We start from the raw sequence: 288,358 nt of genomic DNA, 5'->3' as shown, positions 1-288,358 counted from the left end.
AGTTGGCGCCGACAAAGATGGCCGCCCCATGCCTCGCACGCTGCGGGCAGGCAAGATGGCGACCCCCATGCCTCGCACACGGCACTGCTCGATCCCGCTCGTGGTTTGGACTTACAGGCCTTGGCGAAGTGGCCCTCCTAGCCACAGCTGGAGCAGGTAGCTTCTCGGGCCGGGCAGCATTTTCAGGGGTGCTTTTCGAGTCCACAGTATTAACACTGCGCGGACTTGTGACTGGCAGCAGCCGTGGTCGACTTGCCAGCGGGTTGTGGGGACTTCACGGACTCACAACTGGCAGCAGCCGAGGTTGATTCGCCGGCAGGTTGCAGGGTCTGCAGCGTCCACGGGGCCAGCGGGAGATCGCATGCCTGGACAGCATCAGCGTTGTGCAGAGCGGCCTCCAGTGTGTCGGCCAACTTGATCGCCGACTGTAAGGTAAGATCGGTGCGTTCCAGCAGCCGCTGACGTACATACACTGACCTGATCCCCGTAACGAAGGCGTCTCTTACTAGCAGCTCCGCATGCTGTTCCACCGTCAATCCCCTGCAGTCGCAGGCCCGCACAAGTGTCTGTAGGGCCTGGACAAACTCACCGCATGACTCTACGGCCCGCTGCCGCCGTGTCGCTAAGCGATGTCTTGCGTAGACGGTGTTCACCAGCCGCCAGTATTGCCTTTTGAGGGCATCCATCGCACCCCGGTAGTCCGTTTGGTCTCTGCTCATGGAGTAGACCCTTGCACTGACTCTGGAGAGGAGAACCCTGTGCATTGTGGCAGAGTCGGTCACATGAATCCCCTCCAGGTACGATTCGAAGCATGCTAGCCAGAGTTCAAAAGCGTTGCCGGCTTCCTGGGATTAAGGGTCGAGATCCAATCTGTCGGGTGGTAAAATAGAAACATAGAAACATAGAAAATAGGTGCAGGTGTAGGCCATTCAGCCCTTCGAGCCTGCACCGCCATTCAGTATGATCATGGTTGATCATCCAACTCAGAACCCTGTACCTGCTTTCTCTCCATACCCCCTGATCCCTTTTAGCCTCAAGGGCCATATTTAACTTCCTCTTAAATATAGCCAATGAAACAGCCTCAACTGTTTCCTGTGGCAGAGAATTCCACAGATTCACCACACTCTGTGTGAAGAAGTTTTTCCTCATCTCGGTCCTAAAAGGCTTCCCCTTTATCCTTAAACTGTGACCCCTCGTTCTGGACTTCCCCAACATCGGAAACAATCTTCCTGCATCTAGCCTGTCCAATCCCTTTAGAATTTTATACGTTTCAATAAGATCCCCCCTCAATCTTCTAAATTCCAGTGAGTATAAGCCTAGTCGATCCAGTCTTTCTTCATATGAAAGTCCTGCCATCCCAGGAATCAATCTGGTGAACCTTCTCTGTACTCCCTCTATGGCAAGAATGTCTTTCCTCAGATTAGGGGACCAAAACTGCACACAATATTCTAGGTGCGGTCTCACCAAGGCCTTGTACAACTGCAGTAGAACCTCCCTGCTCCTGTACTCAAATCCCTTTGCTATGAATGCCAACATACCATTTGCCTTTTTCACCGCCTGCTGTACCTGCATGCCCACCTTCAATGACTGGTGTACAATGACACCCAGGTCTCGTTGCATCTCCCCTTTTCCTAATCGGCCACTGTTCAGATAATAATCTGTTTTCCTGTTCTCACAACCAAAGTGGATAACCTCACATTTATCCACATTAAATTGCATTTGCCCACTCACCTAACCTATCCAAGTCACCCTGCATCCTCTTAGCATCCTCCTCACAGCTAACACTGTCACCCAGCTTTGTGTCATCCACAAACTTGGAGATGCTGCATTTAATTCCCTCGTCTAAATCATTAATATATATTGTAAACAACTGGGGTCCCAGCACTGAGCCTTGCGGTACCCCACTAGTCACTGCCTGCCATTCTGAAAAGTTCCCGTTTACTCCCACTCTTTGCTTCCTGTCTGCCAACCAATTCTCTATCCACATCAATACCATACCCCCAATACCGTGTGCTTTAAATTTGCACACTAATCTCCTGTGTGGGACCTTGTCAAAAGCCTTTTGAAAATCTAAATATACCACATCCACTGGCTCTCCCCTATCCACTCTACTAGTTACATCTTAAAAGAGTTCTTTAAGATTCGTCAAACATGATTTTCCTTTCACAAATCCATGCTGACTTTGTCCGATGATTTCACCTCTTTCCAAATGTGCTGTTATCACATCTTTGATAACCGACTAACATTTTCCCCACCACCGATGTCAGACTAACCGGTCTATAATTCCCCAGTTTTTCTCTCCCTCCTTTTTTAAAAAGTGGGGTTATATTAGCCACCCTCCAATCCTCAGGAACTAATCCAGGATTAAGGAGTTTTGAAAAATTATCACTAGTGCATCCACTATTTCTTGGGCTACTTCCTTAAGCACTCTGGGATGCAGACCATCTGGCCCTGGGGATTTATCTGCCTTTAATCCCTTCAATTTACCTAACACCAGTTCCCTACTAACATGTATTTCCCTCAGTTCCTCCATCTCACTAGACCCTCGGTCCCTTACTATTTCCGGAAGATTATTTATGTCCTCCTTAGTGAAGACAGAACCAAAGTAGTTATTCAATTGGTCTGCCATGTCTTTGTTCCCTATGATCAATTCACCTGTTTCTGACTGTAAAGGACCTACATTTGTCTTGACCAATCTTTTTCTTTTCACGTATCTATAAAAGCTTTTACAGTCAGTTTTTATGTTCCCTGCCAGCTTTCTCTCATAATCTTTTTTCCCTTTCCTAATTAAGCCCTTTGTCCTCCTCTGCTGGTCTCTGAATTTCTCCCAGTCCTCAGGTGTGCTGCTTTTTTTTTGCTAATTTATATGTTTCTTCTTTGGACTTGATACTATCCCTAATTTCCCTTGTCAGCCACGGGTGCACTACCTTCCCTGGTTTATTCCTTTGCCAAACTGGGATGAACAATTGTTGTAGTTCATCCATGCGATCTTTAAATGCTTGCCATTGCATATCCATGCTCTCCATGTTTTAAAATTGCTTCTAATAAAATTGATGCTCCATCAATAACTCTCGGAGACAGGAAGTGAACAATAGGCTTTTATTACCAGCAAAAAGGGTGCACGACATCTCGGAGACAGAGGGAGGAGCAGTGCCCCAATCGCCTTTATACAGGGGTCTGTGGGAGGAGCCACAGGAGCAGTCAGCAGAGGGGCGTGTCCAGACAGGTATACATAGTTTACCACAGATACTGGTGGAGATGACAGAAGAACAGAGGTGACTGAAGTTTCTGGGAATAGTTCACAAGGCTCAGGATAGATTTGTCCCACAGAAGAAGTCATCTCAAACAGCAGGGATAGGCAACTGTGGCTGACAAGGAAATTCAGGACTGCTTAAAAGCTAAAGAAAGGGCATGTAAGGTTGCAGAAGTGAGTGGCAAGTTGGGTGATTGGGAAGTCTATAATAAAACAAAAGACAACTAAAAAAGCTAACTGATAATACAAAACAGGGAAATGAAAACTCATATTGGACTATTGGAAAATGATGCTAGGTGAGGTATTAATGAGGGACAAAGAAATGGGAGGTGAACATATTAAGTAGTTGTTTCAGTCTTTACTGTGCAAGACACTAGCTGCATGCCAGAGATCCGTGAGTGTCAGGGAGCAGGAGTGAATGCCATTGCTATTACATAGAAAAAGTGCCAGAAAAACTGGAAGGTCTTAAGGTCAATAAATCAGATGGACTATATCCCAGAGTCCTAAAAAAGGTTGCTGAAGAGATAATGGATGCATTTGTCATGATTTTTCAAGAATCACTGATTCTGGCATAGTCCAGGAAGACTGGAAAATTGCAAATGTCACTCCACTCTTTAAGAAGACAGGAAGACAAAAGAGAGGAAATTACAGGCCAGTTAACCTAACCTCAGTGGGTGGGAAAGTGTTGGAGTCTATTATTCAGGATGAGATTTCGGGGTACAGCACTTACAGGTTATTGATAAAGTAAGTCAAAATCCATATGTTTCTGTATAGGGAAATCTTGCAGTGGATGTTATTTACTTAGATTTTCAGAAGGCATTTGATAAGGTGCCACACATGAGGCTGTTTAACAAGATAAAATCCTATGGTGTTATAGGAAAGAAACTGGCTGACAGGCAGGAGGCAGTGAGTGGGAATAAAGGAAGCCTTTTCTGATTGGCTGCCAGTGAACTAGTGGTGTTCCTCAGAGGTTGGTATTGGGGCTTTTCACATTGTTTCTCAATGATTTCACTAGTGGAATTGATGGCTTTGGGACAAAGTATGCAGATGATACAAAGACAGGTAGAGGGGTAGGTAGTGCTGAGGAAGCAATGTGATTGCAGTAGGACTTGACAAATTGGAAGAATGGGCAAAAAGTGGCAGATGGAATACAGTGCTGGGAAATGTATGATTATGTGTTTTGGTTAAAGGAACAATAGTGCAGACAATTATCTAAATATAGAGAACATAGAAAACTACAGTACACTACAGGCCCTTCAGCCCTCAATGTTGTACCAACCATGCTACCAACACTAGGAACTGTCCAGAATTACCCTATTGCATAGCCCTATATTTTTCTAAACTCCACGTACATATTTAAGAGTCTCTTAAAAGACCCTCCAACACCGTCCACGGACCCAACACTCTTTGTGGAAAAACTTACCCCTGACATCCTCTCTGTAACTATTTCCAAGGACATTAGAACTGTGCCTCTTTGTGGTAGCAATTTCAGCGCTGGGATTCTCTACACGATCAATGCCTCTCATCACCTTATACTCTTCTCACCCTCCATCACTCCAAGGAGAAAAAGCCAAGTTCACTCAACCTATTCTCATAAGGCACACTTTCCAATCTAGGCAACGTCCTTGTAAAATCTCCTCTGTTGGGTTTCTATAACGAGGTGACCAGAACTCCGAACACAGTGCTCCAAGTCTGGCCTGATCCCGGTCTTATGAAGTTGTAATATTACCTCACGGCTCTTGAACTCAATCCCATGGTTGATGAATGCCAATGCACCACATGCCATCTTAACAACCTGTGCAGCAGCTTTGAGTGTCCTATAGACACAAACCCCAAGATCTCTTTGATCCACCACACTGTCAAGAGTCTTACATTTAATAATATATTCTGTCTTCAAATCTGACCTACCAAAATGAACCACTTCAGACTTATCTGGGTGAATTTCACTTGCCACTTCTCAATGCAGTTCTGCATCCTATCGACATCCTGTTGTAACCTCTGACAACCCTCCAGACTATCCACAACACTGTGAACCTTTGTGTTATCAGCAAACTTACTAACACACCCTACTATCCAATGTTGCAAAAACAAAGGAGCTGGTTGCGGATTACAGGAGGAATGGAGACAAGCTAACCCCTATTGACATCAACGGATCTGGGGTTGAGAGGTTACACAGCTTTAAGTTCCTCGACATCTACATTACTAAGGACTTCATGTGGTCTGTACGCACCAGCTGTGTGGTGAAAAAGCACAACAGCACCTCTTACACCTCAGACAGTTGAGGAGGTTTGGTATGACAATAGACAGTAGATGCAGGAGTTCGAGCCAGCACCACCATTCACTGTGATTATGGCTGATCATCCACAATCAGTACCCCAATCCTGCCTTCTCCCCATATCCCTTGACTCCACTATCTTTAAGACCTCTATCTAACTCTTTCTTGAAAGCAACCAGAGAATTGGCCTCCACTGCCTTCTGAGGCAGAGCATTCCACAGATCCACAACTCTCTGAGTGAAGAAGTTTTTCCTCAACTCCATTCTAAATGGCCTACCCCTTACTCTTAAACTGTGGCCTCTGGTTCTGGACTCCCCCAACATCGGGAACATGTTTCCTGCCTCTAGCATGTCCAATCCCTTAATAATCTTATGTGTTTCAATCAGATCCCCTCTCATCCTTCTAAATTTCAGCGTATACAAGCCCAGTTGCTCCAATCTTTCAACATATGACAGTCCTGCCATCCTGGGAATTAACCTCGTGAACCTACGCTGTACTCCCTCAATAGCAAGAATGTCCTTCCTCAAATTTGGAGACCAAAACTGCACACAATACTCCAGGTGTGGTCTCACCAGGGCCCTGTACAACTGCAGAAGGACCTCTTTGCTCCTATACTCAACTCCCCTTGTTATGAAGGCCAACATGCCATTAGCTTTCTTCACTACCTGCTGTACCTGCATGCTTACTTTCAGTGACTGATGAACAAGGACACCTAGATCTCGTTGTGCTTCCCCTTTTCCTAACTTGACACCATTCAGATAGTAATCTGCCTTACTGTTCTTGCCACCAAAGTGGATAACCACACATTTATCCACATTAAACTGCATCTGCCATGCATCTGCCCACTCCCCCAACCTGTCCAAGTCACCCTACATTCTCCTAACATCCTCCTCACTTTTCACACTGCCACCCAGATTTGTGTCATCTGCAAATTTGCTAATGTTACTTCTAATCCCTTCATCAAAATCATTAATGTATATTGTAAATAGCTGTGGTCCCAGCACTGAGCCTTGCGGTACCCCACTAGTCACTGCCTGCCATTCTGAAAGGGACCTGTTAATCCCTACTCTTTGTTTCCTGTCTGCCAACCAATTTTCTATCCATGTCAGTACCCTACCCCCAATACCATGTGCTCTAATTTTGCCCACTAATCTCCGATGTGGGACCTTATCAAAGGTTTTCTGAAAGTCCAGGTACACTACATCGACTGGCTCTCCCTTGTCCATTTTCATAGTTACATCCTCAAAAAATTCCAGAAGATTAGTCAAGCATGATTTTCCCTTCGTAAATTCATGCTGACCCGGACCGATCCTGTTACTGCTATCCAAATGTGCCGCTATTTCATCTTTTATAATTGACTCCAGCATCTTCCCCACCACTGATATCAGGCTAACTGGTCTATAATTCCCTGTATGGGCCCCCAAATCCTAAGAGTTTGCTACAGGGGCACAATTGAAAGCATCCTGACTGGCTGCATCACTGCCTGGTATGGGAACTGTAGTTTCCTTAATCGCAGGATCAGCAGAGAGTAGGGGGTGCGGACAGCCCAGTGTATCTGTAGTTGTGAACTTCCCATGATTCAGGACATGTACAAGGACAGGTGTTTAAAAGGGCCCATAGATCATTAGGGACCCGAGTCACCCCAACCACAATCTATTCCAGTTGCTACCATCCTGGAAATGGCACCCCAGTATAAAAGCCAGGATCAACAGGTGCTGGGACAGCTTCTTCCACCAGGCCAACAGACTGATTAACTCATGCTGATTTGAGTGTACTCTTTATTACATTGACTGTTGTATTTATTATAAATTACTATGATTGTACATTCCACATTTAGACGGCAACGTATCATAAAGATTTTTTACTCGTCATGTATGTGAAGGATATAAGAAATAAAGTCAATTCAATTCAATAATACTTCATCCAGGTCACTGGTCTATAATTTTCAGGGTTATCTCTACTCCCTTTCTTGAACAAGGGATGGTTCTCCTCCATTATGTCATGTCTAAGCTTGGAGAAAATTAGAAGCTGGACATTTGATACATTCTTTAATTTTGAACAAGTCTGACGACCCTTTATTCAATATTTTCACATGATTTAATTTATTTTTATTTATTCTCTTTGGGGAAAATCCTTATCCATGAAGGTTCCGAGATGACTGGAAGGGTGTTTTTTTTTTCTCTCTCCTTTTTTAAAATTTCATCCTCAATTGGACTGCCCAATCTTTCTTTTTCTTTTTTTTTCTTTCTCTTTTTTTTGTTTCAGTTTAGTTAGTGGGTTTTTTTTTCCTTTATCAGTAAAATTTCCAATCTTTTTTATGATTGCTATGAGGAGTTGTAGGTTTTTTTGACCATTGTATATATAACAGCATAATATTTGATTTTGACATTATATACTTTCTGTTTTTATTATTGCTGTTTATATGTCTTTTATATTATCTGTTTGCTAAACTCCTCCTCTGATTTGTATATTCTTTATTTGAAAATCAATAAAAAGATTGAAAAATGAAACGAACAAGGGAACAACATTTGCAACTCTCCAACCCGCTGGTACTTCTCCCGTCCCTATTGAGAATGCAGAGCTCATCGCCAGAGGCTCAGCAATATCCTCCTTCACTTCCCACAGTAACCTGGGGTATAGCTCATCCGGTCCTGGTGATTTATCCAGATGGGAAGAAGGTACAAACATCAGAGGTACAGAGGGACTTAGGAGTCCTTGTGCAAGGCTACCAGAAGGTTAATTTACAGGTTGAATCTGTGGTAAAGAAGGCAAATGCAATGTTGGCATTTATTTCAAGGGGAATATAAAATGAAAGCAAGATAATGCTGAGGGGAAAATTGAGATGTACCTTTTAGAGCAGAGCTAAGGTGGAATTTTATTAGTCCGAGAGTAGTGAATCTGTGGAATGCTCTGCAACAGACTGAGATGGTGGTCAAGTCTGTGGGTATATTTATGGCAGAAGTTGATTGGCTCCCAATCGGTCAAGGCATCAAAGGATATGGCGAGAAGGCAGGTGTATGGGGTTGATTGGGATCTGGGATCAGCCATGATGGAATGGCAGAGCAGACTTGATGGGCTGAATGGCCTAATTCTGCTTCTGTGTCTTACAGTCTTACTATTGGAGTCTATTGAATAATGGAACGACATTTGCTATCCTGCAGGCTTCTGGCACCTCACCTGTGGTTATGGACATTTTGAATACCTCTGTAAGGGACCTTGCAATTTCTGCGCTAGTCTCCCACAGGGTCCATGTCAACACCTTGTCAGGTGCTGTGAATTTATCCATCCTAATTTGCCTCAAAATTGCAAACCTCCTCCCCTGTAATCTGTATATGGTCCACAACCTCAATGCTACTTTGCCTCACTTCCATAGACACTATGTCCGTCTCCTCTGTAAATGCAGATGCAAAAATTCCATTTAAGTTCTCCCATTACTTTTAGCTCCATGCATAGATGACCACTCTTACCTTTCAGAGGACCAATTTTGTCCCTTGTTGCTCTTTTGTTCTTAAGATATCTACAAAAGTCATTAGGATTCTCTTTCACCTTGTATGCCAAAGCAACCTCATGTCATAGTCATAGTTGTAAAACACTACAGCTCTTTTAATCCTTTTGATTTTGCTCTTAATTGTTCTTTAGCATTTCATACACCCCTCAAATGCCTCATTTGAACCGAAATGCATGTACTTGATTAGTGTCTCTTTATTCAACAACGGAGTGTTAGAGCAGATGGTGAGGTGGAGGAGGATAAAGGTCATGCAAGGACTGCTTGTGTGGACAGATATCAAAAGTTTGTATGTAATAGAAATGTTCTCAGGTGCCAAACTGAAGAGACTGGGGAAGAGGCGTCTGGCTCTCAAATAGAGAAAGATAGGAGACAGTGTGTGAGGAAGGATAGGCAGGTGATAGAGAAGGGACGTGCTCAGACTGAAGGTTTGAGATGTATCTATTTTAATGTAAGGAGTGTTGTGAACAAAGCGGATGAGCTTAGAGCATGGATCAGTACTTGGAGATATGATGTGGTGGCCATTACAGAGACTTGGATGGCTCAGGGACAGGAATGGTTACTTCAAATGCCGGGTTTTAGATGTTTCAGAAAGGACAGGGAGGGAGGCAAAAGAGGTGGGGGCGTGGCACTGTTGATTAGAAATAGTGTCACGGCTGCAGAAAAGGTGGACGTCACGGAGGGATTGTCTACTGAGTCTCTGTGGGTGGAGATTAGGAACAAGAAGGGGTCAATAAACTCACTGGGTGTTTTTTATAGGCCGCCCAACAGTAACAGGGATATCAAGGAACAGATAGGGAAACAGAGCCTGGAAAGGTGTAATAATAACAGAGTTGTCATGATGGGAGATTTTAATTTCCCAAATATAGATTGGCATCTCCCTAGAGCAAGGGGGATGGGGTGGAATTTGTTAGGTGTTTTCAGGAAGGTTTCTTGACACAATATGTAGATAAGCCTACAAGAGGAGAGGCTGTACTTGATTTGGTATTGGGAAATGAACCTGGTCAGGTGTCAGATCTCTAAGTGGGAGAGCATTTTGGAGATAGTGATTATAATTCTATTTCCTTTACCAAAGCATTGAAGAAAGATAGGAACAGACAAGTTTGAAAAGTGTTTAATTGGAGTAAGGGGAATTTTGAGGCTATCAGGCAGGAAATTGGAAGCTTAAATTGGAAACAGATGTCTCAAGGAAAAGTACAGAAGAAATGTGACAAATGTTCAGGGAATATTTGTGTGAAGTTCTGCATAGGTACCTTCCAATGAGACAGAGAAGTTATGGTAGGGTGCAGGAACCGTGGTGTACAAAGGCTGTAATAAATCTGGTCAAGAAGAAAAGAAAAGCTTACAAAAGGTTCAGTGAGCTAGGTAATGTTAGAGAACTATAAGATTATAAGGCTAACAGAAAGGAGCTTAAAAAGGAAATTAAGAGAGCCAGAAGGGGCCATGAGAAGGCCTTGGTGGGCAGGATTAAGGAAAACCCCCAAGGCATTCTACAAGTATGTGAAGAGCAGGAGGCTAAGATGTGAAAGAATAGGGCCTATCAAATGTGACAGTGGGAAAGTGTGTATGGAACCGGAGGAAATAGCAGAGGTACTTAATGAATACTTTACTTCAGTATTCACTATGGAAAAGGCTCTTGGTGATAATAGTGATGACTTGCAGCAGATTGAAAAGCTTGAGCTTGTAGATATTAAGAAAGAGGGTGTGCTGGAGCTTTTGGAAAGCATGAAGTTGGCTAAGACATCAAGCCTGGATGAGATGTACCCCAGGCTACTGTGAGAGGCGAGGGAGGAGATTGCTGAGCCTCTGGCAATGATCTTTGCATCATCAATAGGGACGGGAGAAGATCCAGAGGATTGGAGGGTTGCAAATGTTTTTCCTTTATTCAAGAAAGGGAGTAGAGATAGACCAGGAAGTTATAGACCAGTGAGTCTTACCACTGTAGTTGGTAAGTTACATAGAACGTAGAAAACCTACAGCACAATACAGGCCCTTCGGCCCACAAAGTTGTGCCGAACATGTCCCTACCTTAGAAATTACTAGGCTTACCCATAGCCCTCTATTTTTCAAAGCTCCATGTACCTTTCCAAAAGTCTCATAAAAGACCTTATCATTTCCGCTCACTCCACTGTCATACTTATATATCTGATTATAGCAGCTTCTCAACCTGCAGGGTGAATTCTAACATAATCACGAATTCCTAAGGGTTCCTTTATCTTAAGCTCCCTAATCAAATGTAGGTAATTATATAACACCCATCCTTGAATTGCCATTTCCCTAGTGGGCTCAATCACTGTTCTAAAAAACCATCTTTTAGGCATTCTACAAATTCCTTCTCTTGGGATTCACACCTAACCTGATATTCCCGATCTACCTGCATATTGAAATTCCCCATGACTATTGTAATATTTCCCTTTTTACATGCATTTTCTATCTTTCATTAACTCCGCCAACAAGGATCATATTTCTTCCAATCCTATGTCACCTTTTTTTAGGATTTGATTTAACTTTTTAAAATACAGAGCTACCCCATTCTCTCTACATACCCATTTCATTTTTCAATCTTTTTATTGATTTTCAAATAAAGAATATACAAATCAGAGGAGGAGTTTAGCAAACAGATAATATAAAAGACATATAAACAGCAATAATAAAAACAGAAAGTATATAATGTCAAAATCAAATAGGTAAAATATTACATTGTTATATATACAATGGCCAAAAAAAACCTACAACTCAGCAATCATAAAAAAAGATTGGAAATTTTGTTTGATAAAGGGAAAAAAAATGCCATTAACTAAACTGAAATTTAAAAAAAAAGAGAAAGAAAAAAAATGAAAAAGAAAGATTGGGCAGTCCAATTGAGGATAAAATCTTTTTTACAAAAAGGGAGAAAAAAAACATCCTTCCAGTCATCTCCCAACCTTCACGGATAAGGATTTTCCCCAAAAGAGAATAAAGAAAAACAAATAAATAAATAGATTAGAGCATATGAAAATATTGAATAAAGGGTCGCCAGACTTGTTCAAAATTAAAGGATGTATCAAATGTCCAGCTTCTAATTTTCTCCAAGCTTAGACATGACATAATGGAGGAGAGCCAATAAAAAACAGTAGGTGGGTTAGGTTCTTTCCAGTGTAGCAAAATGGCTCTCCTAGCCAGTAAAGTTGAAAAAGCTATCACATGTTCAGTGGAAGCAGACACTTTGTTTGCTTCCTCTGGAATAATCCAAAAAATTTCTGTAAGTGAATTAGGTTGAACATCCACATCTATAACTTTGGATAATATTCCAAACACATCCTTCCAAAAATTATTTAAACTTACACATGACCAAAACATATGAGTTAGAGTAGCCACTTCTGCATTACATCTGTCACAAATAGGGCTTATATTAGGAAAAATATGCAGCAATTTATCTTTGGACATATGAGCCCTGTGTACTATCTTAAACTGAATTAAGATATGGCGTGCGCAGATAGATGAATTATTGACTAAATAATAAATTTTACTCCATTGATTGTTTGAAAGTGAACGTTGAAGTTCTACTTCCCAGATGCGTTGAACCCTATCATTAGGCGACATGCGAGCATTCATTAACTGTTTATAAATGATAGCTATTAATCGTTTTTGAAAAGGTTTAAACTGAAAAATAGCATAAGCTAAATTTAAAGAGCAGGCCGAGGGGTATATTAGGAACACTTAATGCAGATATTATTTTTGCGCAAGAAAATCATATACGAAAACAGGATGAGGACAGGTTTTTCCACTTCTGGGAAGGGCCTCTATTTCACTCACTGTCGGATAGTGAAATAAGAGGCGTTTCTAAATTTCTTAGTCCCAAAATCCCTTTTGTACACTTTAATACTACTACTAATTCGATTGAAAGATATTTGATTGTTACTGGTTTATTATGCAAGCAAAAGGTAGCTCTGGTAGATAATTCTGTAGATAATGTAGATAATTCTGATTTTTTTAAGAAACTTTTTTCTGAATTACCGAATCTTAATGAATATAAGTTGATCATGGGTGGTGACTTTAATTGTTGCTTAAATCTGGCGATTGACAGGTCATCAATGAATCCATCGCTTCCTAATAAAGCGGCAGCTTGTTTTAACTCTTTTTTATTAGAGTATGGCCTTGTCAATATTTGGAGATATAAACACCCCAAAGATAAAGATTTCTCTTTTTTCTCACACGTCCATCACAAGTATTCTCGAATTGATTACTTTTTTTTAGATACTCGTCTGTTAAACTCCGTTGTTGAATGTGTGTATGACATCATTACGCTCTCAGATCACGCGCCTTTAAAGTTAATGCTTAAGCTTTCAGATAGATTTTTGAAAGTTTCACAGTGGAGAATGAATCCCGTATTGTTACAGGATCCAGCTTTTGTTAATTTTATTAAGGAGCAAATTTCTATATTTTTTGAATTTAATACAACTGAAGGAATGTCAAATCTGGTTATATGGGACACCTTGAAATCTTTTCTTAGGGGACAGATAATCTCATATTCAGCAGCCTTGAGAAAGAAAACTAAAGTGGAATTGTCAGTGCTTATTAATAAAATTAAACAGAAGATAAAGCGTATTCAGTTAAACCTACTGAAGACATATATAAAGAAAAGGTCGAACTTCAATCACAGTATGATTTGCTTCTGACCTTTCCCATTGAACAGCAAATTTTTAAATCTAAAAGTTTATTTTATCTACATGGGGAAAAATCTGCCAAGCTTTTAGCGAGTCAGTTAAAGGCTGGGGTGGTCAGAAGACAGATTTTAAAAATTTGTCGACCAGATAGAACAGAAACTTTAGATCCTTATGAAATTAATAAGATATTTGTGGACTTCTATTCTAACCTTTATAAATCTGAATTCTCTGATAGCACTATTATTATGAATAGATTTTTGCAAAGGTTAAACATATCTCAAATTTCGATTCAAGCTGTTGATATGTTAGATGCACCTATTAAACAAGAGGAGATAGCCAAGGCTATATCCTCTATGCAATTAGGTAAAGCTCCGGGACTTGATGGTTATACAGTAGAATTTTACAAGACTTTTCATGAAATGCTTATACCACATCTTCATCAAACGTTTACTGATTCTACATCCTCTGGGAACCTTCCTAAAACTTTTTATGAGGCATTAATTTCATTGGTTCCAAAAAAAGGAAAAGACCCATTGGATTGTGTATCCCATAGGCCTATTTCTTTACTGAATGTAGATTTTTAAATCCTCTCTAAGATTCTAGCAAATAGGCTTGAGAATATCTTGCCTAATGTTATCTCTACATACCCACCTGTCCTTTTGATACAATGTGTATCTTGGATATTAAACTCCCAACTATGATCTTCTTTCAGTCATAACTTAGCAATGACCACAATGTCCTCCCTGCCAATCTCTAACTGCACTACAAGATCTTATTCAGTATTCCGTATACTGTGTGCATTCAAATATAACACTTTCAGTCCTGTATTCATCACCCTTTTCAATTTTGCCCCGCATGTTACACTTCAACTTATCACACTGACTACAATTTTGGCCCATCATCTGCCTGTCTATCCTCACAGTTTCACGACACACTGCATTGTCTTGTATATGAACTTCCCCTTCTAAGCCCTATCAACTTAAGTTTCCAACCCCCTGAATCCCTGCTTACTTAGTTTAAACTCTCCCCAACAGCTCTAGCAAACTTGCCCAAAAGAATATTGATTCCCCTTGAGTTCAGGTGTAACTTGAGCTTTTTGTATAGGTCATACCTTCCCCAGAAGAGATCTCAATAATCCAAAAATCTGAAACCCAGCCCCTTGCATCAATTCTTCAGCCACATTCATCTGCCAGATCATCCTGTTCCTACCCTTGCTGGTGCATGGCTCAGGCAGCAATCCAAAGATCACTTAACCCTGGAGTTCCTGCATTAGTTTTCTTCCTAATACTTTATATTCTCTCTTCAGGACTTCCTCCCTTTTCTTACCTATGTCATTAGCACCAATATGTATCACGACTTCCAATTGTTCAACCTCCTCCTTTAAAATGCTGTGGACCCCATCTGAGTCCCTGACACCTGGGATGAAACATACCACCCAGGTGTACTTTCATGTTCACAGAATCAGCTATCTGCTCCTCTAATAATGGAATCCCCTTTCACTACTGCATTCTTTTTCATCCCCTTTCCATTCTGGGCCATAGAGACAGACTCAGTGCCAGAGATAAGGTTGCTGCAGCTTTCCAGGTAGGTCATACTCTTGCCCCAACAGTATCCAAAGCAGTATACTTATTATTGAGGAGAACAGCCACAGAGTACTCTGCACTGGCTGTCTATTCCCTTTCCCTCTACTGACAGTCATCCAAGTACCTGCCTCCTGCAGCCTTCTGACTACCTCCCTGTAGCTACTATCTGTCACTTCATCATTTTTCCGTATGAGCCGAAGGTCATCAAGCTGCAGCTCCAGTTTCTTAACCTGGTCTGTAAGGAGCTGCAGTCTGGTGTACTTCGTGCAGATATGGTTATCAGAGAGATTGAATGTCTCCCCAAGTTCCCACATCTCACACAAGTAACATACCACCATCTTATTTTCAGCGCCCTAACAGAGAAAAAAAAAACTCCTGGAATCTTACTTAGAACTTCTGCTTAAGCCTTTTGAGCCAAAGCCTGACCAGTGACACTGTTCACTCACACAATGGCTATTCCCAACAATGGCCACTCTGCTTACATCTCGCATTTTATTGGTCCCTGCTGAGTTTCTAATAACTCATTTTGATTGTAGCTCACCGAAAATTCCCGAAAACACTCGAGCTCTTTTTCAGCCTCACACTGCCTCACCAGCTAATGACCTCTTGCGCTGATTGCAGCCCTCTGGAAAGGTGTTTTCAGAGTTAGGATTGAACATGTTGTTCTGTCCTGGATTATGTTGTATTTTCAACCAGGCAGGTGTATGAAGATGGAAATACATGATAATGGGGAATCTACTACAGGCGCTCTGCTTTTATTAACACTACATTAAGGGCCCCTGAGTGGCCCATGGAGATCCATACCTCTGCATTGTTTTCAGTTTTAAATCATTCCTTGTCACTCATCCTACTTCACTGGCAAAGTGTCCCTGTGAACAAATGGATTTTTTTCTTCAGTCAATTTTCTCTTGCTGCTAGCTGATTATATTCATTGAAGCACGTACTCAATAGGTGCAGAAGCGGCACATTATTCCGATTAGATATGAAAATACCTTTCATTGTCTCTCAGTTACTTACTTGTTGTTAGAGAAGATCCTGAGAGGCAGGATTTATGAACATTTGGAGAGATATAATATGATTAGGAATAGTCAGCAAGGCTTTGTCAAGGGCAGGTCGTACCTTATGAGCCTGATTGAATTTTTTGAGGATGTAACTAAACACATTGATGAAGGAAGAGCAGTAGATGTGGTGTATATGGATTTCAGCAAAGCATTTGATAAGGTACGCCATGCAAGGCTTATTGAGAAAGTAAGGAGGCATGGGATCTAAGGGGGAAATTGCTTTGTGGATTGAGAACTGGCTTGCCCACAGAAGGCAAAGAGTGGTTGTAGGCGGGTCATATTCTGCATGGAGGTCGGTCACCAGTGGAGTGCCTCAGGGATCTGTTCTGAGACTCTTACTCTTCATGATTTTTATAAATGACCTGGATGAGGAAGTGGAGGGATGGGTTAGTAAGTTTGCTGATGCCACTAAGGTTGGAAGTGTTGTGGATAGTGTGGAGGGCTGTCAGAGGTTACAGCAGGACATTGATAGGATGCAAAACTGGGCTGAGAAGTGGCAGATGGAGTTCAACCCAGATAAGTGTGGAAGTGGTTCATTTTGGTAGATCAAATATGATGGCAGAATGTAGGTAGGTAGGTCAAATATGATGGCAGAATGATAAGACTCTTGGCAGTGTGGAGGATCAGAGGGATCTTGGGATCTGAGTCTGTAAAACGCTCAAAGCAGCTGTGCAGGTTGAATCAGCGGTTAAGAAGGTGTACGGTGTATTGGCCTTCATCAATCATGGAATTGAATTTAGGAGCTGAGAGGTAATGTTGCAGCTATACAGGACCCTGGTCAGATCCCACTTAAAGTACTGTGCTCAGTTTTGGTCGCCTCACTACAGGAAGGATATAGAAGCCATAGCAGAGGAGATTTACAAGGATGTTGCCTGGATTGGGGAGCCTGTCTTATGAGGATAGTTTGAATGAACTCGGCCTTTTCTCCTTGGAGTGACGGAGGATAAGAGGTGACCTAGTAGAAGTGTATAAAAGGTGGTGGAGAGGGATACGATAGGGTCTTTTAAGAAACTTCTGGATAGGTACATGGAGCTTAGAAAAATAGAGGGCTACAGATAAACCTAGTATTTTCAAGGGTAGGGACTTGTTCGGCACAACCTTGTGGGCCAAAGGGCCTGCATTGCGCTGTAGGTTTTCTATATTTATGTGTTTCTTTACGAGGGCTTCAATGTCTCTTGACAACCAGGCATATGTGCCAAACACAGGCAAACAGACTAACTCAGGTAAACAATTTGATCGGCATGGTCAAGTTTTCCCAAAAATCTCTTTCTGTGTTATATGATTCTATGATATTGTAGTAGACTGATTGGAAAGTTTACAGACAACAACAAAAAATGCTCGTGTGAATGGTGAGGAAGTTGTCAGAGGATTCAGCAGGATATAGACTGAAAGTCATTGAGCAATACAACACAGAAATAGGTTGCTCACAGCATTCTCCCAGCTCAACCCAATTTCCTGCATTTGGCCCATATTCTTCTCAACCCCATCCCTCCATGCATCTATGCATGTGCTTCCTATCTCTTACACTAGTACTTGTCTCAACTATTTCCTCTGGCAGAGAGGGGTAGGAATGTGCTTCTCAAGGAAGTAGTGGAAGCAGATATGATAGCAATAGTTAAGAGTAGTTTGGACAGCTGCACAAATACACAGAGAGTTGAGGCCTCTGGATAATCGGAGTTTAAATGAACATCATGGTCAGCATAAATATTGGCCTTTTCCTGTGCTGTACTGTTCTATGTACAGAGAGAACTCATCTATGGGACACTGAGACATCCCCTCCCTCACCAATGTACCCTCAAATTTGTGAAAATGTTGTGCTGTGCATTTTTTTTGCTCAGTGCCAACAACATGTGCACACTGAATTTTTAAGTGGAAGTAAACCTGAAGCTATTCTAAGGATAATAAGCCTTTCTGCTTTAAATGACTTGCAGTCGTCTACACTTCAAACAAAATTCAATGAAAGTGAATTCGACAAAATTGGATGTTTTGCGGACAGGAGAGGTTCCAGAGGATTGGAGGGTTGCAGATGTTGTTCTCGTATTAAAGAAAGGGAGTAGAGATAGCCCAGGAAATTATAGACCAGTGAGTCTTACTTCAGTGGTGGGCAAGTTGTTGTAGAAGATCCTGAGAGGCAGGATTTATGAGCATTTTGAGAGACCTAATCTGATTAGGGATAGTCAGCATGGCTTTGTCAAGGGTAGGTCATGCCTTACGAGCCTAATTGAATTATTTGAGAAGGTAACAAAACACATTGATGAAGGTAGAGCAGTGGATGTAGTGGATATGGATTTCAGTAAGCCATTTGATAAGTTATGACAATATAACCATATAACAATTACAGCATGGCAACAGGCCATCTCAGCCCTTCTAGTCCATGCCGACGCTTACACTCACCTTGTCCCACTGGCCCGCACTCAGCCCATAACCCTTCATTCCTTTCCTGTTCATATACCTATCCAATTTTACTTTAAATGACAATACCGAACCTGCCTCTACCACTTCTACTGGAAGCTCCTTCCACACAGCTACCACCCTCTGAGTAAAGAAATTCCCCCTCGTGTTACCCTTAAACTTTTGCCCCCAACTCTCAAGTCATGCCCTCTTGCTTGAATCTCCCCTACTCTCAATGGAAAAAGCCTATCCACATCAACTCAATCTATCCCCCTCATTATTTTAAATACCTCTATCAAGTCCCCCCTCAACCTTCTACGCTCCAAAGAATAAAGACCTAACTTGTTCAACCTTTCCCTGTAACTTAGGTGCTGAAACCCAGGTAACATTCTAGTAAATCTCCTCTGTACTCTCTCTACTTTGTTGATATCTTTCCTATAATTCGGTGACCAGAACTGTACACAATACTCTAAATTCGGCCTGACCAATACCTTGTACAATTTTAACATTACATCCCAACTCCTATACTCAATGCTCTGATTTATAAAGGCCAACATACCAAAAGCTTTCTTCACCACCCTATCCACATGAGATTCCACCTTCAGGGAACTATGCATCATTATTCCTAGATCACTCTGTTCTACTGCATTCTTCAATACCCTACCATTTAGCATGTATGTTCTATTTGGATTATTCCTACCAAAATGTAGCACCTCACACTTATCAGCATTAAACTCCATCTGCCATCATTCAGCCCACTCTTCTAACTGGCCTAAATCTCTTTGCAAGCTTTGAAAACCTACTTCATTATCCACAACGCCTCCTACCTTAGTATCATCTGCATACTTACTAATCCAATTTACCACCCCATCATCCAGATCATTAATGTATATGACAAACAACATTGGACCCAGTACAGATCCCTGAGGCACACCACTAGTCACTGGCCTCCAACCTGACAAACAGTTATCCACCACTACTCTCTGGCATCTCCCATCCAGCCACTGTTGAATCCATTTTACTACTTCAATATTAATACCTAACGATTGAATCTTCCTAACTAACCTTCCATGCGGAACCTTGTCAAAGGCCTTACTGAAGTCCATACTGAACCGTACTTAAGTTTCCCCATGCAATGCTCATTCAGAAAGTAAGGAGGCATGGGATCTAAGGAGACCTTGCTTTGTGGATCCAGAATTGGCATATCCACAGAAGGGTGATTGTAGATGGTTTGTATTCTGCTTGGAGAATGGTAAACAGTGGTGTTCCACAGGGATCTGTTCTGGGACCTGCCCTCTTTCTGATTTTTTATAAATGACCTGGATGAGGAAGTAGAAGGGTGGGTTAGTAAGTTAACTGATGACACAAAAGTTGGGGGTGTTGTGGATAGTCTGAAGGGTTGTCAGAGGTTACAGCAAAACATCCATAGGATGCAGAACTGGACTGAGAAGTGGCAGATGGAATTCAACCTAGAAAAGTGTGAAGTGGTTCATTTTGGTAGGTCAAATTTGAAAATAATATAAATGGTAAAACTCTTGGCAGTGTGGCGGATCTGAGAGATCTTGGGGTCCATGTCCATAGGACACTGAAAGCTGCTGCACAGATTAACAGTGTTGTTAAGAAGGCCCCTGGTGTGTTGGCATTCATCAACAGTTGGATTGGGTTCACGAGCTGTGAGGTAATGTTACAGCTATGTAAGACCTTAGTTAGACCCCACTTGGAGTACTGTGTTCATTTCTGGTCACCTCACTACAGGAAGGATGTGGATACTATAGAGAGAGTACAAAGGAGATTTACAAGGCTGTTGCCTGGATTGGGGAGCATGCTTTACAAGAATAGGTTGAGTGAACCTGGCCTTTTCCCCTTGGAGTGACAGAGGATAAGAGGTGACCTGATAGAGGTGTATAAGATGATGAGAGGCTTCGATCATGTTGAGGCCAGAGGGTTTTTCCCACAGCTGAAATGGTTAACACGAGGAGACATAGTTTTAAAGTGCTTGAAAGTAGTTACAAGGGGGATGTCAGAGGTAAGTTTTTCCACATAAAGAGTGATGGGTGTGTAATGGTTTCTTTGTAATGTTTCACTGCTAAGGCTAATGTAATGGCTTTTCTGTAATGTTCACTGCTGAGGTTAACGGCAGGAGAGGCTGGGCCAGGCCCCGCCCATGAGAGGGATACTGATTCGGAGGATGATGATCTGAATGTGTGGTACATGCTGCCTTTCGCTAACTCCCCATTGATTGAGGAAGAGACTCCTGGCGCTCCTCCCACTGAGCCAGGTGAAGTGAGGGGGGGGGGGGCTATCTGTGGGTAGCCTAGGTTACAGCAGGACCCTGAAGCAGAGGGAGCGGGGCCTGGACACAGGACAGAGGGCTTCAAGTTGCAGGGAGGCATGAGTGATAGATCGGGGGAGGACTCACCAAGTAGACCCAAAGTATCCCCAGTAGTGTCTGAGCCTAAAGAGTTAGGTGAGGTTACATTATATGTCAATGATTTGGATGATAGAATTGTTGGTTTTGTTGCAAAGTTTGCAGACGATATGAAAATTGGTGGAGGGGTAGTTTTTAGGAAGAAGAGAAGCTACAGAAGGACTTAGACAGATTAGGAGGATGGGCAAAGAAATGGCAGATGGAATACAGTGTCAAGATGTGTATGGACATGTATGGACAGTTAGAAGAAATGAAAGGGTTGACTATTTTCTAAATCATGAGAAAATACAAAAAACTAAGGCACAAACAGGACTTGAGAGTCCTTGTGCAGGATTCCCGAAAGGTTAATTTGCAGGTTGAGTCTGTGATGAGGAAGGCAAAAGCAATGTTAGCATTCATTTCAAGAGGACAAGAAAACAAAAGCAAGGATGTAATGTTGAAACTTTATAAAGCACTGGTGAGGCCTCACTTGTAGTATTGTAAGCATAAAGATGTGGCTTCCACAGCTGCCTTATTGAAGGAAAGATGTGCTAAAACGAAAGTGATTCCAGGCTTGTCATATAAAGGGCATATGATAGCTCTGGGCCTGTATTCATTAGAATTCAGACAGCCCAATCAGCAGCAGGCCACAGCAACGAGGCTTCTTGCAGGTTGGCAACACTTGTTCAAAAGGAGAGCTTCGCGGGTGTTCAGTCTTATTCTGATGGCCCAATCAGCAGCAGGAACAGGCCACAGTGACGAGGTTTCTCACAGGGCAATGACACTTGTTTAGAAGTACAGAAAGGGCAAGCGGGGCAGCCAGTGTCGGGAGCAGGTCAGTGGTGAGAGTAGGAGTGTCAGGTTTTGGCTCAAAGGAGACTTCGACTTGGAAGAGGTGTTGGCTCTGGATAAGCTTCTGTTAAGGTTCCCTTTTTGTTCTCTCTTACCATATCTAGTGCAGTAAATGGCTGTGTGGTCTTCATGCCAGATGTAGCCGTATGCACTTTACACAGAACTACAGCTCCTGGAAGAACCTGTTAGGAATCTGGAACAGCACCCGGATGGCCTACAGTTTGTACAGGAGAGTAAGGAGATATCGATCAGAGTTCGAGGCAAGTAATCACCCCGAAGTTGCAGGAGGTGAGTAACAAGGTGACTGAAACTGTGAATAGGGAGATAGCACAGAGCACTCCTGTGGCCATTCCCTTCAAATACAAATATACTGTTTTGGATACTGTTGTAGGGTATGACCTCCCAGGGAAATGTCATGGAGCCCAGGTTACTAGCACTGAGCATGGGTCCGTGGGGCAGAAAGAAAAGAGGAAGAAGAGGGTAGTCAGTAGTCAGGGGAATGGACAGGAGATTCTGTGGATGAAACTGGGACACCTGAAGGGTATGTTGCCACCCAGGTGCCAGGGTCAGGGATGTCTCGGATCGCATCCACAACATTGTGGAGAAGGAGGGAGAGCAACCAGATGTCTTGGTACATATTGGTACCAATGACATAGGAAGGAAAAGCAAAGAGGGCCTGAAAAGAGAATTTAGAGAGTTGAGAAGCAAGACCTCCTGGGTAGTAATTTCTGGATTGCTGCCTGTGCCACATACCAGTGAAATGGATCTCAAGAGAGTGAGTTTGTGGAATGCCAATGAGATGGCTTTTTAGAGCAGTTTGTCGTTGGGCCTACTAGGGGATCAGCTATACTGGATTGGGTGTTAGGTAATAAACCGGAAGTGATCCATGAGCTTAAGGTAAAAGGACCATCAGGAGGCAATGATCACAGTATGAAATTTGAGAGGGAGAAAGTAAAGTCTAACATAGCAGTATTTCAGTGGAGTAGAGTAAATTACAGTGGTATGAGAGAGGAGTTGGCCAAAATAAATTGGAAGGAAATGCTGGCAAGGATGACAGCAGAGCAGCAATGGCATGAATTTCTAGGAAAAGTGAGGAAAATGCAGGATAGATGTACGTATTCCAAAAACAAAGAAAAACAGTCAAATGGCAAAACTGTACAACTGTGACAGACAAGAGAAGTCAAAGCTAGTGTAAAATTAAAAGAGAGGGCATACAACAAAGCAAAAATTAGTGGGAAGACAGAAGATTGGAAAGCTTTTAAAACCCTACAGAGAGCAACTAAAAGAATCATTAGGAGGGAAAAGATGAAATATGAAAGCAAGCTACCAAACAATATCAAAGTGGATAGTAAAAGCTTTTTCTTTTATTTTGTAATTTATTTTTTTATTGAAGTTCATCAAACAAACATTTCCATAAGATGTATTTCAGACATTGTACATATATATCACAAAATCTCCACAAAGTATTTATCTGGGGTATACACTTATAGAAAAAAGTGGAAAGAAAAAACAAGCAAAAGGAAAGAACTATGTACAAGTAGGGAGTGATCTTTTTTTTTACAACAGATTCATTGATTTCTGAGAATAAAATCAGGCCTATGAGGCATTATGTAGTTAAACCATTTTTCCCAGTATAAATCAAATTGTTCCAGCTTATGATTAACAGATGCTGTTATCTTCTCCATTTTGTAAATGTCCATTGTAATTTCCATCCATGTATTTAAAGTTGGGCTCTCCTGTGATAACCATTTCCTAGTAAGTGTCTTTTTACCAGCCACCAACAGTATATTCATTAAATATTTATCTCTTTTCAACCATTCTTGAGGTATATATCCAAAATATATGATCTTACTCTCCAAGGGTATTTCACATTTAAAGATGTCTTGTAGGGCATTGTGTAACCCCCTCCAATAGTTTTTGATAACAGGGCAGTCCCAAAAAATATGATAATGATTTTCATTTTGATTTCCACAATTTCTCCAGCAAACAGGGAGGTTACTATCATAATGGGATTTCTGAGAGGGTGTAATATAATATCAAGTTTTTCCATCCAAACTCCCTCCATTTCTGTGAATTGGTACACTTCCATTGATATCTCCATATTGTTGTCCATTCTTTTGAACTTACAGTCCTTTAACATCTTGGACTATTTTTACTGTGCCCATAGTCTGTTTTTTTATCAATTATGCTATTGTTTGCACTGTTGTAACTATATGTTGTAATTATGTGGTTTTGTGCAGGTCTTGCAGCATTAGTTTTTGGTCTTGTTTTTGTCTGGTGGATTTGGAGCTCCTTTCTGGGGAACGCGCTAGATGGTAGCATGCTATTAATATGCAGTAGCCTCTCCAAACTCTGGAATGGGGATTGCCAAACGTTACGTGGATTTTCTGGTGTAGTCTGTTTGGTCATATGCTTTTGCGATATCATTCTGGGGGAACGTTCTCTCATTTTTTAACTGCATTGCATTTGTGGTTTCTAAATGACAATAAACTGAATCTGAATCTGAATCTGAATTCTTCCTCAGATATAATTATCCCTCCTTCCTTCTCCCATTTTGTTTTAATATATGAAGTCGAATGTGTTTTAAGATTTGACTACCCCTTATACATGCTTGAAATGATTCTACTACCATTATCTGAATTATATGCTTTTATAAAGAGCTCTATCAAGCATGTATCTGCCTTGGTTACATTTTTAAGCATCTTATTAATATATTGTCACATCTGTAAATACCAATAAAAATCTTGTTTTTCTAATAAGTGTTTCTCTTTAAGCATTTCAAAACTGAGCAGTGTTCCTTCTTTCATTATGTTGCAAAGAACTGTTATTCCTTTAGCTGTCCAGTCCTTAAATCTAGCATCCAATTTATTTGGTGTAAAATCCAAGTCATATGCACACCATTTAAGAATTGCAATATCTCCCTCTAGATTATATTCTTTTATAGTAGTTTTCCATATTTTAAGAGTCAATTTCACCCATGGGTTATCAATAGTATTTATGTACCTTTGCAGGTTGTTATCAGCCAAAATTGCTTGTATGGGGATGAGAAGTACTTGCTCCTCAATGTTTTTCCATTGAGCGTCATATAATGGGTTGCACCAACATATCACAGCTCTCAATTGTGCTGCAAAATAATAATCTCTAAGAGAAGGCAAGCCCCATTCCTCCCTTTTCCTTTGCTAATTGCAAAGTTTTGAGACAAACTCTAGGCCTTTTACCCTGCCAAATATACCTTAATAGTATCTTGTTCCATTCATTGAATTGATTTTGATTAATCTCTATTGGTAGGGTCTGAAAGAGATATAACAGTCTGGGCAGTATATTCATTTTAATAGACTCAATTCTTGAACTGAGACTAAAAAAAGGAATCAGGTTCCATCTTGCCACATCTTCCTTAATTTTTTTATGTAAAGACTGATAATTACATTCTGATAATTTTGCCAAATCTTATGGCATAATGATGCCCAAATATTTGAAAGACTCTGTATGCCATGCCCAGGGGTATCAACTTTCAATTTCTCTTGGTGGGCTATAGTAATATGAAAGTAATTGGGTTTTATCTATGTTGATCTTGTATCCTGATAATTGACCATATTGTTCAAAGGATTGCATCAATTTAGGTAAAGAGTATGTTGGTTGCCCTAGATAGATCAAAATGTCATCCGCATAACAAGCCAATTTATGCTCTGTCCCTTTAATAGTAATTCCCCTAATATCTTCATTTTGTCTGATGTATTGAGCTAATGGTTCCAGATATAACGCGAAGAGTAGTGGTGACCATGTACAACCCTGTCTCGTGCCCCTTTCTAGGGTAAGACTATTTGATAAATATCCATTGATTTTAATCCTAGCAGTAGGATTGTCATATAGTGTCTGTATAGTTTTAATAATTGTGTCTTGGAAACCAAATATATGTAAAACTCTGTAAAGAAAATTCCAATTAACCGAATCCAGTGCTTTTTCAGTGTCCACACTTATCACTATTGCTTCGATTTAATTTTTTTGTATATGATCCATAATGTGAAGTGTACTTCATATATTGTCTTGAATCTGGCGTTGTCGTATAAAACCTGTCTGATCATTACGTATCAGTATGGGTAGAAACTGCTCTAATCGTTTGGCCATGATGGAGGTAAATAACGTATAATCTACATTAAGAACAGATATTGGTCTAAATGACCCGCATTCCATTTTATCCTTGCCTTCTTTCGGTATAGCTGAGATTATCGCTTCCTTCCAACTGGGTGGCATTTGTGCCTTTTTTAGAGCCCAGTTCAGTGTGGGGAGTAAAACAGGAATTAACTCATTTTAAAATTCTTTGTACCACTCTGTCGTATACCCATCTGATCCTGGTGACTTGCTTAATTTAAGCCTACTAATTGCAGCTTTTAATTCAACTTCAGTTATGTCAGCAGTCATCCTTTTTTTGTTCTTCGCTTAAAGTGGGTAACTCTAGAGAATTCAGGAAGGTGTCAATTTGGGTTATGCTTCCCCCTGGAACTTTGGAATATAGAGTTTTGTAAAACACTTCGAAAGCTTCTTGAATTTCACTTAGCTTATTTTTTTTATCATTTTCGTTCTTGGGTCCCTAATTCTATGAATTGTATTTTCTGCTATCTTTTTTTTCAGTTTCCACACCAGTATTTTCATAGATTTCGATTCACTTTCATAATGTCTCTGTTTCAGAAACATTAAGTTTTTCCTGATTTCTTGCGTAGCCAATTTATTTATTTAATTCCTAATTCTTTTAATTTCCCCTAATGTATCCTGTGCCAAATTCAGTTTGTGTTTTTTCTCTAGTTCCTTCAGCCTATTTTGTAATTCCTCTAATGTTTTATTCCTTAATTTTTTTATATGAAGATATCGCTATAATTTTCCATCTTAAGACCGCCTTCAGAGTATCCCATAAAACCAGAGGTGAAACCTCTCCATTATCATTAAATTCTAAGTAGAGACCAATTTCTTTTTTAATTTGTTCCTTAAAGTACGGATCATTGAGTAGACTTGAATTTAGTTTCTAAATAGTATTCTTTGGTTGTAGGTCAAAATCAACAGATAAATATATAGGTGCATGGTCACTTACATCTATTGTCCCAATTCCACAGGTGTTTATTTTGTCTTTGTCTTTTCCAAATGTTATGAAATAGTCTATTCTTCTATATACAGAATGTGGAGCAGAATAATGAGTGTAATCCCTTCTGTCAGGGAAAAGGTCCCTCCATATATCAATTAAACCAACATCCTCAAAAAGTGTATTAACTTTCTTATGTAAAGATTTTATTTCATAGGTTTTTCTATCGGAAGAGTCTAAGTTTGGTTGTAGTTCTAAATTTAAGTCTCCCCCACATATCAGGAGACCTTCTGTTTCCGTTAGCATAATATCAGTAATTTTCTGAAAGAAACCAATATCACTTCCCGGATAGCAACTCCTCTCCTATGTCCTGATTTATATGAGGAGAAAAACAGATTAGTGAAGCCCATTCTCTTTAGTTTTTTTATGCTCATTATCACTTAAATGAGTTTCCTGTAAATATACTACATGGGCTTGTTCTTTTTTCATTTTGGATAAAATTCTCTTATGCTTGATTGGATTTAATAGCCTATTTACATTAAAAGAAATGAATTTTACCTTGTCCTTAGCCAACTGTATTTATTTGTCAATGTATCATTGAAATTAGAATAAAACTTAATCGATCTACTCCCTGAACAAATAAGAACCAAGAAACACAAATAATAACAAAAATGGCAACAAACGTGTGATTCCAAGGCTGAGGTCTCTAGTAAATGACCCTGTGTTGAGCTAGAGGAAATGTCTAGCTGTGGGGGATAATGCCTCCTACTTGTGAGTTGAGGGCCCCCATTGCAGTATTCATAAAAGTCAGTGAACAAATCCATTACACAGAAAAGATTTCCCTGTGTACTCCTCCTATATATATATATATATATATATATATATATATATATATATACACACACACAAATATATATTAGTTCCTGAGGATTGGAGGGTGGCTAATGTAACCCCACTTTTCAAAAAAGGAGGGAGAGAGAAACTGGGGAATTATAGACCGGTTAGTCTGACATCGGTGGTGGGGAAAATGCTAGAGTCAGTTATCAAAGATGTGATAACAGCACATTTGGAAAGAGGTGAAATCATCGGACAAAGTCAGCATGGATTTGTGAAAGGAAAATCATGTCTGACGAATCTTAAAGAATTCTTTGTAGATGTAACTAGTAGAGTGGATAGGGGAGAGCCAGTGGATGTGGTATATTTAGATTTTCAAAAGGCTTTTGACAAGGTCCCACACAGGAGATTAGTGTGCAAACTTAAAGCACACGGTATTGGGGGTATGGTATTGATGTGGATAGAGAATTGGTTGGCAGACAGGAAGCAAAGAGTGGGAGTAAATGGGACCTTTTCAGAATGGCAGGCAGTGACTAGTGGGGTATCGCAAGGCTCAGTGCTGGGACCCCAGTTGTTTACAATATATATTAATGATTTAGACGAGGGAATTAAATGCAGCATCTCCAAGTTTGCGGATGACACGAAGCTGGGCGGCGGTGTTAGCTGTGAGGAGGATGCTAAGAGGATGCAGGGTGACTTGGATAGGTTAGGTGAGTGGGCAAATTCATGGCAGATGCAATTTAATGTGGATAAATGTGAGGTTATCCACTTTGGTTGCAAGAACAGGAAAACAGATTATTATCTGAACGGTGGCCGATTAGGAAAAGGGGAGATGCAACGAGACCTGGGTGTCATTGTACACCAGTCATTGAAGGTGGGCATGCAGGTACAGCAGGCGGTGAAAAAGGCAAATGGTATGTTGGCATTCATAGCAAAAGGATTTGAGTACAGGAGCAGGGAGGTTCTACTGCAGTTGTACAAGGCCTTGGTGAGACCGCACCTAGAATATTGTGTGCAGTTTTGTTCCCCTAATCTGAGGACAGACATTCTTGCCATAGAGGGAGTACAGAGAAGGTTCACCAGATTGATTCCTGGGATGGCAGGACTTCCATATGAAGAAAGACTGGATCGACTAGGCTTATACTCACTGGAATTTAGAAGATTGAGGGGGGATCTTATTGAAACGTATAAAATTCTAAAGGGATTGGACAGGCTAGATGCAGGAAGATTGTTTCCGATGTTGGGGAAGTCCAGAACAAGGGGTCATAGTTTAAGGATAAAGAGGAAGCCTTTTAGGACCGAGATGAGGAAAAACTTCTTCCCACAGAGGGTGGTGAATCTGTGGAATTCTCTGCCACAGGAAACAGTTGAGGCCGGTTCATTGGCTTATATTTAAGAGGAAGTTAGATATAGCCCTTGTGGCTAAAGGGTTCAGGGGGTATGGAGAGAAAGCAGGTACAGGGTTCTGAGTTGGATGATCAGCCATGATCATACTGAATGGCGGTGCAGGCTCGAAGGGCCAAATGGCCTACTCCTGCACCTATTTTCTATGTTTCTATATATGCATGCATACATACACACACACACACACACACACATTACACACATACACATATATGCACACATATATATATATTCTCATTTTGGTGGGGAAAAAGAAGGAAGTGAGCGAATAAAGAATAACAACTAAGTAATATAAAATCCACATTATAATAAGTATTTCTCAAGATAGGTATATCACTGTCTTTTGCTTCTGTTTAGCTTCTCAACATTTTTAAAGTTAGCCAAACCTTATGGCTCTTCTGAAGGGAGTGAGGATTGTCTTTGGGAAACTCCCGGTCTCTTCCTGATATGTTTCTCTCGACCTCCTCCCGTCTCCTGCCTTCTCGTTTCTCACACTATTTCCCAAGCCGCTCGCTGCACTCCTCTCGGATGCAGGCTCCACAGTGTCGCTTTTTTTATTTTCATTTCTTCTCCCCATTCTTGCCCCTCTTTTCAGTTCAAATATTTTTCCAAAAATATTATATTTGATGGGTTAATGTGACTTAATACGTGTTTTTCCAGAGGAGCTAGTGACTTAAGCTGCCATTCTCGACAATGACGTTACCGGAAAAACTCAGTAAAAGCTTTTTCAAGTATCTGAAAAATAAAAGAGAGATGAGAATGGATATAGAACCCCCAGAAAATGAGGCTGGAGAGATAATAATAGAGGACAAGGAGATGGCAGATGAACTAAGTGAGTATTTTGCATCAGTCTTCCCTGTGGAAAACACTAGCAGTGTTGAAGGATGTGAGGGAAGAGAAGTGAGTGCAGTTACTATTATAAGGGAAAGGTGTTTAAAAAGCTGAAAGACTTAAAGGTACATATGTCACCAGGACCAGATGAACTGCACCCTAGTGTTCTGAAAGTGGTAGCCATAGAGATTATGGAGGCATTAGTAATGAACTTTTCAAAAAAATCATTGGACTCTGGCATGGTGTCAGAGGACTAGAAAATTGCAAATGTCACTCCATTCTTTAAGAAAGGAGGAAGGCAGCAGAAAGGAAATTATAGACTAGTTTGCTTGACTTCAGTGGTTAGGAAGATTTTGGAGTCAATTGTCAAGGATGAGGTTTTGGTGTACTTAGTGACACTGGACAAGATAGGACAAAGTCAGCATGGTTTCTTAAGGGAAAATCTTGCCTGACGAACTTGTTGGAATTGCTTGAGGAGGTTACAGGCAGGATAGACAAAGATGATGCAGTGGATGTTGTATATTTGGATATTCAGAAGGCCTTTGACAAGGTGTCACACATGAGGCTGCCTACCAGGTTAAGAGCCCATGTCATTACAGGAAAGATAATGGCATGGTTGGAACATTGGCTGATTAGTAGGAGGCAGCAAGTGAGAATAAAAGGATTCTTTTCTGTTTGGCTGCCAGTGATGAGTGGTGTTCCACAGGGGTCGATGTTGGGACCACCTCTTTCTATGCTGTATATAAATGATTTAGATGATGGAATAGATGGTTTTGTTACCAAGTTTGCAGTTGATACAAAGATTGGTGGAGTGGCAGGTAACGTTGAGGAAACAGGCTGCAGAAGGACTTAGACAGATTATGAGAATGGGTAGAAGAGTGACAAATGAAATATGATGGTGGAAAAAGCATGGTCATGCACTTTGGTAGAAGAAATAAATGTACAGACTATTTTCTAAATGGGGAGAAAATCCAGGAATCTGAGACACAAAGGGACTTGGGAGTTCTTGTGCAGAATACCCTAAAGGTTAACTTGCAGGTCGAGTCGGTGGTGAGGAAGGCAAATGCAATGTTGGCATTCATTTCAAGAGGTCTAGAATCCAAGAGCAGGGATGTGATGCTGAGGCTTTATAAGGCACTGGTGAGGCCACACCTTGCGTATTGTGAACAGTTTTGGGCTCCTCATCTAAGAAATGTGCTGGCATTGGAGAGGGTTCAACGAAGTTCATAAGGATGATTCCAGGAATGAAAGGGTTATCATACAAGGAATGTTTGATAGTTCTGAGCCTGGACTTGCTGGAATTTAGAAGGATTGGGGGGGGGGGGGGTTCTCATTGAAACCTCTCGAATGTTGAAAGGCCTGACAGAGTGGATGTGGAAAGGAGGTTTCTCATGGTGAGGGTGTCTAGGACAAGAGGACACAGCCTCTGGAAAGAGGGTCATCCATTTAATACAGAGATGTGCAGAAATTTCTTTAGCTAAATGGTGGTAAATGTGTGGAATTTATAACTACAGCCAGCTGTGGAGGCCAGGTCATTGGGTGTATTTAAGGCAGTGTTTGATAGGTTCTTGATTGGACATGGCATCGAAGGTTATGGAGAATGAGGCTGAGGAGGGGAAAAAAGGATCAGCTATGATGAAATTGTGGAGTAGACTCGATGGGCCAAATGGCCCAATTCTGCTCCTATATCTTAAGGTCTAAAACTATCAAATACTGAAAGGCCTTGATAGACTGGAGTGGAGAGGATGGTTTCTATGGTAGAAGAATCTAAGACCGGAGGACACTTCCTCAGAACAAAGAGGAATCCTTTTAGAATGGAGATGAGGAATTTCTTAAGCCAGAGAGTAGTGAATTTATGGAGTTCCTTGCCACAGGCAGCTGTGGAGGTCAAGTATTTATGTATATTTAAGGCAGAGTTTGATAGCTTATTGATTGATCATGGTATGAAGGAATACAGGGAGAAAGCAGAAAATTGGGGCTGAGAGAAAAATTGGATCAGCCATGATGAAATGGTAGAGCAAGCTCAATGGGGCAAATGGCTTAATCCTGCTCCTATATCTTGTGGGCTTATGAACACATCTGCTCCAGGTGCACCAAGTTGCAGCCCTTAAGAGAATGTTTTAAGGAACTGGAACTGTAGGTCAATGACCTTCTACTCATATGGGAGAATGAGGAGGTGATAGACAGCAGCTACAAGTAGTAGTCACCTCTAGGTTGCAGGAGACAGGTAACTGGGTAACATCAAGAGGAGGGCAAATGCCCAGCCAGTGCAGAGTACATCTGTGGCCAATCCCCTCTATAATAAGCATACAACTTTGGATACCATTGAGGGGGATGACCTACCAGGGGAGGTGCCACAGTGATCGGATCACTGGTACTGAGTCTGGTACTGTAGCTCAGAAGAGCAGCGAGGTGAAGAGGACTGCAATGTTGATAGGAGATTCCTTGGTCAGAACAGAGGCGAGGTTCTGTGGGCACGATCCAGATATCCAGATGGTATGTTACTTTCCTGGTGCCAGGATTAGGGTTGCCTCGGATTAGGTCCATGGAATTTTAAGGGCAAGGGTGAGCAGCCAGAAAACTAGATGCATATTGGCACCAACGACAAAGGTAGACAAACACACACAAAATGCTGGAGGAACTCAGCAGGCCAGGAAAAGAGTACAGTTGACATTTTGGGCTGAAACCTTTCAGCTTGACTGGAGAAAAAAGTTATTTATAGTATTTTTATTCAGACGAAAAAACAAGATTTACAGAGTGCAATACATAGATACATCTCAACATAAATTGTGTACATTAATATATTGTAATAAAATTGATCAAAATTTTACAGCATATCACATAAAGGTATACCACTCTGTAATCAAAAATTTAAAGATAGGTCATACATCATAAAAGGAATTTTTTATATATAAAAAATGTCAACCCCCTACCAACTACCAAAGAAAAAAGCTGATGGATGATAATGGATAATTAGAAAAAAAACATATTCGCTTAAGAAGAGAAGATAGAAATATACATAAAAGTCTGTGCACTGTTAAACTTTATAAATTGGAAAAGTAATTTAGGAAAGGTCCCCAGATATCATAAAAAGATTGTTTCGAATTTAAGACTAAGCAGCGGATCTTCTGTAAATTTAAATAAGACATAATATCACGTAGCCATTGAAGATGTGTAGGAGGGGTAGACTCCTTCCATTTAAGCAAGATTGCTCTCCTTGCTAAAAGAGAGGTAAAAACTAAAACCTGTAGGTTAGGAGTATTTAAAGTTATATCTTCATTTGCAATAATACCAAACAAGGCAGTAAGGGGATTTGGGTCAAATTGGACCCTAAAAAGTTGTGAGAAGGTATGGAATACTTCCCGCCAAAACTTTTCAATTTTAGGGCAAAACCAAGACATATGAATTAAAGAGGCATCAGCAGAGTTGCATTTATTACAAAGTGGAGAAACATTTGGATAAAAACTGCACAGCTTCTGTTTAGAAATGTAAGCTCTATGAACCACTTTAAATTGTAGAAGAGAATGACGAGCACAGAAAGATGATTTATTAACCCGTTTAACAATTTTATTCCATCTTTCATCAGAAATCTGACAATTTAGATCATCCTCCCAAGCTTTTTTAATTTTATCTAAAAAGTCTTGTCTGGAATCAATCAGCAAGTTATAGATACCGGTAATAGAACCATTAACAAAAGGTTTTAAATTTAAAAGATTGTCCAGTGAATTTCTATCAGGACCTATAGGAAAAGTAGTTAATCGGAAACATAAGAAATCTCTAATTTGAAGGCATCTGTAAAAATGTGTTTTTGGCAGTGCAAATTTAGTTGACAATTGGTCAAATGAAGCAAGAGATCCTGAGATAAACAGGTCCCAAAAACACTTAATACCTAGTTCATCCCAATCCTTAAAGACTTTGTCAATCATGGAAGGGATAAAAAAATAATTAAGGAGAATGGGAGACGATAATGAAAAATTCACTGAACCAAAAAATTTTCGAAATTGAGACCAGATCCTTAAACTTTGCTTAACAATTATGTTATCTGTTGTTTTATTTGCTGAAAAAGAAGAGTATGATCCAAGAAGAGAGACAATAGAGGAATTTTTACAGAATTAATTTCTAAGGAGACCTATGATGAGCAATCTTTATGATAAATATAATAGGACCAAAAAGTAATATTCCTTATATTGGCAGCCCAAAAGTAAAACCTAAAATTGGGTAGGGCTAATCCACCCATCTCTTTATTTCTTTGTAGGTAAACTTTACTTAAACAAGCTTGTTTATTATTCCAAATATAAGATGTTAAAATTGAATCTAAAGAATCAATGTAGGTCTTAGGAATAAAAATAGGTAAAGCCTGAAAAACATATAAAAATATAGGAAGAATCTTCATTTTAATTGAATTAATTCGGCTAATTAGGGATAAAGAAAGAGGAGACCATTTAGAAAGCGTCTTCTTCACATAATTCAATAAGGGGTTTAAGTTTTCTTTAAATAAATTCTTGAAGTTTTTAGCAATTGTTACAATTTTGGGGAGATCGGCGCGAGGGAATGAGAGAGAGAGGACGTGATGCTGTAAACTGGGTGAGGAACGGGCCCCAAGCGGGGGTCCAAGGTCAGGAGGTACCCCGAGGAGAGGAGACAAAGATAGATGTGCTTGGTTGACCACTTCGGGAGGTCCTGAGCTGCGAGTCGAGGAGTTCGGAGGGGATCGAATGGTGGCCAGAAGACTTCAGTAATTGAGCTCCAACGGTTGTGCACGAAGTGGTTTGGACTTTGATAAGTTGACGCCTTTTCTTTATTTTATTTTCTTTCATATATACTGTATCATTATTAATCATTTAGTTATAGTAATCTTTATAAATTGTACTCATTTAATCGCATATGGTGTACTGTCTGTTTGGTCGAGGTGGGGACATCACACAGCATCCACACCAGCTGATTACCCAGTTTGGTGGGGCCGAAGGCTGCTCCCCCAGACGAGAATGAGCTGAGCGAGCCTGAGGCGACCCAGGGGGATACAGGGAGATGATGGGTGGGCAAGGAGATAAAGTGACAGAGGGAAAAGGGGATGGGAAATGGTGAAGGTGTGGTGATGAGGGGCATTAACAGACATTTGAGAAATTGATGTTGGGGGCTACCCAATGGAATACAAGATGTTGTTCCTCTAACCTAATTGTGGTCTCCTCATGACAGTGGAGGAGGCCATGGACAGACATATCTGAATGGGAATGGGAAGTGGAATTAAAATGTGTGGCCACTGGGAGATCCAGCTTTTCTGGCAGACAGAGTGTAGGTGCTCAACGATGTGGTCTCCCAATGGTGGTTGGGTCTCACCAACACACAGTTGGCCACACCAGGAGCACCGAATACAGTATATGACCCCAATAGACTCACAGGTGAAATGTCACCAATTAACTTCCCAGCTCTTTACTTCATCCCGCCCCCTCTAGGTTTCAACTATCACCTTGTGTTTCTCTCTCCTCCCCCCCCCCCCACCTTTTTTAGCTTTTTTCTACTGTCCTGCTGAAGCATTTTGACCCAAAACATCGAATCTACTCTTTTCCTAGATACTGCCTGACCTGCTGAGATCCTCCAGCATTTTGTGTGTGTTGCTCGGATTTCCAGCATCTGCCGATTTTCTCTTATTTGACATAGGTAGACAAGATGAGTTAGTCCTGAAGAGAGATTTTAGTGAGCTAGGTTGAAAGATGAGAAACAGAACCTCTGGGTCATAATCACTGGATTGCTGCCTGTGCCACATGCCAGTGGGGGTAAGAATAGCACACACAAAATGCTGGTAGAACACAGCAGGCCAGGCAGCAGGATCTCCCAGTGGCCACACATTTTAATTCCACGACCCATTCCCATTCTGATAAGTCTATCCATGGCCTCCTCTACTGTCAAGATGAAGCCACAGTCAGGTTGGAGGAACAACACCTTATATACCGGCTGGGTAGCCTCCAACCTGATGGCATGAACATTGACTTCTCTAATTTCCGTTAATGCCCCTCCTCCCCTTCTTACCCCATCCCTGACAATATTTAGTTCTTTGTTTTTTTTCTCTCTTTGCCCATCACTCTGCCTGTTCTCCATCTCCCTCTGGTGCTCCCCCCTCCCCCTTTCTTTCTCCCGAGGCCTCCCATCCCATGATCCTTTCCCTTCTCCAGCTCTGTATCACTTTCGTCAATCACCTTTCCAGCTCTTAGCTTCATCACACCCCCTCCGGTCTTCTCCTATCATTTCGCATTTCCCCCTCCCCCAACTACTTTCAAATCTCTTAGTATCCTTCCTTTCAGTTAGTCCTGACGAAGGGTCTCGGCCCAAAATGTCGACAGTGCTTCTCCTTATAGATGCTGCTGGCCTGCTGTGTTCTACCAGCATTTTGTGTGTGTTGCTTGAATTTCCAGCACTTGCAGATTTCCTCATGTTTGCAGGGTGTGGTGAACTACATATACCTGTATGGACACGCCCCCCCTGCTGACTGCTCCTGTGGCTCCTCCCACAGACCCCGTTATAAAGGCGATTGAGGCCTGAGCCCTGCCCTCAGTCTCCAGGATGTAGTATCGTGGTCAATTACTGCTTGTTCTTTCTTCCAGTCAATAAAAGCCAATATCTCGCCTCACGTCTCGGAGAGTTATTGATGGTGCATCACGGGGTAAGAATAGAATGATTTGCAAGTGAATGTGTAGCTGAGGAACTGGTACTGGGGCAGGGTTTTAGATTTATAGATAATTTGGGATCAATTCTGGGGAAGGTATGGCCTGTACAAAAGGGATGGTTTACAGCTGAACACAAGGGAATCCAATATCTGTATGGGCAGGTTGGCTAGATGAATAAACTCTTCTCAAGCTTACAGCTGGGTACAGGTATCGATTATAACTGACGCTTCAATGACAAACTGCCATCTTCTTCAGGGATGATGCCTAGGCATGTCTAGTCTGGTGGTAATTATACCCCCATTGTCTGTCTCTCCTGATTGGTTAAAGATGTAGGTCTTGCTCTAAGTAATAACTGGAATTCTACTGAAAACAAAGTAGAGGAGCAGAAACATGATTGGATGAGGACTAACCAATCAGGAAGGATGGACTATGGGGATATAAATACCACCAAACTAGACACGCCCAGACATCTTCCCTGAAAAACATGGCAGAATTTGTCATCAAAATATTGATTGTAATCGATACCTATACCCAGCTGGAAGTCTGAGAAGAGTTTATTCATCATATATGCCAGGGCAGCACTAGATCTTTTTTTAGGTTGGCTAGAGCTGTTTGTGTGGGCTTAAGCTAATTTGGTAGGGAGATGGGAACTGGAGTGACAGTGATGATGATGAGGTAGTTAGTTTACAAACAGAAGCAATATGTAGTGAGACTCCTAGCAATGAGATGCTGATGATGGGGCAAAATTGCTGTCAACAGGATGAGTTGCAACTTTAAAAGTGGACAAGATTGAAGGGTGAATGCAGGACTATTTTTTAATACGCAAAGCATACAGAATTAAGTTGATGTATTTGTTGCACAGTTACAAATTGGCATGTATGAATCATCACTGAATTATGGCTGAAAGAAGATTATAGCTGGGAGCTTAATGTCTAAGGATACATTGTATTGAAAGGACAGGCATGAAGGCAGAGGGGATGGTGTTTCTCTGTTGGCAAAAGAATGAAATCAAACCATTTGAAAGAGGTGACATAGCGTGTTGAATCATTGTGGATAGAGCTAAGGAACTGTAAAAGCAAAAAGACCCTGATGGGAGTTATATACAGACTCCCAAACAGTTGTCTAAAAATTACAACAGGAAATAGAAACTACATGCCAAAAGGGCACTGTTGCAATACTGTTGAGGGATGTAGGTAGATTGGGAAAATCGGGTTGGTGTTAGATTCCAGGAAGGAGAATTTCTAGAATGCCTACAAGATTGCTTTTCAGAGCAGCTCATGGTTGAGCCTGCTAGGGGTTCAGCTATGCTGGATTGGGTGTTAGGCAATAAATCAGAATTGATTTAAGGGCAAGTGATCATAATGTGATCGAATTCACCCTGAATTTTGTGAAGAAACTAAAGTCAGATGTATCAGTTTACAGTGGAGAAAAAGGAATTACAGAAGCATGAGAGACTACTTGACCAGAATTGATTGGAAAAGAACAATGGCAGGGATGAAGGCAGAACATCAATGGCTGAAATTTCTGGAAGCAATTCGGAAGGCTCAGGATATATACATCCCAAAGAGGAAGAAGTATTGTAAAGGAAAGATGACACAACCCTGGCTAACAAGAGAAGTCCAAGCCAACATAAAAGCCAAAAAGAGGGCATTTAATTGAGCAAAAATTAGTGGTAAGTTAGAAAATTGGTAAGCTTTCAAATACCAACAGAAGGCAACTAAAAAAGTCACTATGAAGGTAAAGATGGAATATGAAAGTAAGCTAGCCAAAAATATTAAAGGGGATACCAAATGTTTCTTCAGATACATAAAGTGTAAAAGAGAGGCAAACATGGGTATCAGATCACTGGAAAACAATGCTGGAGAGTTAGTAATGGGGGACGAGGAAATGGCATATGAACTGAAGAAGTATTTTGTTGTAGCGATGTGCTACACACAGAGCTAGAAATAATAACACACAGTCTGTAAGTTGCACTCCAGACTAGTTTATTCAAACTTTGTGGCACTGGCTTTTACGCAGTTCCGTTCCCGCCTTCTCCGGGCATAAATGACATCAGAGGTGCATTACATAAATTTCTACCTGCGCACAGGCTTTCTCCCCTTGGAAGAAGAAGGCCCAGCACCATTTTGGGGCTGGCCTCTCTGCCGATGCGCACGCCATTTTGTGAGCCGGTTCGCCTGCGTAGAAAGTGGGTCACCACATAACCCCCCCCCCCCAGAACCGGCGATACACCCCCCCAATGTCTACAGTCTGGATCAGTCTCTGTTTGGGCAGTCTGCCTCTGCATCGCGGTGCCTGAACCTTGACCAGCTGCGCCAAGTCCACATGGGCTGGTTTGAGTCAGTCCACCATGAAAACCTCCTCACAGGCGGAGAGTGGGTTAATTCTGTCCCAACTGGAGGTGTCAGGGATCTCTCGCGTGTGAGCGAGGGCCCTGGAACAGACACATACGGAGTCTGTGTGGGGCACGGTGCGCGCGGAGTCACCTCGGGTACAGGGTGCATAGTTACCGTGGAGTGCTCGGGGTAGTGGTCTGCTGCTCCGGCGGGCGCCAGGTCGCAGACAGAGACCGTGTCCTCCCGCCCATCAGGCAAGACCACGTAGGCATACTGGGGATTAGCATGCAGGAGGTGAACCTTCTCGACCAGTGGTGAGTACTTATTACTCCTCGCATGTTTACGCAGCAGCACTGGCCCCGGGGACGTCAGCCAAACCGGCAGGGTGGTCCCAGTGACAGACTTCCTGGGAAAAGAGAATAAGCGTTCGTGAGGGGTGGCATTAGTGGACGTACACAACAGGGAGCGGATAGAGTGGAGTGCCTCAGGGAGGACCTCCTGCCATCGGGAGACCGGCAACCCTTGTGACTTAAGGGCTAAAAGTATGGCCTTCCACACTGTGGCATTCTCCCTCTCCACCTGGCCATTCCCCCGGGGATTATAACTCGTGGTGCGACTAGTAGCTATGCCCCTAGCAAGCAGGAACCGGCGCAACTCGTCACTCATAAAGGAGGACCCTCTATCACTGTGGACATAGCAGGGATATCCGAACAGTGTGAAGAGCTGGCGCAGGACTTTTATGACCGACGTGGTAGTAGTGTCGGGGCAGGGAACGGCAAAGGGGAATCGCGAGTACTCGTCAATAATACTGAGAAAGTAGACATTGCGGTCGGTGGAGGGAAGGGGGCCCTTAAAGTCAATACTCAGTCGCTCAAAAGGGCGGGTGGCCTTGACAAGCTGCGCAGTGTCAGGACGGTAGAAGTGCGGTTTGCACTCAGCGCAGATCTGGCAGTCCCTGGTCATCGTCCTGATGTCCTCCAGGGAGTACGGCAGGTTCCGGGCTTTAATGAAGTGATAAAACCGGGTGACCCCCGGGTGGCAAAGTTGGGCATGAAGGGCATACAGCTGGTCGAGCTGGGCACTAGCACACGGTCCCTGGGATAGGGCATCAGACGGTTCATTGAGCCTGCCAGGCCGGTACAGGATATCGTAAGTATAGGTGGAGAGTTCTATTCTCCATCGCAAAATTTTATCATTTTTGATTTTGCCCCGCTGTTGGCTGCTGAACATGAACGCAACCGAGCGCTGGTCGGTCAGCAAGGTGAACCTTCTGCCGGCGAGATAGTGCCTCCAGTGCCGAATAGCTTCCACTATGGCTTGGGCTTCTTTCTCCACCGTGGAGTGCCGAAGTTCAGAGCCTTGAAGGGTACGAGAAAAAAACGCCACTGGCCTGCCTTCCTGATTGAGGGTAGCAGCTAGCGCGACGTCAGAGGCGTCACTCTCTACTTGGAAGGGAATGGTCTCGTCTACCGCATGCATCGTTGCTTTGGCAATGTCCCCTTTAATGCAGCTGAAGGCCGCGCGGGCCTCGGCAGAGAGGGGAAAGGTGGTAGACTTGACCAGGGGGCGGGCCTTGTCTGCGTAATGGGGAACCCATTGGGCGTAATAGGAAAAAAAAAACAGGCACCGCCGGAGGGCCTTGAGAGTAGTGGGAAGAGGGAGTTCTAACAGGGGGCGCATACGGTCGGGGTCAGGGCCAATGACCCCATTCTCCACGACATACCCAAGGATAGCGAGTCGTGTGGTTCTGAACACACACTTGTCCTTGTTATAAGTGAGGTTCAAAGCATTGGCCACCTGGAAAAAACGTTGGAGGTTGGCGTCATGGTCCGACCAGTCGCGACCACAGATGGTGATGTTATCTAGATAGGGAAATGTGGCCGTCAGTTTGTACTGGTCCACCATCCGGTCCATCTCCCTCTGGAAGACTGAGACCCCATTTGTGACACCAAATGGGACGCGCAGAAAGTGATAGAGCCTGCCACCCGCCTCGAAGGCGGTGTAGGGGCGGTCCTCTGGGCGGATGGGGAGCTGGTGATAAGCGGATTTCAGATCAATTGTCGAGTACACCTTGTACTGAGCTATCTGGTTGACCATATCCGCGATGCGGGGTAGGGGGTACGCGTCAAGCTGCGTGAATCTATTGATGGTCTGGCTGTAGTCCACAACCATCCTATTTTTCTGCCCAGTCCGAACAACGACCACCTGGGACCGCCATGGGCTTGTGCTTGGCTCAATGATCCCCTCCCTGAGCAGCCGCTGCACCTCTGAATGAATAAAGGCCCTGTCCCCCGCACTGTACCTCCGACTTTTAGTTGCCACAGGTTTACAGTCGGGGGTCAGGTTGGTGAACAGCGATGGGGGAGGGATCTTGAGGGTGGAGAGGTTGCAAATAGTGTCAGCAGCACAGCTATCGGCATGGTGCTGGGCGGGATGTGGGGTTCGGGGTGTATGTGCGTGTGGTAACGGAGTATATGGCGAAGTCCCACCAAACTGAGGATTCCTGACAGTGAGTGGTGGGTGGGGCCCGTCATATGCCATAGTCACACTTTCGAGATGGCTCTGGAAGTCCAGCCCCAATAGCACAGGTGCGCACAGCCGAGGCATGACCAGGAACGCAAAGTTCCGATATTCTGTGCCCTGCACCACCAATGTCGCTACACAACCCACCCGGATGTCTGTGGAATGCGACCCTGAAGCCAAGGTGATCTTCTGACGGACCGGCCGTGTCACGAGTCCGCAGCGTTTCACTGTGGCCGGGTCAATAAAACTCTCAGTGCTGCCCGTGTCAAACAGGCAGCTAGTCCTGTGCCCCTCCACCAGGATGTCCATCATCGACCTGGCGAGCTGGTGCGGAGCGCTTTGATCGAGGGTCACGGAAGCCAGCGTTGAACGGGGCGTGTCGGGGGCGGGGCCTGGTGGCGCCGGCAAAGTTGGCCGCTCACATCCGGGCATGCAAGATGGCGAGGCGGGGGCGGGGCCTGGTGACGCCGGCAAAGATGGTTGTCCACATCCGGTCATGCAAAATGGCGGCCCCCAGGTCTCAGACGCAGCGCTGCTCGACCCCGGGCGCGGTTTAGATTTACAGACCTTGGCGAAATGGCCCTTCTTCCCACAGCTGGAACAAGTCGCTTCGCGCGCCGGGCAGCTGTTCCTGGCATGTTTCAGAAGCCCACAAAAGTAACAGAGTTTCATACCTGGCGAATTCGTGGGGTTTGAGATACCGCGACTGGCAGCGGCGTTGGCGAATTCGCTCGGAACCGGGGAATCGCTCGGCTGGACTTCTTCGGCGTACAACTGCACAGCCTCTATCGAATCGGCCGTCTCTATCGCGGAGCGTAAGGTAAGATCAGCTTTTTCCAGCAGCCGCTGGCGGATACACACTGACCGAACCCCAGTCACAAAAGCGTCTCGGACCAAGAGTTCCTTATGCTGTTCCGCTGTGAGCGCTGGGCAGTCACAAGCCCGCGCGAGTGTCTGTAGCTCGCGGAGAAATTCAGCAGTCGACTCCGTAGGCCGCTGTTTTCGTGTTGCCAAGCGGTGCCGTGCATAAACTGGATTTACTGGCCGCAGGTACTGTCTTTGGAGGGCGGCAAGCGCCTCCTCGTAGGTGGATATGTCCCTGATGAACGAATAAACTTTTGGGGCGACCCTCGAGAAGAGAAGTTTGTGCCGAACAGCCGAGTCGGTGGCACGAACCTCCTCTAAGTACGATTGGAAGCACACCAGCCAGTGTTCAAAGGCAAGAGCTGCTCCAGGGTCTCGGGGGTCCAAGTCTAGGCGTTCTGGACGTAAAGCGGTTTCCATGTTGTAACTTTCAGTCAATAAAATTGATGCACCATCAATAACTCACGCCGAGACTTAGGAAGTGAGATATCGGCTTTTATTGACTGAAGAACAACACTACATCCTGGGGAAAATGAGGGAGAGCAGCAGGCCACAGTCGCCTTTATACAGGGGTCTGTGGGAGGAGCCACAGGGGCAGTCAGCAGGGTCTTGGGAGGAGCCACAGGAGCAGTCAGACAGGTATATCTAGTTCACCACAGAAGGGTCAATCATCTTTGGTCCAAATCCTGTTTGGACCGTTGGAGTCACCAATATAGCAATGTGCTACACACAGAGCTAGAAATAAGGACACACAGTCTGTAAGTTGCACTCCAGACTAGTTTATTCAAACTTCGCGGCACTGGCTTTTACGCAGTTCCATTCCTGCCCTCTCCAGGCGGAAATGACATCAGAGGTGCATTACAGAAGTCTCTTCCCGCGTGCATTCTTTCTCCCCTTGATAGTGAAGAAGAAGGCCCAACGCCATTTTGGGGCTGGCCTCTCTGCCGACATGCACGCCATTTTGTGAGCCAGTTCACCTGCGTAGAAAGTTGGTTGCCACATTGTATTAGATTTCCTGTGGAAGACACTATCAGTATGGTTCCAGGTGTCAGGGACTAAGAAGTATGCATTATTAGGGAGAAGGTTCTTGGGAAAATGAAAGTAGGTAAGTCACCTGAACCAGATGGTGTACACCCCAGAATTCTGAAAGAGGTGGCTGAAGAGATTGTGGAGGCAATAGTAATGATCTTTCAAGAATTCCTAGATTCTGGAATCACTCCAGAAGACTGAAACATTGCAAATGTTACTCCATTCTTCAAAAATCAGAATCTGTTTTACCAGCATGTGATGAAAAAATCTGTTAATTTAGAAGCAGCAGTTCAATGCAATACATAATTTAGCAGAGGAAAAAATTTAATAAAATAATAATAATAAAAAATAAATAAGTCAATCAGTTACAGTATACATATATTGAATAGATTTTTTAAAAACGTGCAAAAACAGAAATACTGTATGTTTAAAAAAAGTGAGGTAGTGTCCAAAGATTCAATGCCCATTTAGGAATCGGATGGCAGAGGGAAAGAAGCTGTTCCTGAATCACTGAGTGTGTGCCTTCAGGCTTCTGTACCTCCTACCTGATGGTAACAGTGAGAAAAGGGCATGCCCTGAGTGCTGGAGGTCCTTAATAATAGAAGCTGCCTTTTTGAGACACCGTTCCCTGAAGATGTCCTGGGTACTTTGTAGGCTAGTACCCAAGATGGAGCTATCTAGATTTACAACCTTCTGCAGCTTCTTTAGGTCCTGTGCTATAACCCCTCCATACCAGACAGCGATGCAGCCTGTTAGAATGCTTACCATGGCACAAGTTTTTGGGTATATTTCTTCAAACTCCTAATGAAATCTCTTCAAACTCCTAATGAAATATAGCCGCTGTCTTGCCTTCTTTATAACTACATCGATATGTTAGGACGAGGTTAGATCCTCAGAGATCTTGACACCCAGGAACTTGAAATTGCTCACTTTCTCCACTTCTGATCCCTCTGTGAGGAATGGTATGTGTTCATTTGTCTTACCCTTCCTGAAGTCCACAATCAGCTTTTTCATCTTACCGATGTTGAGTGCCAGGTTGTTGCTGCGGCACTGCTCCACTAGTTGGCATATCTCACTCCTGTACACCCTCTTGTCACCACCTGAGATTCTACCAACAGTGGTTGTATCATCAGCAAATTTATAGATGGTATTTGAGCTACGCCTAGCCACACAGTCATGCTTATATAGAGAGAAGAGCAGTGGGCTAATCACACACCCGAGGTGCACCAGTGTAGATTGTCAGTGAGGAGAATATGTTGTCACCAATCCACACAGATTGTGGTCTTCCAGTTAGGAAGGGAGAGAAGCAGAAGAAAGGATATTATAGGCCAGTTAGTCTGACCTCCGTGTTTGGGACAATGTTAAGAGTCGATTGTTAAGGATGTGGTTTCAGGCTACTTGGAGGATCGGAGTCAGCATGGTTTCCTCAAGGGAAAATATTGCCTGACAAAACTGTTGGAATTCTGTGAACAAATAACAAGCTGGATAACAAAGGAGAATCAGCTGATGTTGTGTATTTGGATTTTCTGAAGACGTTTGACAAGGTGCCACACATGGGGTTGCTTAACAAGCTACAGGTCCATGGTATTACAAGGAACATTCTAGCATGGATAAAGCAGTAGCTGATTGGCAGGAAGCAGACAGTGGGAATAAAGGAAGCAAGGAGACTCCGCCTACTGTCTAATGGAGTGACACACAGTTCGTGTGGCTGCAATTAATTCTTCCTTTTCCCCAGTTTCAACTTTGAATTTTTAACTTTTATTTGTCGGATCTTAGTTGTTGTCATTATGTTATTATATGTTATTATGTCACAATCTTTAAGAAGTGGAAAGCAGCTTCCTGAATACAGCAATGGAAAGGGGAAAAAGTCAGAGGATATGCCGGTTTGGGCTGAGCGTTTAGAACATTCACTGATGGTTCTCGACAGGAATATAGACAACACCACGGTAAAACTTGATGCTACCTCTTCTGAGATGAAGTCATTACGAGAGAGTTTTCAATTTGTGCAGGAAAATATTATTTCCCTGAATTCTGAACTTAAAGAGATGAAGCGTCAGATAGTGGATATCTCAGCCTGCTGGGAAAAGTCTCAACATAAGATTATCGATTTGGAAGCAGGATCTCGTCGGAATAATATTCGAATTGTTGGACTGAAGGAAAGATCTGAGAGTGGAGATTTATTGGACTACTTTGCTAACTTGTTTTAAACTCTGTTTCCGGATATTTTACCTTAACCTCCCAATATCAAAAGAGCACATAGAATTTTCACTTCAAAATCTTGGGATCTGAATAAACCAGGATCAGTTTTGGTCTGCTTCTTTCGTTTCAAAGTTAAAGACTAAATCATAAAATATGCAAGGAAATACAGAGTTTTTAAATTTAAGGGTTCCGAGATTCGTTTTTATGAAGATTATCCACGGGAAGTTATGGACCTGTGATCTAAACTTGTTCCAACCATGAAGGTAGCCTATAACCATATAACAATTATAGCACGGAAAGAGACCATCTCGGCCCTTCTAGTCTGTGCCGAACGCTTACTCTCACATAGTCCCACTGACCCGCAATCAGCCCATAACCTTTCATTCCTTACCTGTCCATATACCTATCCAATTTTACTTTAAATGACGATACAAAACCTGCCTCTACCACTTCTACTGGAAGCTCATTCCACACAGCTACCACTCTCTGAGTAATGAAATTCCCCCTCGTGTTACCCTTAAACTTTTGCCCCCTAACACTGAACTCATGACCTCTTGTTTGAATCTCCCCTACTCTCAATGGAAAAAGCCTATCCATGTCAACTCTATCTATCCCCTCATAATTTTAAATACCTCTATCAAGTCCCCCCTCAACCTTCTACACTCCAAAGAATAAAGACCTAATTTGTTCAATCTTTCCCTGTAACTTAGGTGCTGAAACCCAGGTAACATTCTAGTAAATATCCTCTGTACTCTCTCTATTTTGTTGACATCTTTCCTATAATTCGGTGACCAGAACTGTACACAATACTCCAGATTCGGCCTGACCAATGCCTTGTACAATTTTAACATTACATCCCAACTCCTATACTCAATGCTCTGATTTATAAAGGTCAACATACCAAAAGCTTTCTTCAGCACCCTATCCACATGAGATTCCACCTTCAGGGAACTATGCACCATTATTCCTAGATCACTCTGTTCTACTGCATTCTTCAATGCCCTACCATTATCCTACAAGATGGCGGCGCAACACAGCGCACAACGGCCATTCCAGGAATGAATATCTGTTATCTGTAAGTAGGGGCCATGTACAATCCTGATTTGATGGAAACGGACGTGTGAAGCACAGAGGAACATCTGGTGAAACTTTTGAAATGCCTGTTTTGCTACCGCTGCTACTGTGTGATCAGAAAAATCTCCAGGAGGAAGGCCCGGAATCCTCGGCTTTGCCTGTTGCTTAGCGGCCAGTGCAGGGGTCGAAGTGCTCGGCAGAGATGGTGCTCGGTGTCAGAGGGTTGGTCGGAGGCTCGAAGTTTTCGGATGGACTCAGAGTTGGCTGTGGTTGGAGCTCCCAAAGTGCTGTATCGGCAAGCTGTGGCGCTGGAAGTTCATGGCAGGAAGAGTTTTTCTTCCTTCTACTGTCTGCGTGAGATGATGGGCTGTCGGGACTTTTGAGACTTTCTTTTAAACCATGCCATGGACTGCTCTTTATCAGATTACGGTATTGCTTTGCACTGTTGAAACTATGTGTTATAATTATGTGGTCTTTGTCAGTTAGTCTTTTATCAATTATGGTATTGTCTGCACTGTTGAAACTATATGTTAACTATATGTAATCTATGTGGTTTTGGTGTAGGTCTTGCAGCTTTAGGTTTGTCTGATGGGTTTGTAGTTCCTTTCCGGGGAACGTGCTAAGATGGTAGCGCGATATCGATATGTAGCAGCCTCTCTGGACTCTGGATTGGGGATTACCAAATGCTATGTGGTTTTTCTTGTGTGGTCTGTTTTGTGCTTTTTCGTGATATCATTCCAGAGAACATTGTCTCATTTTTTAACTGCATTGTATTTGTGGTTTATAAATGACAATAAACTGAATCTGAATTTACCATGTATGTCCTATTTGGATTATTCCTACCAAAATGCAGCACCTCACACTTATCATCATTAAACTACATCTGCCATCGTTCAGCCCACTCTTCTAACTGGTCTAAATCTCTCTGCAAACTTTGAAAACCTACTTCATTATCCACAACGCCACCCACCTTAGTATCATCTGCATACTTACTAATCCAATTTACCACCTCATCATCCAGATCATTAATGTATATGACAAACAATCATCCAGATCATTAATGTATATGACAAACATATGATAAGGGATTCAGTATCTCTTCAATATCCAGCCCGATTAAAATTATTTCCCAAAGATTCAACTCCATGTGTTTGTCTGGACCCTAAAGAGGCATTGGACTATGTTAACTCTATTCTGGTTGTAGTTGAGGTTTGAATGGTTTTAGGTCTGCTGAATAATTGTTATTTCAGAAAGAAGATAAACTTCGAAGACTTCTGATTTGCTTAAGATGTCCTTTGATCGATCGACCATTTAAAGAAGATATGAACTTCTTGATGTGAATGATAAATGACTTTTCCAAAATCTGTTTGGTCTACTGAGCGAATTAACACAATGGATAGATTGTTTGATTATTTGTTTCTAGCCTCCTTTTTTCATTAATTAAGTGATAGTTTTCATAGTTCATAAGGACTTTTTCTTATATATACATAGTTGGGAGTGTTTAGTAGATAGATACTTAGTTTTTTTCTAAAATCAGTTTTTCATTGGGTGCGTAAGTTAAATGGAAAATGGTGTTGATTTTTCTTCACTAGAGATTACATAGGCATACTTTGTTTAATTTTATTGTTTTGGCATTTTTGGAGATTGTTTCTGCTTTCCCAGCTTGTTTTTAAGGATTAAGTGTAAACATTTTTTTTCTGAACTTTTATGCTGGATATGGGGAGCCATGTGTTGTAGAAAAATACTGCACAGTACAGGCCCTTTGGCCCATGATGTTCTGCTCACCTTTCAACCTACTTCATGATCAATCTAATGCTTCTGTCCTGTAGAAAATTCCATTTGTCTTTCATCATGAACCTATCTAGGAGTCTCCCAAGTGTCCTTACCGTGTCTGCCTCTATGTACCGTGACTACCCATGGCAGATCTTTCCACACACCCACTGGTCTATGACTAAAAAAAATCTCTGAGATCCCTATACTTTCCTCTAATCACCTTAAAAATGTGCCCTCTTGTATTAGCCATTTCTGCCGGGATTACTCAGCCTCACCAGTGTCCATTGTTTCAGAACAATAATACTCTGTAAAGCACTGGAAGGCATCAAAGTAAATTGATACTTAAATTGCATATATATTAGTCAGAAGCAAGGCCTGTAAGTGGGCAGAAGAACCAGTTAACATGACTTGATATGGTGGTGTGTTGCTCTGTAGTGTTTGGCTTTATATATTTATATATGGAAAGTGGCCAGTGAAGGAGTGGAGATTTGAGGCTTTGACTCGAGAGATTCTGGAGTTTTGGCAGTTGGACTGTGCAATCAAGTCAATCAAGATTTGAATAGCTCAGCAGAAAGCCGTTGATTAGACAATCAAGATTTGAATAGCTCAGACTCAGCAGAAAGCAGCTGATTGGGCAATCAAGGTCAGGTGACCAAGCAGTTTGAAAAGCTCAAACAAATAAATAGAGGGTTACCTCAAGCGGAGCGGCCTGTGGAAAGCAGCCAGTGAGTGAGCGGGCCAGTGAAGGAGTGGAGATTTGAGGCTTTGACTCGAGAGATTCTGGCAGTTGGACTGTGCAATCAAGTCAATCAAGATTTGAATAGCTCAGATTCAGCAGAAAGCAGCTGATTGGGCAATTGAGGTCAGGTGACCAAGCAGTTTGAAAAGCTCAAACAAATAAATAGAGAGTTACCATTCTAAAATATTAACATTGGTTGATAAAATCAAAGCAATTGATGAGATTTATTCATTGACCCCCAGCAAAGAACTTTATAAAGAAAGAGTTGAACTTCAAATGGAGCATAGTTTGTTATTATCCTCTTCAATTGAAAATCAGTTAATTAAATCTAGAACCCAGTTTTATGTACATGGAGATAAGTCTGGCAAATTATTGGCTAATCAATTGAAAACTGCTTCGGTTAAACAACAAATTACTAGGATTCGTAAACGAGATGGCACTCTGATGATCGACCATAAAGAGATAAATAAAGCCTTTCAAGATTTTTATAATTCTTTATATCAATCAGAATTTGTTGAGGATTCTTCTATAATAGATGAATGTTTAAGAAAATTGAATATCCCAAAATTAACAACAGAGGATAGTGAATTCCTAGATGCACCTATTACGGAAACTGGAATAAAAAAGGCTTGAGGATTCTTCTATAATAGATGAATTTTTAGAAAGCCTTTGTTTTATGGAAAACAAAATGTATAACATGTTTTCGTGTTTAGATATTTGCAAGTTAGAAATTTGATATAAAGAATTATAAAAATATAAATTTTTTGAATAATGAGTTAACAGTCTTTTCTGAAACTATGTCCATTGGACATTACGGAAGATTTTTTAGCTCTGAATCCTTGTCAGAAGGGTTTAGTAGCTGTCATTTATAATATGATCATGAAAATACAGCCAGAAGTATCAGAAAAAATTAAGAAGGAATGGAAAAAGAACTTCATTGTCTTATACCCACTGAGCAGTGGGAGAAAATTTTACAATTAGTCAATTCTTCTTCTATTTCTGCTAAACATGCCCTAATACAATTTAAGATTGTACTTAGAGCTCATATGTCTAAGGATAAACTTGCTCGATTTTATTCTTATGTTAATCCAACCTGTGACAGATGTCATTCTGATGTTGCTTCATTGACCCACACGTTTTGGTCTTGCCCTTGTTTGCAAAATTACTGGAAAGATATTTTCAGTATTATTTCAACAGCTCTGAATATCAATTTTCAACCGCATCCTATTACTGCAATTTTCGGTTTACCAATGGCGGATAATAGTCGTTTATCCCCCTCATCTCGACAGATGATTGCATTTGTTACATTAATGGCTAGAAGATCTATTTTATTGAATTGGAAAGAAATTAATCCTCCAACTATATTTCAGTGGTTTTCTCAAACTATCTCTTGTTTGAGCTTAGAAAAAATTAGAAGTGTTGTCTTTGATCAGTTAAATTTGAAGAAACTTGGAGACCATTTATTCAACATTTTCATATGAGTTAAATTGTCTTTTCCTAAACCTCACTTTTATTATCCTTAATTATTTGGATGGAGGTTCTGAGTTATTGGCACTACTGTATGTATTTGACATAATGCTATGGCCCATGTTGGTTAGTTTTTCTCTCTCTTTTTTTTGTTTTTTTTTACTTCTTTTGTTCACAATTACCATGAGTTTGGGAGGTTATTATATATTGATTATCATCTATTTGAATGTTTATTTAAACTATTAACTATGTACTCTCAAACTCTCTGTATTCATGTTTCATTTATGTTTGTTTAAAAATTAATAAAAAGATTTAAAAAGAAAAAAAAAGAAAGAAAGAGGGTTACCTCAAGCGGAGTGGCCTGTGGAAAGCGGCCAGTGAGTGAGCGGGCCAGTGAAGGAGTGGAGATCTGAGGCTTTGACTCGAGAGGCTACGATGAGAAGAGGCGGAGGACGAGCTTGTTCCCAGTTAGTCTTTACAATGCCTGCTGAGATGGTGATGTGCCTCTCCTGTGAGTTGTGGCAGTCTTGGGGGAACTCCCCTCTCCCGCAGAGTCACATCTGCCAGAAGTGCTTGCAGCTGGGCGATCTGGAAGACCATGTGAGGAATCTGGAGCAGCAGCTGGATGACCTTCGACTCATAAGGGAGAATGAGGCAGTCATAGATGAGAGCTACAGGGAGATAGTCACACCTAGGCTGCCGGAAGCAGGTCGTTGGGTGACAGTCCGAGGGAGGAAAACGAAGGTGAGTAGACAGGTAGTGCAGAGCACCCCTGTAGCCATTCCCCTGAATAATAAGTTTACCATCCTGGATACTGTTGGCGAGGACGACCAACCAGGTGTGAGCCACGGTGGCAGGGCCTCTGGCACTGAGTCTGACCCTGTGGTGCAGAAGGATGGGACAGAGAAGAGGAGAGCTGTTGTCATTGGAGACTCAATAGTCAGGGGAGCAGACAGGAGATTTTGTGGACGTGAGAAGGAAACCCGCATGGTTTGTTGACTCCCGGGTGCCAGGGTCCGGGATGTCTCTGACCGGGTGCATGACATCCTGGTATGAGAGGGAAAGCAACCAGAAGTCGTGATACATGTTGGGACCAACGACATAGGCAGGAAGAAGGATGAGGTCCTGAAGTGTGAGTTTCAGGAACTAGGCAGAAGTCTGAAGAACAGGACCTTAAGGGTGGCGTTCTCAGAATTGCTGCCAGTGCTATGTGATAGTGATGGTAAGAATTGGAGGAGATGGCAGTTGAATGCATGGCTGAGGAGTTGGTGCAAGGGGCAGGGTTTTAGATTTTTGGATCATTGGGATCTCTTCTGAGGAAGGTGGGACCTGTACAGATTGGATGGGTTGCACCTGAACTCAAGGGGGAGCAATATCCTTGCTGGTAGGTTTGCTAGAATGGTTTGCCGGTGTTTAAACTAATTTGCAAGGGGGATGAGTGAAAGAAGTGCATGGAGTAAAGCCAGATCTAACATATAGAGAGGCTTTGAGGAAAGAACAGCAGAATAAAGGGTATAAAGGTAGTAAGGTAGAAAGGCTAAAGTGTGTGTACTTCAATGCGAGAAGCATCAGGAACAAAGGTGATGAATTGAGAGCTTGGATACATACATGGAATTATGATGTAGTGGCCATTACGGAGACTTGGCTGGCACCAGGGCAGGAATGGATTCTCAATATTCCTAGATTTCAGTGCTTTAAAAAGGATAGAGAGGGGGGGGGGGATAGGGGAGGAGGGGTGGCATTACTGGTCAGGGATACTATTACAGCTGCAGAAAGGGTGGGTAATGCAGCAGGATCCTCTTTTGAGTCAGTATGGGTGGAAGTCAGGAACAGGAAGGGAGCAGTTACTCTACTGGGGGTATTCTATAGGCCCCCTGATTCCAGCAGAGATACCGAGGAGCAGATTGGGAGGCAGATTTTGGAAAGGTGCAAAAATAATAGGGTTGTTATCATGGGTGACTTTAACTTCCCTTATATTGATTGGCACTTGATTAGTTCCAAGGGTTTAGATGGGGCAGAGTTTGTTAAGTGTGTCCAGGATGGATTCCTGTCACAGTATGTTGACAGACCGACTGGGGGAATGCCATACTAGATCTAGTATTAGGTAACGAACTGGGTCAGGTCACAGATCTGTCAGTGGGTGAGCATCTGGGGGACAGTGATCACCGCTCCCTGACCTTTAGTATTATCATGGAAAAGGATAGAATCAGAGAGGATAGGAAAATTTTTAATTGGGGAAGGGCAAATTATGAGGCTATAAGGCTAGAACTTGCGGGTGTGAATTGGGATGATGTTTTTGCAGGGAAATGTACTATGGACATGTGGTCGATATTTAAGGATCTCTTGCAGGATGTTAGGGATAAATTTGTCCCAGTAAGGAAGATAAAGAATGGTAGGGTGAAGGAACCATGGGTGACAAGTGAAGTGGAAAATCTAGTCAGGTGGAAGAAGGCAGCATACATGAGGTTTAGGAAGTAAGGATCAGATGGGTCTATTGAGGAATATAGGGTAGCAAGAAAGGAGCTTAAGAAGGGGCTGAGAAGAGCAAGAAGGGGGCATGAGAAGGCCTTGGCGAGTAGGGTAAAGGAAAACCCCAAGGCATTCTTCAATTATGTGAAGAACAAAAGGATGACAGGAGTGAAGGTAGGACTGATTAGAGATAAAAGTGGAAGATGTGCCTGGAGGCTGTGGAAGTGAGCGAGGTCCTCAATGAATACTTCTCTTCGGTATTCACCACTGAGAGGGAACTTGATGACGGTGAGGACAATATGAGTGAGGTGATGTTCTGGAGCATGTTGATATTAAGGGAGAGGAGGTGTTGGAGTTGTTAAAATACATTAGGATGGATAAGTCCCTGGGGCCTGATGGAATATTCCCCAGGCTGCTCCACAATTGCTGAACCTCTGGCTAGGATCTTTATGTCTTCGTCCACAGGAATGGTACCGGAGGATTAGAGGGAGGCGAATATAACCATATAACCATATAACAATCACAGCACGGAAACAGGCCATTCCGGCCCTCCTAGTCCGTGCCGAACTCTTAATCTCACCTAGTCCCACCTACCCGCACTCAGCCCATAACCCTCCACTCCTTTCCTATCCATATACCTATCCAATTTTACCTTAAATGACACAACTGATCTGGCCTCTACTACTTCTACAGGAAGCTCATTCCACACAGCTATCACTCTCTGAGTAAAGAAATACCCCCTCGTGTTTCCCTTAAACTTTTGCCCCCTAACTCTCAAATCATGTCCTCTCGTTTGAATCTCCCCTACTCTCAATGGAAACAGCCTATTCACGTCAACTCTATCTATCCCTCTCAACATTTTAAATACCTCGATCAAATCCCCCCTCAACCTTCTACGCTCCAATGAATAGAGACCTAACTTGTTCAACCTTTCTCTGTAACTTAAGTGCTGAAACCCTGGTAACATCCTAGTAAATCGTCTCTGCACTCTCTCTAATTTATTGATATCTTTCCTATAATTCGGTGACCAGAACTGTACACAATATTCCAAATTTGGCCTTACCAATGCCTTGTACAATTTTAACATTACATCCCAACTTCTGTACTCAATGCTCTGATTTATAAAGGCCAGCGTTCCAAAAGCCTTCTTCACCACCCTATCTACATGAGACTCCACCTTCAGGGAACTATGCACTGTTATTCCTAGATCTCTCTGTTCCACTGCATTCCTCAATGCCCTACCATTTACCCTGTATGTTCTATTTGGATTATTCCTGCCAAAATGTAGAACCTCACACTTCTCAGCATTAAACTCCATCTGCCAACGTTCAGCCCATTCTTCTAACCGGCATAAATCTCCCTGCAAGCTTTGAAAACCCACCTCATTATCCACAACACCTCCTACCTTAGTATCATCAGCATACTTACTAATCCAATTTACCACCCCATCATCCAGATCATTTATGTATATTACAAACAACATTGGGCCCAAAACAGATCCCTGAGGCACCCCGCTAGTCACCGGCCTCCATCCCGATAAACAATTATCCACCACTACTCTCTGGCATCTCCCATCTAGCCACTGTTGAATCCATTTTATTACTCCAGCACTAATACCTAACGACTGAACCTTCTTAACTAACCTTCCATGTGGAACTTTGTCAAAGGCCTTGCTGAAGTCCATATAGACTACATCCACTGCCTTACCCTCGTCAACATTCCTCGTAACTACTTCAAAAAATTCAATAAGGTTTGTCAAACATGACCTTCCACGCACAAATCCATGCTGGCTACTCCTAATCAGATCCTGTCTATCCAGATAATTATAAATACTATCTCTAAGAATACTTTCCATTAATTTACCCACCACTGATGTCAAACTGACAGGTCTATAATTGCCAGGCTTACTTCTAGAACCCTTTTTAAACAATGGAACCACATGAGCAATACGCCAATCCTCCGGCACAATCCCTGTTTCTAATGACATCTGAAAGATCTCCGTCAGAGCTCCTGCTATCTCTACACAAACTTCCCTCAAGGTCCTGGGGAATATCCGGTCAGGACCCGGAGATTTATCCACTTTTAAATTTCTTAAAAGCGCCAGTACTTCCACCTCTTTAATTGTCATAGGTTCCATAACTTCCTTACTTGTTTCCCACACCTTACACCATTCGATATCCTTCTCCTTAGTGAATACCGAAGAGAAGAAATCGTTCAAAATCTCTCCCATCTCCCTCGGCTCCACACATAGCTGACCACCCTGATTCTCTAAGGGACCAATTTTATCCCTCACTATCCTCTTGCTTTTAATATAACTGTAGAAGCCTTTCGGATTTACTTCCACCTTATTTGCCAAACCAAACTCGTAACTTCTTTTAGCTTTTCTAATCTCTTTCTTAAGTTTCCTTTTACATTCTTTATATTCCTCGAGCAATTCCTTTACTCCATGCTGCCTATATCTATTGTAGACATCCCTCTTTTTTCGAACCAAGTTTCTAATATCCCTTGAAAACCATGGCGCTTTCAAACCTTTAATCTTTCCTTTCAACCGAACAGGAACATAAAGATTCTGTACCCTCATAATTTCACCCTTAAATGACCTCCATTTCTCTATTACATCCTTCCCATAAAACAACTTGACCCATTCCACTCTCTCTAAATCCCTGCGCATCTCCTCAAAGTTAGCCTTTCTCCAATCAAAAATCTCAACTCTAGGTCCAGTCCTGTCCTTCTCCATAATTATATTGAAGCTAATATATTGAACAATGTTATCCCCTTGTTCAAAAAAGGTAGTCGGGATAGTCCAGGTAATTATAGACCAGTGAGCCTTACGTCTGTGGTGGGAAAGCTGTTGGAAAAGATTCTTAGAGATAGGATCTATAGGCATTTAGAGAATCATGGTTTGATCAGGGACAGTCCGCATGGCTTTGTGAAGGGCAGATCGTGCCTAACAAGCCTGATAAAGTTCTTTGAGGAGGTGACCAGGCATATAGATGAGGGTAGTGCAGTGGATGTGATCTACATGGATTTTAGTAAGGCATTTGACAAGGTTCCACACGGTAGGCTTATTCAGAAAGTCAGAAGGCATGGGATCCAGGGAAGTTTGGCCAGGTGGATTCAGAATTGGCTTGCTTGCAGAAGGCAGAGGGTCATGGTGGAGGGAGTACATTCAGATTAGAGGGTTGTGACTAGTGGTGTCCCACAAGGATCTGTTCTGGGACCTCTACTTGTTGTGATTTTTATTAACGACCTGGATGTCGGGGTAGAAGGGTGGGTTGACAATTTTGCAGATGACCCAAAGGTTGGTGGTGTTGTAGATAGTGTAGAGGATTGTCAAAGATTGCAGAGAGACATTGATAGGATGCAGAAGTGGGCTGAGAAGTGGCAGATGGAGTTCAACCCGGAGAAGTGGTACACAAAGGAAGGACAAACTCCAAGGCAGAGTATAAAGTAAATGGCAGGATACTTGGTAGTGTGGAGGAGCAGAGGGATCTGGGGGTACATGTCCACAGATCCCTGAAAGTTGCCTCACAGGTAGATAGGGTAGTTAAGAAAGCTTATGGGGTGTTAGCTTTCATAAGTCGAGGGATAGAGTTTAAGAGACGCAATGTAATGATGCAGCTCTATAAAACTCTAGTTAGGCCACACTTGGAGTACTGTATCCAGTTCTGGTCACCTCAGTATATGAAGGATGTGGTAAAGGGTACATTGGAAAGGGTACAGAGGAGATTTACCAGGATGCTGCCTGGTTTAGAGAGTATGGATTATGATCAGAGATTAAGGGAGCTAGGGCTTTACTCTTTGGAGAGAAGGAAGATGAGAGGAGACATGATAGAGGTGTGGTGAACTACATATACCTGTCTGGACACGCCCCTCTGCTGACTGCTCCTCTGGCTCCTCCCACAGACCCCTGTATAAAGGCAATTGGAGGCACTGCTCCTCCCTCAGTCTCCAGGATGTTGTGTGGTGGTCTCTTGCTGCTAATCGTGGTCTCTTGCAGCTAATAAAAGCCTATTGTTCGCCTCCCGTCTCCGAGAGTTATTGATGGTGCATCAATTTTATTAGCTGCAATTTTAAAACATGGAGAGCATTTTACAACCAGACAAATTGGACATTGATCCTCAATCTCCTGAAGCAGCCATTGCCTTTGAACTCTCACTTGCATGCTTCCAATCATACCTGGAAGGGAATCGCGTGACTGAGCCTGCTATCATGCACAGAGTTCTCCTCTCCAGAGTCAGTCCACGGTTATACTCCTTAACCAAGGACCTGCCGACCTACCAAGGGGCACTGGACGCCCTCAAAAGACAGTATTTGCGGCCGGTGAACACCGTCTACGCAAGACATTGCTTAGTGATGCTTAGTAGGCCAGAGAGTCGAGCGCTGAGTTTGTCCGAGCCCTACAGACACTCGTGCGGGCCTGCGACTGCAGGGGACTGATGGTGGAACAGCGTGCAGAGCTCCTGGTACGAGATGCCTTCGTTATGGGGATCAGGTCAGTGTACGTGCACCAGCGGCTGCTGGAAAACGCCGATCTTACCTTACAGTCGGCGATCGAGCTGGCTGACATGCTGGAGGCTGCTCTGCACAACGCTGACGCTGTCCAGCCGCGCGATCTCCTGCCGGTCCCATGGATGCTGCAGACCCCACCACCTGCCGGCGAATCGACCACAGCTGCTGCCACTCGTGAGTCCGTGAACTCCCCACAACCCTCCAGCGAATCGACCACGGCTCCTGCCAGTCGCAAGTCCATGCAGTGTTATTTCTGCGGACTCGAAAAGCACCCCTGAAAATGCTGCCCGGCCCGAGAAGCTACCTGCTCCAGCTGCGGAAAGAAGGGCCACTTCGCCAAGGCCTGTAAGTCTAAACCACGAGCGGGGTCGAGCAGCGCCGCATGCGAGGCATGAGGGTTGCCATCTTGGTCGCCGCCATCTTGCCTGCCCGCCTCGTGCGAGGCATGGGGGCAGCCATCTTTGTCGGCGCCACCTCGCCCCACCTCCGACCCACGGGTGCTTACTGGGCACCAAGACGACGATTCAACTCTGGCCTCCGTGACCCTCGACCAAAGCGCTCCACACCAGCTGGCAAGGTCAATGATGGACATCCTGGTGGAGAGGCACAGGACTAGCTGCCTGTTTGACACGGGCAGCACTGAGAGTTTTATTCATCCTGACACGGTGCAACGCTGTGGACTCATGACACGGCCGGTAAGCCAGAGGGTCACCATGGCTTCTGGATCGCATTCCACAGACATCCGGGGGGGGGGTTGTGTAGCGACATTGGTGGTGCAGGGCACAGAATATTGGGACTTTGCGTTACTGGTCATGCCTCAACTGTGTGCCCCTGTGTTATTATGGCTCGACTTCCAGAGCCACCTGAAAAGTGTGACAATGGAGTATGACGGGCCCCTCCTACCAATCACTGTCAGAAATCCTCAGTTTTGTGGGGCTTCGTCATATACCCCACTACTGACCACACACACACCGACCTGCACATTCCACCCAGCACCATGCCAACAGCCGCGCTACCCTCAAGATCCCTCCCCCACCGCTGTTCATCAACCTGAACCCCGACTGTAAACCTGTGGCAACTAAAAGCAGGAGGTACAGCGTGGGGGACAGGGCCTTCATTAAGTCGGAGGTGCAGCGGCTGCTCAGGGAGGGGATCATTGAGCCAAGCACAAGTCCTTGGAGGGCCCAGGTGGTTGTTGTTCGGACAGGGCAGAAAAATAGGATGGTTGTGGACTATAGCCAGACCATCAATAGGTTCACGCAGCTCGACGAGTACCCCCTACCCCGCATCATGGATATGGTCAATCAGATAGCTCAGTACAAGGTGTACTCGACCATAGACCTGAAATCCGTTTACCATCAGCTCCCCATCCGCCCGGAGGACCGCCCCTACACCACCTTCGAGGCGGGCGGCAGGCTCTACCACTTCCTGCGTGTCCCCTTCGGTGTCTCTGTCTTCCAGAGGGAAATGGACCGGATGGTGGACAAGTTCCAACTGAAGGCCACATTCCCATATCTGGATAACATCACCATCTGCGGTCACGACTGGCAGGATCACGACACTAACCTCCAACAATTTTTCCAAGTGGCCAAAGCTCTTAACCTTACCTATAACAGGGACAAGTGTCAACTTGCTATTCTTGGGTATGTCGGAGAACGGGGTCATTGGCCCTGACCCCAATCGTATGCGCCCCCTGTTGGAACTCCCTCTCCCCACCACCCTCAGAGCCCTCAAACAGTGCCTGGGCTTCTTTTCCTATTATTACGCCCAATGGGTCCCTCACTACACAGACAAGGCCCGCCCCCGGTCAAGTCCACCGCATTTCCCCTCTCAGCCGAGGCCCGTGCGGCCTTCAGCCACATTAAAGGGGACATTGCCAAAGCAACAATGCATGTGGTGGATGAGACCTTTCCCTTCCAAGTAGAGAGTGACGCCTCTGACTTTGCACTGGCTGCTACCCTCAATCAGGCAGGAAGGCCGGTAGCATTCTTCTCTCGTACCCTTCAAGGCCCTGAAATTCGGCACTCCGTGGTGGAGAAAGAAGCCCAGGCCATAGTGGAAGCTATTAGGCACTGGAGGCACTATCTCGCCGGCAAAAGGTTCACCTTGCTGACCAACCAGCTCTCAGTCCCGTTCATGTTTAGCAACCAACAGCGGGGCAAAATCAAAAATGATAAAATTTTGCGGTGGAGAATGGAACTCTCCACCTACAACTATGATATCCTGTACTGGCCTGGAAGGCTCAATTGAACCCCCTGATGCCCTATCCCAGGGAGCATGTGCCAGCGCGCAGCTCGACCAGCTATACGCCCTCCATGCAGATCTTTGCCACCCGGGGGTCACCCGATTTTACCATTTTGTGAAAGCCCGGAACCTGCCTTACTCCCTTGAGGACATCAGGACGATGACCAGGGACTGCCAAGTCTGTGCTGAATGCAAACCACACTTCTATCATCCTGAAAAGACACAACTTATCAAGGCCACCCGCCCCTTTGAGCGACTGAGTGTCGACTTTAAGGGCCCCCTTCCCTTCACAGACCGCAATGTCTACTTTCTCAACATAATCGACGAGTACTCGCGGTTCCCTTTTGCCATCCCCTGCCCCGATACCACTGCCATGTTCGTCATAAAAGCCCTGCGCCAGCTCTTCACTCTGTTCGGATATCCCTGCTATATCCACAGTGATAGAGAGTCCTCCTTTATGAGTGACGAGCTGCGCCAGTACCTGCTGGCTAAGGGTATTTCTACTAGTAGGACCACGAGCTATAATTCCTGGGGAAATGGACAGGTGGAGAGGGAGAATGCCACTGTGTGGAAGGCCACACTCTTAGCCCTTAGGTCAAAGGGATTGCCGGTCTCTCGCTGGCAGGAGGTCCTCCCCGAGGTGCTCCACTCCATCCGCTCCCTGATATGCACGTCCACCAATGACACACTTCATGAGCGACTCTTTTCTTTTCCCAGGTAAGTCTGCCACTGGGACCACCCTACTGGTTTGGCTGACGTCCCCAGGGCCAGTGCTGCTCTAGAAACATGCGAGGAGCAATAAATACTTCCCGATGGTCGAGAGGATGTGAGAGAGGATAGCAAGAGGAAGAATAAAGGACAGGTGGGGACTATCTCTGTCTTTTACCCTATGGGATGCATTTCAGCTTTTTTTGTCGAATTTTGGGCTTTTTGGGGTGATGGGAGGATTGGGGTTAGTTTTGAGTTATAGGATTAACTGTAGGATTAATTTTAGTTTTCTTTTATTTATTTTTTCCCATTACGGAGTTCCACAGCATACCAGTTTTGCATACCCCGCGCTGGTATGCGTGTATTTATGTGTTAAATGAAATAAAAATTTTTGATGGTAACTAAACAGATAAACGTTATAAGTTGGAACGTACATGGTTGGAATCATCCTATTAAGTGAAAGAAGACTTTTAAAATTATTAATCGATTCCAACCCTATATAATTTTTGCTCAAGAAATGCATATCAAAATAGATATTCTTAAATGTGGAAGGGCCTTCGATTTCACGCAACTTGTCAAAATAGAACAAAGGGTGTATCTATTTTTATTAAATCTAATATTTTATTCATCCAAGAAGACATTGTGTCAGATATTAATGGTAGATTTTTAATTGTTAAAGGAACAATTTGTAATAGAAACATTGTTCTGATTAACCTATATGGACCTAATGTAGATGATCCTACTTTTCTTAAAAATGTATTTGCTTTATTGCTGGATTTAAATGAATATATGTTGTTAATGGGGGGTGATTTTAACTGTTGTTTAAATCCTTTGATTGACAAAACTTCAACCAATCAGCGACTTCCAAGGTGTTCTGCATCACTTATTAACTTTTTTTTAATTGATTTTGGCCTGGTTGAAATTTGGAGACATTTACATCCTAATGATAGCGATTATTCTTTTTTTTCACATGTTCACAAAAAGTATTCGAGAATCGATTATTTTATAGCTGATCCCCGATTTTTGTCCAAAGTCCAGAAATGTGAATATGATGCTATTGTTCCCTTGGATCATGCACCTTTAAGCTTAGCTTTTGAATTGAATGATGTCACTATTGCAAATTTGCCTTGGCGTTTTCCAGAAAATTTATTACAAAGTTTGGACTTTGTAAAATTTATTGAGACTCAGATAAAAGATTTTTTTTCTTTTTAATAATACGGGAAATCTGTCGAAATTGATTATATGGGATATGTTGAAAGCATATTTGCATGGTCAGATAATCTCCTATTTAGCTAAGCTTAAGAAACAGACTAAAACAGAGTTAGATAAGATTTCCAAACAAATTAAAGACTTTTACAATATTTATGCAATCTCTCCTAACATTGATTTATTCAAAGAGTTGAACTCCAGTCACAATATAATTTATTATTAACTTATCCTTTTGAAAGAAATTTGCTTAAATTGAAGAGTCAATTTTATGTGTTTGGAGATAAAAATAATAAGCTATTAGCATCTCAATTAAAAGCAGCTAGAGCTAAAAGACAAATTTTAAAGTTTGTAAGGGAGATGGAAGTTTAGAATGTAATTATGAAGATATTAATAAAACTCAAGACTTTTACATTGAACTTTATAAATCTCAGTTTCCAGTTGATTCTTCTAAAATGAATGCCTTTTTACAAAAGATTGATTTTCCTCGAATTTCTGTTGAAGATCAACAAACTCTTGATGCTCCTATTACTGAAAATGAAATTCAGAAAGCTATTTTTTCAATGCAATCTGAGAAAGCTCCTGGACTGGATGGTTATTCTGTAGGATTTTATAAAAATTTTGAAAAATTGCTTTTTTGACAGACAGACAGACATACTTTATTGATCCCGAGGGAAATTGGGTTTTCGTTACAGCCACACCAACCAAGAATAGTGAAGAAATATAGCAATATAAAACCATAAATAATTAAATAATAATAAGTTAATCATGCCAAGTGGAAATAAGTCCAGGACCAGCCTATTGGCTCAGGGTGTCTGACACTCCGAGGAAGGAGTTGTAAAGTTTGATGGCCACAGGTAGGAATGACTTCGTATGACGCTCAGTGTTACATCTCAGTGGAATGAGTCTCTGGCTGAATGTACTCCTGCGCCTAACCAGTACATTATGGAGTGAATGGGAGTCATTGTCCAAGATGGCATGCAACTTGGACAGCATCCTCTTTTTAGACACCACCGTCAGAGAGTCCAATTCCACCCCCGCAACATCACTGGCCTTACGAATGAGTTTGTTGATTCTGTTGGTGTCTGCTACCCTCAGCCTGCTGCCCCAGCACACAACAGCAAACATGATAGCACTGGCCACCACAGACTTGTAGAACATCCTCAGCATCGTCCGGCAGATGTTAAAGGACCTCAGTCTCCTCAGGAAATAGAGATGGCTCTGACCCTTCTTGTAGACAGCCTCAGTGTTCTTTGACCAGTCCAGTTTTTCCATATATGTTGGAAATGATTAAAAATTCTTTTTTGATAGGAGAGTTACCTCCCACATTTTATGAAGTTTCTATTCCTTTAATTCTTAAGAAAGACCCTACTGACTGTGCTTCATATAGACCTATTTCATTATTAAATGTGGATGCTAAAATTCTTTCAAAAATAATGGCTAATCGGCTGGAGAATTTTATAGCTAAAATTATCTCTCAAGACCAAACAGGTTTTGTAAAGGTCAATTATTCCTTCTCTAATGTTCGGAGACTGTTAAATGTTATATATTCATCCTTTTCTAAGATTCCCCAATGTGTTGTCTCTCTTGATGCTGAAAAGGCATTTGACAAGAGTTGAATGGAAATACTTATTTAATGTTTTAGAGAAGTTTGGCTTTGGTATTAATTTTAATAAGTGGATCAGAATGATATATAAAAGCCCTATTCAAGTCAAGTCAACTTTTATTGTCATTTCGACCATAACTGCTAGTACAGTGCATAGTAAAAATGAGACTTTTTCAGGACCATGGTGTTACATGACACAGTACAAAAAACTAGACTAATCTACGTAATAAAAAAAAACAACACAGAGAAAGCTACACTAGACTACAGACCTACACTGGTCTGCATAAAGTGTACAAAAACAGTGCAGGCATTACAATAAATAATCAACAGGACAGTAGGGCAAGGTGTCAGTCCAGGCTTCGGGTATTGTGGAGTCTGATAGCTTGGGGGGGAGGAACTGTTACATAGTCTGGTCATGAGAGCCCGAAAGCTTCGGAGCCTTTTCTCAGACGGCAGGAGGGAGGAGATTGTATGAGGGGTGCATGGGGTCCTTCATAATGCTGGTTCCTTTGCAGATGCAGCGTGTATTGTAAATGTCCATGATGGCAGGAAGAGAGACCCCGATGATCTTCTCAGCTGATCTCACTATCCGCTGCAGGGTCTTGCTATCCGAGATGGTGCTATTTCCAAACCAGGCAGTGATGCAGCTGCTCAGGATGTTCTCAATACAACCCCTGTAGAATGTGATGAGGATGGGTGGGGGGGTGGGAGATGGACTTTCCTCAGCCTTCGCAAAAAGTAGAGACGCTGCTGGGCTTTCTTTGCTATGGAGCTGGTGTTGAGGGACCAGGTGAGATTCTCCGTCAGGTGAACACCAAGAAATTTGATGCTCTTTACTTTCTCCACTGAGGAGCCGTCGATGTTCAGCGGGGAGTGGTCGCTCCGTGCCCTCCTGAAGTCAACAACAATCTCTTTTGTTTTGTTCTGTTTGCTACTATTACTACTGTTATTACTAATAATTGCAGATCTCCTTTTCTTTGGCTTTTGCTGTGTATGAGACAAAGGTGTCATTATGTCCTTTGTTATTTAATTTGGTGCTGGAACCCTTGGCTATTGCACTTTGTGAAGCTAAAGATATTCAGGGAATTCTCATAAATGGGACTGTTCATAAGATCTCCCTTTATGCTGACAATCTCTTAGTTTATATTTCAAATCCTGAAGAATTCATTCCGAGATTACTGAAACTATTAAACAATTTTGGAAAGTTTTTGGAATATAAACTAAACCCTCATAAAAGTGAATTATTTCCCCTAAGTGATTCTGCTTCTATATATGTGATGACATTCCTTTTATAGTTATGGACTCATTTAAATATTTAGGTATTATTATTACTAAAAATCATAAAGACCTTTATAAAGCTAATTTGGCTCCTTTAGTCGATTTTATGAAGCAATTATTTTGTAGATGGAATCCACTTACACTTTTGTTAGCTGGCCAAATTCATGCAGTTAAAATGATGATTTTACCAAAATTTTTATATGTATTTCAAAATATCCCTTTTTTTTAAACTAAGAAGTTTTTTGATCAGGTTGACTCTATTATTTTATCTTTTGTTTGGAATAATAAAAGACCAAGAATTGGTAAATATCATTTACAAAAATTAAAATAACATGGAGGTCTTGCTCTGCCTAATTTAAGAATGCATTATTGGGCTGTTAATATACGTTATATGTGTTTTTGGTTATATTGGGCTGATAAAAATGAATGACCACCTTGGGCTGATTCGCAACTGAATGCTGTGAAACAGTTTCACTTAACCTCATGATTAGGAGATTCTCTACCTGTACAACTGGCCAAAATTACTAATTTAAATTTATACTCTATGATTAAGCAGTCATTACGAATTTGGTTCCAGTTTTGTAATTTTTTTAATCTTAAAAAATTTAAACTTTTTAGTTTAATTTATTGAAATTATTTATTTAAACCTTCATTAAGTGATCCTACCTTTCTTCTTTGGAGGAATAAAGGAGTTTATTCCTTCATGGATCTGTTCCAAGATGGCCAATTGATGTCTTTTGAGAAATTAGTAACTAAATATTCTCTCTCGTATTCACATTTCCTGCAATACCTTCAGGTCAGACACTTTTTACAAGAATATTTAAGTAATTTTCCATGTATACAGGATTCTGACCTGTTAGATATTATCTTAAAAATGAATCCTTTAGTGAAGGGTTTTATTGGGAAAATTTATAATTTATTGTTACAACAGCACAATTACCCTTCACTTAAGATTAAGCAAGATTGGGAGAGAGAGCTTAACATGACCTTGATAACAGAAGATCGGTTGCGGATTTTGAAGTTGGTCAACTCTTCTTTGATCTGTGCCAGTCACTCTTTAATTCAATTTAAAATTGTAAATCGTTACTATTTGACAAAGGAGAGACTGTCTAAAAGGTTATCTAATATTGATAGTCAGTGTGATAGATGTAAAACCGAGGCAGCCACATTGACACATCTGTTTTGGTCATGTTCTGTATTGAAACATTTTTGGAAGTCTATTTTCTCTACAATTTCTAAAGTCTTAAAAATTAATTTACAACCTAATAAGTTGACAGCTTTATGTGGTATAATCCCTCAATATATTCATGGTATTTCTCCATCAGACCAACAGGTAATTGCATTTGTTACATTATTGGCCAGAAGTGCTATTTTGTTGAAATGGAAAGATGCTTCTGCTCCTACTTTGATACAATGGTTTTCTCAGGTGATGCTATGTCTGAATTTGGAGAAAATCATAAGTCAAACTTTTGATCCTCGATTTGATTTTCAGAAAAGGTGGGGTTCATTTGCCCACTATCATCATCTGATTTGAGTTAATTAATATGGTTTCCTTTCAATTTTTCTTTAAATGGATTTGAGTTGGCGGATTGTTGTTTTTCTTTTATGGAAGCTTGTATGATGTATAGCTCCAGGGTTGTGCTCCCAATAGGTATTTTTTTTCTTCTTTTTCAGTTGGTACGGTTTTTTTTCTCTGAGTTAGTAGGGGTTCTTTTTTTCTTCTAAACACTTTATTTTTTTCTTCATATTATTGATATATTGCTTAGCTTTGTTAATCAGTTATTTGCTAATTTAATTCTTCATTGTACATAATGACATATTGACTTAAAGTATTTTTTGTTGATCTTCAATAATAACTAATAAAAAAGATTTTTAAATGGGAATAAAGGAAGCCTTTTCTGGTTGGCTGTGATGACTAGTGGGGTTCCACAGGGGTCTGTGTTAGGACCGATTCTTTTTACATTATATGTCAATGATTTGGATGATGAAATTGATGGCTTTGTTGCAAAGTCTGCAGACAATACAAAGATAGATGGAGGGGCAGGTAGTTTTGAGGAAGTAGACAAGCTACAGAAGGAACTAGATTTGGAGAATGGGATAAGAAATGGCAGATGGAATATAGTGCTGGAAGTGTATAATCATGCACTTTAGTAGAAGAAATGAAAGGGTTGACTATTTCCTAAATGGAGAAAAAATACAAAAAAACTGAGGCATAAAGGGACTTGAGAGTCCTTGTGCAGGATTCCCTAAAGGTTAATCAAGAAACAACTGCATAGGCACATGGACATCAGCGAGTTAGACCAGCAGGAAGAGTTTAAAAAGAAGACAACTTTATAGATCAGGTGATGTAGGAGCAGGCGACAGAGTAATGGGAGTCAGAGTAGGAGGGCTTTGTCTCAACGGGGCTTCGGCGATAACGGGTTGAGGCGAGGTAACTTACTTGTGAAGAATAGGAAGTAAGGCCTGTGTTCTGTACTGGGTGTTAGATGTAGGATGTCTGGGAGATTCCCAGCCTTCAGGATGGCCATATCTGCACCAGGTGCATCGAGCTTCAGTTCCTTAGGAACTGTGTTAGGGAACTGGGCATGCAGCTCGATGACCTTCATTTGGTCAGGGAAAAGTGAGGAGGTGATAGAGAGGAGCTATAGGCAAGTACTCACACCGGGGCCTTGGGAGACAAATAAGTGGGTAAGTCAGGAGAGGGAAGGACAAGAGTCAGATACTACAGAGTACCCCTGTGGCTGTCCCCCTAAACAACAAGAACTCCTGTTTGAGTACTGTTGGTGGGGGAGGGGGAACCTACCTGGGGGAAGCAATAGTGGCCACACCTCTGGCACAGAGTCTGACCCTGTGGCTCAGAAGGGTAGGGAAAGGAAGAGGATGGCAGCAGTGATAGGAGACTCTATAGTTAGGGGGTCAGACAGGCAATTCTATGGATGCAGGAAAGAAACACGAATGGTAGTTTGCCTCCCAGGTGCCAGGGTCCAGATGTTTCTGATCACGTCCATGATATCCTGCGGTGGGAGGGAGAACAGTCAGAGGTCGTGGTATATATTGGTACCAACAACATAGGTGGAAAAAGGGAGGAGGTCCTGAAAACAGACTACAGGGAGTTAGGAAGGAAGTTGCAAAAGGATTTAGAAGGAGTGGATTGGGACAATTTGCGAAAGGATTTAGAAGGAATGGATTGGAACAATTTGGGAAAGGATTTGGAAGGAGTGGATTGGGACAATTTGTTTTATGGGAAGGATGTAATAGAGAAATGGAGGTCATTTAAAGGAGAAATTTTGAGGGTACAGAATCTTTATGTTCCTTTTAGGTTGAAAGGAAAGGTTAAAAGTTTGAGAGAGCCATGGTTTTCAAGGGATATTAGAAACTTGGTTAGGAAAAAGAGAGAGATCTACAATAAATATAGGCAGCATGGAGTAAATGAGGTGCTCGAGGAATATAAAGAATGTAAAAGAATCTTAAGAAAGAAATTAGAAAAGCTAAAAGAAGATACGAGGTTGCTTTGGCAAATAAAGTGAAAATAAATCTGAAGGGTTTCTACAGTTATATTAATAGCAAAAGGATAGTGAGGGATGAAATTGGTCCCTTAGAGAATCAGAGTGGACAGCTATGTGTGGAGCCAAAAGAGATGGGGGAGATTTTGAACAATTTCTTTTCTTGGGTATTCACCAAGGAGAAGGATATTGAATTTTGTAAGGTAAGGGAAACAAGTAGGGAAGTTATGGAAACTATGACGATTAAAGAGGAGGAAGTGCTGGTGCTTTTAAGGAATATAAAAATGGATAAATCTCTGGGTCCTGACAGGATATTCCCTAGGACCTTGAGGGAAGTTAGTGTAGAAATAGCAGGGGCTCTGACAGAAATATTTCAAATGTCATTAGAAATGGGGATGGTGCTGGAGGATTGGCGTATTGATCATGTTGTTCCATTGTTTAAAAAGGGTTCCAAGAGTAAACCTAGCAATTATAGGCCTGTAAGATTGACGTCAGTGGTGGGTAAATTAATGGAAAGTATTCTTAGAGATCATATATATAATTATCTGGATAGACCGGGTCTGATTAGGAACAGTCAACATGGATTTGTGTGTGGAAGGTCATGTTTGACAAATCTTATTGAATTTTTCGAAGAGGTTACTAGGAACGTTGACGAGGGTAAAGCAGTGGATGTTGTCTATATGGACTTCAGTAAGGCCTTTGACAAGGTTCCACACAGAAAGTTAGTTAGGAAGGTTCAATCTTTAGGTGTTAATATTGAAGTAGTAAAATGGATTCAACAGTGGCTGGATGGGAGATGTCAGAGAGTAGTGATGGATAACTGTTTGTCAGGTTGGAGGCCGGTGACTAGTGGTGTGCCTCAGGGATCTGTATTGGGTCCAATGTTGTTTGTCATATACATTAATGATCTGGATGATGAGGTGGTAAATTGGATTAGTAAGTATGCAGATGATACTAAGATAGGTGGCGTTGTGGATAATGAAGTAGGTTTTCAAAGCTTGCAGAGAGATTTAGGCCAGTTAGAAGAGTGGGGCTGAAAGAAGGCAGATGGAGTTTAAAGCTGATAAGTGTGAGGTGTTACATTTTGGTAGAAATAATCAAAATAGGACATACATGGTAAATGGTAGGGCATTGAAGAATGCAATAGAACAGAGTGATCTTGGAATAATGGTGCATAGTTCCCTGAAGGTGGAATCTCATGTGGATAAGGTGGTGAAGAAAGCTTTTGATGTGCTGGCCTTTATAAATCAGAGCATTGAGTATAGGAGTTGGAATGTAATGTTAAAATTGTACAAGGCATTGTTAAGGCCAAATTTGGAGTATTGTGTACAGTTCTGGTCACCAAATCATCAGTCCTGACGAAGAGTCTTGGCCCGAAACATTGACAGTGCTTCTTCCTATAGATGCTGCCTGGCCTGCTGTGTTCCACCAGCATTTTGTGTGTGTTGTTTGAATTTCCAGCATCTGCAGATTTCCTTGTGTTTACTAGAATGTTACCTGGGTTTCAGCATCTAAGTTACAGAGAAAGGTTGAACAAGTTAGGTCTTTATTCTTTGGAGCATAGAAGGTTGAGGGGGGGACTTGATAGAGGTATTTAAATGTAACCCCCAGTAAGCCTCAGGCTCACTCAGCTCGCTTCCGTCTGCGGAGAGCAGCCTTTGGCTCCGCCAAGCTGGGTAATCAGCTTGTGTGGATGCTGTGTGATGTCCCCAACACGCCAAATAACAGACAGTCACCATATACTATTAAATGAGTTTACTTTATAGATCTTATTGGAACTATGTACTTAATAGAGATACAATATAAAAGGAAAAGTAAAAGGCACCAAACTTATCAAAGTCCAAACCACTTCGTGCACAACCGTTGGATCTCAATTAACGAAGTCTTCTGGCCACCATTCGATCCCCTCAGACGTCCTCGACTCATAGCTCAGAACCACCCGAAGTGATCAACCAAGCACCCCCGGCACATCTGTCTTCATCTCCTCTCCTCGCCAAAAACCCTGGCCTTGGACCCCCGCTCGGGGTCTGTTCTGTCGCCCAGCTTACAGCATTGTGTCCTCTCTCTGTCATCCCCTCGCACTGATTCCCCAAAAGCTCGCCAACAATAGCTTACAGACCCAGAAGAGAGAATAACATCTATCCCAATTGGTTAACAAATGAATACAATTCTCGTTATCAGTAATTTTAACCCAAACAAGCTGCGAGAGAAAGCACTCTCTCTCCAGTTATCATAACAAAGAAGCATTCTTACTTTTAACAAAACAAAGAAGCCATTTTGATCAACATACACAGTAACATAAAGAAGAAACCCCTTACATAAAATTATGAGGGGGATAGAGTTGACATTGATAGGCTTTTTCCATTGAGAGTAGGGGAGATTCAAACAAGAGGACATGAGTTGAGAGTTAGGGGGCAAAAGTTTAGGGGTAACATGAGGGGGAATTTCTTTACTCAGAGAGTGGCAGCCGTGTGGAACAAGCTTCCAGTATAAGTGGTAGAGGCAGGTTCGATATTGCCATTTAAAGTAAAATTGGATCGGTATATGGACAGGAAAGGAATGGAGGGTTATGGGCTGAGTGCAGGTAGGTGGGACTAGGTGAGAGTAAGTGTTCGGCACGGACTAGAAGGGCCCAGATGGCCTGTTTCTGTGCTGTAATTGTTATATGGTTATATTGAGAAGCAGGACAGCGAAGGTAGTAATCTCAGGATTATTGCCTGTGCATGGCGACAATGAGTATTGGAATAACGTGAGGTGGAGGATAAATGCGTGGCTGAGGGATTAGAGCAGGGGGCAGGGATTCAGATTGGGATCTTTTTTTGGGCAGGAGTGACCCATACAAATTGGACCGGTTGCACTTGAATCCAAGGGGGACCAATATCCTGGCAGGGAGGTTTGCTAATGCTATTGGGGAGAGTTTAAACTAGAATTGCTGGAGGGTGGGAACCAAACTGAAGAGACAGAGGGAGGGGAGTTTGTCTCACAAATAGAGAAAGATTGTAGACAGTGTGAGAGGGAGGATAGGCAGGTGATAGAGAAGGGATGCTCTCAGACTGATGGTTTGAGATGTGTCTATTTTAATGCAAGGAGTATCATGAACAAAGCGTATAAGTTTAGAGTGTGGAACAGTACTTGGAGTTATGATGTTGTGGTCATTACAGAGACTTGGATGGCTCAGGGGCAGGAATGGCTACTTAGAGTGCCAGGCTTTAAGTGTTTCAGAAAGGACAGGAGGGAGGCAAAAGAGATGGGGGCATAGCACTGCTGATCAGAGATAGTGTCATGGCTGCAGAAAAGGAGGAAGTCATGGAGAGGTTATCTACTGAGTCTCTGTGGGTGGAAGTTAGAAACAGGAAGGGGTCAATAACTCTACTGGGAGATTTTTATAGACCACCCAATAGTAACAGGGACATCAAGGAGCAGATATTGAAACAGATTCTGCAAAGATGCAACAATAACAGGGTGGTCATAGTGGAAGATTTTAATTTAGAAACATAGAAAAACAGAAAAACTACAACACAATACAGGACCTTTGACCCACAATGTTGTGCCAAACACGTACTTAAGTTAAAAATGACCTAGGGTTACCCATAGCACTCTGTTTTTCTAAGCTCCATGCACCTCTCCAGGAGTCTCTTAAAAGACCCTATCATATCCACCTCTACCACCATTGCCGGCAGCCTTGCACTCACCACTCTCTGCATAGAAAAACTTACCGACATCTCCTCTGTACCTACTTCCAAGCACCTTAAAAACTGTGCCCTCTCGTGATAGCCATTTCAGCCCTGGGAAAAAGCCTCTGACCCCACGGTCCTCTGTATCCAGCATGTCATTCTCTAACATCTCCAGCAGGATCCTACCACCCCACAGACTGCTTTCCATAGAGATTACTCTCTATGTGATTCCCTTGTCCTCCCCACTTATCACTCTCCTGACACTTATCCCTGCAAATATGACAAGTGCTACACCTGCCCCTGAACCTCCACTCTCACCACTGTTCGGGATCCCAAACAGTCCTGCCAGGTGAGGCAACACTTTACCTGCTAGGATTGTATCCAGTGCTCCTGATGCAATCCGGGGGACTGCTTTGTTGAGCACCTTGTTCTGTCCACTACTAAAAGGAGAATCTCCCAGTGACCACCCATTTTCAATTCCAATTCTGACATGTCAGTCCATGTCTCCGCAAGTCTCAGGTTGGAGGAGTTAACACCTCATATTCCAAATAGGTAGCCTACAACCTGATGGCATGAACATTAATTTTTCTGACTTTTCATTTTTATTTTTCCATTCCGGTTTCCACTCTTAACCCTTCTCCTCACTTGCCCATCACCTCCCTCTGGTTCCCCATTTTCCCTTTCTGCCACGATCCTTTCTGTCCTCTCCTATCACCTCCCAGCTACCTTCCCCCTCACCGCTCACCGTCGCGCTTGTACTCCTTTCCTTCTTGCTTCTTATTCTGGCATCTTCCCCCTTCCTTTCCTGTCTGGTCCTGATGAAGCATCTCCGCCCGAAACATTGACTGTTCATTTCAAAAGGTACAGCTTGACCGACTTGAGTTCCTTCAGTATGCAGTCCCTCCGACTTTGCACTCCCACCACTCCAAAACTGCTGCCCTCCGCAGCTGTCCCAACCATCTGCCCACGGCCCCAGCCCTCTAGTCCCGCCCACTGCTGCCCCAGCCCGGCCCCGACTCTACGTCCCAGGCGGAAGCGACGCGCTGGGAGTCGAGGAGTCGAGGCCGATTCGGCGGGAAGGCCAGGAGCAACAGACGATATCGGAGGTAGGTTGGTCAGTCTGCGTCTTCCGGGAAGCGCGCGATAGATGCGGTGAATCCCGAGGTTGTTGCCGTTACATAGAGCGATGGAGGGTGGGCCGTAGCTGTGGCTTTAGACGGAGGCAAGGCCGCGAGGATGAGAGGCCGGAGAGAGGGAGGTGGATGAGGGCCGGAGCTTTGGCCTTGACTGGTCAGGCATAGGCGAGACGCGCGGGGGAGGATGCTTCAGCTCGGACTGGATGTATTATGCCTCGATTTCTGCGGATTATTGGAGGAGTGGATTGGGCGGAGACTTTGTCCTTATGTTTTGTCTTCTGCACTATAAGCCCAAATTTCTCTTTGGATTCCGCTACTCCCTGACTTCACTTTCCTTCTGACAGTTGTTGTATTGGCTGTTTGTGCTGTTCTTCACACAGAACCCCAGAAAACAGCACGTTGCTTTCCCATAGTAAACTACATCTGGCTGGAACACCTGGTTGGTAGGTGTGGATCCTATTCATCCTGTACAGTATGTGCCTTCTCAACATTTTAGAAAAAAGCTTCTTCCCTTCCACCATCGGATTTCTGAATGGCCCATAAGCACTACCTTGGCATTCCTCAACGACAATAAATCTGGTTCTGATTCTCTCTTTGCAGTTCCAGTTACTGAAATGGTTGTGCAGGGAGAAGATGATGATTTTGAAACTTGCTACACAAAGGCTCAGTCCTGGATACAAACAATCCATGAACGTTTGCAAACCTGTGACAAGGTACAAGGGTCAAAGGAAATTCTTGAAGCCAGGCTGAAGGAGACAAAGGTGAGTAGCTAGTGCATTGTGGAGTTGCCTCTCATGCATCCACGTGGATGTGTTTGATGTATATATTAAACTAAATAAAAAGTTTCTAGCACTTGAAGCAAATCATTGCTGAGTTTTCTCATGCTACATGGTAGGATAAGGATTAAAGTATGTCATCTGTACACAAAGACAGAGTAATTATTTGTTAACATCAGCATTCAGCTGATGGTGTCGGAAGCCTAAAGTAATGCAGACAGGGTGTTGTCTGAACCTTGTAGTGGTGTGCGATACAGTAGCACTCCATAATCTGGAAGCATACCCAGAGACACGTGCTTTAATATGATTTTTGTAAATGATTATATTACCTTTTATATGACAGAAATCTCACTGAATGTCTGGTCTCTCAATCCACTCAGTAGCTTCTTCAGATGCCAAGTGGCAAAATGAAGTAACCCCTGCAAAAAAAACTCACTGGGTATGCTGTTGTAATGTCCCATACATCTGCCCTCACCCCATCCGCCCACCACCCCACTCGGGATAGGGTTCCCCTTGTCCTCACCTACCACCCCACCAGCCTCCGGATCCAACGTATAATTCTCCGTAACTTCTGCCATCTCCAACGGGATCCCACTACCAAGCATCTCTTTCCCTCTCCCCCCCCCCCCCTTCTGCTTTCCGCAGACTCCCTTGTCCACTCGTCCCACCGATCTCCCTCCTGGCACTTATCCTTGCAAGCGGAACAAGTGCTACACCTGCCCTTACACTTCCTCCCTCACCACCATTCAGGGCCCCAGACAGTCCTTCCAGGTGAGGCGACACTTCACCTGTGAGTCGGCTGGTGTTGTATACTGTGCCCGGTTCCCAGTGTGGCCTTTTATATATTGGTGAGACCTGACGCAGACTGGGAGACCGTTTCGCTGAACACCTACGCTTGGTCCGCCAGAGAAAGCAGGATCTCCCAGTGGCCACACATTTTAATTCCACGTCCCATTCCCATTCTGATATGTCTATCCTTGACCTCCTCTATTGTCAAAATGAATCCAAACTCAGGTTGGAGGAACAACACCTTATATACCGGCTGGGTAGCCTCCAACCTGATGGCATGAACATTGACTTCTCTAACTTCCGTTAATGCCTCTCCCCTTCTTACCCCATCCCTGATATATTTAGTTTTTTTCTCTCTCTCTCTGCCTGTTCTCCATCTCCCTCTGGTGCTCCCCCTTAGGCCTCCCGTCCCATGATCCTTTCCCTTCTCTAGCTCTGCATCCCTTTTGCCAATCACCTGTCTGGCTCTCAGCTTCACCCCACCCCCTCCGGTCTTCTCCTATCATTTCGCATTTTCCCCTACCCCTCCTACTTTCAAATCTCTTACTATCTTTCCTTTCAGTTAGTCCTGACGAAGGGTCTCGGCCTGAAACGTCGACAGTGCTTCTTCCTATAGATGCTGCCTGGCCTGCTGCATTCCACCAGCATTTTGTGTGTGTTGCTTGAATTTCCAGCATCTGTAGATTTCCTCGGGTATGCTGTTGTGATGTGTTCCACAGTTTAGGGCTCATGGCCACAATTGCATTTATGGTTGTTTTGTTATGATTCATAGCACAGGATGGTACATCATCCCTTCTGTCTGGTGTTTATTTCCCTTCACCAATGTTGCTTGACCTACTGAGTTAACTTAATATTTGGGAGTCCTCGTGCAGGATTCTCTAATGGTCAATTTGCAGGTTGAGTCAGTGAGGAAGGCAAATGCAGTGTTAGTCTTCATTTCAAGAAGACTATAAATAATCAGAATTAAGTTTATTATCACCGGCATGTGACGTGAACTTTATTAACTTAGCAGCAACAGTTGAATGCAATACATAATCTAGCAGAGAGAGAGAAAAAAAAACAATAAATAAAATAAAACATAATAAATGAACAAGTAAATCAATTACAAATATTAAATATATTATAACCATATAACAATTACAGCATGAAAACAGGCCATCTCAGCCCTTCTAGTCTGTGCCGAACGCTTATCTCAGTTAGTCCCACTGGCCCGCACTCAGTCCATAACCCTCCACTCCTTTCCTGTCCATATACCTATCTAATTTTACTTCAAATGACAATGCCGAACCTGCCTCTACCACTTCTACTGGAAGCTCGTTCCACACAGCTACCACTCTCTGAGTAAAGAAGTTCCCCCTTGTGTTACCCTTAAACTTTTGCCCCTTAACTCTCAACTCATGTCCTCTTGTTTGAATCTCCCCACTCTCAATGGAAAAAGCCTATCCACGCCAACTCGATCTATCTCCCTCATACTTTTAAATACCTCTATCAAGTCCCCCCTCAACCTTCTACGCTCCAAAGAATAAAGACCTAACTTGTTCAACCTTTCCCTGTAACTTAGCTGCTGAAACCCAGGTAGCATTCTAGTAAATCTCCTCTATACTCTCTCGATTTTGTTGACATCTTTCCTATAATTCGGTGACCAGAACTGTACACAATACTCCAAATTTGGCCTTACCAATGCCTTGTACAATTTTAACATTACATCCCAAAATATATTATTTAAAAAATGTGCAAAAACAGAAATACTGTATATTAAAAAAGTGAGGTAGCGTCCAAAGCTTCAAAGTCCATTTAGGAATCGGATGGCAAAGGGGAAGAAGCTGTTCCTGAATCACTGAGTGTGTGCCTTCAGGCTTCTGTATCTCCTAACTGATGGTAACAGTGAGAAAAGTGCATGCCCTGGCTGCTGGAGGTTTTTAATAATGGATGCTGCCTTTCTGAGACACTGCTTCCTCAAGTTGGCCTGGATACTTTGTAGGCTAGTGCCCAAGATGGATATGACTAGATTTATAACCCTCTTTAGCTTGTTTTTGTACAGTAGCCCCTCCATACCAGACAGTGATGCAGCCTGTCAGAATGCTCTCCACGGTGCAACTATAGAAGTTTTTGAGCATATTTGTTGACATGCCAAATCACTTCAAACTCCTAATAAAGGCAGCAAGACATAGAACATAGAATAGTACTGCACAATACAGGCCCTTCAGCCCACAATGTTGTGCTGACCCTCAAACCCTGCCTCCTATATAACCCCCCACCTTAAATTACTCCATATACCTGTCTAGCAGTCTCTTAAACTTCACTAGTGTATCTACCTCCACCACTGACTCAGGCACTGCATTCCATGCACCAACCACTCTCTGAGTAAAAAACCTTCCTCTAATATACCCCTTGAACTTCCCTCCCCTTACCTTAAAGCCATGTCCTCTTGTATTGAGCAATGGTGCCCTGGGAAAGAGGCGCTGGCTATCCACTCTATCTATTCCTCTTAATATCTTGTACATCTCTATCATGCCTCCTCTCATCCTCCTTCTCTCCAAAGAGTAAAGCCCTAGCTCCCTTAATCTCTGATCATAATCCATACTCTCTAAACCAGGCAGCATCCTGGTAAATCTCCTCTGTACCCTTTTCAAGACAGTGGCTATACTTTATAACTACATCAATATGCTGGTACCAGGTTAGATCCTTAGAGATCTTGACACCCAGGAACTTGAGGCTGCTCACTCTCTCTACTTCTGATCCCTCTATGAGGATTGGTACGTGTTCCTTCATCTTACCCTCCCTGAAGACCACAATCAGCTCTTTTGTCTTACGTTGAGTGCCAGGTTGTTGCTGCAGCACCATTCCACTAGTTGGCATTTCTCACTCCTGTACGCCCCCTTGTCACCACCTGAGATTCTATCAACGATGGTTGTATCATCAGCAAATTTGTAGATGGTATTTGAGCTATGCAAATAAAAGCAAAGGTGAGACGTCACTTGAGTATTGTGAGCATTTTTGGGTCCCTTATTTGTTGATTAGTTCCTGAGGATTGGAGGGTGGCTAATGTAACCCCACTTTTTAAAAAAGGAGGGAGAGAAAAACCGGGGAATTATAGACCAGTTAGTCCGACATCGGTGGTGGGGAAAATGCTAGAGTCAGTTATCAAAGATGTGATAACAGCACATTAGGAAAGAGGTGAAATCATCGGACAAAGTCAGCATGGATTTGTGAAAGTATGACTTAACAGGAAAGTCAAGCGGTTGGGTGTCTGGCATTGGCTCTGTGACATAAAAGGGAAGGAGGTAGAAAAGGCATGCTCTGGTGATAGTGGACTCATTAGTTAGAGGAATGGACAGGAGGTTCTGTGGGCAAGAACAAGATTCCCAGATGGTATGTTGCCTCCTGGGTGCCAGGGTCTGGGATGTCTCTGATTGAATCCTTGGCATTCTTAAGAGGGAGGTTGAACAGTCTTCCAGATAGAATTTGTCAGATGTGTTCAGGAAAGTTTACTTCATCAGTACATGGAAGTCCTAACGAGAGAGTGTGTGATATTGGATCTGCTACTGGGGGAATGAGACAGGGCAGGTGACAGAAATTTGTGTAGGGGAACACTTTGCATTCAGTCACTGCGATGCCATTTGTTTCAAAGTAAATATACAGAAAGATAGGTCTGGACCATAGGTTGTGATTCTAAATTGGATTTTTTCATAGTATAGAGAAAAAAAACATAGAATAGTACAGCACAGTACAGGCCCTTCGGCCCACAATATTGTATTACTATTATATAGTATTAGAAATGATCTGGCTAATGTGGATTGGGACAGGCTGTTTTCTGGCAAAGATGTACTTGGAAAGTGGGAGGCCTTCAAATAAGAAATTTTGAGGGTACAAAGCTTGGATGTACCTGTCAGAAAAAAAGATAAAGATAACAAGTGCAGGGAACCTTCGTGTTCAGGAGATAGTGAAGTCCTGGTTAAGAGAAAAAAGGAGGTGCACAGCAGGTATAGGCAAGTAGGAATAAATGAGGTGCTGATGGAATACAAGAAATGCAAGAGACACTTAAGACAGAAATCAGGAAGGCTACAAGAAGGTATGAAGTTGCTTTAGCAGTCAAGGTGAGGAAGAATCCTAAGGGATTCTACAGATATATAAAGAGCAAAAGGATTGCAAGGGACAAAATTGGTCCTTTGGAAGACCATGTGTGTAGCCAAAACAGATGGGAGAGATCTTAAATGAATTCTTTGTATCAGTATTTACTCGGGATGAATACAGAGTCAATAGGAGTGAGGCAAAGTAGCATCAACTTCATGGGCCCTGTACAGATTACAGAAGAGGAGGTGTTTGCTACCCTGAGGTAGATCAGGGTGAATAGATCCCCAGGGCCTGACAAGGTGTTCCCTGAGACCCTATGGGAGGTGTGCAGAAATTGCCAGGATATTTAAAACATCCAGAACAACTGGAGAGGTACCAGAAGATTGGAGGATAGCCAATGTTGTTCTGCTATAAGCCTACAAGAGGAGAGGCTGTACTTGATGTGGTATTGGGAAATGAACCTGGTCAGGTGTCAGATCTCTCGGTGGAAGAGCATTTTGGAGACAGTTCTATCTCCTTACCATAGCATTGGAGAGGGATAAGAACAGACAAGTTAGGAAAGCGTTTAATTGGAGTAAGAGGAAATAGGAATCTTTCGGGCAGGAACTTGGAAGTATAAATTGGGAACAGGTTCTCAGGAAAATGTATGACAGAAATGTGGCAAATGTTCAGGGGATATTTGCGTGGAGTTCTGCATAGGTATATTTCAATGAGACAGGGAAAGGATGGTAGGATTGTCAGGAATGGGGGCCGGATGGACCCAAACGCAGGATGCAGACACTGAAGTACTAGGGGGATGACAGGATGGGGATGCCACGGCATGTAAGGGTTAATGCAGGCGGGGCTGGATCCAAGAGTTCAGATGAGGCAGGCAGGCAGGCAGATCCCAGAGTTCAGACGAGGCAGGCGGATCCCACGGTTCGGGGCAGACGAGGCAGGCGGATCCCACGGTTCAGGGCAGACGAGGCAGGCGGATCCCACGGTTCGGGGCAGGCAGGCAGGCAGATTCCTCATGGCGGGCCGCATGGATCCTGGGCAGGGCCGCCTCCGGCGGAAAACACAGAGGCCTGGGCCAGTCGCGGACACCTGGGCAGGTGCGGGGCACAACCCACGGGAAACGAGGGGAGGAAAGGGTAGGAGTCCTTAGGGCGGGCTGCATGGATCCTGGACAGGGCCGCCTCCCAGGAGGAAAACACGGAGGCCTGGGCCAGTCGTGGACACCTGGGCTGGTGCGGGGCACAACCCTTAGGGAGCAATAGGTGGAAGGGGCAGAACCCCCACCGGGCAGCGGCAGTCCAGCCAGACCCGCCCGACAGAGGCAACGGGTAGGAAGGGGCAGAACCCCCACCGGGCAGCGGCAGTCTGGTCGGATCCGCCCGATGGAGGCAACGGGTAGGAAGCTGGGTCCAGGGTAAGCAGCAAAACTACAGTGATCCATCGGGTACATTGGTAAATTGGGAAAGGCAACCGACAGCATGGTAGCGCAAACAAGGAGAATAAGGCAGAACAGCAGGGCCAGCGCACAGGAGAGAAGCAGGGGAACAAGACCAACTGGATAGAGCATATACAGAACAGTCCAGCAACCAGGGCAGAGCAGGATTCCGAGCCGGGCAGCAACCAGGGTAGGACAGGATTTCAAGCAGGGCGGCAACCAGGGCAGAACAAGATACAGAACAAAACAACCACCCGCCCAGTCTCCGTCCCACGGCCCCTTATAAACACCTGCAGCCAAATTGGCCACAGGTGTGCCTCCTTGATCCAGGCTGATCTTAACAGGCTCAAAGGGGCCGGGAGGGACAGCTGCAAGACCTGGAGTCCAGAGCACTCGTACTGGATCGAGACCCGGAATGCGGATTCTGGACCGGACCGGACCCTGACAAGGATAAAGGAACCGTGATGTACAAAGGCAGTTGAAAATCTAGTCAAGAAGAAAAGAAAAGCTTATGAAAGGTTAAAAAAAACTAGGTAATAATAGAGATCTAGAAAATTATGATGCTAGCAGGAAGGAGCTTAAGGATGAAATTAGGAGAGCCAGAAGGGGCCATGAGAAGGCCTTGGTGAGCAGGATTAAGGAAAACCCCAATGCATTCTGCAAGTATGTGAAGAGCATGAGGATAAGATATGACAGAATAGGACCAAGCAAGTGTGACAGTGGAAAAATGTGTATGGAACCGGAGGAGATAGCAAAAGTATTTAATGAACTGCTTCAGTATTCACTACGGAAAAGGATCTTGGTGATGGTAGAGATGACTTACAGCGGACTGAAAAGCTTGAGCATATAGACGTTAAGAAAGAGGATGTGCTGGAGCTTTTGGAAAGCATCAAATTGGATAAGTCACCGGGATCGGATGAGATATACCCCAGGCTCCTGTGGGAGGCATATGAGGAGATTGCTGAGCCTCTGGCAATGATCTTTGCATCATCAGTGGGGATGGAAGAGGTTCCAGAGGATTGTATGGTTGCAGATGTTGTTCCCTTATTCAAGAAAGGGAGTAGAAATAGTCCAGGAAATTATAGACCAGTGAGTCTTACTTCAGTGGTTGGTAAGTTAACCATATAACAATTACAGCACGGAAACAAGCCATCTCAGCACTTCTAGTCCGTGCCGCACACTTACTGTCACCTAGTCCCACCGACCTGCACTTAGCCCATAACTGTCCATTCCATTCCTGTCCATATACTTATCCAATTTTGCTGGAGAAGATCCTGAGAGGCAGGATTTATGAATATTTGGAGAGACATAATATGATTAGGAATAGTCAGCATAGCTTTGTCAAAGGCAGGTCGTGCCTTGAATTTCTTGAGGATGTGCCTAAACACGTTGAAGATAGAGCTGTAGATGTAGTGTACATGGATGTCAGAGGGCACTTGATAAGGTTCCCCATGCAAGGCTTATTGAGAAAGTAAGGAGGCATGGGATCCAAGGGGACTTTGTTTTGTGGATCCAGAATTGGCTTGCCCACAGAAAGCAAAGAGTGGTTGTAGATAGGTCATATTCTGCATGGAGGTCGGTGACCAGTGGTGTGCCTTAGGGATCTGTTCTGAGACTCCCTTCTCTTCGTGATTTTTATAAATGAGCTGGATGAGGAAGTGGAGGGATGGGTTAGTAAATTTGCTGATGACTAGATAGGACTGTATTCTGTAGAACTAAAAGATTGAGAGGAGATTTGATAGAGGTTTACAAATTATGAGGGGTATAGATGGGGTAAATGCAAGCAGACTTTTTCCCTTTTGGATGTGACTACAACCGGAGGTCATGGGTTAAGGGTGAAAGGTGAGAGGTTTAAGAGGAACATGAGGGGATATTTCTTCACTCATTGGTCATGAGTGTGTGGAATGATACATATGAGCTCAATGTCAACATTTAAGAGAAGTTTGGATGGGTACATGGATAGTAGGTATACGTGGATATGGAGGGCTAGCGGCATTTGGACAGATACACTGATAGGAAAATATTGGCCAAATGCAGATAAGTAGGATGAATTTAAGTAACCAGCTGTCAATTTGGGCTGAAGGGCCTGTTTCTATGCTGTGTAACACTGATTCTACCTACCTTACGGAACCCACAGAAGGCTGCTGGACCAGACAACATTCCTGGTAGAGTGCTCAAGAGGATGTGCAGACCAGCTAGCAGATGTTCTCACTGACATCTTCAACATCACCCTGAGTGTGGCCACTGGGAGATCCTGCTTTCTCTGGCGGACCGAGCATAGGTGTTCAGCGAAACAGTCTCCCAATCTGCGTTGCCCAGTGGCCACACATTTTAATTCCTTGTCCCATTCCCATTCTGATCTGTCTATCCATGGCCTCCTCTACTGTCAAAATGAATCCAAACTCAGGTTGAAGGAACAACACCTTATATACCGGCTGGGTAGCCTCCAACCTGATGGCATGAACATTGACTTCTCTAACTTCCGTTAATGCCCCTCCTCCCTTTCTTACCCCATCCCTGACATATTTAATTGTTTGCCTGTTCTCCATCTCCCTCTGGTGCTTCCCCCCCACCTTTCTTTCTCCCGAGGCCTCCTGTCCCATGATCTTTTCCCTGCTCCAGCTCTGTATCACTTTCGCCAATCACCTTTCCAGCTCTCAGCTTCATCCCACCCCCTCCGGTCTTCTCCTACCATTTCACATTTCCCCCTCCCCCCACTACTTTCAAATCTCTTAGTATCTTTCCTTACAGTTAGTCCTGACGAAGGGTCTCGGCCCGAAACGTCGACAGTGCTTCTCCTTATAGATGCTGCCTTGCCTGCTGTGTTCCACCAGCATTTTGTGTGTGTTGTTTGAATTTCCAGCATCTGCAGATTTCCTCATGTTTGCACATACATTCAGATGCTGTTCATAGACTTCAGTTCAGTATTCAACACAATCATCCCTCAGAAACTGAGTGGAAAGCTGAGCCTACTGGGCCTGAACACCTCCCTCTGCATCTGGATCCTAGACTTCCTGACTGGGAGACCTCAGTCAGTCTGGATCAGGAGCAGCATCTCCAACACCATCACACTGAGCACGGGCCCCCTCTGGGCTGTGTGCTCAGTTCACTGCTGTTCACTCTGCTGACCCACAACATCATCAACCCCTAACCACATCATCAAGTTCGTTGATGACACGACTGTGGTGGGTCTCATCAGCAAGAACGATGAGTTAGCTTACAGAGAGGAGGTGCAGCGGCTAATGGACTAGTGCAGAGCCAACAACCTGTTTCTGAATGTGAACAAAACAAAAGAGATGGTTGTTGACTTCAGGAGGGCACGGAGCAACCACTCCCCGCTGAACATTGACGGCCCCTCGGTAGAGATCGTTAAGAGCACCAAATTTTTTGGTGTTCACCTGGCGGAGAATCTCACCTGGTCCCTCAACACCAGCTCCATAGCAAAGAAAGCCCAGCAGCGTATCTATTTTCTGCGAAGGCTGAGCAAAGTCCATCTCCCACCCCCCCCCCCCCCCCCATCCTCATCACGCTCTACAGGGGTGTATTGAGAGCATCCTGAGCAGTTGCATCACTGCCTGGTTCGGAAATTGGACCATCTCGGATCGCAAGACCTTGCAGCTGATAGTGAGGTCAGCTGAGAAGATCATTGGGATTTATCTTACCGCCCTCACGGACACTTACACTACATGCTGCATCCGCAAAGCAAATGGCATTATGAAGGACCCCACGCACCCCTCATACAATCTCTTCTCCCTCCTGCCGTCTGGGAAAAGGCACTGAAGCATTCGGGCTCTCGCGACCAGACTATGTAACAGTTTCTTCCCGCAAGCTATCAGACTCCTCAATACCCAGACCTGACACCTTACTTCCCTATTGTCCTGTTTATTATTTATTGTAATGCCTGCACTGTTTTGTGCACTTTATGCAGTCCTGGGTAGGTCTAGTCTAGTGTAGTTGTGTGTTTTTTTTCCCGTTGTTTTTTTACGTAGTTCAGTCTAGTTTTTGTAGTGTCATGTAACACCATGGTCCTGAAAAACGTTGTCTTATTTTTACTATGTACTGTACCAGCAGTTATGGTCGAAATGACAATGAAGTGACGACTTACTTTTCTTCTCAGTTCTCCTGATTGTAACATTTCCTCTGAATGTCACCCCACCCTGGTCTTCTGCCTGCTCTGAACCTTTTTATTGCCAGCTGCCAGTAGGACATAATCCGTGTAGACTTTAACTCTCCTCTCTCCTATTCCAACCTCACTCCTTCTGAACGTTTGGCTGTCCACTCCCTTCGTACCAATCCTAATCTCACCATCAAACCCACAGATAAGGGAGGTTCAATTGTAGACTGGCTTACTGGCCTTTGCTGAGGCCCAGCGCCAACTCTGAGACACCTCCTCTTACTTACGCCTTGAACAGAACCCACTAAGGAACACCAGACCATTGTCTCGCACACCATCACCAACCTTAATGACTCTGGGTATCTCCCATCCACTGCCACCAGCATCATTGTTCCTGCACCTTGCACTTCCCGTTTCTACCTCCTACCCAACATCGACAAACACGCTTGTCCAGGTAGACTCATTGTTTCAGCTTGTTCCTGCCCCACTGAACTCATATCGGCATACCTTAACTCTGTTTTATCCCCCCCAGGTTCAGTTACTTCTTACCTACATCCATGACACCTCACGTGCTCTTGAACTTTTCGAGGATTTCAAGTTCCTGGCCCCCATCATCTTATTTCAACTATGTATGTCCAGTCCCTATATACCTCCATCGTCCACCAGAAAGGCCTTAAAGCTCTTTTTTTCTGGACATCAGACCTAACCAGTTCCCCTCCTCCACCACTCTCTGTCTAGTGAAACGTCCTCAATCTCAAAAATTTCTCCTTTGGCTCCTCCCACTTCCTTCAAAAAACGGGTAGCTATGGGCAATTGCCTGGGTGCCAGCTGTGCCTACCTGTTTGTCAGCTACGTGCAACAGTCTGTGTTCCAAGCCTATACGGGACCGTCCTGCACTTTCCCTACGCTATACCAGTGACTGCATTGGTGCTGTTTCCTGCACCTGTGCTGAACTCATTGACTTCATCTACTTTGCCTCTGACTTTCACCCTGCCCTCAAGTTCACCTGGTCCCTTCCCTTTCGCAATCTTACTGTCTCTATCTACAGAGACAGCTTATCCACCAATGTCTAGTACAAACCCATAGACTCTCACAGCTACCTGGACTAAACATTGTCCCACCCTGCTACTTGCAAAAATTCCATCCCATAAGACATAGGAGCGTTATTAGGCCATCTGGCCCATTGAGTCTGCTCTACCATTCAATCATGGCTGATCCTTTTTTTTGCCCCTCCTCAACCCCAGTTTCTGGCTTTCTCCCTGTAACCTTTGATACCATGTCTAACCAAGAACCTATCAATCTCTGCCTTAAATACACCCAATGACCTGGCCTCCACAGCTGCATGTGGCAACAAATTCCACAAATTCATCACCCTTTGGCTAAAGAGATTTCTCCGCATCTCTGTTTTGAAAGGGTGCTCCTCTATCCTGAGGCTGTGCCGTCTTGTCCTAGTCTCTCCCACCATGGCAAACATCCTCTCCACATCTACTCTGTCTAGGCCTTTCAACATTCGAAAGGGTTCAATGAGATCCTCCATCCTTTTGAACTCCATCAAACATTCCTCGTATGATAACCCTCTCATTCCTGAAATCATCTTTGTGATCCTCCTCTGGACCATTTCCAATGCCAGCACATCTTTTCTAATATGAGGGGCCCAAAACTGTTAACAATACTCAAGGTGAGGCCTCAGCAGTGCCTTATAAAGCCTCAGCATCACATCCTTGCTCTTGTATTCCAGACCTCTTGGATGAGGCTTCACATTCTAGAACGAAAGAGATATCCTCCTTTTTCAAAGATAGGGGCTTCCCTTCCTCCACCATCAACGTTGCCCTCAACCGCATCTCTTCCATTTCATGTAGTCTACGCTTTGCCACCCGCCCGCCACCCTACCAGGGATAGGGTTCCTCTTGTCCTCACTACCACCCCGCCGACCTCCCCATCCAGCACATAATTCTCCAAAACTTCCACCACCTCCAACAGGTTCCCACCACCAAGCACATCTTTCTCTCCCCACCCCCACATTCTGCAGGGATTGCACCCTACGAGACTCCCTTGTTCATTTGTCCCTCCCCACTGATCTCCTTGCTGGCACTTATCCTTGCAAGCAGAACAAGTGCTACACCTGCCCCTGCATCACCTCCCTCACTACCATTCAGGGCCCTAAGCAATCCTTCCAGGTGAGGTGACACTTCACCTGTGAGTCTGTTGGGGTCATTTACTGTGTTCAGTGTTCACGGTGTGGCCTCCTATATATCAGTGAGACCCAGCGTAGATTGGGAAACCATTTAACCGAGCATTATGCTCAGTTCACCAGAACAAACAGGATTTCACAGTGGCCATCCATTTTAATTCCACTTCCCATTCCCAATCTGATATGTCCATCCTCTTTTTTCTTCCATGGCCTTCTATCTCTTTCACCAGTCGACTTTGTGGCACTTTACTTCATCCCTCCCCCTCCATGTTTCACCTATCACCTTGTGTTTCTCTCTCCCCTTCCCCCACCTTTTAAATCTACTACTCAGCTTTCTTTCTCCAGTCCTGCGGAAGGGTTTCGGCCTGAAAGGTCGACTGTACGTTTTTCTATAGATGCTGCCTGGCCTAAGTTCCTCCAGCATTTTGTGTGTGTTGCTTGGATTTCCAGCATCTGCAGATTTTCTCTTGTTTGTAACATTCAGCCTGGTTCTCACTAGAGTTAATCAGCTGTTAAAAATTGGCAACTTTTTATTTATGGCAACACAATAGCATAGTGGCCAATGATCAGCGTTCAATTCCTGCCACTGTTTGTTAGGAGCTTGTATGTTCTCCCCACAACTGTATGGGTTTCCTCTAGGTGTTCCAGGTTCCTCCCACATTCTGGTTAGGGTTAGTGTTAGTGTTGGTGCTGGAAGCATGTTGACACTGCAGGCTGCCCCCAGAACACCTTGGAATGGTTTAGTTTATGATGAAAATGACACATTTCCATATATGTTTTGATGTACATGCCAATCTTTATCTCTTCCCTTATTTTTTGTTTGATAGGAAATTTTGGCTAAGGAACCTGAAGGAAGCATGTGGATACATAAGGTGCAGGTGAAGGCAGATTTATTGCTGGACCACATCAGTGAAGCCAAGAAGCAAGAGATCCATAGGGCACTGAGAGAGATCAAAACCACCTGGGAAGATACCCAGACCAATATGATTCATTGTCACAGGTAGTGGTTCAGTGTCTGCTGTTCACTTTTTATCTTATTCACTCTGTCAGTTGTTTGGCTTCCACATTTAAAACCAGAACAAGGTTGAGCTTTTACTGTTAGTTAAATGCATGCAAGGGGTGGGTGTGAGTGGATGCAAACTCTGGGGAGTTGAGAATTTGTGCATGAAACAGTCGCTGAGTGGACAGTTGGAGAAGGGGGGAGGAGAGAGAGAGAGAGAGAGAGAGAGAGTGTGTGTGTGTGTGTGTGTGTGTGTGTGTGTGTGTGTGTGTGTGTGTGTGTGTGTGTGTGTGTGTGTGTGTGTGTGTGTGTGTGTGTGTGTATGTGTGTGTGTGTCTCTTTCAGTTTAAGATGACACTGGCGATGCCCAGCAATTACTGCAATGGAATGAAAATGACTACAATATATGCCTTTTTAATAACACTTGATTAATAACAATGGAGAGGCGAGTAAAGAGTTATCATGGCAAGCAGAGACAAGTGGTGGCAGATGTGCAGGGAAGAATGCTCTGCCACAGACTGTGATGGAGGCCAAGTCCATGCATATATTTAAGGCAGAAGTTGATTGTTTCCTGATCGGTCAGGCCATCAAAGGATATGGTGAGGAGGCAGGTGTTTGGGGTTGAGTGGCATCCAGGATCAGTCATGATGGATGGTGGAGCAGACTTGATGGGCTGAATGGCCTAATTCTGTTCCTATGTCTTATGGTCTTAAGGCCTGGTTATGGCAAGTGTAATCAGGGTCAAAGGGGATTCAAGGCAGAATCATGGCACCCTGAGAGTGAGGAAACTAGTGATGTCTGATTCATTTAAACACTGGGCTGAATTGGAATGGTCAGGTACAGACTGGCAAAGTGCTCTGGGTGCAAGGAACAGCCCACTGTTTAGCCAAGTTAAGCACTGGGCCAGACTGAATATGTCAAAGTGCTGGGACCAGAGGCAAAGGATGGGCCGGTTCTGCTTGCTAAGTCACGGCGTTTGCTTGGCTGTACGCTGGACTGCAGTGCTGGCTGCAGTAATGCCTGGTTTTGCTTCCATAGTCTAACAACGCTTACTTGGCTTTGGAATGGTTATGGCTGTTGCCAGCGCCTGTGCCAGTTGCAGTGATGCCTGGCTTTGTATCTTTCGTAAAACTCCAGTTCTGAAGCTATTCACTTGCTGTTGTTGTTTGCACGGTTTGTTATTTCTTTCTTTCTCTGTGCACAGGGTATCTGACGTTTTTTTCAGGTTTCTTTGTTTTGTGGCTGCCTGTAAGGAGAGGAATCTCATGGTAAAATTGTTTATACGTGCATTAATGATAAATGTACTTTCAACTTGGAACTTCATGTGTGTTCGGGAGGAGTGTGTATGTGTGATTGTGTTACGGTATCAGTGAGGTGTGTGGGGTGCTTTCGGAGTGTCTGGACTTTTGGGAGGGGTGTGTGTATTATGGTATTGAATGCCCATGTGTCAGGGTCTTGGCAAGGGCTAGGTGTACATGTGTTAGAGAAGTGAAGTAACGTGCTACTTGTTGGGTAAAAGTAACTTCTCAACTCTCCAACCCTTGTAAAACATTTATAGATCATGAGACCGTAAGACATGCAGCAGAATTAGGCCATTCAGCCTATCAAGACTGCTCCGCCATTCCTTCATGGCTGATCCCGGATCCCACTCAACTCTATATACCTGCCTTCTCGCATTATCCTTTGATGCTCTGACCAATCAGGATATGATCAACTTCCGCCCTAAATGTACCCACAGACTTGGTCCCCACCACAGTCTGTGGCAGAGCATTCCACAGATACACTACTCTCTGGCTAAAAGAAGTTCCTCCTTACTTCTGTTCTAAAGTGTTGCCCCTCAATCTTGAGGCTGTGCCTCTTAGTTCTGGATACCCCATCATAGAAAACATCCTCTCCACATCCATCCCATCGAGTCCTATGAGTTTCAATGAGATCCCCCCGTATTCTTCTAAATTTCAGTGAGTACAGGCCCAAAGTTGCTAAATGCTCTTCATATTTTAACCCCTTCATTTCCAGAATAGAATCATCTTCATGTACCTCCTTTGACTGTCTCGAATAACAACACATCCTTTGAGATATAGGGCTCAAAACTGTTGTCAGTACTCCGATTGCCATCTGACTGGTGTCTAGAAACATTGAAAACCTACAGCACAATACAAGCCCTTCGACCCACAAAGCTGTCCCGAGCATGTCCTTACCTTAGAACTACCTAGGCTTTACCCATAGCCCTCTATTTTTAAGAGCTCCATATATCTGTCCAGGTGTCTCTTAAAAGACTCTATTGTACCTGCCTCCACCACAGCATCCCATTCCACGCACTCACCACTCTCTGTGTAAAAAAAAAAAAAAAAATTACCCCTGACATCTCCTCTGTACCAACTTCCAAGTTCACTCAACCTATTGAGTGAATAGGTTGACAATCAAGATTTGAATAGCTCAGACTCGGCAGAAAGCAGCTGATTGGGCAATCGAGGTAAGGTGACCAAGCAGTTTGAAAAGCTCAAAGAAATAAACAGAGAGTTACCTCAAGCAGAGCGGCCTGTGGAAAGTGGCCAGTGAGTGAGTGGGCCAGTGAAGGAGTGGAGATTTGAGGCTTTGACACGAGAGACTTTGACGAGAAGAGGCTGAGGACGAGCTTCACTCCAAGTGAGGTAAGGCCGGGTAAGCTCCTTTCAAAGGAGAAAGTTTCAAAAGTTGAGGCAAGTATTGGGTAGGTCATGGCAGCTGAGATCGGCCCCATGGTTTGTTCATCCTGCAGCATGTGGGAAATCAGGGATACTTCCAGTGTCCCTGATGACTACGTGTGTAGGAAGTGTGTCCAACTGCAGCTTCTGGCAGACTGCATTGAGTGTCTGGAGCTGCGATTGGATTCATACTGGAGCATCCACGATGCTGAGAAAGTTGTGAATAGCACGTTCAGTGAGTTGGCCACACCGCAGGTAAAGGCTACACAGGCAGAAAGGGAAGGGGTGGCCAGTAGACAGCGTAGCAGTAGGCAGGTAGTGCAGGAGTCCCCTGAGGTCATCTCCCTCCTAAACAGATATACTGTATTGGATACTGTTGGGGGAGATGTCTCATCAGGGAAAGGCAGCAGCAGCCGAGTTCATTGCACCATGGGTGGCTCTGCGGCACAGGAGGGAAGGAAAAGGAGTGGGAGAGCTATAATGATAAGGGATTCGATTGTAAAGGGAACAGATAGATGTTTCTGCGGCCGCAAACGAGACTCCAGGATGGTATGTTGCCTCCCTGGTGCAAGGGTCAAGGATGTCGCTGAGCAGCTGCAGGACATTCTGGAATGGGAGGGTGAACAGCCAGTGGTCGTGGTGCACATAGGTACCAACGATATAGGTAAAAAACGGGATGAGGTCCTACAAGGTGAATTTAGGGAGTTAGGAGATAAACTAAAAAGCAGGACCACAAAGGTAATAATCTCTGGATTACTACCAGTGCCACGTGCTAGTCAGAGTAGAAATAGGAGGATATTTCAGATGAATATGTGGCTTGAAAAATGGTGCAAGGGGGAGGGATTCAAATTTCTGGGGCATTGGAACCAGTTCTGGGGGAGGTGGGACTGGTATAAACAGGACGGTCTGCACCTGGGCTGGACTGGAACCAATGTCCTAGGGGGAGCGTTTGCTACTGCTGTTCAGGAGGCTTTAAGCTAATGTGGCAGGGGGATGGGAACAAGTGCGAAGAGACAGAGGGTTGTAAAGTAAGGGTAGAAGCAAAAAGTAGTAAGGTGAAAAGTAAAAGTTGATGAAGGCAATACACTGTAAGCCTTCTTAACCACAGAGTCAACCTGCACAGTCAGCCTATGGACTCGGACCCCAAGATCCCTCTGACCCTCCACAAAACCAAGAGTCTTACCATTAATACTATATTCTGCCATCATATTTGACCTACCAAAATGAACCACCTCACACTAATCTGGGTTGAACTCCATTTGCCACTTCTTAGCCCAGTTTTGCATCCTGTCAGTGTCCCGTTGTAACCTCTGTCAGCCCTCTACACTAGCCACAACACCCCCAACCTGAGGTACGCCACTGGTCACCAACCTCCACGCAGAATATGACCCATCTACAGCTGCTCTTTGCTTTCTGTGGGCAAGCCAGTTTTGTATCCACAAAGCAACGTCCCCTTGGATCCCATGCCTCCTTACTTTCTCAATAAGCCTTGCATGGGGTACCTTATCAAATGCCTTGCTGAAATCCATACACACTACATCTATTGCTCTACCTTATCAATGTGTTTAGTCACATCCTCAAAAATTCAATCAGGCTCATAAGGCATGACCTGCCTTTGACAAAGCCATACTGACTATCCCTAATCATATTATTATTATGTGTGTGTATATATATATATATATATATATATATATATAGGGAAGAAAGGACTTAGGAGAGCTCAAAGGGGGCATGAGAAGGCCTTGGCATGTAGGATTAAGGAGAACCCCAAGGCATACTATGCGTATGTGAAGAATAGGAGGATGAGGAGAACGAAGGTGGGACCGCTAAAGGATAAAGAGGGAAAAATGTGCCTGGAGGTGGAGGAAGTTGGAGTCCTAAATGAATACTTTGCTTCAGTATTCACAAGTGAAAAGGGTCTTGATCAGGATGAGGTCGAAGTAAAGCGGTCCTGTGTGCTAGACAATGTGGAGATTAAGGAAGAATAAGTGCTGGATCTTCTTAACATTTAGATTGATAAATCCCCAGGGCCGGATATGATACACCCCAGGTTGTTGTGGGAATTGAGAGAAGAGATCGCAGGAGCATTAGCTATGATCTTTGAATCCTCTTTGGCTGCAGGGGAAGTGCCGGAGGACTGGAGAATGGCAAATATAGTTCCCTTGTTTAAAATAGGTAATAGGGAGAAAACTGGGAACTATAGACCAGTGAGTCTTACATCGGTGGTCTGCAAACTACTGGAAAGGATTCTTAAGGATAGGATCTACAAGCATTTGGAGAAGTACAGTCTACTCATGGATAGTCAACATGGCTTTGTGAAGGGAAGATCATGCCTCATGAGCCTGATTGAGTTTTTTGAAGAGGTAAGAAAAGAAATTGATGAGGGTAGGTCAGTGGATGTGGTCTACATGGACCATCTGACAAGATCCCTCATGAGAGACTCATCCAGAAAGTCATGAGGCATGGGATGTGGAACCTTGGCTGTTTGGATAAAAAATTGGCTTAAAGGAAGAAAGCAGAGGGTAGTTGTGGAAGGAAAGTATTCTACCTGGAGGTCGGTGATTAGTGGAGTGCCGCAGGGATCTGTCCTGGGACCCCTGCTATTTGTGATTTTTATAAATGACCTGGATGTAGAGGCGGAAGGATGGGTGAGTAAGTTTGCGGATGACACGAAGATTGGAGGAGTTGTGGATGGAGCTATAGGCGGTCGAAGGTTACAAGAGGATATAGACAGGCTGCAGAATTGGGCAGAAAAATGGCAGATGGAGTTCAATCCGGATAAGTGTGAGGTAATGCATTTTGGAAGGACAAACCAGAAGACTGAGTACAGGATTAATGGTCAGTTACTTAAGAGTGTGGATGAACAAAGGGACCTTGGGGTTCAAATCCATACATCCCTCAAGGTCGCTGCACAGGTTAATAGGGTAGTTAAGAAGGCCTATGGGATGCTAGGCTTCATTAACAGGGGGATTGAGTTCAAGAGTAGAGAGGTCATGTTGCAACTCTACAAATCTCTGGTGAGACCGCACTTAGAGTATTGTGTTCAGTTCTGGTCACCTCATTATAGGAAGGATGTGGAAGCTATGAAGAGGGTGCAGAGGAGATGTACCAGGATGTAGCCTGGATTGGAGAACAAGTCATATGAAGCAAGGTTAGCAGAGCTGGGACTTTTCTCTTTGGAGCGTAGAAGAATGAGAGGGGACTTGATAGAGGTCTACAAGATTGAGAGGCATAGATAGGGTGGATAGTCAGTACCTGTTTTCCAGGGCACCAATAGCAAACATTAGAGGGCATGGGTACAAAATTAAGGGAGGGAAGTTTAGGGGAAACATCAGGGGTAAGTTTTTTACACAGAGGGTTGTGAGTGTCTGGAATGACTTGCCAGGGATGGTGGTGGAGGCTAAAACATTAGGGGTATTTAAGAGCCTCTTGGACAGGCACATGGATGAAAGAAAAATGGAGGGTTATGGGGTAGTGTGGGTTTAGTACTTTTTTTTTTAAGGATTATATGGGTCGACGCAACATAGAGGGCTGAAGGGCCTGTACTGTGCCGTAGTGTTCTATGGTTCTATATTACGCCTCTCCAAGTGTTCATAAATCTTCTCACTCTGGATCTTTTCCATCAACTTACCAATCACTGAAGTAAGACTCACTTGTCTATAATTTTCTGGGCTATCTCTATTCCTCTTCTTCCAAAAGGGAACAACATCCACAACCCTGCAATTCTCCAGAACCTTTCCTGTCCCCATTGATGATGTAAAAATCATTGCCAGAGGCTCAGCAATCTCCTCCCTCACCTCCCACAGCAGCCTGGAGTACACCTCATCTGGTCCCGGTGACATATCCAACTTGATGCTTTCCAAAAGCTCCAGCACATCCTCTTTCTTAATATCTACATGCTCAAGCTTTTCAGTTCGCTGTAAGTCATCCTTAAAATAGCCAAGATCTTTTTTTTTGTAATTTTTTTTATTGAAGTTCATCATCAAACAAACATTTCCATAAGATGTATTTCAGACATTGTACATATATATCATATATATAACAAATCTCTACAAAGTATTTATCTGAGGTACACACTTATAGAAAAGAGTGGAAAGAAAAAATAAGCAAAAGGAAAGAACAATGTAAAAGTAGGGAGTGATTTTTTTTTTACAACAGATCCATTGATTTGTGAGAATAAAATCAGGCCTATGAGGCATTATGTAGTTAAACCATTTTTCCCAGTATGAATCAAATTGTTCCAAATTGGATAAAATTCTCTTACGTTTGATTGGATTTAATAGCCCATTGACATTAAAAGAAATGAATTTTACCTTGTCCTTAGCCATCTATATTTATCTGTCAATGTATCATTGAAATTAGAATAAAACTTAATTGATCTACTCCCTGAACAAATAAGAACCAAGAAACGCAAATAATGACAAAAATGGCAACGAACGTGTGATTCCAAGGCTGAGGTCTCTAGTAGATGACCCTGTGTTGATCTAGAGGAAATGTCTAGCTGTGGGGGATAACCCCCCCTAGTTGTGAGTTGAGGGCCCCCATTGCAGTATTCATAAAAGTCAGTGAACAAATCCATTACACTGAAAAGATTTCCCTGTGTACTATATATATGGACACACACAAATATATATATACACACACACACACAGATTACATACAAATATATATATTCTGATTTTGGTGGGGATAAAGGAGTAAGTGAGCGAATAAAGAAAAACAACTAAGTAATATAAAATCCAAATTATAATAAGTATTTCTCGAGATAGGTATATCACTGTGTACTTTTGCTTCTGTTTAGCTTCTCAACATTTTTAAAGTTAGCCAAACCTTATGGCTCTTCTGAAGGGGGTGAGGATTGTCTTTGGGAAACTCCCGGTCTCTTCCTGATATATTTCTCTCGGCCTCCTCCCGTCTCCTGCCTTCTCGATTCTCACACTATTTCCCAAGCAGAGCGGGATAATTCCTCAGCCAGGCTTTCCCTCGTTTTGGTCATGCTGACGGGCAACCCTCTGGCCTTCATGTCTGTAGTCGCCTCTTCCACCGTCTGGTACAACTGCATCCCGTTGTCATAAAACACTCAAAGTTTAGCAGGGTACGGAGTTTGAAATCTAATCTTTTTTTTGCTCTAGTACTCGCTTTACTTCAGAGTATTCTTTGCATTTCTGCAGGACTGCTGGGGGGTAATCTTGGTCGAAATATATTAATTTATCATTGAAAAACACTCTCTTCTTACTCCAGGCCCTTTTATAGAATCTCTGCCTTGGTGCTGTACCGAAGGAATTTAATTATTACTGATCGTGGCTTTCTATCCCGGGTAGGTTTTGGGACGAGTGCATGATGGGCTCTTTCGACTTCCAGCTTCATAGCCGAGGGAAGATCCAGTGCATCCCGCAGTAACATTCTGACAAACTCTGTCATAGATGAGCCCTCCGCTCCTTTGGGAACGTTGTAGATTCTGATATTTTTCTGCCGTGATCTTCCCTCCAGGTCAAGCAGTTTACCTTCTTGGTGACGTAATATTTTTATCGTTTTACTCAGTATCCGTTCCACGCTTTGTACGTGATCTTCCACCTTCTCAATTCGAGTCTCTGCCACCGCTATTTTTTGATTGACGCTGGCGAGCTCTGACTTAATATCACGGAGCTGCTGTTTTATATCTTTCTGGAACTCCATTATCTCTTTCAGGATTTCGATCACATTCGCCGCTTTGCCTGAACGAGGCCCAGCATCCGCCTCGCTAGCACGCGGTCAGGTAGGAGAGCCGTTCACTGCACTCCTCTCAGTCGCAGGTTCTGCAGTGTCGTGTTTTTTATTTCCATTCTTTTTCCCCATTCTTGCCACTTTTTTCAGTTCAAATATTTTTCGAAAAATATTATATTTGATGGGTTAACGGGGCTTAATACGCATTTTTCCGGAGGAGTTAGTGACTTAAACTGACATTCTCGACGATGATGTCACCGGAACCACAAAAGATCTTTTTCTGCAGTGAATACTCAGCAAAATATTCATTAAGTACCTCTGCTATCTCCTCCGGTTCCATGCATACTTTTCCACTGTCACGCTTGATTGGTCCTATTCTCTCACCTCTATCCTCATGCTCGGTCACATACTTGTAGAATCCCTTGGGGTTTTCCTTAATCCTATCTGCCAAAGCCTTCTCACGGCCCCTTCTGGCTCTCTTAATTTCATTCTTAAACTCCTTCCTGCTGGCCTTGTAATCTTGTAGATCTTTATCATTACCTAGTTCCTTGAACCTTTGGTAAGCTCTTGTTTTCTTCTTGACTAGATTTACAACAACCTTTATACACCACAGTTCCTGTACCCTACCATCCTTTCCCTGTCTCATTGGAACATACCAATGCAGAACTCCACACAAATATCCCCTGAATATTTGCCACATTTCTGTCATACATTTCCCCGAGAACCTGTTCTCAATTTATACTTACAAGATCCTGCCCGATAACCTTATATTTCCTTTTACTCCAATTAAACACTTTCCTAACTTGTCTGTTCTTGTCCCTACTTGTGATCACTATCTCCAAAATGCTTTCCCACTGAGAGAGCTGACAAATGACCAGGTTCATTTCCCAATACCAGATCAAGTACAGCCCTTTCTCCTGTGGGCTTATCTACATAGTGTGTCAAGAAACTTCTTGAACACACCTAAGAAACTCCACCCCATTAAACCCCTCGCTGTAGGGAGATGCTGGTCGATATTTGAGAAGTTAAAATCTCCCATGATGACAACCTGTTGTTATACCTTTGCAGAATCTGTCTCCCTATCTGTTCCTTGATGTCCCTGTTTCTATTGGGTGGTCTGTAAAAAAGCACCCGGTAGAGTTATTGACCCCTTCCTGTTCTTAACTTCCACCCACAGAGACTCCATGGACAATACATCCATGATTTCCTCCTGTTCCACAGCCATGACCCTATCTCTGATCAAAAGTGCCACATCCCCACCTCTTTTGCCTCCCTCCCTGCCCTTTCTGAAACATCTAAAGCCTGGCACTTGAAATAACCATTGCTGCCCCTGAGCCATCCAAGTCTTGTTAATGGCCACCATATCATAGCTCCAAATACTGATCCATGCCCTAAGCTCATCTGCTTTGTTCATAATACTCCTTGCATTAAAATAGACACATCTCAAACCAAACATGAGGAAATCTGCAGATGCTGGAAATTCAAACAACACACACAAAATGCTGGTAGAACACAGCAGGCCAGGCAGCATCTATAAGGAGAAGCACTGTCGACGTTTCAGGCCGAGACCCTTTGTCAGGACTAACTGAAAGGAAAGATAGTAAGAGATTTGAAAGTAGTTGGGGGAGGGGGAAATGCAAAATGATAGGAGAAGACCGGAGGCGGTGGGATGAAGCTAAGAGCTGGAGAGGTGATTGACGAAAGTGATACAGAGCTGGAGAAGGGAAAGGATCATGGGACGGGATGCCTCGGGAGAAAGGGTGGGGGGGGGGGGATGCACCAGAGGGAGATGGAGAACAGGCAGAGTGATGGGCAGAGAGAGAGGGTAAAAAACAAACGAACAACTAAATATGTCAGGGATGGGGTAAGAAGGGGAGGAGGGGCATTAATGGAAGTTAGAGAAGTCAATGTTCATGCCATCAGGTTGGAGGCTACCCAGCCGGTATATAAGGTGGTGTTCCTCCAACCCGAGTTTGGATTCATTTTGACAATAGAGGAGGCCAAGGATAGACATATCAGAATGGGAATGGGACGTGGAATTAAAATGTGTGGCCACTGGGAGATCCTGCTTTCTTTGGCGGACCAAGCGTAGGTGTTCAGCGAAACGGTCTCCCAGTCTGCATCGGGTCTCACCAATATATAAAAGGCCACACCGGGAGCACCGGGCACAGTATACAACACCAGCCGACTCACAGGTGAAGTGTCGCCTCACCTGGAAGGACTGTCTGGGGCCCTGAATGGTGGTGAGGGAGGAAGTGTAAGGGCAGGTGTAGCACTTGTTCCGCTTGCAAGGATAAGTGCCAGGAGGGAGATCGGTGGGAAGGGATGGGGGGACACGAGTGGACAAGGGAGTTGCGTAGGGAGCGATCCCTGCGGAAAGCAGAAAGAGGGGGAGAGGGAAAGATGTGCTTGGTAGTGGGATCCCGTTGGAGGTGGTGGAAGTTACGGAGAATTATACGTTGGACCTGGAGGCTGGTGGGGTGGTAGGTGAGGACAAGGGGAGCCCTATCCCAAGTGAGGTGGCAGGCGGATGTGGTGAGTGCAGATGTGCGGGAAATGGGAAAGATGCGTTTGAGAGCAGAGTTGATGGTGGAAGGAGAGAAGCCCCTTTGTTTAAAAAAGGAAGACATCTCCTTTGTTCTGGAATGAAAAGCCTCATCCTGAGAGCAGATGCAGCAGAGACGGAGGAATTGTGAGAAAGGGATAGCATTTTTGCAAGAGACAGGGTGGGAAGAGGAATATTCCAGGTAGCTGTGAGAGTCTGTAGGCTTATAGTAGATATCAGTAGATAAGCCGTCTCCAGAGATGGAGACAAGGATCAAGAACCTGGTAAATTTGAGGGCAGGGTGAAAGTTGGAGGCAAAGTTAATGAAGTCAACAAGCTCAGCATGCATGCAGGAGGCAGCACCAATGCAGTCGTCAATGTAGCGAAGGAAAAGAGAGGGATGGATACCCATGTAGACTTGAAACATGGACTGTTCCACAAAGCCAACAAAAAGGCAGGCATAACTGGGACTCATACGGGTGCCCATGGCTACACCAGGTAAATTTGATCTTAAACCATCAGTCTAAGCATGTCCCTTCTCTATCACCTGCCTATCCTCCGTCTCGCACTGTCCCCAAGCTTTCTCTATTTGTGAGCCAACCACTTCTTCCTCTGTTTCTTCAGTTCGGTTCCCACCCCCAGCAATTCTAGTTTACACTCTCCCCAGTAGCCTTAACAAACCTTCCCGCCAGGATATTGGTCCCCCTTTGATTCAAATGCAACCCGTCCTTTTTGTACAGGTCACTCCTGTCCCAAAAGAGGCCCCAATGATCCAGCAATCTGAATCCCTGCCCCGTGCTCCAATCCCTCAGCCATGCATTTATCCTCCACCTCACTCTATTCCTATACTCACTGTCACGTGGCACAGGCAGTAATCCTGAGATTACTACTTTGTGGTCCTGCTTCTCAACTTCCTTCCTAACTCCCTGTTGTCTTCTTTCAGGACCTCCTCCCTTTTCCTACCCATGTCATTGGTACTCATATGTATTTATGACCTCTGGCTTTTCTCCTTCTCAGTTCAGGATATCATGGACAGGATCAGAAACATCCCGGACCATGGCACCTGGGAGGCAAACTACCATCCGTGCTTCTTTCTTGCGTCCACAAAATCGCATGTCTGAACCCCTAACTATAGAGTCCCCTATCACTGCTGCCATCCTCTTCCTTTCTCTACCCTTCTGGGCCACAGGGCCAGACTCTGTGCCAGAGGCATGGCCACTGTTGCTTCCCCCAGGTAGGCTGTTTCCCCCCCTCCCCAACAGTACTCAAGCTGCAGTACTCATTGTTAAAGGGCACAGCCAGAGGGGTACTGTCTGGCACCTGACTCCTGCCCTTCCCTCTCCTGACTGTTACCCACATATCTGTCTCCCGCGACCCTGGTGTGACTACCTGCCTATAGTTCCTATCTGTCACCTCCTCACTCTCCCTGACCAGACGAAGGTCATCGAGCTGCATTTCCAGTTCCCTGACACAGTCCCTAAGGAGCTGCAGCTCGATGCACCTGGTTGAGAGTGGCCGTCCGGTAGGCTGGGAGTCTCCAGGACTTCCCACATCTGACATTGAGCACTGAATACCGGCCTCACACACATACCTTCTGGCTGTATTCTACACAGGCCAGCCTACCTCACCTCTACCCGTTATTGTCGAAGCCTTCCTACTCTTGTCTCCCTCTACTTCATTGCCCCCTCCTTGGATGCCCACTCTGTAAAGCTGTCTCCTTTTAAACTCTTCTCGCTGTCCTACCTGGCTGACATTCATGTGCTTGCGCAGTCGTGCCCCAATCAAACAGCTGGAAAAATAACTGTCTCCTTTTAAACTCTTTTTGCTGTTCTAACTGGCTGACGTCCACACTCTTGAGCAGTCATGCCCCGATCAAGCTGCTGAAGAAATAAAGCCTCAGCATTATCTCCTTTTATATTCAATTCCCCTTAAAATAAATGCCAACATTATATTTGCCTTCTTTACAATAGACTCAACCTGCAAATTAACCTTCTGGAAGTCTTTTACAAGGCCTCTTAAGTCTCTGTGCACCTCTGATGTTTGAACCTTCTCCCCATTTAGATAATAGCCAACACTATTGTTCCTTGTACAACAATGTATTATCATATAATTCCCAACACTGTTTCCATCTGCTACTATTTTGCTCATTCTTCCAATTTAGAAAATCTGCAGCACAATACAGGCCCTTCGGCCCACAGTGCTGTGCCGAACATGTACTTATTTTAGAAATTACCTCTATTTTTCTAAGCTCCATGTGCATATCCAGGAGTCTCTTAAAAGACCCTCTTGTAGAATTTGTCTAAGCCCTCCTGCAATCGCATTGCTTCCTCAGCACTACCTACCCCTCCACCTGTCTTCGTATCATCCACAAACTTTGCCACAAAGCCACCAATTCCATTATCTAATTCATTGATAAAAAATGTGAGAAGCAGTGGTCCTAATAGTAACCCCTGAAGAACACCACTAGTCTCCGGCAGTCAGCCAGAAAAGGCCCCTTTTATTCCTGTTTGCTGCCTCCTGCCTGTCAGCCATTTGGCTATCCATGCCAGTATCTTTTCAGTAAAGCCATAGGATATTATCTTATTAAGCAGCCTCATGTGTAGTACCTTATCAAATGCCTTCTGAAAATTCAAGTAAGTGACATCTACTGCCTCTCCTTTGTTCACCATGCTTGTTACTTCCTTGAAGAACTATTAATAGATTTGTCAGGCAAGATTTCCCTTTAGGAGAAACCATGCTGACTTTGATTTATCATTAGCCCCCATCTACCTCGAAAGCTCATCCTTAATAATAAACCTCAACACTTCCCCAACCACTGAGGAGTTAGAGCCCTTCTCCTTTCTTAAAGAGTGGTGATATTTGCAATCTTCCAGTCCTCCGGGACCATGCTAAATCAAGTTATTTTTTTGAAAGGTAATGACCAATTCATCCGTTATGTCTTCAGCATCCTCTCTCATCACTTTGGGATGTAGTCCATCTGAACCAGACTTATCCACCTTAAGACTGGTGAGTTTGCCTGACACTTTTTTGTAATAGCAATGGCACTCACTCCTGCTGCCTGACATGCACTACCAGTGTCTTCCACAGTGAAGATTGATGCAAAGTACTCATTAAGTTCATCTGCCATTTCTTTGTCCCCCATTACTACCTCACCAGGATCATTTTCCAATGGTCCAAATATCAACTCTCACTTCCCTTTTACTCTTTATATAACTGAAAAAGCTTTCAGTATCCTCATTTATATTATTGGTTAGTCTGCCTTCATGTTTTATCTTTTCCCTTATAGCTTTTTTAGTTGTCTTTTGGTGGATTTTCTCATAGGCATTCAACAAATTTCCTCTCTTGCGATCCAACACCAACCTGATTTCCCCAAACCCCTTGCATTTAGAAGTGTCCCGTTACAATTGTGTCATTACCCTTATAACATGCCTTTTCCAACTTCCTTTGCAACCTCAACACCACATCTTGGCTACTATTTGGAGGCCTGTATATGATTCCCATAATGGTTTTTTTTCACCCTTGCAGTTTCTTAACTCCACCCACAAACATTCAACATCCTCTGACCTGCCTCTTTCTAAAGATGTAATTCAATCTCTTACTAACAGAGCCACACCACCGCCTATGCCTTCCTGCCTTTGCATTTCCTTTGATGTTAAGCTCACAGCTATTGCCTTCTTTCAGCCATGACTCAGTGATACTCACAACGTCATGTTACATACCCCATAACGGGTTAAAAAGGACCAGCAGAAATGGACACACCTGGAGTCTGAGTCTTCCGTTATAAACACTACTTTATTAGTAACTACGTAATAAAGCAATATAAAACAAGATACGGCAAACAGGTTAGCAGAGTATACGCATATATAAGAGAGTAAATAAGTTCCCAAGCTTCTCCCAGCTCAGGTGATAAAATGATAGTCTTACGATGGTATGTAAGAAAGGTCAGTTCAATGCACGAGGTTGCTGTTGTTGGTAAGAGAGAGAGATTTGTAATCCAAAGGCATATGTTGTGAGAAGGCAATTACGTCAATATTCCAAAATAACAATAGCAATAGGTTTTTCCACTCCACAAAGTTGTTCCACTCCACACACGAAGTATCACCGACAGTGATCTTCAATGAATATCCTTTCAACACAAATCGTACCACACCCGAATTCAGCTACGGGTCATCCAAAGTGTTGGCCACAGGATACTCGAACAGAATCCACGAATGGATTATCACCAACAGTAGCTTATCACAGAGGTACCATCTTCAAGTGGTAAAACTACCAACCCAGGCAAGGATTATCACACACAGATAGTTTCCACAATGTTACCTCAAACACACAACTGTGATAGCCACTTATCCAGTTCCACGACATACGAAATAACTCCTATAGTGATTTGCCACAGGGGTGCCTTTCTTCAGTGAACTACCACACCCAAACAAGGGTAACACACATGTGGTAATCACAGAAGTTTCCCCCTCACCAGAGAATCCACTCCTGTGGATTAACTGTGTGACAGTCACACTTTCATATTCGAATGGAATGCAAACTCATCCTTACGGGCTACTTAGGAGAGAGTCCAAACAGTGACTTCTTTGTCACTAGGTTTCTTCTGTTTCAAACCTTCCTCTCCCCTCTTCTCTTCCTTTAAATTCACTGAATGTGACCACAAAAAGGAGACCATCTTCTGTGGTAATCAACCCAGGCAAGGGTTGGACACACTGATAACTTCCACTGTTCACACCTTTTCCCACTGTGAGAGCCACTGATCGATTCTTCTGATCGATCCTCCAAAACCCACCTTTCTGTGGTCACAATAAAGCTCATCCAGTGTCCAAAACCATGTGTGTCTGTTAACAACCAGCTGACCTGGTATTTATCCAAGCATGGTGAACACCAGCCGTCCATCAAATAACGCTGTCCTCGGTCACCATGGCGACCAACGAGCTGCTCGTTGTCTCTCTCTGTAAGAACTCACAAGCAGGCAGTGTCCTTGTATATTCAAAACAAGCTTTAGAATTTGTATAAACACCATCTCAAGGTAGGCTTCATCCCTCTCTCTCTCTCTAACAGCCCAAGTGTCCAAAAGTCAGTCTCATTATCCCGACATTTTAATGTGATAGTCCACAGAAAATATGAACCCTAGGGGTACATAACAGTCATACCAATCAATCTCTTACTCTGAATGCTAAGCACATTTAAATACAGCACTTTCAGTTGCCCTTTTTAATTTTGCCTCTGTGGTTATAATTTAACTTTTTGCTCTGTTTGTATTTATATCCAATCATTGGTTTGCTCTTCCTTACATTCATGTTACACCCATCATCTACTTGTAAACCAGCTGGCTCATCCTCGGCTCTTTCATACTGATTCCCATCCCCTTCCCATATTAGTTTAAACTTATAGATCTGGGATCCTTTGGTCTCTGATCTCTTTGCGAGGAATGCACACCTTCAGACATAGGAGCAGAATTAGGCCATTCGGAATAAGTGATATAATGATCTAACTTGTGGCCTGATGGTGGAGGTATTACCATTCAAGTAGGGTAACTAAATATTCTAATAGCTTTCTAATTATCGATCTAGTTAATAACAACCCAATTAGCGGTCAACAACAAAAAATCATTCCCGACTCACTTCTCAACTAGGCTAACTGACTAAGCATGAAAATGTAACTATACTAATCTGCTTTTATCATGCCTCAGTCCAATTAATAGATTACCATACTATGTATGTGATGCACTATTAATAACTCCAAAAGACTGGAAGTGGAGTAAATACTGAAAGGCTTTTATTAGCCAGTAAAACGGAGCACGTCCATGCTGGATGACTGGGACGAGCAGAGACACAATCACCTTTATCCAGGGGTCTGTGGGAGGAGCCACAGGAGTAGTCAGCAGAGGGGCGTGTCCAGACAGATGTACATGATTTACCACAGTATGCTACAAAATACAATATAGATAGAAAACAAATACATAGTTCCTACATCCCAGCCCCTAATTATTACACTATAATAATTGCAACTACATTCTACTAAAATTGACATGAAATCTGCAAAGGCTAACATCCCAGCAAAGGCTGGGAGAGTCCAGTACCAGAGGGCATGGTTTGAGAATAAGGGGTAGGTCATTTAGGACAGAGTTAAGGAAAAACTTCTTCTCCCAGAGAGTTGTGGGGGTCTGGAATGCACTGCCTCAGAAGGCAGTGGAGGCCAATTCTCTGGATGCTTTCAAGAAGGAGCTAGATAGGTATCTTATGGATAGGGGAATCAAGGGATATGGGGACAAGGCAGGAACCGGGTATTGATAAGGAATTGATCAGCCATGATCTCAAAATGGCGGTGCAGGCTCAAAGGGCCGAATGGTCTACTTCTGCATCTATTGTCTATTAACATTTATGCAAATGCCCTCTTTTTCTTCCTCCTCCTAGTCAAGTCATGTAACAGTCATCTAGGCCAGAGGTTACTAGAACTTAGCCCAGTACAGTGATCTTTACTACCTCTCTAGCATTTCGCCCAGTACAGTGTTCTTTACTGCCACTCTAGCACTTAGCCCAGTACAGAGTGATCTTTGCTACCACTCTAGCACTTAGCCCAGTGCAGGATGATCTTTACTACCAGTCTACCATTTAGCCCAGTATAGGGTGTTCTTTGCTACTACTCTAGCACTTAGCCCAGTACAGAGTGTTCTTTACTACCACTCTAGCACTTCACCCAGTACAGTGATCTTTACTACCACTCTAGCACTTCACCCAGTACAGTGATCTTTACTACCTCTCTAGCACTTCAGCCAGTACAGTGATCTTTACTACCACTCTAGCACTTCACCCAGTACAGTGATCTTTACTACCTCTCTAGCATTTCGCCCAGTACAGTGTTCTTTACTACCACTCTAGCACTTCGCCCAGTACAGTGTTCTTTACTGCCACTCTAGCACTTAGCCCAGTACAGAGTGTTCTTTACTACCTCTCTAGCACTTCACCCAGTACAGTGATCTTTACTACCTCTCTAGCACTTCGCCCAGTACAGTGTTCTTTACTGCCACTCTAGCACTTAACCCAGTACAGAGTGATCTTTACTACCATTCTAGCACTTCACCCAGTACAGTGATATTTACTACCACTTTCTCTCAAGTCAAAGTCATGAAGCTTCTGGAGCTGTAGCTCCTCAAACCTTTGCCTCCTGTAGAAGGCAGATCTTGATTATAGGCCTGTCCAGACAGCTGGTCTTTGTCTAGATGCACATCTGCTGCACAACTCTTCTGTCTGGAAAGACTTGTGTGACTCTTCCCATTTCAAGGCCCTGTGTCATCAACCATAAGCACAATATCTCCTGGGAGGAAATTGCACTTCTCACACTGAGCTCCAGCAAAATTTGTTGCATTATCAGAGTGCAGTTCACAAACGTGTCCTGGTCTTGCTATAAAGCGTCAAAGTGCATTAACAACGGAATATACGTCTAAAGAAGATGCCATTTCAGTATGGACAGGTCATACAGATGGACAGATAAATGTGACCCCATACCTCTTCACTGTACTCCTCTGATTTTTACCTCAAAAGCTCCAAAGTAGTTCCCTCCTGCACATGTAAACGTTCATCTGGAGAGATCCTGTCCAAAGGTACAACACACTTACACAGGATTCTTTTCACAGCTGTACTAGTACTGGGAATCCAGTATTTTTGGCGTAAACTGGACAACATGTGATTATAGTATGAGACTTCCTCTTTGCAGATGACTGAGCTCTTGCAGTACCCAGTGAAAGGGACCTGCAGGAGCTGGCTGACTGCCTCGCTGTGGCAGCAAGAAAATTTGGCCTAACCATCAGCCTGCAGAAGACAGAAGTTCTACTTCAACCTGCACCCTACAGCAACCTGGCAGAACCATGAATTAAGTTTGAAGGAACACAGCTCAACAATGTTGATGCCTTCACCTACTTGGGAAGTTGCCTCTCCACTTCCTGCAGTCTAGATTGAGAGGTCTCAAATAGACTTGCACAAGCTGGGGCATCCTTTGGACATAAGTGTGGGGAGAATATGGCATCTGGCTGAAGACCCAATTTGGCAGTCTACAGAGCAGACGTCCTGACTTCTCTGCTGTATGGCTGTGAAACATGGACCCCATACTGCAGGCACATCAAGATGCTTGACCAGTGCCACCTGTGATGCCTTGGCAAGATCATGGGCATCTCATGGTAAGACAGAGACCCACCAAAGAAGTGCTACAAAGGGCTGATAGCTCTGGGACAGGCACTGATCATGAAGGCTCAACTTTGCTGGGTTGGACACGTAGTCTGGATGGAAGACAATCACCCCACAAAGATCAGATTCTTTTCCGAGCTGGCACGTGGCACCAGAAAGCAGGGAGGCTGCACAAAGCCCTATAAAGACTGTGTGGAAGCATCCTTGAAGGCATACAGTATCCCTGCGACCAGTTAGGAGGTCATGGCCAAAGATCACAATGCCTGCAAAGGCACCAGCACATTCAAAGAACAATGGCTGAAAGACCTCAATCAAAAGTGCCAAGACAGCTAGGAGAGACAACCTGACCCTTCAATGGCTGTAGTGTATCGGACCTGCACTTCCCAGTTTCGGCTTCGCTCTCATCAGAGACGTCACTGATGTAATTGTTGTTCCCAACGGCTTCCAAGAAGAAAATGGCATGTCCCACTTTTTGATGTACATTCTTCAGAATGATGTCTGAGATATGAAGGTCCTTTGCCAGTATAACAGGATGTTTAGGCATGGCTGCTTTACTAAGCCATCCACCAACTCTCAAAACACCATCTTCAAGTACTAGATTGAGCTCGAAAATATGGCTGTACCTTTTCACACTTCCTCCCATTTGCAAATTTGAGAATTCATCTGGAAATCTATTTCTTTTTTATATAGATATTTTTATTGAAGCAAAAAAAAACGTATTTTTATAAACAGATTGTTACGTACCCCGTAACTGGGTTGTCAAACCAGCAGAAATGGAACACTCGTTGGAGTCTGTAATTACTAGAAACTAATAATGTTTATTAATAAATTAAGTAATACAGTACACTAAATGCAAGGATATAAATGTAACAGGTTAGCAATGATAATATACACATGTACACACAAATATGGGAATAGGAATCCGCCAAGCTCTATCGAAGTCTAGGGGTAAATGATCAGTCTTCAAGTGAAGCAGAGTTCAGTTCAGTTTAGAGTAGTTCAAGGTAGTTGTTGTGGAACTGTTGGGGGGAGAGAGAGAGAGTGAGAGATACAGCTAAGATTTCAGGCAAACCTTCCGAATGTGTCACCGACTGTGACCCCTCTGTTCTAGATGCGACCGTTCTTCTGTGGTGAACTCGTCACCCAGCCAAGGGTGGACACACAACAGGTCCCCACCGGTCGTATCTTTACACCCTGTGAGCCTCTGACTGATTCCCGCGAATCGGTCCTCCAAACTCCCACCAACTTGTGGAGGCACAATGCTTTCTTCAGGGTCTCGTGGCGTGTCTGCGGTGTCTTAGCAAACCCGCTATTTTATCCCCCCCCCTAATGGGGTATCACCTGTCCCTCAAACTTCACCACTTCCTTTTGTCTCAACAGAAGTGTTAATGAGCAATTCATGTTCAAAGCAAAGTGTCCGTGGCGGATGCCAAAATACTGAATAATGTATCTATATATATATATATATATATATATATATATATATATATCTCTCTCTCTCTCTCTCTCTCTCTCTCTCTCTCTCTCTCTCTCTCTCTCTCTCTCTCTCTCTCTCTCTCTCTCTCTCTCTCTCTCTCTCTCTCTCTCTCTCTCTCTCTCTCTCTCTCTCTCTCTCTCTCTCTCTCTCTCTCTCTCTCTCTCTCTCTCTCTCTCTCTTTCTTTAGCATTTTTGAATGGCTCTCCCTTATCTCTCTCTTTTTAGCAGCATCCATTCTGCAGCTCTGCTTGGCTTCACACATAAGAGAAAAAACAAACAAAACACAGACAAAAAACTCCCACCTCCCCCCCTACCCACAACCCTGGTATGGTAAAAATTTCTTCCTCGTTCACAATTGAAAAATAGCAAAAATAAAATTCGATCAACTAAGGTATGAGGTCCTAATGTATATTAATAATGTATATATTACTACATTAAGCAAATAGTAGGAGCACAGGAAGACAGGTATCCATACTAATTCAGTAGCCGAGGAGGTGTAATGATGGTAATAAGGCCAAAAAGGAGCCCCATGTTTTTCATATGTTGCTGGTTTCCTCCTCTCACTATACAAGATCTTTTCAGGTTTACTACAAGATGTTAACTCGTTTAACCACTGCCTGTGTGAGGGAGGAAATTAAGATTTCCAGTTTTGTAGGATACATTTTTTTCCAACTGCACTAATTTTAAACAGTAACTTGCCAATCTATACTAAGAGTGATATTAAAAATAAGTGGGAATCAGATCTTGAAATGCAATTACAGTGATGCTGATTGGTGTAATATTCTTCAAATGTCTCAAACTGTATTAATTTCAACTAAACATAGACAAGTACAGTTTAATATCTTTAACAGGACCTACTACACCCCACATAGACTGCACAAAATATACCTTAACAGCTCTCCTGATTGTCAGAGATGCAAATCTTGTGACGGAGACTTACTTCATATGCTTTGGAATTGCTCTTATCTGGAAGACTTTTGGAAATACATTGTTAGAATAATCTCAGATATTATAAAAACCAAAATTTCATTTGATCCTAGGGTCTGGATTTTGGGAGATCTACAAGGTCTTAATGTGAACTACAATAAAAAAAATACTTTATATTGCTTGTGGCTACAGCCTGGAAGTCTACTTCTTTGCCAAAACCCAGTGACCTACATTTCAGACTTTCTTAGCTCCTCCACTGAAAGTTGGTCTCAGCCGATCTGACCTAATGAGTTTCTGAAACTCTGTTTGCAATAAAGGTTAGAAACCTGGGAGTTTCATTCTTGATGTACTGCAGCACAGAAGTACTATCAGTCCAAAACGCTGAATCATTAAGCTGCATCTCCAAATCCTTCCTCCACAATGTGTCCAAACGGTTTGTCATTGTAACAGCAGTGAGCTCTATATAAGGGATGGAAACTGACTTCAGTGGAGCTACCCTGGATTTTCCCATGCTAAAAGCACTGCACACCTGAGAGTGACTGTTGTGCAACTATAAGTAGATCACTGCTCCGTAGCCATCTTCGTTAGCATTTGTAGAGTGGTGTAACTTGCAGTCGTAACTTCTCCAAAATCCAGGGGTTTCAAGCGTCTCTAACAACCTTGAAGTCTCCCAACGGGCAGAGTTCTTCCAGCCAGCTTGTCCACTCATGAGCAATTGATGTTGGTATGGTGTCATCCCAGCCAAGCTCTCTCTTACATAGATCTTGTAAGATCTTCTTAACAGAGAGCACCACCAGACTCAAGATTCCAAAAGGATCATAGATAGAACTAACTGTAGAGAGGATTCCCCTTCTGGTGAGTGACCTATCTTGGATTGTGATCTTAAACTTTAAAGTATCAGAGTGAATGCATCATTGCACACCCAGTACTCTCTTCACTGAAGGAAGATCTTGATCCAAAACCAATTCCTTCATGTCTTACACTCTTTGTTCTTCTGGTATAACAGTTAGCACATTATGTTTGTTGCTCATCCACTTTGAAAGCTGCTTTCAGCACAAATGGATAAAAGTTTATGATAAAGGCACAGCTTCTTCCTCAGAGGACTGGCACATGGCAGTCATTAACATAGAAGCAATGCAACTCTTATCCATCATCTCACAGCTGAATTGTTCTTCATTGCCTTCTGCACATTTCTTAAGAGCAAAGTTGGCATAGCTTGGTGATGAAGTTACTCCAAAGAGATGTACCACTATTCTAAAGTCCACCGTATCTTGGCTGAGGTCACCATCAGGCCACTAAAGAAACTTCAATAGATCTGCATCTTCCACTGGTTCTTTAATCTGATGAAAAAATTGATTTAATATCCACTGTGGTCACCACTGGCTCTTTTCTGAATCTGGTTATGACTCCAACCAGTGAGCTAGTATGATCTGGTCCCTGTAAATGCTGAACATTAAGTGATATTCTTGGAAAGTCACTCCACAGTCAAACACAGCATGAAGTTTCCCTTTTCTGGGGTGATAAACACCAGGATGTGGAATATATCAAACTTTTTCATCATGGCATTCCAGATCCTCTGCTAGCACTCTTTCAGCACAATCTTTGGAGATGACATCATTCATAAAATTGAATTGAATTGACTTTATTTCTTACATCCTTCGAATACATGAGTAAAAATCTTTGCATTACATCTCTATCTCAATGTGTAATTAGCAATCATAGTAATTTATAATAATTTATTATAAATAGAACAGTCAATGTAATATTGAGTACACTCAAATCAGCGTGAGTTCATCAATCTGATAGCCTGCTGGAAGAAGCTGTCCCAGAGCCTGTTGGTCCTGGCTTTTATGTTGCAGTACCGCTTCCCAGATGTAGCAGCTGTAATAGATTGTGGTTGTGATGGCTTGGGTCCCCAATGATCCTTCTGGCCCTTTTTACACACCTGTCATTGTAAATGTCCTGAATCATGGGAAGTTTACTACTACAGATGCGCTGGGCTGTCTTCACCACTTTCTGCAAAGTCCTATGATTAAGGGAGGTACAGTTCCCATACCAGACAGTGATGCAGCCAATCAGGATGCTCTCAACTATGCCCCTGTAGGAAGTTCTTAGGATTCGGGGGCCCATACCAAACTTCTTCAACCATCTGAAGTGAAAGAGGCGCTGTTGTGCCTTTTCACCACACAGCTGGTGTGGACAGACCACTTGAGGTCCTCAGTGATGTGGATGCTGAGGAACTTGAAGTTGTTTACCCTCTGAACCCCAGATCCATTGATGTTAATAGGGGTTAGCCCATCTCCATTCCTCCTGTAATCTACAACCAGCTCCTTTGTTTTTGTGACGTTGAGGGAAAGGTGGTTTTCTTGACACTGTGTCAGAGAGCTGTGTAATCAGTATGAAATGACAATTCCGGTTTAATCCTCTTCCTTAGATTTAGAACATGCTGTTCAGCAATCTTCCTATTATTTGGCATATCAACTTTCTTTCTCAAAGGCAGACTAATCTGGTAGTGGCCATCCACTTGTTTTGTGGAATTAGTAACTTGTTACGTGAACTTGTGATCTTTTCTTGACAAGCTAGGTTGTTCATCCTGATTGCATTCAGGAATGTCTGCCTTAAACTGCTTCTGCCAAAGCTCATCCAAGTTCAAAACAGAGATCCTGTTAATTGTCAGCTCTGGCTGTGCACAGTCTCTTCCATCACCATTGTCTCCTTTCCACAGTGTATTCACAGTCCAATCTAATGTTGTTCTAATTGCATAGGTTCCGTCATTAACACTGCAAATCACTTGCAACAGCTCCAGTGCTTTAGGCACATTTGTCCCTATCAGCAGCACAGTTTCTGAATCAATCTCTGGCAAATGGGCATGTTTCAGGTGAGACCATTCCTGGAGATCCCTCTGTCATGGAATGTTCCCTTTGTGGGCAGGCATACTTTTCTGTATATAGATATTAGGTAGTTCACAATAGTTTTCACCATCTAAGCCAACCACTTCCAATGCTGAAACAATGTTCCTACTCACGATCTTCTCTTTACCCATGGTAATAAGGAAAAGCGTGTCAGTTATCCTGTGAGGTTGAGTTTGTTCATGAGGCCCGATGTGCAGAACTCTGCTATACTTCCTTGGTCTAGGAAAGCATAAGTAACCACTGTCTTTGTTACCTTTCTTAGACTTCACTTGTACTGAAACAATAGGAAAATCACCAACCCCTGTAAGACCATTAGTTATGAGAACACTACTCTCTACTGATTCTTTCATGGCTTGTTTTGATTCTGCAACCTTTTCATCATTGTGAATATGAAGTATGCTGGGATGCTTGCCACTGCATACCTTGCATGAAAGACACTTCCTACAATCCTTGCTGGTGTGCCCTGTCCACAATCAGCTAAAGCAGACATCGTTTTCCATTAGTAAGACAATCTTCACACTATGAGTCCTCTTCTCCACCTGCGGGCATGAATCTAATGTGTGTTCACTCTCGCAAATCAGTCAAACCTTTTAGGCTGATGAGACCATTTCCCTTCCGTTAGTTCCAGGTTCAGTTTTAGCTCTACTTTGCACTGTGGCCACAGCAGTGGCAAAGCAGCTGCCTTTAGCCTTAGAACGAAATTGTGACTTAGATTTGTTCACACCTTTGCTTATTGCTGGTGATGGAACTTCCTGAATATTCCCAAACACTGGGTGTGTAGCAATCTTTACTTGCCTTTCTATGTAATCAACAATGTTAGTGAAAGAAGTTTTACGACTTGCCTTTTTTGCTGTTCACAGACCACAGTACTCCATCTACAGTGCCAATAAAAAGTATTCATTCCTCTTGGAAGTTTGCATGTTTTATTGTTTTAAAATATTGAATCACTGTGGATTTAATTTGGCTTTTGTTGACACTGATCAACAGTCAAAGTGAAAGCAAATTTCTACAAATTGGTCTAAATTTCTTACAATTATTAAACACAAAATAATTAATTGCCTAATTACTCACCCCCTTCTATTAAGTATTTAGTAGATGCACCTTTGGCACCAACTACAGCCTTGAGTCTATGCAGATAGGTCTCTCAGCTTTGCATATCTGGACACTTTCTCCATTCTTCTTTACAAAACTGCTCAAACTTTTATCAGGTTGCATAAGATCGTGAGTGAACAGCCCTCTTAAGTCCAGCCACAAATTCTCAAGTGGGTTGAGGTCTGGAGTCTGATTGCCACTCCAGGATATAACTTTATTGTTGTTTTGGGGCTTGGGGCCATTGTCTTGCTGGAAAACAAATCTTCTCCCAAGTTGTAGTTCTCTTGCATACTGTATCAAGTATTCCTCCAGGATTTCCCTGTATTTTTCTGTATTCATTTTACCTACTACCTTCACAAGCCTTTTAGAGCCTGCTGCAGCAAAACATCCCACAGTATGATGCAGTCATCACCATGCTTCACCGTAGGGATGATGTATTTTTGATGTGCGGTGTTTGGCAAACATAGCATTTACTCTAATGGCCAATAAGTGCAATTTTGATTTCATCAGACCATAAAACTTTCTAGCTGACTTCAGAGTCTTCCGCATGCCTTCTGGCAAACTGTAGCTGAGATTTCATTTGAGTTTTTTTCAACAGTGGCTTTCTGTTTGCCATTCTCCCACAAAGCTGCGACTGGTGAAGCACCTAGGCAATAGTTGTTATATGCACAGTCTCTCACATCTCAGCCATTGAATCTTGTAACTCCTTGAGAATTACCATAGGCCTCTTGGTGGCGTCCCTCACTAGTCCCCCTTCTTGCAGTCACTCAGTTCTTGAGGATGGTCTGCTCTTGGCAGATTAACAGCTGTGCCATACAGGTAGTCCCCAAGTTACAAACGTCTGACTTACAGACAACTTGTACTTACGAACTGAGGAAGGAGAACACCATCTGCCATTTTAAGTCGTTGCTGTTGATACTGTATTGACTGTGTAACTTTGTATTTGGCTTAAATTTTTCTTAGCAAGTTTCACCCTGACCCCGCCACACCCCACCCCAGTTCCGGTCAGCGCTGGGCTGAAGAATGGAGTTTCCTGAGTTCAATCCAGTGACAGACCACTCCCGTGCCGGGTTGATGTTGATCCAGTGACTCCCGTACCATCCATGCTGGGTTGATGTTAAGCTCGCAACTCGACCTCGTAAAAAAAAACCACTGCCACCTCCAGTTTAAATTCCCACGCGGAATATTGTGGAGGATCATATACCCAAACCCAGCACAGCCCCCACTTGTCCCATGTCTCAGTGCAGTGGACTTTCGGACCCGGGGAATTCAGTGCGGTAGCCCTTAGGACCTGGCGGAGGTGGGGACCCGCTGCCCTCAGTGTTTCTGTTCCGTTGATGGGAAGCAATCGCGATTGAAAATAAAGTGGAAATAATAAAGCGTTTGGAAAGAGTTGAAACGCCATTGGTCATTGGAAAAGCGTTAGGCTACAGTCAGTCAACGATTGGAACAATTTTAAAGGATAAAGTGAGAATAATGGAGCATATGAAAGGCCCTACCCCAATGAAAGCTACAATTATTACTAAGTAATGCAGTGGTTTACTTATTGGAATACATATGTTTCTTAAGTGTTTTATATGCATAGAAAGGTCAAATATATACCATATACTAAGACAAACGTTTGACTAACTGACACTAAATTATACTGGATGTTCTTGTTCCGACTTACATACAAATCCGACTTAAAGACAGACTCAGGAACGGAACTTGTACGTAACTGTATTCTTTCCATTTCTTGATGATGGACTTAACTGTACCCTAGGGGATATTCAGTGACTTGGAAATTTTCTTATATCCATCTCCTGACTTGTGCTTTTCAATAATCTTTTCACAGAGTTGCTTGGAGTGTTCTTTGGTCTTCATGGTCTAGTTTTTGCCAGGATACTGACTCACCAGCCATTAGACCTCCCAGATACAGGTGTATTTTTACAACAATCAATTGAAACACTTTGACTGTACACAGGTTTATATATAGTTAGGACACCTTAACTAATTATGTGACTTCTAAATCCATTTGGCTGCACCAGTGATGATTTGGTGTGTCAGATTAAAGGGGGTGAATATTTATGCAATCAATTCTTTTGTGTTTATATTTGCAATTAATTTAGATCACTTTATAGAGATCTGTTTTCACTTTGACATGAAAAAGTCTTTTTCTGTTGATCAGTGTTTTTAAAAAAAAAGCCAAATTAAATCCACTATGATTCAATGTTGTAAAACAATAAAACATGCAAACTTCCATGGCAATGAATACTTTTTGTAGGCACTGTATCCTGAAGTATATAGGGCAATTTCTTCTTGAGGAGGAATTTATTTTGCCAGAGAGTGATGAATGTATAGAATTCATTGCCACAGGCCAAGTCATTGGGTATATTTAACGCAGAGTTTAATAGATTCTTGATTAATCAGGGCATGAAGGGATACAGGGAGAAGACAGGAGATTGGAGCTGAGGGGGAAAATGGATCAGCCGTGACAAAATGGTGGAGCAGACTCAATGGACCAAATGACCTAATTCTGCTCCTTTATCTTGTGGTCTTATGGACAATTGACATATTGGCAGGCATGTCCAGCACACATACGTACTGGCCTTCTACCATGGCATTGCAATAGCCTTTAAGAAAAAGTCTGTAGTCTTGAAGAATTTTCATGTCTTCAGCTTTGATAGGTACCCAAGAAAGAGCCTTTTGCATATAGGTGGATGTAATTTTCTGTTCATTACCAAAGTGTTCCTGTCATGAAGGTTTAGCTTTTGGATATCCTCTCTTAGGGTTGACATCCTGGAAACTTCTGACGTTCTCTTTAGTATACTGTTCAAGGAGATAGAGGCAGTCACTCTAGCTTTCCACTGTTTTCAAAACCCCTCATGAATGCATGATACTGAAATGGATGTCCATGGAAGATTTGAATCTCTCTTTTAGGCAATGATGAAATGCATTGCTGTTGTACCAATAAGGTTATTATTTCATTTTGCTTCCTCATAATATCAATAGTATTGTTTTGACCTCTATCATATAAAGCAAGTGTGTTTCCATGCTGTAAGTGAATATCCACATAAGCTATGGGATATGACATAGGTTGGAGTGCAGGCTGAGAGTAAGCACCCTGAACTACCTCATAGGGGTTTTGTTCATGTATCTCAACACACGAGGAACAAATGAATCAACATTGATATTAAGTGTATTGGTTTTTCTTTGTGCCTTTTCAATATAAGAATTCACACCATAGGACTGTCCTGCTGGAGCACTTTTAGCAGTCGTGACACTTAAAGCCCAAAGCACATAAACTTTAGCCATTTGTGTGGCAATTTCTTCCTCCAACTTAAGCTAATCCTTCCTTTTTCCATAGCTGTTCATCTTGCTCTTCCATTGTATGCTTGTCCTTCAACTTAACCTGTTTCTTCCTTTTCTGTAGCTGTTCCTTTTGCTCTTCCAGCGCATTTTTATCCTCAATAATCATTGATGTGCCATTAATACAGCTAAATCAGCCTCTGTTTTAATGTGTGCAGAGGAGGTAGTAGATGCAGAAGATTTCTTCCTGCAACAGAGCTTCAAGTGCTGACATTTGACACACTGTCATTCGGTTTCACATCCTGTTGTGGGTCATCTGCCAAATGCATAGTCAAAACATGCATTGGAGTTTGAGAAACATCGTCAGTTGGAAGGTGAGACACACATTCACTTGTTGCATCAATATGACCTTCAATATAACATGTTAGGGTCAACAATTGGTTCTTATCCTCTATGAATGCACTGCAATCGTGATCAATATTTTAAAATAATGGTTTGGCACAGCCAAGAAGGGCCAAAAGGCCTGTTTCTGTGCTGTAATGTTCTGTGGTTCTAAAAACGTTGGTTCTGTTTTCCTTGTTCGGCCTTGGGGAAGTAATGAATTAGCATGTGATGTTGCTGAGCAACACTTCGCAGGGATTAGTGAAGCCCTCAAGATGAGATTGCATGTAAGGCATTTTCTTACGGTCATTAATTGATGTTATTAAACCTTCAATTTTGTTCACATTTGTTTCGTACTTTTGAAGCTTTCAGTTAGATTAGCCGTAGCTTCAGTTTTAATTTCTCTTTTGCAAGCCCCAACTGCAGAGTTGTTGCCACATATTCCATGCTTTGATACACCCGTATTACTTTCTGTAGTTACTTTCTGTTTGTTCACTCGCAGTGCTGGCAATATGTAATTCAATTAACGTAGTTAACAAACAAACAGTCGATACTTTGACAACACTTAAACCAGACTGAACAAACAGCGTTGGCAAATGGAATATTTCAGCAGTTCAGTACAACAAAGCGATGAACTCTGAGGCAAACATCACACAATTGAGGAACAGTCCTAATTGATGGACAGCGCTGACCATTCAAAAAGGTGTTCAAACTACAAACATACAGCATGAATTAACAAAAGGACAAAGATAATCCTACAGCAAGCTGCTTTTGTTTCTGACGTGTTATTCTTGGTGTTGCAATTTTAATTTTGCCAATGCATCCAAGGCAGTCCTTTGTTGTACACTGGTGTTCATTTGCTATAACTTTTTTTGTTGACAAAATGTAGCGGTTACTTGAAAACAAACCAAAACCGCTGAGGGACGAAGCCAAGATATGCAACACTGTGTGATGTTTAAGGTGTGTTTGATCCTTTGTTACATAACCAGCAAAGACAAATGATCTTGTAGCGACTTAAAAAAAATCTGACTAAACTAAATTACTGTTATAGTGATTTCAGTGTTCTAATTAGCAGCATCAGAATTAGCATTTGGTATGTATTTTAGTGAAATTAGCGATCAAGTAAGCATTCTAATAACATCCCAATTAGTGGTCAACAAAACAAAATATTCCCCATGGTTCAACCCCTCTCCACTAGACTAAACTAAACAACTAAGAAAGCAAAAGCATGAATACATGACTATACTCATTCACTTTAACAACAGCCCAATTCATGTGACGGATTACCATAATAAAATGTGCCACAAAATGAAGTACGGGCAGACACATACACATAGACACATGGCTCCTACAAGTCCATCGAGTCTTCTCCACTGTTCCATCATGGCTGATTTATTATCCCTCTCAACTTCATACTTCTTCCCGTAATCTGTGATGCCCTTACTAATCAAAAACCTATCAACCTTCTCTTTAAATATACCCAGTGCTTGGTTTCTACAGCAGTCTGTGGTCATGAATTCCACAAATTTGCCAGCCTCTGGTAAATAGGAATTACAACGCTCTCCAGTCCCAGTAACATTCTGTTGATTTTTTTTGCACTCTTTCTAGCTTAGTGATATCCTCCTCTCTGTTTCATGTAAAACAAGCTGCCAGTGCAAGTGTAGATACAGGATTTAAACATTTAAGAGAAATTTGGATAGGTACATTGATGGAGGGAGTATAGAGGGCTGTGGTCCAACTGCATGGTTTGGCATTTATTAGATGAGCTGAAGGGGCTGTTCTTGTGCTGTGTTCTATGACTCTATGACCATGGCTAAAGAAATTCCTCCTCATCTCTGTTCTAAATGGATGCCCCTCTATTTTGAGGGTGTATCATCTGATCCTAGACTTTCCCCCACTTTTGGAAATATCCTCTCCACGTCTACTGTCTAGGCCTTTCAAAGATCCTGTCAAAACAGCTGATTATTTTCATCATTATTAAATTCCATGTTGGTCTTCATTGTTCCAACAAAACAGCAGTGTGTAACCAGTCTCTCCCCCCAGTGAACGGCATCTCTGGCAAGGTCAGTAAGGACAGGTTTTGATTTCCACTGATGCTATCCTTCATTCCCTTGCAGTCGGATTGAATGGGTTTTACTGCACTGGTTGGAGTATTTGAAGGCAAGGGAAGACTATTTCTCGTGGTTGGTAAATATGAAACGAATGCTGGAGTCTGATCTTGAATTACAGCTGACCTTAAAGGAGAAGAAATTTCAGCTAAGTCATCACCAGACACTGCTCAGTAGCATCTTCAACCAGGCCGCTCTACTGGAGCGTCTCCTCCAAGAATCGGGCTCCTTATTTGCCACAACTGCAGATGAGACTCTCAATGAAAAAGGCCAGCAGGAATTAAAAGCTAGTCATGAGGAACTTGAGCAGAAAGCAAAGGTGAGAATCTCTCCTTGCTTCTGAGTGTTTGCAAGGACGGATGTGTCAGCTGATGGCTGCTTCTGTGCTGTAAATTTCCAAGCAACTATTTGTTCTCATTTCTATCAAGAATCACTTAGTTCACTACTGAAGCATTTTAAGATCTTGCTGCAACATTCCGCCTTGTTCTGTCAGTGTGTTTCAGTGAGTATGTCAAGTCTTGGCAGTGCAGAAGAGATTTCCTGGGGTGGACCAGAGATGTGGAGGGGTGACCTGTGAAAAAGTGATAAATAGAAATGTTCATATTAAGAAGGATCAGTGATCACTGAACACAGATCGGCAGAGAACATCAAGGCTCCAAAGACATTTTATGTACATAAGGGAAAATGTAGCTTGAGAGAGAATAGGGCCCCTCATGGTTAATGGGGATAGTCTGTATTAGTACAGAGGAGATGTTGGATGTCTTAATATGTATGAAGGTTGATAAATCTCCAGGGTCTAATGTGGTACAATACTGTGCAAAATTCTTATGCATATGTAAAAAAAAATTCTGTAAAGCTTTCAAAATAATGAAATGATTTTTTTGAATTATCATAAAAATCACAATAAAGAGCAGAAAACGAAAAAGAGAAATGAAATCAATATTTGATGTGACCACCCTTTGTCTTTAAAACTGCATCAATTTTCTTACATATACTACTGTAAGAGAATCAGCTGGTAGATTGTTCCAAGTATACTTGGAGAACTTGCACAGTTTTTCTGCAGACCTTGACTGTCTCGCTTGCTTTTGTCTCTCCAGGTAATCCCAGACAGCCTAGAAGATGTTGAGATTAGGGCTCTGTGGAGGCTATACCATCTGAAATCATATAAATAATCCAGGGTGCTCAAGACTTTTGCACAGTACTCTATATCCAAGAACATCGTAGGAAGTTAAAGAAGAAATTTCAGGAGCCTTGGCTGAGATATTTGTATCATCGTTAGAGATGGGAGGAGTGTTGGAAAACTGGAGGGTGGTGAATGTGGCTAATGTTGTGCCTTATTTAGGAAGGGTTGCACAGAAAAACCTGGGAACTATAGAACAGTAAATGTAACATCTGAGGTAGGTGTTAGTTATCCCTACCTCGAGATATGAAGGATAAGATGCATAACCAAGTTGACTAGGGGGAGTCAGCACAATGTTGTGCATGGAATATCGTGTCTCATGAATTTGATTGGGTTTTTTGAAGAAGTAGCTAAGAAGGATGATGAGGTGAGAGCAGTAGTTGTGCCTCTGTAGCCGAGCCTGAACCATATGTTCCACTAAAAGTTTGTTTTGTTTGCTTCTTCTATTCCTTGCCTATTTGTGTCTGACCAAATTCCTCTTTAATATAATGATTGAATATGATTATCATATAATGATTATTAAATATTATGATGTCTATAATGCACAGGAGCAGAATTAGGTCATTTGGCTCATCGCGTATGCTCCACCATTTCATCATGACTGATCCATTTCTCTCTCAGTCCCAATCTCCTGTCATCTCCCTGTAACCCTTCATGCTCAAAATAATCAAGAACCTTTCAACGTCTGCCTTAAATATACCCAATGACTTGGCCTCATCAGCTGCCTGTGGCAACAAATTCCACAGATTCACCTCTCCCTGGCTAAAGAAATTCCTCTTTGTCTCCATTCTAAGTGAGAGTTCTACTATTCTGAGCCTGTGCCTTCTGGTCTTGGACTCCCCCACCACAGGAATCATCTCTCCATACCCACAGCATTAGAAACATAGAAAATCTACAGCACAATACAGGCCCTTTGGCCCACAAAGCTGTGCTGAACATGTCCTTACCTTAGAAATTACCTAGGGCTACCCATAACCCTCTATTTTTCTAAGCTCCATGTACCTATCCAGGAGTCTTAAACAACACTTTTGTATCCACCTCCGCCATGGCAGCCCATTCCACACACTCACCACTCTCTGCGTTTTAAAAAAAAAACAACTTACCCTGACATCTCCTCTGTACCTACTTTCAAGCACCTTAAAACTGTGCCCTCTCATGCTAGCCATTTCAGCCCTGGGGAAAAAGCCTCTAACTATCCACATGATCAATGCCTTTCATCATCTTATACAACTCTGTCAGGTCACCTCTCACCCTCTGTCGCTCTAAGGAGAAAAAGCCAAGTTCACTCAACCTATTCTCATAAGGCATGCTCCCCAATCCAGGCAACATCCTTGTAAATGTCCTCTGCACCCTTTCTATGGTTTCCACATCCTTCCTGTAGTGAGGTGACCAGAACTGAGCACAGTACTCCAAGTGGGGTCTGACCAGGGTCCTAAATAGCTGTAACATTACCTCTCGGCTCCTAAACCCAATCCCACAATCGATGAAGGCCAATGCACTGTATGCTTTCTTAACCATGGAGTCAACCTCTGCAACAGCTTTCAGTGTTTTATAGACTTGGACCCCAGGATCCCTCTGAACTTCCACATTGCCAAGAGTCTTACCATTAATACTATATTCTGGCATCATATTTGACCTACCAAAATGAACCACCTCATACCTCTGGGTTGAATTCCATTGAAGAAAGGCTCACTGGTCTATAATTCCCTGGGCTATATCTACTCCTTTCTTGAATAAGGGAACAACATTCACAACCCTCCAATCCTCCGGAACCTCTCCTGTCCCATTGATTTTGCAAAGATCATTGCCGGAGGCTTAGCAATCTCCTCCCTCACCTCCCACCGTAGCCCGGGGTACATCTCATCTGGTTCCAGTGACTTATCCAACCTGATGCTTTCCAAAAGCTCTAGCACATCCTCTTTCTGAATATGTACATGCTCAAGCTTTTAAGTCTGCTGCAGGTCATCCCTACAATCGCCAAGATCCTTTTCCGTAGTGAACACTGAAGTAAAGTATTCATTAAGTACCTCTGCTTTCTCCTCCGGTTCCATACACACTTTCCCACTGTCACACTTGATAGGTCCTGTTCTTTCACATCTTATCCTCTTGCTCTTCACATACTTGTAGAATCCCTTGGGGTTTTCCTTAATCCTGTCTGCCAAGGCCTTCACATGGCCCCTTCTGGTTCTCCTAATTTTATTCTTAAGCTCCTTCCTGCTAGCCTTATAATCTTTTGGATCTCTACCTAGTTTTTTGAACCTTTCATAAGCTCTTCATTTCTTCTTGACTAGATTTACAACAGCCTTTGTACAACACAGTTCCTGTACCCTACCATCTTTTTCTTGTTTCATTGGAACGTACCTTTGCAGAACTCCACACAAATATCCCCTGAGCATTTGCCACTTTTCTTCTGTACATTTCCACGAGAACATCTGTTCTCAATTTTTGCTTCCAAGTTCTTGCCTGATAGCCTCATATTTCCCCTTACTCCAATTAAACACTTTCCTAACTTGTCTAATCCTATCTCTCCTTTGGTGCCTTTCAATATTCAATAGGTTTTAATGAGGTCCCCACTCATTCTTCTGAATTCCAGTGGGTAGAGGCCCAGAGCTTTCAAACGCTCCTCATATGATAAGACTTTCAGTCCCAGAATCATTTTTGTGCGCCTCCCTTGAACTTTCTCCAATGTCAGCACATCCTTCCTTAGATAAGGGGCCCAAAACTGCTTACAATAGTCTAAGCAAGCCTCACCAGTGACTGTAAAGCCTCAATATTACATTCTTGCTTTTATTTTCTAGTCCTCTCAAAATGACATCATGTGCTAACATCACATGGCATGATTGTATCTGATTCTACAACCATCACCTTAAACAACTTTCTCTTGTCTTAAAACCAGTCAATGTTAATTGGGTTTTCAGAAGGCTTTTGACACGTTCTGGCTCACAAGACTGAAACAAGGTGGGCGTAGAAAGAAAATTTCCTTTTCTAAGAGGATCTAAGGGTACGACCTCTGAATAAAGGGATGACCCTTTCAAAGCAAGATGAGGAGGAATTCCTTCAGCCAGAGAGTGGTGAATCTATGGAACTCATTGCAATGAAGGGCTGTGGAAGACAAGTCATTGGGTATATTCACAATAGAGATTGACAGTTCTTGATTTGTAAAGGGGAGAATAAAAAAAAAACAGCAAATCAGCCAGGAATGCTGGAGCAGGATCGATGGGCCAAATAGCCTAATTCTGCTGCTATGTCTTATGCTAGTATACTGACTAAAGTATTCTTACGATGCCTGTCTACAGCACCTTCATGGAATCAGAATGAGAATCAAAATTAGGTTTATTATCACCGGCATGTGTCGTGAAATTTGTTAACTTAGAATGTGTAGAATTGAACAGTCATGTTGATATTAATTCAGTCATAAGTTTATTGAGTCATTTCATGTAATGGTTATGGCTGAGTGATGCTTAACACTCAAGATAAAATAGCTGTCATTTAAAATTACAGAAGGGCTGGTGTAGCAGCAGAAACAGTAACACAGCTATATGTGCAAAGTATTTTGTGGCTGTGCTAAGTTCGATTACTAAAAACTGAAGACTTCAAATGTTGTTCTTTTCTCTTTTTGTTCAAAGATTTATAATCCCTATGATTGGATGATTTAAAAAAACTGATTATTATCTGCAAAACAATGACAGATTTATGTACAACATCACACACAAAATGCTGGTGGAACACAGCAGGCCAGGCAGCATCTATAGGGAGAAGTGCTGTCGACGTTTTGGGCTGAGACGAAGGGTCTGGGCCCGAAACCTCGACAGTGCTTCTCCCTGTAGATGCTGCCTGGCCTGCTGTGTTCCACCAGCATTTTGTGTGTGTTGGTTGAATTTCCAGCATCTGCAGATTTCCTCGTGTTTGCTCTAATGTACAACATGTTTAATTTCACAAAATAGAATGTCTAAAAATGGAAAACAATCAAAGTGAACACTTGATGTGAGTGATACAGGTGAGGAAGCAGGATCTAGCCTTTGTGTTTGAGAGAGAGGTGTGACACTGAGGAATGATGGGGAGTGATCCACATGACTGAAAGTGGGGAGACTTCTCATGGAAATAAAGAATCAGGTTGATGTTGATGGTAATTAATTCTGTGAGATTTCACAACGTTTTCATATCTTAGCAAAAGGTGACTGTTTTGGAAGAAATAGTGAGAGATCACCAGCTTTACCTGGACAATCTGGAGAAGTTCCAAAACTGGCTGCAGTTAATGACAGAAAAATATAACAGTTGCATCTCACACAAGAACTGCAAGGATCACGTGGATGGATCACTTAAGGAACTGACGGTAAATGATGCAACAGTTAATAATCATTTCTATCTGTAAACTAGATGAAGATTAAAGATCAGGAGAGATTGTGCAAGGGTGCTTCAGTTTTTGACCTTGTTCCTGGGATTGATCAAGGTGTCCAGTAATGCCTATCTGTGAGTTAAGCAGGAGTGACTTTAGGCAGCTTCTCAGTTTGACCTGCCAACTAGGCAGGCATTTCTGATCTCCAGCATATGTTCTGAAGCCACACTTCTCTTTGGATAGTAGAAAATGTTCCTCAACTCTCCTTAATCTTTTCACTCACTGATTTAAATCTATACCTTTGTTAATGGCCTGTGCTGGGGAAACGTCCTGCTGTTTTAGCCTTCTTTTATTCTATCTTTCGCAATAGATTAGAGCAGTTCCCTACCACTGACCGTTGGCTTCTGAGTCCATAATCCTTTGCTTTTTCTCCCTTCAGAGGTGAGGCCGCATTGTATAGAAACTGGCCCTTCAGCCCAACTCATCCATCCTGATCATATCTTCCTGAGCTTGTCCTGTTTGCCTACATTTGGCCCATAACCCCCTAACCCTTTTAATTCCATGTATCTGTGCAAGTGTGCCTCTACATCTTCCTGTGGCAGCTCTTTCTATATACTGTCCACCATGTGTGGGAAATCTTGTTGCTTACCTACCATTTAAAATTTTTCCTCTTTTACCTTTCACTTATGCCCTCTAGTTTGAGACTCCCCTACCTTGGGAAGAAGACTGTGACCATCCACCTTATCCCTGTTGCTCAGGATTTTATAAACCTCCATATGTCACCACTCAGCCTCTTTCACTCCAGGGATAAACAGTCCAGTCCTTAAAACTCAAGTCCTCAGTTCCTGTGAAACCTTTCTGCACCATCTCCTGATGAATCATATCCATTCTTTAGAATGGCAACCAGAAAACACAATATGCCAGGTGTGGTCTCACAAACATGTTATACAGCAGTAACCTGACTTCCTAACTTTTGTACTTAGCGCCAATTGATTGAATGCCACTGTGTCATATGCCTTCTTTATCACCTTTCAAATGCTTTCAGGAAAGCCTGTATCTGTACCCCTCAGTCTCTCTGTTCTACAACACTTCTCAGAGCCCTGCCATTCAGTGTGCAAATCCTGCCCTGGTTTAACTTCCCAAAATGCGTCACCTCTACTTGTCAAAATTTATTTATTGTCAAAATATGTATGCAGTATAGGATGGTAAATGGAGATGCATCTCTGCCAAAGGATGTATAAGGTCCCTCTGCCAGCCTGCAGGTCACCCTCAGCCAAGGTGGAGCACCTTTGTAGCACCCCTTTTTCCACCAACCCCACCATTCAGGGTCATGTGAATCCATGGTGGATGGTCATATGAGTAGCTGGTGCATATCACAAGTCCTAGTCATGCGACCACTGACATCAGGCAGACAATTTCTGAAGAGTAGTGATAATGACTAGGGTCACATGCCTTGTAAAGATACTGCCCAGAAGAAGACAATGACAAACGATTTCTGTAGAAGCTTTTGCCAAGAACAATCATGGTCATGGGGTCATGATTGCCTACGTCATACAACACAGCACATGATGATGATGTGTGCAGTATACAGCCTTGAGATCTGTCTTCCAGGTCACAGCCGCGAAACAAAGAAACACATTGGAACCCATTCAAAGAAAGCATGAAACATCAAATTCCTTCTGCCATTGTTCTCCTGAATTTCCCAGCTGATTGAGATATACTTGTAATCTTAGACAACCTTGTTCACTGTCAACCACACCACCAACCTGCATACTTATTACTTATGCCATTGATATTCTCATCCAGTTCATTAATGTAAATGACGAACAGCAGAGATGTAGAAACATAGAAAACCTACAGCACAGTTAAGGCACTTTGACCCATAATGCTGTGACAAACATGTTCTTACTTTAGGAATTACCTAGGGTTATCCATTGCCCTCTATTTTTCTAAACTCCATGTACCTATCTAAGAGCCTCTTAAAAGACCCTATTGTATCCGCCTCCACCACCATCCCCAGCAGCCCATTCCACACACTCACCACCCTCTGTGTAAAAAAAAACTTACCCCTGACATCACCTCTGTACCTACTTCTAAACACCTTAAAACTGTGCTCCCTCATGTTAGCCATTTCAGCCCCAGGAAAAAGCCTCTGACTATCCACACGACTGATGCCTCTCATCATCTTATACACCTCTATCAGGTCACCTCTCATCCTCCTTTGCTCCAAGGAGAAATTGCCAAGTTCACTCAGCCAGTTCTCATAAGGCATTCTCCCCAATTGAGGCAACATACTTCTAAGTCTCCTCTACACCCTTTCTATATTTTCCACATCCTTCTTGTAGTGAGGTGACCAGACCAGTACTCCCAAGTGGGGTCTGACCAGGGTCCTACATAGCTGTACCATTACCTCTTGGCTCTTAATAGAAACATAGAAAATAGGTGCAGGAGTAGGCCATTTGGCCCTTTGAGCCTGCACCGCCATTCAGTATGATCATGGCTGATCATCCAACTCAGAACCCTGTACCTGCTTTCTCTCCATACCCCCTGATCCCTTTAGCCACAAAGGCCATATCTAACTTCCTCTTAAATATAGCCAATGAACCGGACTCAACTGTTTCCTGTGGCAGAGAATTCCACAGATTCACCACTCTCTGTGTGAAGAAGTTTTTCCTCATCTCAGTCCTAAAAGGCTTCCCCTTTATCCTTAAACTGTGACCCCTCGTTCTGGACTTCCCCAACATCGGAAACAATCTTCCTGCATCTAGCCTGACCAATCCCTTTAGAATTTTATACGTTTCAATAAGATCCCCCCTTAATCTTCTAAATTCCAGTGAGTATAGATAGATAGATAGATACTTTATTCATCCCCATGGGGAAATTCAACTTTTTTTCCAATGTCCCATACACTTGTTGTAGCAAAACTAATTACATACAATACTTAACTCAGTAAAAAATATGATATGCATCTGAATCACTATCTCAAAAAGCATTAATAATAGCTTTTAAAAAGTTCTTAAGTCCTGGCGGTTGAATTGTAAAGCCTAATGGCATTGGGGAGTATTGACCTCTTCATCCTGTCTGAGGAGCATTGCATCGATAGTAACCTGTCGCTGAAACTGCTTCTCTGTCTCTGGATGGTGCTATGTAGAGGATGTTCAGAGTTTTCCATAATTGACCGTAGCCTACTAAGCGCCCTTCGCTCAGCTACCGATGTTAAACTCTCCAGTACTTTGCCCACGACAGAGCCCGCCTTCCTTACCAGCTTATTAAGACGTGAAGCGTCCCTCTTCTTAATGCTTCCTCCCCAACACGCCACCACAAAGAAGAGGGCGCTCTCCACAACTGACCTATAGAACATCTTCAGCATCTCACTACAGACATTGAATGACGCCAACCTTCTAAGGAAGTACAGTCGACTCTGTGCCTTCCTGCACAAGGCATCTGTGTTGGCAGTCCAGTCTAGCTTCTCGTCTAACTGTACTCCCAGATACTTGTAGGTCTTAACCTGCTCCACACATTCTCCATTAATGATCACTGGCTCCATATGAGGCCTAGATCTCCTAAAGTCCACCACCATCTCCTTGGTCTTGGTGATATTGAGACGCAGGTAGTTTGAGTTGCACCATATCACAAAGTCCTGTATCAGTTTCCTATACTCCTCCTCCTGTCCATTCCTGACACACCCCACTATGGCCGTGTCATCAGCGAACTTCTGCACATGGCAGAATAAGCCTAGTCGATCCAGTCTTTCTTCATATGAAAGTCCTGCCATCCCAGGAATCAATCTGGTGAACCTTCTCTGTACTCCCTCTATGGCAAGAATGTCTTTCCTCAGATTAGGGGACCAAAACTGCACACAATATTCTAGGTGCGGTCTCACCAAGGCCTTGTACAACTGCAGTAGAACCTCCCTGCTCCTGTACTCAAATCCTTTTGCTATGAATGCCAACATACCATTTGCCTTTTTCACCACCTGCTGTACCTGCATGCCCACCTTCAATGACTGGTGTACAATGACACCCAGGTCTCGTTGCATCTCCCCTTTTCCTAATCGGCCACTGTTCAGATAATAATCTGTTTTCCTGTTCTTGCAACCAAAGTGGATAACCTCACATTTATCCACATTAAATTGCATCTGCCATGAATTTGCCCACTCACCTAACCTATCCAAGTCACCCTGCATCCTCTTAGCATCCTCCTCACAGCTAACACCGCCGCCCAGCTTCGTGTCATCCGCAAACTTGGAGATGCTGCATTTAATTCCCTCGTCTAAATCATTAATATATATTGTAAACAACTGGGGTCCCAGCACTGAGCCTTGCGGTACCCCACTAGTCACTGCTAGTGATTCAATCCTACGGTTGATGAAGGCCAGTATATCAGCCACTGTGCCGCCTTAGCCACAGAGTGAACCTGTGCAGCAGCTTTGATTGTCTTATGGACTTGGACCCCAAGATCCCAATGATCCCTCACACTGCCAGGAGTCTTACCATTAATACTATATTCTGGCATCATATTTGACCTACCAAAATGAATCACCTCATACTTAGCTAGGTTGAATTCCATCTGCCTGTTCTCAGCCTAGTTTTGCATCCCATCGATGTCCCGCTGCAACCTCTGACAGCCCTCCAAACTATCCACAACACCCCCAACCTTAGTGTCATCAGCAAATTACTAACCCATCCCTCCACTTCCTCATCCAGGTCATTTGTAAAAATCACCAAGAGTAGGGGGTCCCAGAATAGATCCCTGAGGCACACCACTCATCACCAACCTCCATGCAGAATATGACCCGTCTACAACCACTCTTTGCCTTCTGTGGGCAAGCCAGTTCTGGATCCACAAAGCAATGTCCCCTTGGATCCCATGCCTCCTTACTTTCTCAATAAGCCTTGCATGGGGTACCTTATCAAATGCCTTGCTGAAATCCATATACACTACATCTACTGCTCTACCTTTATCAATGTGTTTAGTCACATCCTCAAAAAATTCAATCAGGGTCAGGATCTTCTCCATCAGCTTACCAACCACTGAAGTAAGACTCACTGGTCTATAATTTCCTGAGCTATCTCTACTCCTTTTCTCGAATAAGGGAAAAACATCTGCAACCCTCCAATCCTCCGAACCCTCTCCCTTTCCCATGGATGATGCAAATATCATTGCCAGAGGCTCAGTAAACTCCTCCCTCACCTCTCACAGTAGCCTGGGGTATATCTTGTCTGGTCCCAGTGAATTATACAACATGATGCTTTCCAAAAGCTCCAGCAAATCCACTTTCTTAATGTCTTTATGCTCAAACTTTTCAGTCCGTTGTGTCATCCCTACAATTGCCAAGGTCCTTTTCCGTAGTGAATACTGAAACAAAGTATTTATTAAGTACCTCTGCTATCTCCTCTAGTTCCATACACACTTTTCCACTGTCACACTTGACACACCTATTCTCTCAGATCTTATCCTCTTGCTCTTCACATACTTGTAGAATGTCTTGGGGTTTTCCTTAATCCTGTCCGCCAGGCTTTCTCATTTCCACTTCTGGCTCTGCTAATTTCATTCTTAAGCTCCTTCCTGCTAGCCTTATAATCATCCAGATCTCTATCATTATCTAGTTTTTGAACCTTTCGTAAGCTCTTCTTCTTGACTAGGATTTACAACAGCCTTTGTACACCACGGTTCCTGTATCTTACCATCCTTTCCCTATTTCATTGGAACATACCTGTGCAGGATGCCATGCAAATATCAGACAGACAGACATACTTTATTGATTCCAAGGGAAATTGGGTTTCATTTCAGTCGCACCAACCAAGAATAGTGTAGAAATATAGCAATATAAAACCATAAATAATTAAATAATAATAAGTAAATTATGCCAAGTGGAAATAAGTCCAGTACCAGCCTATTGGCTCAGGGTGTCTGACACTCTGAGGGAGGAGTTGTAAAGTTTGATGGCCACAGGCAGGAATGACTTCCCTGAACATCCCCTGAACATTTGCCACATTTTTGCCGTACATTTTCCTAAGAACATTTGCTCCCAATTTATGCTTCCAAGTTCCTGCCTAATAGCTTCATTTTTTCCCTTACTCTAATTAAACGTTTTCCTACCTTGGCTGTTCCTATCCCTCTCCAGTGCTATGGTAAAGGAGATAGAATTGTGATCACTATCTCCAAAATGCTCGCCTACTGAGAGACCTGACACCTGACCAGGTTCATTTCCCAATATCAGATAGGTACAGCCTCTCCTCTTGGAGGCTTATCTACATATTGTGTCAGAAAATCTTCCTGAACACACCTAACAAACTCCATCCTATCTAAACCCTTCACTCTAGGGAGATGCCAATCAGTATTTGGGAAATTAAAATCTCCCACCATGACAACCCTATTATTATTATTACACCTTTGTAGAATCTGTCTCCCTATCTGCTCCTTGATGTCCCTGTTCCTGTGCTGTACTGTTCTGTGTTCTGATAGAGTCATAGGAAAGTACAGCATAGAAACAGGCTCTTCAGCCGTGACAAAACTGCCAAAGTAGAAACTGCCTTAACTCTAACCTGCACGTGGACCATAGCCCTCCCTACCCCCTGCCAATCATGCCTCTATCCAGACTTACATAATGAAATGGAGCTCGCATGTACCAATTGTGCTGGCAGCTCATTGCATACTCTCAAGACCCTCCAAAAGAAGTTTCCCCTCCGGTTCCCCTTAAACTTTTCACTTTTCACCCTTAGCCCATGACCTCTATTTGTAATCTCACCCATCCTCAAAGGAAAAAGCCTGCTTGGATTTATACTCTCTCTACCCCTCATAATTTTGTATACCTCTATTAAATCTTCCTGCAATCTTCGATGTTCCAAGGAATAAAGTCCTAACCTATTCAATCTTTTCAACTCAGGTCTTCTGGTGCTGGCAATCACCTTTGTGACCTTACTGTTATCCTTATTTTCTTCTTATGTATCCCAAAAATGTTCATTTCTTGCCTTATTCCCATAAAATTTAAATATGCCTTCTCTTTGCTTTCTTCATGCGAGATGTGAATTGTCCATGGGTAGAGGAGCGTGTCCTGGTTTACCCAGATAAGCACCAGTTTACAATGGCTGGAGGGAGGGGTGGGGAGAGGGAGTAGTGCATTTGTGGCTTTGTTTATAGAGCCATAGTATCAGTGGAAATACTGTAAATTTATTTTGTGAATGGACATAATGAACTTCAGCTTCTACATTCACAAACTGAGTTCTTCAGTTACTTAATTCATGTAAACTTCACCTTAAACACTTGCAGGAGTTGAGTGATGCTATCAGCAATAAGGAAGGAGAGCTAGACAATCTGAAGAGCCAGGCTGAATCTGTAATAAAGAACACATCTCCCAAGGGTGCTGAGGATATCAACAGAGACTTGGAACAACTGAGGACAGACTGGGAGGACCTGCAACAGAAGTGTGAACAGCATCAGGCCCCCCAACAACGAGCACTGCAGAATGTGTTAGAACACCAATCCAGGACTCAGCAGCTGGAGAGAGAGCTGTCTGAGATATTAGACCAATTACAGGCTCTGGAACTCGAGCCTCTAGATGAGAATGAACCTGAAATTGTGTGGCGTAACTGTCTGGTAAGTTGTGCCCGAGGGTCAGGGCTTTTTTGGTCTTTTTCCTGGTTGATGATCTGAGCTGGACCATGACATTTTACTTCACCTTGGAGCTACGTTTCTGAAGTTTACCATCATTTTGTGCTCTGATGTTTAACACTTTTAATGTTCCTGGCTAGTTTCTTGTGTTTGCCTCCCAATCAACACCAAACACTTGGCCAACTTTCTCTGCTCCACTTTAAACTTTTGTGTAATGTTGATCATCCTTACACCTGTTCTCTTGCTTGTTGTGTACCTGTTCTGCTTCTAAATGTTGGCTGGTTCTTGCTTTCATTGTCGTGTACTTAGAGGAAATGGTTTTATTTTTTGAGGGGGTTGAGTGTGTGGATACAATATAAATCCTCAATGGCTGTCGGGTGTTTTTAAGAATATTGTCATTTGAGTTGTCTAAATTGGCCAATGAAATCTAAAACAAGGCAATGCATGCTAAGATTTTACAGAACAATTGCTGAATTTAGAAACAAATAATACAATCCATTTTAGGCACTTAGTTTTCGAGAAGTATTTCAAGACCTTGAGGAGGGTGTTGAGGATGAGAGATTGCAGGGCCAGTAAAGACTCATGACTGTAGTAGCAGGTCTGAGTGAGAGTGTTGTCAAAGTGCAGGAGAGCAGTAGAAATCATAGACAGTGGGGGTAGATTTGTCACACACAACTCATGTCAGGGTTGAGGGAATTTGGGTATGCAGAGTTGCAAAGATCTAAGATTGTTCACCTGGAACAGGAAAAAATGTGAATATTTTGTTCTACCATGAGCAGGAAATACTGTTTATTTACTGTTTTATCAGGAACAGGGAAGTTTGTGGATTTATTGTTCTACCAGGAACAGGGAAGACTTTATTTATCGTTCATCTAGGAACAGGGAATACTGTTTATTTACTGTTCTGCCAGGAAAAAGGAATACTGTATTTATTGTTCTACCAGAAACGGGGAATAGTAGACCATAAGATATAGGAGCACCATTTCATCATGGCTGAATTATTTTTCCTCTCAGCCCCAGTCTCCTGTCTTCTTCCCATATCCCTTCATGCCCTGAACAATCAAGAATCAATCAACCTTTGCCATAGATGTACTTAAAGACCATAAGACATTGGAGCAGAATTAGGACATTTGGCTCATGAATCTGCTCCGCCATTAAATCATGGCTGATTCTTTTTTACCCTTCTCAACCCCACTCCCCGGAATTGACCCCGTAACCTTTGATGCCATGTCCAATCATGAACCTATCAAGCTCTGCCTTAAATACACCCAATGACCTGGCCTCCACAGCTGCCTGCAGCAACAAATTTCACAAATTCACCACACTTTGGCTAAAAAAAAAATTCTCTGCATTGGTTTTAAACGGATGCCCCTCTATCCTGAGGATGTGTCCTCTTGTCCTGGACTCCCCCACCATGGGAAGCATCCTTTCCACATCTACTTTGTCTAGGCCTTTCAACATTCAAAAGGTTTCAATGAGATCCCCATTCATCCTTCTAAATTCCAATGAATACAGATCCAGAGCTATCAAATTTTCCTTGTATGATAACCCTTTCATTCCTGGAATCATCCTTGTGAACCTCCTCTGAATTTTCTTCAATGGCAGCCAATCCTTTCTGAGATGAGGAGCCCAAACCTGTTCACAATACTCAAAGTGAGGCCTAAGTAGTACCTTGTAAAGCCTCAGCATCACATTCCTGCTCTTGTATTCCAGACTTCTTGAAATGAATGTTAACATTGCATTTGCCTTTCTTACCACTGACTCAACTTGCAAGTTAACTATTGGGGTGTTCTGCACAAGGACTCCCAAGTACCTTTGCATCTCAGATTTTTGGATTTTCTCCCCATTTAGAAATAGTCTGCACATTTAGTTCTACTGCTAAAATGCATGACATTGCATTTTCCAACATTGAATTTCATTTGCCACTTTCTTTCCCATTCTCCTAATCTATCTAAGTCCTTCTGCAGCCTACCTGTTCCTCAATACTACTTGCCCCTCCACCAATTTTTGTATTATCTATAAACTTGGCAACAAAGCCATCTATTCCATCATCTAAGTCATTGATATTCAGCAAAAAAGAAGCAGTCGCAACACCATCCTCTGTGGAAAACCACTAGTTACTGGCAGCCAACCAGAAAAGGATCCCTTTTATTCCCCCTCACTGCCTCCTACCAATCAACCAATGCTTTAACCGTGCCAGTAACTTTCCTGTAATACTTGGTAAGCAGCCTCATGTGTGGGACCTTGTCAAAGGCTTTCTGAAAGTCCAAATATACAACATCTATTGCATCCCTTTTATCTATCCTACTTGTAATCTCCTCAAAGAATTCCAACTGGTTCGTCAGGCAAGACTGTCCCTTAAGGAAACCATGCTGACTTTGTCCTATCTTGTATATCCAAGTAATCCATAAAGATTTGGCCTCCACAGCTACCTGTGGCAAAGAATTCCATACATTCACCACTCTTTGACGAAAGTAATTCCTGCTCCTCTCCACTGTGGCTGTGTCCTCCGGTCTTAGACTCGCTCATAATAGGAAACATTCCCTCCACATCCACTCTTATCAAGGCTTTTTACCATCTGTTAGGTTCCAATTAGGTCACCCCTCATTCTTCTGACTTCCAGTGAATACAGTCCAGAGCCATCAAATACTCTTCATATTGCAAGCCATTCAATCCTGGAATCATATTTGCGAACTTCCATTAAATTAATAAATAAATAAATACTGTGTTTATTGTTCTCCCAGAAAAAGGGAAGACTGTGGATCTATTGATCTACCAGGAACAGGGAAGTTTGTGGATTTGCTGTTCTACGGGGAACTGGGAAGTTTGTGGATTTGGTGTTCTACCAGGAACAGGGAATTATTGTTTGTTTGTTTGTTTGTTTGTTTGTTTGTTTATTTATTTATTTATTTATTGATTGTTTAATTGGAACAGGGAATACTGTGGATTTATTCTGCTAAATGCAGGGAATACTATGGATTTATTTGGATCTGGATGTTGCTGGAACATAATTTATCAGCATTTATTATCTGTCCCTAGCTGACCACCTTGAGCTCTATAGCTCTTCTGGTAAAGCTGCTCCCACAGTGCAGTTGGGTTGAAAGTTGAGATGAAGGAAAAGCAATTGAAGTTTCAAGTTTACGCTTAATTATTATTCAAACATACATGAATATAGCTGAACAGAACAGCATGACTCTGGGCCAAGGTGCAAAACACACATAGCATACTGCACATAGCACATATGGTTTAGATTTCTTAAAACATACAGTCACAAAAAAAGAATAATATAGCCCAAGTCCCTGAGTGGCATTTTGTAGAATTGATGATAAGTTGTCCTGATCCAGCTTGTTCTTCCACCAAGCAAACACCAGATGGCAACACTGAATAAACACTGGAGAGCAGCACCAATTGGAGGGGCCAATTCCCAACTGCAGGCCCACACCGCTTCAGCATCTCCTCAGCATCACATCCTTGCTCTTATATTCTAGACCTCTTGAAATGAATGCTAACATGGCATTTGCTTTCCTCACCACCGACTCAACCTACAAGATAACCTTCAGGATATTGTGCACAAGGACTCCCAAGTCTTTCTGCATCTCAGATTTTTGGATTTTCTCCCCGTTTAGAAAATAGTTTGCACATTTTGGGGATGAATAAAGTATCTATCTATCTATCTATCTATCATTTACTTCTACTAACGAAGTGTATGACCATGCATTTTCCAACATTGTAGTTCATTTGCCACTTTCTTGCCTATTGTCCTAATCTAAGTCTTTCTGTGTCTTACCTGTTTCCTCAACACTACCTGCCCCTCCACCAATCTTTGTATCATCTGCAAACTTGGCAACAAGGCCATCTATTCCATCATATAACTCCTTTATATACAGCATAAAAAGAAATGGTCCCAACACCAAGCTCTGCAGAACACCACTCATCACTGGTAGCCAACCAGAAAAGGATCCTTTCATTCCCACTCGCTGCCTCCTACCAATCAGCCAGTGCTCTAACCATGTTAGTAACTTTCCTGTAATTCCATGGACTCTTAACTTGTTAAGCAGCCTTGTGTGTGGCTCCTTGTCAAAGGCCTTCTGAAAGTCCAAATGTACAACATCTACTGCATCCACTTTATCTACCCTATTTGTAATCTCCTCAAAAGAATTCCAACGGGTTCGTCAGGCAGGATTTTCAATGAAGGAAACTATGCTGACTTTGTACTATCTTGTCCTGTGTGACCAAGTAGTCCATTGCCTTTTCCTTAACAATTGACTCCCAACGTCTTCCCAGCCACTGAGGTCAGGCTAACTGGTCTGTAATTTATTTTCTGCTACCTTCCTACTTAAAAAGTGGAGTGACATTTGCAACTTTCCATTCCTCTGCAGTATTCTACGTTACCAATATCCAACAGGGACTTGCGATCATAAACAAAACGCCCAAGACAATCACTTGAACTGTGCACCATCCAATGGTGCACAACATGTTAAGGTGACAACACAATAATGGTACACAGTAAGTCCAGCTCCATCACTATTGGGCAACTTGCTGATGAGATTGTCCTGCAGTACTTGCTGTTCTTAATGTCCATCAGTGACTTGCAATTTATAGGAAAGACATACAATACAAAGAAATACACTTTTGATTAGACCTGGAGTAGCTGCTGAGTTCAAGTGCACCACCATCTTTCTAGAAGATCATTTCTGAGTTGGATAGAGCGGAGGTGGAGATGGTGTGAAATAAAAGCAAAAGTTGCTGGTAATACTCCACAGGTCAGATAATGTGTGTGGAAAGAGAAGCAGGTAGTGATTTGGTCCTGTTGTGCCACCATGCCTTGTGGATCAGTCAGTCCGGATCGGGAGCAGCATCTCCAACACCATCACACTGAGCACGGGGGCCCCCCCAGGGCTGTGTGCTCAGTCCACTGCTGTTCACTCTGCTGACCCATGACTGTGCTGCAACACACAGCTCAAACCACATCATCAAGTTCGCCGATGACACGACCGTGGTGGGTCTCATCAGCAAGAACGACGAGTCAGCTTACAGAGAGGAGGTGCAGCGGCTAACGGACTGGTGCAGAGCCAACAACCTGTCTCTGAATGTGAACAAAACAAAAGAGATGGTTGTTGACTTCAGGAGGGCACGGAACAACCACTCCCCGCTGAACATCGACGTCTTCTCGGTAGAAATCGTTAAAAGCACCAAATTTCTTGCTGTTCACCTGGCAGAGAATCTCACCTGGTCCCTCAACACCAGCTCCATAGCAAAGAAAGCCCAGCAGCATCTCTGCTTTCTGTGAAGGCTGAGGAAAGTCCATCTCCCACCCCCCCATCCTCATCACATTCTACAGGGGTTGTATTGAGAGTATCCTGAGCAGTTGCATCACTGCCTGGTTCGGAAATTGCACCATCTTGGATCGCAAGACCCTGCAGCGGAAAGTGAGGTCAGCTGAGAAGATCATCGGGGTCTCTCTTCCCGCCATTATGGACATTTACAGTACACACTGCATCTGCAAAGCAAACAGCATTATGAAGCACCCCACGCACCCCTCATACAAACTCTTCTCCCTCCTGCTGTCTGGGAAAAGGCACTGAAGCATTCGGGCTCTCATGACCAGACTATGTAACAGTTTCTTCCCACAAGCTATCAGACTCCTCAATACCCAGAGACTGGACTGGCACCTTACTGCCCTATTGTCTTGTTTATTATTTATTGTAATGCCCGCACTATTTTGTGCACTTTATGCAGTCCTGGGTAGGTCCGTAGTCTAGTATAGTTTTTTTTCTGTGTTGTTTTTTATGTAGTTCAGTCTAGTTTTTGTACTGTGTCATGTAACACCATGGTCCTGAAAAAGTCTCATTTTTACTATGTACTGTACCGGCAGTTATGGTCAAAATGACGATAAAAGTGACGACTTGACTTGGATGATAGAGAGAGATTGAATGTGAGGGTAGGTGTCAGACTGATGGAAATGGCTATTGTGGATGATAGAGATTAAACATGAGGGTGTCAGACTGATGGAAATGGGCATTACCTAGCACTTATTTGGTGCAAATATTCTAGGCACATGTCTGCCCATGCCTGGACCTACACTCAGGAATGCTCTACTCCATTTGCAAGTTTTGTAAGTCCTGAAATTATTGGAAGAAAATTAGATAATTAGCAAGGTAATGGGTGTGGGAATAAATTCCAGACTGTATCTTCTTGAACTCTAATTCTTGCCAAACCTCCCACTTCTGTTCCAATCATGTTGACAGACCTTGTCCAAATTAATGACTAAGCAGGAAATCAAGTCCAATGAGGTCTTTTTTTTAGGTTGTGCCACCCCAAACTGTCTCTGTTCTTAGTAAGACATTTTTACCTCACCCTCTTTCCTTCCTGATTTAGATCACCAGGTCTTCAATTTTAGCAGTGGAATCGCGAGTGGAAGAACTTCAGATGAAACTGAAAAATCTTGGCATATTCTCACAGAACGACACTCTCTCTGCCAAGGTCCTGATTGTCATTCAGGAATTTAACAGGTAATGTTGCAGGCTTAGTTTCAAAAGCTAGATGTGCTAAAATTCTTGTGTGATGAATTTTCTTTGCACCTGTATGGCTCAGAGGATTTAAGATGTTCATACTCCAAAGCACATTTCTTATCAAAGTATGGTATTTTATACAACTTTGAGTTTTGACCCCTTACAAAAAGTCACAAAACAAAGAGAGTCGGTAAAACCCTGAAAAAAAGACCGTCATGGGTGTATTACAAATCCCTTAGTCAATAGGTGATAGAGGAAAAGATGTGCAAATAGCAAATAGATGCAATAACGTTAGGGTTGCAGTACTGGGGTTTTCAGTTCACTGAATATTAACTGGAAGTGCTTTGGCCTTAAAGGTTCAGGGAGTGGAAATTTTTGAAATGTTTCCAGGAGAGCCTTTTGAGAGACCAACAATGGAAGGAGAATTACAGAACTTCATCTTCTGGAAATAGAGCTGGTCAAGTAGTGAAGGTTGAGGGCCTCCATTGGTCAGATTTGACCATGGATATTGCATCCTTGCTGTCTAGATACACAAGCCTGGGCAGTACCAAATGGAGAGCATGCTGTTGCTCATGCAGCAAGTTCCCTCTCTCCATGCATCTGATGAATCCAAAGGAGTGACAGAGACCAATACAGTTTGGTACCAGCAGCATCGCTGGAGTTACCAGTCAGCATTGAGCTCAATGTAGGACTGCCTTAGGGACTCCAGCTCCTGATTTTTTCCTTGGTGTTTACTCCTAAAGCCTTCCCCATGTGTGGTTATAGCCGCAAGGCAGCAGAGGCTTGAAATCAGTTTCCTTCTCCCAAATGAGCTGCTAACCTTGGCTGATGAACCGCATCTGCCTGAAGTGACTCGTTTTAAGGCACCAGTAACCCGCCTTTGCCCTTTCTTGTGTCAGTAGAAATGGTTCCGCCAAGCTTAGTACGTGAAGACCAGATGCTGGACTTGGTTGTCAGAGGCTACTTGGGCCGCGTGCCACTGGCAGCTCGTCTCCATTGCCACCCCTGGCTATAACATACTTGTATTGCATCTGTTTGCTATTTGCACATCTTTTCCTCTATCACCTATTGACTACTAAGAGATTTGTAATACACCCCAAGGCTCTTGGCAGTGTGGAGGATCAGTGGGATTTTGGGGTCCGAGTCCATAGGACAATCAAAACTGCTAAGCAGGTTGACTGTCTGGTTAAGAAGGCATATGGTGCATTGGCCTACATCAACCGTGGGATTGAGTTTAAGAGCCAACAGGTAATGTTACAGCTTTATAGACCTTGGTCAGACCCCACTTGGAGTACTGTGCTCAGTTCTGGTCGCCTCACTACAGAACGGATGTGGAAACTATAGAAAGGGTGCAGAGGAGATTTACAAGGATGTTGCCTGGATTGGGGAGCATGCCTTATGAGAATAGGTTGCGTGAACTCGGCCTTTTCTCCTTGGAGTGATGGAGGATAAAAGGTGACCTGATAGAAGTGTATAAGATGATGAGAGGCATTGATCATGTGGATAGTCAGAGGCTTTTTCCCAGGGCTGAAATGGTTAACACGAGGGCATAGTTTGAAGGTGCTTGGAAGTAGGTACAGAGATGTCAGGGGTAAGTTTTTTTACGCAGAGAGTGGTGAGTGCGTGGAATGGGCTGCCAGCGATGGTGGTGGAGGCGGATACGATAGGGTCTTTTCAGAGACTCCTGGATAGGTACATGGAACTTAGAAAAATAGAGGGCTATGGGTAACCCTAGGTAATTTCTAAAGTGAGTGCATGTTCAGCACAACATTGTGGGCCAAAGGCCCTGTATTGGGCTGCAGTTTTTCTATGTTTCTAAGATATGAGGTGCATTTGGCAGTTTTGAGCCTGTGCTCACTGGAATTTAGAAAAATGCAGGAAGATCTCATTGAAACCATAAGACATGGGAGCAGAACTAGGCCATCTGGCCTATTGAGTCTGCTCTGCCATTCAATCATGGCTGATAATTTTTTTTCTCCTCCTCAGCCCACTCCACAGCCTTCTTCCCGTAACCTTTGATGGTGTGCCCAATCAAGAACCAATCAAGCTCTGCCTTAAATACATCCAACGACCTGGCCTCTATGACTGCGTGTCATAATAAATTCCACAAATTCCCTACCCTCTGACTAAAGAAATTTCTCTGCATCTCTTTTTTTATATATAGATGTCCCTCCATCCAGAGGCTGTGCCCTCTTGTCTTAGACTCCCCTCCATAGGAAAACATCCTTTCCACATTTACTCTGTCTAGGTCTTTCAACATTCAAAAGGTTTCAACGTGATCCCTCCTCATCCTTCTAAATATCAGCAAGTACATACCCATAGGTTATCAATCCTCAATTGATAACCCTTTCACTCCTGGAATCATCTTTGTGAACCTCCTCTGGACCATCTCCAATGTCTTCACATCTTTTCTAAGATGACAGGCCCAAAACTGTTCACAATACTCAAGGTGAGACCTCATCAGTGCCTTATAAACCCTCAGCATCACATCCTTGCTCTTGTATTTGGACCTCTTGAAATGAATGCTAACATGGCATTTACCTTCCTCACCACCAACTCAACCTGCAAGTTAACCTTCAGGGTCTTCTGCCAAGTTCTTCCAAGTCCCTTTGCATCTCAGATTTCTGGATTTTTATCACGTTTAGGAAATAGCCCACACATTTATTTCAACTACCAAAGTACATGACCATACATTTTCAAACATTGTATTTCATTTGCCACTTTCTTGCCCATTTTCCTAATCTGTCTGAGTCTTACTGCATCCTACCTGTTTCGTCAACACTACCTGCCCCTCCACCAATCTTCATATCATCTGCAAACTTGGCAACAAAGCCATCTATTCTATCATCTAAATTATTTATGCACAGCATAAAAAGAAGTTATCCCAACACCAACCCTGCGGAACATCATTCGTCACTGACAGCCAACCAGAAAAGGATCCTTTTATTCCCATTCGCTGCCTCCTACCAATCTGCCAATGCTCTAACCATGTAATTAACTTTTCTGTAATGCATGGGCTCTTGTTAAACAGCCTCATGTGTGGCAACTTAGACCATAAGAGAAAGGAGCAGGTCAGCCATTTGGCCCATCGAGTCTGCTCCACCATTTCATCATGAGCTGATCCAATCTCCCCTCTAGTGCCATTCCCCCGCCTTCTCACCATAACCTTTGATACCCTGACTACTTGGATACCTATCAATCTCTGCCTTAAATACACCCAATGACTTGGCCTCCACTGCGGCCCGTGGCAACAAATTCCATAGATTCACCACCCTCTGGCTAAAAAAATGTTTTCGCATCTCTGTTCTAAATGGGCGCCCTGCAATCCTCAAGTCATGTCCTCTCGTACTAGACTCCCCCACCATGGGAAACAACTTTGCCACATCCACTCTGTCCATGCCTTTCAACATTCGAAATGTTTCTATGAGGTCCCCCCTCATTCTGCTAAACTCCAAGGAGTACAGTCCAAGAGCGGTCAAACGTTCCTCATATGTTAACCCTCTCATTCCTGGAATCATTCCAGTGAACCTTCTCTGAACCCTCTCCAATGTCAGCACATCCTTTCTTAAATAAGAAGGCCAAAATTGCACACAGTATTCCAAGTGATATCTTACCAGTGCCCTATAGAGCCTCAACATCACATCCCTGCTCCTGTACTCTATTCCTCTAGAAATGAATGCCAACATTGCATTGGCCTTCTTCACCACCGACTCAACCTGGAGGTTAACCTTAAGGGTATCCTGCACGAGGACTCCCAAGTCCCGTTGCATCTCAGAACTTTGAATTCTCTCCCCATTTAAATAATAGTCTGCCCGTTTATTTCTTCTACCAAAGTGCATGACCGTACACTTTCTGACATTGTAATTCATTTGCCACTTCTTTGCCCATTCCCCCAATCTATCCAAGTCTCTCTGCAGACTCTCTGTTTCCTCAGCACTACCGGCCCCTCTACCTATCTTTGTATCATTAGCAAACTTAGCCACAAAGCCATCTATTCCATAATCCAAATTGTTGATATACAACATAAAAAGAAGCGGCCCCAGCACGGACCCCTTTGGAACACCACTGGTAACCGACAGCCAACCAGAATGGGATCCCTTTATTCCCACTCTCTGTTTCCTGCCAATCAACCAACGCTCTATCCACATGTGTAACTTTCCCGTAATTCCATGGGCTCTTGTTTAGCAGCCTCATGTGCGTCACCTTGTCAGAGGCCTTCTGAAAATCCAAATACACAACATCCACTGCATCTCCTTTGTCTAGCCTACCGTAGATTCCGGACTACAGAGCGCACCTGATTAAAAGCCGCTGGCTCTAATTTTAGAAATAAAATCAATTTTTTACTTGTAAAGGCTGCACCGGATTTTAGGCCGCACCGGATTTTAGGCCGTACCGGATTTTCGGCCGCAGGTGTCCCACGTTGTAATATGAGATATTTACACAGAAAGATATTACACATGAGGATTTTTTAACTTTTAATTAAATCCATATGGTAACAAAAACAAATACATATTGCAAATGCTTTTTTTCGAACCGTGCCCGTAACGCGGCTACTTTTAAATATACGTTGCGTATACTTCTTTACTGAACAACATTCCAATATCTCCTAACGACTGGTAAAAAATATATATACTGCAGCCTACCAGGAAAAGTTATTGATCGCCTTTAACTTAAAAGCAGCGTTTTCGCTCCGCCGCTCGACCCCCGCCGTCCCGTTTATCGCAAACCGGTATCCCACAAGACGCGGCGAAACCGGGTGTGACGTCATAGCATCCCGCGATGTAGTACAGAAAACAAATATAGTTAAAACTCTTCTAACTTTAACTAGAAAATGAATTACTAAGCGAAAATATTATAAACTAAATAACTGCCATAAAGGCAGCACAATGCTTTTCTTCGAGTGTTTTCCATGTTGATGAGGGTGAGTACAAATGACTGATTTACAATAATTTAATTGTGAAAGTGCGCTTGATTTATCGTACAATTTCATTGGACCTCTGTGAACTACTCATCAATTTTATTGGTCTACTGTTACGAGGCAAAATGTTTACGAGGCGGCATGAAAAAAAATCATGCATTAGCCGCTCTGGATTAAAGGCCGCAGAGTTCAAAGCTGTTCAAAATGTGGGAAAAAAGTAGCGGCTTAAAATCCAGAATCTACGGTACTTGTAATTTCCTCAAAAAATTGCACTAGGTTTGTCAGGCAGGATTTTCCTTTAAGGAAACCATGCTGAGTTCTGTCTATCTTGTCATATGCCTCCAGGTACTCCATAACCTCATCCTTGACAATCGACTCCAACAACTTCCCAACCACCGATGTCAAGCTAACAAGTCTATAATTTCCTTTTTGCTTCCTTGCCCCCTTCTTAAATAGCGGAATAACATTTGCAACTTTCCAGTCCTCCGGAACTAGGCCAGAATCTATCGACTTTTGAAAGATCATTGCTAATGCCTCCGCAATCTCCACTGCTGCTTCCTTCAGAACAGGAGGGTGCATTCCATCTGGTCCAGGAGATTTATCTACCCTTAGACTATTCAGCTTCCTGAGTACTTTCTCTGTCGTAATTGTGATCGCGCGTATTTCTCTTCCCTGACACCCTTGAATGTCTGGTATATTGCTGACGTCTTCCTCAGTGAAGACTGATGCAAAATACTTGTTCAGTTCCTCCGCCATCTCCTTATCTCCCATTACAATTTCTCCAGCAGCATTTTCTGTCAGTCCTATATCTACTGTCACCTGTCTTTAACTCTTTATAAACTTGAAAAAGCTTTTAGTATCCTCTTTGATATTATTTGCTGCTTCCTTTCATAGTTTATCTTTTCCCTCTTAATGACCTTCTTAGTTTCCTTTTGTAAGCTTTTAAAAACTTACCAATCCTCTGTCTTCCCACTAATTTTTGCTTCCTTGTATGCCCTCTGCTTTGCTTTTACTTTGGCTTTGACTTTTCTTGTCAGCCACGGTTGCATTCTTTTTCCATTTGAAAATTTCTTCTTCTTTGGAATATAGCTGTCTTGCACCTTCATCACATCTCGCATAAACTCCAGCTACTGCTGCTCTGCCATCCTTCCCGCTAGTGTCCCTTTCCAGTCAACCTTGGCCTCTCTCATGCTACTATAATTTCCTTTACTCCACTGAAATACCGACACATCGGATTTTGGCTTCTCTTTCTCAAATTTCACAGTGAACTCAATCATGTTGTGATCACTGCCTCCTAAGGGTTCCTTCACTTCCATCTCTCTAATCACCTCTGGTTCATTACACAATACCCAATCCAGTACAGCCGATCCCTTAGTGGGCTCAATAACAAGCTGTTCTAAAAAGCCATCTTGTAGACATTCTACAAATTCTCTCTCTTGAGATCCAGTGCCGGCCTGATTTTCCCAATCCACTCGCATGTTAAAATCCCCTACAATTATCATAACACTGCCCTGCTGGCAAGCTTTTTCTATTTCCTGTTGTAATTTGTAGTCCACATCACTGCAGCTGTTTGGAGGCCTGTAGATAACTGCCATCAGGGTCCTCCTACCCCTGCGATTTCGTAGCTCAACCCATAAAGATTATGTACCTTCCAATCCTATGTCAACTCTTTCTAATGATTTAATATCATTTCTTACCATTAAAGCCACGCCACCCCCTCTACCTACCTGCCTATCCTTCCAATACACCGTGTATCCTTGGACGTTCAGCTCCCAGAGACATGCATCCTTTAGCCATGTCTCAGTGATGGCCACAATATCATACCTGCCAATCTGTAACTGTACAACAAGATCATCCACATTATTCCTTATGCTGCGTGCATTTAAGTATAACACCTTAAGTCCAGTATTTGGTACTATTTGCATTGATTGCACTGCAACTCATCCCAATGGCTGCAAATTTGCTTCATCACCTGCCTGTCCTTCCTGACATCCTTACTGCTCACTACCTTAGATCTATTTCTGTTTTCCCTCTCCTCCACTCCATCATTCTTAAAACTAGCATCCAATTTATTTGGTGTAAAATCCGAGTCATATGCACACCATTTATCAGACCATTTAAGAATTGCAATATCTCCCTCTAGATTATATTCTTTTATAGTAGTTTTCCATATTTTAAGAGTCAATTTCACCCATGGGTTATCAATAGTATTTATGTACCTTTGCAGGTTGTTATCAGCCAGAATTGCTTGTATGGGGATGGGAAGTACCCGCTCCTCAATGTTTTTCCATTGAGCGTCATATGATGGGTTGCACCAACATATCACAGCTCTCAACTGTGCTGCAAAATAGTAATCTCTAAGAGAAGGTAGGCCACGTTCCCCCCGTTTTCCTTTGCTAATTGCAAAGTTTTGAAACAAACTCTAGGCCTTTTACCCTGCCAACCATACCTTGATAACATCTTGTTCCATTCATTGAATTGATTTTGATTAATCTCTATTGGCAGGGTCTGAAAGAGATATTACAGTCTGGTCAGTATATTCATTTTAACAGACTCAATCCTTGAACTGAGACTGAAAAAAGGAATCAGGTTCCATCTTGCCATATCTTCCTTAATTTTTTTTATATAAAGGCTTGTAGCAGTGTGCTACACGCAGCGCTGCAATAAACAACACGAGTCGGTGAGCTGCGGTTGCAAAAGAGATTTATTCAAACTTCGTGGCCTCGCTTTAAAGCCTTCCTGATCCCGCCCTCCCTGGGCGGGAATGCTGTAGGGGGCGCATATTCACAGTCCCGTCCCGTGCGCAGGCTTTTCCCCTTGCTGGTGAAGCGGGCTTGGCGCCCTTTTTGGGACTGGCCTCCACTTTGTGAGCCGGTTCGAGTGCGCTGGGAAGTGGGTCGCCACATAACCCCCCCCCCCCCCCCCAGAACAGGCAATACACCCCCCAATGTCCACAGTCTGGGTCGGACTCTGTTTGGGAGGTCTGCCTCTGCGCCGCGGTGCCAGAATCTCGACCGGCTGTGCCAAGTCCACATGGGCTGGTTTGAGATGGTCCACCGTGAAAACCTCCTCTTTCCCCCCAATGTCCAGTACGAATGTGGACCCGTTGTTTCTGATTACTGTAAATGGCCTCTCGTAGGGCCGCTGTAGCGGTGCCTGATGTCCGCCCCGTCGTACAAAAATGAACTTACAGTTTCACAGGTCTTTGGGTACGCAGGTCGGGTTCTGCCCATGCTGCAAAGTGGGTATGGGGGCCAGGTTACCGAGCCGCTCGCGTAGTCTGCCTAGGACTGCTGCGGGTTCTTCCTTTTGCCCCCTTGGGGCTGGTATGAACTCCCCTGGGACGACCAGGGGTGCGCCGTACACCAACTCAGCCAACGAGGTGTGCAGATCTTCTTTGGGCACCGTGCGGATTCCGAGCAGTACCCAGGGAAGCTTGTCCACCCAGATAGGCCCTTTGAGGCGGGCCATGAGAGCCGACTTCAGGTGACGGTGGAAATGCTCCACCAGTCCATTCGACTGTGGGTGGTAGGCAGTTGTGTCGTGCAGCTGCGTCCCCAAAAGGCTGGCCATAGCTGACCACAGGCTGGAGGTGAACTGGGTGCCTCTGACGGAGGTAATGTGGGCCGGTACACCAAAGCGAGATACCCAGTTGGCAATCATTGCCCGGGCACAAGATTCAGAGGTGGTGTCGGTGAGCGGGACCGCCTCTGGCCATCTTGTGAACTGGTCCATGATAGTCAGGAGGTGCCACGCTCCTCGCGACACTGGCAGGGGGCCCACGATATCCACATTAATGTGGTCGAAACGCCGGTGGGTGGGGTGGAACTGCTGCGGCAGGGCTTTGGTGTGGCGCTGCACCTTGGCTGTTTGGCAGTGCATGCATGTTTTGGCCCATTCACTGACCTGCTTGCGGAGTCCGTGCCAAACGAACCTGTTGGAGACCATCCAGACTGTTGTCCTGATGGAGGGGTGCGCTAAGTTGTGAATGGAGTTGAAAACACGCCACTGCCAGGCTGCCGGGATGACGGGGCGGGGTTGGCTGGTGGTGACATCACAGAGTAGGGTCCTCTCATCTGGGCCTATGGGGAGGTCCTGGAGCTGCAAACCGGAGACTGCAGTCCTGTAACTAGGGATCTTCTCATCAGCCTGCTGCGCTTCCGCCAGTGCTTCATAGTCTACCCCCTGGGACAGGGCTAGGATGTTAGGGAGGGAGAGGGCGTCCGCCACGACATTGTCCTCTCTCGAGACATGCCGGACATCCGTCGTGTATTCGGAGATGTAAGACAGATGTCGCTGCTGGCGGGACGACCAGGGGTCGGATGCCTTCGTGAACGCAAAGGTAAGCGGTTTGTGGTCCGTGAACGCGGTGAAGGGCCTACCTTCCAAGAAGTACCTGAAATGCCGGATTGCCAGGTATAGCGCCAACAGTTCCCAGTCGAAAGCACTGTATTTGAGCTCGGGTGGTCATAGGTGTTTGCTGAAAAACGCCAGGGGTTGCCAGCGACCCTCGATGAGTTGTTCCAGCACCCCATCGACTGCCGTGTTAGATGCGTCCACTGTGAGGGCGGTAGGGACGTCCGTTCTGGGGTGCACTAGCATTGCGGCGTTTGCTAAGGCTTCTTTGGTTTTAATGAAAGCGGCGGCGGACTCCTCGTCCCAGGTAATGTCCTTGCCCTTACCCGACATCATGGCGAACAGGGGGCGCATGATTCAGGCAGCTGAAGGGAGGAAGCGGTGGTAGAAATTTACCATACCCACGAATTCCTGAAGGCCTTTGATTGTGTTGGGTCGGGGGAAATGGTGGATTGCGTCTACCTTGGCAGGCAGAGGGGTTGCCCCGTCTTTAGTAATCCTGTGGCCCAGGAAGTCGATGGTGTAGAGCCCAAACTGGCATTTGGCCGGGTTAATTGTCAGGCCATATTCATTCAGTCGGGCGTAGAGTTGACAGAGATGGGACAGATGCTCCTGACGACTGCTGCTGGTGATGAGGATGTCGTCCAAATAGATGAAAGCGAAGTCCAGGTCGCATCCCACCGCGTCCATTAGCCGCTGAAACATCTGTGCGGCATTCTTTAGGCCGAACGGCATGCGGAGGAACTCGAAAAGGCCGAATGGGGTGATGAGTGCCGTTTTGGGGACGTCGTCCGGATGCATCGGGATTTGATGGTATCCCCGGATGAGGTCTACCTTGGAGAAGATCCGTGCACCGCGCAGGTTTGCTGCAAAGTCCTGAATGTGCGGCACAGGGTAGCGGTCCGGTGTTGTAGCCTCGTTCAGCCTGCGGTAGTCGCCGCATGGTCTCCAGCCCCCTGTTGCTTTGGGCACCATGTGCAGGGGGGAGGCCCATGGGCTGTTGGACCGCCATATGATCCCCAATTCCTCCACCCACTTGAACTCCTCCTTCGCCAGTCGGAGCTTGTCCGGGAGAAGCCTTCGAGCATGGGCGTGGAGGGGTGGTCCCTGTGTCGGGATGTGGTGCTGTACGCCGTGTCTGGGCATGGCTGCCGTGAACTGCGGTGCCAGAACCGATGGGAAATCCGCCAGGACTCTGGTGAAGTCGTTGTCAGACAGCGTGATGGAGTCTAAGTGTGGGGCCGGCAACTGGGCTTCACCCAGGGAGAACATTTGAAAGGTCTCGGCGTGGACCAGTCTCTTCCCTTGCAGGTCGACCAGTAGGCTGTGAGCCCACAAAAAATCCGCGCCCAGGAGCGGTTGGGCTACGGCAGCCAGTGTGAAGTCCCACGTGAACTGGCTGGAGCCGAACTGTAGCCGCACCGTACGGGTGCCGTAGGTCCTTACTGTGCTGCCGTTCTCGGCCCTCAGGGTGGGACCCGGTGCCCTGTTGCGGGTATTGTAACTTGTCGAAGGTAAGATGCTGATCGCGGCTCCGGTGTCGACCAAAAAGCGGCATCCCGACCACTTGTCCCACACATACAGGAGGCTATCCCAATGGCCAGCTGCCGTAGCCATCAGCGGCGGCGGGCTTCTGCGCCCCACCGCTGGTGGTAGAAGCACCATTGTTCGTTGGCCTCCTCACCCCTGCCTCTGGGGTTAGCGGTCTCTGCGGCCGGGCCTGGTCTGGTTTGCTGCTGGGAGCGTGGCCTGGTGATCTGTGCGACGGACTCCCCACTCTCCTTCTTGGCTTTCCACAGCACGCCCGCCTTCCGGGGGTCGCTGAAATCCGCTTCGGACAGCAGCAGGCATATGTCCTCGGGCAGCTGCTCCAGGAATGCCTGCTCAAGCATGAGGCAGGGCTTGTGTCCTCCGGCCAGGGAGAGCATCTCGTTCATCAAAGCCGATGGCGGTCTGTCTCCCAAACCATCCAGGTGCAGTAAGCAGACAGCTCACTCGCGCCGTGAGAGTCTGAAAGTCCTTACGAGCAGGGCTTTGAATTCTGTGTATTTGCCGTCCGCTGGGGGAGACTGTATGAACTCCTCAACCTGGGCCGCTGTTTCCTGGTCAAGGGAGCTCACCACATAGTAGTAACATGTGTCATCCGAGGTTATCTGCCGAATGTGGAATTTTGCTTCTGCTTGCTGGAACCATAGGTGAGGTTGCAGCGTCCAGAAGCTTGGCAGTTTTAACTTGGGCTGTCGGGGTCACCAATTGTAGCGGTGTGCTACACGCAGCACTGCAATAAACGACACGGGTTGGTGAGCTGCGGTTGCAAAAGAGATTTATTCAAACTTCGCAGCCTCGCTTTAAAGCCTTCCTGATCCCGACCTCCCCGGGCGGGAATGCTTTAGGGGGTGCATATTCACAGTCCCGTCCCGCGCGCGGGCTTTTCCCCTTGCTGGTGAAGCAGGCTTGGCGCCCTTTTTGGGACTGGCCTCTATGCCGGCGCGCGCCACTTTGTGAGCTGGTTCGAGTGCGCTGGGAAGTGGGTCGCCACAGGCTGATAATTCTGATAATTTTGCCAAATCTTTTGGCATAATGATGCCCAAATATTTGAAAGACTCTTTCTGCCATGCCCAGGGATACCTACTTTCAATTTCTCTTGGTGGGCTTATAGTAATATGAAAGTAATTGGGTTTTATCTGTGTTGATCTTGTATCCTGATAATTGGCCACATTGTTCAAAGGATTGCATCAATTTAAGTAAAGAGTATGTTGGTTGCCCTAGATAGATCAAAATCTCATCCGCATAACAAGCCAATTTATGCTCTGTCCCTTTAATAGTAATTCCCCTGATATCTTCATTTTGTCTGATGTATTGAGCTAATGGTTCCAGATATAATGCAAAGAGTAGCGGTGACGATGCACAACCCTGTCTCGTGCCCCTTTCTAGGGTAAGACTATTTGATAAATATCCATTGATTTTAATCCTAGCAGTAGGGGTGTCATATAGTGTCTGTATAGTTTTAATAATTGTGTCTTGGAAACCAAACCTATGTAAAACTCTGTAAAGGAAATTCCAATTAACTGAATCAAATGCCTTTTCAGCGTTCACACTTATCACTATTGCTTCGATTTTATTTTTTTGTATATGATCCATAATGTGAAGTGTCCTTCGTATATTGTCTTGTGTTTGGCATTGTCGTATAAAATCTATCTGATCGTTACGTATCAGTATGGGTAGAAACTCCTCTAATCGTTTGGCCATGATCGAGGTAAATAATCTATAATCTACATCAGGAACGGATATTCGTCTAAATGACCCGCATTCCATTTTATCCTTGCCTTCTTTTGGTATAGCTGAGATTATCGCTTCCTTCCAACTGGGTGGCATTTGTGCCTTTTTTAGAGCCCAGTTCAGTGTGGGGAGTAAAACAGGAATTAACTCATTTTTGAATTCTTTGTACTGTGCCGTATACCCATCTGATCCTGGTGACTTGCTTAATTTAAGCCTACTAATTGCAGCTTTTAATTCAACTTCAGTTATGTTAGCAGTCATCATTCTATTTTGTTCTTCACTTAAAGTGGGTAACTCTAGAGAATTCAAGAAGGTGTCATTTTGGGTTATGCTTCCCCCTGGAACTTTAGAATATAGAGTTTTGTAAAACACTTCAAAAGCTTCTTGTATTTCACTTAGCTTATTTTTTATCATTTTCGTTCTTGGGTCCCTAATTCTATGAATTGTATTTTCTGCTATCTTTTTTTTCAGTTTCCACACCAGTATTTTCATAGATTTCGATTCACTTTCATAATGTCTCTGTTTCAGAAACATTAAGTTTTTCCTGATTTCTTGCGTAGCCAAACTATTAATTTCATTCCTAATTCTTTTAATTTCCCCTAATGTATCCTGTGCCAAATTCAATTTGTGTTTTTTCTCTAGTTCCTTCAGCCTATTTTGTAATTCCTCCAATATTTTATTCCTTATTTTTTTCTTATATGAAGATAATGCTATAATTTTCCATCTTAAGACAGCCTTCAGAGTATACCATAAAATGGGAGGTAAAACCTCTCCATTATCATTAAATTCTAAGTAGAGACCAATTTCTTTTTTAATTTGTTCCTTAAAGTACGGATCATTGAGTAGACTTGAATTTAGTTTCCAAATAGTATTCTTTGGTTGTAGGTCAAAATCAACAGATAAATATATAGGTGCATGGTCACTTACATCTATTGTCCCAATTCCACGGGTGTTTATTTTGTCTTTGTCTTTTCCAAATGTTATGACATAGTCTATTCTTGTATATACAGAATGGGGAGCAGAATAATCCTTCTGTCAGGGAAAAGGTCCCTCCATATATCAATTAGACCAACATCCTCAAAAAGTGTATTAACTTTCTTATGTAAAGATTTTGTTTCATAGGTTTTTCTATTGGAAGAGTCTAAGTTTGGTTGTAATTGTAAATTTAAGTCTCCCCCACATATCAGGAGACCTTCTGTTTCCGTTACCATAATATCAGTAATATTTTGAAAGAAACCAATATCACTTCCCAGGGGTGCATATATATTCAATAGAGTAACTGAATTTCTGTCTATATTCCCCCTTACCAGAATATATCTGCCCTCTTTTTCAAAATTTAGCTTACTTGAGATAAGAATAGCAACTCCTCTCCTATGTCCTGATTTATATGAGGAGAAAAACAAATTAGTGAAGCCCATTCTCTTTAGTTTTCTATGCTCATTATCACTTAAATGAGTTTCCTGTAAATATACTACATAGGCTTGTTCTTTTTTCATTTTGGATAAAATTCTATTATGTTTAATTGGATTTAATAGCCCATTGACATTAAAAGAAATGAATTTTACTTTGTCCTTAGCCATCTGTATTTATCTGTCAATGTATCATTGAAATTAGCAGAATAAAACATAATTGATCTACTCCCTGAACAAATAAGAACCAAGAAACGCAAATAATAACAAAAATGGCAACGAACGTGTAATTCCAAGGCTGAGGTCTCTAGTAGATGACCCTGCGTTGAGCTAGAGGAAATGTCTAGCTGTGGGGGATAACCCCTCCTACTTGTGAGTTGAGGGCCCCCATTGCAGTATTCATAAGTCAGTGAACAAATCCATTACACAGAAAAGATTTCCCTGTGTACTCCTATATATATGTATATATACACGCACATACACACCCACACACATATATGCACACATATATATATTCTCATTTTGGTGGGGAGAAAGGAGTAAGTGAGCAAATAACAACTAAGTAATATAAAATCCACATTATAATAAGTATTTCTTGAGATAGGTATATCACCGTGTACTTGTGCTTCCGTTTAGCTTCTCAACATTTTTAAAGTTAGCCAAACCTTATGACTCTTCTGGAGGGGGTGAGGACTGTCTTTTGAAAACTCCCGGTCTCTTTCTGATATACTTCTCTCGGCCTTCTCCCGTTTCCTGCCTTCTCGATTCTCGCAGTATTTCACAAGCGGAGCGGGATAATTCCCCTGCCAGGCTTTCCCTCAGTTTGATCACGTTGACGGGCAACCCTCTGGCCTTCATGTCTGTAGTTGCCTCTTCCACTGTCTGGTACAACCGCGTCCCGTCTTCATAAAACACTTGAAGTTCAGCAGGGTACAGAGTTTGAAATCTAATCCTTTTTTGCTTTAGTACTCGCTTTACTTCAGAGTATTCTTTATGTTTCTGCAGGACCACGGTAGGGGGGGGGGTAATCTTGGTTGAAATATATTAATTTATCGCCTCAAAAACCCTCTTCTTATCCCAGGCCCTTCGTAGAATCTCCACCTTGGTACTGTACCAAAGGAATTTAATTATTATTGAGTGTGGCTTATCTCAGGTAGACTTCGGGACTAGTGCGAGATGTGTTCTCTCGATTCCCAGCTCCATAGTCGAGAGAAGTTCCAGCGCGTCCCGCAGCAATTTTCCGACAAACTCCGTCATAGACAAGCCCTCTGCTCCTTCAGGAACGTTGTATATTCTGATATTTTTCCGCCGTGATCTTCCCTGCAGGTCAAGCAGTTTACCTTCTTGGTGTTTTAATATTTTTATTGTCTTACTCAGTATTCGTTCCACATTTTGAACGCGATCTTCCACCTTCTCAATTCGAGTCTCTACCTTTGCTATTTTTTGATTGACGTTGGCGAGCTCTGACTTAGTATCATGTAGCTGCTGCTTTATATCTTTCTAGAACTCCCTTATCTCTTTCAGAATTTCGATCATATTCGCCGCTTCGCCTGAACGAGGCCCAGCGTCTGCCTCGCTAGCATGCGGTCGGGTAGGAGAGCAGCTCGCTGCACTCCTTTCGGCCACAGGCTCCACAGTGTCACTTTTTTAATTTCCATTCTTTTTCCCCATTCGTGCCCCTCTTTTCAGTTCAAATATTTTTCGAAAAATACTATATTTGATGGGTTAACGGGGCTTAATACGCGTTTTTCCAGAGGAGCTAGTGACTTAAGCTGCCATTCTCGGCGATGACATCACCGGAAACCTCTGTTCCTATGTCTTATGGTTTTCTGCTAGTTTTCTCTCGTATCTGCTTTCAGTGTTATTAAGTTTGGGATATAGGTTCCGGGAGCATGAAGTGTTGGTGATAGATTTGCCTGGATAATGGGAATGTCAGAGCTCACTAGGTGGGTTTCAAAATTCAAAAGTTTAATGTACATTTATTATCAAAGTATATATAAATTATACCACCTTGAGATCTGTCTCCTTGCAGGGGACCATAAAACAAAGAAACCCAAAAGAACCAGTTATTAAAAAGAGCTAACACCCAATGCGCAGAGAGGGAGAAAAAAAAACACAAATCTTGTAAACAATAAAAGCAAGCAACAGCATTCAGAATGAAAGTGAGTCTGTAGACAAGAAGCCTGGAGCCATCCCAAAGCCTTAGTCTTTGCTTCAGCCTCAATGCAGTGGAGAGCAGAGCTGACTGACCCTCACCCACTGTCCCAACTCCCTGCCATTTCGATCCACCTGGCCCACATTTTAGATCATCCAAACTCCAGATCGCTCCCTGCACTAGGACCTGGAGCCCTGTTGCATCAACAGGGCCTGGACTCTCTGCCATGTTTCGACCTGTACCTATCCTTTCCAAAGTGGTCTTCTGCTTAGATTGATCAGACCTTGCTTTTGGTTTAAGTAGATGGGATTTGAAACCCCTCCACTCCAACTTTTTTCCACTTCTCAAGCCTGCATCCATCTCGACCATGCCTCAACCTCACTCCAACCACTTTTCATCAGACATGCTGTGACCTTGCTCTGAATTTGCATTGTACCCGCATGCCTCAATTCTCAAGTCATCTTTGCATCCACTCATCTTTAAGTTATTTACAGTGATCATTTACCACAGTTTTCCACAGAAGTGTTACTAATAAAGTATTTAGTTGTATTTCTTGCTTTAAGCTGTCGGTCGTCCTCAGTAGTGCTATCTTAAACCAGAACCTATAGGAGGTATGTCAGTTCAGATGGGGAATGTTATGATGAGTATTTGTGAGGTTGCACAAGGTCAGAGAAGATGGTCTTCCAGTTTATTGTTATCACAAATTAGGTTTAATGTTTGCCTTTCAGAGTAAAAGGAAAGATAATGATGAGGTGCAGCCAGTTAGTGGAGAATCTTCGCCAGGGCTTTCAGGAGCTGCTGAAAGAGTTTAAGCAATGGAAGAACAACACCAGGAATCTGCTGGACTCTGCCCTGGATACCAATGATGAAGCATTTGCCAACCTTTATCTACAGCGCATTGAGGTAATTGACAAACACGTACCAGACCTTGTATACGGTGCATTGACCTACAGTGCCTATAAAAAGTATTCATCCCTCTTGGAAGTTTGCATGTTTTATTGTTTTATGACATTGAATCACAGTGGATTTTATTTGGCTTTCTTTGACACTGATCGACAGAAAAAGACTTCCATGTCAAAGTGAAAACAGATCTCTACTAAGTGATATAAATTACTTACAAATATAAAACACAAAATAATTGCATAAGTATTCATCCCCTTTAATATGACATACCAAATCATCACTGGTGTAGCCAATTGTTTTTAGAAGTTACATAATTAGTTAAATAAAGACCATGCAAACTCTTCTCTCTCCTGCCATCTGGCAAAAGGTACCAAAGCATTGGGGCTCTCATGACCAGACTGTGCAACAGTTTCTTCCCCCATCAGACTCCTCAATACCCAGAGTCTGGACTGACATCTACATGATTTATTATTATATTGAAATTTGTCCTCTACTGTGCCTATTGTCTTGTTTATTAATTATTAATTAATTAATTTTTGTGCTGCCGTGCACTGTTTTCTGCACTTTATGTAGTCCTGTGTAGGTCTGTAGTCTAGTGTAGTTTTTGTGTTGTTTTATGTCGTCTAGTGTAATTTTTTGTTGTTTCATGTAGCACCATGGTCCTGGAGAAACGTCGTTTCATTTTTACTGTGTACTGTACCAGCAGTTTATGGTCAAAATGACAATAAAAAGTGACTTGACTAGATGTGTGTATAGTCAAGATGTTTCAAATGTTGTAAAAATGCACTTGTATCTGGAACGTTCAACTGCTGGTGTGTCAGTATCCTGGCAAAAACTACACCATGAAGACAAAAGAGCACTCCAAGCAACTCCGTGAAAAGGTGATTGAAAAGCACAAGTCAGAAGATGGATACAAGAAAATTTCTAAGTCGCTCGCATTAGGGTTAGGGTACAGTTAAGTCAATCATCAAGAAATGGAAAGAATATGGCACAGCTGTAAATAGATAGATACCTTGACCTTGTCTTATGGTCTAATGGTTTTGTACTTTATTGATCTCAAAGGAAATTACAGTGTCACAGCAGCAGTACAAGTCCACAGATACAAATATTAGAAGAGAAGTAGAGAGAATAAAGAAGTAAGCTATCACAAACAATCTTAACGGGGGGGGGGGGGGGGGGGTGTCATCACTTCCCCGGCTATAGATTGACTCATAATAGAGCCTAATGGCTGAGGGTAAGAATGACTTCATATAGCACTTTATAGAGCAGCACAGTTTTCTTTGTCTATTACTAAAAGTGCTCCTCTGTTCAGCCAAGGTGGCTTGCAGAGGGTGAGAAACATTGTCCAGAATTGCCAGGATTTTCCATAGGGTCCTTTGTTCTATCACACTTCCAGTGTGTCCAGTTTGACTCCTATAACATTGCTGTCCTTGGATTCCAGACCTCTTGAAATGAATGCTAACATTGCATTTGCCTTCCTCACCGCTGACTCTACCTATAAGTTAACCTTAAGGGTGTTCTACACAAGGACTCTCAAGTCCATTTGCTTCTCAGATTTTTGGATTTTCTCCCTGTTTAGAAAATGGTCTGTACATTTAATTCTACTATCAAAGTGCATGACCATTCATTTTCTAACATTGTATTTCATTTGCCACTTCCTTGTCCATTTTCCTAATTTGTCTGAGTCCTTCTGCAGACTACCTGTTTCCACAACACTACCTGCCCCTCCACCAATCTTTGTATCATCTGCAAACTTGGCAACAAAGCCATCTATTCTTTCATCTAGGTTATTGATATGCACATAAAAAGAAGTAGTTCCAACATCGACCCTGTGGAACTGGCCACTGGCAGCCAACCAGAAAAGGATCCTTTTATTCCCACTCGCTGCTTCCTATCAATTAGCCAATGCTCTAACCACGCAAGTAACTTTCCTGTAATACCATGAGCTCTTAACTTGGTAAGCAGCCTCATGTGTAGCACCTTGTCAAATGCCTTCTGAAAGTCCAAATATACAACATCCACTGCGTCCCCTTTATTCATCCTACATGTATTCTCAACATTCCAACAGAATTCCAATAGGTTCATCAGGCAAGATTTTCCCCAAAGAAAGCCATGTTGACTCTATCCGATCTTGTCCGGTGTCACTAAGTACTCCATCACCTCATCCTTAACAATTGATTCTAACATCTTCCCAACCACTGGGTCAAGCAAACTAGTGTATAATTTCCTTTCTGCTGCCTTCCTCCTTTCTTAAAGAGTGGAGTGACATTTGCAGTTTTCCAGTCCTCTGGCACCAGAGTCCAATGATTTTTGAAAGATCATTACTAATGCCTCCACAATCTCCTTTGTCTTACCAACGTGGCTTCCAGGCATATCTAGATAGCAGTGATAGGATTGGGCTGAAGGGTAAATCATGGTTGACTAATCTGTTGGAGCTTTTCGAGGATGTAACCAGGAAGTTAGACAGGGGAGATCCAGTGGATGTAGTGTGCCTCGCTTTTCAGAAGGCATTTGATAAGGTCCCACATAGGAGATTGGTGGGTAAAATCAAAGCTCAGGGCATCAGGGGGAAGACATTGACATGGATAGAAAACTGGTTGGCAGATAGAAAGCAAAGGGTAGCAGTGAATGGGTGTTTCTCGGAATGGCAGGTGGTGACTAGTGGGGTGCCACAGGGCTCAGTATTGGGACCACAGCTGTTTACAATTTACGTCAACAATTTAGATGAAGGCATTGAGAATAACATCAGCAAATTTGCTGATGATACTAATCTGGGTGGCAGTATGACATATGATGAGGATGTTAGGAGAATTCAGGGTGACTTGGATAGGCTGGGTGAGTGGGCAGATACTTGGCAGATGACGTTTAATGTGAATAAGTGTGAGGTTATCCACTTTGGGAGTAAGAACAGGAAGGCAGATTATTATCTGAACGGTGTAGAGTTAGGTAAGGGAGAAATACAAAGAGATCTAGGAGTCCTTGTTCATCAGTCACTGAAGGTGAATGAGCAAGTGCAGCAGGCAGTGAAGAAGGCTAATGGAATGTTGGCCTTTATTACAAAGGGAATTGAGTACAAGAGCAAGGAAATACTCTTGCATTTTTACAGAGCCCTGGTGAGACCACACCTGGAGTATTGTGTACAGTTTTGGTCTCCAGGGTTAAGGAAGGACATCCTGGCTGTAGAGGAAGTGCAGCGTAGATTCACGAGGTTAATTCCTGGGATGTCCGGACTGTCTTACGCAGAGAGGTTAGAGAGACTGGGCTTGTACACGCTGGAATTAAGGAGATTGAGAGGGGATCTGATTGCAACATGTAAGATTATTAAGGGATTGGACAAGATAGAGGCAGGAAATATGTTCCAGATGCTGGGAGAGTCCAGTACAAGAGGGCATGGTTTGAGAATAAGGGGTAGGTCATTTAGGACAGAGTTAAGGAAAAACTTCTTCTCCCAGAGAGTTGTGGGGGTCTGGAATGCACTGCCTCGGAAGGCAGTGGAGGCCAATTCTCTGGATGCTTTCAAGAAGGAGCTAGATAGGTATCTTATGGATAGGGGAATCAAGGGATATGGGGACAAGGCAGGAACCGGGTATTGATAGTAGATGATCAGCCATGATCTCAGAATGGCGGTGCAGGCTCGAAGGGCCGAATGGTCTACTTCTGCACCTATTATCTATTGAAAGACTGGATGGCAACCGAGGAAGGTCGGTGACGCTGGAGAGACAGCTGACCTCCAGGAAAGTCTGGCATGGGCTCACAAGGCTAGCAACCTTGTGGGCAGCACTCACAAGAGGGCACCACTCAAGCTATGATTGAACATGAAGAGCAATACCCGCAGAGTCTCCCGGGGGGGGGGGGGGGGGGGAGTAGGAAGAGGATGAAAGACTCAACGGGATGGTGAGAGGGCTCAAGATACACCAGAGCAGGTCTAGATGTGGATCAATGGTGACCCAAGTGCAGCACACGGACTTAGTATCCGATGAGACGAAGGAGAATGTCAGCCAGGAAGCACCCCACAGAGCTGAAGATCTCTCCGCACTTGAGTCGCCTCAGCACCAAACAACAGACCAAGTGAGTTCCCCTTTGGCTACCCCAATCCATTTGTCAAGGAAAGATAGGATCAAATGGCCTAGATTGTCAGACAATGTCACCTGGATGCAGTTCGATAATGATCTAGACGGCATCCTGGAAGTTGCCTTAGCAGGTCCAGTGCAAAGCCATAGCATACAATCTAGCTAAGGAACGATTTGGCCCAATGGAGCGGAGAAGCCAGCCTGAGTTACCGCGGCAACCAAGTTAATAAATAACTAAGTTAATGTCTTAGAGTGGCCATGGCAAGTTCCAGACCTCAATCCAATTGAGAATTTGTGGTTGGACTTGAAAAGGGCTGTTCACTCATGATCCCCATGAAATCTGGCAGAGCTTGAGCGGTTTTGTGAAGAAGAATGGGGAAAAATTACAGAGTCCATATATGCAAAGCTGATAGAGACCTATCCACACAGACTCAAGGCTGTAATTGCTGCCAAAGGTGCATCTACTCAATACTGACTTGAAAGGGGTGAGTAATTATGCAATGAATTATTTTGTGTTTAATAAATGTAATAAATTTAGACCAATTTGTAGAAATTTGTTTTTACTTTGACACAAAAGAGTCTTTATGTTGATCAGTGTCAAAAAAAGGTCAAATTAAATCCAGTGTGGTTCAATGATCAAAAACAATAAAAGATGAAAACTTCCAAGGGAAATGAATTCTTTATACAGGCACTATAATTGACAGACGCTGACCAGACCTTATCTATGGCACATCAAGGTCATTGACAGACAGCAAAAACTCAAAAGCTGACAACAACAAGAGCAATATACAGTAGCATGCAAAAGTTTGGGCACCCCTGGTCAAAATTTCTGTTACTGTGAATAGCTAAGCAAGTAAAAGAGGACCTGATTTCTAAAAGGCTTAAAGTTAAAGATGACACATTTCTTTAATATTTTAAGCAAGATTTCTTTTTTATTTCTTTTTACAGTTTCAATATAACAAAAAAGGAAAAGGGCCCAAAGCAAAAGCTTGGGCACCCTGCATTGTCAGTACTTAGTAACACCCTCTTTGGCAAGTATCACAGCTTGTAAAGGCTTTCTGTAGCCAGCTAAGAGTCTTTCAATACTTGTTTGGGGGATTTTCGCCCATTCTTCCTTGCAAAAAGCTTCTAGTTCTTTGAAATTCTTGGGCCATCTTGCAAGCACTGCTCTTTTGAGGTCTATCCACAGATTTTCTATGATGTTTAGGTCGGGGGACTGTGAGAGCCGTGGCAAAACCTTCAGCTTGTGCCTCTTGAGTTAGTCCATTGTGGATTTTGAGGTGTGTTTAGGATCATTATCCTGTTATAGAAGCCGTCCTCTTTTTATCTTCAGCTTTTTTTTTGTACAGATGGTGTGATGTTTGCTTCCAGCATTTGCTGGTATTTAATTGAATTCATTCTTCCCTCTACCAGTGAAATGTTCCCCGTGCCACTGGCTGCAACACAAGCCCAAAGCATGATCGATCCACCCCCGTGCTTAACAGTTGGAGAGGTGTTCTTTTCATGAAATTCTGGACCCTTTTTTCTCCAAACATACCTTTGCTCATTGCGGCCAAGAAGTTATGTTTTAATTTCATCAGTCCACAGGACTTGTTTCCAAAATGCATCAGGCTTGTATAGATATTCCTTTGCAAACTTCTGATGCTGAATTTTGTGGTGAGGACACAGGAAAGGTTTTCTTCTGATGAAGATCATATTTGTGCTGGGGTCACTGCACAGTAAAACAGTGCACCACCACTCCAGAGTCTGCTAAGTCTTCCTGAAGGTCTTTTGCAGTCAAACAGGGGTTTTGATTTGCCTTTCTAGCAATCCTATGAGCAGTTCTCTTGGAAAGTTTTCTTGGTCTTCCAGACCTCAACTTGACCTCCACCAATCCTGTTAACTACCATTTCTTAATTATGCTATGAACTGAGGAAACAGCTACTTGAAAACGCTTTGCTCTCTTCCTAAAGCCTTCTCCTGCTTTGTGGGCATCATTTATTTTAATTTCCAGAGTGCTAGGTAGCTGCTTAGAGGAGCCCATGGCTGCTGATTGTTGGGACAAGGTTTGAGGAGTCAAGGTATTTATAAAGCTTTGAAATTTGCATCACCTGGCCTTTCCTAACGATGCCTGTGAACAAGCCATAGCCCTAACAAGCTAATTAAGGTCTGAGACCTTTGTCAAAGTTATCTGAGAGCTCAAATCTGTTGGGATGCCCAAACTTTTGCATGGTGCTCCTTTCCTTCCCCCCCCCCCCCCACTCTAAAATTGTACTCCAATAATACACTAATCTTGCTTAAAATGTTGAAAAGAATGTTTCATCTTTAACCTTGATTTTTGGAGATCAGTTCATCTTCTACTCACTTAACTATTTAGTTCTCATAATTGCTTTTTCTGTTCGATATGTCTGGAGTGTATTATATTGTAACTTATTAATAAGTTGTCTTTGTTTTTCTTCTGTCATATTTCTTTGAGATTCTTTTTCTAATTTTGTAATCTCTTTTTCCAATTGATCTATCTCTATCATATATTCCTTCTTAATTTTAGAAGTATAACTTATCTGACCTCTCAAATATGCCTTCATTGCTTCCCACAATATAAATTTATCATCAACTGAATGTGAATTTGTATCTAAAAAGAACTGAATCTGCTTTTTCATGAAATCACAAAAATCTTGACGTTTTAGGAATATTGAATTAAATCTCCATCTATAAATTGATTCCTCTTTATCTATCATTGTCATTATCAACGGAGAATGATCTGACAATATTCTTGCTTTATATTCCATATTTTTCACTCTATCTTGAATATTCGTTGATATTAGGAAAAAATCTATCCTTGAATATGTTTTATGTCTATTTGAATAAAATGAATAATCTCTTTCTTTTAGATTAATTCTTCTCCATATATCAATCAAATTTAAGTCTTTCATTAATGATAGAGTTAATTTTACTACTTTTGATTTTGTGACAACCTTTGTTGATCTATCTAAAACTGGATCTAGACAAAAGTTAAAATCTCCCCCTATTAATATTTTGTCATGTGCATTAGCGAAATTCAAAAAGACCTCTTGTATAAATTTTACATCATTTTCATTTGGTGCATAAATATTCATAAGAGTCCATAGTTCTGAAAAAATTTGACAATGTATAATTACATATCTCCCCGCCGAATCAATTAATATGTTTTGTATTTTAATTGGTAAATTTTTATTAACCAAAATTGCATCTCCTCTCGCCTTTGAATTAAATGAAGCTGCAATAACATTTCCAACCCAGTCTCTTTTTAATTTCTGATGTTCTATGTCTGTTAAATGTGTTTCTTGTAAAAAAAGCTATATCTGTTTTCATTTTTTTAATGTATGTTAAAATTCTTTTTCTTTTTACCGGTCCATTAAGCCCATTAACATTAAAACTTTAAAAATTCAGTAAATTAGTCATTATTTTTAATTATGTTACTCCAATCTATAATAATACCTAATCTTTCAACTTTCGTGGTATCTTGGGAAATCTTTTTAAAATTCTCCATGTTGCTATGTGTGTCCCCACCGATCATCCAGGCAGAAAGATAGAAGAAAAATAGAGTATAAAGAAAAAAACAAAATACCCCCTACTAATGTTGTGAAAAAAAGAACACAACATTACCCCCCTCTGTTGTATGGGTCATGGCGATCGCCATGATTACACACGTGAATCCCGCAGTAACCGATCCAAAGCTCCCCAGCCCCCCCGCAACATAAAAAAGTATATATATATATAAGAAGAAAAAAATATTATTCTTAATTAGTATTTCTGAAATTTTGCTTTTCTCCCCTGTATCATCCTTAAATGTCCATCACTTCCATTCACTGTCTCTATCTTCATCTTTAATCCATTACGCTTGGAAGTCTCTATGTGTAATTAGCGAATAAATGGAAGTTTTTGTGCGAACTCCTCCGCTTCTTGATAATCGGTAAAAAATCTTCTTTTTCCCTCCTCCAAAAAAATTATCAGTGTTGCTGGGTGACGCATTATAAATTTATAACCCTTTTCCCATAAGACTTTTTTCGCTGGTTTAAATTCCTTCTTTCTCTTCAAAAGGTTATAACTTATATCAGGATAAAAAAGAACTGCCTTCCCTGCTATCATCAATGGCCCGTTTCCCTTTTTGGCACATTGGGCAGCCGCCTTCAGGATCTTTTCTTTATCTTGGTATCTAAAGCATTTTATCAAAATTGATCGTGGATTTTGATCAGCTTGAGGTCTTGACCTTAAGGCTCTATGAGCCCTTTCAATCTCAGAGTTTCTCCTTCCATTTCCAATTTTTCAGGGATCCATTTTTGAAAAAATTTATTGGATCTTCTCCTTCTATATCTTCTTTGAGTCCAACAATCTTAATATTGTTTCATCTACTAAAATTTTCAAGCTTATCAATTTTTTCCATAAATTGTTTTCTTTCTGATGTCCAGGCAGTAATATCATCTTCCATTTTATTCATTCTTTCAACCATGTCTTCCGTTGTAGTTTCCAAATCTATAATTCTCTTCTCCATTTTTTCCTGTCTTTTTGTCATTTTATCAAACATAATCTCCATATTTGTCATTTTTCTTTTGATTACTTTTAATGTGCCTACCGTAGATTCCGGACTACAGAGCGCACCTGATTTTAAGCCGCTGGCTCTAATTTTAGAAATAAAATCATTTTTTTAATTGTAAAGGCCGCATCGGATTTTAGGCCGCACCGGATTTTCGGCCGCAGGTGTCCCACGTTGTAATATGAGATATTTACACAGAAAGATATTACACGTGAGGATTTTTTTAACTTTTAATTAAATCCATATGGTAACAAAAACAAATACATATTGCAAATGCTTTTTTTCGAACCGTGCCCGTACGCGGCTACTTTTAAATATACGTTGCGTATACTTCTTTACTGAACAACATTCCAATATCTCCTAACGACTGGTAAAAAAATATATATATTGCAGCCTACCAGGAAAAGTTATTGATACCTTTAACTTAAAAGCAGAGTTCGCTCAGATCCAAAGCCGCTCGCGTAATGCGCTCCCTCCCTCCATCCCGTTTCATCGCAAACCGGCATTTTCCCACAAGACACCGCGAAACCGGGTGTGACGTCATAGCATCCCGCGATGTAGTACAGAAAACAAATATAGTTTAAACTAAGTAGGCAGCACAATGCTTCGAGTGTTTTCCATGTTGATGAGGGTGAGTACAAATGACTGATTTACAATAATTTAATTGTGAAAGTGCGCTTGATTTATCGTACAATTTCATTGGACCTCTGTGAACTACTCATCAATTTTATTGGTCTACTGTTACGAGGCAAAATGTTTACGAGGCGGCATGAAAAAAATCATGCATTAGCCGCTTCGGATTATTGGCCGCAAAGTTCAAAGCTGTTCAAAATGTGGGAAAAAAGTAGCGGCTTAAAATCCGGAATCTACGGTAATTTACGCATTATTTGCATCAAAGTCTTTTCTATATTTCCAGAAAAACTTTTACCTCTATCTTCATCTGATTTTTCCAGAGAATCTGACTCTCCCTCAGATTCACTTTCACTTTCGGTTTCATTCGTAACTCTGGTTGCTCTCGTTTGCGCATGCTCCTTCCTTCACGTTTGCACAGTTCTCGTTGGTCTTTTTCTTTAGAAATGGTCGATGTTGCCGCAGTTTCCTGTTCTGTATCGCCGGAGGTGAAATGTACCTGAGCCCGCGGTTCTTTGGCAGAAGTGGGCCTTGATTCTGTTCCAACTTGCGTTGTCTTCACGGTAGTAGTTTTCTTCATCTTCTGTTTGTGAGGCATAACTTGAAACAATCCGGAGTAGTTTATAAGTAACTTTTAGAAAGTATTGACTAACTTTTCTTCACTTAAACATTAATTTATTGATTTTTTACGGGAGAGCTGGGTTCCAGCGTCTCGATCCTACGTCATCATGTGACGTCCCCCCTTCAGGAAGGTTTCTTGACACAACATGTAGATAAGCCTACAAGAGGAGAGGCTGTACTTAATCTGGTATTGTGAAATGAACCTGGTCAGGTGTCAGGTCTCTCAGTGGGAGAGCACTTTGGAGATAGTGATCACAATTCTATCTCCTTTACCATAGCATTGGAGAGGGATAGGAACAGACAAGTTCGGGAAATGTTTAATTGGAGTGAGAGGAAATATGAGGCTATCAGGCAGGGACTTGGAAGCATAAATTGGAAACATGTTTTCAGGGAAACATATGGAAGAAATGTGGCAGATGTTCAGGGGATATTGCTTGGGGTTCTGAGTAGGTACGTTTCAATGCGACATGGAAAGGTTGGTTGGGTACAAGATCCGTTGTGTACAAAGGCTGTTGTAATCTAGTCAAGAAGGACAAAAGAGCTTATGAAATGTTCAAAAAAAAAGTAATGATAGGAATCTAGAAGATTATAAGGCAAACAGGAAGGAGCTTAAGAATGAAATCAGGAGAGCCAGAAGGGGCCATGAGAAGGCATTGGCGGACAGGATTAAGGAAAACCCCAAGGCATTCTACAAGTATGTGAAGAGCAAGAGAATAAGACGTGAGAGAATAGGACCAATCAAGTGTGGCAGTGGAAAAGTGTGTATGGAACCGGAGGAAATAGCGGAGGTACTTTATGAATACTTTGCTTCAGTATTCACTGTGGAAAAGGATCTTTGCGATTATAGGGATGACTTGCAGTGGACTGAAAAGCTTGAGAATGTACAAACTTGTAGATTTAAACTAGAATTGTTTGGAACTGAACTGAAGAGACTGGGGAAGAGGTAGTTAGCTCACAAACAGAGAAAGCTTGCAGACAGTACAAGAGGGAAGATAGGCAGGTGATAGAGAAGGGATGCACTCAGACCGAAGGCTTGAGATGTGTCGATTTTAACGCAAGGAGTGTTGTGAACAAAGCGGATGAGTTTAAAGCATGGATCAGTACTTGGAGATATGATGTGGTGGCCATTACAGAGACTTGGATGGCTCAGGGACAGGATTGGTTACTTCAAGTGCCAGGTCTTAGATGTTTCAGAAAGGAAAGGGAAGGAGGCAAAAGAGGTGAGGGCATGGCACTGTTGATCAGAGATAATGTTACAGCTGCAGAAAAGGTGGATGCCATGGAGGGATTGTTTATGGAATCTCTGTGGGTGGAGGGGAGGAACAGGAAGGGGTCAATAACTTTATGGGTGTTTTTTATAGGCCGCCTGATAGTAACAGGGATATCGAGGAGCAGATAGGGAAGCAGATAGAAACATAGAAAATAGGTGCAGGAGTAGGCCACTTGGCCCTTCGAGCCTGCACCGCCATTCAGTATGATCATGGCTGATCATCCAACTCAGAACCCTGTACCTGCTTTCTTTCCATACCTCCTGATCCCTTTAGCCACAAGGGCCATATCTAACTTCCTCGATCCCTTTAGCCACAAGGGTCATATCTAACTTCCTCAATCCCTTTAGCCACAAGGGCCATATCTAACTTCCTCAAGATCCTAGAAAGGTGTAATAACAGAGTTGTCGTGATGGGAGATCTTAATCTCCCTAGTGCAAGGGGTTTAGATGGGGTGGAGTTTGTTAGGTGTTTTCAGGAAGGTTTCTTGACACAGTATGTAGATAAGCCTACAAGAGGAGAGGCTGTACTTGATTTGGTATTGGGAAATGAACCTGGTCAGGTGTCAGATCTCTCAGTGGGAGAGCATTTTGGAGATAGTGAACCTAATTCTATCCCCTTTACAATAACATTGGAGAGAGATAGGAACAGACAAATTAGAAAAGCGTTTAATTGGAGTGAGAGGAATTATGAGGCTATCAGGCAGGAAATTGGAGGCTTAAATTGGAAACAGATGTTCTCAGGGAAAAGTACAGAAGAAATGTGGCAAATATTCAGGGAATATTTGTGTAGAACTCTGTATAGTTACATTCCAATGCGACAGGGAAGTTCTGGTAGGGTACAGGAACCATGGTGTACAAAGGCTGTAATAAATCTAGTCAAGAAGAAAAGAAAAGCTTACAAAAGGTTCAGAGAGCTAGGTAATGTTAGAGATCTAGAAGATTATAAGGCTACTAGGAAGGAGCCTAAGAAGGAAATTAGGAGAGCCAGAAGGGGCCATGAGAAGGCCTTGGCTGGCAGAATTAAAGAAAACCCCAAGGCATTCTACAGTATGTGAAGAGCAAGAGGATAAGACGAGAAAGAATAGAACCTATCAAGTGTGACAGTGGGAAGTGTGTATGGAACCGGAGGAAATAGCAGAGGTACTTAATGAATAATTTACTTCAGTTTTCACTGTGGAAAAGGATCTTAGTGATTGTAGTGATGACTTGCTGCAGACTGAAAAGCTTGAGAATGTAGATATTAAGAAAGAGGATGTGCTGGAGCTTTTGGAAAGCATCAAATTGGATAAGTCGTCGGGACCAGACAAAATGTACCCCAGGCTACTGTGGGAGGCGAGGGAGGAGATTGCTGAGCCTCTGGCAATGATCTTTGCATCATCAGTGGGGACGGGTGAGGTTCCCGAGGATTGGAGGGTTGTGGATGTTGTTCCTTTATTCAAGAAAGGGAGTAGAGATAGCCCAGGAAGTTATAGACCAGTAAATCTTACCTCAGTGGTTGGTAAGTTGATGGAGAGGATCTTGAGAGGCAAGATTTATGAACATTCCAAGAGGGATAATATGATTAGGAGTAGTCAGCATGGCTTTGTAAAGGGTAGGTCATGCCTTACAAGCCTGATTGAATTTTTTGAGGATGTGACTAAGCACATTGATGAAGGAAGAGCAGTAGATCTTCAAGATGGCGGCGCAACGCAGTTTGCAGCAGCCTCTCCGGAGTTGATATCAGTTCAGTTTCAGTTTATTGTCAACTGCATTGCAGTTGTGGTTTCTAAATGACAATAAACCGAAATTCAATCAATTCAGATGTAGTGTATATGGATTTCAGCAAGGCATTTGATAAGGTACCCCATGCAAGGCTTATTGAAACAGTAAGGAGGCATGGCCTTCTAAGGGGATATTGCTTTGTGGATCCAGAACCACAGAAGGCAAAGAGTGGTTGTAGACGGGTCATATTCTGCATGGAGGTCGGTCACCAGTGGAGTGCCTCAGGGTCTGTTTTGGGACCCTTACTTTTCGTGATTTTTATAAATGACCTGGATAAGGAAGTGGAGGGATGGGTTAGTAAATTTGCTGATGACACAAAGGTTGGGGGTGTTGTGGATAGTGTGGAGGGCTGTCAGAGGTTACAGCGGGATGCAAAACTGGGCTGAGAAGTGGCAGATGGAGTTCAACCCAAATAAGTGTGAAGTGGTTCATTTTGATAGGTCAAATATGATGGCAGAATATAGTATTGTATAGTGGTTGTAGACGGATCATATTCTGCATGGAAGTCGGTCACCAGTGGAGTGCCTCAGGGTCTGTTTTGGAACCCTTACTTTTCGTGATTTTTATAAATGACCTGGATAAAGAAGTGGAGGGATGGGTTAGTAAATTTGCTGATGACACAAAGGTTGGGGGTGTTGTGGATAGTGTGGAGGGCTGTCAGAGGTTACAGCGGGATGCAAAACTGGGCTGAGAAGTGGCAGATGGAGTTCAACCCAAATAAGTGTGAAGTGGTTCATTTTGATAGGTCAAATATGATGGCAGAATATAGTATTCATGATAAGACTCTGGCATTGTGGAGGATCAGCGGGATCTTGGGGTCCAAGTCCATAGGTCGCTCGAAGCAGCTGTGCAGGTTGACTCTGTGGTTAAGAAGTTGTATGGTGTATTGGCCTTCATCAATCGTGGAATTGAATTTTGGAGCCGAGAGGTAATGTTGCAGCTATGTAGTACCCTGGTCAGACCCCACTTGGAGTACTGTGCTCAGTTCTGGTCGCTTCACCATAGGAAGGATGTGGAAGCCATAGAAAGGGTGCAGAGGAGATTTACCAGAAAGTTGCCTGGATTGGGGAGCATGCCTTATGAGAATAGGTTATGTGAACTTGGCCTTTTCTCCTTGGAGCGAAGGAGGATGAGAGGTGACCTGATAGAGGTGTATAAGATGATGAGAGGCATTGATCATGTGGATGGTCAGAGGCTTTTTCCCAGGACTGAAATGGTTGCCGCAAGAGGACACAGGTAAGGTGGTGGGGAGTAGGTACAAAGGAGATGTCAGGGGTGAGTTTTTTACTCGGAGAGTGGTGAGTGCGTGGAATGGGTTTCCGGCGACAATGGTGGAGGCGGATACGATAGGGTCTTTTAAGAGACTTTTGGATAGGTACATGGAGCTTAGTAAAATGGAGGCCTACAGGTAAGCCTAGTAATTTCTAAGGTAGGGATGTGTTCAGCACAACTTTGTGGGCCGAAGAGCCTGAATTGTGCTGTAGTTTTTCTATGTTTCTATATTAAGGAAGAGTATGTGCTGGGGCTTTTGGAAAGCATCAAGTTCGATAAGTTACTGGGACATAAGAACATAAAAAATAGGAGTAGGCTATCTTGCCCGTCGTGCCTGTCCCGCCATTCAATAAGATCATGGCTGATCTGTCCATAAACTCAGCTCCATCTACCTGCATTTCCCCCATAACCCTTAATTCCCCTACTATGTAAAAATCTATCTAACTATATCTTAAATATATTTAGTGGACAAGTGTTAACTGCTTCCCTAGGCAGAAAATTCCACAGATTCACCACTCTCTAGGAAAAACAGTTTCTTCTTAAATCCATCCTAAATCTTCTTCCGTGAATCTTGAGGCAATGTCCCCTAGTTCTAGTCTCACCTACCAATGGAAACAACTTTCCTGCTTTTATATTATCTATCCCTTTCAAAATTTTGTATGTTTCTATAAGATCCCCTCTCATTCTTCTGAACTCCAGGGAGTATAGTCCCAGGCGACTCAATCTCTCCTCATAGGTTAACCCCTTCATTCCTGCAATCAACCTGGTGAACCTCCTCTGCACTGCCTCAAAAGCCAGTATATCCTTCCTCAAGTATGGAGACCAGAACTGCACACAGTACTTTAGGTGCGGCCTCACCAGTACCCTGTATAGTTGCAGCATGACCTCCGTGCTCTTGAACTCAAGCACTCCCAAGTTCCTCTGTACAACAGCATGCTGCAATCTTTCACACCATTTAAATACTAATCTGCTCTTTTATTCCTTCCAAAGTGGATGATCCTGCATTTACCAATGGTGTATTCCATATACCAGACCTTGGCCCACTCACTTAACCTATCTATATCCCTCTGCAGACTCTCCACATCCTCTGTACAATTGGCTTTTTCACTCAGTGTCACCAGCAAATTTTGCTACACTACACTCAGTCCCCTCTTCCAAATCATCAATGTAAATAGTAAACAGCTACAGGTCCAGCACCGACCCCTGCAGCACCCCACTCACCACTAACTGCCAACCAGAGAATTGTCCATTTATACTAACTCTGTGCCTTCTATTGGTTAACCAATCCATTATCCATGCCAATACACTTTGTCCGACTCCATGCATCCATAACTTACTTATAAGTCTCTTGTGCGGCACCTTATTGAACGCTTTCTGGAAATCCAAGTGTATGACATCCACCTGTTCCCCTCTATCCACTGCACTCATTATGTCCTCAAAAAACTCCAGTAAGTTTGTCAAATAGGACCTGCCCTTTCTGAATCCATGCTGCGTCTGTCTAATGGAACCACTCCTTTCTAAATGTTTCGCTATTTCTTCCTTTATGACAGCTTTAAGCATTTTCCCAACTACAGATGTTAAGCTAACTGGCCTATAGTTGCCCATCTTTTGTCTACATCATTTTTTAAAAAGTGGCGTGACATTTGCTGTCTTCCAATCTGCCAGGACCTGCCCAGAGTCCAGAGAGTTTTGATAAATGATTACCAACGCATCTATTATAACCACCATCAATTCCTTTAGCACTCTGGGATGCATCCCATCAGGACTAGGGGACATACCTACCTGCAGACCTTCTGGTTTGCTCATCAATATCTCTTTAGTGACAGTGACTTTATTGAGGTCCTCACCTTCGTCCATAACATCCTTCTTTGGTATATTGGACGTGTCCTCCACCGTGAAGACTGACACAAAATAGTCGTTCGATTACTCAGCCACTTCCTTATCACCCAATATGAATTTCCCCTTATCGTCTTCCAAGACTGGATGGGATGTACCCCAGGCTACTGTGAGAAGCGAGGAAGGAGATTGCTGAGCCTCTGGCAATGATCTTTGCATTATCAATGAGGGCAGGAGAGGTTCCAGAGGTTTGGAGGGTTGCAGATGTTATTCTCTTATTCAAGAAAGGGAGTAAGGATAGCCCAGGAAATTATCGGCCAGCATGTCTTACTTCAGTGGTTGGTAAGTTGATGGAGAAGATCCTGAGAGGCAGGATTTCTGAACATTTGGAGAGGCATAATGTGATTAGGAATAGTCAGTATGGCTTTGTCAAAGGCAGGTTGTGCCTTACAAGCCTGATTGAATTTTGTGAGGATGTGACTAAACACATTTGATGAAAGTAGAGCCGTAGATGTAGTGTATATGGATTTTAGCAAGGCATTTGACAAGGTACCCCATGCAAGGCTTATTGAGAAAGTAAGAGGACATTGCTTTGTGAATGCAAAACTGCCTTGCCCACAGAAGGCAAAGAGTGTTGTAGACAGGTCATATCTGTTGCCAGTCACACCCCTCCTGCAACCATGTTTCGCTGATAGCTACAACATCATATTTCCAGGTATCGATCCATGCTCTAAGCTCATCCACCTTTCTTACAATGCTCCTAGCATTAAAATAAATGCATTTAAGAAATTCTGCACCCCTTCCTCTGTTTATTTCTAACAGTACAAAGCACTTTACTGTCTTCTTTTTCTTCCTTCTCCCATACATATGTTCCTACACTCCTCGTTCCTCTCCCCCCTCGTATCTAGTTTAAATTCACTAGAGCCTCTCTAACAAACCTACCTGCAAGAATATTTGTCCCCCTCCAGTTCAGATGTAAACTGTCCCACCGGAACAGGTTCCACCTTCCCTGGAAAACTGCCCAATTATCTATAAATCTGAAGCCCTCCCTCCTGCACCATGTCTTCAGCCACGTGTTGATCTGCACTATCTTACTACTTCTAAACCCACCTGCATGTGGCACTGGTAGCAGTCCTAAGATTGCTATCCTGGAGGTCCTGTCCTTTAACTTGGCACCTAGCTCCCTAAACTCACCTTTCAAGACCTCCTCACTCTTCCTACCCACGTCATTGGTCCCTACATGGACCACGACATCCGGCTGCTCACCCTCCCTCTTGAGAATACTGAGAACTCGATCCGAGATGTCACGGACCCTGGCACCAGGGAGGTAACAAAACATCTGGGATTCTCGATCACTTCCACAGAACCTCCTATCTGTTCCCCTAACTATCGAATCCCTTATCAATACTGCTCTCCTCTTTCCCTCCTTCCCTTCTGAGCTGAGGGTCAAGTTTCGGTGCCAGAGATGCAACCACTGCAACTTGGATCTTTCCCTTCCCACTGCAAATTCCTCTGCAGGACAGATAAGATGTCTCAAACCCAGGCACCAGGCAGGCAACACAGTCTTCGGGACCTCTATCCTCGCGACAGAGAACTCCAGCACTGTCTTTTGGATCCCAGTACCCACTTCACTCACACCCTCTTGCCACTGACCACAGACTGAATTTGAGGCAACTAATCTAATGGGTGTGACTACCTTCTGAAACAGAGAATCCAGGTAACTCCCCCCAACCCCACCAACATGCTGCAGTGTTTGAAGCTCAGATTTCAGGTCATCAACTTTGAGCCTGAGTTCCAGGAGCAGCTAACACTTGCTGCAGATGTGGTCACCAAGAATCACAGTGGGGTCCACCACCTTCCACATCATGCAGCTACAGCACATCACCTGATCCTGCATCATCTCTTTATTTAATTAGCTGTAATTTAGTGACTTTTTATTCAACCACTTCAGAAGCCATACTTGCTACTTACCTGTGCCTCCTCACCAAAGCCTCAAGTTCCTACTCTTACATTGGTCCCCTCACTCAATGGCTGCTCTGCTTTGACCCCGCTTTATTTATACTTGCTCCTGCCAATGAATCACATATTGACTGGTCTGCCACTAATGCGCCAAGCCCTACGAAACGCTCCTTTTATAAATTTTTCTCCCCGACCTGTGCATATCTCAATCAATCTCTCTCCCACTCCCGCTCCCTCTCCCACTAATGTAATTGTGGGCTGAAGGGCCTGTTCTGTGCTGTTCATTTTAATTTGCAGAATTAGTATGGAGCTGGACTCATGTGATTGTAATTCCACCTGAATGTTGACTTTTGGTTCATTCCCTCAGGATCAGTTGACCTGTAGCAGTGAACTACAGGTCAAACTTGACAGATTTCGGGTACTTGAGGGGATGCTGACCAAGGTTTTCAACAGTGAGCAGGCAGCAGCATTTGGAGCTGAACTGAGGGAAGCTTCGTGGCAGCGAGAATTCTTCACTGATCTCCTGATAAAGAGAAGGGGGCAGATACAGGTAATAACACTATCCAAAACACAACAAGTGAGAAACCAATACACCTGTCTCCTCAGTGACTACAGCAGCTCGGTCACGCACATGAGCTACTGATGTTTACAGTACAGGCTCACAAGCTGCTGATGCTGGATCAGTAACAACACAGAAAATGCTGGAAGAGCTCAGAACAATCAAGGTTTCTGGTTGGAATCCAGAGAAAGGATCTCGACTGGAAATGTCAACTATGATTTTCCTCCATCAATGCTGAGCTCCTCCAGTTCTTTAATGTTGCTCAAAGAGGGTGTGGCCTGTCAGAGGACCAGACTTGGACTTTGTCCATTTCATCTACAGCAAAAATCTTTTGGCTCAAATGTTTTGGGAGCATGCAAGAAGCACAAAATTTATTTCTTGCCTTTTGATTCAGTGAGAAAGAGGTACTGCCCATGATCCCATCATCGCTGTGTGCTCTCTATATGTTGTATGTGTCCAGTCTCTGGAGGAGAATCTACATAAAAACCTTTTCCCAGCATCAGTGAACTGAAGATATGTTAGAAACATAGTAAAATAAAACCTGACTTGCACTAACAGGCAGCACAAACTATGTGTACCTTTTGGAGTTCCCATTCTGTTTCACAAGGATTTTGTGGATTGTAGGATCCATTGAGCCTGGCACTAATACTGATGCAGTAGAATTTGCCAGTGCTAGGACATCAGTAACCTGAGAATAGAAAAGGAGAAAGGCAGAGGGCAGTAAATTTGTAAAAAAAAAAAGTTTGAAAAATAGAGAGAAAAAGATCCCAGTGAGCCTCATGCAACAGAGAAGTACAGTACACCAACGGCCTTCAGCCCATGTCTTGGACCACATGTGAATCAGCAGGGAAGAGGTATTGGAGACTTTAAAGAAAATTTGAGTAAGAGGTTAAAAACAGACGTATCAGTATTATAATGGAGTATAAGTAATTACGGAGGCATGAGAGAGGACCTGGCCTAAACTGGCTGGAAGGGAACACTTGCAGGGATGATGGCAGAACTGCAATGACAGGTGATTCTGGGGATACTTCAGAAGGCACAGGAAAGAAACAACTCAAATAGAAGAAGTATTCTAAAGGAAGTTTGAGGCTGACAAGGAATGTCAACGACAGCAGAAAAGCAAACAAGAGGGCATAAAATTAAGCAAAAATTATTGGGAAGTTTTTAAATACCAACAGAAGGCAACTAAAAAAGCCATAAAGAGAGAAAAAATGAAATATGAAGGTAAGCTAGCCAATAATATAAAAGAATATACTAAAAAAATTAAAAAAATATAAGGAGTTAAAGAGAGGCGAAGATGCATATTAGACCACTGGAAAATGACACTGGAGAGATGACAATGCAGGGACAAAGAAATGGTGGAGGAACTTTTTAAATATTTTATAAGACCCTAAGATATAAGAGCAAAATTAGGCTGTTTGGCCTATCAGGTGTACTCCACAATTTCTTCATGGCTGATCCATTTTTCCTCTCAGCCCTAATCTCCTGCCTCTCTCCCCCCCCCCCCCCCCCCCCCCCATCCCTTCTGACCAATCAAAAATGTATCAACCTCTACCTTAAATATACATAAAGACTTGGCCTTCACAGCTGCCTGTGGCTAACAGTTCCACAGATTCACCACTCTCTGGCTAAAAGATTCCTTCCCATCTCCATTCTAAAAGGATGCCCCTCTATTTTGAGGCTGTATCTTCTGGTTTTAGACTCTCCCACCACAGGAAGCGTCCACTCTACTAAGGCCTTTCAACATTTGATAGGTTTCAATGAGTTCACCTCTCATTCTTCTGAATTCTAGTGAAAGCAGACCCAGAGCCATTGGATGTTCTTCATATGACAAGCCATTCAAACCCAAAATCATTTTCATGAACCTCCTTTGAACCCCTATTTTTCTAAGATAAGGGACCCAAAACAGCTCACAATATTCCAAGTGAGGCCTCACCAGTGCTTTATATATTACATCTTTGCTTTTATATTCTAGTCCTCTTGAAATGAATGCTAACATTGCATTTGCTTTCCTCACCACAGATTCAACCTGCAAATTAACCTCTGGGAATCCTGCACAAGGACTTCCAAGTCCCTTTGCGCCTCAGATTTTTGTATTTTCTCTTCATTTATTAAATAGTCCACCCCTTTATTTCTTCAATGAAAGAGCATGACCATAAACTTCCGGACACTGTATTCCATCTGCCACTTCTTTGCCCATTCTCTTAATCTGTCTGAGTCCTTCTGTAGCCTTTCTGCTTCCTTAAAACTACCTACCCCTCCCCTATCTTCATAGTGTTTGCAAGCTATCAATTCTATCCAAATCATTGATAACCTATCTTTGTCACCACAACCTTTGACTGCTCACCCTCCCTTCAAGAATATTCTGCAACTGTTCAGAGACATCTTGTACCCTAGCACCAGGAAGGCAACACACTATCCTGGCTTATTTTTTACTGCTGCAAAATTGCCTATCTTTCGAGCCTGTATGACTACTGCTCTGCCTGACTTTATACTACCCTTCTGAGGCTCAGAGACAACCACAGTACTATTAGTCTGGCTGCTGATGCCTTGTCTAGATAGGTCATCCCTCTCAGCAAAATCCATAGGGTTAGGGTTCCCCTGTTGTTGAGGGAAATGGCCACAGAGGTACCCTGCACTGACTTCCTTCTCCCTTTACCTCTCTCAAGTCATAGGAGAGGGGTAGAGGTCCTGCGCAGTAAATTTAGGGAGTTAGGAAGGAGACTGAAGAGCAGAACCTCCATGGTGGTAATCTCTTGATTACTCCCTTTGCCATGAGCTAGTGAAGGTCAGAACAGGAAGAGACCATAAGACGTAGGAGCAGAATTAGGCCATTCAGCCCATCAAGTCTGCTCTGCCATTCCATCACGATTAATCCCAGATCCCACTTAACTCTATACACCTGCCTTCTCGCCACATCCTTTAATATCCTGACTGATTAGGAAACAATCAATTTGCGCCTTAAATATACCCATGGACTTGGATTCCACCAGGGTCTGTAGCAGAGCATTCTACAGATTCACTTCTCTCTAGCTAAAAAAAACCTCCTTACCTCTGTTCTCAATTTTGAAATTGTACCCTCTAGTTCTAGATATCCTGACCTTAGGAAACATTTTCTGCACATCAACACTATCTTGTCCTTTCAACATTTGGTTTTGCCTTCTCTTTGGCTTTTATGTTGGCTTTGACTTCTCATATTAGCAAAAATTGTGTCATCTTTCTATGCATTTAGAATATATATATCCTGTGCCTTTCGAATTGTTTCCAGAAATTCCAGTTTGCTGGCTGCTGTCATTCCTGCCAGTGTTCTTTTCCAATCAGTTCTGGCCAATTTATCTCTCATGCCTCTGTAATTTCCTTTGCTCTATTGTAATGCCAAATTATCTGACTTTAGCTTCTCCTACTCAAATTCCTGAATTATATATATATTTAAGTTAAAAAAAGTAGTGAGGTAGTGTTCATGGCTTCAATGTCCATTCAGAAATCTGATGCAGAAGGAAAGAAGCTGATCCTGAATCACTGAGTGTGTACCTTCAGGCTTCAGTACCACCTTCCTGATGGTAGCAATTAGTAAAGGGCATGACCTAATTGGCTGCCTATGACTAGTGATGTTCCTTAGGGGTCAGTATTGGGACTGCTGCTTTTCACATTGTTTGTCAGGGATTTGGATCATGGAATTGATGTCTTTGTGGCAAAGCTTATGGATGATATGAAGATAGGTGGAGGTGTATGTGTTGCAATCGCAACAGGAAGACAAATTGGAAGAATAGACAAAAAGGTGACAGATGGAATGCATAGAAAACCAACAGCACAATACAGGCCCTTCGGCCCACATTACTATGCCAAACATGTACTTACTTTAGAAGTTACCTATATTTACCCATAGCCTATTTTTCTAAGCTCCATTTACGTATCCAGGAGGCTCTTAAAAGACCTTACTGTATCTACCTCCACCACTGTTGCCGGCAGCCCATTCCACACACTCACCACTCTCTATGTAAAAAAAAAACAACTTACCCCTGACATTTCCTCTATACCTACTATCAAGCACCTTAAAATTGTGCCCTCTCGTGTTAGCCGTTTTAGCCCTGGGAAAACGCATCTGACTATCCACACAATCAATGCCTCTCATCATCTTATGCACCTCTTTCAGGTCACCTCTCATCCTCCGGCACTCCAAGGAGAAAGGGCCAAGTTCACTCAACCTATTCTCATAAAGCATGCTCCCCAATCCAGGCAACACACTTGTAAATTTCCTTTGCACCCTTTCTATAGTTTCCACATCCTTCCTGTAGTGAGGTGACCAGAGCTGAGCACAATACTCTGTAGGGTCTGACCAGGGTTCTGTATAGCTGTAACGTTACCTCTTGGCTCTTAAACTCAATCCCACTGTTGAAGAAGGCCAACGCACCGTATGCCTTCTTAACCACAGAGTCAACCTGCACAGCAGCTTTAAGTGTCCTATGGAGTCGGACCCCAAGATCCCTCTGATCCTCCACTCTGCCAAGAGTCTTACAATTAATACCATATTTTGCCATCATATTTGACCTACCAAAATACATGTTGAGAAATGTATGATAATACATTTTGGTAAAAGGAACCTCCTCTGGACTCTCTCCAATGACAACATTTTTGGTAAAAAGAACAATAGTGTGGACTGTTATCTAAATGAGGAGAAGGTTCGAACCTCAGAGGTGCAGAGGGACTTAGAAGACCTTGTTCAACACTCCCAGCAAATTTACAAGTTTACAGGTTGAGTCTGTGACAAAGAAGGCAAATGTAATTTTGGCATTTATTTCAAGAGGAATTGAATGTAGAAGCAAGGAGATTATGCTGAGGCTTTATAAGGCCCGAGTCAGGCCACACTTAGAAACAGAGAAAACCTACAGCACAATGCAGGCCCTTCGGCCCACAATTCTGTGCCAAGCATGTACTTACTTTAGGAATTACCTAGGGTTACCCATAGCCCTTTATTTTTCTAAGCTCCATGTACCTATCCAGGAGTCTCTTAAAAGACCCTATCGTATCCGCCTCCACCACCATTGCCGGCAGTCCATTCCACACACTCACACTCTCTGCATAAAAAACTTACCCCTGACATCCCCTCTGTACCTACTTCCAAGCACTGTAAAACTATGCCCTCCATGTTTCTATGAACTTATAAGAATGGGGGGGAGATCTCCTTTGAAACATGCCAAATGTTGAAAGGACCGGAAATGTAATTTTTTGAGTTAATCTCAAATAAGATTGACAAGGGAGAGGCTGTGGATGTTGTGTATTTGGATTTTCAAAAGGTCTTTGATAAGGTGCCGCATAAGAGGCTGCTTAATAAGATGAGAGCCCATGGAATTACAGGAAAGATATTGGAATGGGTGGAGCATTGGCTGATAGACAGAAAGCAAAGGGTAGGAATAAAGGGATCCTATTCTGGTTGGTTGCCGGTTACTAGTTGTGTTCCGTAGGGATTGGTGTTGGGGCCACTTTTACGCTGTATATCGATGATTTAGATTATGGATTAAATGGTTTTGTGGCTAAGTTTGCGGATGACACCAAGACAGGTGGAGGAGCAGGAAGTGTTGAAGAAACGGAAAGGTTGCAGGGAGACTTGGTCAGTTTAGGAGAGTGGGCAAAGAAATGGCAGATGAGATACAATGTTGAGAAATCTATAGTTGTACATTTTGGAAGAAGAAATAATTGGGCAGATTATTATTTAGATGGGGAGAAAATACAAAAATCAGAAGTGCAAAGGGACTTGGGGGTTCTCGTGCAGGATACCCTAAAGGTTAACCACCAGGTTGGATCGGCAGTAAGGAAAGCAAATATTATGTTGACATTCATTTCAAGAGGAATAGTGTATAAAAGTAAGGAGGTGTTGATGAGGCTCTATGGGGCACTGGTGAGACCTCATTTGGAATACTGTGTGCAGTTTTGGGCCCCCTATCTTAGAAGGGATATACTGATGTTGGAGAGAGTTCAGAGAAGATTTACGAGGATGATTCCTGGATTGCAGGGGTTAACATATGAGGAGCGTTTGTCAGCTCTTGGACTGTACTCATTATGGAAGAATGAGAGGGGATTTAATAGAAACATTTCGAATGTTGAAAGGGTTGGACAGAGTAGATGTGGAAAGGCTGTTCCCCTTGGTGGGTGAGTCCAGGACAAGAGGCCACAGTCTTAGAATTAGAGGGTACCCATTTAAAACAGAGATGAGGAGAAATTTTTTTAGCCAGAGGGTCGTGGATTTATGGCATTCATTGCCACAGACAGCTGTGGAGGCCCAATCATTGAGAGTGTTTAAGGAGGTGTTACGTACCCCGTAACTGGGTCACTTACCAGCAAAGATAGAGAGGTCCGTTGAAGTCTGATGGTACTATTTTTAACAGTATTTATTGATAAAAATACACAAAAATAATATCAATGCAAACATATAGATAATACTAAATCTAAAAACACGGGTATAATAATAATCAACAAGAAATAGCTCTATCGTTGTCTAGGGGATAATGTATTGTCCGATGGAAATATAAAAGTCACTCAAGTTCATTCAGGCTGCAGCTTTTGGTTGGAAAGAGAGAGACGGATTTTTAGAACTTGCCAGTTTTTCCTTTTTATGATGTCGATCCTTCAAAATGTCGTTGGAGCTGGTTTCTCCTTTTAGCTAAAGCCGTTCTTCCGTGGTGAGGCCCACCAATTCCGAGGCAAATGGAAAAGGACGCACGTGGGCTCTCCACCAGCTGTCGTTATTACGCTGTCATGGGATTTCTAGCGTTTCTCCTGGTGCGTCTAAAGGGGTTGTTCCCCAGACCCTCTTTTATCCTTACTCACGGGGTCTCAGATGTCAATCAGGTTGGGATGAGGCCATCCCTCAACCAGCCCACTATTGGTCATTCCCTAAGGGCTTCGATGAATAGCACAGTACTCAATACACAATTCCGTCTCCAAGAGACAATGCTTTCCGTGGCTTTGTATCGCTGAGGGGCCAGGACATTCCAAACCCCTTGTGGATTCTGCGTGTCTCTCTCTCATTTCCTGGGTCTCCTGACCTGAATTAATAGCGATCTTGCGATTCTCAAAAAGGAGGGGGTGACTTTGTACCCTTCGGCCCCTCAGAGTTGGGGCACAGGCGTAACAGAGGAGATTGATAGGTATCTAATTAGTCAGGGTATATGGGGAAAAAGCCGAAAATTGGAACTAGATGGGAGAATAGTTTAGCTCACGGTGGAGTGGCGGAGCAGACTCAATGGGCCGAATGGCCTACTTCTGCTCCTTTGTCTTGTGATCTTGTGATTAGATGTGGTGGATATGGAGAGGATATTTCCTCTGGTGGGGGTGTCCAGATCTAGAGGGCACAGCCTCAAAATTGAGGGGTGATCTTTTAGAACAGGTAAGGTGAGTTTTTTTTAGCCAGAGAGTAGTGAATCTGTGGAATGCTCTGCCTCAGAATGTGGTGGAGGCCATGTCTGCGGGTATATTTAAGTGGGAAGTTGATCATTTCCTGATCGGTCAGGGCATCAAAGGATATAGTGGTAAGGCAGGTATATGGGATTGAGTGGGATCCGGGATGGAATAGCGGGGTATGCGCGATAGACTGAATGACCTAATTCTGCTCCATTGTCTTCTGGTCTTATGCTCCTGGATAATGGGGGTAGGTGATGATTGATGTCGCCTTTTTGAGGCATCGCTTATTGAAGGCGACCAGGATGATAGGGAGTCTATAGTGCCCACGATGGAACTCATTGAGTTTTCAACTTTCTACAGATTGCTTCGATCCTTTCCAGTGCCCACCAGATGCTAGAGCAAAGATGCGTTCACCCAGATAGTTTAAGATGTATCTATTTTAATACAAGGAGCATCATAAACAAGGTGAATGAAGTTAGAGCATGGATCAGTACGTGGAACTATGACATTGTGGCCATTAGAAACATAGAAAATAGGTGCAGGAGTAGGCCATTTGGCCCTTCGAGCCTGCACCGCCATTCAGTATGATCATGGCTGATCATCCAACTCAGAACCTTGTACCTGCTTTCTCTCCATACCCCCTGATCCCTTTAGCCACAAGGGCCATATCTAACTTCCTCTTAAATATAGTCAATGAACCGACCTCAACTGTTTCCTGTGGCAGAGAATTCCACAGATTCACCACTCTCTGTGTGAAGAAGTTTTTCCTCATTTCGGTCCTAAAAGGCTTCCCCTTTATCCTTAAACTGTGACCCCTTGTTCTGGACTTCCCCAACATCAGAAACAATCTTCCTGCATCTAGCCTGTCCAATCCCTTTAGAATTTTATACGTTTCAATAAGATCCCCCCTCGACCTTCTAAATTCCAGTGAGTATAAGCCTAGTCGATCCAATCTTTCTTCATATGAAAGTCCTGCCATCCCAGGAATCAATCTGGTGAACCTTCTCTGTACTCCCTCTATGGCAAGAATGTCTTTCCTCAGATTAGGGGACCAAAACTGCACACAATATTCTAGGTGCGGTCTCACCAAGGCCTTGTACAACTGCAGTAGAACCTCCCTGCTCCTGTACTCAAATCCTTTTGCTATGAATGCCAACATACCATTTGCCTTTTTCACCACCTGCTGTACCTGCATGCCCACCTTTAATGACTGGTGTACAATGATACCCAGGTCTCGTTGCATCTTCCCTTTTCCTAATCGGCCACTGTTCAGATAATAATCTGTTTTCCTGTTCTTGCAACCAAAGTGGATAACCTCACATTTATCCACATTAAATTGCATCTGCCATGAATTTGCCCACTCACCTAACCTATCCAAGTCATCCTGCATCCTCTTAGCATCCTCCTCACAGCTAACACCGCCGCCCAGCTTTGTGTCATCCGCAAACTTGAAGATGCTGCATTTAATTCCCTCGTCTAAATCATTAATATATATTGTAAACAACTGGGGTCCCAGCACTGAGCCTTGTAGTACCCCACTAGTCACTGCCTGCCATTCTGAAAAGGTCCCATTTACTCCCACTCTTTGCTTCCTGTCTGCCAACCAATTCTCTATCCACATCAATACCATACCCCCAATACCGTGTGCTTTAAGTTTGCACACTCATCTCCTGTGTGGGACCTTGTCAAAAGCCTTTTGAAAATCTAAATATACCACATCCACTGGCTCTCCCCTATCCACTCTACTAGTTACATCTTCAAAAACTTCTATAAGATTCGTCAGACGTGATTTTCCTTTCACAAATCCATGCTGACTTTGTCCGATGATTTCACCTCTTTCCAAATGTGCTGTTATCACATCTTTGATAACCGACTAACATTTTCCCCACCACCGATGTCAGACTAACCGGTCTATAATTCCCCGGTTTTTCTCTCCCTCCTTTTTTAAAAAGTAGGGTTACATTAGCCACCCTCCAATCCTCAGGAACTAATCCAGAATCTAAGGAGTTTTGAAAAATTATCACTAATACATCCACTATTTCTTGGGGTACTTCCTTAAGCACTCTGGGATGCAGACCATCTGGCCCTGGGGATTTATCTGCCTTTAATTCCTTCAATTTACCTAACACCAGTTCCCTACTAACATGTATTTCCCTCAGTTCCTCCATCTCACTAGACCCTCGGTCCCTTACTATTTCCGGAAGATTATTTATGTCCTCCTTAGTGAAGACAGAACCAAAGTAGTTATTCAATTGGTCTGCCATGTCTTTGTTCCCTATGATCAATTCACCTGTTTCTGACTGTAAAGGACCTACATTTGTCTTGACCAATCTTTTTCTTTTCACGTATCTATTACAGAGACTTGGATGTCTCAGGGGCAGGAATGGCTGCTGAGTGTGTTGGTATTTAGGTGTTTCAAAAAGGACATGGAGGGAGGCAAAAGAAGTGGGGGTGTGGCATTGCTCGTCAGGGATAGTATCTCAGCTGCAGAAAAGGAGGAAGTCATGGAGAGATTGCCTACTGAGTCAGTGTGGGTGGAAGTCATAAACAGGAAAGGGGCAATAACTACTGGGTGTTTTTTATAGACCTCCAATTGTAACAGAGACATTGATTCTGGAACGGTGCAATAATAATAGGGTTGTTGTGATGGGTAATTTTAACTTTCCTAATATTGAATAGCATCTCCTTAGAGCAAGGGGTTTAAATGGGATGGAGCTTGTTAGGTGTGTTCAGCAAGGTTTCCTGACAACTCAAGGAGAAGCTGTACTTGATCTGATATTGGGAAATGAACCTGGTCAAGTGTCTGATCTCTCAGTGGAAAAGCATTTTGGAGGTAGTGATCACAACTTTATCTCCTTTACCATAGCACTGGAGAGGGATGGGAGCAGATAGATTGGGAAAACATTTGAAGCACTCGGGTTCAGTGGGCTGCGTAAGTCTAGGGAAGACAATATCCAGCCCCAGCTCCGGGTCAAATCCTACGACATCCTCTCTCTGGCATTTTCTCTCTTTATCCTCCTCGAACCACAAGCCCCAAACCCAAATTAGTGTCCCTCATCAGAGAAACCTCCCCTTAATCTAGCCATCGTAATTGAATGGCACACAATTTTCCTATCTCTTATCTTCAACAGTAACGCGACAAGCAGCCTGAGCAGCATAACAATATAAAAATATGAATCAGGGCATTACACATTTAATTGGGGTAGGGGGAAATATGATGCTATTAGTCAGAAACTTGGGAGCATATACTGGGAGCAGATGTTCTCAAGGAAATACACAGCAAAAATGTGGCAAATGTTCAGGGAATATCTGTATGGTGTTCTGTTTAGGTATGTTCTATTCGGGCACGGAAAGGATGGTAAGGTAAAAGAACCATGGTGTACAAAGGATGTAGAAAATCTAGTTAGAGGAAAAGAAAAGTTTATGAAAGGTTCAAGTAACAAGGTACTGTTAAAGCTCTAGAAAATTACAAAGTTGCCGGGAAGAATTTTAAGAATGAAATTAGGAGAACCAGAAGGGCCATAGAAGGCCTTGATGAGCAGGATTAAGGAAAATCTCAAGGCATCTACAAGTATGTGAAGAGCAAGAGGATGATCCATGTGAGAATAGGACCAATCAGGTGTGATAGTGGAAACTTATGCATGGAGGTGGAGGAGGTAGCAGAGGTACTTAATGAATATTTTGCTTCACTATTCACCAGAGAAATAGACCTTGGCAATCGTGGGGATGACTTACTGTAGACTGAAATGCTTGAGTGTATAGGCATTAAGAAAGAGGATGTGCTGGAACTTTTGAAAAGCATTTAGTTGGATAATTCACTGGGTCCATACGAGATATACCCCAGGCTGCAGTGTGAAGTGAGGGAGGAGATTGGACAGTGCTGTGGGTGTTAGCAGATCCAGCTAACGAGTCATATTTGCATATGAGCCTTGGGGGGGGGGGGTTACACAGCAAGTGTATATATGTCTGTTAAATAGTTAAGTTAAAATATGTAGTGCAAGAAAAATTAAAAAGTAGTTGGCAACACACATAAAATGCTGGTGGAACACAGCAGGCCAAGCAGCATCTAGAAGGAGAAGCACTATCGACGTTTCGGGCCGAGACCCTTCATCAGGACTGACTGAAAGGAAAGATAGTAAGAGATTTGAAAGTAGGAGGGGGAGGGGAAAATGTGAAATGATAGGAGAAGACGGGAGGGGGTGGGGTGAAGCTGAGAGCCAGAAAGGTGATTGGCAAAAGGGATACAGAGCTGGAGAGGGGAAAGGATCTTGGGATGGGAGGCCTAGGGAGAAAGAAAGGAGGAGGGGAGCACCAGAGGGAAATGGAGAACAGGCAGAGTGATGGGCAGAAAGAGAGAAAAAAAAATGGAGGGGGGAAGAAAGCTAAATATATCAGGGATGGGGTAAGAAGGGGAGGAGGGACATTAATGAAAGTTAGAGAAGTCAATGTTTTTGCCATCAAGTTGGAGATTGTTCCTCCAACCTGACTGTGGCTTCATCTTGACAGTAGAGGAGGCCATGGATAGACATATCAGAATGGGAAAAGTAGTTAGGTAGTCTTTATGGATTCAATGTCCATTTAGAAATCAGATGAGTATTGCAGGTGCCCTTGTCAATCCATGTTGTTAACAATTTGTTCAAACAGGATTACATCTCTCACTGAGCCATGCTGTCTATATTTTTTAATTCCTGCATTTCCAAGTGTATCTTAGTCCCATCCCTCATAAGATATTTAGTAATTTCACAACAATGATGTTTTCAAGTGGCAGTGTAGAGATCCGTATCTACCAAAGGAGATATAAGGCTCTCCTTCCCTCCACTAGCCTGCAGGTCACCCTTGGGCAAGGTGTAGCACCTGCTTAGCTCCCGATCAAGGTCACTTGAAGCCATGGGAGCAGGAGATTGATGGTCATATGAGCAGTTGGTGCATATCACAATTCCTGGTTATCTCTTGAACAGTATTGATAGTGGTTGGAGTCACCCACTTTGTAAAGACACTGTGCAGAAGAAGGCAATGGAAAACCACTTATGTAGAAAAATTTGCTAAGAGCAATCGTGGTGATAGAAAGACCATAATTGCCCACGTCATTCAATCACTCAAGCTACACATTCTCCAAATTATTTTCACAGCTCATAACGGTAATGATAATATTTGACTCAAAGCCCTGAGAAAGTTTCCCCTCTGTGAGCAAATCCTCAAGATACCATCATTGGACTGAGATGAGGAATTTCTTCCCTCTGAGCTTTAAGATACTCTTTAGCTAGAGAGAAATTGAGGGCTCTGGATGAAGCTTGGGAATGTAACTGAGGCCAAATCTCACATAAGTAAGATTCTGACTGAAAAGATGGAACAAGCAGGAGGAATGGAGAAACATCTTTTATACCTAATGAATGGTTTGGATATGGGAATGGTTTGAAGGATCACAGTGGAAGCATGTTTAATCAGAACTGTATCACCATCCGAAGGAAAAATGTTCAGGGCCTTAGAGAGCAGCGGGGAGTGGGACTGACTGCACACTCAGAAGCAAAAGATATTAGATGAAATAGAACTGAAGAAGCCATTCAGCCAATGACAACTTCTCTTATTTTATTTCAGGCAAATAATCGAGACCTTGCTAATTACAAGCAACTGATGAAGAAGTTTGAAGATTGGCTAAAAGGTGAAGATCAAAAATTAACAGATATTTTGGCTGCCAACAATGCCAGGAACAGTAGGGACAGGAAAAGAAGGAGACAAATTTTGAAGGTAAATGAGGTTTTATGTTATTTTAGTGGCCAGCTGTTCACTTGGGCATTTTGTGACGGTGTATTCATCTTTTATTTCCATGTAACGTTGGCTATCTCTTAAATATTGAAATCAAACCTGCCAGTAGTTTGTTCCACACTCTTAACATCCTCTGACGGAATAAGTTCCCTCATGTTTCCCTTAAACATTTCTCCTTTCAGAATCAGATTTAATATCACTGGCATATGTCGTAAAATTTGTTGCTTTGTGGCAGCAGTACATTGCAATAAATAATAAAAGCTATAAATTACGAAAAGAAAAATATCTGTAACGCCCTGTAATCTTAAGATTTCTACTGTTATGCTGGTTCTGTGCTGTTTTTCATTTTAGCAGTTCTGTGTTCTGCAGGTAGACTATGTTTGGTTTTGGCTAAAAGGTAAGGGGCAATGATGTTCAACTTCAGAATGTTGTCTTAGCCATTCAGGATGGTGGAGTTGAGAGAAGGTTCTAGAGACAACTGGGCAGAGTGAGATTTATGACAGACAGTGTGATTCACGTTTTTTTTTGGCGGGAGCTGCGGAGAGGACAGAATGGAAGATCGCTGAGGATGCAGTGGGAAGGAGCGTTTGCCCTTGCATGGAGCTTTGTGCAGATGAATGGCTCAAAGAAGGAAGGGCCAGTATCCCTGAAGAGTGGCTGTTGTTCAAGATGGATTTTGAGTGACTTTCAGAATCTGTGTGCTTTCATGCAGACCATGGGTCCAGCGCGTGAGTAACTCGGCAGCTTCAAGATGAGCTCCAAATTTATGTGCACATCAGCACTGGGTTAACTGTAAAGAGCCCTTTTATTTATTTTTTCTTTTTCCAAACTGTTCAATAAAGCTCAAATTTGTAAATATACTTTCTTTATAATTTGATGCGGTGTTCCATCTGTTATTTCTTGCCAACCAACCATTGTGTATGGGCCATATTTACAGAGCATTTGCTCAAATAGAGGTTTCTTCAATTGAAACATGACGGCGTTCCTGCTTGGTTGAATCCCTCGTGTGTGTATGTATGTGCAGAAGTATTGAGGCCATGATCACCCAGCGTCAGATTCAGTGGCTGGGGCACGTGATAAGGATGCCCCCATGTCGGCTACCTCATGGAGTGTTATACAGCCAGCTACATCATGGTCGCCGCTCAGCTGGAGGGCCGAAGAAGCGCTATAAGGATTAGATGAAGAATGCTTGAAGGAAGTGCCAGATCAGACCTGAGGACCTGGCGGATGTTGCTGCTGACCGTAACACTTGGCGACAGCTGTGTAGGGACGGGGTTCATATTCTGGATATGGAAAGAACAACCAGAAGACAGCAGAAGAGAGCCAGGAGAAATGCAGCCATGGTTGCCATCACTACCACCCCTACCACATATACATGTCCCACCTGCAATAGAACTTGTGGGTCCAGGATAGGACTGTATAGTCATCAAATATCTCACCGTTAAAGGAGTGGAGCTCCATGTACCTAATAATAATACCCTGTCGTATCATCCTATACTACCTTCACATCCACCACCCTCTGTGTGAAAAACTTACTTCTGACATCCCCCTTGTCCAGGCACCTTAAAACTATGCCCCCTTGTGTTAACCATTTCAGCCCTGGGAAAAAGCCTCTGGCTATCCACATGATCAAAGCCTCTCATCATCTTATACACCTCTTTCAGGTCACCTCTCATCCTCCGTCACTCCAAGGAGAAAAGGCTAAGTTGACTCAACCTATTCTCATAAGGCATGCACTCCAATCTAGGCAACATCCTTGTAAATCTCCTCTGCACTCTCTCCTCTGCACTCTCTCCACATCCTTCATTCACTTTAGCCACCCTTCTCCATTTTATATAATTATACAAACGTTTACTATCCGTTTTTATATTTTGTGCTAGTTTATTTTCATAATCTATCTTCCCCTTCTTTATTGCTCACTTAATGGTTCTTTGTTGCTTCTTAAAGTTTTCCAAACTTTCAGTTTTTCACTACTCTTGGCAAATTTGTACGCACAAGTTTTTGGTTTTATGCCTCCTTTTATGTCCTTAGTTATCCAAGGTTGGCTCTCCCCACCCTTACTGTTGCTGCTTTTTTTGGCTCAGCATAACAAAACTTTCAATTTCCAGATACATTTACATTTATATATCTAGTACAGCAGACAGGTTTATCTCAAGTCAAGTCAAGTCAGAGTAGAACAGAGTGATCTAGGAATAATGGTGCATAGTTCCCTGAAGGTGGAATCTCATGTGGATAGGGTGGTGAAGAAAGCTTTTGGTATGCTGGCCTTTATAAATCAGAGCATTGAGTATAGGAGTTGGGATGTAATGTTAAAATTGTACAAGGCATTGGTGAGGCCAAATTTGGAGTATTGTGTACAGTTCTAGTCACCGAATTATAGGAAAGATGGCAACAAAATAGAGAGAGTACAGAGGAGATTTACTAGAATGTTACCTGGGTTTCAGCACCTAAGTTACAGAGAAAGGTTGAACAAGTTAGGTCTTTATTCTTTGGAGCGTAGAAGGTTGAGGGGAGACTTGATAGAGGTATTTAAAATTATGAGGGGGATAGATATAGTTGACGTGGATAGGCTTTTTCCATTGAGAGTAGGGGAGATTCAAACGAGGACATGAATTGAGAATTAAGGGGCAAAAGTTTAGGGGTAACATGAAGGGGGACTTCTTTACTCAGAGAGTGGTAGCTGTGTAGGACAAGCTTCCAGTAGAAGTGGTAGAGGCAGGTTCGGTATTGTCATTTAAAGTAAAATTGGATAGGTATATGGACAGGAAAGGAATGGAGGGTTATGGGCTGAGTGCGGGTAGGTGGGACTAGGTGAGAGTAAGCATTCAGCATGGAATAGAAGGGCCGGGATGGCCTGTTTCCATGCTGTAATTGTTATGTGGTCACTTAAGTCACTTGTTATTGTCATGTACAGTACATAGTAAAAACGAGACAACACTTTTCAGGACCATGGTGTTACATGACACAATACAAAAACTAGACTGAACTACTTAAAAAACAACAGAGGGAAAAAAAACACACAACAACTACACTAGACTACAGACCTACCCAGGACTGCATAAAGTACACAAAACAGTGCAGGCATTACAATAAATAATAAACAGGACAATAGGGCAGTAAGGTGTCAGTCCAGGCTCTGGGTATTGAGGAGTCTGATAGCTTGCGGGAAGAAACTGTTACATAATCTGGTCGTGAGAGCCCGAATGCTTCGGTGCCTTTTCCCAGACAGCAGGAGGGAGAAGAGTTTGTATGAGGGGTGCGTGGGGTCCTTCATAATGCTGTTTGCTTTGTGGATGCAGCATGTAGTGTAAATGTCCATAATGGAGGGAAGATAAATCCCGATGATCTTCTCAGCTGACCTCACTATCCGCTGCAGGGTCTTGCGATCCAAGATGGTGCAATTTCCAAACCAGGCAGTGATGCAGCTGCTCAGGATGCTCTCAGTACAACCCCTGTAGAATGTGATGAGGATGGGGGGTGGGAGATGGAATCTCCTCAGCCTTCGCAGAAAGTAGAGTCGCTGCTGGGCTTTCTTTGCTATGGAGCTGGTGTTGAGGGACCAGGTGAGATTCTCCGCCAGGTGAACACCAAGAAATTTGGCACTCTTAACGATCTCTACCGAGGAGCCATCGATGTTCAGCGGGGAGCAGTCGCTCTGTGCCCTCCTGAAGTCAACGACCATCTCTTTTGTTTTGTTCACATTCAGAGACAGGTTTTTGGCTCTGCACCAGTCCGTTAGCTGCTGCCCCTCCTCTCTGTAAGCTGACTCGTTCTTGCTGATGAGACCCACCACGGTCGTGTCATCGGCGAACTTGATGATGTGGTTCAAGCAGTGTATTGCAGCATAGTCATGGGTCAGCAGAGTGAACAGCAGTAGACTGAGCACACAGCCCTGGGGGGCCCCTGTGCTCAGTGTGATGGTGTTGGAGATGCTGCCTCCCATCCGGACTGACTGAGGTCCGATGTGATGGTGTTGGAGATCTAGAATCCAGTTGCAGAGGGAGGTGTTCAGGCCCAGTAGGCTCAGCTTTCCAATCAGTTTTTGAGGGATGATTGTGTTGAATGCTGAACAGAAATATATAAACAGCATTCGAACGTACGTCTTTTTTGTCCAGGTAGAGGGTGATGGCAATGGCATCATCTGTTGAGCGGTTGGGATGGTACGCAAACTGCAGGGGGTCCAGTGAGGGGGGAAGCAGGGTCTTGATCTCATGACGAGCCTCTCAAAACACTTCATGATGATGGATGTGAGTGCAACGGGATGGTAGTCAGTTAGGGAGGACACTGAAGACTTCTTCGGCACAGGGATGATGGTGGCGGCCTTGAAGCACGTTGGAACGGTGGCGCTGCTCAGGGAGATGTTGAAGATGTCAGTGAGAGTATCTGCTAGCTGGTCTGCACATCCTCTGAGCACTCTACCAGGAATGTCTGGTCCAGCAGCCTTCTGTTGGTTGACCCTGCACAGGGTTCTTCTCACATCGGCCACGGTGAGACACAGCACCTGGTCATTTGTAGGAGGGGTGGACTTACTCACCGCAATATCATTTTCCGCCTCAAAACGAGCGTAGAAGTTATTCAGCGCATCTGGGAGGGAGGCATCACACGCACAGTCAAGTGATATTGTCCTGTAATTGGTGTTGTTCTAGATGCTGTTCCACATGCAGCCAGTGAGTGAGTGGGCCAGTGAAGGAGTGGAGATTTGAGGCTTTGACTCAAGATATTCTGGCTGTTTTGGCAGTTGGACTGTGCAATCAAGATAATCAAGATTTGAATAGCTCAGCAGAAAGCTGTTGATGAGACAATCGAGATTTGAAAAGCTCAGACTCAGCAGAGAGCGGCCTGTGGAAAGCGGCCAGTGAGTGAGTGGGCCAGTGAAGGAGTGGAGATTTGAGGCTTTGATTCAAGAGGCTTCAAGGAGAAGAGGCGGAGGACGAGTTTGTTCCCAGTTAGTCTTTGACAGACAGACAGACATACTTTATTGATCCGGAGGGAAATTGGGTTTCGTTACAGCCACACCAACCAAGAATAGTGAAGAAATATAGCAATATAAAACCATAAATAATTAAATAATAATAAGTAAGTTATTCCAAGTGGAAATAAGTCCAGGACCAGCCGATTGGCACAGGGTGTCTGACACTCCGAGGGAGGAGTTGTAAAGTTTGATGGCCACAGGTAGGAATGACTTCCTATGATGCTCAGTGTTACATCTCGGTGGAATGAGTCTCTGGCTGAATGTACTCCTGTGCCTAACCAGTACATTATGGAGTGGATGGGAGTCATTGTCCAAGATGGCATGCAACTTGGAAAGCATCCTCTTTTCAGACACCACCGTCAGAGAGTCCAGTTCCACCCCCACAACATCACTGGCCTTACGAATAAGTTTGTTGATTCTGTTGGTGTCTGCTACCCTCAGCCTGCTGCCCCAGCACACAACAGCAAACATGATAGCACTGGCCACCACAGACTCATAGAACATCCTCAGCGTCGTCCGGCAGATGTTTACAATGTCTCCTGAGACGGTGATGTGCCTCTCCTGTGAGATGTGGCAGTCTTGGGGGAGCTCCCCTCTCCCACAGTCACATCTGCCAGAAGTGCATGCGGCTGGGGGATCTGGAAGACCGTGTGTGGAATCTGGAACAGCAGCTGGATGACCTTGGACTCATAAGGGAAACTGAGGCAGTCATAGATGAGAGCTACAGGGAGGTAGTCACACCTAGGCTGCCGGAAGCAGGTCGTTGGGTGACAGAGGGGGGGAAAGCGAAGGTGAGTAGACAGGTAGTGCAGAGCACCCCTGTAACCAACGATATTCCCCTGAATAATAATTTTACCGTCCTGGATACTGTTGGCAAGGACGACCAACCAGGTGTGAGCCACGGTGGCAGGGTCTCTGGCACTGAGTCTGACCCTGTGGTGCGGAAGGATGGGACAGAGAAGAGGAGAGCTTTCGTCATTGGAGACTCAATAGTCGGGAGCAGAAAGACGATTTTGTGGATGTGAGAAGGGCACCCGCATGGTTTGTTGTCTCTGACTGGGTGCATGACATCCTGATAAGAGAGGGAAAGCAACCAGAAGTCGTGATACATGTTGGTACCAATGACATAGGCAGGAAGAGGGATGAGGTCCTGAAGTGTGAGTTTCAGGAACTAGGCAGAAGGCTGAAGAACAGGACCTCAAGGGTGGTGTTCTCAGGATTGCTGCCAGTGCTATGTGATAGTGATGGTAAGAATTGGAGGAGATGGCAGCTGAATGCGTGGCTGAGGATTTGGTGCAGGGGGCAGGGTTTTAGATTTTTGGATCATTGGGATCTCTTCTGGGGAAGGTGGGACCTGTACAGATTGGATGGGTTGCACCTGAACTCGAGGGTGAGCAATATCCTTGCAGGTAGGTTTGCTAGCATGGTTCGGGAGGGTTTAAACTAATTTGCAAGGGGGATGTGACCCGGAGTGATAGAGCAGTGAAAGAAGTGCATGGAGTAAAGCCAGATCTAGCAAATAGAGAGGCTTTGAAGAACGAGAAGGGTGAAAAGGGTGTAAAGGTAGTAAGGTAGAAGGGCTAAAGTGTGTGTACTTCAATGCAAGAAGCATCAGGAACAAAGGTGATGAACTGAGAGCTTGAATATATACATGGAATTATGATGTAGTGGCCATTACAGAGACTTGGCTGGCACCAGGGCAGGAATGGATTCTCAATATTCCTGGATTTCAGTGCTTTAAAAGGGATAGAGAAGGGGGAAAAGGGGAGAAGGGGTGGCATTACTGGTCAGGGATACTATTACAGCTACAGAAAGGGTGGGTAATGTAGCAGGATCCTCTTTTGAGTCAGTATGGGTGGAAATCAGGAACAGGAAGGGAGCAGTTACTCTACTGGGGGTATTCTATAGGCCCCCTGGTAGCCTCAGAGATACTGAGGAGCAGATTGGGAGGCAAATTTTAGAAAGGTGCAAATATAACAGGGTTGTTATCATGGGTGACTTTAATTTCCCTAATATTGATTGGCACTTGATTAGTTCCAAGGGTTTAGATGGGGCAGAGTTTAAGTGTGTCCAGGATGGATTCCTGTCACAGTATGATGACAGGCTGACTAGGGGGAATGCCATACTAGATCTAGTATTAGATAATGAACCTGGTCAGGTCACAGATCTGTCAGTGGGTGAGCATCTGGGGTACAGTGATCACAGCTCCCTGACCTTTAGCATTATCATGGAAAAGGATAGAATCAGAGAGGACAGGAAAATTTTTAATTGGGGAAGGGCAAATTATGAGGCTATAAGGCTAGAACTTGCGGGTGTGAATTGGGATGATGTGGCCTAAGTAGAGTACATGCTTACAGATCCCTGAAAGTTGCCTCACAGGTAGATAGGGTAGTTAAGAAAGCTTATGGGGTGTTAGTTTTCATAAGTCGAGGAATAGAGTTTAAGAGACGCGATGTAATGATGCAGCTCTATGAAACTCTAGTTAGGCCACACTTGGAGTACTGTGTCCATTTCTGATCGCCTCAGTATAGGAAGGATGTGGAAGCATTGGAAAGCGTGCAGAGGAGATCTACCAGGATGCTGCCTGGTTTAGAGAGTGTGGATTATGATCAGAGATTAAGGGAGCTAGGGCTTTACTCTTTGGAGAGAAGGAAGATGAGAGGAGACATGATTGAGGTGTACAAGATATTAAGAGGAATAGACAGAGTGGACAGCCAGAGGGCACCATTGCTCAGTACAAGAGGACATGGCTTTAAGGTAAGGGGAAGGAAGTTCAAGGGCGATATTAGAGGAAGGTTTTTCAGTCAGAGAGTGGTTGGTGCGTGGAATGCACTGCCTGAGTCAGTGGTGGAGGCAAATACACTAGTGAAGTTTAAGGGACTACTAAACAGGTATATGGAGGAATTTAAGGTTGGGGGGTTATATGGGAGGCAGGGTTTGAGGGTCGGCACAACATTGTGTGCTGAAGGGCCTGTAATGTGCTGTACTGTTCTATGTTCTATGCGCCGCATGTTGCTGCTGTCCTGGAAGTGGCTGTGGATTTACTGGACGTGTGCACCCCTCTCCCCTCTGATGACCCAGGACAGTTTGGCCCTTGCTGTTGTTAGGGCTGCCTTGTCGCCTGCTCTGAAGGCGGAGTCACAGGTCCTCAGCAGCGCACACACCTCCGCGGTTATCCATGGCTTCTGGTTAGCGCATTTAGTGATGGTCTTGGACAGAGTAACACCATCAATGCACTTGCTGATGTAGCTAGTCACTGATGCTGTCTACTTCTCTAAGTTGGTTGCAGCCTCCCTGAACATGTGCCAGTCAGTGTGCTCTAAGCAGTCTTGAAGAGCAGAGATGGCTCCTGCTGGCCAGGTTTTCACCTGCTTCTGAACTGGTCTGAAGCGCCTGACAAGCGGTCTGTATGCTGGGATTAGCATAACAGCGATGTGGTCTGAGTAACCAAGGTGGGGGCGGAGCTCCGCCCGGTATGCGTTGGGTATGTTTGTGTGAACCAGGTCCAACACGTTCTCCCCCCTTGTTGTAAAGTCCACATACTGATGGAATTTGGGGAGCACTGACTTAAGGTTCATGTGGTTAAAATTTCTGGCAACAATAAACAGTCCATCAGGGTGTACGTTCTGCAGTTCGTTAATAGCCCCGTACAGTTCACAGAGCACCTCCTTAGCATTAGCGCTGAGGGGAATGTAGACACTGACTATGAGGACAGTGGTGAATTCCCGTGGTAAATAAAATGGTCTGCATCTAACAGCCACAAACTCCACTAGCGATGAGTAGTGTCTGGAAACCAGCACAGAGTTCTTGCAACATTCCGTATTGATGTAACCACACAAGCCACCACCACAAGTCTTACCGGAGAGAGCTGCATCCCTGTCCGCTTGAAACAAGGCAAGCCCGTCCAGCTGAATGGCAGCGTCCGAAATTCCATCAGCGAGCCATGTCTCTGTAAAAACGTACGCACAGCAGACTCTGTACTCCCGCCGAGTATTTCGTTGGAGTCGGATGTAGTCTGCTTTATTGTCCAGGGAGCAGACGTTGGAGAGCAGAGTGGATGGGAGAGCCAGCCAGCTAGGGTTTGCTTTTTCCTGACACAGACCCCTGCCCGCTTGCCTCGCTTCCGCTTCCTCGCACATTGCTTACGATGTCTCCATCTCCAGCCACCAGCATCAGGCGACTCCGAGGACTGTAGGCCTGATCTCCTCAGCAAGCCAAGGTCATGTAATTTAACCAGTAGATCTTCGTGAAGGTTTGTTTTTGGGCGATCTCTGTATTGTAGTAGCATCTAGCGATGGTAGATAGTCACTCTGTTATCCATGTGCCCTAATCAAAAATTGTGTCTCAAACTTAAATTAGAAAATTAACTTAAAGTAACACCAGCTCTGAAAGGCTACTGCTGCCATGCTGCACCGTCTCATGGGAAAACATCTACATGCTGCAGAAAAGGTTGCCATGTTTTATGAAAACTATTTGTTTTTGAGTGTACCATACGTGTCAAAGTCCAAAGGAATGTACTCTATGGTTAATTTACACCAACCAAAAAGTCTGGGGGCCTTATTGGATATCCAACAAAGTAAAATGTTCTTCCTCACACAAAAAGTCAGAATGTTAAGAAGTTTTTTCTGATGTACATTAATAATATGACCGCTGGGTAAGCCTAAGAGAAAAGACACTGGGTCCAGTTCAAGCTCCATCTTCAGAATCTTTTCCATTTCATCCAAAATATCACTCCAGTATGCCTGAAGTTTGGGACGTCCAAAAACAGTGGTTGAAAGTTCCAGTATTTACCTTACATTTAGAACACTTTGGAGAAACCCCCGTCTTAAATTTCGAGAGACGATCAGGAGTCAGATGGGCTCTATGCAGAATTTTGAGTTGCAATGCTTTAGTTCTGTTACAAACGGAGATTTTCTTTGCATTATCACAGATGTCTTCCCATGTTTCAGCTGTAATTTCTACTCCCAGCTCTTCCTCCCAGACCCTTCCCAGCTGCTCAACCTCTCCACAAGAACATTCCCACAGGATGCTCTAAAAAGTACTAATGGAGACTTCACCCTTAGAACAAAACACCCTCTTTTTTATGTCAGAACTATAGAAATCAGTTAACAATAATGTTTTATTCTGTATATAATCTTTTACCTGAAAGAAACAAAAAAGATCCTTGTTGGGTATGTTAAATTTCTGTACTATTTGACTAAAAGACATCATCGTTCCTTCATCAAACAAATCTAGATGGAAAGTACCCTTAGAAATCCAAAGTTTAAATCCAGAATCCATTATACCAGGCTGAAAATCTGGACTGCTGGTTATTGGATTGAAGGGTGATATTTTCGCTGCATTGCCCTCAATTTGTCGCACCATCCTCCAAGCCCTGACTGTATTAATTGTTATTGGATTGCGACAATATAACTGGAATATACTTTTGTTGAGCACCATGAAAACTCTCTTTGAAAGTCTTCCACTGTTCCTCAACCATCCCACCATATAGCCTGTGTTGCCAGTCTACACTAGCCAATTCCTCCCTCATCCCATTGTAGTCTCCATTGTTTAGGCATAGTACACTAGTTTTAGATCGAACTGTTGCACCCTCTATTTGTATGAGGAACTCAGTCATTCTGAGATCACTCTTTCCAAGAGGATCCTTAACTACAAGATTACTAATCTTACCTGTCTCATTGCACAGGACCAGATCTAAGTTAGCACTTTTTCTTGTAGCACGAGTCTTTGTGCATAACACACTAAAGGTTAACTTGCAGGTAAAGTTGGTGGTGAGAAACGCAAAGGCAATTTTAGCATTCATTTCAAGGCCTCTAGAATACAAAAGCAGGGATGTGATGCTGAGGCTTTATAAAGCACTGGTGAGGCCTCACCTTGAGAGTATTGTGAGCAATTTTAGACTTCTTATCTAAGAAAAGATGTGCTGACATTGGACAGGGTGCAGAGGAGATTCACAAGGATGATTCTGGGATTAAAGGATTATCAAATGGGAACTTTTGATGGCACTGGGCCTGTACTCATTGGAATTTAGTCTCATTGAAACCTTTCAAATGCTGAAAGGCTTAGAGCAGATATGGAATGGATGTTGCCCATGGTAGGCAGTCTCAGAAAAGAGGGCACAGCCTTAGGGTAGAGGGGCTTTCATTTAAAAGAGAGTTACAGTGAAGTGGTTCCTGAAGACTGGAAAATTGCAAATGTTACTCTACTCCCCAAGAAGGGAGAGAAATAGAAGAAAGGAAATGGCAGGCCAGTTAGTCTGATCTCAGTGATTGAAAAAATGTTGGAGTTGATTATTAAGGATGAGATCTCAAGGTACTTGGAGGCACATAATAAAATGGGCTGTAGTCAGCATGGTTTCTTCAAAGGAAAACCTTGCATGACAAATCTGTTTTTGAAGAAATAACAAGTAGGATAGACGAAGGAGAATCGGTTGATGTTGTGTACTTGGATTTTCAGATTGTCTTTGACAAGGTTATGGTATTACAAGATAGATTTTTTTTTAAAATTTTATTTTTATTTGGATAAGGTATTCACAAGGATTACATAAACTTTTTTTACATATAAAGCCTTTTCTATTTTTATATATGTATAAATCTATATATTTATACATTCACAAGTACACACTGAGATGATATTAAAAAATAATTAGGCACTTAAATAGATATTTATGTGGAATTGTAATTCCACACTATTAAACTAAATAATAATTGTTGTTAAAATTTAGTAATAATAGTGGTTGTATAATAATTTCCATGTATCTTCTCGTCCATTTCTTTCTTGTCCAAAATAATGAGTTTGTATCTTAACACATTCATATTTGCTGCTACCTATAAACATACAATTCTTGTGTACTTATTTACTTCAAATTATCTTTTTTTTCCCCAAATCTTTTCCTTTATTTGTCTTAATTCCACATTTTCCAGAAATAAAACAGTGAACATTCAAACCAAGGGAGCTTATGTTAACACTATTAACGTGTTGATGAGAAAAGCAGTATGAACCATTGGGAGAATCAACTAAAGTCTGCTCTAATTGCAGTTATAAATTCAATCCATTTATTCCAAATTTGTTAAAATTTTTCTTTTGGAATTCTCAGGGAGTAAGTCATCTTTTCCATTTTAAATATTTCCAAAATAATATCATGCCAATCTTCTAAAGTAGGTGATACTGGATTTAGCCACTTTCTGGTGATTGATTTCTTACTTGCCCGCTAAAAGGGCCTGCAGCAACTTTATATCTTTCTTCTGTTCCAAAAACAATACATGCCCCAAATAGAGAGTCACAAAGTCCAGAGGTATCTGTATCTTAGGGTTAGGGTTAGGGTCTGTATCTTAAATACCTTAACTAATGTTCTGTGAATACCTTTCCAATATAAACATAAATTAGGGCAATCCCAAAAAATATGGAAATGATTTGCCTCCTTGGAGCCACATCTTCTCCAACATGCCACGTTTGTGTCTTTATATTTTTCCTGGTATGGGGTCTTGAAGTATCTTATAATATTTTTTAAGCAGTGTTCTCTCCAAACCAAAGAGTTAGTTGAAGACCACTGAAAGCTCCATATTTTCCCCCAAACCTCCTCTGAAAGTACCAACCCCGCTTCTTTTCCCACTTCTCTTTTATATACAATGTGTTTTCATTTTTGGCACGAGAAAGGGCATTATATAATCGAGAAATTGATTTACTTGGTATTAAGCTGTAAGCCGAATTCAAAATCTTGAAAATTTCTAATTCTGCTGTTGATAAGTCCGTACATCTACAACTCTGGTTAAAGTAGTGTCATACTTGAAGGTACCTGATGCACCATCAATAACTCACTCTGAGACGTAAGAAGTGAGATATCGGCTTTTATTGACTGGAAGAATGAACAACACTACATCCTGGAGAATGAGGCCGGGCATCAGGCCTCAATCGCCTTTATACAGGGGTCTGTGGGAGGAGCCACAGAAGCAGTCAGCAGGGGTCTGTGGGAGGAGCCACAGGAGCAATTCAGACAGGTATATATATTTACCACAGTACCTAAAAAAAGTCGTTGTGTTCTATACCGTGTTTGTCCTGCAGGGATTGAAAACTTTGTAATGCACTTTTATGTATGAATGAGAGGTAGGTTGTAAGACCTTTCTTTATCCATAGTTCAAATCTTGTATCTCCTCTGCTGGGAAAGAATTCGGTATCATAAGCACACTATCTAAAAAAGTTTTAACGTCATAAATTCCACACCTTCTGCCATGTTTTTAGTGTGAGATTTATATGGCTGTTTTTAATCTTTTCCAATTGGGCCATCGATCCTTTTTCCGCAATTGAGTCCTGTAGAGGAAAACTGTCAATCAATCCAAATTCTATTTCCTTCCATCTAGCCTTGTATTCCCCATTACACCAATATAACAGAGGGGTTATCTGTGAAGCATAAAAATAATTTGTCAAGCAAGGAAGTGCCATACCTCCTCCTTCCTTTCCTAACTGTAAGGTGTTAAATCGGATTCTAGGTTTCTTTCCTTGCCAGATAAAGCGGGAAATCCATTTGTCCCATTCCCTAAATTGATTATTGTCTACCTCCACAGGTGAATTCCGGAAAAAGTAAAGTAACCAAGCGAGAATATTCATTTTTATGATATTTATCCTTGAATTTAAACTTAAAAAGGGGATAATGAACTTTCTTGAAAGCTGAATCTTCCTAACACTTTATATAGGAATTCCCATCTCATCCCACTACCATTATCTCTGTCCCGTTCTTAGTAACCTGTTGTACTCTGTGTAAAGCTCTCCTTATGTTGTCCTGAGTTTGTCTTTGCTGAATGAATCCAGTCTGGTCTGAGGCTATGTCCACACTAGACCGGATAATTTTGCAAATGCCGGTTTCGTGTAAAAATGATAGGCATCCACACTAATCGTTTTTTTGAAAATACTTCTGTCCACATTAAAACGGATATTTAGGCGAATCTCCTACTGCGCGTGTGCAGGACACTTCTACCGAAAACAAGCAACACGTTTGGTGTTGAATTTCACGGTGAAAGACTTGGTGCGCGTTTGTTCAGTTACAGACTAGAAAAACTTAAATGACGGATAGCTGTTGATTCTCACGCAGGAGGACTTAAAATAAAAAAAACAAATACTGGAGCGTATGGAGGCAACCGACAGGGAGTTCACAGACAGTATGACCTGGCTGACGATGAACATTGAAATACTGACTAACTCTGTTGCATTAATAAAGCCCCTTGTTAAATGTATAAACATGTCTGCATCAGTATTATCTTGTATTTGCATACACTGTTACATTAGGCTGTTACACATCTATTGTCAGAGAAGTACTTACATAAATAGGTAAACCACCTTCATACACGCAAGGACAGAAAACAGGGTAAAGTGAGTATACTTATTTATTCAGTAAGTTATGGGTCAAAGTATTTGGTGAGTACATTTCTAACACTTCTGGCTTCAGTCTTGTTGCTGTCTGTTCTGAAATTGTTAGGTTGCGTTCAAGAAAACAGTGAAATGGTGCACTGCCGTCACCATCTGTTCCAGCACGTAATGACAATGTTTTTAGATTTCTCCAGTTACCCCATCCACATTGCTCTGCCCAAGTGGCATTTTCAAAATTGCACACTCTGGAGAGTGTTTCTGAAAATTTCCATTTTCGGGGGACGAAAACGCCATTTTAGTGTGGACAGAGAGTAAAAACGAAGAGAAAAAGCTTTGATTATGGATTTATCCGGTCTAGTGTGGACGTAGCCTAAGTGGATGAGGCCAGGTAGAAGCTTTTCCAGTCTACGAGCTAATATAGATGTAAATATTTGTAATCCAAATTAAGAACACTAACTGGCCGATAATTACCGCATTCTAGTTCATCTTTACCCTCTTTAGGAATAACTGAGATAATCGCCTCTCTCCAAGAAGGTGGAATTTCTCCTCTCTAAGATCCAATTAAAGGTGTTAAGTAATAATGGAGCTAACTGTGACTTCAGTGATTTGTACCACTCTTTGGAGACTTTCTGGCCTTTAATCTAGAAGTGGCCAGGTTCAGTATTTTGGCAGTTGCTGGTTCTAATAAACATTCATTTTGTAAATTTGTGAGCTTGGGTAATTCTAAAGAATTCAGGGAAGTGTCTATGTGGGTCTCATTGGAGGCCCGGGGTTGAGAGTACAGCTCTCGATAATATGTTTCAAAACTCTCTTGAATTTTCCCTATTGTACTCTCAACAAGCTTTGTTTTTGGATTCTTTATGAATTGTATTGGCTGCTTGTTGTTTACATAACTTATATGCTAATAATCTAGTTGATTTACCTCCTACTTCATAATTCTTTTGTCTCAGGTAAATAAAATTTCTTTGTTTCATCGATTTCACTTTGCAATTTCTTAATTTCCTGTTTTAAATTAGAATTATTTTTGTTGCTATCTGCAACTTGAAGTTGTTTTAATTTTCCTTGAAGGTCTGCTAATTTTTGTGCTTTGAATTTTTTTCATATAAGTGATAATGGAAATAATTTTCCTCTCAGTACAGCTTTCCCATAAAATCACTGGTGATGTTTCTCCTGTGTCATTAAGGTCTAGGTATTCTTTAATTTCTCCCCTTATTCTCTCCATTACTTTCTGGTTATTGAGTATATGTGAATTTAACCTCCATAGTGTTTTCCTCATTTTCCTTTCCAGAATTGGAGACATACAGACTGGGCTATGATCCAACAGATCAATTGTTGCAATGTTACATTCTTTTATCCTGAATTTATCTATGTTAAATATAAAAAATAGTCTATCCTTGAATAAGCTGAATGAGGGAATGAGTAATGTGTATAGTCTCTACTAGTGGGGTGTAATTCCCTCCACACATCTACTATTCCCAACTCCTCCATCAATGATTTCACTTTCCTAGTTAGAGGTTTATTCTGAATAACTGTTCCTGAAAAATCTAATACAGGGTTTAATCTAATATTAAAATCCTCTCCGCAAATTACCACCTCTTGAGAGCTGGCCATTAGGTCAAAAATGTGACCATTCACAAAAAGAATGACCATTCACTACCTGGTGGAGCTTAAAATTCAGAAATGTTATTTCAGTACCTTCTATTTTTCCTGTAATCTTTACAAATTGTCCATCCTTGCCTTTAATCTCTGAAATATGTTCATAGTTAAGAGCACTTGATATTAAAATAGCTACTCCTCTTTTGTGGCTCAGTTTATATGATGAATAAGGTAATGTTTAAAGCCCATTCTCTTTAATTTTGCATGTTCGGATTGGCTCATGTGAGTTTCCTGAAAGAAAGCTATTTGTGCCCTCTCTTCTTTCAATTTAGACATAATCTTATTTCTCTTAATTGGATTCAAAACCCCATTAACATTATAGGAAATTATTTTTACCGGTTCAATTTGCATTTTTCTCTAGTAGAAAAGAAAACACTCTCCTTTTCTAAGCAAACAGTAAGCAATCCCTTTTCAACAGTGCACCAAAACACAAAACCAAACCCTAGGCATTTTTGAACATAGAACATTTGAGAAATTTCCCAAACTTCCAACAGTGAGGCCTGAGCACCGACCTGCCTCAGTTCAGAGGGAGAACCTCTATCTCCCGCCTGTGTTAGAGGGCCCTCTGCAATGTGAACAGTCATAGAGAATTCTCTCCTTTTCATGTCTTGACCATATTGCTATCATTCAAGTTATTCCGTCTAGTTTTTTTTTCAGTTACCAATTTTAATTTTCCCTTTAAGTCTGATTTACTCTTATCAGTCATTTCTCTTAATTAAACTATACTCTCTGTACGTTCGCGTCTGAATGCATAGCTTTTTCTTGTAGCTTGACACTCTGGTTCGAGTGTAGCATCCTCGCCGCATTGGCTACCATGACTTCCGCCAAATCCTCTCCAGTAGTGACTCCGGTTAGGTGATAACTTTTATGGTCCGCAGTCCCCGGTCCAACGTTGCCTCCTCCACTATAGCGTAGGTTTTTGTCCCTTTATCATAAAAAACTCTTAGCCGAGCTGGGTACAGGATCTAGAATTTGATGTTGTTTTCCTTCAGGACCCTCCATGTTTTCGCGTATTCCTTCCATTTGGCAAGGAACCCCGGTGCGTAATCATGGTCGAAGCTGATTTTACAGTTGCTCCACATAAAGCCTTTCTTTTGCCATGCCAGTTTAAGCACTTCTTCCTTCGTTCTGTAACTGAGCAATCTGACTAGAATCGATTTGGGCTGGGCGCCTGCCGGAGGCTGCAGTGCTAACATGCGGTGGGCCCTTTGTATCTGTAGGTCTTTTGCGTCTGGTATATCAAGGTTCTGTCTAAGCAGCTTCTCCACGAAGGGAATCATCAATTGTGTTTACCTTCAGCTCCTTCAGGAACTCCGTATATCCTCACATTTTCCCTTCTTGAGTGACCTTCTTGGTCTATTAGCTTTAGCATTTCTGCTGTCACTTCCTCTGCGTTTTGCAGCCTCTCCTCAGTCCCTACAATCCTCACTTCAGCTTCATCTAACCTCTAATTAGTTTTTGCTATCTCTCCTTTAATATCTTCCAGCTGTTTGTTTATATCTCGTCGGAAATCACGAATCTCTCTGAAAATCAAAGTCAGGTTTTACTGATTCCTCCTCATGATCTCCTTCCTGGCTAGCCATGGAGAGGCTAAGCCCCTCGTCTTGCTGTGTCTCGTTTTTATCAGCTTTCTGAACGGGCTTTTTATTCTTGTATTTAGACATCATCCTTGCCCCTTTTATTGATATAGTTATACAATACTAAATATTTGTCTAATTTTGACTTTGGGGCAGTTTACATTCTTTTTTGTCGCGAGACCTTTCCCTACGCCGTCATTCCCTTGGTGACCCAGAAGTCCTCTGGTATTACAAGATAGATTCAGTCATGGATAAAGCAGAGGCTGATTGGCAGGAGGCAAAGAGTGGGAATAAAAGGATGCTTTTCTGGCTGGCTGCCAGTGACTAGAGGTCTGTCACAGGAGTCAGTGTTGTCAGTTTTACGTTATGTGGTGGAATTGATAGCTATGTTGCAAAGTTTGCAGACGATATGAAGGTAAGTGGAGAGGAAGGTAGTTTTGAGGAAGTAGAGAGGCTACAGGACAGAGTAGGAGGATGTGCAAAGAAATTGCAAATGGAATATAGTGATGGGAAGTGTATGGTCATGCACTTTGGTAGAAGAAATGAAAGAGTTGATCATTTTCTCAGTGGAGAGAGAGAAAATACAAAAAAAATGAGGTACATAGGAACTTGGGAGTCCTTGTGCAGTGTTTCCAAAGGGTTAATGTTTGCATTCATTTCAAGAGGACTAGAGTATAAAAGCAATGATTTAATGTTGAAACTTTATAAAGCAGTGCTGAGGTCTCACTTGGAGTTTTGTGAAGAGTTTAGGCCCCTTAGAAAGGTTGTGCTGAAACTGGAGAGAGTTCAGAGGAGGTTCAGGAAAATGTGGGAAATGTTCAGGGGATATTTGACAATAGTCAGTAGACAATAGGTGCAGAAGTAGACCATTCGGCCCTTCAAGCCTGCACCGCCATTCTGAGATCATGGCTGATCATCTACTATCAATACCCGGTTCCTGCCTTGTCCCCATATCCCTTGATTCCCCTATCCATAAGATACCTATCTAGCTCCTTCTTGAAAGCATCCAGAGAATTGGCCTCCACTGCCTTCTGAGGCAGTGCATTCCAGACCCCCACAACTCTCTGGGAGAAGAAGTTTTTCCTTAACTCTGTCCTAAATGACCTACCCCATATTCTTAAACCATGCCCTCTGGTACTGGACTCTCCCAGCATCTGGAACATATTTCCTGCCTCTATCTTGCCCAATCCCTTAATAATCTTATATGTTGCAATCAGATCCCCTCTCAATCTCCTTAATTCCAGCGTGTACAAGCCCAGTCTCTCTAACCTCTCTGCGTAAGACAGTCCGGACATCCCAGGAATTAACCTTGTGAATCTGCACAGTGCACACTGCACTTCCTCTACAGCCAGGATGTCCTTCCTTAACCCTGGAGACCAAAACTGTACACAATGCTCCAGCAGAGGTCTCACCAGGGCCCTGTAAAAATGCAAAAGGATTTCCTTGCTCTTGTACTCAATTCCCTTTGTAATAAAGGCCAACATTCCACTAGCCTTCTTCACTGCCTGCTGCACTTGCTCATTCACCTTCAGTGACTGATGAACAAGGACTCCTAGCTCTCTTTGTATTTCTCCCTTACCTAACTCTACACCGTTCAGATAATAATCTGCCTTCCTGTTCTTACTCCCAAAGTGGATAACCTCACACTTATTCACATTAAACGTCATCTGCCAAGTATCTGCCCACTCACCCAGCCTATCCAAGTCACCCTGAATTCTCCTAACATCCTCATCACATGTCACACTGCCACCCAGCTTAGTATCATCAGCAAACTTGCTGATGTTATTCTCAATGCCTTCATCTAAATCGTTGATGTAAATCGTAAACAGCTGTGGTCCCAATACCGAGCCCTGTGGCACCCCACTAGTCACCACCTGCCATTCTGAGAAACACCCATTCACCGCTACCCTTTGTTTTCTATCTGCCAACCAGTTTTCTATCCATGTCAATATCTTCCCCCCAATGCCATGAGCTCTGATTTTACCCACCAATCTCCTATGTGGGACCTTATCAAATGCCTTCTGAAAATCGAGGTACACTACATCCACTGGATCTCCCTTGTCTAACTTCCTGGTTACATCCTCGAAAAACTCCAATAGATTAGTCAAACTTGATTTGCCCTTGGTAAATCCATGCTGGCTCAGTCCAATCCTATCACTGCTATCTAGATATGCCACTATTTCATCTTTAATAATGGACTCTAGCATCTTCCCCACTACTGATGTTAGGCTGACAGGACGGTAGTTCTCTGTTTTCTCCCTCCCTCCTTTCTTAAAAAGTGGGATAATATTAGCCATTCTCCAATCCTCAGGAACTGATCCTGAATCTAAGGAACATTGGAAAATGATTAACAATACATCTGCAATTTCCAGGGCCACCTCCTTTAGTACCCTAGGATGCAGACCATCTGGACCTGGGGATTTGTCAGCCTTCAGTCCCATCAGTCTACTCATCACTGTTTCCTTCCTAATGTCAATCTGTTTCATTTCCTCTGTTACCCTATGTCCTTGGCCCATCCATACATCTGGGAGATTGCTTGTGTCTTCCCTAGTGAAGACAGATCTAAAGTACTTATTAAATTCTTCTGCCATTTCTCTGTTCCCCATAACAATTTCACCGAATTCATTCTTCAAGGGCCCAACATTGTTCTTAACTATCTTCTTTCTCTTCACATACCTAAAAAAGCTTTTGCTATCCTCCTTTATATTCCTGGCTAGCTTGCGTTCGTACCTCATTTTTTTCTCCCCGTATTGCCTTTTTAGTTAAGTTCTGTTGTTCCTTAAAAATTTCCTAATCGCCTTAGCTCTGTCATATTTCTTTTTTTTTAATGCTATGCAATCTCTGACTTCCTTTGTCAACCACTGTGGCCCCTTTCCCCCCTTTGAATCCTTCCTTCTCCAGGGGATGAACTGATTTTGCACCTTGTGCATTATTCCCAAGAATACCTGCCATTGCTGTTCCACTGTCTTTTCTGCTAGGATATCTGTCCAGTTAACTTTGGCCAGCTCCTCCCTCATGGCTCCATAGTCTCCTTTGTTCAACTGCAACTCTGACACCTCCGATCTGCCCTTATCCTTCTCAAATTGCAGATAAAAACTTATCATATTATGGTCACTACCTCCTAATGGCTCCTTTACTTCAAGATCGCTTATCAAATCCTGTTCATTACACAACACTAAATCCAGAATAGCCTTGTCTCTGGTCAGCTCTCGTACAAGCTGTTCCAAGAATGCATCCCGTAGGCACTCTACAAACTCCCTATCCTGGGGTCCAGCACCAACCTGATTCTCCCAGTTCACCTGCAAGTTGAAATCCCCCATAACTACTGCGACTCAGTGGGCCAAATGGCCTCGTACTGCTCTGCTCTTTTATGGTCTTTTGGTATACATGTTTATGGTTTAATGAAAATGAACTTGATGAGCTTCGCTCCCTCTGAGCATGAATAAAGTAATGGGAGTTTCTAATTTTTTCAAATAAATGATAAATTGTTTCCAGGTGCTGAACTGTCATGTACCTCATGGTCAGAAGATTTTTGAAGAGCTGATAGGTGTTGAGTGTGCCAGAGTGAATGAAGAAGAGAAACAGCTGGAAGATTTGCGATATCGATGGATTTTGTATAAAACAAAGCTCAGTGAAGCAGGAGACCTCCTGGTATGTCCTGTGGCTTAAATCACATCCAAATACTTCAAAAACTGTCACTGTTTTGATTTCTGTGTACATGATTGGACACTTGACCCTTTTGTGCAACTGGTGACTTAAAGCTTTTGTTCTCAAGCTCCATTCCCGGAGTTGAATAACTTGATTCTTTCTTGGAGGTTGAGTATCCAGTGTTTAAGGCTAATGTCTATTTGCATCTCTCTGCCATCTTGGTGCCCTGCATAGGTAAATTGTTTGACATCCAACTGTGGTTACCACAACATCAGCATTTCAAAGATGAAATGTATTGTCCTTGGTTTCTTCTTCAACTCCCACTCTGACTCATATGCACCAGCATATCAGTGTGCCTAGTGTGAAAGCTACTGTAGAACAGCACAGCACAAAAATCCTTCTGACCACCATATTGTGTTGAACCAATTAAATATGTAACAACTAATCCCTTTTGCCTACACAATGTCCATGCACTTCCATTTCTTATACATTCATTTGCCTATTTGAGAGCCTCTTAAACACCTCTGGTGTATTCACCTCCACCACCATCCCTGGCAGTGCCTTCCAGACGCCCCCACCGCTCTGTGTATATGAGGAAATACGCCATGTATATCTCCATTAGATCATCAAGACCAAAGATATAAGACCAGAATTAGGCCATTTGGCCCATCAAGTCTGCTCCGCCTTTTCATTGTGGCGATCCATTTTTCCTCTCAGCCCCCGTCTCCTGCCTTCTCCCTGTATTACTTCATGCTCTGACCAATCAAGAATCTATTATGGTTTCACTTCTGCCGTCATCAACGATGCCCTTACCCACATCTCCTCCATTTCCTGCACTTCAGCCCTCACCCCATCTTCCCGTCACCACAACAGGGACCGTGTTCCCCTTGTCCTCACCTATCACCCCACCAGCCTCCGGATCCAGCATATTATCCTCTGCAACTTCCGCCATCTTCAACAGGACCCCACCGCTAAGCACATCTTTCTCTCTCTGCTTTTCGCAGGGATTGTTCCCTCCGTGACTGCCTGGTCCACACGTCCCTCCCCACAGATCTCCCACCTGGTACTTATCCCTGCAAGCGTAAGTGCTACACCTGTCCCTACACCTCCTCTCTTACCACCATTCAGGGCCCCAAACAGTCCTTTCAGGTGAGGCAACATTTCACTTGTGAGTCTGTTGGGGTAATCTATTGCATCCGGTCCTCCTGGTGCGGCCTCCTCTACATCGACGAGACCCGACGCAGATTAGGGGACTGCTTCGTCAAACACCTACGCTCCGTCCGCCACAACAGACAGGACCTCCCGGTTGCCACCCACTTCAACTCTGCTTCACATTCCCATTCGGATATGTCCATACATGGCCTCCTCTACTGCCATGATGAGGCCAAACTCAGGTTGGAGGAGCAACACGTCATATACCGTCTGGGTAGTCTCCAGAGCCCCTTGGGATGAACATCGAATTCTCCAACTTCTGGTAATTCCCTCCCTCTCCCTTCCACCATCCCACTTTCACTCTGTCTCCTCTTCTAGCTGCCTATCACCTCTCTCATGATTCTGCCGCCTTCTACTACCCATAGTGCTTTCCCCTTAAATTCTTTCTTCACCTCTCCTGCCTATCACCTCCCTGCTTCCCCTCCCCCACCCCTTGATCTTTCCTCTGATTGGTTTTCCACCCTCCCCCTCCTTCTTCAGTCCTGACGAAGGGTTTCGGTTCGAAACGTTGACTGCTCATTTCAACAGATGCTGCCCGACCTGCTGAGTTCATCCAGCTTTTGTACGTGTTGATTTGACCACAGCATCTGCAGTGTACTTTGTTTTAAGAATCTATCAGCCTCTGCCTTAAATATACATATATAAGGGCCTGTATTGTGCTGTAGTTTTTATATGTTTCTATACATAAGGACTGTCTTTTATGCCTGCATTCAGTCTGTTCAGTAGCTGATAGTTTTTTTTTCTTTCACTGTCTATCTTGTGATTGTTTCTGCAGAGTCAAGGCCAAGATGAAGTTGAAGAATTTGGAAAGGTGATCACACTTCTTTAAATCTTCATGTTTCATTTGAATTGTGCCTTTGCAGCCAGTTTTAGTGAAATAGTTTTGTAATGCCCATGGATAGATAGGTTGAGTTTGTTTTCCTGTCATCAGGAAGATTGGTGGGGGGGGAGGTATACAAACTGTTGAAGGGTGTATGTAGGGTGAATGTTGAGAAATGTCCCTGAGCAGAAGCTTTTCTAACTACAGGCAAAGGAGATTTCAGGGGATTTGTTGGAAGAATTTCACCAAGGTATACGTGCTGCCTGATGTATGGTGGAGGCAGAGACCATCACAGAACATGTAATGGTCCTATTACAGGAAAAGACCTCCGGCCCAAGGTGACTACATGGCCATAATACCAATCCAAACTAATCCCGTCTCCCTGCACGTGGTTGAAATTCCTCATTCCCTGTTTATCTAATGCCTCTTCTGTGCTGCTGTCATATCTGCTTTCACCACTTCCCCTGGCATTAGGGTGTTTCCCCTGTGTTTCAAGCAGCTACCATTCTCTGTGTTGTATATTTGCCTCACAAATCTCTTTCAAACTTTTTCCTCTCACACTGAGCCTATGTCAAAAGACCATAAGATACAGGAGCAGAATTAGGCCATTCGGCCTATTGAGTCTGCTCCACCATTCCATCATGGCTGATCCCAGATCCCACTCAACCCTAACCCTAACCCTAACCCTAACCCTAACCCTAACCCTAATGCCCTGACCAATTAGGAAATGATCAACTTCCGCCTTAAATATATACGTGGACCTGGCATCCACCGCAAAATATTTCACAGATTTACTACTCTGGCTAAAAAAATTCTTCCTTGCCTCTGTTCTAAAGGGTTGCCCCTTAATTTTGAGGCTGTGCCTTCTAGTTCTGGATACCCTCATCATAAGGAACTTCCTCTCCACATCCACCTTATCTAGTCCTTTCAAATTTCGTTAGGTTTCAATGAGATGAAAGCGGCCAGTGAGTGAGTGGGCCAGTGAAGGAGTGGAGATTTGAGGCTTTGACTCGAGAGGCTTCGACGAGAAGAGGCGGAGGACAAGTTTGTTCCCAGTTAGTCTTTACAATGCCTCCTGAAACAGTGACGTGCTTCTCCTGTGAGATGTGGCAGTCTTGGGGGAACTCCCCTCTCCCGCAATCACATCTGCCAGAAGTGCATGCAGCTGGGCGATCTGGATGACCTTCGACTCATAAGGGAGAATGAGGAGTCATAGATGAGAGCTACAGGGAGGTAGTCACACCTAGGCTGCCGGAAGCAGGTTGTTAGGTGACAGTCAGAGGGGGGAAAACGAAGGTGAGTCGACAGGTAGTGCAGAGCACCCCTGTAGCCATTCCCCTGAATAATAAGTTTACCATCCTGGATACTGTTGGCGAGGACAACTGACCAGGTGTGAGGCACGGTGGCAGGGCCTCTGGCACTGAGTCTGACCCTGTGGTGCAGAAGGATGGGACGGAGAAGAGGAGAGCTGTCGTCATTGGAGACTCGATAGTCAGGGGAGCAGACAGGCAATTTTGTGGATGTGAGAAGGACACCGGCATGGTTTGTTGCCTCCCGGGTGCCAGGGTCCGACCGGGTGTATGACATCCTGGTACGAGAGGAAAGCAACCAGAAGTCATGATACATGTTGGTACCAATGACATAGGCAGGAAGAGGGATGAGGTCCTGAAGTGTGAGTTTCGGGAACTAGGCAGAAGGCTGAAGAACAGGACCTCAAGGGTGGTGTTCTCAGGATTGCTGCCAGTGCTATGTGATAGTGATGGTAAGAATTGGAGGAGATGGCAGCTGAATGCGTGGCTGAGGATTTGGTGCAGTGGGCAGGGTTTTAGATTTTTGGATCATTGGGATCTCTTCTGGGGAAGGTGGGTCCTGTACAGATTGGATGGGTTGCACCTGAACTCGAGGGGGAGCAATATCCTTGCAGGTAGATTTGCTAGCATGGTTCGGGAGGGTTTAAACTAATTTGCAAGGGGGATGTGACCCGGAGTGATAGAGCAGTGAAAGAAGTGCATGGAGTAAAGCCAGATCTAACATATAGAGAGGCTTTGAGGAAAGAGAAGGGTGAAAAGGGTGTAAAGGTAGTAAGGTAGAAGGGTTAAAGTGTGTGTACTTCAATGCAAGAAGCATCAGGAACAAAGGTGATGAACTGAGAGCTTGAATATATACATGGAATTATAATGTAGTGGCCATTACAGAGACTTGGCTGGCACCAGGGCAGGAATGGATTCTCAATATTCCTGGATTTCAGTGCTTTAAAAGGGATAGCGAGGGGGGGGGGGGGAGGGCAGGAGGGGTGGCATTACTGGTCAGGGATAAAATTACAGCTACAGAAAGGGTGGGTAATGTAGCAGGATCCTCTTTTGAGTCAGTATGGGTGGAAGTCAGGAACAGGAAGGGAGCAGTTACTCTACTGGGGGTATTCTATAGGCCCCCTGGTAGCCTCAGAGATACTGAGGAGCAGATTGGGAGGCAAATTTTGGAAAGGTGCAAAAATAACAGGGTTGTTATCGTGGGTGACTTTAACTTCCCTAATATTAGTTCCAAGGGTTTAGATGGTGCAGAGTTTAAGTGTGTCCAGGATGGATTCCTGTCACAGTATGTTGACAGGCCGACTAGGGGGAATGCCATAATAGATCTAGTATGAGGTAACAAACCGGGTCAGGTCACAGATCTGTCAGTGGGTGAGCATCTGGGGGACAGTGATCACCGCTCCCTGGCATTTAGCATTATCGTGGTAGAATCAGAGAGGACAGGAAAATTTTTAATTGGGGAAGGGCAAATTATGAGGCTATAAGGCTAGAACTTGCAGGTGTGAATTGGGATGATGTTTTTTCAGGGAGATGTACTATGGACATGTGGTCGATGTTTAAGGATCTCTTGCAGGATGTTAGGGATAAATTTGTCCCGGTGAGGAAGATAAAGAATGGTGGGGTGAAGGAACCATGGGTGACGTGAGGTGGAAAATCTAGTCAGGTGGAAGAAGGCAGCATACATGAGGTTTAGGAAGCAAGGATCAGATGGGTCTAATGAGGAATATAGGGTAGCAAGAAAGGAGCTTAAGGGGCTGAGAAGAGCAAGAAGGGGGGTATGAGAAGGCCTTGGCGAGTAGGGTAAAGGAAAACCCCAAGGCATTCTTCAATTATGTGAAGAACAAAAGGATGACAGGAGTGAAGGTAGGACCAATTAGAGATAAAAGTGGGAAGATGTGCCTGGAGGCTGTGAAAGTGAGCGAGGTCCCCAATGAATGCTTCTCTTCGGTTTTCACCAATGAGAGGGAACTTGATGACGGTGAGGACAATATGAGTGAGGTTGATGTTCTGGAGCATGTTGATATTAAGGGAGAGGAGGTGTTGGAGTTGTTAAAATACATTAGGACGGATAAGTCCCCGGGGCCTGACGGAATATTCCCCAGGCTGCTCCACAGGGTGAGGGAAGAGATTGCTAAGCCTCTGGCTAGGATCTTTATGTCCTTGTTATCCACGGGAATGGTACCGGAGGATTGGAGGGAGGCGAATGTTGTCCCCTTGTTCAAAAAAGGTAGTGGGGATAGTCCGGGTAATTATAGACCAGTGAGCCTTACGTCTGTGGTGGGAAAGCTGTTGGAAAAGATTCTTAGAGATAAGATCTGTGGGCATTTAGAGAATCATGGTGTGATCAGGGACAGTCATCATGGCTTTGTGAAGGGCAGATCGTGTCTCACAAGCCTGATAGAGTTCTTTGAGGAGGTGACCAGGCATATAGATGAGGGTAGTGCAGTGGATGTAATCTACATGGATTTTAATAAGGCATTTGACAAGGTTCCACACGGTAGGTTTATTCAGAAAGTCAGAAGGCATGGGATCCAGGGAAGTTTGGCCAGGTGGATTCAGAATTGGCTTGCCTGCAGAAGGCAGAGGGTCGTGGTGGAGGGAGTACATTCATATTGGAGGGTTATGACTAGTGGTGTCCCACAAGGATCTGTTCTGGGACCTCTACTTTTCGTGATTTTAATTAACGACCTGGATGTGGGGGTAGAAGGCAAATTTGCAGACGACACAAAGGTTGGTGGTGTTGTAGATAATGTAGAGGATTGTCGAAGATTGCAGAGAGACATTGATAGGATGCAGAAGTGGGCTGAGAAGTGGCAGATGGAGTTCAACCTGGAGAAGTGTGAGGTGGTACACTTTGGAAGGACGAACTCCAAGGCAGAGTATAAAGTAAATGGCAGGACACTTGGTAGTGTGGAGGAGCAGAGGGATCTGGGGGTACATGTCCACAGATCCCTGAAAGTTGCCTCACGGGTAGATAGGGTAGTTAAGAAAGCTTATGGGGTGTTGGCTTTCATAAGTCGAGGGACAGAGTGTAAGAGACGCGATGTAATTATGCAGCTCTATGAAACTCTGGTTAGGCCACACTTGGAGTACTGCATCCATTTCTGGTCGCCTCACTATAGGAAGGATGTGGAAGCATTGGAAAGGGTACAGAGGAGATCTACCAGGATGCTGCCTGGTTTAGAGAGTATGGATTATGATCAGAGATTAAGGGAGCTAGGGCTTTACTCTTTGGAGAGAAGGAAGATGAGAGGAGACATGATAGAGGTGTACAAGATATTAAGAGGAATAGACAGAGTGGACAGCCAGCGCCTCTTCCCCAGGGCACCACAGCTCGGTACAAGAGGACATGGCTTTAAGGTAAAGGGAGGGAAGTTCAAGGGGGATATTAGAGGAAGGTTTTTCACTCAGGGAGTGGTTTGTGCGTGGAATATACTGCCTGAGACAGTGGTGGAGGCAGATACACTAGTGAAGTTTAAGAGACTACTAGACAGGTATATGGAGGAATTTAAGGTGGGGGGTTATACGGGAAGCAGGGTTTGAGGGTTGGCACAACATTGTGGGCCGACGGGCCTGTAATGTACCGTACTATTCTATGTTCTATGAGATCCCCCCGCATTCTTCTAAATTCCAATGAATACAGGCCCAAAGCTGCCAAACACTCCTCATATATTAACCCCCTCATTCCCGAATCATCCACACAAACATGCTCTGGACTCTCTCCAATGACAACATGTCCTTTCTAAGATATGGGGCCCAAAACTGTTGACAATACACTAAGTGGACTGACCAGTGTCTTAAAAGCCTCAGCACTATCTCCTTGCTTTTATATTCTATTTCCCTTGAAATAAATGCCGGTATTGCATTTGCCTCCTATACCACAGACTCAACCTGTAAATTAACCTTCTGGGTTTCTTGCACAAGAACTCCCAAGTACCTCTGCACTTCTAATGTATGAACCTTCTCCCCATTTAGATAATCGTCCGCACTTTTGTTCCTTTTACCAAAATGCATTATTCTACACTTATGAACACCGTATTCCATCTGCCACTATTTGGCCCGTTCTTCCAAGTCCTGCTGTGATTGCATTGCTTCCTCAGCACAACCTACCCTCCACCTATCTTCGTATCATCCCCAAACTTTGCCCCAAAGCTAGCAATTCCATTATCTAAATCAAGGTCATGCACTTTGGTAGTAAAAATAAATGTGCAGACTATTTTCTAAACGGGGAGAAAATCCAAAAATCTCAAGTCAAGTCAAGTCACTTTTATTGTCATTTCGACCATAACTGCTGGTACAGTACATAGTAAAAAATGAGACAACGTTTTTCAGGACCATGGTGTTACATGACACAGTACAAAAACTAGACTGAACTACGTAAAAAACAACACAGAGAGAAAAAAAACACACAACAACTACACTAGACTACAGACCTACCCAGGACTGCATAAAGTGCACAAAACAGTGCAGGCATTACAATAAATAATAAACAGGACAATAGGGCAGTAAGGTGTCAGTCCAGGCTCTGGATATTGAGGAGTTTGATAGCTTGCGGGAAGAAACTGTTACATAGTCTGGTCATGAGAGCCCGAATGCTTCAGTGCCTTTTCCCAGACGGCAGGAGGGAGAAGAGATTGTATGAGGGGTGTGTGGGGTCCTTCATAATGCTGTTTGCTTTGCAGATGCAGCATGTAGTGTAAATGTCCGTGATGGCGGGGAGAGAGACCCCGATGATCTCAGCTGACCTCACTATCCGCTGCAGGGTTTTGCGATCTGAGATGGTGCAATTTCCGAACCAGGGAGTGATGCAGCTGCTCAGGATGCTCTCAATACACCCCTTGTAGAATGTGATGAGGATGGGGGGGCGGTGGGAGATGGACTTTCCTCAGCCTTTGCAGGAAGTAGAGATGCTGCTGGGCTTTCTTTGCTATGGAGCTGGTGTTGAGGGACCAGATGAGATTCTCCGTCAGGTGAACACCAAGAAATTTGGTGCTCTTATCTCTACCGAGGGGCCGTCAATGTTCAGCGGGGAGTGGTCGCTCCATGCCCTCCTGAAGTCAACAAACATCTCTTTTGTTTTGTTCACATTCAGAGACAGATTTTTGGCTCTGCACCAGTCCGTTAACCGCTGCCCCTCCTCCCTGTAAGCTGACTCGTTGTTCTTGCTGATGAGACCCACCACAGTCATGTCATCAGCGAACTTGATGATGTGGTTCGAGCTGTGTGTTGCAGCACAGTCGTGGGTCAGCAGAGTGAACAGCAGTGGACTGAGCACACAGCCCTGGGGAGCCCCTGTGCTTATTGTGATGGTGTAGAGATGCTGCTCCTGATCCGGACTGACTGTCTCCCAGTCAGAAAATCTGGGATCCAGTTGCAGAGGGAGGTGTTCAGGCCCAGTAGGCTCAGCTTTCCAATCAGTTTCTGAGGGATGCAAAGGGACTTGGGAATCATTGCGCAGAACACCCTGAAGGTTGACTTGCAGGTCGAGTCAGTGGTGAGGAAGGCAAATGCCATGTTAGCATTCACTTCAAGAGATTTAGAATACAAGAGCAAGGATGTGATGCTGAGGCTTTATAAGGCACTGGTGAGGCCACACCTTGAGTATTGTGAACAATTTTGGGCCCCTCTTCTTAGAAAAGATGTGCTGGCATTGGAGAGGGTCCAGAGGAGGTTCACAAGGATGATTCCAGGAATGAAAGGGTTATCATAGAAGGAACATTTGATGGCTCTTGAATCTGTACTCACTGGAAATCAGAAGGATGAGGGAGGATCTTACTGAAACCTTTCGGATATTGAAAGGCCTAGGCAGAGTAGATGTAAAAAAGGATGTTTTCCATGGTGGGAGAGTCTAGGACAAGAGGGCACAGCCTCAGGACAGAGGGGCACCCTTTCCAAACAGAGATGCAGAGAACTTTTCTTAGCCAAAGGATGGTGAATTTGTGGAATTTGTTGCCACATGCAGCTGTGTAGGCCCGGTTTTTGGGTGTATTTAAGGCAGAGATTGATAGGTTCTTGATTGGACATGGCATCAAAGATTACGGGGAGAAGGCCAGGAACTGGGGGTTGAGGAGGAGAATAAAAAGGATCAGCTTGAATTGTGGAGCAGACCCGATGGGCTAGATGGCTGAATTCTGCTTCTATGTCTTACGGCCTAAATCATTGACAAACAATGCAAAAAGTGCAGTCCCAATACAGACCACTAGTCACTGGCAGCCAACCAGAAAAGGCCCCTTTTTCCCCCACTCACTGCCTCCTGCCTGTCAGCAATTCAGCTATCCACGTCAGTATCTTTCTGTATCACCATAAGTTATCATCTTGATATTCACTGCCGCTCCTTTGTCCACCCTGCCTGTTACTTCCTCGAAGAATTCTTAACAGATTTGTCAGGCAAGATTTTTCTTGACAGAAACTATGCTGACTTTGACTTATTTTATCATTAGCTTCCAAGTACCTCGAAACCTCATGCCTAATAAAGGTTTAACCTAATAGACTCCCAACACTACTGTTTAACACTTTCCCAACCACTGAGGATTTATAGGCTAACTGGCCTTCCTCCCTTCTTAAAGAGTTGAGTGACATTTGCAATCTTCCAGTCCTCTGGGAGCATGCCAGAATCAAGTGTTTTTTGAAAGATCATGACCAATGCATCTGTTATCTCTCTCAGGACTCTGGGATGTAGTCCATCTGGTCCGGGTGACTTATCCACCTTGAGACCTTTGACTATGACTAGCACTCTTTCCTTTATAATAGCAATGGCACTCATTCCTGTTCCCTGACACTCACTTCTGGCATATTGTTAGTGCCTTCCCCAGTACCCAGTAAGTTCATCTCACTAAAGAGAAAATCTGCAGATGCTGGAAATCCAAGCAACACACACAAAATGCTGGAGGAACTCAGCAGGCCTGGCAGCATCTAAGAAAAGAGTACAGTCAACATTTCGGCCCAAAACCCTTTGGCAGAAACTAAGTTCATCTGCCATTTCTTTGTCCCTATTACCACCTCACCTGCATTATTTTCCAGTGGTTCATTATGAACTCTCATCTCCATTTTACTCTTCCTGTATCTGAAAAATCTTTTGGTATCTTGCTTTATATTATTGGCTAGTCTGCCCTCATATTTCATCTTTTCCCTTCTTATAGCTTTTTTAGTTGCCCTTTGTTGGATTTTAAAAGCTTCCCAATCAACCAGCTTCCTACACATTTTTGCTACATTATATGCCCTTTCCTTGGCTTTTATGCAGTCCTTAACTTCCTTGTCAACCACAGTTGCCTACCCTGCCATTTGAGAACTTATTCCTCTGTGGGTGATAATTTCTTTATAGGGCCCCTACCCCCTCCTTCTTCAGTCCTGACCGAGGGTCTCGGCCCGAAATTTTGACTGCTCGTTACCACGGATGCTGCCCAACCTGCTGAGTTCCTCCAGCTTGTTTGTACGTGTTGATCTATCCTGCGTCTTGTGAACTATTCCTAGAAACTTCAGCCATCTCTGCTCTACCATCATACCCCACCAGTATACTCCTCCAATCCACCTGGACAAGCTCCTCTCTCTTCCCTCTAGAATTCACTTTATTCCATTGTGTTACAAATACCTTTGAGTTATGCTTCTCCCTCTCAAACTGCAGTATTAATTCTATCATATAATGATCTCTGCCTCCACAGATTTCCTTTATGTTAAGCTCCCTATTAAGATCTGGCTTATTACACAACACCCAATCGAAGACAGCCTTTCCCTGAGTAGGCTCAAGCACAAGCTGCTCTAAAAAGCAGCTCATAGGCATTCAACAAATTCACTCTCTTGCAATAGTCGCCGACCTGATTTTCCAATCTCCTTGCATATTGAAGTTCCCCCATTACAATTGTGTCATTACCCTTATTACATACCTTTTATAGCCTCCCTTTGCAATCTCAAACCCACTTCTTGGCTACTATTTGGAGGCCTAAATATGATTCCCATAATGATTTTTTTTTACCTTTGTGATTTTTTAAAACTCCATCCACAAAGATTCACCTATATCACCTCTTTATAAAAGTGTACCGTAGATTCCAGATTATAAGCCGCTACTTTTTTCCCACATTTTGAACAGCTTTGAACTCTGCGGCCTTTAATCCAGAGCGGCTAATACATGGTTTTTTTTCATGCCGCCTCGTAAACATTTTGCCTCGTAACAGTAGACCAATAAAATTGATGAGTAGTTCACAGAGGTCCAATGAAATTGTACGATAAATCAAGCGCACTTTCACAATTAAATTATTGTAAATCAGTCATTTGTACTCACCCTCATCAACATGGAAAATACTCGAAGAAAAGCAAGACCCGAGCGCGTCAGACCCGATTAGACCCGATCGCGTTACGCAAGCACGTCAGACCCGATTAGACCCGATCGCGTTACGCAAGCGCGTCAGACCCGATTAGACCCGATCGCGTCAGACCCGAGCGCATTAGACCCGATCGCGTTACGCAAGCGCGTCAGACCCGATTAGACCCGATCGCGTTACGCAAGCGCGTCAGACCCGAGCGCATCAGACCCGATTAGACCCGATCGTGTTACGCAAGCGCGTCAGACCCGATTAGACCCGATCGCGTTACGCAAGCGCGTCAGACCCGATTAGACCCGATCGCGTTACGCAAGTGCGTCAGACCCGAGCGAAAACGCTGCTTTTAAGTTAAAGTCGATCAATAACATTTCCTGGTAGGCTGCAGTATATATATTTTTACCAGTCGCTAGGAGATATTGGAATGTTGTTCGTGCTGTTCAGTAAAAAAGTATATGCAACGTAATTTGTGTTACCGATACGTATGTATATTTAAAAGTAGCGGTGCGGCCTAAAATCCGGTGCGGCCTTTACAATTAAAAAATTGATTTTATTTCTAAAATTAGAGCCAGCGGCTTTTAATCAGGTGCGCTCTGTAGTCCGGAATCTACGGTAATTTCATCTCTTACCAATAGAGCCACACCACCTCCTATGTCTTCCTGCCTGTCCTTTCGATACAAAGTATATCCTTTGATGTTGAGCTCCCAACTATGGCCTTCTTTCAGCCACGATTCAGTGATGCCCACAACGTCATACTGACCAATCTCTATAATTGCGCCACGAGTTCGTCCGCCCTATTCCAATTGCCTCACACATTTAAACACAGCAGCTTCAGTCCTGCATTCTTTACTCTTTTGAATTTTACTTCTGTGATACAATTTAACCCTTTGCTCTGTTGGCATTTGTATCCAATCATTGGCTTGTCCTTCCTTATGTTCATGTTACATCCATCATCTACTTGTAAACCTCCTGGCTCATCCTCAGCTTTGTCATACTGGTTCCAATCCCCCTGCCATATTAGTTTAAACCACTCCCAACAGCTCTAGTAAACCTGCCTGCAAGAATGTTGTTCCCCCCTGAATTCAAGTGCAATCTGTCCCTTTTGTACAGGTCCCACCTGCCCCAGAAAAGGTTTCAATGATCCAGAAATCTGAATCCCTGCCCCCTGCTCCAATTCTTCAGCCACACATTTATTTGCCACTTCATTCTATTCCTATCCTCACAGTCACATGACACAGACAGCAATCCTGAGATCATTACCCTTGAGGTCCTGCTTTTCAGTTTCCTTCCTAACTCCCTATGTTGTTTTCTTCAGGATCTCCTCCCTTTTTCCTATATTTTTAGTAGCAATATGTACCATGACTTCTGGCTGCTCACCCTTCCTTTTCAGGATATTGTGGACATGTTCAGAAACATCATAGACCCTGGCACCTGGGAGGCAAACTAACAACCGTGTTTCCTTTTTGCCTCTACAGAATCACCTATCTGTCCCCCTAGCTATAGAATCCGCTATAACTGCTGCCATCGTCTTCAATTCCCTACCCTTCTGAGCCACAGGGTCAGACTCAGTGCCAGAGGCACAGCCGCTATTGCTTCCCACAGGTGGGTCATTCCCCCCTGTCCCCCAGCAGTACTCAAAAAGGAGTACCTATTGTTGAGGGAGACAGCCACAGGGGTGCTCTTCACTATCTGATGTTCTCCCCCTTTCTCCTGACAGTCACTCATTTATCTGTCTCCTGAAGCCTTTGGGTGACTACCTCCCTGTAGCTCCTGTCTATCTCTGCCTCACTTTCCCTAACAAGAAGGTCATCGAGCTGCAGCTCTAGTTCCCTAACACTATTTCTAAGGAGCTGCATCTTGATGCACCTGGCACAGATGTGGCCATGAGGGAGGCTGGGAGTCTCTTAGAAATCCCACATCTGAAACCCAGAACAGAACCCTGGCTTTGTAGACATACCCTCTATTGTCTCTAGAGTTTAATAAAAAATAAGGAATGAACTTACCTAGCCTCCCCCTGTTCTCACGGAAGCCTTCTTGAGCCAAAACCTTCCTACTCTGACTTAGGATACTACAACGACAACGGCCGCTCCCACGATAACTGCTTTGCTAGGCGTTACCTCTCTTTTATGAGAATGGGTTTTTAAAAGCTCTTTGTCAGACCTGCATGGGGATGCCCTCTAGTATTTGACATTTCCACACTGGAGAAAAAGATTGTTTGCCCTATGTGTAATAATTTTATATGCTAGCAGGTCTTCTCAGTCTCTTATGTTCCAAAGAAGCCAGTCCAAGTTGTTCTATCTTCTCTTTGTAGCGAAAACATTCTTCAAATGAGCTTTGAAATACCATGGCTTATAAGGCTGATGCTGTGTACTCACAGATGGATTTTGTACAGATAAAATTTTGGAAATCTTGACTAACATATTTAAAGTTCAAGAGGAACTGAACAGGTCAGGCAGCATTTATGAAGGGAATAAAACAGTTCAAGTTTTTGGGCCAAGACCCTTTGACTGGGAAGAAAGGGGGCAGAAGCCAGAATAAGAAGGTGGGAGAGGGGAAGGAGTATAAGCTGGCAGGTGATAAGTGAGACCAGGTGAGGGGGAAGTTAGGTAGGTGGAGGAGGGGTGATGAGCTCCTGAAGAAGAAAAAATCTAATAGAAGAGGAAAATGGACAATGGAATCAAGGGAGGAGGAGGGGAACTGGAGAGAGATGATGAGGTCAAGGTAAGAGAAGAGAAGGGAGTGAGAAGGTAACCAGAATGGGGAATAGTAAAAGAGAAATGGGAAGGTAGAGAAACAGTGGTGAGCAATGAACATGTTAGAGAAATCAATGTAAATGCCATCAGGTTGGAGGCTGAAGAGGCAGCAGTGCACAGACTTGTCAGAATGGGAGTACTTAGTCAAATTAAAATAGATGGCACCAGGAGATTCAGGCTATTGTAGTGTAAGCCTATCTCTAATGTCTGCTTCCGTGTTGTATGGCCATATCTCTCCAATTAGAGATGCTTATTGAATGTGAAGACTAGTGGGGTGGAGAGTGAGGGCAAGTGGATTTTTGTTTTTTGTGCAGATGGAGGATTTCAGAAGAGAGAAAGTCACAGTTAAATGAAAAGAAAGACATCTGTACAGTTTTGGTCTGTATCCAGGCTAGATGGGATGGGCCAAAGGTCTTTTTTCCATGTTGCAGTTCTCAGTGACTATCTGTGAAGTATTCGTGTGTATTATGTCATTGGTGCAGATCTGTTGTTGACTTGTTCATTGAATCACGATTAGGAAAATAAGCCTTGTGCTAAATATTAGGAAATTAAATGTCATCTTCCTGCCTCCTCCCACCACATGGCATTGAACTTAGAGTGTAAAAGCCTAGATTATGTGAACCCTTTCCGTATTTTGGGAGCTATTGTTACTCTGATGCATTAGTATGACCTTTAGCCATTGAGGAAAGAAATGTTTGGGAACCCATGGTGTCTGACTACCTGAAATGAAGGAGCATCAAGGAAGACAAGGAGGTCTCCCCATTTCATGCTCAGGAGCATGAACAGTGGAAAGTTTGCACTGCCTCCAAAATTACCCACTGGCTGCATCAACCACCAGCAACTTCACGTGCAGCAGACCAATGGAAGACTATCAGGGCCTCAGCAATTCCCTTCCTCTTTCCTGAGCAGCCAGTGAATAGCATCATAAAGCATGAGTGACCCCTTTTGGCCTAACTTACTGGCCTTGATTTTTGCTCATCCCATCTGTTGCATTAGACTCATATCTCTCTACACTTTATCTAGGTACCTGTACAAATGTTTTCTAACTCCAGCTGACCTTAAGCTCGCCATTCCCACACAAGGGCCATAGCCAACACTGCAGTTGCAGGTTCCAGCTGAAGGTGCATGCTATCCCATTTAGAATATACTGTAATTCCTTCATTGTTTCTGGGTTTAAATCCTGGAACTCTCACCCAGCACCACTGTGGGGAACCCTCACCAGAAGAACAAAAGTGGTTCAACAGCTTCAATGATAGGGAGAGATGCACAATTAGTGTTGAATGTGCAGGTAACACACAGATGTATTGCATGTTCTTTAGTTTTGATGAATCAAGCTTTGTGTGTGCTTGGTGTTAAGCAGATACTTTAATACACACCTGTATTTCATGTGAAACCTGTGGATTTTGATTTGTTGGAGATCTGTTTTGATTTGATTGATCTGCTTGTTTTCTTAATTTATTAATTTTTTGACATTTCTATTGCTGTGAAATAAAACGTTGTGTTTGTTATCCCATCCACTCGTACTGCTGCAGCTTGGTACTGTGAATGCAACATTAGGCATTAAAGGTTCTATTGATATAAGGTACCAGATAACCTATCAGAAATGACTACTGATTTACTTCAATATTTTTCCCATGTGTAGCTGGAAACAAATATTTAATATGCTATGAAGACCAACATTTTAAAGCCTGATAATTGATTATGCAAAGCAAAACCATGTTAAAATGCCTGTGTTTCAGTGTGGAATGGAAGGTTGAGCATTATAACCAGTTTTGCTTCTTATTTCCCTGCAGCTTTCGGGAGGGATTTGCCACTACCTTTCTCGTGCCTGTTGTGCTGCACTCCCTCTTCAATTGCTCTTGCTGTTTTTATTGCTGCTCGCTTTCCTCCTGCCTCTCATCGAGGAACAGGACAGCTGCAGCGTGGTCAACAACTTTGCACGGTCGTTCTACCTGACGCTGCGATATCAGGGTCCACCTCCAACGTAGCCAGATGTGTTCTCATTCCTTAGCACATCCAGTGCAAGCAGCTCCCTCATCTCACTCTGAACGCTGTATCCAATATAGCCAGCCTATAACTGACTGGTGTCCGTTTCATCAGATATGCTGCAAAATTTACTCCATTTTCTTGTCGTCCTCATTGTAACAAAACAGTATTCATCTCTTATGCCTGACAGTATGTGGCAGAAGATTTTTTTAAAATGCTGAAGCAGTGAGATAATAAGATCTGCTTTGCTTAACATTCATTAATGATATTTAGCTCATATTTCTCGTACAATAACATTGGATTATTTTATAAACTTTTTTAAAATTTATAAGCTAAAAATAATTTATTAGGAAGGATGTTTAATCATGTTGAAGTTTCAGGCTAATATTTGAGATTGTGATCCTCACCTTATATTGAAACAATGAGGCCTGATTTTTATTTGTAGAATTTTAAGGAGTGTATCCTCATGAATTTTGTGGGTTTTTTTGTTTATTATTGGCCAGAAAAGCATATGTCTGTTAAAATTGAAGTTTTCTCAACTGCAGAGCAGTTGTGTAAATCAGAAATGATGAGATAAATGATAAGTTCAGTTATAAATGATACTGTCAATTATAGACAATAGACAATAGGTGCAGAAGTAGACCATTCGGCCCTTCGAGCCTGCAACGCCATTTTGAGATAATGGCTGATCATCTACTATCAATACCCGGTTCCTGCCTTGTCCCCATATCCCTTGATTCCCCTATCCATAAGATACCTATCTAGCTCCTTCTTGAAAGCATCCAGAAAATTGGCCTCCACTGCCTTCCGAGGCAGTGCATTCCGGACCCCCACAACTCTCTGGGAGAAGAAGTTTTTCCTTAACTCTGTCCTAAATGACCTACCCCTTATTCTCAAACCATGCCCTCTGGTACTGGACTCTCCCAGCATCTGGAACATATTTTCTGCCTCTATCTTGTCCAATCCCTTAATAATCTTATATGTTGCAATCAGATCCCCTCTTAATCTCCTTAATTCCAGCGTGTACAAGCCCAGTCTCTCTAACCTCTCTGCGTAAGACAGTCCGGAATTAACCTCGTGAATCTACACGGCACTTCCTCTACAGCCAGGATGTCCTTCCTTAACCCTGGAGACCAAAACTGTACACAATACTCCAGGTGTGGTCTCACCAGGGCCCTGTACAAATGCAAAAGGATTTCCTTGCTCTTGTACTCAATTCCCTTTGTAATAAAGGCCAGCATTTCAGTAGCCTTCTTCACTGCCTGCTGCACTTGCTCATTCACCTTCAGTGACTGATGAACAAGGACTCCTAGATCTCTTTGTATTTCTCCCTTACCTAACTCTACACCGTTCAAATAATAATCTGCCTTCCTGTTCTTACTCCCGAAGTGGATAACCTCACACTTATTCACATTAAACATCATTTGCCAAGTATCTGCCCACTCACCCAGCCTATCCAAGTCACCCTGAATTCTCCTAACATCTTCATCACATGTCACACTGCCACCCAGTTTAGTATCATCAGCAAACTTGCTGAAGTTATTCTCAATGCCGTCATCTAAATCGTTGATGTAAATCGTAAACAGCTGTGGTCCCAATACCGAGCCCTGTGGCACCCCACTAGTCACCACCTGCCATTCCGAGAAACACCCATTCACCGTTACCCTTTGCGTTCTATCTGCCAACCAGTTTTCTATCCGTCAATGTCTTCCCCCCAATGCCATGAGCTTTGATTTTACCCACCAATCTCCTATGTGGGGCCTTATCAAATGCCTTCTGAAAATATGGTTAATGTTTGGCCACCTCATTGTTGTCACTTCCAAAGACTTTAAATTAATTATTTAGAATCTCACAGAAGAAACGATTGTTCAGCCTGTCTTACTTGGGTAAAAATTTGAAGGAGCTTCACAATTACAGTAGCTCCAGTCCCCTGAAATTAAGACCATAAGACATAGGAGCTGAATTAGGCCATTTGGTTCATCAAGTTTGCTCCATCATGGCTGGTTTCTTTCCAAACAATTTCTCTCTGTTATTACTGATCAGTTTTCATTCCTCTCAAACAGATTTCAGGTTGTAATGGAACTGATTAACTTGAGAATAAAGAATTATCAGTTAACTGGAATCCACTGACTAAAAGGTGGCAAATTAGTTTCAGTAACTTGAAGTAGAATTGGACTTGCATTTGAGGTGAAAAAATTGCAGGACTGCAGAGAAGAAGTTAAAAAATGGGATTGATTTGGAATGCTCTTGAATAGAAAAAAACAAAGTCAAAAGCATAATTTATTGTCATCTGCGCAGGGGCAATGAAAAACTTACTTGCAGCAGCATTGTAGGTACATAGAATCAGACTTGTGTAACCTGAAATGTAATGTTTTTATATTAACATTTCTATAATATAGTGACTGAACTTTATGGAAATTTGTTATTGATTACTTGTGAATGAATGAATATTCAAAATCATAGTTAATCATTCTCTACTTAAAAGAGAATGAAGCAGTAGAATAGCAGTTGGCAGTTAGCCTCTTGCTATTACAGCACCAGCGATCCAGGTTAAATTCAGCTGCTATCTTAAGGAGTTTGTACATCTCCCTGTGATCACATGGGTTTCTTCTCGAAGCTCTGGTTTCCTCCCACATTCCAGAGACATATGATTAATTGGTCACATGGGTGTAATTGGGTGGCTTGGGCTGGAAGGACCTGCTACCATGCTATATCTCTAAATAAAAACCAAGTTATTTGAGACACCAGCCAGGCTGGTTTCTATTTTGCACCATCTCCAAAGCCTCCACATCCTTCCTGTAATGGGGTGACCAGAATTAGATCATAAGACGGGAGGAGAATTAGGCCATTTGGCCCATTGAGCCTGCTCCTCCATTCCATCATAGCTAATTTATTATCCCTCTCAATCCCATTCTCCTGCCTTCTCCCCATAACCTTTCACGCCTGGCAAGAACCTGTCAACCTCTACCTTAAATAACCCTCATTTCCACAGTCAGGCTACCCTCTGACTAAAGAAAATTTTTCCTCAACAAACACAAAATGCTGGTAGAATGCAGCAGGCCAGGCAGCATCTATAGGAAGAAGTACAGTTGACGTTTTGGGCCGAGACCCTTCGTCAGGACTAACTGAAAGAAAAGATAGCAAGAGATTTGAGAGGGAGAGGGGGAGATCCGAAATGATAGGAGAAGACAGGAGGGGGAGGAATGACGCAAAGAGCTCGAAAGTTGATTGGCAAAAGGGATACACCGTTGGAGAAGGGAAAGGATCATGGGACAAGAGGCCCAGGGGGAAAGAAAGGGGGAGGGGAGCACCAGAGGGGGATGGAGAGCAGGCAAGGAGTGATTGTGAGAGGGGCAGAGAGAGGAAAAAGGGGGGGTTAATAAATAAATAAAGGATGGAGTAAGGGGAGGAGGGGCATTAATGGAAGTTAGAGAAATCAATGTTCATGTCATCAGGTTAGAGGCTACCGAGATGGAATATAAAGTGTTGTTCCTCCAACCTGAGTGTGGCTTCATCTTGATAGTAGAGGAGGCCATGGACAGACATATCAGAATGGGATGTGGAATTAAAATGTGTGGCCACTGGGAGATCCTGCTTTCTTTGGCGGACAGAGCGTAGGTGTTCAGCGAAACGGTCTCCCAGTCTGCGTCAGGTCTCACCAATATATAAAAGGCCACACCGGGAGCACCAGACGCAGTATACCACACTGGCCGACTCACAGGTGAAGTGTTGCCTCACCTGGAAGGACTGGGGGCCTGAATGGTGGTGAAGGAGGAAGTGTAAGGGCTTGCACTTGTTGCGCTTACAAGGATAAGTGCCAGGAGGGAGATTGTTGGGAAGGGATAGGGGAGATGAATGGACAAGGGAGTCACGTAGGGAGTGATTCCTGCAGAAAGGGGAGAAGGGTAAGATGTGCTTGGTAGTGGGATCCCATCGGAAGTTACGGAGAATTATATGTTGGACCTGGAAGCTGGTGGGATGGTAGGTGAGGACAAGGGGAACCCACTCCCAAGTGGGGTGATGGGCAGATGGGGTGAGAGCAGATGTGCGTGAAATGGGAGAGATGCATTTGAGAGCAGAGTTGATGCTGGAGGAAGGGAAGCCCCTTTCTTTAAGAAACGAAGACATTTCCTTTGCCCTGGAATGAAAAACCTCATCCTGAGAGCTGATGCAGCGGAGACAGAGGAATTGCGAGAAGGGGATGGCATTTTTTCAAGAGACAGGGTGGAAAGAGAAATAGTCCAGGTAGCTGTGAGAGCCAGTAGGCTTATAGTAGATATCAGTAGATTAGCCGTCTCCCAAGATGGAGACAGAAAAATCAAGAAAGGGGAGGGAGGTGTCAGAAATGGACCAGGTAAATTTGAGGGCAGGGTGAAAGTTGGAGGCAAAGTTAATGAAGTCAACAAGCTCAGCTTGTGTGCAGAAGGCAGCGCCAATGCAGTCTTCAATGTAGCGAAGGAAAAGAGGGGGACGGATACCTGTATAGGCTAGGAACATGGACTTCCACAAAGCCAACAAAAAGGCAAGCATAGCTGGGACCCATACAGGTGCCCATGGCTACACGTTTGGTTTGGAGGAAGTGGGAGGAACCAAAGGAGAAATTATTGAGAGTAAGGACTAATTCTGCTAGACGGAGGAGAGTGGTTAGGTCTGGAATCCAAAAAGAAGCGGAGAGCTTTGAGACCTTCCTGGTGGGGGATGGAGGTATATAGAGACTGATGTCTATGGTGAAAATAAGGAGGTGGGGGCCAGGGAATGTAAAATCACTGAAAAAATTCAAAGCATGAGAAGTGTCGCGAACATAGGTGGGAAGGGATTGAACAAGTGGGGATAAAACAGTGTCAAGGTAATAGGCTACATAGTGTAATTAAAACAATGATGTCACATGGGTAGTGTGCTAATATTTAGCCAGTGACAAATGAGAAAGGCAGTAAAGGGTCAGTTTAGCTGTTACGCTGCTTTCTGCCAGTGAATGGGGATGACCCACCACATACTGTGAAAAATACGAGTTAGTTAAAAAGTAAAGATTTTATAGGAAGTATTTTTAAAAACTGGTTTCCAACAAAACTAATCTCATGTATCTTTATTGGGTTAGGGTTAGGATGTGAGTATACGGGCAGTGGGCAAAATAACCCTCTAGTGTTTGTGGATCTCGTACTGTAAATGTAGTATCACTTCACCCTGCCACTTTGTTTTTGGCCCACCTTGTCATCATCTCAGTCCCCGACTTACCTTTATTGGGATCTTCCTCCTTGTTAACCTCCATTCTGGAGTTTAAGTCAAAATTGTGGAGTTATTGCTAATGGATAGTGATTTGGATCTGGGTTTTTTTCAATAGGGACTGAGTGCTGTGATCTGGGGTTTGTGCAGCAGCTAATTGAGGGGTGTTATGGGGAGGAATCAGCCTGGGGGTAGAGTTAGGTAATGGGGGTTGAGGATTCACGGCGAAGGGAGGTGGGGTGGAGTGGCAAATGACATTGTGGGGGGGTTTTGGGCCCTTACAGTAGGGGGGAGGACTGGAATAGGAGCCTACTGGTGATATTGTGTGAATTTGGCCCCTTGATGGCTTGGGTTTATGGAGGTGTGTAACAGGGTTGGAGATGTTAGGTTTAGGGGTAGGGCAAAGGACTGTTACATAAGCCATTTTGTGTGGTGTTTTTTTTAAATTGAATTTCGGTTTGTTGTCATTTAGAAACCACAACTGCAATACAGTTAAAAAATGGAACAACATTCTTCCAGAATGATATCACAAAAGCACACGACAAAACAGACTACACCAGAAAATCCACATAACATTTGGCAATTTCCAAATCCAGAGTCCAGAGAGGCTGCTGCATATTAATATTGTGCTACCATCTTAGCGCGTTCCCCAGAAAGGAGCTCCAAATCCACCAGACAAAACAAGACTACCCAGACACACCAAGTCAGGAGACCAACTCTACCACCCAACAAACCAAAAACTAAAGCTGCAAGACCTGCACAAAACCACATAGTTAGAACATATAGTTACAATAGTGCAAACAATACCATAATTGATTTAAAAAAAAGACCATGGGCACAGTAAAAATAGTCCAAAGATGTTAAAAGACTATAAGCTTGAAAGAAACCACCACACAATTTCCAGAAGTCCTCAGGGTCCCAAAAGACTCATCATCCCACGCAGGCGACAGAAGGGAATACCCACGCTATAGACTTCCACGGCACCGCCTGACTCAGCCTCGCAGACGTAGCACACATTGAAAGTGATGCCGTACCCAGCCTCGCAGACACAGCACACAATGAAAGCACCATGACCGCAGCAAACTCCTGAGTCCATCGAACCTCCGAGCCTCCAGCACAGCCTCTCTGAGCACCATCCACTGCTGAGTGCACTACAACGCCCCCACCACCAGCCACCAGCAACGTGACCCCTAGGACTGGGGGCCTGTTCTTCCCAGCAGAGACCCAGACCTCATAACACAGCAGCTGGAGATGTCCAGATGTTCCTCTGTGCTCCCACGTCCATTTTTCATCAGATTCGGATTGTGCACAGAACCCCGCTTGACAAATAGGGTTTGGGTTATATGGGGTGCTGTCCGGTTTAGTTGGGGTGCACAGTCCATTGAATGTTAGGGTTAGGGTGAAAGGTAGGATTGAGGATGTTTGTGGGGTGGTGTGGTACTGGTGATGTGGAGTGAACTTGGCGTCCTTGTGGGGAGAGGGTTCAGGTTTATGGGGGAGTGTAGGGGGGTTTGAGGTGTTAGGATTAGGGGTATGGCTGGGAGGAGGGGCTGCGGGACCTTGCAGTGGAAAGAGTGGTAGAAAGAGCACCCGGGCCGGGTGGTGGCCAGTGTTACATAAACTAGCCTAACTGCTGGTGATATTGGGTGAATTTGGCCCCTTGATGGCTTGGGTTTATGGGGGTGTGTAGCAGGGTTGGAGATGTTAGGGTTAAGGTTGATGCTGGGGTGGGGTGCAAGAGGGGACAGTGTGGGCTGGTGTTAGGATTAGGAGTATGGCTGGTAGGTGGGGCTGCAGGACTTTGCAGCGCAGAGAGTGGTTGAGAGCGCACCCAGGCTGATGGTGGGGTGGGTGCGAGAGGGGATGGTGGGGGTCAGTGTTATGTAAACTCCTCGCATTCGGATTAAGGTTAGGGTTAGGTTGAGAATATTCGGGCAGTGGACGAATCAGACCTCTTGCGCTTTTTGATCTCTTCACTTGAGATTCAGTTTCCAACAATCCTGTCACTTTGACCTGGCCCACGCCTTCATTAACCAGGTCCAACACTTGCCTTTGTTGGACCTTGCCACTCCTGACACAGGACATCAGGATTGTGGGGGTTTGACCATGGTTAATTGGGGTGTGTTTAGCATTGTGGGGCTGTGACCAGGGGGAGATTAGTGTGCAAACTTAAAGCACACGGTATTGGGGGTATGGTATTGATGTGGATAGAGAATTGGTTGGCAGACAGGAAGCAAAGAGTGGGAGTAAACAGGACCTTTTCAGAATGGCAGGCAGTGACTAGTGGGGTACCGCAAGGCTCAGTGCTGGGACCCCAGTTGTTTACAAATTATATTAATGATTTAGATGAGGGAATTAAATGCAGCATCTCCAATTTTGTGGATGACACGAAGCTGGGCGGCGGTGTTAGCTGTGAGGAGGATGCAGGGTGACTTGGATAGGTTAGGTGAGTGGGCAAATGTGAGGTTATCCACTTTGGTTGCAAGAACAGGAAAACAGATTATTATCTGAATGGTGGCCGATTAGGAAAAGGGGAGATGCAACGAGACCTGGGTGTCATTGTACACCAGTCATTGAAGGTAGGCATGCAGGTACAGCAAGCAGTGAAAAAGGCAAATGGTATGTTGGCATTCATAGCAAAAGAATTTGAGTACAGGAGCAGGGAGGTTCTACTGCAGTTGTACAAGGCCTTGGTGAGACCGCACCTAGAATATTGTGTGCAGTTTTGTTCCCCTAATCTGAGGAAAGACATTCTTGCCATAGAGGGAGTACAGAGAAGGTTCACCAGATTGATTCCTGGGATGGCAGGACTTTCATATGAAGAAAGATTGGATCGACTAGGCTTATACTCACTGGAATTTAGAAGATTGAGGGGGGATCTTATTGAAACGTACAAAATTCTAAAGGGATCGGACAGGCTAGATACAGGAAGATTGTTTCCGATGTTGGGGAAGTCCAGAACGAGGGGTCACAGTTTAAGGATAAAGGGGAAGCCTTTTAGGACCGAGATGAGGAAAAAGTTCTTCACACAGAGAGTGGTGAATCTGTGGAATTCTCTGCCACAGGAAACAGTTGAGGCCGGTTCATTGGCTATATTTAAGAGGAAGTTAGATATGGCCCTTGTGGCTAAAGGGATCAGGGGGTATGGAGAGAAAGCAGGTACAGGGTTCTGAGTTGGATGATCAGCCATGATCATACTGAATGACGGTACAGGCTCGAAGGGCCAAAGGGCCTATTCCTGCACCTATTTTCTATGTTTCTATGTTAATCAGGATGTGCATAGGGTTTGTGGGGTTGCGTACCACGTTTTTGGACTTTAGGGTTAGGATTGAGTGTTGGGCTGGTGGATGTATATGTGTGGCTGGAAGAGGGTTAGGGTTAGGTTGAGAGTATGCGGGCAGTGGGCAAATCAGCCCTCTTGTGCTTTTTGATCTCGTCACTTGAGATTCTTTTCTTTTTCAATCTTTTTATTATTATTATTAATATCAACAAAATAAAATTGATACATAGATAATGGGATTACAAACATACACATTTCAACTGAACATGAAAGAATACATAAGCAATAGTTACAGTATAAATGAGTATTCCCAAATCATGGATGATACAAGTAACAAATAAACAAGGCAAACCTAGGTATATCATAATATATTTTAAAAAACAGAAAAAAGAAAAAAATTATGCAAAAAACAACTAATTTAATTATCTAATAACTAATAAAGAAAAAAACGAAAAAAGAAAAAATGGAAAAAAAGGGCTGTTTATAATATCTCACAAAAATACAAAATCATCAGTGTCGTCAACTCCGATCCTCTCAACATATATAAAATCACAACTGGAAAAACAAATAGGCTTGGAACAGGGTCATATTACATCATATGAAAATATTGAATAAATGGTCTCCATATCTTTTCAAAATCACTTGAAATTCTGTTTCATGCAACCCTGCCACTTTGATCTGGCCTTCATTAACCAGGTCCAGCACTTGGCTTTTTTTTAATCTTGCCCCGCCTGACTTAGGATATCCGGTTTGTGGGGGTTTAGCAAAGGTTAATTGGGGTGTGCTTAGGGTTTGTGGGGCTGAAGCCACAGTTAATCGGGAAGTGTCAACGGTTTGTGGGGGTGTGTGCCCCTTTGATGCATAGGATTAAGTTTGGATGTTGGGCTGGTGAATATATATGTTTGGCTGGGAGAGGTAAGGCTGCAGAGTTTTAAGTGGTGATGTATGAGGTGCTATGGCAGACAGGCTCCACGGTGAAGCCAGGTTAATCTGGCCCATGTCTTTCATTATCGTGGTCCGACACCACTTGCTTCAACAAACCAGGTGTGCACTGGGACACATCGTCAGTAATGCATCCCTTTGCTCCCCGAGGTGGCCCAACAGGGTCTGCTCAGATCCTGCTTGTGTTTTTCCCATGGACCAGGATAATCAGAGGCAAGTAATTCTGAAGGTAATGATATTTTTAAACATCATTACCTGACATCTGTATACCTGCGATTGCATGGCTTAAATTGACAGTGTTTACTAGGCATTGAGAATAAATGCACCTGAGTTTAGTACTGACTTGTTTTCTGTAGCCCCATCTTGGGTTTAATTTACTGGTTCTCTCTCACCTTGTGGGTATCTGGGCTTTCTTTTTGGCATTTCGTGGGCCGGGAGAATGAAGAGCATGTCACTGTAAGGTTAGGTTGAGAGTTTGTGGGCAGTGGGGGAATTAGCCGTTGTGCTTTTTGATCTCATCACTTGAGATTCAGTTTCACGTGACCCTGCCACTTTGATCTAGCCCACGCCTTCATTAATCAGGTCCAACACTTGTCTTTGTTGAATCTTGCCCCTCCTGACATAGGACCGGGTTTGTGGGGGTTTGTCAAGGGTTAATCGGGGTGTGCTTAGGGTCTGTGGAGCTGAAGCCACGGTTAATTGGGACATGCCTTGGGTTCGTGGGATTGTGTGCCCATTTTGGATCTTAAGATTAGGTTTGAGTGTTGGACTGGTGGAAGTATATGTATGGCAGGCAGAGGTAAGGTTGCGGAGTTTTGAGTGGTGATGTATGAACTGCTATGGTGGATGGGCTCAATAGACAATAGGTGCAGAAGTAGACCATTCGGCCTTTTGAGCCTGCACCGCCATTCTGAGATCATGGCTGATCATCTACTATCAATACCCGGTTCCTGCCTTGTCCCCATATTCCTTGATTCCCCTATCCATAAGATACCTATCTAGCTCCTTCTTGAAAGCATCCAAAGAATTGGCCTCCACTGCCTTCCGAGGCAGTGCATTCCAGACCCCCACAACTCTCTGGGAGAAGAAGTTTTTCCTTAACTCTGTCCTAAATGACCTACCCCTTATTCTCAAACCATGCCCTCTGGTACTGGACTCTCCCAGCATCTGGAACATATTTCCTGCCTCTATCTTGTCCAATCCCTTAATAATCTTAAATGTTGCAATCAGATCCCCTCTCAATCTCCTTAATTCCAGCGTGTACAAGCCCAATCTCTCTAACCTCTCTGCGTAAGACAGTCCAGACATCCCAGGAATTAACCTCGTGAATCTACACTGCACTTCCTCTACAGCCAGGATGTCCTTCCTTAACCCTGGAGACCAAAACTGTACACAATACTCCAGGTGTGGTCTCACCAGGGCCCTGTACAAATGCAAAAGGATTTCCTTGCTCTTGTACTCAATTCCCTTTGTAATAAAGGCCAACACTCCACTAGCCTTCTTCACTGCCTGCTGCACTTGCTCATTCACCTTCAGTGACTGATGAACAAGGACTCCTAGATCTCTTTGTATTTCTCCCTTACCTAACTCTACACCGTTCAGATAATAATCTTCCTTCCTGTTCTTACTCCCAAAGTGGATAACCTCACACTTATTCACATTAAACATCATCTGCCAAGTATCTGCCCACTCACCCAGCCTATCCAAGTCACCCTGAATTCTCCTAACATCCTCATCACATGTCACCCAGTTTAGTATCATCAGCAAACTTGCTGATGTTATTCTCAATGCCTTCATCTAAATCGTTGATGTAAATCGTAAACAGCTGTGGTCCCAATACCGAGCCCTGTGGCACCCCACTAGTCACCACCTGCCATTCCGAGAAACACCCATTCACCGTTACCCTTTGCTTTCTATCTGCCAACCAGTTTTCTATCCATGTAAATGTCTTCCCCCCAATGCCATGAGCTCTGATTTTACCCACCAATCTCCTATGTGGGACCTTATCAAATGCCTTCTGAAAATCAAGGTACACTACATCCATTGGATCTCCCTTGTCTAACTTCCTGGTTACATCCTCGAAAAACTCCAATAGATTAGTCAAACTTGATTTGCCCTTGGTAAATCCATACTGGCTCGGCCCAATCCTATCACTGCTATCTAGATATGCCACTATTTCATCTTTAATAATGGACTCTAGCATCTTCCCCACTACAGATGTTAGGCTGACAGGATGATAGTTCTCTGCTTTCTCCCTCCCTCCTTTCTTAAAAAGTGGGATAACATTAGCCATTCTCCAATCCTCAGGAACTGATCCTGAATCTAAGGAACATTGGAAAATGATTACCAATGCATCCGCAATTTCCAGGGCCACCTCCTTTAGTACCCTAAGATGCAGACCATCTGGACCTGGGGATTTGTCAGCCTTCAGTCCCATCAGTCTACTCATCCCCATTTCCTTCCTAACGTCAATCTGTTTCATTTCCTCTGTTACCCTATGTCCTTGACCCATCCATACATCTGGGAGATTGCTTGTGTCTTCCCTAGTGAAGACAGATCTAAAGTACTTATTAAATTCTTCTGCCATTTCTCTGTTTCCCATAACAATTTCACCCAATTCATTCTTCAAGGGCCCAACATTGTTCTTAACTATCTTCTTTCTCTTCACATACCTGAAAAAGCTTTTGCTATCCTCCTTTATATTCCTGGCTAGCTTGCGTTCGTACCTCATTTTTGCTCCCTGTATTGCCTTTTTAGTTAAGTTCTGTTGTTCCTTAAAAAATTCCCAATCATCTGTCCTCCCACTCACCTTAGTTCTGTCATATTTCCTTTTTTTTAATGCTATGCAATCCCTGACTTCCTTTGTCAACCACTGTGGCCCCTTTCCCCCCTTTGAATCCTTCCTTCTCCGGGGGATGAACTGATTTTGCACCTTGTGCATTATTCCCAAGAATACCTGCCATTGCTGTTCCACTGTCTTTTCTGCTAGGATATCTGTCCAGTTAACTTTGGCCAGCTCCTCCCTCATGGCTCCATAGTCTCCTTTGTTCAACTGCAACTCTGACACCTCCGATCTGCCCTTATCCTTCTCAAATTGCAGATAAAAACTTATCATATTATGGTCACTACCTCCTAATGGCTCCTTTACTTCAAGATCGCTTATCAAATCCTGTTCATTACACAACACTAAATCCAGAATAGCCTTGTCTCTGGTCAGCTCTCGTACAAGCTGTTCCAAGAATGCATCCCGTAGGCACTCTACAAACTCCCTATCCTGGGGTCCAGCACCAACCTGATTCTCCCAGTTCACCTGCAAGTTGAAATCCCCTATAACTACTGCGACGTTACCTCAAGGCTCGCATTAGGGTTCAGGTTAGGGTTAGGTTGCAGAACTGTCATTGTGAAAGGTCACCACCAGGTGGGAGTTCTGTCCTCACCTGACCCTTCAGTGCAACAGGACACCACCAGGTGGGAGTGCTGTCCTCTCCGGAGCTGTCATTACAACAGGACACCACCAGATGGGAGTGTTGTCCGCAGTGGAACTGTCATTGTGGCAAGGCACCACTAGCAGGGAGTATTGTCCACATCTGATCTGTCATTGTGGCAGGACACCAGCAGATGGGAGTGTTGTATTCAGGGGGTATCTCAATATGGCAGAACACCACCAGGTCGGAGTGTTGTGGACAGCGGAAGTGTCATTGCAACAGGTCACCACCAGGTGGGAGTCATGTCCACACTGGACCAGTCATTAAGGCAGGACAGCACCAGTGGAAGTGTTGTCCACAGTGGATCTGCTGTTACAGCAGAACACCACCAGGTGGGAGTATTGTCCATGGATGAACTGTCATTGTGGCAGGACACCACAAGGTGGGAGTGTCGACTATAAGGGATCTGCCCTTGTGGCAGGACACCAGCAGGTCAAAGTGTTGTACACAGCTGGACTGTCATTCTGGAAGACAAGACAAGGTGGGAGTATTTTCTGCAAGAGATCAGTTCCTCCGGCAGGACACCAGCAGGTGGGAGTGTTGTCCACACCAAAACTGACATCGTGGCAGGCCACTACCAGGTGGGAATGTTATACACAGCACACATGTCATTGTGGCAGGACACCACCAGGTGTGATTGTTGACCCTCATCTAATGTGTTGTTATGGCAGGACACCACCAGGTGGGAGTATTGTCCACATCTAACCTATCATAATGGCAGGACACCACCAGGTGGGACTGTTAGCAACAGAGGACATGCCATTGTGGGAGGCCACCACCAGTTGGGACTATTATCAACAGTGGAACTGTCATTGCGACAGGATGCCATCAGGTTGGAGTGTAGTCCACATCTAACCTGTCGTTATGGCAGGACACCACCAGGTGGGAGTGCTCTCCACATCACATTAGGGTTAGGGTTAGGTTGAGAGTATGCGGGCAGTGGGCGGATCGCCCACTTGTACTTTTTGATCTCGTCACTTGAGATTCAGTCTCACACGACCCTGCCACTTTGATCTGGCCCATGCCTTCATTAACCAGGTCCAGCACTTGAATCTTGCCCCTCTTGACATAGGTCATTGGGGTTTACAAAGGGTTAATCAGGGTGTGTTTAGGACAATTGGGACTGAAGCCAGGGTTAATCGGGAAGTGCCAAGGGATTGTGGGCTTCTGTGCCCTTTTAGGACTTTAGGATTAGGTTTGGAAGTTGGACTGGTGGATATATATGTTTGGCTGGGAGAGGTTAGGCTGCAGATTTTTGAGCGGTGATGTCTGAGGTGCTATGGCGGATGGGCTAGTATGGTGAAGCCAGGTTAATCTAGCCCATGCCTTTCATCATCGTGGTCCGACACCACTTGGTTCAACGAACCGGGTGTGCACTGGGACACATCATCAGTAATGCATCCTCAGATCGTCAGGTGTTTCAGGCCTTTAATGACTAGACATACTCCCCGAGGTGGCCCAACAGTGCCCGGCTCAGACACTGCTTGTGTTTTTCCCAGGGACCAAGATAATGAGAGGCATGTAATTCTGAGGGTAATGATATTTTTAAAAATATCATTACCTGGCATCTGTATGCCTGGGATTGCATGGGTTAAATTGACAGTGTTTACTGGGCATTCAGCAGAACTGCACCTGAGTTTAGCACTGACTTGTCTGTCGTCCCATCTTGGGTTTAATTTACTGGACCTCTCTCGCCTTGTGTGTATCTGGGCTTTCTTATTGGCACTTCGAGGACCGGGAGAATGCAGAGCGTGTCACTGTGAGGTTAGGTTGAGACTATGCGGGCAGTGAGTGAATCAGCCCTCTTGTGCTTTTTGATCTCGTCACTTGAGATTCAGTTTCACGCGACCCTGCCATTTTGAATTGGCCCACGCCTTCATTAACCAGGTCCAACACTTGCCTTTGTTGAATTTTGCCCCTCCTGACATAGGACATCGTGTTTGTGGGGGTTTAGCAACGGTTAATCAGGGTGTGCTTTGGGATTGTTGGGCTGAAGCCAGGGTTAATTGGAGAGTGGTTAGGTTGGAATTATGCGGGCAGTGGGCGAATTAGCACTCTTGTGCTTTTTGATCTCGTCACTTGAGATTCAGTTTCACGCGACCCTGCCACTTTGAACTGGCCCACGCCTTCATTAACCAGGTCCAACACTTGCCTTTGTTGAATTTTGCCCCTCCTGACATAGGATATCCGGTTTGTGGGGGTTTAGAAAGGGTTAATCGGGGTGTGCTTAGGGTTTGGTGGGCCGAAGCCAGGGTTAATCGGGGAGTGGCTAGGGTTTGTGGGGGTGTGTGTCCCTTGTGGACTTTAGGATTAGGTTTGAGTGTAAGGCTGCTGGATGTATACGTTTGGCTTGGAGAGGTTAAGCTGCAGAGTTTTAAGTATGAGCTGCTATGGCGGCCAGGCTTTTAAAGGGAAGTCAGGTTAATCTGGTCCACAAATTAGGGTTAGGGTTAGGGTTAGGGTTAGGGTGTTAGGGTTAGGGTTAGGGTTAGGGTTAGGGTTAGGGTTAGGGTTAGGTTGAGATTATGCGGGCAGTGGGCAAAAAAGCCCCCTCGTGTTTTTTGATCTCGCCACTTGAGATTCAATTTCACGTGACCCTGCCACTTTGAACTGGCCCACGCCTTCATTAACCAGGTCCACCACTTGCCTTTATTGAAACTTGCCCCTCTTAACACAGAATATCCAGTTTATGGGAATTTACTAAGTTAGGGTGAAATTATGCGGGCAGTGGGCAATTCAGCCCTCTTGTGCTTTCTGATCTTGCCACTTGAGATTCAGTTTCACACGACCCTGCCACTTCAAAATGACCGACGCCTTCACTAACCAAGTCCAACACTCATCCCTATTGAAATTTACCCCTCTCAACCCGGAGCACTAGGTCTATGGGGATTTAACAAGGGTCAATCAGGGTGTGCTTTGGGTTTGTGGGGCTAAAACCAGAGTTAATCGGGAAGTGCCTAAAATTTATGGGGATGTGCACCCCATCTGGATTAGGTTTAAATTTTAAACCATACAGGCAGTGGGCAATTCAGCCCTCTTGTGCTTTCTGATCTCGCCACCAGAGATTCAGTTTCACACGATCCTGCCACTTTAAACTGGCCCACGCCTTTACCAACCAGGCCCAACACTTATCCCTGTTGATCAGTCAGGGTGTGCTTTAGGTTTGTACGGCTGAAGCCAGAGTTAATCGGGAAATGCCTAGGGTTTGTGGGGGTGTATGCCCCTTTTGGACCTTAGGATTAGGTTTAAATTTTAGGCTAGTGGATATATTTAAACTGGCCGACGCCTTCACCAATCAGACCCAACACTTATTCCTGTTGAAATTACCCCTCTTGACACGGGACACTGTCTATGGGGGTTTAGCAAGGGTCAATCAGGATGTGCTTTGGGTTTGTGGGGCTAAAGCCAGGGTTAATCGGGGAGTGAATAGGGTTTGTGGGGGTGTGTACCCCATCTAAACTTTAGTAGGGTTTGTGGGGGTGTATACCCCATCTAAACTTTAAGATTAGGTTTAAGTTTTAAGCTAGTGAATATATATGTTTGACTAGGAGATATTAGAATACAGAATTTTAAATGACGGTATATGAACTGCTATGGCGAATGAGCTAATATAATAAAGCCAGGTTAATCTGGACCATGCCTTTCATTATCAAGGTCCGACACCACTTGGTTCAACGAACCGGGTGTGCACTGGGACACATCATCAGTAATGTAACCTCGGATCATCAGGTGTTTCGGGCCTTTAATCACTAGACACCCTACTCGAGGTGGCCCAACAGTGTCAGGCTCAGACACTGCCTGTATTCCTCCCAGGGACCAATAATGAGAGGCATGTAATTCTAAGGGTAATGATATTTTTTAAAAAAAATCACTACCTGGCATCTATATGCCAAGGGTTACATGGAAAATAAAACAATAATATTCTTACCACTAGTTTTGTGTCTTGGGTCAACCATTTTAACTCCAACAAACTGCCTCCAACAACGCTTGACTCCCGCCTGGGAGACCAAATCCACTTACTCCCATCACTCCGGTCTCCCGGGGAGGTCTCTGAAAAATGCTATCCGGTTAAAACGTCCCTAGCCCGGGACTCCATCTCCACTTTTATTGTGTCCTAAAACCTGTCTGACCACTCCAACTGCAGACCCTATCTGTTGCTAGGATACCAAGCAGCCTTACTTATTCAACTCTTAAAGGTACACTGTCCATTTGGGTTTAAATATCTAAGCCTTCTTATTGGCCTCCAGTGGCCTGGAGAATGAAGAGCGTGTCACTGTAAGGTTAGGTTGAGATTATGCGGGCAGTGGGCAAAAAAGCCCCCTCGTGTTTTTTGATCTCGCCACTTGAGATTCAATTTCACGTGACCCTGCCACTTTGAACTGGCCCACGCCTTCATTAACCAGGTCCACCACTTGCCTTTATTGAAACTTGCCCCTCTTAACACAGAATATCCAGTTTATGGGAATTTACTAAATTAGGGTGAAATTATGCGGGCAGTGGGCAATTCAGCCCTCTTGTGCTTTCTGATCTTGCCACTTGAGATTCAGTTTCACACGACCCTGCCACTTCAAAATGACCGACGCCTTCACTAACCAAGTCCAACACTCATCCCTGTTGAAATTTACCCCTCTCAACCCGGAGCACTAGGTCTATGGGGATTTAACAAGGGTCAATCAGGGTGTGCTTTGGGTTTGTGGGGCTAAAACCAGAGTTAATCGGGAAGTGCCTAAAATTTATGGGGATGTGCACCCCATCTGGATTAGGTTTAAATTTTAAACCATACAGGCAGTGGGCAATTCAGCCCTCTTGTGCTTTCTGATCTCGCCACCAGAGATTCAGTTTAACACGATCCTGCCACTTTAAACTGGCCCACGCCTTTACCAACCAGGCCCAACACTTATCCCTGTTGATCAGTCAGGGTGTGCTTTAGGTTTGTACGGCTGAAGCCAGAGTTAATCGGGAAATGCCTAGGGTTTGTGGGGGTGTATGCCCCTTTTGGACCTTAGGATTAGGTTTAAATTTTAGGCTAGTGGATATATTTAAACTGGCCGACGCCTTCACCAATCAGACCCAACACTTATTCCTGTTGAAATTACCCCTCTTGACACGGGACACTGTCTATGGGGGTTTAGCAAGGGTCAATCAGGATGTGCTTTGGGTTTGTGGGGCTAAAGCCAGGGTTAATCGGGGAGTGAATAGGGTTTGTGGGGGTGTGTACCCCATCTAAACTTTAGTAGGGTTTGTGGGGGTGGGTTAGGGTTAGGGTTAGGGTTAGGGTTAGGGTTAGGGTTAGGGTTAGGGTTAGGGTTAGGGTTAGGGTTAGGGTTAGGGTTAGGGTTAGGGTTAGGGTTAGGGTTAGGGTTAGGGTTAAGGTTAAGGTTAAGGTTAAGGTTAAGGTTAGGGTTAGGGTTAGGGTTAGGGTTAGGGTTAGGTTGAGATTATGCGGGCAGTGGGCAAAAAAGCCCCCTCGTGTTTTTTGATCTCGCCACTTGAGATTCAATTTCACGTGACCCTGCCACTTTGAACTGGCCCACGCCTTCATTAACCAGGTCCACCACTTGCCTTTATTGAAACTTGCCCCTCTTAACACAGAATATCCAGTTTATGGGAATTTACTAAATTAGGGTGAAATTATGCGGGCAGTGGGCAATTCAGCCCTCTTGTGCTTTCTGATCTTGCCACTTGAGATTCAGTTTCACACGACCCTGCCACTTCAAAATGACCGACGCCTTCACTAACCAAGTCCAACACTCATCCCTGTTGAAATTTACCCCTCTCAACCCGGAGCACTAGGTCTATGGGGATTTAACAAGGGTCAATCAGGGTGTGCTTTGGGTTTGTGGGGCTAAAACCAGAGTTAATCGGGAAGTGCCTAAAATTTATGGGGATGTGCACCCCATCTGGATTAGGTTTAAATTTTAAACCATACAGGCAGTGGGCAATTCAGCCCTCTTGTGCTTTCTGATCTCGCCACCAGAGATTCAGTTTCACACGATCCTGCCACTTTAAACTGGCCCACGCCTTTACCAACCAGGCCCAACACTTATCCCTGTTGATCAGTCAGGGTGTGCTTTAGGTTTGTACGGCTGAAGCCAGAGTTAATCGGGAAATGCCTAGGGTTTGTGGGGGTGTATGCCCCTTTTGGACCTTAGGATTAGGTTTAAATTTTAGGCTAGTGGATATATTTAAACTGGCCGACGCCTTCACCAATCAGACCCAACACTTATTCCTGTTGAAATTACCCCTCTTGACACGGGACACTGTCTATGGGGGTTTAGCAAGGGTCAATCAGGATGTGCTTTGGGTTTGTGGGGCTAAAGCCAGGGTTAATCGGGGAGTGAATAGGGTTTGTGGGGGTGTGTACCCCATCTAAACTTTAGTAGGGTTTGTGGGGGTGTATACCCCATCTAAACTTTAAGATTAGGTTTAAGTTTTAAGCTAGTGAATATATATGTTTGACTAGGAGATATTAGAATACAGAATTTTAAATGACGGTATATGAACTGCTATGGCGAATGAGCTAATATAATAAAGCCAGGTTAATCTGGACCATGCCTTTCATTATCAAGGTCCGACACCACTTGGTTCAACGAACCGGGTGTGCACTGGGACACATCATCAGTAATGTAACCTCGGATCATCAGGTGTTTCGGGCCTTTAATCACTAGACACCCTACTCGAGGTGGCCCAACAGTGTCAGGCTCAGACACTGCCTGTATTCCTCCCAGGGACCAATAATGAGAGGCATGTAATTCTAAGGGTAATGATATTTTTTAAAAAAAATCACTACCTGGCATCTATATGCCAAGGGTTACATGGAAAATAAAACAATAATATTCTTACCACTAGTTTTGTGTCTTGGGTCAACCATTTTAACTCCAACAAACTGCCTCCAACAACGCTTGACTCCCGCCTGGGAGACCAAATCCACTTACTCCCATCACTCCGGTCTCCCGGGGAGGTCTCTGAAAAATGCTATCCGGTTAAAACGTCCCTAGCCCGGGACTCCATCTCCACTTTTATTGTGTCCTAAAACCTGTCTGACCACTCCAACTGCAGACCCTATCTGTTGCTAGGATACCAAGCAGCCTTACTTATTCAACTCTTAAAGGTACACTGTCCATTTGGGTTTAAATATCTAAGCCTTCTTATTGGCCTCCAGTGGCCTGGAGAATGAAGAGCGTGTCACTGTAAGGTTAGGTTGAGATTATGCGGGCAGTGGGCAAAAAAGCCCCCTCGTGTTTTTTGATCTCGCCACTTGAGATTCAATTTCACGTGACCCTGCCACTTTGAACTGGCCCACGCCTTCATTAACCAGGTCCACCACTTGCCTTTATTGAAACTTGCCCCTCTTAACACAGAATATCCAGTTTATGGGAATTTACTAAATTAGGGTGAAATTATGCGGGCAGTGGGCAATTCAGCCCTCTTGTGCTTTCTGATCTTGCCACTTGAGATTCAGTTTCACACGACCCTGCCACTTCAAAATGACCGACGCCTTCACTAACCAAGTCCAACACTCATCCCTGTTGAAATTTACCCCTCTCAACCCGGAGCACTAGGTCTATGGGGATTTAACAAGGGTCAATCAGGGTGTGCTTTGGGTTTGTGGGGCTAAAACCAGAGTTAATCGGGAAGTGCCTAAAATTTATGGGGATGTGCACCCCATCTGGATTAGGTTTAAATTTTAAACCATACAGGCAGTGGGCAATTCAGCCCTCTTGTGCTTTCTGATCTCGCCACCAGAGATTCAGTTTAACACGATCCTGCCACTTTAAACTGGCCCACGCCTTTACCAACCAGGCCCAACACTTATCCCTGTTGATCAGTCAGGGTGTGCTTTAGGTTTGTACGGCTGAAGCCAGAGTTAATCGGGAAATGCCTAGGGTTTGTGGGGGTGTATGCCCCTTTTGGACCTTAGGATTAGGTTTAAATTTTAGGCTAGTGGATATATTTAAACTGGCCGACGCCTTCACCAATCAGACCCAACACTTATTCCTGTTGAAATTACCCCTCTTGACACGGGACACTGTCTATGGGGGTTTAGCAAGGGTCAATCAGGATGTGCTTTGGGTTTGTGGGGCTAAAGCCAGGGTTAATCGGGGAGTGAATAGGGTTTGTGGGGGTGTGTACCCCATCTAAACTTTAGTAGGGTTTGTGGGGGTGGGTTAGGGTTAGGGTTAGGGTTAGGGTTAGGGTTAGGGTTAGGGTTAGGGTTAGGGTTAGGGTTAGGGTTAGGGTTAGGGTTAGGGTTAGGGTTAGGGTTAAGGTTAAGGTTAAGGTTAAGGTTAAGGTTAAGGTTAGGGTTAGGGTTAGGGTTAGGGTTAGGGTTAGGGTTAGGGTTAGGTTGAGATTATGCGGGCAGTGGGCAAAAAAGCCCCCTCGTGTTTTTTGATCTCGCCACTTGAGATTCAATTTCACGTGACCCTGCCACTTTGAACTGGCCCACGCCTTCATTAACCAGGTCCACCACTTGCCTTTATTGAAACTTGCCCCTCTTAACACAGAATATCCAGTTTATGGGAATTTACTAAATTAGGGTGAAATTATGCGGGCAGTGGGCAATTCAGCCCTCTTGTGCTTTCTGATCTTGCCACTTGAGATTCAGTTTCACACGACCCTGCCACTTCAAAATGACCGACGCCTTCACTAACCAAGTCCAACACTCATCCCTGTTGAAATTTACCCCTCTCAACCCGGAGCACTAGGTCTATGGGGATTTAACAAGGGTCAATCAGGGTGTGCTTTGGGTTTGTGGGGCTAAAACCAGAGTTAATCGGGAAGTGCCTAAAATTTATGGGGATGTGCACCCCATCTGGATTAGGTTTAAATTTTAAACCATACAGGCAGTGGGCAATTCAGCCCTCTTGTGCTTTCTGATCTCGCCACCAGAGATTCAGTTTCACACGATCCTGCCACTTTAAACTGGCCCACGCCTTTACCAACCAGGCCCAACACTTATCCCTGTTGATCAGTCAGGGTGTGCTTTAGGTTTGTACGGCTGAAGCCAGAGTTAATCGGGAAATGCCTAGGGTTTGTGGGGGTGTATGCCCCTTTTGGACCTTAGGATTAGGTTTAAATTTTAGGCTAGTGGATATATTTAAACTGGCCGACGCCTTCACCAATCAGACCCAACACTTATTTCTGTTGAAATTACCCCTCTTGACACGGGACACTGTCTATGGGGGTTTAGCAAGGGTCAATCAGGATGTGCTTTGGGTTTGTGGGGCTAAAGCCAGGGTTAATCGGGGAGTGAATAGGGTTTGTGGGGGTGTGTACCCCATCTAAACTTTAGTAGGGTTTGTGGGGGTGTGTACCCCATCTAAACTTTAGTAGGGTTTGTGGGGGTGTGTACCCCATCTACACTTTAGTAGGGTTTGTGGGGGTGTGTACCCCATCTAAACTTTAGTAGGGTTTGTGGGGGTGTGTACCCCATCTAAACTTTAAGATTAGGTTTAAGTTTTAAGCTAGTGAATATATATGTTTGACTAGGAGATATTAGAATACAGAATTTTAAATGACAGTATATAAACTGCTATGGCGAATGAGCTAGTATAATAAAGCCAGGTTAATCTGGACCATGCCTTTCATTATCAAGGTCCGACACCACTTGGTTCAACGAACCGGGTGTGCACTGGGACACATCATCAGTAATGTAACCTCGGATCATCAGGTGTTTCGGGCCTTTAATCACTAGACACCCTACTCGAGGTGGCCCAACAGTGTCAGGCTCAGACACTGCCTGTATTCCTCCCAGGGACCAATAATGAGAGGCATGTAATTCTAAGGGTAATGATATTTTTTTAAAAAAAAAAATCACTACCTGGCATCTATATGCCAAGGGTTACATGGAAAATAAAACAATAATATTCTTACCACTAGTTTTGTATCTTGGGTCAACCATTTTAACTCCAACAAACTGCCTCCAACAACGCTTGACTCCCGCCTGGGAGACCAAATCCACTTACTCCCATCACTCCGGTCTCCCGGGGAGGTCTCTGAAAAATGCTATCCGGTTAAAACGTCCCTAGCCCGGGACTCCATCTCCACTTTTATTGTGTCCTAAAACCTGTCTGACCACTCCAACTGCAGACCCTATCTGTTGCTAGGATACCAAGCAACCTTACTTATTCAACTCTTAAAGGTACACTGTCCATTTGGGTTTAAATATCTAAGCCTTCTTATTGGCCTCCAGTGGCCTGGAGAATGAAGAGCGTGTCACTGTAAGGTTAGGTTGAGATTATGCGGGCAGTGGGCAAAAAAGCCCCCTCGTGTTTTTTGATCTCGCCACTTGAGATTCAATTTCACGTGACCCTGCCACTTTGAACTGGCCCACGCCTTCATTAACCAGGTCCACCACTTGCCTTTATTGAAACTTGCCCCTCTTAACACAGAATATCCAGTTTATGGGAATTTACTAAATTAGGGTGAAATTATGCGGGCAGTGGGCAATTCAGCCCTCTTGTGCTTTCTGATCTTGCCACTTGAGATTCAGTTTCACACGACCCTGCCACTTCAAAATGACCGACGCCTTCACTAACCAAGTCCAACACTCATCCCTGTTGAAATTTACCCCTCTCAACCCGGAGCACTAGGTCTATGGGGATTTAACAAGGGTCAATCAGGGTGTGCTTTGGGTTTGTGGGGCTAAAACCAGAGTTAATCGGGAAGTGCCTAAAATTTATGGGGATGTGCACCCCATCTGGATTAGGTTTAAATTTTAAACCATACAGGCAGTGGGCAATTCAGCCCTCTTGTGCTTTCTGATCTCGCCACCAGAGATTCAGTTTAACACGATCCTGCCACTTTAAACTGGCCCACGCCTTTACCAACCAGGCCCAACACTTATCCCTGTTGATCAGTCAGGGTGTGCTTTAGGTTTGTACGGCTGAAGCCAGAGTTAATCGGGAAGTGCCTAAGGTTTGTGGGGGTGTATGCCCCTTTTGGACCTTAGGATTAGGTTTAAATTTTAGGCTAGTGGATATATTTAAACTGGCCGACGCCTTCACCAATCAGACCCAACACTTATTCCTGTTGAAATTACCCCTCTTGACACGGGACACTGTCTATGGGGGTTTAGCATGGGTCAATCAGGATGTGCTTTGGGTTTGTGGGGCTAAAGCCAGGGTTAATCGGGGAATGAATAGGGTTTGTGGGGGTGTGTACCCCATCTAAACTTTAGTAGGGTTTGTGGGGGTGTGTACCCCATCTAAACTTTAGTAGGGTTTGTGGGGGTGTGTACCCCATCTAAACTTTAGTAGGGTTTGTGGGGGTGTGTACCCCATCTAAACTTTAAGATTAGGTTTAAGTTTTAAGCTGGTGAATATATATGTTTGACTAGGAGATATTAGAATACAGAATTTTAAATGACAGTATATAAACTGCTATGGCGAATGAGCTAGTATAATAAAGCCAGGTTAATCTGGACCATGCCTTTCATTATCAAGGTCCGACACCACTTGGTTCAACGAACCGGGTGTGCACTGGGACACATCATCAGTAATGTAACCTCGGATCATCAGGTGTTTCGGGCCTTTAATCACTAGACACCCTACTCGAGGTGGCCCAACAGTGTCAGGCTCAGACACTGCCTGTATTCCTCCCAGGGACCAATAATGAGAGGCATGTAATTCTAAGGGTAATGATATTTTTTAAAAAAAAAATCACTACCTGGCATCTATATGCCAAGGGTTACATGGAAAATAAAACAATAATATTCTTACCACTAGTTTTGTATCTTGGGTCAACCATTTTAACTCCAACAAACTGCCTCCAACAACGCTTGACTCCCGCCTGGGAGACCAAATCCACTTACTCCCATCACTCCGGTCTCCCGGGGAGGTCTCTGAAAAATGCTATCCGGTTAAAACGTCCCTAGCCCGGGACTCCATCTCCACTTTTATTGTGTCCTAAAACCTGTCTGACCACTCCAACTGCAGACCCTATCTGTTGCTAGGATACCAAGCAACCTTACTTATTCAACTCTTAAAGGTACACTGTCCATTTGGGTTTAAATATCTAAGCCTTCTTATTGGCCTCCAGTGGCCTGCAGAATGAAGAGCGTGTCACTGTAAGGTTAGGTTGAGATTATGCGGGCAGTGGGCAAAAAAGCCCCCTCGTGTTTTTTGATCTCGCCACTTGAGATTCAATTTCACGTGACCCTGCCACTTTGAACTGGCCCACGCCTTCATTAACCAGGTCCACCACTTGCCTTTATTGAAACTTGCCCCTCTTAACACAGAATATCCAGTTTATGGGAATTTACTAAATTAGGGTGAAATTATGCGGGCAGTGGGCAATTCAGCCCTCTTGTGCTTTCTGATCTTGCCACTTGAGATTCAGTTTCACACGACCCTGCCACTTCAAAATGACCGACGCCTTCACTAACTAAGTCCAACACTCATCCCTGTTGAAATTTACCCCTCTCAACCCGGAGCACTAGGTCTATGGGGATTTAACAAGGGTCAATCAGGGTGTGCTTTGGGTTTGTGGGGCTAAAACCAGAGTTAATCGGGAAGTGCCTAAAATTTATGGGGATGTGCACCCCATCTGGATTAGGTTTAAATTTTAAACCATACAGGCAGTGGGCAATTCAGCCCTCTTGTGCTTTCTGATCTCGCCACCAGAGATTCAGTTTAACACGATCCTGCCACTTTAAACTGGCCCACGCCTTTACCAACCAGGCCCAACACTTATCCCTGTTGATCAGTCAGGGTGTGCTTTAGGTTTGTACGGCTGAAGCCAGAGTTAATCGGGAAGTGCCTAAGGTTTGTGGGGGTGTATGCCCCTTTTGGACCTTAGGATTAGGTTTAAATTTTAGGCTAGTGGATATACTTAAACTGGCCGACGCCTTCACCAATCAGACCCAACACTTATTCCTGTTGAAATTACCCCTCTTGACACGGGACACTGTCTATGGGGGTTCAGCAAGGGTCAATCAGGATGTGCTTTGGGTTTGTGGGGCTAAAGCCAGGGTTAATCGGGGAATGAATAGGGTTTGTGGGGGTGTGTACCCCATCTAAACTTTAGTAGGGTTTGTGGGGGTGTGTACCCCATCTAAACTTTAAGATTAGGTTTAAGTTTTAAGCTAGTGAATATATATGTTTGACTAGGAGATATTAGAATACTGAATTTTAAATGACAGTATATAAACTGCTATGGCGAATGAGCTAGTATAATAAAGCCAGGTTAATCTGGACCATGCCTTTCATTATCAAGGTCCGACACCACTTGGTTCAACGAACCGGGTGTGCACTGGGACACATCATCAGTAATGTAACCTCGGATCATCAGGTGTTTCGGGCCTTTAATCACTAGACACCCTACTCGAGGTGGCCCAACAGTGTCAGGCTCAGACACTGCCTGTATTCCTCCCAGGGACCAATAATGAGAGGCATGTAATTCTAAGGGTAATGATATTTTTTAAAAAAAAAAAATCACTACCTGGCATCTATATGCCAAGGGTTACATGGAAAATAAAACAATAATATTCTTACCACTAGTTTTGTATCTTGGGTCAACCATTTTAACTCCAACAAACTGCCTCCAACAACGCTTGACTCCCGCCTGGGAGACCAAATCCACTTACTCCCATCACTCCGGTCTCCCGGGGAGGTCTCTGAAAAATGCTATCCGGTTAAAACGTCCCTAGCCCGGGACTCCATCTCCACTTTTATTGTGTCCTAAAACCTGTCTGACCACTCCAACTGCAGACCCTATCTGTTGCTAGGATACCAAGCAACCTTACTTATTCAACTCTTAAAGGTACACTGTCCATTTGGGTTTAAATATCTAAGCCTTCTTATTGGCCTCCAGTGGCCTGCAGAATGAAGAGCGTGTCACTGTAAGGTTAGGTTGAGATTATGCGGGCAGTGGGCAAAAAAGCCCCCTCGTGTTTTTTGATCTCGCCACTTGAGATTCAATTTCACGTGACCCTGCCACTTTGAACTGGCCCACGCCTTCATTAACCAGGTCCACCACTTGCCTTTATTGAAACTTGCCCCTCTTAACACAGAATATCCAGTTTATGGGAATTTACTAAATTAGGGTGAAATTATGCGGGCAGTGGGCAATTCAGCCCTCTTGTGCTTTCTGATCTTGCCACTTGAGATTCAGTTTCACACGACCCTGCCACTTCAAAATGACCGACGCCTTCAGTAACCAAGTCCAACACTCATCCCTGTTGAAATTTACCCCTCTCAACCCGGAGCACTAGGTCTATGGGGATTTAACAAGGGTCAATCAGGGTGTGCTTTGGGTTTGTGGGGCTAAAACCAGAGTTAATCGGGAAGTGCCTAAAATTTATGGGGATGTGCACCCCATCTGGATTAGGTTTAAATTTTAAACCATTTAGGGTTAGGGTTAGGGTTAGGGTTAGGGTTAGGGTTAGGGTTAGGGTTAGGGTTAGGGTTAGGGTTAGGGTTAGGTTGAGATTATGCGGGCAGTGGGCAAAAAAGCCCCCTCGTGTTTTTTGATCTCGCCACTTGAGATTCAATTTCACGTGACCCTGCCACTTTGAACTGGCCCACGCCTTCATTAACCAGGTCCACCACTTGCCTTTATTGAAACTTGCCCCTCTTAACACAGAATATCCAGTTTATGGGAATTTACTAAATTAGGGTGAAATTATGCGGGCAGTGGGCAATTCAGCCCTCTTGTGCTTTCTGATCTTGCCACTTGAGATTCAGTTTCACACGACCCTGCCACTTCAAAATGACCGACGCCTTCACTAACCAAGTCCAACACTCATCCCTGTTGAAATTTACCCCTCTCGACCCGGAGCACTAAGTCTATGGGGATTTAACAAGGGTCAATCAGGGTGTGCTTTGGGTTTGTGGGGCTAAAACCAGAGTTAATCGGGAAGTGCCTAAAATTTATGGGGATGTGCACCCCATCTGGATTAGGTTTAAATTTTAAACCATACAGGCAGTGGGCAATTCAGCCCTCTTGTGCTTTCTGATCTCGCCACCAGAGATTCAGTTTCACACGATCCTGCCACTTTAAACTGGCCCACGCCTTTACCAACCAGGCCCAACACTTATCCCTGTTGATCAGTCAGGGTGTGCTTTAGGTTTGTACGGCTGAAGCCAGAGTTAATCGGGAAATGCCTAGGGTTTGTGGGGGTGTATGCCCCTTTTGGACCTTAGGATTAGGTTTAAATTTTAGGCTAGTGGATATATTTAAACTGGCCGACGCCTTCACCAATCAGACCCAACACTTATTCCTGTTGAAATTACCCCTCTTGACACGGGACACTGTCTATGGGGGTTTAGCAAGGGTCAATCAGGATGTGCTTTGGGTTTGTGGGGCTAAAGCCAGGGTTAATCGGGGAGTGAATAGGGTTTGTGGGGGTGTGTACCCCATCTAAACTTTAGTAGGGTTTGTGGGGGTGTGTACCCCATCTAAACTTTAATAGGGTTTGTGGGGGTGTGTACCCCATCTAAATTTTAGTAGGGTTTATGGGGGTGTATACCCCATCTAAACTTTAAGATTAGGTTTAAGTTTTAAGCTAGTGAATATATATGTTTGACTAGGAGATATTAGAATACAGAATTTTAAATGACAGTATATGAACTGCTATGGCGAATGAGCTAGTATAATAAAGCCAGGTTAATCTAGACCATGCCTTTCATTATCAAGGTCCGACACCACTTGGTTCAACGAACCGGGTGTGCACTGGGACACATCATCAGTAATGTAACCTCGGATCATCAGGTGTTTCGGGCCTTTAATCACTAGACACCCTACTCGAGGTGGCCCAACAGTGTCAGGCTCAGACACTGCCTGTATTCCTCCCAGGGACCAATAATGAGAGGCATGTAATTCTAAGGGTAATGATATTTTTTTTAAAAAATCACTACCTGGCATCTATATGCCAAGGGTTACATGGAAAATAAAACAATAATATTCTTACCACTAGTTTTGTGTCTTGGGTCAACCATTTTAACTCCAACAAACTGCCTCCAACAACGCTTAACTCCCGCCTGGGAGACCAAATCCACTTACTCCCATCACTCCGGTCTCCCGGGGAGGTCTCTGAAAAATGCTATCCGGTTAAAACATCCCTAGCCCGGGACTCCATCTCCACTTTTATTGTGTCCTAAAACCTGTCTGACCATTCCAACTGCAGACCCTATCTGTTGCTAGGATACCAAGCAGCCTTACCTATTCAACTCTTAAAGGTACACTGTCCATTTGGGTTTAAATATCTAAGCCTTCTTATTGGCCCCCAGTGGCCTGGAGAATGAAGAGCGTGTCACTGTAAGGTTAGGTTGAGATTATGCGGGCAGTGGGCAAAAAAGCCCCCTCGTGTTTTTTGATCTCGCCACTTGAGATTCAATTTCACGTGACCCTGCCACTTTGAACTGGCCCACGCCTTCATTAACCAGGTCCACCACTTGCCTTTATTGAAACTTGCCCCTCTTAACACAGAATATCCAATTTATGGGAATTTACTAAGTTAGGGTGAAATTATGCGGGCAGTGGGCAATTCAGCCCTCTTGTGCTTTCTAATCTTGCCACTTGAGATTCAGTTTCACACGACCCTGCCACTTCAAAATGACCGACGCCTTCACTAACCAGGTCCAACACTCATCCCTGTTGAAATTTACCCCTCTCGACCCGGAGCACTAAGTCTATGGGGATTTAACAAGGGTCAATCAGGGTGTGCTTTGGGTTTGTGGGGCTAAAACCAGAGTTAATCGGGAAGTGCCTAAAATTTATGGGGATGTGCACCCCATCTGGATTAGGTTTAAATTTTAAACCACACAGGCAGTGGGCAATTCAGCCCTCTTGTGCTTTCTGATCTCGCCACCAGAGATTCAGTTTCACACGATCCTGCCACTTTAAACTGGCCCGCGCCTTTACCAACCAGGCCCAACACTTATCCCTGTTGATCAGTCAGGGTGTGCTTTAGGTTTGTACGGCTGAAGCCAGAGTTCCTAGGGTTTGTGGGGGTGTATGCCCCTTTTGGACCTTAGGATTAGGTTTAAATTTTAGGCTAGTGGATATATTTAAACTGGCCGACGCCTTCACCAATCAGACCCAACACTTATTCCTGTTGAAATTACCCCTCTTGACACGGGACACTGTCTATGGGAGTTTAGCAAGGGTCAATCAGGATGTGCTTTGGGTTTGTGGGGCTAAAGCCAGGGTTAATCGGGGAGTGAATAGGGTTTGTGGGGGTGTGTACCCCATCTAAACTTTAGTAGGGTTTGTGGGGGTGTGTACCCCATCTAAACTTTAGTAGGGTTTCTGGGGGTGTATACCCCATCTAAACTTTAAGATTAGGTTTAAGTTTTAAGCTAGTGAATATATATGTTTGACTAGGAGATATTAGAATACAGAATTTTAAATGACAGTATATGAACTGCTATGGCGAATGAGCTAGTATAATAAAGCCCGGTTAATCTGGACCATGCCTTTCATTATCAAGGTCCGACACCACTTGGTTCAACGAACCGGGTGTGCACTGGGACACATCATCAGTAATGTAACCTCGGATCATCAGGTGTTTCGGGCCTTTAATCACTAGACACCCTACTCGAGGTGGCCCAACAGTGTCAGGCTCAGACACTGCCTGTATTCCTCCCAGGGACCAATAATGAGAGGCATGTAATTCTAAGGGTAATGATATTTTTTTTAAAAAAACACTACCTGGCATCTATATGCCAAGGGTTACATGGAAAATAAAACAATAATATTCTTACCACTAGTTTTGTGTCTTGGGTCAACCATTTTAACTCCAACAAACTGCCTCCAACAACGCTTGACTCCCGTCTGGGAGACCAAATCCACTTACTCCCATCACTCCGGTCTCCCGGGGAGGTCTCTGAAAAATGCTATCCGGTTAAAACATCCCTAGCCCGGGACTCCATCTCCACTTTTATTGTGTCCTAAAACCTGTCTGACCACTCCAAATGCAGACCCTATCTGTTGCTAGGATACCAAGCAGCCTTACCTATTCAACTCTTAAAGGTACACTGTCCATTTGGGTTTAAATATCTAAGCCTTCTTATTGGCCTCCAGTGGCCTGCAGAATGAAGAGCGTGTCACTGTAAGGTTAGGTTGAGATTATGCGGGCAGTGGGCAAAAAAGCCCCCTCGTGTTTTTTGATCTCGCCACTTGAGATTCAATTTCACGTGACCCTGCCACTTTGAACTGGCCCACGCCTTCATTAACCAGGTCCACCACTTGCCTTTATTGAAACTTGCCCCTCTTAACACAGAATATCCAATTTATAGGAATTTACTAAGTTAGGGTGAAATTATGCGGGCAGTGGGCAATTCAGCCCTCTTGTGCTTTCTGATCTTGCCACTTGAGATTCAGTTTCACACGACCCTGCCACTTCAAAATGACCGACGCCTTCACTAACCAAGTCCAAAACTCATCCCTGTTGAAATTTACCCCTCTCGACCCGGAGCACTAAGTCTATGGGGATTTAACAAGGGTCAATCAGGGTGTGCTTTGGGTTTGTGGGGCTAAAACCAGAGTTAATCGGGAAGTGCCTAAAATTTATGGGGATGTGCACCCCATCTAGATTAGGTTTAAATTTTAAACCATACAGGCAGTGGGCAATTCAGCCCTCTTGTGCTTTCTGATCTCGCCACCAGAGATTCAGTTTCACACGATCCTGCCACTTTAAACTGGCCCACGCCTTTACCAACCAGGCCCAACACTTATCCCTGTTGATCAGTCAGGGTGTGCTTTAGGTTTGTACGGCTGAAGCCAGAGTTCCTAGGGTTTGTGGGGGTGTATGCCCCTTTTGGACCCTAGGATTAGGTTTAAATTTTAGGCTAGTGGATATATTTAAACTGGCCGACGCCTTCACCAATCAGACCCAACACTTATTCCTGTTGAAATTACCCCTCTTGACACGGGACACTGTCTATGGGAGTTTAGCAAGGGTCAATCAGGATGTGCTTTGGGTTTGTGGGGCTCAAGCCAGGGTTAATCGGGGAGTGAATAGGGTTTGTGGGGGTGTGTACCCCATCTAAACTTTAGTAGGGTTTGTGGGGGGGTGTACCCCATCTAAACTTTAGTAGGGTTTGTGGGGGTGTGTACCCCATCTAAACTTTAGTAGGGTTTGTGGGGGTGTATACCCCATCTAAACTTTAAGATTAGGTTTAAGTTTTAAACTAGTGAATATATATGTTTGACTAGGAGATATTAGAATACAGAATTTTAAATGACAGTATATGAACTGCTATGGCGAATGAGCTAGTATAATAAAGCCCGGTTAATCTGGACCATGCCTTTCATTATCAAGGTCCGACACCACTTGGTTCAACGAACCGGGTGTGCACTGGGACACATCATCAGTAATGTAACCTCGGATCATCAGGTGTTTCGGGCCTTTAATCACTAGACACCCTACTCGAGGTGGCCCAACAGTGTCAGGCTCAGACACTGCCTGTATTCCTCCCAGGGACCAATAATGAGAGGCATGTAATTCTAAGGGTAATGATATTTTTTTTTAAAAAACACTACCTGGCATCTATATGCCAAGGGTTACATGGAAAATAAAACAATAATATTCTTACCACTAGTTTTGTGTCTTGGGTCAACCATTTTAACTCCAACAAACTGCCTCCAACAACGCTTGACTCCCGTCTGGGAGACCAAATCCACTTACTCCCATCACTCCGGTCTCCCGGGGAGGTCTCTGAAAAATGCTATCCGGTTAAAACATCCCTAGCCCGGGACTCCATCTCCACTTTTATTGTGTCCTAAAACCTGTCTGACCACTCCAAATGCAGACCCTATCTGTTGCTAGGATACCAAGCAGCCTTACCTATTCAACTCTTAAAGGTACACTGTCCATTTGGGTTTAAATATCTAAGCCTTCTTATTGGCCTCCAGTGGCCTGGAGAATGAAGAGCGTGTCACTGTAAGGTTAGGTTGAGATTATGCGGGCAGTGGGCAAAAAAGCCCCCTCGTGTTTTTTGATCTCGCCACTTGAGATTCAATTTCACGTGACCCTGCCACTTTGAACTGGCCCACGCCTTCATTAACCAGGTCCACCACTTGCCTTTATTGAAACTTGCCCCTCTTAACACAGAATATCCAATTTATAGGAATTTACTAAGTTAGGGTGAAATTATGCGGGCAGTGGGCAATTCAGCCCTCTTGTGCTTTCTGATCTTGCCACTTGAGATTCAGTTTCACACGACCCTGCCACTTCAAAATGACCGACGCCTTCACTAACCAAGTCCAAAACTCATCCCTGTTGAAATTTACCCCTCTCGACCCGGAGCACTAAGTCTATGGGGATTTAACAAGGGTCAATCAGGGTGTGCTTTGGGTTTGTGGGGCTAAAACCAGAGTTAATCGGGAAGTGCCTAAAATTTATGGGGATGTGCACCCCATCTAGATTAGGTTTAAATTTTAAACCATACAGGCAGTGGGCAATTCAGCCCTCTTGTGCTTTCTGATCTCGCCACCAGAGATTCAGTTTCACACGATCCTGCCACTTTAAACTGGCCCACGCCTTTACCAACCAGGCCCAACACTTATCCCTGTTGATCAGTCAGGGTGTGCTTTAGGTTTGTACGGCTGAAGCCAGAGTTCCTAGGGTTTGTGGGGGTGTATGCCCCTTTTGGACCCTAGGATTAGGTTTAAATTTTAGGCTAGTGGATATATTTAAACTGGCCGACGCCTTCACCAATCAGACCCAACACTTATTCCTGTTGAAATTACCCCTCTTGACACGGGACACTGTCTATGGGAGTTTAGCAAGGGTCAATCAGGATGTGCTTTGGGTTTGTGGGGCTCAAGCCAGGGTTAATCGGGGAGTGAATAGGGTTTGTGGGGGTGTGTACCCCATCTAAACTTTAGTAGGGTTTGTGGGGGGGTGTACCCCATCTAAACTTTAGTAGGGTTTGTGGGGGTGTGTACCCCATCTAAACTTTAGTAGGGTTTGTGGGGGTGTATACCCCATCTAAACTTTAAGATTAGGTTTAAGTTTTAAACTAGTGAATATATATGTTTGACTAGGAGATATTAGAATACAGAATTTTAAATGACAGTATATGAACTGCTATGGCGAATGAGCTAGTATAATAAAGCCCGGTTAATCTGGACCATGCCTTTCATTATCAAGGTCCGACACCACTTGGTTCAACGAACCGGGTGTGCACTGGGACACATCATCAGTAATGTAACCTCGGATCATCAGGTGTTTCGGGCCTTTAATCACTAGACACCCTACTCGAGGTGGCCCAACAGTGTCAGGCTCAGACACTGCCTGTATTCCTCCCAGGGACCAATAATGAGAGGCATGTAATTCTAAGGGTAATGATATTTTTTTAAAAAAATCACTACCTGGCATCTATATGCCAAGGGTTACATGGAAAATAAAACAATAATATTCTTACCACTAGTTTTGTGTCTTGGGTCAACCATTTTAACTCCAACAAACTGCCTCCAACAACGCTTGACTCCCGTCTGGGAGACCAAATCCACTTACTCCCATCACTCCGGTCTCCCGGGGAGGTCTCTGAAAAATGCTATCCGGTTAAAACATCCCTAGCCCGGGACTCCATCTCCACTTTTATTGTGCCCTAAAACCTGTCTGACCACTCCAACTGCAGACCCTATCTGTTGCTAGGATACCAAGCAGCCTTACCTATTCAACTCTTAAAGGTACACTGTCCATTTGGGTTTAAATATCTAAGCCTTCTTATTGGCCTCCAGTGGCCTGGAGAATGAAGAGCGTGTCACTGTAAGGTTAGGTTGAGATTATGCGGGCAGTGGGCAAAAAAGCCCCCTCGTGTTTTTTGATCTCGCCACTTGAGATTCAATTTCACGTGACCCTGCCACTTTGAACTGGCCCACGCCTTCATTAACCAGGTCCACCACTTGCCTTTATTGAAACTTGCCCCTCTTAACACAGAATATCCAATTTATGGGAATTTACTAAGTTAGGGTGAAATTATGCGGGCAGTGGGCAATTCAGCCCTCTTGTGCTTTCTGATCTTGCCACTTGAGATTCAGTTTCACACGACCCTGCCACTTCAAAATGACCGACGCCTTCACTAACCAAGTCCAACACTCATCCCTGTTGAAATTTACCCCTCTCGACCCGGAGCACTAAGTCTATGGGGATTTAACAAGGGTCAATCAGGGTGTGCTTTGGGTTTGTGGGGCTAAAACCAGAGTTAATCGGGAAGTGCCTAAAATTTATGGGGATGTGCACCCCATCTGGATTAGGTTTAAATTTTAAACCATACAGGCAGTGGGCAATTCAGCCCTCTTGTGCTTTCTGATCTCGCCACCAGAGATTCAGTTTCACACGATCCTGCCACTTTAAACTGGCCCACGCCTTTACCAACCAGGCCCAACACTTATCCCTGTTGATCAGTCAGGGTGTGCTTTAGGTTTGTACGGCTGAAGCCAGAGTTCCTAGGTTTTGTGGGGGTGTATGCCCCTTTTGGACCCTAGGATTAGGTTTAAATTTTAGGCTAGTGGATATATTTAAACTGGCCGACGCCTTCACCAATCAGACCCAACACTTATTCCTGTTGAAATTACCCCTCTTGTCACGGGACACTGTCTATGGGAGTTTAGCAAGGGTCAATCAGGATGTGCTTTGGGTTTGTGGGGCTCAAGCCAGGGTTAATCGGGGAGTGAATAGGGTTTGTGGGGGTGTGTACCCCATCTAAACTTTAGTAGGGTTTGTGGGGGGGTGTACCCCATCTAAACTTTAGTAGGGTTTGTGGGGGTGTGTACCCCATCTAAACTTTAGTAGGGTTTGTGGGGGTGTATACCCCATCTAAACTTTAAGATTAGGTTTAAGTTTTAAACTAGTGAATATATATGTTTGACTAGGAGATATTAGAATACAGAATTTTAAATGACAGTATATGAACTGCTATGGCGAATGAGCTAGTATAATAAAGCCAGGTTAATCTGGACCATGCCTTTCATTATCAAGGTCCGACACCACTTGGTTCAACGAACCGGGTGTGCACTGGGACACATCATCAGTAATGTAACCTCGGATCATCAGGTGTTTCGGGCCTTTAATCACTAGACACCCTACTCGAGGTGGCCCAACAGTGTCAGGCTCAGACACTGCCTGTATTCCTCCCAGGGACCAATAATGAGAGGCATGTAATTCTAAGGGTAATGATATTTTTTTTAAAAAATCACTACCTGGCATCTATATGCCAAGGGTTACATGGAAAATAAAACAATAATATTCTTACCACTAGTTTTGTGTCTTGGGTCAACCATTTTAACTCCAACAAACTGCCTCCAACAACGCTTGACTCCCGTCTGGGAGACCAAATCCACTTACTCCCATCACTCCGGTCTCCCGGGGAGGTCTCTGAAAAATGCTATCCGGTTAAAACATCCCTAGCCCGGGACTCCATCTCCACTTTTATTGTGTCCTAAAACCTGTCTGACCACTCCAAATGCAGACCCTATCTGTTGCTAGGATACCAAGCAGCCTTACCTATTCAACTCTTAAAGGTACACTGTCCATTTGGGTTTAAATATCTAAGCCTTCTTATTGGCCTCCAGTGGCCTGGAGAATGAAGAGCGTGTCACTGTAAGGTTAGGTTGAGATTATGCGGGCAGTGGGCAAAAAAGCCCCCTCGTGTTTTTTGATCTCGCCACTTGAGATTCAATTTCACGTGACCCTGCCACTTTGAACTGGCCCACGCCTTCATTAACCAGGTCCACCACTTGCCTTTATTGAAACTTGCCCCTCTTAACACAGAATATCCAATTTATAGGAATTTACTAAGTTAGGGTGAAATTATGCGGGCAGTGGGCAATTCAGCCCTCTTGTGCTTTCTGATCTTGCCACTTGAGATTCAGTTTCACACGACCCTGCCACTTCAAAATGACCGACGCCTTCACTAACCAAGTCCAAAACTCATCCCTGTTGAAATTTACCCCTCTCGACCCGGAGCACTAAGTCTATGGGGATTTAACAAGGGTCAATCAGGGTGTGCTTTGGGTTTGTGGGGCTAAAACCAGAGTTAATCGGGAAGTGCCTAAAATTTATGGGGATGTGCACCCCATCTAGATTAGGTTTAAATTTTAAACCATACAGGCAGTGGGCAATTCAGCCCTCTTGTGCTTTCTGATCTCGCCACCAGAGATTCAGTTTCACACGATCCTGCCACTTTAAACTGGCCCACGCCTTTACCAACCAGGCCCAACACTTATCCCTGTTGATCAGTCAGGGTGTGCTTTAGGTTTGTACGGCTGAAGCCAGCGTTCCTAGGGTTTGTGGGGGTGTATGCCCCTTTTGGACCCTAGGATTAGGTTTAAATTTTAGGCTAGTGGATATATTTAAACTGGCCGACGCCTTCACCAATCAGACCCAACACTTATTCCTGTTGAAATTACCCCTCTTGACACGGGACACTGTCTATGGGAGTTTAGCAAGGGTCAATCAGGATGTGCTTTGGGTTTGTGGGGCTCAAGCCAGGGTTAATCGGGGAGTGAATAGGGTTTGTGGGGGTGTGTACCCCATCTAAACTTTAGTAGGGTTTGTGGGGGGGTGTACCCCATCTAAACTTTAGTAGGGTTTGTGGGGGTGTGTACCCCATCTAAACTTTAGTAGGGTTTGTGGGGGTGTATACCCCATCTAAACTTTAAGATTAGGTTTAAGTTTTAAACTAGTGAATATATATGTTTGACTAGGAGATATTAGAATACAGAATTTTAAATGACAGTATATGAACTGCTATGGCGAATGAGCTAGTATAATAAAGCCCGGTTAATCTGGACCATGCCTTTCATTATCAAGGTCCGACACCACTTGGTTCAACGAACCGGGTGTGCACTGGGACACATCATCAGTAATGTAACCTCGGATCATCAGGTGTTTCGGGCCTTTAATCACTAGACACCCTACTCGAGGTGGCCCAACAGTGTCAGGCTCAGACACTGCCTGTATTCCTCCCAGGGACCAATAATGAGAGGCATGTAATTCTAAGGGTAATGATATTTTTTTTAAAAAAACACTACCTGGCATCTATATGCCAAGGGTTACATGGAAAATAAAACAATAATATTCTTACCACTAGTTTTGTGTCTTGGGTCAACCATTTTAACTCCAACAAACTGCCTCCAACAACGCTTGACTCCCGTCTGGGAGACCAAATCCACTTACTCCCATCACTCCGGTCTCCCGGGGAGGTCTCTGAAAAATGCTATCCGGTTAAAACATCCCTAGCCCGGGACTCCATCTCCACTTTTATTGTGTCCTAAAACCTGTCTGACCACTCCAAATGCAGACCCTATCTGTTGCTAGGATACCAAGCAGCCTTACCTATTCAACTCTTAAAGGTACACTGTCCATTTGGGTTTAAATATCTAAGCCTTCTTATTGGCCTCCAGTGGCCTGGAGAATGAAGAGCGTGTCACTGTAAGGTTAGGTTGAGATTATGCGGGCAGTGGGCAAAAAAGCCCCCTCGTGTTTTTTGATCTCGCCACTTGAGATTCAATTTCACGTGACCCTGCCACTTTGAACTGGCCCACGCCTTCATTAACCAGGTCCACCACTTGCCTTTATTGAAACTTGCCCCTCTTAACACAGAATATCCAATTTATAGGAATTTACTAAGTTAGGGTGAAATTATGCGGGCAGTGGGCAATTCAGCCCTCTTGTGCTTTCTGATCTTGCCACTTGAGATTCAGTTTCACACGACCCTGCCACTTCAAAATGACCGACGCCTTCACTAACCAAGTCCAAAACTCATCCCTGTTGAAATTTACCCCTCTCGACCCGGAGCACTAAGTCTATGGGGATTTAACAAGGGTCAATCAGGGTGTGCTTTGGGTTTGTGGGGCTAAAACCAGAGTTAATCGGGAAGTGCCTAAAATTTATGGGGATGTGCACCCCATCTAGATTAGGTTTAAATTTTAAACCATACAGGCAGTGGGCAATTCAGCCCTCTTGTGCTTTCTGATCTCGCCACCAGAGATTCAGTTTCACACGATCCTGCCACTTTAAACTGGCCCACGCCTTTACCAACCAGGCCCAACACTTATCCCTGTTGATCAGTCAGGGTGTGCTTTAGGTTTGTACGGCTGAAGCCAGAGTTCCTAGGGTTTGTGGGGGTGTATGCCCCTTTTGGACCCTAGGATTAGGTTTAAATTTTAGGCTAGTGGATATATTTAAACTGGCCGACGCCTTCACCAATCAGACCCAACACTTATTCCTGTTGAAATTACCCCTCTTGACACGGGACACTGTCTATGGGAGTTTAGCAAGGGTCAATCAGGATGTGCTTTGGGTTTGTGGGGCTCAAGCCAGGGTTAATCGGGGAGTGAATAGGGTTTGTGGGGGTGTGTACCCCATCTAAACTTTAGTAGGGTTTGTGGGGGGGTGTACCCCATCTAAACTTTAGTAGGGTTTGTGGGGGTGTGTACCCCATCTAAACTTTAGTAGGGTTTGTGGGGGTGTATACCCCATCTAAACTTTAAGATTAGGTTTAAGTTTTAAACTAGTGAATATATATGTTTGACTAGGAGATATTAGAATACAGAATTTTAAATGACAGTATATGAACTGCTATGGCGAATGAGCTAGTATAATAAAGCCCGGTTAATCTGGACCATGCCTTTCATTATCAAGGTCCGACACCACTTGGTTCAACGAACCGGGTGTGCACTGGGACACATCATCAGTAATGTAACCTCGGATCATCAGGTGTTTCGGGCCTTTAATCACTAGACACCCTACTCGAGGTGGCCCAACAGTGTCAGGCTCAGACACTGCCTGTATTCCTCCCAGGGACCAATAATGAGAGGCATGTAATTCTAAGGGTAATGATATTTTTTTTAAAAAAACACTACCTGGCATCTATATGCCAAGGGTTACATGGAAAATAAAACAATAATATTCTTACCACTAGTTTTGTGTCTTGGGTCAACCATTTTAACTCCAACAAACTGCCTCCAACAACGCTTGACTCCCGTCTGGGAGACCAAATCCACTTACTCCCATCACTCCGGTCTCCCGGGGAGGTCTCTGAAAAATGCTATCCGGTTAAAACATCCCTAGCCCGGGACTCCATCTCCACTTTTATTGTGTCCTAAAACCTGTCTGACCACTCCAAATGCAGACCCTATCTGTTGCTAGGATACCAAGCAGCCTTACCTATTCAACTCTTAAAGGTACACTGTCCATTTGGGTTTAAATATCTAAGCCTTCTTATTGGCCTCCAGTGGCCTGGAGAATGAAGAGCGTGTCACTGTAAGGTTAGGTTGAGATTATGCGGGCAGTGGGCAAAAAAGCCCCCTCGTGTTTTTTGATCTCGCCACTTGAGATTCAATTTCACGTGACCCTGCCACTTTGAACTGGCCCACGCCTTCATTAACCAGGTCCACCACTTGCCTTTATTGAAACTTGCCCCTCTTAACACAGAATATCCAATTTATAGGAATTTACTAAGTTAGGGTGAAATTATGCGGGCAGTGGGCAATTCAGCCCTCTTGTGCTTTCTGATCTTGCCACTTGAGATTCAGTTTCACACGACCCTGCCACTTCAAAATGACCGACGCCTTCACTAACCAAGTCCAAAACTCATCCCTGTTGAAATTTACCCCTCTCGACCCGGAGCACTAAGTCTATGGGGATTTAACAAGGGTCAATCAGGGTGTGCTTTGGGTTTGTGGGGCTAAAACCAGAGTTAATCGGGAAGTGCCTAAAATTTATGGGGATGTGCACCCCATCTAGATTAGGTTTAAATTTTAAACCATACAGGCAGTGGGCAATTCAGCCCTCTTGTGCTTTCTGATCTCGCCACCAGAGATTCAGTTTCACACGATCCTGCCACTTTAAACTGGCCCACGCCTTTACCAACCAGGCCCAACACTTATCCCTGTTGATCAGTCAGGGTGTGCTTTAGGTTTGTACGGCTGAAGCCAGAGTTCCTAGGGTTTGTGGGGGTGTATGCCCCTTTTGGACCCTAGGATTAGGTTTAAATTTTAGGCTAGTGGATATATTTAAACTGGCCGACGCCTTCACCAATCAGACCCAACACTTATTCCTGTTGAAATTACCCCTCTTGACACGGGACACTGTCTATGGGAGTTTAGCAAGGGTCAATCAGGATGTGCTTTGGGTTTGTGGGGCTCAAGCCAGGGTTAATCGGGGAGTGAATAGGGTTTGTGGGGGTGTGTACCCCATCTAAACTTTAGTAGGGTTTGTGGGGGGGTGTACCCCATCTAAACTTTAGTAGGGTTTGTGGGGGTGTGTACCCCATCTAAACTTTAGTAGGGTTTGTGGGGGTGTATACCCCATCTAAACTTTAAGATTAGGTTTAAGTTTTAAACTAGTGAATATATATGTTTGACTAGGAGATATTAGAATACAGAATTTTAAATGACAGTATATGAACTGCTATGGCGAATGAGCTAGTATAATAAAGCCCGGTTAATCTGGACCATGCCTTTCATTATCAAGGTCCGACACCACTTGGTTCAACGAACCGGGTGTGCACTGGGACACATCATCAGTAATGTAACCTCGGATCATCAGGTGTTTCGGGCCTTTAATCACTAGACACCCTACTCGAGGTGGCCCAACAGTGTCAGGCTCAGACACTGCCTGTATTCCTCCCAGGGACCAATAATGAGAGGCATGTAATTCTAAGGGTAATGATATTTTTTTAAAAAAATCACTACCTGGCATCTATATGCCAAGGGTTACATGGAAAATAAAACAATAATATTCTTACCACTAGTTTTGTGTCTTGGGTCAACCATTTTAACTCCAACAAACTGCCTCCAACAACGCTTGACTCCCGTCTGGGAGACCAAATCCACTTACTCCCATCACTCCGGTCTCCCGGGGAGGTCTCTGAAAAATGCTATCCGGTTAAAACATCCCTAGCCCGGGACTCCATCTCCACTTTTATTGTGCCCTAAAACCTGTCTGACCACTCCAACTGCAGACCCTATCTGTTGCTAGGATACCAAGCAGCCTTACCTATTCAACTCTTAAAGGTACACTGTCCATTTGGGTTTAAATATCTAAGCCTTCTTATTGGCCTCCAGTGGCCTGGAGAATGAAGAGCGTGTCACTGTAAGGTTAGGTTGAGATTATGCGGGCAGTGGGCAAAAAAGCCCCCTCGTGTTTTTTGATCTCGCCACTTGAGATTCAATTTCACGTGACCCTGCCACTTTGAACTGGCCCACGCCTTCATTAACCAGGTCCACCACTTGCCTTTATTGAAACTTGCCCCTCTTAACACAGAATATCCAATTTATGGGAATTTACTAAGTTAGGGTGAAATTATGCGGGCAGTGGGCAATTCAGCCCTCTTGTGCTTTCTGATCTTGCCACTTGAGATTCAGTTTCACACGACCCTGCCACTTCAAAATGACCGACGCCTTCACTAACCAAGTCCAACACTCATCCCTGTTGAAATTTACCCCTCTCGACCCGGAGCACTAAGTCTATGGGGATTTAACAAGGGTCAATCAGGGTGTGCTTTGGGTTTGTGGGGCTAAAACCAGAGTTAATCGGGAAGTGCCTAAAATTTATGGGGATGTGCACCCCATCTGGATTAGGTTTAAATTTTAAACCATACAGGCAGTGGGCAATTCAGCCCTCTTGTGCTTTCTGATCTCGCCACCAGAGATTCAGTTTCACACGATCCTGCCACTTTAAACTGGCCCACGCCTTTACCAACCAGGCCCAACACTTATCCCTGTTGATCAGTCAGGGTGTGCTTTAGGTTTGTACGGCTGAAGCCAGAGTTCCTAGGTTTTGTGGGGGTGTATGCCCCTTTTGGACCCTAGGATTAGGTTTAAATTTTAGGCTAGTGGATATATTTAAACTGGCCGACGCCTTCACCAATCAGACCCAACACTTATTCCTGTTGAAATTACCCCTCTTGTCACGGGACACTGTCTATGGGAGTTTAGCAAGGGTCAATCAGGATGTGCTTTGGGTTTGTGGGGCTCAAGCCAGGGTTAATCGGGGAGTGAATAGGGTTTGTGGGGGTGTGTACCCCATCTAAACTTTAGTAGGGTTTGTGGGGGGGTGTACCCCATCTAAACTTTAGTAGGGTTTGTGGGGGTGTGTACCCCATCTAAACTTTAGTAGGGTTTGTGGGGGTGTATACCCCATCTAAACTTTAAGATTAGGTTTAAGTTTTAAACTAGTGAATATATATGTTTGACTAGGAGATATTAGAATACAGAATTTTAAATGACAGTATATGAACTGCTATGGCGAATGAGCTAGTATAATAAAGCCAGGTTAATCTGGACCATGCCTTTCATTATCAAGGTCCGACACCACTTGGTTCAACGAACCGGGTGTGCACTGGGACACATCATCAGTAATGTAACCTCGGATCATCAGGTGTTTCGGGCCTTTAATCACTAGACACCCTACTCGAGGTGGCCCAACAGTGTCAGGCTCAGACACTGCCTGTATTCCTCCCAGGGACCAATAATGAGAGGCATGTAATTCTAAGGGTAATGATATTTTTTTTAAAAAATCACTACCTGGCATCTATATGCCAAGGGTTACATGGAAAATAAAACAATAATATTCTTACCACTAGTTTTGTGTCTTGGGTCAACCATTTTAACTCCAACAAACTGCCTCCAACAACGCTTGACTCCCGTCTGGGAGACCAAATCCACTTACTCCCATCACTCCGGTCTCCCGGGGAGGTCTCTGAAAAATGCTATCCGGTTAAAACATCCCTAGCCCGGGACTCCATCTCCACTTTTATTGTGCCCTAAAACCTGTCTGACCACTCCAACTGCAGACCCTATCTGTTGCTAGGATACCAAGCAGCCTTACCTATTCAACTCTTAAAGGTACACTGTCCATTTGGGTTTAAATATCTAAGCCTTCTTATTGGCCTCCAGTGGCCTGGTGAATGAAGAGCGTGTCACTGTAAGGTTAGGTTGAGATTATGCGGGCAGTGGGCAAAAAAGCCCCCTCGTGTTTTTTGATCTCGCCACTTGAGATTCAATTTCACGTGACCCTGCCACTTTGAACTGGCCCACGCCTTCATTAACCAGGTCCACCACTTGCCTTTATTGAAACTTGCCCCTCTTAACACAGAATATCCAATTTATGGGAATTTACTAAGTTAGGGTGAAATTATGCGGGCAGTGGGCAATTCAGCCCTCTTGTGCTTTCTGATCTTGCCACTTGAGATTCAGTTTCACACGACCCTGCCACTTCAAAATGACCGACGCCTTCACTAACCAAGTCCAACACTCATCCCTGTTGAAATTTACCCCTCTCGACCCGGAGCACTAAGTCTATGGGGATTTAACAAGGGTCAATCAGGGTGTGCTTTGGGTTTGTGGGGCTAAAACCAGAGTTAATCGGGAAGTGCCTAAAATTTATGGGGATGTGCACCCCATCTGGATTAGGTTTAAATTTTAAACCATACAGGCAGTGGGCAATTCAGCCCTCTTGTGCTTTCTGATCTCGCCACCAGAGATTCAGTTTCACACGATCCTGCCACTTTAAACTGGCCCACGCCTTTACCAACCAGGCCCAACACTTATCCCTGTTGATCAGTCAGGGTGTGCTTTAGGTTTGTACGGCTGAAGCCAGAGTTCCTAGGTTTTGTGGGGGTGTATGCCCCTTTTGGACCCTAGGATTAGGTTTAAATTTTAGGCTAGTGGATATATTTAAACTGGCCGACGCCTTCACCAATCAGACCCAACACTTATTCCTGTTGAAATTACCCCTCTTGTCACGGGACACTGTCTATGGGAGTTTAGCAAGGGTCAATCAGGATGTGCTTTGGGTTTGTGGGGCTCAAGCCAGGGTTAATCGGGGAGTGAATAGGGTTTGTGGGGGTGTGTACCCCATCTAAACTTTAGTAGGGTTTGTGGGGGGGTGTACCCCATCTAAACTTTAGTAGGGTTTGTGGGGGTGTGTACCCCATCTAAACTTTAGTAGGGTTTGTGGGGGTGTATACCCCATCTAAACTTTAAGATTAGGTTTAAGTTTTAAACTAGTGAATATATATGTTTGACTAGGAGATATTAGAATACAGAATTTTAAATGACAGTATATGAACTGCTATGGCGAATGAGCTAGTATAATAAAGCCAGGTTAATCTGGACCATGCCTTTCATTATCAAGGTCCGACACCACTTGGTTCAACGAACCGGGTGTGCACTGGGACACATCATCAGTAATGTAACCTCGGATCATCAGGTGTTTCGGGCCTTTAATCACTAGACACCCTACTCGAGGTGGCCCAACAGTGTCAGGCTCAGACACTGCCTGTATTCCTCCCAGGGACCAATAATGAGAGGCATGTAATTCTAAGGGTAATGATATTTTTTTTAAAAAATCACTACCTGGCATCTATATGCCAAGGGTTACATGGAAAATAAAACAATAATATTCTTACCACTAGTTTTGTGTCTTGGGTCAACCATTTTAACTCCAACAAACTGCCTCCAACAACGCTTGACTCCCGTCTGGGAGACCAAATCCACTTACTCCCATCACTCCGGTCTCCCGGGGAGGTCTCTGAAAAATGCTATCCGGTTAAAACATCCCTAGCCCGGGACACCATCTCCACTTTTATTGTGCCCTAAAACCTGTCTGACCACTCCAACTGCAGACCCTATCTGTTGCTAGGATACCAAGCAGCCTTACCTATTCAACTCTTAAAGGTACACTGTCCATTTGGGTTTAAATATCTAAGCCTTCTTATTGGCCTCCAGTGGCCTGGTGAATGAAGAGCGTGTCACTGTAAGGTTAGGTTGAGATTATGCGGGCAGTGGGCAAAAAAGCCCCCTCGTGTTTTTTGATCTCGCCACTTGAGATTCAATTTCACGTGACCCTGCCACTTTGAACTGGCCCACGCCTTCATTAACCAGGTCCACCACTTGCCTTTATTGAAACTTGCCCCTCTTAACACAGAATATCCAATTTATGGGAATTTACTAAGTTAGGGTGAAATTATGCGGGCAGTGGGCAATTCAGCCCTCTTGTGCTTTCTGATCTTGCCACTTGAGATTCAGTTTCACACGACCCTGCCACTTCAAAATGACCGACGCCTTCACTAACCAAGTCCAACACTCATCCCTGTTGAAATTTACCCCTCTCGACCCGGAGCACTAAGTCTATGGGGATTTAACAAGGGTCAATCAGGGTGTGCTTTGGGTTTGTGGGGCTAAAACCAGAGTTAATCGGGAAGTGCCTAAAATTTATGGGGATGTGCACCCCATCTGGATTAGGTTTAAATTTTAAACCATACAGGCAGTGGGCAATTCAGCCCTCTTGTGCTTTCTGATCTCGCCACCAGAGATTCAGTTTCACACGATCCTGCCACTTTAAACTGGCCCACGCCTTTACCAACCAGGCCCAACACTTATCCCTGTTGATCAGTCAGGGTGTGCTTTAGGTTTGTACGGCTGAAGCCAGAGTTCCTAGGGTTTGTGGGGGTGTATGCCCCTTTTGGACCCTAGGATTAGGTTTAAATTTTAGGCTAGTGGATATATTTAAACTGGCCGACGCCTTCACCAATCAGACCCAACACTTATTCCTGTTGAAATTACCCCTCTTGACACGGGACACTGTCTATGGGAGTTTAGCAAGGGTCAATCAGGATGTGCTTTGGGTTTGTGGGGCTCAAGCCAGGGTTAATCGGGGAGTGAATAGGGTTTGTGGGGGTGTGTACCCCATCTAAACTTTAGTAGGGTTTGTGGGGGGGTGTACCCCATCTAAACTTTAGTAGGGTTTGTGGGGGTGTGTACCCCATCTAAACTTTAGTAGGGTTTGTGGGGGTGTATACCCCATCTAAACTTTAAGATTAGGTTTAAGTTTTAAACTAGTGAATATATATGTTTGACTAGGAGATATTAGAATACAGAATTTTAAATGACAGTATATGAACTGCTATGGCGAATGAGCTAGTATAATAAAGCCCGGTTAATCTGGACCATGCCTTTCATTATCAAGGTCCGACACCACTTGGTTCAACGAACCGGGTGTGCACTGGGACACATCATCAGTAATGTAACCTCGGATCATCAGGTGTTTCGGGCCTTTAATCACTAGACACCCTACTCGAGGTGGCCCAACAGTGTCAGGCTCAGACACTGCCTGTATTCCTCCCAGGGACCAATAATGAGAGGCATGTAATTCTAAGGGTAATGATATTTTTTTAAAAAAATCACTACCTGGCATCTATATGCCAAGGGTTACATGGAAAATAAAACAATAATATTCTTACCACTAGTTTTGTGTCTTGGGTCAACCATTTTAACTCCAACAAACTGCCTCCAACAACGCTTGACTCCCGTCTGGGAGACCAAATCCACTTACTCCCATCACTCCGGTCTCCCGGGGAGGTCTCTGAAAAATGCTATCCGGTTAAAACATCCCTAGCCCGGGACTCCATCTCCACTTTTATTGTGCCCTAAAACCTGTCTGACCACTCCAACTGCAGACCCTATCTGTTGCTAGGATACCAAGCAGCCTTACCTATTCAACTCTTAAAGGTACACTGTCCATTTGGGTTTAAATATCTAAGCCTTCTTATTGGCCTCCAGTGGCCTGGAGAATGAAGAGCGTGTCACTGTAAGGTTAGGTTGAGATTATGCGGGCAGTGGGCAAAAAAGCCCCCTCGTGTTTTTTGATCTCGCCACTTGAGATTCAATTTCACGTGACCCTGCCACTTTGAACTGGCCCACGCCTTCATTAACCAGGTCCACCACTTGCCTTTATTGAAACTTGCCCCTCTTAACACAGAATATCCAATTTATGGGAATTTACTAAGTTAGGGTGAAATTATGCGGGCAGTGGGCAATTCAGCCCTCTTGTGCTTTCTGATCTTGCCACTTGAGATTCAGTTTCACACGACCCTGCCACTTCAAAATGACCGACGCCTTCACTAACCAAGTCCAACACTCATCCCTGTTGAAATTTACCCCTCTCGACCCGGAGCACTAAGTCTATGGGGATTTAACAAGGGTCAATCAGGGTGTGCTTTGGGTTTGTGGGGCTAAAACCAGAGTTAATCGGGAAGTGCCTAAAATTTATGGGGATGTGCACCCCATCTGGATTAGGTTTAAATTTTAAACCATACAGGCAGTGGGCAATTCAGCCCTCTTGTGCTTTCTGATCTCGCCACCAGAGATTCAGTTTCACACGATCCTGCCACTTTAAACTGGCCCACGCCTTTACCAACCAGGCCCAACACTTATCCCTGTTGATCAGTCAGGGTGTGCTTTAGGTTTGTACGGCTGAAGCCAGAGTTCCTAGGTTTTGTGGGGGTGTATGCCCCTTTTGGACCCTAGGATTAGGTTTAAATTTTAGGCTAGTGGATATATTTAAACTGGCCGACGCCTTCACCAATCAGACCCAACACTTATTCCTGTTGAAATTACCCCTCTTGTCACGGGACACTGTCTATGGGAGTTTAGCAAGGGTCAATCAGGATGTGCTTTGGGTTTGTGGGGCTCAAGCCAGGGTTAATCGGGGAGTGAATAGGGTTTGTGGGGGTGTGTACCCCATCTAAACTTTAGTAGGGTTTGTGGGGGGGTGTACCCCATCTAAACTTTAGTAGGGTTTGTGGGGGTGTGTACCCCATCTAAACTTTAGTAGGGTTTGTGGGGGTGTATACCCCATCTAAACTTTAAGATTAGGTTTAAGTTTTAAACTAGTGAATATATATGTTTGACTAGGAGATATTAGAATACAGAATTTTAAATGACAGTATATGAACTGCTATGGCGAATGAGCTAGTATAATAAAGCCAGGTTAATCTGGACCATGCCTTTCATTATCAAGGTCCGACACCACTTGGTTCAACGAACCGGGTGTGCACTGGGACACATCATCAGTAATGTAACCTCGGATCATCAGGTGTTTCGGGCCTTTAATCACTAGACACCCTACTCGAGGTGGCCCAACAGTGTCAGGCTCAGACACTGCCTGTATTCCTCCCAGGGACCAATAATGAGAGGCATGTAATTCTAAGGGTAATGATATTTTTTTTAAAAAATCACTACCTGGCATCTATATGCCAAGGGTTACATGGAAAATAAAACAATAATATTCTTACCACTAGTTTTGTGTCTTGGGTCAACCATTTTAACTCCAACAAACTGCCTCCAACAACGCTTGACTCCCGTCTGGGAGACCAAATCCACTTACTCCCATCACTCCGGTCTCCCGGGGAGGTCTCTGAAAAATGCTATCCGGTTAAAACATCCCTAGCCCGGGACTCCATCTCCACTTTTATTGTGCCCTAAAACCTGTCTGACCACTCCAACTGCAGACCCTATCTGTTGCTAGGATACCAAGCAGCCTTACCTATTCAACTCTTAAAGGTACACTGTCCATTTGGGTTTAAATATCTAAGCCTTCTTATTGGCCTCCAGTGGCCTGGTGAATGAAGAGCGTGTCACTGTAAGGTTAGGTTGAGATTATGCGGGCAGTGGGCAAAAAAGCCCCCTCGTGTTTTTTGATCTCGCCACTTGAGATTCAATTTCACGTGACCCTGCCACTTTGAACTGGCCCACGCCTTCATTAACCAGGTCCACCACTTGCCTTTATTGAAACTTGCCCCTCTTAACACAGAATATCCAATTTATGGGAATTTACTAAGTTAGGGTGAAATTATGCGGGCAGTGGGCAATTCAGCCCTCTTGTGCTTTCTGATCTTGCCACTTGAGATTCAGTTTCACACGACCCTGCCACTTCAAAATGACCGACGCCTTCACTAACCAAGTCCAACACTCATCCCTGTTGAAATTTACCCCTCTCGACCCGGAGCACTAAGTCTATGGGGATTTAACAAGGGTCAATCAGGGTGTGCTTTGGGTTTGTGGGGCTAAAACCAGAGTTAATCGGGAAGTGCCTAAAATTTATGGGGATGTGCACCCCATCTGGATTAGGTTTAAATTTTAAACCATACAGGCAGTGGGCAATTCAGCCCTCTTGTGCTTTCTGATCTCGCCACCAGAGATTCAGTTTCACACGATCCTGCCACTTTAAACTGGCCCACGCCTTTACCAACCAGGCCCAACACTTATCCCTGTTGATCAGTCAGGGTGTGCTTTAGGTTTGTACGGCTGAAGCCAGAGTTCCTAGGTTTTGTGGGGGTGTATGCCCCTTTTGGACCCTAGGATTAGGTTTAAATTTTAGGCTAGTGGATATATTTAAACTGGCCGACGCCTTCACCAATCAGACCCAACACTTATTCCTGTTGAAATTACCCCTCTTGTCACGGGACACTGTCTATGGGAGTTTAGCAAGGGTCAATCAGGATGTGCTTTGGGTTTGTGGGGCTCAAGCCAGGGTTAATCGGGGAGTGAATAGGGTTTGTGGGGGTGTGTACCCCATCTAAACTTTAGTAGGGTTTGTGGGGGGGTGTACCCCATCTAAACTTTAGTAGGGTTTGTGGGGGTGTGTACCCCATCTAAACTTTAGTAGGGTTTGTGGGGGTGTATACCCCATCTAAACTTTAAGATTAGGTTTAAGTTTTAAACTAGTGAATATATATGTTTGACTAGGAGATATTAGAATACAGAATTTTAAATGACAGTATATGAACTGCTATGGCGAATGAGCTAGTATAATAAAGCCAGGTTAATCTGGACCATGCCTTTCATTATCAAGGTCCGACACCACTTGGTTCAACGAACCGGGTGTGCACTGGGACACATCATCAGTAATGTAACCTCGGATCATCAGGTGTTTCGGGCCTTTAATCACTAGACACCCTACTCGAGGTGGCCCAACAGTGTCAGGCTCAGACACTGCCTGTATTCCTCCCAGGGACCAATAATGAGAGGCATGTAATTCTAAGGGTAATGATATTTTTTTTAAAAAATCACTACCTGGCATCTATATGCCAAGGGTTACATGGAAAATAAAACAATAATATTCTTACCACTAGTTTTGTGTCTTGGGTCAACCATTTTAACTCCAACAAACTGCCTCCAACAACGCTTGACTCCCGTCTGGGAGACCAAATCCACTTACTCCCATCACTCCGGTCTCCCGGGGAGGTCTCTGAAAAATGCTATCCGGTTAAAACATCCCTAGCCCGGGACACCATCTCCACTTTTATTGTGCCCTAAAACCTGTCTGACCACTCCAACTGCAGACCCTATCTGTTGCTAGGATACCAAGCAGCCTTACCTATTCAACTCTTAAAGGTACACTGTCCATTTGGGTTTAAATATCTAAGCCTTCTTATTGGCCTCCAGTGGCCTGGTGAATGAAGAGCGTGTCACTGTAAGGTTAGGTTGAGATTATGCGGGCAGTGGGCAAAAAAGCCCCCTCGTGTTTTTTGATCTCGCCACTTGAGATTCAATTTCACGTGACCCTGCCACTTTGAACTGGCCCACGCCTTCATTAACCAGGTCCACCACTTGCCTTTATTGAAACTTGCCCCTCTTAACACAGAATATCCAATTTATGGGAATTTACTAAGTTAGGGTGAAATTATGCGGGCAGTGGGCAATTCAGCCCTCTTGTGCTTTCTGATCTTGCCACTTGAGATTCAGTTTCACACGACCCTGCCACTTCAAAATGACCGACGCCTTCACTAACCAAGTCCAACACTCATCCCTGTTGAAATTTACCCCTCTCGACCCGGAGCACTAAGTCTATGGGGATTTAACAAGGGTCAATCAGGGTGTGCTTTGGGTTTGTGGGGCTAAAACCAGAGTTAATCGGGAAGTGCCTAAAATTTATGGGGATGTGCACCCCATCTGGATTAGGTTTAAATTTTAAACCATACAGGCAGTGGGCAATTCAGCCCTCTTGTGCTTTCTGATCTCGCCACCAGAGATTCAGTTTCACACGATCCTGCCACTTTAAACTGGCCCACGCCTTTACCAACCAGGCCCAACACTTATCCCTGTTGATCAGTCAGGGTGTGCTTTAGGTTTGTACGGCTGAAGCCAGAGTTAATCGGGAAATGCCTAGGGTTTGTGGGGGTGTATGCCCCTTTTGGACCTTAGGATTAGGTTTAAATTTTAGGCTAGTGGATATATTTAAACTGGCCGACGCCTTCACCAATCAGACCCAACACTTATTCCTGTTGAAATTACCCCTCTTGACACGGGACACTGTCTATGGGGGTTTAGCAAGGGTCAATCAGGATGTGCTTTGGGTTTGTGGGGCTAGAGCCAGGGTTAATCGGGGAGTGAATAGGGTTTGTGGGGGTGTGTACCCCATCTAAACTTTAGTAGGGTTTGTGGGGGTGTGTACCCCATCTAAACTTTAGTAGGGTTTGTGGGGGTGTGTACCCCATCTAAACTTTAGTAGGGTTTGTGGGGGTGTATACCCCATCTAAACTTTAAGATTAGGTTTAAGTTTTAAGCTAGTGAATATATATGTTTGACTAGGAGATATTAGAATACACAATTTTAAATGACAGTACATGAACTGCTATGGCGAATGAGCTAATATAATAAGGCCAGGTTAATCTGGACCATGCCTTTCATTATCAAGGTCCGACACCACTTGGTTCAACGAACCGGGTGTGCACTGGGACACATCATCAGTAATGTAACCTCGGATCATCAGGTGTTTCGGGCCTTTAATCACTAGACACCCTACTCGAGGTGGCCCAACAGTGTCAGGCTCAGACACTGCCTGTATTCCTCCCAGGGACCAATAATGAGAGGCATGTAATTCTAAGGGTAATGATATTTTTTTTTAAAAATCACTACCTGGCATCTATATGCCAAGGGTTACATGGAAAATAAAACAATAATATTCTTACCACTAGTTTTGTGTCTTGGGTCAACCATTTTAACTCCAACAAACTGCCTCCAACAACGCTTGACTCCCGCCTGGGAGACCAAATCCACTTACTCCCATCACTCCGGTCTCCCGGGGAGGTCTCTGAAAAATGCTATCCGGTTAAAACATCCCTAGCCCGGGACTCCATCTCCACTTTTATTGTGTCCTAAAACCTGTCTGACCACTCCAACTGCAGACCCTATCTGTTGCTAGGATACCAAGCAGCCTTACCTATTCAACTCTTAAAGGTACACTGTCCATTTGGGTTTAAATATCTAAGCCTTCTTATTGGCCTCCAGTGCCCTGGAGAATGAAGAGCGTGTCACTGTAAGGTTAGGTTGAGATTATGCGGGCAGTGGGCAAAAAAGCCCCCTCGTGTTTTTTGATCTCGCCACTTGAGATTCAATTTCACGTGACCCTGCCACTTTGAACTGGCCCACGCCTTCATTAACCAGGTCCACCACTTGCCTTTATTGAAACTTGCCCCTCTTAACACAGAATATCCAATTTATGGGAATTTACTAAGTTAGGGTGAAATTATGCGGGCAGTGGGCAATTCAGCCCTCTTGTGCTTTCTGATCTTGCCACTTGAGATTCAGTTTCACACGACCCTGCCACTTCAAAATGACCGACGCCTTCACTAACCAAGTCCAACACTCATCCCTGTTGAAATTTACCCCTCTCGACCCGGAGCACTAAGTCTATGGGGATTTAACAAGGGTCAATCAGGGTGTGCTTTGGGTTTGTGGGGCTAAAACCAGAGTTAATCGGGAAGTGCCTAAAATTTATGGGGATGTGCACCCCATCTGGATTAGGTTTAAATTTTAAACCATACAGGCAGTGGGCAATTCAGCCCTCTTGTGCTTTCTGATCTCGCCACCAGAGATTCAGTTTCACACGATCCTGCCACTTTAAACTGGCCCACGCCTTTACCAACCAGGCCCAACACTTATCCCTGTTGATCAGTCAGGGTGTGCTTTAGGTTTGTACGGCTGAAGCCAGAGTTAATCGGGAAATGCCTAAGGTTTGTGGGGGTTAGGGTTAGGGTTAGGGTTAGGGTTAGGGTTAGGGTTAGGGTTAGGGTTAGGGTTAGGGTTAGGGTTAGGGTTAGGGTTAGGGTTAGGGTTAGGGTTAGGGTTAGGGTTAGGGTTAGGTTGAGATTATGCGGGCAGTGGGCAAAAAAGCCCCCTCGTGTTTTTTGATCTCGCCACTTGAGATTCAATTTCACGTGACCCTGCCACTTTGAACTGGCCCACGCCTTCATTAACCAGGTCCACCACTTGCCTTTATTGAAACTTGCCCCTCTTAACACAGAATATCCAATTTATGGGAATTTACTAAGTTAGGGTGAAATTATGCGGGCAGTGGGCAATTCAGCCCTCTTGTGCTTTCTGATCTTGCCACTTGAGATTCAGTTTCACACGACCCTGCCACTTCAAAATGACCGACGCCTTCACTAACCAAGTCCAACACTCATCCCTGTTGAAATTTACCCCTCTCGACCCGGAGCACTAAGTCTATGGGGATTGAACAAGGGTCAATCAGGGTGTGCTTTGGGTTTGTGGGGCTAAAACCAGAGTTAATCGGGAAGTGCCTAAAATTTATGGGGATGTGCACCCCATCTGGATTAGGTTTAAATTTTAAACCATACAGGCAGTGGGCAATTCAGCCCTCTTGTGCTTTCTGATCTCGCCACCAGAGATTCAGTTTCACACGATCCTGCCACTTTAAACTGGCCCACGCCTTTACCAACCAGGCCCAACACTTATCCCTGTTGATCAGTCAGGGTGTGCTTTAGGTTTGTACGGCTGAAGCCAGAGTTCCTAGGGTTTGTGGGGGTGTATGCCCCTTTTGGACCCTAGGATTAGGTTTAAATTTTAGGCTAGTGGATATATTTAAACTGGCCGACGCCTTCACCAATCAGACCCAACACTTATTCCTGTTGAAATTACCCCTCTTGACACGGGACACTGTCTATGGGAGTTTAGCAAGGGTCAATCAGGATGTGCTTTGGGTTTGTGGGGCTAAAGCCAGGGTTAATCGGGGAGTGAATAGGGTTTATGGGGGTGTGTACCCCATCTAAACTTTAGTAGGGTTTATGGGGGTGTGTACCCCATCTAAACTTTAGTAGGGTTTGTGGGGGTGTGTACCCCATCTAAACTTTAGTAGGGTTTGTGGGGGTGTATACCCCATCTAAACTTTAAGATTAGGTTTAAGTTTTAAGCTGGTGAATATATATGTTTGACTAGGAGATATTAGAATACAGAATTTTAAATGACAGTATATAAACTGCTATGGCGAATGAGCTAGTATAATAAAGCCCGGTTAATCTGGACCATGCCTTTCATTATCAAGGTCCGACACCACTTGGTTCAACGAACCGGGTGTGCACTGGGACACATCATCAGTAATGTAACCTCGGATCATCAGGTGTTTCGGGCCTTTAATCACTAGACACCCTACTCGAGGTGGCCCAACAGTGTCAGGCTCAGACACTGCCTGTATTCCTCCCAGGGACCAATAATGAGAGGCATGTAATTCTAAGGGTAATGATATTTTTTTTAAAAAAACACTACCTGGCATCTATATGCCAAGGGTTACATGGAAAATAAAACAATAATATTCTTACCACTAGTTTTGTGTCTTGGGTCAACCATTTTAACTCCAACAAACTGCCTCCAACAACGCTTGACTCCCGTCTGGGAGACCAAATCCACTTACTCCCATCACTCCGGTCTCCCGGGGAGGTCTCTGAAAAATGCTATCCGGTTAAAACATCCCTAGCCCGGGACTCCATCTCCACTTTTATTGTGTCCTAAAACCTGTCTGACCACTCCAAATGCAGACCCTATCTGTTGCTAGGATACCAAGCAGCCTTACCTATTCAACTCTTAAAGGTACACTGTCCATTTGGGTTTAAATATCTAAGCCTTCTTATTGGCCTCCAGTGGCCTGGAGAATGAAGAGCGTGTCACTGTAAGGTTAGGTTGAGATTATGCGGGCAGTGGGCAAAAAAGCCCCCTCGTGTTTTTTGATCTCGCCACTTGAGATTCAATTTCACGTGACCCTGCCACTTTGAACTGGCCCACGCCTTCATTAACCAGGTCCACCACTTGCCTTTATTGAAACTTGCCCCTCTTAACACAGAATATCCAATTTATAGGAATTTACTAAGTTAGGGTGAAATTATGCGGGCAGTGGGCAATTCAGCCCTCTTGTGCTTTCTGATCTTGCCACTTGAGATTCAGTTTCACACGACCCTGCCACTTCAAAATGACCGACGCCTTCACTAACCAAGTCCAAAACTCATCCCTGTTGAAATTTACCCCTCTCGACCCGGAGCACTAAGTCTATGGGGATTTAACAAGGGTCAATCAGGGTGTGCTTTGGGTTTGTGGGGCTAAAACCAGAGTTAATCGGGAAGTGCCTAAAATTTATGGGGATGTGCACCCCATCTAGATTAGGTTTAAATTTTAAACCATACAGGCAGTGGGCAATTCAGCCCTCTTGTGCTTTCTGATCTCGCCACCAGAGATTCAGTTTCACACGATCCTGCCACTTTAAACTGGCCCACGCCTTTACCAACCAGGCCCAACACTTATCCCTGTTGATCAGTCAGGGTGTGCTTTAGGTTTGTACGGCTGAAGCCAGAGTTCCTAGGGTTTGTGGGGGTGTATGCCCCTTTTGGACCCTAGGATTAGGTTTAAATTTTAGGCTAGTGGATATATTTAAACTGGCCGACGCCTTCACCAATCAGACCCAACACTTATTCCTGTTGAAATTACCCCTCTTGACACGGGACACTGTCTATGGGAGTTTAGCAAGGGTCAATCAGGATGTGCTTTGGGTTTGTGGGGCTCAAGCCAGGGTTAATCGGGGAGTGAATAGGGTTTGTGGGGGTGTGTACCCCATCTAAACTTTAGTAGGGTTTGTGGGGGGGTGTACCCCATCTAAACTTTAGTAGGGTTTGTGGGGGTGTGTACCCCATCTAAACTTTAGTAGGGTTTGTGGGGGTGTATACCCCATCTAAACTTTAAGATTAGGTTTAAGTTTTAAACTAGTGAATATATATGTTTGACTAGGAGATATTAGAATACAGAATTTTAAATGACAGTATATGAACTGCTATGGCGAATGAGCTAGTATAATAAAGCCCGGTTAATCTGGACCATGCCTTTCATTATCAAGGTCCGACACCACTTGGTTCAACGAACCGGGTGTGCACTGGGACACATCATCAGTAATGTAACCTCGGATCATCAGGTGTTTCGGGCCTTTAATCACTAGACACCCTACTCGAGGTGGCCCAACAGTGTCAGGCTCAGACACTGCCTGTATTCCTCCCAGGGACCAATAATGAGAGGCATGTAATTCTAAGGGTAATGATATTTTTTTTAAAAAAACACTACCTGGCATCTATATGCCAAGGGTTACATGGAAAATAAAACAATAATATTCTTACCACTAGTTTTGTGTCTTGGGTCAACCATTTTAACTCCAACAAACTGCCTCCAACAACGCTTGACTCCCGTCTGGGAGACCAAATCCACTTACTCCCATCACTCCGGTCTCCCGGGGAGGTCTCTGAAAAATGCTATCCGGTTAAAACATCCCTAGCCCGGGACTCCATCTCCACTTTTATTGTGTCCTAAAACCTGTCTGACCACTCCAAATGCAGACCCTATCTGTTGCTAGGATACCAAGCAGCCTTACCTATTCAACTCTTAAAGGTACACTGTCCATTTGGGTTTAAATATCTAAGCCTTCTTATTGGCCTCCAGTGGCCTGGAGAATGAAGAGCGTGTCACTGTAAGGTTAGGTTGAGATTATGCGGGCAGTGGGCAAAAAAGCCCCCTCGTGTTTTTTGATCTCGCCACTTGAGATTCAATTTCACGTGACCCTGCCACTTTGAACTGGCCCACGCCTTCATTAACCAGGTCCACCACTTGCCTTTATTGAAACTTGCCCCTCTTAACACAGAATATCCAATTTATAGGAATTTACTAAGTTAGGGTGAAATTATGCGGGCAGTGGGCAATTCAGCCCTCTTGTGCTTTCTGATCTTGCCACTTGAGATTCAGTTTCACACGACCCTGCCACTTCAAAATGACCGACGCCTTCACTAACCAAGTCCAAAACTCATCCCTGTTGAAATTTACCCCTCTCGACCCGGAGCACTAAGTCTATGGGGATTTAACAAGGGTCAATCAGGGTGTGCTTTGGGTTTGTGGGGCTAAAACCAGAGTTAATCGGGAAGTGCCTAAAATTTATGGGGATGTGCACCCCATCTAGATTAGGTTTAAATTTTAAACCATACAGGCAGTGGGCAATTCAGCCCTCTTGTGCTTTCTGATCTCGCCACCAGAGATTCAGTTTCACACGATCCTGCCACTTTAAACTGGCCCACGCCTTTACCAACCAGGCCCAACACTTATCCCTGTTGATCAGTCAGGGTGTGCTTTAGGTTTGTACGGCTGAAGCCAGAGTTCCTAGGGTTTGTGGGGGTGTATGCCCCTTTTGGACCCTAGGATTAGGTTTAAATTTTAGGCTAGTGGATATATTTAAACTGGCCGACGCCTTCACCAATCAGACCCAACACTTATTCCTGTTGAAATTACCCCTCTTGACACGGGACACTGTCTATGGGAGTTTAGCAAGGGTCAATCAGGATGTGCTTTGGGTTTGTGGGGCTCAAGCCAGGGTTAATCGGGGAGTGAATAGGGTTTGTGGGGGTGTGTACCCCATCTAAACTTTAGTAGGGTTTGTGGGGGGGTGTACCCCATCTAAACTTTAGTAGGGTTTGTGGGGGTGTGTACCCCATCTAAACTTTAGTAGGGTTTGTGGGGGTGTATACCCCATCTAAACTTTAAGATTAGGTTTAAGTTTTAAACTAGTGAATATATATGTTTGACTAGGAGATATTAGAATACAGAATTTTAAATGACAGTATATGAACTGCTATGGCGAATGAGCTAGTATAATAAAGCCCGGTTAATCTGGACCATGCCTTTCATTATCAAGGTCCGACACCACTTGGTTCAACGAACCGGGTGTGCACTGGGACACATCATCAGTAATGTAACCTCGGATCATCAGGTGTTTCGGGCCTTTAATCACTAGACACCCTACTCGAGGTGGCCCAACAGTGTCAGGCTCAGACACTGCCTGTATTCCTCCCAGGGACCAATAATGAGAGGCATGTAATTCTAAGGGTAATGATATTTTTTTTAAAAAAACACTACCTGGCATCTATATGCCAAGGGTTACATGGAAAATAAAACAATAATATTCTTACCACTAGTTTTGTGTCTTGGGTCAACCATTTTAACTCCAACAAACTGCCTCCAACAACGCTTGACTCCCGTCTGGGAGACCAAATCCACTTACTCCCATCACTCCGGTCTCCCGGGGAGGTCTCTGAAAAATGCTATCCGGTTAAAACATCCCTAGCCCGGGACTCCATCTCCACTTTTATTGTGTCCTAAAACCTGTCTGACCACTCCAAATGCAGACCCTATCTGTTGCTAGGATACCAAGCAGCCTTACCTATTCAACTCTTAAAGGTACACTGTCCATTTGGGTTTAAATATCTAAGCCTTCTTATTGGCCTCCAGTGGCCTGGAGAATGAAGAGCGTGTCACTGTAAGGTTAGGTTGAGATTATGCGGGCAGTGGGCAAAAAAGCCCCCTCGTGTTTTTTGATCTCGCCACTTGAGATTCAATTTCACTTGACCCTGCCACTTTGAACTGGCCCACGCCTTCATTAACCAGGTCCACCACTTGCCTTTATTGAAACTTGCCCCTCTTAACACAGAATATCCAATTTATAGGAATTTACTAAGTTAGGGTGAAATTATGCGGGCAGTGGGCAATTCAGCCCTCTTGTGCTTTCTGATCTTGCCACTTGAGATTCAGTTTCACACGACCCTGCCACTTCAAAATGACCGATGCCTTCACTAACCAAGTCCAAAACTCATCCCTGTTGAAATTTACCCCTCTCGACCCGGAGCACTAAGTCTATGGGGATTTAACAAGGGTCAATCAGGGTGTGCTTTGGGTTTGTGGGGCTAAAACCAGAGTTAATCGGGAAGTGCCTAAAATTTATGGGGATGTGCACCCCATCTAGATTAGGTTTAAATTTTAAACCATACAGGCAGTGGGCAATTCAGCCCTCTTGTGCTTTCTGATCTCGCCACCAGAGATTCAGTTTCACACGATCCTGCCACTTTAAACTGGCCCACGCCTTTACCAACCAGGCCCAACACTTATCCCTGTTGATCAGTCAGGGTGTGCTTTAGGTTTGTACGGCTGAAGCCAGAGTTCCTAGGGTTTGTGGGGGTGTATGCCCCTTTTGGACCCTAGGATTAGGTTTAAATTTTAGGCTAGTGGATATATTTAAACTGGCCGACGCCTTCACCAATCAGACCCAACACTTATTCCTGTTGAAATTACCCCTCTTGACACGGGACACTGTCTATGGGAGTTTAGCAAGGGTCAATCAGGATGTGCTTTGGGTTTGTGGGGCTCAAGCCAGGGTTAATCGGGGAGTGAATAGGGTTTGTGGGGGTGTGTACCCCATCTAAACTTTAGTAGGGTTTGTGGGGGGGTGTACCCCATCTAAACTTTAGTAGGGTTTGTGGGGGTGTGTACCCCATCTAAACTTTAGTAGGGTTTGTGGGGGTGTATACCCCATCTAAACTTTAAGATTAGGTTTAAGTTTTAAACTAGTGAATATATATGTTTGACTAGGAGATATTAGAATACAGAATTTTAAATGACAGTATATGAACTGCTATGGCGAATGAGCTAGTATAATAAAGCCCGGTTAATCTGGACCATGCCTTTCATTATCAAGGTCCGACACCACTTGGTTCAACGAACCGGGTGTGCACTGGGACACATCATCAGTAATGTAACCTCGGATCATCAGGTGTTTCGGGCCTTTAATCACTAGACACCCTACTCGAGGTGGCCCAACAGTGTCAGGCTCAGACACTGCCTGTATTCCTCCCAGGGACCAATAATGAGAGGCATGTAATTCTAAGGGTAATGATATTTTTTTAAAAAAATCACTACCTGGCATCTATATGCCAAGGGTTACATGGAAAATAAAACAATAATATTCTTACCACTAGTTTTGTGTCTTGGGTCAACCATTTTAACTCCAACAAACTGCCTCCAACAACGCTTGACTCCCGTCTGGGAGACCAAATCCACTTACTCCCATCACTCCGGTCTCCCGGGGAGGTCTCTGAAAAATGCTATCCGGTTAAAACATCCCTAGCCCGGGACTCCATCTCCACTTTTATTGTGCCCTAAAACCTGTCTGACCACTCCAACTGCAGACCCTATCTGTTGCTAGGATACCAAGCAGCCTTACCTATTCAACTCTTAAAGGTACACTGTCCATTTGGGTTTAAATATCTAAGCCTTCTTATTGGCCTCCAGTGGCCTGGAGAATGAAGAGCGTGTCACTGTAAGGTTAGGTTGAGATTATGCGGGCAGTGGGCAAAAAAGCCCCCTCGTGTTTTTTGATCTCGCCACTTGAGATTCAATTTCACGTGACCCTGCCACTTTGAACTGGCCCACGCCTTCATTAACCAGGTCCACCACTTGCCTTTATTGAAACTTGCCCCTCTTAACACAGAATATCCAATTTATGGGAATTTACTAAGTTAGGGTGAAATTATGCGGGCAGTGGGCAATTCAGCCCTCTTGTGCTTTCTGATCTTGCCACTTGAGATTCAGTTTCACACGACCCTGCCACTTCAAAATGACCGACGCCTTCACTAACCAAGTCCAACACTCATCCCTGTTGAAATTTACCCCTCTCGACCCGGAGCACTAAGTCTATGGGGATTTAACAAGGGTCAATCAGGGTGTGCTTTGGGTTTGTGGGGCTAAAACCAGAGTTAATCGGGAAGTGCCTAAAATTTATGGGGATGTGCACCCCATCTGGATTAGGTTTAAATTTTAAACCATACAGGCAGTGGGCAATTCAGCCCTCTTGTGCTTTCTGATCTCGCCACCAGAGATTCAGTTTCACACGATCCTGCCACTTTAAACTGGCCCACGCCTTTACCAACCAGGCCCAACACTTATCCCTGTTGATCAGTCAGGGTGTGCTTTAGGTTTGTACGGCTGAAGCCAGAGTTCCTAGGTTTTGTGGGGGTGTATGCCCCTTTTGGACCCTAGGATTAGGTTTAAATTTTAGGCTAGTGGATATATTTAAACTGGCCGACGCCTTCACCAATCAGACCCAACACTTATTCCTGTTGAAATTACCCCTCTTGTCACGGGACACTGTCTATGGGAGTTTAGCAAGGGTCAATCAGGATGTGCTTTGGGTTTGTGGGGCTCAAGCCAGGGTTAATCGGGGAGTGAATAGGGTTTGTGGGGGTGTGTACCCCATCTAAACTTTAGTAGGGTTTGTGGGGGGGTGTACCCCATCTAAACTTTAGTAGGGTTTGTGGGGGTGTGTACCCCATCTAAACTTTAGTAGGGTTTGTGGGGGTGTATACCCCATCTAAACTTTAAGATTAGGTTTAAGTTTTAAACTAGTGAATATATATGTTTGACTAGGAGATATTAGAATACAGAATTTTAAATGACAGTATATGAACTGCTATGGCGAATGAGCTAGTATAATAAAGCCCGGTTAATCTGGACCATGCCTTTCATTATCAAGGTCCGACACCACTTGGTTCAACGAACCGGGTGTGCACTGGGACACATCATCAGTAATGTAACCTCGGATCATCAGGTGTTTCGGGCCTTTAATCACTAGACACCCTACTCGAGGTGGCCCAACAGTGTCAGGCTCAGACACTGCCTGTATTCCTCCCAGGGACCAATAATGAGAGGCATGTAATTCTAAGGGTAATGATATTTTTTTAAAAAAATCACTACCTGGCATCTATATGCCAAGGGTTACATGGAAAATAAAACAATAATATTCTTACCACTAGTTTTGTGTCTTGGGTCAACCATTTTAACTCCAACAAACTGCCTCCAACAACGCTTGACTCCCGTCTGGGAGACCAAATCCACTTACTCCCATCACTCCGGTCTCCCGGGGAGGTCTCTGAAAAATGCTATCCGGTTAAAACATCCCTAGCCCGGGACTCCATCTCCACTTTTATTGTGCCCTAAAACCTGTCTGACCACTCCAACTGCAGACCCTATCTGTTGCTAGGATACCAAGCAGCCTTACCTATTCAACTCTTAAAGGTACACTGTCCATTTGGGTTTAAATATCTAAGCCTTCTTATTGGCCTCCAGTGGCCTGGTGAATGAAGAGCGTGTCACTGTAAGGTTAGGTTGAGATTATGCGGGCAGTGGGCAAAAAAGCCCCCTCGTGTTTTTTGATCTCGCCACTTGAGATTCAATTTCACGTGACCCTGCCACTTTGAACTGGCCCACGCCTTCATTAACCAGGTCCACCACTTGCCTTTATTGAAACTTGCCCCTCTTAACACAGAATATCCAATTTATGGGAATTTACTAAGTTAGGGTGAAATTATGCGGGCAGTGGGCAATTCAGCCCTCTTGTGCTTTCTGATCTTGCCACTTGAGATTCAGTTTCACACGACCCTGCCACTTCAAAATGACCGACGCCTTCACTAACCAAGTCCAACACTCATCCCTGTTGAAATTTACCCCTCTCGACCCGGAGCACTAAGTCTATGGGGATTTAACAAGGGTCAATCAGGGTGTGCTTTGGGTTTGTGGGGCTAAAACCAGAGTTAATCGGGAAGTGCCTAAAATTTATGGGGATGTGCACCCCATCTGGATTAGGTTTAAATTTTAAACCATACAGGCAGTGGGCAATTCAGCCCTCTTGTGCTTTCTGATCTCGCCACCAGAGATTCAGTTTCACACGATCCTGCCACTTTAAACTGGCCCACGCCTTTACCAACCAGGCCCAACACTTATCCCTGTTGATC

The 288,358-nt window shown here is 43.8% G+C and overlaps 1 protein-coding gene across 2 annotated transcripts; it reads left to right on the top strand.

The window, feature by feature from the left end:
* The first annotated feature begins 72,955 nt into the window (after positions 1–72,955).
* syne3 (spectrin repeat containing, nuclear envelope family member 3) lies at positions 72,956–227,162 on the top strand. 2 transcript variants are annotated; one of them, XM_073039109.1, is made up of 13 exons: positions 72,956–73,085; positions 73,716–73,876; positions 87,319–87,491; positions 118,801–119,110; positions 124,140–124,304; positions 131,580–131,906; positions 138,300–138,433; positions 155,279–155,453; positions 173,792–173,974; positions 186,977–187,126; positions 208,205–208,360; positions 210,345–210,380; positions 224,558–227,162. In XM_073039109.1, exons 2-13 carry the CDS (start codon positions 73,730–73,732, stop codon positions 224,750–224,752), a joined length of 2,151 nt encoding a protein of 716 aa, XP_072895210.1. In that variant the 5' UTR covers positions 72,956–73,085; positions 73,716–73,729; the 3' UTR covers positions 224,753–227,162. The 2 variants fall into 2 exon arrangements, with proteins under 2 accessions (XP_072895210.1, XP_072895212.1); XM_073039111.1 differs by lacking the exons at positions 72,956–73,085; positions 73,716–73,876; positions 87,319–87,491 and adding an exon at positions 116,216–116,676.
* The last annotated feature ends 61,196 nt before the right edge of the window (positions 227,163–288,358 follow it).

This window comes from Hemitrygon akajei, chromosome 3 (assembly GCF_048418815.1).
Source record: "Hemitrygon akajei chromosome 3, sHemAka1.3, whole genome shotgun sequence".
NCBI lineage: Eukaryota > Metazoa > Chordata > Chondrichthyes > Myliobatiformes > Dasyatidae > Hemitrygon > Hemitrygon akajei.
This window is presented reverse-complemented; position numbering and strand designations above follow the sequence as displayed.

What these genes read in the sequence shown, in the direction of transcription:
- syne3 (XM_073039109.1), top strand. Translation starts at nt 73,730, where the DNA reads ATGGTTGTGCAGGGAGAAGATGATGATTTTGAAACTTGCTACACAAAG. An exon ending in GTCATTCAGGAATTTAACAG is followed by an intron (nt 138,434 to 155,278) that starts GTAATGTTGCAG and finishes TTTGCCTTTCAG; the next exon opens with AGTAAAAGGAAAGATAATGA. An exon ending in AGAGAAGGGGGCAGATACAG is followed by an intron (nt 173,975 to 186,976) that starts GTAATAACACTA and finishes ATTTTATTTCAG; the next exon opens with GCAAATAATCGAGACCTTGC.